Source organism: Plecotus auritus (genome assembly GCF_963455305.1).
Source record: "Plecotus auritus genome assembly, chromosome: 4".
In the NCBI taxonomy this organism is placed as follows: Eukaryota; Metazoa; Chordata; class Mammalia; order Chiroptera; family Vespertilionidae; genus Plecotus; species Plecotus auritus.
Window position 1 is genome coordinate 38,327,325 of NC_137775.1, and position 267,079 is coordinate 38,594,403.

The following is a 267,079-nucleotide window of genomic DNA, read 5'->3' on the forward strand; positions in this document are numbered from 1 at the left end:
GATTAGACTGAAGGAATTAAATATTAAAAAATAAATAAGTCTCAGAGGCATACACTGATATTGTTCATTTCTCAAGATAAAAGAATAAGATGGCACTGTGCTTTTCTAAACCAATCTTTTGTGAACTTCATTGGCTTGAGTTTATGCCTGAGCTGTATGCTCTGTTTGTAGAAAAAATTAGGCTTCTCAGCCTGAAATGCTGAGTATGTCTCTCCTGTAAACTTCTGAAGGCAGTACTAAGATATCTAAAGTCCATGTTTGAAGATTTCACACACACCCCAAAGCCATTACTGAAAGGTGAAAGAGGTTAATCTATACGTTATGTTGACATACATATATATTACATATATTACACTACCTAATATAAAAAATAAAATTTTTGATCCCTTCTCCTGTTATCTGGGTATAAATCAGAACCCTGTCTTTTATATTTTCACAGTATGCTCAGTCCCCTTTGCTGTCACAGTGAAAATTCCCCCAAAGACCCAGCTCCTTGACCTTTTTATTCCTTTTTATTTCTTTTTATTTTTTTATCCTCACCCAAAGATATGTTTATTGATATTTTAGAGAGAGAGGAAGGGAGAGAGAGACAGAAACATCAGTGTGAGAGAAAAACATCCATTGGTTGCTTCCCATACATGCCCCAGTGTATAGGACAATACTCCAACTAACTGAGCCACCTGGCAAGGGCCCTTTTCACCTTTGAAGACCTGATTTTACCTAGTTCAGACAGAATCAGTATTTGATTTCTTGACCAATTTGACCTTCATAGTATCTTAAAATGCATTTTGGTAATATTACCTAATCATTGTAGCTATTCTATAAATTTTGCCAATTTTTTGTGTAAACTTTATAAATCTTTTCATGAAATATCTTGTTGGGAAATGCCTCAGTCACATCACCTTTTTTGGAGCATAGGTCATCCTATCTAATAAAAGAGTAATATGCAAATTGACCGTACCTCCGCTACACCCACAAGCCACGCCCACCAGCCAATCAGGAGCCAATATGCAAATTAACCCAACCAAGATGGCTGCGGCCACAGAGAGAGCAGGAGGCTTGGGTTTCCCCGGCAATGGAGGAAGCCAAGCTTTCTGCCTGCCCTGGTCTGCCTTGGCCTCCGCTTAAGACTACAAAGTTTCAATTATAGAAGATAAATAAATCCCAACAAAAATGGCGGCAGCCACGGAGCTGGAGAGAGCAGGAGGCTTGAGTTGCCCCCGGCAATGGAGGAAGCCAAGTTTCCTCAGCCCTGGCCTGCCTTGGCCTCCTCTTAAGGCTACAAAGTTTCAATTATAGAAGATAAATAAATCCCAGATACCAGGGCCTCCACTTGGGTCGCCGGGGGGCGTGGCCAGCCAGCAAACCACCACAGGCCCCTTGCCCAGACCGCCCCATGCCCCAAGGGAACCCCCACCCTGATCCGGGACACCCTTCAGGGCAAACCAGCCGGCCCCGACCCGTGCACCAGGCCTCTATCCTATCTAATCCTATCTAATAAAAGAGTAATATGCAAATTGACCATCACTCCAACACACAAGATGGCTGCCCCCATGTGGACACAAGGTGGCCGCCACAAGATGGCCAGCAGGAGAGGGCAGTTGGGAGGGACCAGGTCTGCAAGGGAGGTCAGTTGTGGGCAATCAGACCAGCAGGGGAGGGCAGTTGGGAGGGATTAGGTCTGCAAGGGAGGGCATTTGGGGGCAATCAAGCCTGCAGGGGAGGGCAGTTAGGGATGACCAGGCCGGCAGAGGAGGGAAGTTGGGGGCGACTGGGCCTGTAGGGAAAGGTAGTTAGGGGGACCCAGGCCTGCAGGGGAGAGCAGTTGGGGGGGACTAGGCCTGCAGGGGAGGGCAGTTAGGGATGACCAGGCCTGCAGGGGAGGGCAGTAAGGGGTGACCAGGCCTGCAGGGGAGGGCAGTTAGGGGCAAACAGGCTGGCAGGGGAGCAGTTAGGCATCAGTCAGGCTGGCAGGGGAGTGGCTAGGGGGTGATCAGGCTGGCAGGCAGAAGCTGTTAGGGGCAATCAGGAAGGCAGGCAGGCGAGCAGTTGGGAGCCAGCAGTCTTGGATTGTGAGTGGGATGTCCCTCGAGGGGTCCCAGATTGGAGAGGGTGCAGGCTGGGCTGAGGGACACACACCCCCGTACATGAATTTTATGCACCAGGCCTCTAGTCCTAAATGATAGTAGACAATGCTGTCAAATGGCTTGTTTCTCTGTTCCTTATTTTTGTAATGATAACCACTTTACCCCCCAAGTTCTTAATGTTTGTAACTTCAGTGTCATGTTTGATTTGCCTTCCTTTACATCCCTATCTGTTTGTTGTTAAACCCTGTAAGGTAACTCTGTCTCTGTGACTTCTGTTCTATCCTTCCATTCCCCTCCTTCCCAAAAGAATATCCTATTTTAGTCCTTTATTACCATTTATCTGGAATACTGTGATGCAAACTTTTTAACTGGTCTCCTTCTAGTCTAGTCTCCCATAATAGGGGTGATGATTATGATAATTAAACACTTTGTGGGCATTTATAAAAGAAAGCAGAGAATATCAGTACCTTTCATGAATTCAAGTTATGCTCTACTGTCTATATCCTTTTGAAGTATGGTTACTTAGGAGAATGTAATTATTGTATTGAGTCTTAATTTCAGGCAGACATTTAACAAAGTCTTACACAGTAACATCCTTGTGGATAACGAGAGTACATGGCAGCAGTGACTGATTAAGTGGGTTCACAGAATTTGGATGGTTTTGCATTTCCTCAGAAACCACTTAAATACTTTCTGTATGCCAAGTATCATGCTGCGTTGGATTGAGATTGTCATATGTATTGGACATTAGTAATACATTAGATGACAGAATATAGATTCAAAAGTATCTTGAAACTAAATAGGTGATGCCTAATAAAGTATAGAATCATATGGTTTAGATTGAATCACTTAGCTTCACAAATATAGACTAGATAGAACTTTAATTCATTCTGGGCTTAACAGTTCTGTGGGAAAGCCATGGATTTTACTTTATGAATAGTACAGTAAGTCTGTAGTGTTTTATGATTACAGCCCCCAGCTGTACCTATTATTCTAACAGGTTTGGGGTTCTATTATAGAATAATTATAGTATTTATTTGATGTATTTAAGTCTTGCTATAATAAATTGGATTACTTTTTCATATTTTAGCAGAGTTGGTTGACTAATATTTCTATTTGATCTTGTGGCATTTCACTTTTTTCTTATTTCCATTGTTTCTCTCTTTTTTCATTCTTCTCTCATTGTTTTATTTTACCTTCAGTGTACCATTAGCATTTCTTCTACAGTTTCTTAGATTATACCTTGTTTAATTTATACTTTTATACCTGTACTAAGTAGATAGATACACATTCAAATATACAGTATAAAATTCTTATAAAGTCACTATGTACTTGTTACCAGTAGTGCCAGCCTAACTATATACAAGAAGCCCAGTGCGCAGATTCATGCACCAGTGGGGTCCCTTGGCCTGGCCTGAAGGATAGAGCTGAAACTGGCTCTCCGACATCCCCCGAGGGGTCCCGGATTGAGAGAGGGCGCAGGGCAGGCTGAGGGAACCCACTGGTGCACAGTCCGGGCTGGGGAGGAATGCAGGAGGTTGGCCAGCCAGAGAGGTCCTGCAGGAGGACTCCAGGGCGTGTCTGGCCCATCTCATTCAGTCCCAATTGGCCGGACTCCAGCAGCAAGCTAACTTACTGGTCGGAGCGTCTGCCCCCTGGTGGTCAGTGAATTTCATAGCAACTGATAGACCAGTTGACTGTCTGGCCCCTGGTGGTCAGTGCACATCATAGCGACTGATTGACCGGTCAACTCTCTGCCCCCTGGTAGTCAGTGCATGTCATAGCGACTGGTCAACCGATCGACTGTCTGCCCCATGGTGGTCAGTGCACGTTATAGCAAGCAGTTGAGTGGCCTTAGCATATCATTAGCATATTGCGCTTTGATTGGTTGAACAGATGACTGGACACTTAGCATATTAGGCTTTTATTATCCTATATAATAAAGAGGTGATATGCAAATTGACCGTCACACCCTCACAAGGTGGCTGCCTATGACCAGGCCAGCAGGGGTTTAGTGAGGGACGACCAAACGACTGAGCAAGCAGGCTGTATGGGGCAACCAAGTCGGCAGGGGCGTTAGTGAGGGACGACCAAACAACGGAACAAGTAGGCTGCGTGGGGCGACCAGGCCGGCAGGGGGGGAAGTTGGGGGTGACCAGGCCAGCAGGGGGGCAGTTGGGGGCGACCAGGCTGGCGGGGGGGGACAGTAAGAGGCAACCAAGTCAGCGGGGGGGGGGGGGGGGGCGGGCAGTTAGGGGCGACCAGGCCAGCAGAGGGGCAATTAGGCTGGCAGGGGGGGCAGTGAGGGGCAACTAGGCCGGTGGAGGGGGCAGTTGGGGGCGACCAGGCAGGCAGGCAGGTGAGCAATTAGGAGCCAGCAGTCCAGGATTGTGAGAGGGATCCCAGATTGGAGAGGGTGCAGGCTGGGCTAAGTGGACCTCCCCTCCCTTGCATGAATTTCATGCACCAGGCCCTGGTATAGGATATAAAAGCCTAAGCCACCGAACAACCGGTCGCTATGATGCACACTGACCACCAGGAGGCAGACGCTCAACACAGGAGCTGCCCCCTGGTGGTCAGTGTGCTCCCACAGCGGGAGTGCCGCTAAGCTGACCATTGGGCGGCGTGAGTCTCTCTCACTTCTGCAGCAGCACTACCGAACATTGGTGGCGGCAGGCGCAGTGGGGCTGGGATGAGCAGGAGCGGTGTAGTCCCTGGTCCGGGCCTGGGCTCCACCCCAGCTGCCTGCTGCTTTGCGCACTACTACATCCCTTGGGGGATGTTGGACTGCTGATTTTGGCAGGCCTGTGGGGATCGGGCTGAAACCGGCAGTCCAACATCCCCCGAGGGGTCCCAGATTGCAAGAGGGCGCAGGCCAGGCTGAGGGACCCCACCAGTGCATGAATTCGTGCACCGGGCCTCTAGTATGAATATGGTTTATTCTATGATTAACTAATGCTTGTGTGTTCTTTGGACCAATTCTGTGAAAACCATACACAGGTTAACTTTGGGGAAAACAAACCTAAAGATTTAATAAGTATATATTAAAGAGAGATTGAATAATAGAAGTATAGTATCTAGAAAAGGAGTCATTTAACTCTACCCATATACTTGATACTATATTCTGTCTTGAGTATGTACAATATTTTAAGAATACTAAGAAAGTAAAGGGACAGAAGAGGAAGTAAACTAGAAGGATCTGTGAATACTGTCACTTAAAGAACTGTAGAAAAAATATATATTTAGTTTAATAACACAAGACTTATGGGACAAATGATAAATGCTTTCAAATATTTTAAAGGTTATCATGTGAAAAATGGCATAGACCTGCTGTATATGGCAATAGAGGACAAAAGCAGGAAGAATGTATGGAAGATGCAAATAAAGATTTTGTGTAATATAGGAGGAAAATTACTAACAATTAGAGCCATTAACAGTGGAAAAGATTACCCTGTGAGACAGTAAGCCCCATATACTGAAAAGTAAAAGTAGAGGTTGTATCAAGTCTTAAAAATACGGTTTTTGCATGGGATAGAAAGTTGGACCAGATTACCTCTAATAACCCTTTCAGCTCTTAAAAGAATGGTATTAGGACAAACTGTGATTTGGAAAGGATTAATGGATACACAGTTCCATGAATAATATGGGATATTTTCAAATTTTTGAGACAATAGAAAGAACAAATTAGGTATGGATAGAAAGAAAGCTTGCCCAACCAGATAGAAGAGAAATAATCAAGCTAGGTTCTAGTTCAGCCGTGGGCAAACTACGGCCCTCGGACCAGATCCAGCCCGTTCGGCTGTTCTATCTGGCCCGCAGAGCCGAAAGAGCGGAGGGTTCTCTTGCTCTCCCCTCCGCTCCTTTACTTTGAATTTATATTAGTTCACACAAACACTCCATCCATGCTTTTGTTCCGGCCCTCCGGTCCAGTTTAAGAACCCATTGTGGCCCTCGAGTCAAAAAGTTTGCCCACCCCTGTTAGTTAATAAATTTAAATCTATATGAGATAAAATTTAAAGAGAGTATCCATCTGGACTTAACAGTTCATCTGAATTCCTCAGTAACCCTACTTTATAGCCACTGCTGGATTGACTCAACGACACCTTTACTACTTGCTGGCCCTTCTCTGATCCCAGTTATTTTTTTGTCTTTCAACCTTAACCTTAATACTCCTTTACTCACCTTTTTGTTTGTCTTTTCCAGTTCATAATGTAGTGGTCGTGTATTTATGGAGACTTCTTAAAATATGTCAGATGCCACCCTTTTAGAAATTACTAGGTTCTCTGTCACCTATTATTCTCTCTAATAATAGAATGAGGGGGAGTATAAAGAAGAACATGATGAGATATGGTAATCCAGGATGTTGTAGAGTGTTGAATACAGGAATGATGGTGTCGTCTAGCTCATATAAAAGAGATTATAAAATCTGTTTACAATAACTTTTTGTAGGATGTGATACTAAAGCAAAGTAAAGCTGCTTTTCTTTTTAAAGTTATAATTTTCAAGTTTTTTTTTATTTTGTTTTACTACCATAGCATCAAATTAGGCAAATTATTTGAGTCTGACATGCTTTTTTCTAATGGTCATACTCACTAGTGAATCTTAATATTTTCTAGATCACTGTGCCGAAATACCCATAGAAGCTCAACTGAAGAAGATTCATCTTCAGAAGAAGAAATGGAATGGAGTAATAACAGTTTGCTTCTAGCCAATCTTTCTATACCTCAGTTAGATGGAACTGCAGATGAAAATAGTGGTGAGTAAACAATTCTACTATGAGCATTTCCTAGTTTAGGGACTAAAATTACATTTTATTTTAAAACTATAGTTACACTTTCTATATATAGTTGGTTAAGTGAGGCTATAATAATAGTGTTTTGTCCTTCTCCAGAATTTTTTCTTTTGAGAATGGAAATAAATTATTCTTTCTCATTTTTAAGAGGATAACATTTGTTAATCACTGATTTGAAGATTCATAAACTTTAATCAGTTTGTAATGGTAACTTTTAAGTAGCATAAGAAACTAAGAAATATGTGCAGCTAATTTGAAGTGATGATAAAAGAAGCATATTATTTTATGAAAAACTTTTCAAGGTGACAAGTATTTTCCCTTTATTTCTCCAAAAGGCACTGAATAGTAATATAATCTATTTCTGACCAAAGGAACATGTGTTTAAAATAATGACTAATAATCAAATGTAACTAACTCTTGATTACTTAGATTGAGTTATTATCCTAATAGGAGTAATCTTTTTGTTGAGATAGCCACATTAAACATACAAACTTAACTTCATATAATTTCTTTTATGGTTATAGTATCATGGTATGGGAAACTATTTTAAAAGTTAAGAGTGGAAATGAAATAAATTCTTTTCCCCTCATTTCAGACAATCCATTGGACAATGAAAATTCTAGAACCCACTCTTCTGTGATTGCAACAAGCAAGCTCTCAGTAAAACCTTCCATCTTTCACAAAGATGCTGCTACATTAGAACCCCCATCTTCTGCTAAGATTACCTTTCAGTGTAAACACACAAGTGCCCTTTCTTCCCATGTTTTGAACAAGGAAGATTTAATTGAAGACTTTTCACAGCCAAACAATACAGAAAAAGGTCTAGATCATTCAGTTGCTTCTTTTACAAATGAAAGCACTTACTCTGTGAAATACCCTGGATCTTTAAGCAGTACTGCCCATTCAGAAAACTCTCAGAAAGAAAGTAGTAAGAAAGATATCCTCCCAGTATCTTCCTGTGAAAATAGTGTTTTTGATTATGATGAAGATATTCCATCTGTTACAAGACAAGTACCAAGTAGAAAGTATACAAACATTAGAAAAATCGATAAGGATGCCCCTTTTATACATATAAACCGTCACACTAGCGAAAGTACATTGGGCAAAAATTCTTTCAACTTTTCTGACTTAAATCATTCAAAAAATAAATTATCTTCTGAAGGAAATGAAAAGGGAAACAGCACAGCCCTGAACAGTTTATTCCCTTCATCAGTAACTGAAAATTGTGAATTGCTATCATGCTCAGGGGAGAATAGAACTATGGTACATTCTCTTGATAGCATTGCTGATGAAAGTGGACTAAATAAACTTAAAATTAGATATGAAGAATTTCAAGAACATAAAACAGAAAAGCCAAATCTCAGCCAGCAAGCAGCACATTATATGTTTTTTCCCAGTGTTGTTCTTTCTAATTGTCTCAGTAGACCACAGAAACTCTCTCCTGTCACATATAAACTACAACCCAGTAATAAACAGTCCCGGTTAAAAATGAATAAAAAGAAACTTGTAGGTCATCAAGAGACTTCTACCAAAACTAGTGAGACTGGATCAACAAAAGATAATTATATACAAAATAATCCTTGTAATAGTAATTCTGAGAAGAATAATGTATTGGCCAGTGATTTAACTAAAGTCACCCACGGAGCTTTTGAAAATAAAACACCTACAGACAGCTTTATAGACTGTCACTTTGGAGATGGAACCTTAGAAACTGAGCAGTCCTTTGGATTGTATGGAAATAAATACACCCTTAGAGCCAAACGCAAGGTAAATTATGAGACTGAAGATAGTGAGTCAAGTTTTGTAACACACAACTCAAAAATTAGCCTACCTCATCCCATGGAAATTGGTGAAAGTTTAGAGGGAACTCTTAAATCTCGAAAACGAAGAAAAATGTCTAAAAAGCTGCCCCCTGTCATTATAAAGTATATTATTATTAATAGATTTAGAGGGAGAAAAAATATGCTTGTGAAGCTAGGAAAAATAGACTCTAAAGAAAAACAGGTAATATTAACAGAGGAAAAAATGGAACTATATAAAAAGCTTGCACCTTTAAAGGATTTTTGGCCAAAAGTTCCTGACTCCCCTGCAACCAAATATCCCATTTATCCACCAACACCAAAGAAAAGTCACAGAAGAAAAACAAAACATAAATCTGCTAAGAAAAAAACTGGTAAGCAACAAAGGACAAATAGTGAAAATATTAAAAGAACTTTGTCTTTCCGGAAAAAGCGTTCACATGCTATTCTTTCTCCTCCCTCACCATCTTATAATGCTGAAACCGAAGACTGTGACTTAAATTATAGTGATGTTATGTCTAAATTAGGTTTTCTTTCTGAGAGAAGCACAAGTCCCATAAATTCTTCTCCACCTCGTTGCTGGTCTCCCACAGATCCAAGAGCTGAAGAAATTATAGCTGCTGCAGATAAAGAAGCAATGCTTTTTAAGGGTCCTAATGCATATAATAGCAAGACTGTTAATTCTAGTATAGAAAAAAATAGTCGAGCAAGAACACAGGTGAAGAAATCAAAAATAAAGCATGTTAATCCCTCAGTAGTTACTAAGAAAAGGAACAAACGAAATCAAACAAATAAAATAATAGATGATGGGAAAAAGAAGCCGAGAACAAAACAGAAACAAAAAAATGAAAAAGGTACATCCAGAAAGCACATAACACTTAAAGATGAAAAACTAAAATCTCAAACTGGTTCTGAAGTTACATTTGTGCTGAAACATCAGAATGTATCTGAGACCTCACATAGTTCTAGTGATTCTCAACTACTTAATAAACAGAAAGATGTATCAGTAATGGGCTCTGCTATAGATCATCCCCTTTCTGCCCCCCAAACCACTGGAATTCATGCACAACCGAATTTATCTGGCTGCTTTTCTTTCTTAGAAAGCAAGAAGCCTGTAGATTTGCAAACATTCCCCAGTTCTCGAGATGATTTGCATCCTTCAGTTTGTAATTCTTTGGGATCTGGAAACTCAAAAATTAATGTTCAAAGGCCTCATAATCAAAGTGCCATGTTTACTCTAAAGGAATCAACTCTGATTCAAAAAAATATATTTGACCTTTCAAACCATTTGTCTCAGGTTGCACAGAATACACAGATATCTTCGGGTATAATGTCTCCAAAGACAGAAGAGAATGCAAATACGCAAAAGAACTATTTGTCATCCTTTGGAAAATTAAATGAATATCGTAATTCCCTAGAATCAAAGCCAGACCAGGCATATGCCCCTAATTTTTTGCATTGCAAAGATAGTCAGCAGCAGCTTGTGTGCATGGCAGACCAGTCAAAGCACAGCGAAACTTATTCCCCAGGAAATGCAGCATCAGAGGAAAGTCAAATGCCTAATTACTTTGTAACTTCCCTGAGAAGTCCAATCAAACAAATATCATGGGAACAAAAACAAAGGGGCTTTATTTTAGGTATGTCAAATTTTAAACCTGAAAGGGTAAAACAGAAGTCAGAAGCAGTTTCACAAACCAAAGCACTTTCTCAGTGTAAAAGTCAAAATGTGTCAGCACCTTCAGCATTTGGTGAAGGACAGTCCGGACTGGCAGTTCTGAAAGAATTGTTACAGAAAAGACAGCAGAAAGCACAAAATGCAAATATTATGCAAGATCCATTATCTAATAACCATCAACCAAACAACAATATTTCCGTTCCCCTTGAGCATAACAAAACAACTAAACGAACACGATCAGTAACATCTCCAAGAAAACCTCGAACTCCCAGAAGTACAAAACCTAAAGACAAAATCCCCAGACTTCTCAAAGTAGACGCCATAAATTTACAAAACTCTGGCCAGTTGGATAACTCCCTGTCGGATGATAGTCCCATCTTTTCTTCGGATCCAGGTTTTGAAAGTTGTTACTCACTTGAAGATAGCTTGTCTCCTGAACATAATTATAATTTTGATATTAATACAATTGGTCAAACTGGATTTTGTAGCTTTTATTCTGGGAGTCAGTTTGTCCCCGCTGATCAGAATTTGCCTCAGAAGTTCCTAAGTGATGCAGTTCAGGATCTTTTCCCAGGACAAACTATAGAAAAAGCTGAATTTTTAAGTCATGATAACAAGAAGTGTGATGAAGACAAACATCATGCCTCAGACTCATCCTTGTGGATTAGATCTGCTACTCTAAGTCCTGAACTATTTGATAAATCATCCATAGAGAGCAATGAGAATCATCATCGCCACAACCAGTGGAAAAATAGCTTCCATCCTCTAACAACTCGGTCTAATTCAATAATGGATTCTTTCTGTGTCCAGCAGGCACAGGACTGTCTAAATGAAAAATCCAGATTGAATAGGAGTTCAGTAAGCAAAGAAGTGTTTTTTAGCCTCTCACAGCCTGGCAATTCAGACTGGAATCATACCAGAAAAGAAATGGGACAATCTCTTGACTCGGTCAATGCCTCTTTCACTACAATACTATCCTCCCCTGATGGTGAACTTGTGGATGCAGCCTCTGAGGATTTAGATTTGTATGTGTCAAGAAATAATGATATATTGACACCAACTCCTGATAGTTCACCAAGATCTGCCAGCTCTCCCTCACAATCTAAAAATGGCAGTTTCACCCCTCGAACTGCTCACGTTCTGAAACCACTTATGTCCCCTCCAAGTAGGGAAGAAATTATGGCAACCTTGTTGGATCATGACCTTTCAGAAACTATTTACCAGGAACCATTTTGCAGTAATCCTTCTGATGTACCAGAAAAGCCCAGGTAATCAGAATTATATTTTCCCCTAGGGTCTCTGAATAATTATCATGTATATAACATTTGGTACCTTACTGCTAGTTTTCGTATACTGTATTTCTAAGTAGTTTATCATTAAGAAAACTATTCATAATTTGGACTTGTTAAGAAAATTCACAGAATAGCTGAATGCTTACACCTGGAGAACTTACTTTAAGCTGATGAGTGTTGGTTTTGTATCTACTATAATCTAACACTGTCTCCATTAAGAATTAGAGATGCAAAGACTGGCTCTCTGTGATACGATGCCACATTAAGAAGGATGTCATAATACTTTAAAAGTGTTATCATTTTTAAAATGGTATTTATTTCTAAAATGGTAAACATAATTTTTTAAAAGAAGTTTATATTTTAAAGTGTGTGAAAGTGAGCATAGATATATTTTAAGTACTCTTATATCTCTAAGTGAAAATTAAGTTGTTTCTATGATATATATACCACCCTCTTGTTGCCAACATCTTTAGTCATATTGTTACTATTGTTAGTTTGTACAGTTATTAAGGGTGCAGGATGGAATTAACACCCCATTATCTCTTCTTTCTTTTAAGAATCTTTTCAGAGAAGTGATAACAGGTATGGATACACGCAGCTAATAGCAAAATAGGCTGGATTCACAATACTGCTTTACTTATAAACTAGTAGTTAAGTTGGTATCCTATACCATCTATGTCACTGAGGTTGAGCATCTACACTAATAAAAGAGAAACATGCAAATTGACCGTACCTCTGCTATGCCCACAAGCCACGCCCACTAGCCAATTAGGAGCAACTATGCAAATTAACCCAACCAAGATGGCTGCGGCCAGGGAGCGAGCAGGAGGCTTGGGTTGCCCCTGGCGATGGAGGAAGCCAAGCTTCCTGCCTGCCCTGGCGGGCCCTGGCCTTCACTTAAGGCTACAAAGTTTCAATTGTAGAAGATAAATAAATCCCAGATCCCAGGGCCTCTGCTTGGGTCGCCGGGGGGCATGGCCAGCCTGCAAACCACTATAGGCCCCTCGCCTAGGCTGCCCCATGCCCCAAGGGAACCCCCACCCTGATCTGGGACACCCTTCAGGGCAAACCAGCCGGACCCCACCCGTGCACCAGGCCTCTATCCTATCTAATAAAAGAGTAATATGCAAATTGACCATCACTCCAACACACAAGATGGCTGCCCCCATGTGGACACAAGATGGTCACCACAAGATGGCCAGCAGGGGAGGGCAGTTGGGAGGGACCAGGTCTGTAAGGGAGGGCAGTTGGGGGCGATCAGGCCAGCAGGGGAGGGCAGTTGAGAGGGACCAGGCCTGCAAGGGAGGGCAGTTGGGGGTGATCAAGCCTGCAGGGGAGGGCAGTTAGGGGTGACCAGGCCGGCAGAGGAGGGAAGTTGGGGGCGACCGGGCCTTCATGGAAGGGCAGTTGGGGGTGACCAGGCCTGCAGGGGAGGGCAGTTGGGGGTGACCAGGCCTTCAAGGGAGGGCAGTGGGGGTGACCAGGCCTGCAGGGGAGGGCAGTTAGGGGCAATCAGGCTGGCAGGGGAGTGGTTAGGGGGTGATCAGGCTGGCAGGCAGAAGCAGTTAGGGGCAATCAGGAAGGAAGGCAGGCGAGCAATTGGAAGCCAGCAGTCCTGGATTGTGAGAGGGATGTCCGACTGCCCGTTTAGGTCCAATCCTAGGATTGGACCTAAACGGGCAGTCGGACATCCCTCGAGGGGTCCCAGATTGGAGAGTGTGCAGGCTGGGTTGAGGGACACACACACACACCCCGTGCACGAATTTTGTGCACCGGGCCTCTAGTCCTATATAATAAAAGCTTAATATGCTAAGTGGTCATCTGGTCGGCTGTTCAACCAATCAAAGAGTAATATGCTAATGATATGCTAAGGCTGCTCAACTACTCACTATGACATGCACTGGCCAATAGGGGGAAGATGCTCTGACTGGTAGGTGAGCTTGCTGCTGCTGTCCGGCCAATCAGGACTGAGTGAGATGGGCCAGACATGCCCTGGAGCCCTCCCCGCAGTCCCTCCCCACCAATCTCCCACATCCCTACCTGGCCCTGATCATGCACCGGTGATCTCGTAATTCTGGACCCCTCAGGGGATGTCAGAGAGCCTGTTTCAGCCCGATCCCACAGGCCAGGCTGAGGGACCCCACTGGTGTACGAATTCATGCACTGGGCCTCTAGTTTCTAATAAGAGCTAAGTTGGGGAACATGACTTTATCCAGGTTTAAATTGTGTTTTCTTGTCCTGCCCCCTGTGTCTTTGATTCCATTTACCTAACCAATTTCAGAGAGAGAGAAGCAATTTATTTTAGCCACCCAGTCAAAAGCAGGGGAGGTTGGCTAGAACTGCTGAGGCAGACCCTGCATAGTCTAAATTGTGGAGAGATGTGAAGAGCCAACTAAGGCAAGAGGCCACACTACATATATACACGTTAGTAGCACCATGTTTCTGACCATAGGAAAAAACACACAGTGAATGCCAGGCTTTTGCCCAGCAGATGAGCAGTAATTCCTGCAGGAGTCCTTTAAGAAAGGGTTGAAAAAAAGTAATCAATCAATAAAGGGTAGAAGTTCCCTTCACTTGAAGGACAGAAACATCCTTCCCCAACACACTGTTTTTGCTTTGCTTAATACCCCCATGTGGTCTTTAATATGAATGGGAATTTCTCTTTATTTCACTGCCAAAATGTATAAATGTCTGTTCCTTTGACATTTGTTTCCATTATTTGGGGAGCTTTGTCTTTATCAGTAGGCATGGTATATTTTTTAATTGAAGTGTTTTTTCTACCTCAGCCTTATACATCTTTTTAATTATTAGTTAACATACATGTGCTAGTCATTAACTCTGTATCGCTATATAGTTGTTATCTCACTTTGACATTTGTTATGCAGCTGAAATAGAAGGAAGACAGTCATTATTTTTGAAAAACAATTTTTTTTTGCTTTTGCATTTTATTTTTTTTAATTGTTTGAAGTATTACAAATAGTAGTACATATGACTCCTTTTTTTTCCCCATTGACCTCCCCCCGGCCTCCCCTAGCCCCAGTACAGGCCTTTACCTGCCCCCTCCCCCAGTGTCTTGTATCCATTGTTATGCTTATATGCATGCGTACAAGTCCTTCGGTTGATCTCTTACCAATTTTTTTAAAATCTATGTATTTATTGTAGAAAATTTAGGAAGTATAAAACAAGACAAAAATTACACCATTATATACCTGTAACAATCACTACTAATATTTTAATGGGTTGTCTTAGATTTTTTAAAATGTATACAATTTTAATTTTATTCTTTTATGAAATGTGATCTTACTGTAGTCCCATTTTATATCCAGATTTACTCATTTAACATTATACATTAACATTAAAATTATCATAAACATTTTCTAAATTTATGAGTTTATCATTTTAATGGCTGCATAATATTCTTTCATGTATATTATTGTACTGAGATGTTGTTCTTTATTTTGCCACATTAGATAATTATGTGATTAATACCTGCTTCATAAAGCATTTCTTATATTTTGGAGTTTTTTCTCGTAGCCCTAAAAGTAGGATTACTATAAAATTTAAGGCTCTTGATATATATTTTGACGTGTTATAGCAGTTTCCATGCTGCTGACTATTCAAGAAAGCTGAATTTACCATACTTCATCATTTTAAATTTTGGTTTTATAATGATTTCTGTATCAAAATACTGCATTGGGTATGGCCTCATGGCATACATACTCATTTCCTTCAATAGCAATAATTCTTTTAATTTTTCATATAGCTGGGAATTGAGTAAGGGATGGTGCTAGATTCTGGTTAAATAGTGTATCGTTGCGAAAACTGTTCATAACTATGGACTCATTAAGAAAATTCACAGACTAGCTGAATGGTTGTACCTTGAATTAACTAGTAAGGGCCAAAATTTTCCATTTAAAGGGGGAAAGGAACTGTGGTAACCCTGATGCTTCTCCTTCAACTCCAAGTCAGAAAATAAAGAGACTCTAGTTCACTGAGTTTTGTCCAGAGAATGACCAGGACATTTGGGAAACCATGCCTGAAGAGAAGTAATTGAAAAAACTAAAAACTGTCTTCTTACTCATGAAAAACCTAACTCACAAAATAGACTTCTTTTATGTTGCTGCAGAAGGCAGAAATAGTGCAAATGGATATGTTAAAGAAAGGGAGAGGTTTAGTTTATAACTATTGAAAACTAAACTAAGCTACCTTTTAATTAGTGGTTCCCTACATACATATACATTAGTAGCATTTAAGTTATGCATACTGTGGGCTCTACCAACTCCTAAGGTTTTTGTTAATGTTAAACCTTGCCATGTAAAGAAAGAGGAGGAAGAATTATGGTAATTTACCTCAATTATGAGTGATTTTTTTTTTAAGTTTGAGGAAATTTGAGAGGGCAGGTGGGCACAAACATTTGTTTGAACTTACTGGCTTTGCTAAACTACTATACATAATAGAGAATGTAGAAAGAGGCTATAGATAAAATCCAGGGATATAGTCTCTGATGACAAATTCTTCCATCGTTTTTATTTATATGTGGTAACAATGGGAAATTATTTAAAATGAGTAAGAGGAAAGGAATCTGATGAGTTTGTGCCATCTCCTTGGAGAAAAGAAGACTTCGTGGGCACATACAACAACAACAACAAAATGCTTTCTTTTTCTGATATTAATGATGATTTTTCCCAAGGAAATCAATTTAGTGGTCCATATACCTGTGAGGAAAGCATATTGAGACTGCACAAAATATGTGTATGTAGGGGAGTATGGAAAGGGAAGAAAGATGGGCATTTTAAAAAATATTTTTTAATTGATTTGAGATAGAGAGGAAGGGGGAGAGAGAGAGAGAAAGAAAGAAAATTAGCTGCATCTTTCACCTACCCTGACTGGGAATTGAACCCACAACCTGAATATGTGCCCTGACTGGGAATGGAATTGGTACACTGTACATTGCTCAACCAAATGAGCCACACCAGCCAGGGTGAGATGGGCATTTTTAAGACTCCAAAAGGAACTTTAAAAATCTGTAGGATAGGAAGCTAAATATTTTGGTAATTGTTCTTTGAGACAAAATAGTTGTTCTAAAATATGTTGTTTATAGGGAGATCGGCGGACGGCTTCTCATGGTAGAAACTCGACTTCCAAATGATCTAGCTGAGTTTGAGGGAGACTTTTCATTGGAAGGACTTCGTCTGTGGAAAACAGCATTCTCGGCAATGACTCAAAACCCAAGACCAGGGTCACCCTTTCGTAATGGCCAAGCATTTGTCAATAAAGGGTCAAGTAATAGCCATAAAATGGTGGAAGATAAAAAAATTGTAATTATGCCTTGTAAATGTGCCCCAAGTCGACAACTGGTTCAAGTATGGCTTCAAGCCAAAGAAGAATATGAACGTTCCAAGAAACTGTCTAAAACTGAGCCAGCTGGAGTTGTAAAATCTGCTGAGAACTTCAGCTCTTCAGTTAACCCAGATGACAAACCTGCAGTGCCTCCAAAAATGGATACAACTCCACATATACTCCCCACTACAGCACATACCAAGGAAGATGTTGATAATTTTCAGATTGCTTTACAAGTTCCAACCACAGGATACAGTCAAACTGCAAGTGAAAGTCAGATGCTGCCACCAGTTGTTTCTACAAATGATCCTGAGAAAGATGAAGATGATGATGATGACTATTATTCTAGTTCTAGCTCCCCTGATTCTCCAGTAATTCCACCTTGGCAACAAGCAGTATCCCCAGATCCAAAAACACTGAATGGAGATGACCGACCCTTATCAGCAGTGGAGGAACTATGTTCCCTTGCTGTGGAGAACCTCTTAAAGCCAGTAAAAGATGGTATACAAAAAAGCCCCTGCAATGAGCCTCAGGATCCTCTTGTGATATCTCCGATTAATGTTAGGGCAAAAACTGGGATATGTGATTCACTTTGCCTTCATAGTACGCCAATCATACAGAGAAAACTTCTGGAAAGGCTTCCTGAAGCAACGGGCCTTAGCCCTTTATCAACAGGTAAGTTTCTAAATAACAGATTTTAATAGCTGTTCTTCAAATATTAAAATGAAAACAATATTAGACTATGTTAATGAAAAATATGGCTTTTTTAATGAAGTTTTAGCTCAGCTAATGAGAGTATTGTTATTTTATCATGTCTCAGAAAAACATCACTTGGAAACTTATTTAGCTTTCTGCTGTGAAATCTACTTTACATATGCCTTCATCCTATCTTCTCACTTCTGGGTGAACTATAGGAGCCCTCTAAGAAACCTCACCTTCTCAACTTGATTTTTCCCATTGCCCATTTTTCCCATTCCCATTTTCCCTTTAATATATACCCAAATCTCTCTCTGAACTTGAAAATAGAAATAAAGCCAGACAACTGCTTTAACCTTAGATTCTCCTTCAAAGCCAAATTTTTTAGAAGATTTCTTAAATGTAACAATTTCATTTCTTTACCTTGTACTCATTTCTCAACCTGCTCTAACTGGATTCTATCCCCATAATTTCACCAGTATGGCTCCTGCAAAGATTCTCAGTAACCTTTATATAGCTAAAGCCATTGGATGTTTTTCAGTCTTCCTGTCACATGCCCTCTAAGCAGCCATTGTCCTATTTGACCACTCCTTACTTCCTGGAGCTTCTTCTCCCCTTGGCTTTTCTTCCTACTTGCTTTCCTTTGAAGTTAAACTCGCATTCTCAGTTATTATCTGGGATTTATTAAGGTTTAGCCTTTAGTTTTCTTTACTCTTTACTTACTTTATATTCTCTCCCTATGGGCAGGAATATCTAGTTCCTGCTCATAGTATTATTGCAGATAATGCACAAGCTTAAATTTTCATTCAGAACTCTTCTTTTAAGCTTCAGAACACTATATCCAACTGCCTATTTGGCATTTCTACTTGAATGCTCAAAGGCACCACAAGGTCAGTATTTTTTAAAGTCAGTTCATGATCTCACTGCATGCATTCACTACCAAACATCTAACACACATGCCCACACAGAGAAATTCACCTGGTCCTCTTTGTTTTCCTCATTTCAATGAATAGTACCACCATCTCTGTTACTGAGTTACACAAGTCGGAAACATGGGATTTATTTGTTACACCTACCTGATCCTAATTCCCTCACTGCCCAGCCTATGGTTTCCAGTCTGTTACTACATAGTCCTGTAATATTTTAGTTTCCTAAATTACACAGATCGCTCTATCAATACTGCTACCACTATAACCTTAGGTCAAACTGTTATTAGCATCTCTCACCTGGTTTTCTACCCTAGCCTTCTTATCTACCCTTCGCAATTTCTCAGTCTTTTGCTCAGTAGTTGGAAAATCTCCATCTTAATACTATCCCATCTTTCTGTTCCAGCTCAAAAAAGCCTTCCTAACCTCCTGACTATATAAAAATTCCCAATTGTATTGTTGTATTTACCCGTTATAATTTTATCTTTCTATATGTATTTGGTGAATGTCTGATTCTCTCTAGACCCCGTGAGGATATAGACTGTATCTTTCCCTCATCATCATAAATCCTGGACAAATAAGTGAATGAATGAATTAAATGATTCCCTAAGATAATGAGTAAGGAATAAAACAGTAATTAAAATGTAAATGTTTTTATTTAAAATACAGAATTTTTTAAGTTATGTTGGTGGGGATCAGAAGATTGAATTGGATTTTTAAAAAAGATTGAATTGGTTTCGCTAGAGAATTTACAGAATAATATTCACAAGTGTTACTTAAGAATTTAGAACAACAAAAAGTTTTTAAAAAATGAGCATATAATTTTGATATAAATTTTAATAATGAAATTTCTTTCTACAGAACCAAAAACTCAGAAATTGAGTCATAAGAAAGGAAGTAATACTGACACTCGTAGAAGAATATTCTTAACACAAGCAAAGGTAACTATGCTAAACATATTTAAAGATCAGTGGAAGATCCAGTCTTATTCTTAGATTTCAGTTAGATAATTGATAACTTTGTGTCTCAATTTTTTAAAAAATTTTATTATATTTTTGCATCATTTTATTTACATCTTTGAGACAACAAGAAATTGCCTAATTTTTTTTTTAGTTTCTTTTTGTTGTTGGGATCTAAAAGATTCTTATATGTAAATACAAATATTACAGAGAAAGTGAATATGATAGCCAAAATGTGGATTATGAGGATACAAATACATTAACTGATTACTGGCAATATCAGAACAGTCCAATGACAGCAGAGCTCAAGTAAGTGATTTTTGATCCCACCAAAAATATATCCTTTTTCTTGGTTTATTACTTTTTTTCTTAAATATAACATTATTAATTTTTTTCAGTTTATGTTACTAAATAACAGAGAAAAACATTATTTATGATTGAAACTCTGCAAAATCATAAATATCTTTATTCCAATACTAAAAATATGGTAAAACTTAAAATATATGGTTATGTGAAAAAAGTATACAGTACATATGTATCCTTGGAAATATATGATAGAAATCACTCCCATATTATCCAGTTCTCATAACTATTATGAATGATATAAGATATGTTTTAGTGTTTCTATTTGGAGATTATAAACTTTTTTTAAAACTTTTCTTTTTAAAGCAGAATTGTTGAATTACGGGCTATTTATTTTAAAAACAAGTACCAAAGTATTGTGAACATAAATGGTTTATGGATTTGGAAATCAGAAAACGTAATTTTTAGAAAAAAAGAAAGATTATATTCTTTCTAAACCCATAAAGATTATATTTTAACTCATCTTTCAGACACATGTTATGTTAGGGTAAAATACAAATCCAAAATTTCAAATCTTGTATAAACTAGCCAAACTTGTTGCAAATACCTTGCTTGCTTGTCATATTTCCAGTAAGGGTGAAGATAAATGTCCATGTGGTATAAATGTCAAGTCTCTACCAGACTATTATTTTCAATATTTGGGGCTTGTAAATCAAAGAACAACATATGGTTTGCTTTCAGATTATATCAGATATTTCTACATATATCCAGTTCTGGTATTTTGAATTACTCTCATGAAAAGAATGTTAATAAAATACTTATGGTTTCTTTTTGAACTTAAAGAGATATTATTAGTTTATCATGTATTACAAAACACATAAAGCATATTATTTAAGTAGGAATAAGTAGTCAAAATAAAGAAAATGGTTGCTTATTTATTTTTTCTCTGGCTATGTGTTGTTGTTTTTTTTAATAGAATCAATTTGCAGCAGTAAATACCCCAAAGAAAGAAACTTCTCAGATCGATGGACCATCTTTAAACAATACCTACGGTTTCAAAGTCAGCATACAAAACTTACAGGAAGCAAAAGCTTTACATGAGGTAAAATTGCAACAGTAAGGACACATTCACTGTTTAATGCCTATGTTTTATGCTGTGGAACAAGTATGGAAATTTTTTATTGAGGAAGTAATACATTGAATTCTATACCTGTTAATCATTCTGTTTTTATAATTCTTACTCTTTTATGTATTCATACATTTATATGAAATAATAGAAACTCTTAAAGCAACCATTAGTTATTGAGATTGCTATGTAGTTTCACAACTTTCATAAGTCTTATAACTGAAATTCAGTTTATAGAAGCTAAAATTAGAAAATAGTTTTTTAACTACTAGAAAAATCTCCTATTCTGGATTGTTATATTAGGATGTTATATCACATTCGAAACATTTACTTGTGTTTTCTATTTGTTTGGCTCAGTGGATTAGTGCTTGCTACAATTCATTTGTTCATATAATTCCTATATAACCTAGTTACTTTCACTGCACAGGCCATATGCCAAAGACTAAGGGCTTGTCTTTAAAATGTACATCAGTCACAGGATGGACTGGAGAATATGTGTGAGTCACTATAAATTTATCTCTTAGAGAAAGCACAACTCAAGAACACATATTTACCCAGCCAGCATGGTTCAGTGGTTGAGTGTCAATCTATGAACCAGGAGTCACAGGTTCAATTCCCGGTGAGGTCACATGCCCAGGTAGCAGGCTTGATCTCCATATGGGGCATGCAGGAGGCAGCTAATCGGTGATTCATTCTCGCTCTCCCTTCTCCCTCCCCCTCTCCCTTCCTCTCTGAAATAAATAAAAATAATATTTTTTAAAACATATTTGACTGGCAATGAAGTGAAAATTAGAGTATATTTTTATTGTTTATACCTGTGCTATCAGTATGGTAGCTGCTAGCATTGTGGCTATTGAGAACTTAACATTTGGCTTATGTCTAGGAACTGAATTTTAAATTTAACTAATTTAGGTTTAAAAACTGATACTTGACTTATTTATTAGAAAACTTTTAAGTATGTTTGGAACAACTTAGGAATGTAAAACTACTTTTTCAACTGTAAATTTTATGATACCTAAATATAGTTCAAGTATTTTCATAAAAAAATTAGCATCCACATTGAAATTTGCTATAAATGCACACTAATTTTGAAGTCATAATAGAAAAAAAGAATGTGAAATAACTCATTCATAACCGCTTATATTGATTTCATATTTTAAAAGATAATATTTTAGATACATTGAATTAAATGAAAATATTTCTACATTAATTTAACCCATTTTTACTGTTTTCTAATGTAACTACTAGAAAATTTCAAATTACATATGTGATTTTCATTGTATTTTTAATGGATAATGCTGGTTTATATAGTTTTATATCTTTGCCTTGAGAGCAGAGAATTCAGTTTTTTATTTTTTGTTTTTTTGTTCTAAGGTCAATTCTATCTTAAACTGATCTAAGGCTTGGATAAGCATTAACTCGAAAAAAAATTTAAACCCTGTCCTCATTTAACCCTAAATTTGAACTAAGAATTGTACATTTTTAGAATTAGATTAGAATATAGTCTAACTTCCTAAATATATATTTGTACATTTTTTCATTCAACTTTACTTCCTGCTTTATACCTGGCCCTGTAGTATCCCCTGAATCTCAGGTAAATTAATTAATAAACTCAGGAATAAATATTTTATCAAGTTCAGGCCCAAAATTAGAAAATTAAAATACTTTGTTAAAATGCATTTATTAAAGCAGATTTAATAGATCTTAGCAAAAGGATTTGTTAAATTTGATTACTCTTTTATTATTTGAAAAACATACATTTTTTCTTATACTGTTACTTTACTCACATTACCCCATTTCAGAATCATGAGCCTTCTTAAAGTTAAAATCACTTGGGAGGTCTGAACAGCCACCTGCTGGTCAAATTAGGAATGAACCAAAAAAAATCTCTGCGCTATGCTCTGTTCCTTTTTCTAGAAATTGTGCCCATGGCATTTTTCTTCTGTTTTGCATTACCATGGACTAATCTTTCCCTTCTGCGTATACATTTTCAATGCAGAAGAAAAGGGTTGTAATCCTTGTCCCCCTTCTCATTTATCTCTTTCCTAGTTACACTAAGTAAATCTCTCAGTCTCTTCTTTCCATAGGTTTAAAAAAAATACATCTAAGATCATAATGCACTTTATATCAAGGAATCGAAACATTTGAATCTGAAATTTGGCTTAGTAAATAAATTAGTAAACCTCCTAGACTCTTTTGAACTGAAATTTCTTTAGTCATCTTCATAACCTTTCCATATGTTGTTTTTTTTCCTAATTAAACTGGGGTTTTACGTTGTGTCTTGTTTGGGTTTAAGGAGAGTTTTCCCATTTTACATTTTTGTATATACTGAATTAATACATGCTTATTGTTTTTTTAAAAAAATTAAGCAGTCCTGAAGAATATACACTTAAAAGTTCTTTCCCTGAGTTCCCCCTAATGGTTTGATTTTTTTTCTAATCTTGGTTTTTTTTTAAATAGAAACAGTAACATATTTCTTAAGGAAAGTGGTGGATTTGTAAATATTTGTTTTATTCCTAGTATCTTATACATGCATGATTAATGTTTTTTATATTTTAAAAAGTACTTATGAATTTACTAATAATTTACTAATGAATTCATGTAGTATTACATGTACATGGGAAAAATTCCAACCCGTACAAAAGGATTTACAGTGAAAAAGTAAGCTTTCCTTTCACCTCAGACTAGCAATCTCCTTTCTTACAGACAATAAGTAGATCTATGTTTTTTTATGTCTTTTTGCAGAGATTATCTATGCATATGCTTAACCTTTTTAAAAAATATATATTTTTGATTGTTATTATTTCAGAGAAGAAGGGAGAGGGAGAGAGAGATAGAAACATCAATGATGAGAGAGAATCATTGATTGGCTGCCTCCTGCATGCCCCCTACTGGGAATCGAGCCCGCAACCCGGAGCCCACAACCTGCAACACACAACCCGGGATGTATCCGGGCCCAGAATCAAGACATGACCTCCTGGTTCATAGGTCGATGCTTAACATTTCTTACACACATGCAGTATAAGCGTACAACACTCACTGGTTCTATTGATCAAAGACTAAAATATTACAATCTTTAGTGAACATTTTTGTGCATATAATTTGGCTAAATGTATGAGTATATCTGCAGGATCTATTCTCAGGAGTAGAATTGCTGGATCAAAGGATATGTTTATTTTTAATTTTATAGGTATTTTTTAATTGTCCTCCAAAGGGATTTAACAAATTCTATTACCTTCACTATTGAGAGCCTTGCATTTATATTACTTCAACAGTTAGCATGCAAGATAAATACAAAATACAAATCCTTTATTAAATATACTAGAGGCCCAGTGCACGAAATTCGTGCACGGGGCGGGGTGTCCCCTCAGCCCATCCTGCACCCTCTCCAATCCGGGACCCCTTGGGGGATGTCCGACTGCCGGTTTAGGCCCGATCCTGGGCATCATGCCTAAACCGGCAATCGGACATCCCTTTCACAATCTGGGACCACTGGCTCCTAACTGCTCACCTGCCTGCCTGCCTGATCGCCCCTAACTGCCTAACTTCCCCCCCCCACCCCCGCCCCCCCCGCTGCTGGCCTGGTCACCCCCAACTACCCCCTGTGCAGGCCTGGTCGCCCCATGCAGCCTGCTGTTCGGTTGTTTGGTCGCCCCTCACTGACCCCCCTGCCAGCCTGGTCACCCCACGCAGTCTGCTGCTTGGTTGTTTGGTTGCCCCTCACTAACCCCCTGCGGGCCTGGTCACCCCATGCAGCCTGCTGCTCTGTTGTTTGGTCGCCCCTCACTAACCCCCCTGCCGGCCTGGTTGCCCCATGCAGCCTGCTGTTCGGTCGTTTGGTCGCCCCTTACTGACCCCCCCTGTCGGCCTAGTCGCCCCATGCAGCCTGTTCGGTCGTCCGTTCAGTTGTGATGGTCACTTAGGCTTTTATATATATAGATAAGATTTGAATAATTGCCAATATTGGACTGTAGTCTACTATTTCCCATTGCCACATATATGTATTTTGCTGGTGTAATTATGGCTATAATTTCAGCTATAATCATAATTTGTTTTTCTTACCCAGAGTTTTTATTTGCTGTGTCTTGATTTTAGAAAGAGAGCTAAGGATTGCAGTTAAGGAAAGTTTTTATTGGCATAGGAAAATAAGTTTTAAAAGAAAAATATTACATTTAAAATATTTTCTTAAATCTTTATTGTTGAAAGTATTACATATGTCCCCTTTTTTCATCCATTGACCTCTTCTAGCTCGCACCTGTCCTCATCCCCTACCCCAGGCCTCACCACCCTATTGTCTGTGTCCATGGGTTATGCATATATGCATACAAGTTCTTTGGTTGATCTCTTCCCACCCACCCTCCATTGCCTTCCCTCTGAGATTCGACATTCTTGCATTACATGTCAGAGAAAATGTGCATGGGCAAAAATCTGGCTGTTGTGTAGTTGATACCATACTATTCTTATGATTTTTTCTTTTCATGAAAAACTATAACAATCTGCCTAGTACATACAAAAGTCTAAATTTAAGTAGCCTCAAGTAGTAAAGAATAAGTAGGAGTTCAAATTTTAAAAATCTCTTTTTTTAGTTTGAACTGTTGGTAAAACTATAGTTAACTATGTAGATAGTAAAAGGTAACCAACTTTTGAATAAACAACTACTTGGACTAGTCATTCAAACAGAAATTGAGAAAATATGTATTGACATTGAAAAATTATAAGCAAATTTTCTAAAATAAAAACATGAATTGATTTAATTTAATCTTAGAAGTGAACATTTTTAGCTTTGATCTATAGAATATTAAACTGTGACTGTGTCCTTTGTGGCCATTTTTTTCTGTAATTTTACATATGTATTTCCTTGGAGTCTTAGTGAAACATAGTTTTTTCAGCATGTCTTAAAAGTGTTTAAAAACATATTTTAATTTTCTTTTGTAGATACAAAACCTTACTCTCATCAGTGTGGAGTTACATGCTCGAACTAGACGAGACTTAGAACCAGATCCTGAATTTGACCCAATCTGTGCTCTGTTCTACTGCATATCATCTGATACTCCACTACCAAATACAGACAAAACAGAACTCACGGGTGTAATAGTGATTGATAAAGACAAGACAGTCTCCAGTCAAGGTAGTGTTCATTTTTATTAGTTTATACCTACGCGCTGTTTGGAGTTCTAAACCAAGCCAGTATAAGGAACTTCTTTCTAAATTGCTGAGATGTGGGAATAAGAAGTGTTCTGCGTAGCTTTGTCCTAGACTTATTATACTTACTCCAATAATTGTCAGGAGTCAGGAGCAATCCTATATAATAAAAGCCTAATATACTAAGTGTCCAGTTGTCTGTCCAACCAATCAAAGTGTAATATGCTAATGATATGCTAAAGGTTGCTCAACCGCTCGCTATGACATGCACTGCCCACCAGGGGGCAGACAGTCAACCAGTCAACCAGTCACTATGACGTGCATTGACCATCAGGGGGCAGACCCTCCAACCAGTAGGTTAGCTTGTTGCTGGGGTCTGGCCGATTGGGACTGAGCGAGACAGATTGGACATGCCCTGGAGCCCTCCTGCGATCCCTCCCCGGCTGGCCAGCCTCCTGCATCCCTCCCCGGCCCCAATCGTGCATTGGTGGGGTCCCTCGGCCAGGCCTGTGCCCTCTCACAATCCAGGACCTCTCGGGATGTCGGAGAGCCGGTTTCGGCCCAATCCCACAGGCCAGGCCAAGGGACCCCACTGGTGCATGAATTCATGCACTGGGCCTATAGTACAATATAAAGATCTTAATAAAATTTCCAATTAGAATATATCATTTCTTCTAAATACTATTTTCTAAAATACTAATTGTTGATACTGAAATCAAATGATTATGTATCTTTAGGTTGGATAGACAGTGTTTCTTATATATGCAATGCTGGTGTTTTGTGGCTAATACAGAGCTTCTATTTGCTTTAAGAAGTTACTATTATCAGAGACTTTTAAGATACAATCTAATTTTGTTTATATCTCTTCCTAAATACATACACATTTGGTTCAGAGGTTCTTTATAGAGTATACCATATAAGGCATTCTATAAAACACCAAATGTCCCTCTATAGTTTTAAATGGTAATAAGTGAATTCAGTCAACTGAAAAGGACTGAACAAAATTATATAGGAACTTGCAGTTTAGTCATTGGTGTGCTTGAGCTGGCTTTTACAGCTCACAAACCAATGAATATTTCATGGCTTATTATTTTGAACTAGTTGATGTCACATTGGTAGCTTAAAATCAGCCATGGGGGGAAGTCTTTATGTCATGGAAATAGGTAAGCACTACAAATTGGGGCTTCCCCCAACTCCTGAGAGGTAATTGTAAAGATTTTCCAGAATACTGCTAATTAAAATATTCTCTACTAAGCAAAATTTTGCCTGTAGGAAGAGTAAAGACACAAATGAAGTAATGACATTTCTTTTCAGGTGACATTATCTGGGGAATTTTGTGAATGTAAGACTTTTCAGAAAAATAGCGGAAAATGTGAAATTTGAATTTTTAAATTTTCTTAAAGGTTTTCTTAAATTTTTCAAGAAATTGGGTTCATTATGTATTTACTTTGGGAAAACACTCGCTTAATTTGAACTATTTCAGTAGCATAATTTCAATCAAAAATAAGGATCAGCCCTGGCTGGGTAACTCAGTTTGGTAGAGCACTCCCTCTATGCCAAGGTTTCGGGTTTGATTCCCAGTCAGGGCACATACAAAATCAACCAATGAATGCATAAATAAGTGGAACAACAAATCAAGGTATCTCTCTCTCAAATCAACAAATAAAAAAATTTTAAGTAAGGAACAATATTCCTTACACAGTTATATATAATGTACTTTTGTTTATTTCTTAGATATCAGATATCAGACCCCGTTACTCATTAGATCTGGAATTACAAGACTAGAAGTTACCTATGCTGCTGATGAGAAGGGACTTTTTCAAGAAATTGCAGATATAATAAAGAGGTACTGTTTTGTATTTTTTATTTTTCCAGTGTTTGTTCAAAGAATACTTTCATCCTATTGCTGGTTAATATAAATGAAGGTCGGAAAAAGGGAGAGAACTCCTCCTTCCTGTTGAAATAAAGTTATCCCTGAAAAGATTTTGCCCTCACTTCCCATCACCTCCGTCAACTTAGAGATTGGAAAAGAATATTCTATCCTCAAGATTGAGGGGTCAGTGAAAGAGATATTAGCCTCTAGCTTTCCCAGTTAGATTTTAGCATGATTTTTCTATGCTAGTGAAATAATGAGGAACTATAGCAAACTTTAAATAGGCTCTACTATGGAGGCCAGCCACCATTTCAATAAACTTTTTTTTTTTCCTAAGTAAATGTTTTCTGAGCTCTAAACAAACCAATATTTCTAAAAAGCTTTGGAATGCAATCTGTTCATAAGTTTAACAAGTGGATCTTTTGCATTTTCTCAAGAGTATTATTCTGGGTAGCCATGGACTCTCTTATTAAATGTTTCACTTTTCCAGGAACTTAATATTTCTGCCCATTGCAAGCTTTAGATTTTTAAATGCCTAAATCAGGCTAGAAAATACACTGTGAATCCTGATGTGTGGATAAAAGCTGTCCTTGAGCATGTTGTTATACTCAATCCTCTCTGTAGTTGACCTCTTATAAAATTTAGTTGAACTTTATAGTGGAATTCTGTAAAGCCTATAACACTGAAATTACATTCTAATATTCTATGCACTCAACGTCTGACTGTATCCAAAGTAGGTTAACATAAACCATTTTGAAAATTAGAAAACAAGAAAATGTTTTCAACAAAATTAAATTAAATGTCAGAGCATCAAAAATGATATGCTAGTACCCACTACATTTGGGAGGAAAAAAATGATGTATTTTTAGCATTTATAGCACTGGTGACTGGATGGATTCCCATTAAGTCTTGCCATTGTCAGTCCTACTGTTTATCTTCTCACAGAAGTTGTCATCAACATGTCAGATGCTTTCGTGTCCATCCTTTTATTTCTTCAAGCAGCTTAGCAAAAGGAAAATACAGAGTTTCTGTCAATACCATTTTGTATGCCAGCACAAATCCAATCATGTCTCTGGGCTCCGTGTACTTGTCTGCTCCTTGTTAGTATATTCCCCACAACAAGATTACCTGCCAACATGGAGACTTTCTCAATCATGTGCAAGTGCAGTACTTTCTAAAATGTCTATAACATGAGTTTTACTATCATTAAGAAAAAAATGCAATAAAGTAAAATAAAACTAACTTTTGATTCTTACTCCAAAGATCATATGATTATTATAAAGAGAAAAAAATGCTTAAATATCAACATTTCAATTCTGTAATGTTCTTTATATTAGTCCAAACAAACCCCTAAAAGCTTATTTCATTCTTTTTTTTTTTTTCTTTTTTTTTTAAATATATTTTATTGATATTTTACAGAGCGGAAAGGAGAGGGATAGAAAGCTAGAAACATCGATGAGAGAGAAATATCGATCAGCTGCCTCCTGCACACCTCCCACTGGGGATGTGCCCGCAACCAAGGTACATGCCCTTGACCGGAATCGAACCCGGGACCCTTCAGTCCGCAGGCCGACGCTCTATCCACTGAGCCAAATCGGTTTCGGCGCTTATTTCATTCTTGCACCCCTTTTATTGAGTACCTACTCTAAACAGGCTTTGTTAAAAGCATAGGCTTTGGATCTTTATTTTTTTTTTATCTCAGGCAAGTTAATGTATCTCTAAGCTTTAGTGTCCTCATCTGTAAATGGGTAATGGGTAGGACAATTAACCAAAATAATGCACAAGAGGCTCAGCCTGATCAGTATTTAAATGTTAACTCTGTGTGTAACATGCAGTGCTAGATGCTAGATATAAAATTGAATAAAATATAGATGCATACTCAGAGTTTTATTAACTTTATTTTTCCATTCTTAATATTTACTCCTCAGGTGGCAAACACAAAAAGTAGTAGTATAAAGCAATATTAAGCAAGTAAAACTAAATCCATTATCTTCTTGTCACAACCATTTGTCTCTTTCTATATTTCCTTGAACTGTTAATAATTTTTCCATTTTCCCAGACTCCCTAATTTAAATATAAGCTTTGATCCCTCCCTTTTTTCTTTTCCCTACATCCATACAATATATCTTATCCACTTAACCTCAGGTATTTCTCAAAATCATTCCTTCTCCTCCATGCCGATTGCCACTGCCCTAGTTACAGCCCCCTCCGCTCTCATCTGTGCAGATGTTGGTGGGTTATTTAAAATATTAGTTGTGAAATAGCTTGCTTTTCTTTTTCTTTTTTTTTTTTTTTTTTGCCTAAGCAAATAAAATCATTTTCGTGTTTCTGTTGCTTTCATTTTCTCCACATTTATTTTCTTCACCACTAATCCCAGCTACCTAACCTTGTTTTTTCTATAACTTTCAGAAAACCTGATAGACAAAATAAAACAAAAAATTAAAGAACAAATTACCAAGATTTTGTTATTGTCACCAAACATTTCCACAGAAAAAATATGGAAACCTTGGAATTTTGAACTTGTAACAAATGTTATATCAGCTTTAAGAGTCTCAAGACTAAACAGCCTCTAGGTCAAAAAATAAATATACTTAATAGAGCTGAAAAATATAGAAACAACTACATAATTCTTCTAAAAGAACAAAATCTATTTAATAAATTCATTAAGAGAAGCATAGGGTAACTTTTTGGGGTTTTTTTTCAGCCATTACCTCTGAGCAGTGGCAGTTTATAAAATAGACAACTTTTTAATTGAGAAAAATAATTTTTCAAAACATTAGCAGGCCTGGCCACAGTGGCTTAGTTGTTTGGAGTGTCTCATGCACTGAAAGGTTGCCAGTTCAGTTCCCAGTTAGGGCATCTTACCTGGGTTTGGGGTTAGAAGGAAGGCAACTGATTGATGTTTCTCCTTCTCCCCTTCCTCCTTGCCCTCCCCCTCTCCAGTTGACTGCAGTAGTTCTTTTGTGTGTGTATAGGAATCCTTCAAATCTATCCCTGACAATCCTTAGAGTCACTTGACACTTCTACCCCAATTTCTTAAGTTTAAACATTATGTAGTTTTACCGGGAGATGCACTTGTCTTACAGATAGTTCATCTTTGACTGCTCTGAGAGGTTGATATCAATGACAAATGTATATTAGATGTTATGTTAAAAGACTAAAGAGCAGACAGGTGTTGAGAAATTTCCTTTTCTTAAGTGCCCTCTGATCTTTCTGAATTTTCTTTTTAAGAATTAATCTACCTTTTTAAGCCTTTGATTTCTGAGACTGAGAATTTGCCTCATTGTTGCATATTGCCTTGCTTCCTTTATCTTTGTCTCCTGACAAGTTGAGGGCTAAGTCTGTGGTGTAACAGTGGATCACAAGGAGATCACCAGATATTAAAATTTACATTATACAATGTATTTTGATAGGGCCTTTAAGGAATCCTATCTTAAAAAAAAAAAAAAAAAAAAAGTAATATGCAAATTGACCATACCTCCGCTACACCCACCAGCCAGTCAGGAGCAATTATGCAAATTAACCCAGCCAAGATGGCTGCAGCCACGGAGAGAGCAGGAGGCTTGGATTTCCCAAGCAATGGAGGAAGCCAAGCTTTCCGCTTGCCTTGGCCTGCCTTGGCTTCCGCTTAAGGCTACAAAGTTTCAATTATAGAAGGTAAATAAATCCCAACAAAAATGGCGGCAGCCACAGAGCTGGAGAGAGCAGGAGGCTTGAGTTGCCCCTGGCGATGGAGGAAGCCAAGTTTCTGCAGCCCTGGCCTGCCTTGGCCTCTGCTTAAGGCTACAAAGTTTCAGTTATAGAAGATAAATAAATCCCAACAAAAATGGCTGCGGCCACAGAGCGAGCAGGAGGCTTGGCTCCGCTCAAGGCTACAAAGTTTCAATTATAGAAGATAAATAAATCCCAGATACCAGGGCCTCCGCTTGGGTCACCAGGGGGTGTGGCCGGCCTGCAAACCACCACAGGCCCCTCTCCCAGGCCACCTCACGCCCCAAGGTAACCCCCACCCTGATCCGGGACACCCTTCAGGGCAAACCAGCTGGCCCCCACCGTGCACCAGGCCTCTATCCTATCTAATGAAAGAGTAATATACAAATTGACAGTCCAACACACAAGATGGCTGCCCCCATGTGGTCAAAGATCCTGCCCCCATGTGGACACAAGATGGCTGCCACAAGATGGCCAGCAGGGGAGGGCAGTTGGGAGGGACCAGGCCTGCAAGGGAGGGCCGTTGTGGGCGATCAAGCCTGCAGGGGAGGGCAGTTAGGGATGACCAGGCCAGAAGAGGAGGGAAGTTGGGGGTGACCGGGCCTGCAGGGAAGGGCAGTTGGGAGGGACCAGGCCTGCAAGGGAGGGTTGTTAGGGATGACCAGGCCTGCAGGGGAGGGTAGTTAGGGGTGACCAGGCCTGCAGGGGAGGGCAGTTAGGGGTGACCAGGCCTGCAGGCGAGGGTAGTTAGGGGCAAACAGGCTGGCAGGGGAGCAGTTAGGCATCAATCAGGCTGGCAGGGGAGTGGTTAGGGGGTGATCAGGCTGGCAGGCAGAAGCTGTTAGGGGCAATCAGGAAGGCAGGCAGGCAAGGAGTTGAGAGCCAGCAGTCATGGATTGTGAGAGGGATGTCAGACTGCCCGTTTAGGCCCGATCCACGTAGCAGGCAGTCAGACATCCCTCAAGGGGTCTGAGATTGGAGAGGGTGCAGGCTGGGCTGAGGGACACACACCCCTGTGCACAAATTTTATGCACCGGGCCTCTAGTAGAAAAAATAAAAAGAATGCCATTGCAGAAGTCTGAACCTGGTTTTTTTATATCAGCTACTTAAATCATCCAGGATTAAAAATGAGACATTTTTGTGACATTCTTATAAGTAAGAACTAAAGCCATTCAATACCCATTTTAAGAAAGAAGCTATGGCCTGGCTGGTATGGTTCAGTGGTTGAGCATCAACCCATGAACCAGGAGATTACCACTTTGACCCTCGGTCAGGGCACATGCTCAGGTTGCAGGCTGGATCCCCAGTTAGAGGGCATGCAGGAGGCAGCCAATCAATGTTTCTCTGCCATTGATATTTCTCTATATCCCTTTCTCATCCTCTCTCTCTAAAATCAATAAACATTTTTTTTAAAAAAGAAAGAAGCTATGGAAGTATAAAATATTAGCAAAACAGTTTAAAATATACCTGCTGATCTGCTCATGATCCACTATTATACCACTGACTTGCAGAGTAGCCATATTAACTTCCACCAGTAAATTAGTGTAATTTTATACTGCAGGCATTGGCCGATACTCCAGGTGTTAAGTGATATAATCTGGACACACTGCACATTCCACAATTCAGAGTGACTTTATAAGCAGTAATGTAAAACACAACCTTACAAATTTTTGTCATCTTTCACCTGTTTGGGGGCTTTTATAAGCAATACAATAATCAGAGTAATTTGGAGCTTCTAATTTGATAAGAGTTACTATAGTTTTTGTTCTCAATTTATGACTGTAATCAGTTCCTCTCTTCCCCCCACGTTCTTCCATGTTGGTCACCATGAAAGTCATAAGAGGAGCCACATGAGGCTCCTTCTGAGTTAGATGCAGATTGTCAGTTCAGTTTACCAGTGCAACTCAACACAATGAGCAAATTTTCTCCTAGTTTCTGATGCTTATCTTTCCCACATTAATCTCACTCCTTTAATATTTCAATCTTCCATTAAACTGAGTTAGTTTCCTCTTAAGTTTAGAGGACAAACTTGTCATTACTGATGCCTTATTTCATGTAAGGACCAGGTCATTACTAAAATCAAGTGAGAAATGGAAGACATTTTTTATTTTCTTTCTCAGCATTAAAACTATTTAAGGACAGTATAGGTTAGAGAGGTAGAGAAATGGCAACAGAATGACCTGGGAGAATTTTTTCAGAACATAGTATCCACACATGCCCTCACACTTCACCCTGCCCCTACCTGCATTGTATTTTCAATCATACCCTCTCTCGTGTACTTCAGTGGTAATTCCTCCCACCCCAATTTCTCTCAGCCTCTTTCCCAAGTCAGATCAAATAAATACACAGTCTAAGTGAAAACAGTACTTGCTTTATAAAAGTAGCATCAAACCAAGAGCTTCTACTTGGCCAATTCCTTCCTGTATAGAAGTTTTGTAGGTGCCACTGTATCATCCCGTCCCCATTGAGAAATATAAAATATAGACTTTTATTTTTATACTTTGTATCATGAAGAAACAATTTTTCTGGTAAAAGGTTTCAATGTGTGGTCCTTTTTCCATTCCTTCTGTAGGTATGATCCTGATATTTTGCTGGGTTATGAGATTCAGATGCATTCCTGGGGTTACCTCTTACAGAGGGCTGCTGCCTTAAGTGTTGACTTGTGTCAGATGATCTCTCGGGTGCCAGGTATGTAGCATTGTGAACGTTTTATGGGTCAACCACAGAGCAAATTACAAAGTAAATAAAGACAAGATGTTTAAAAGTACTATTGTTCTAGCCCAGTGGTCGGCAAACCGCGGCTCTGTTGACTAATGAGTTTGCCAACCACTGGACTAGACTAAATGTTACCGTGTAGTTGGAAGCTGTGAGGATTAGGCAATTGTAGCATATTGTGTGCAAGGAGGTAAAGGGTAGTATATGACAGTGGTCGGCAAACTCATTAGTCAACAGAGCGGCAAACCCGCGGCTCGCGGAGCCGCATGTGGCTCGCAAGCCGCGGTTTGCCGACCACTGTTCTAGCCTAATGTTAAATATTAAATTTTGTAAGTTCTAGATATATCATAACTCCATTATAAAAAAATTTAAAAATCAAGAAAAAAGAAAAAATACCCCAATCTCACTGCTACATATATATATACCATTAGTATATTTTTTTCTTTTAGTCTTTTTTCATATACATATATAGGTTTTTATTTTTTTTAATATATTTTTAATTGATTCCAAAGAGGAAGGGAGAGGGAGAGAGAGATAGAAACATCAATAATGAGAGAGGATCATCGATCAGCTGCCTTTTGGGGAATGAGCACCCAACCCAGGCATGTGCCCTTGACTGGGAATCGAACCTGAGACCTTTCAGTCCGCAGGCCGATGCTCTACCCACTGAGCATGCCAACTAGGGCAGGTTTTTATTTTTTATATACATTATAACTTTCATCACACATATATCCCATTTTTATTATGCTTCCTTCATCCAGCATCTTAAGTATTTTATGAGATAGTCTTCATAATCATTGTAAAAAACATTTTTTATTAATCCTCACCTCATATGCTTTTATTGATTTTTTTTTTTTAGAGAGAGAGAAAAACATTGATCGGTTGGTTGCCCACTATACACACCTCAACCAGGGATTGAACCTGCAACCTAGGTATGTGCCCTGACTGGGAATTTAACCTGAAACCTTTTAGTGTACAGGACGATGCTCCAACCAACTGAGCCACCAGGCCAGGGCAGACATTTTTTTGACTTGATGCACCATAATTTTATTTTATTTATCTGGTTCTGTATTTTAGTCTCTTCTTCCAAAGTCTGATACTCATTTAAGAGAAGAGCAATAATGAGAGACATATCAAAATTACAGTTTATAAAGCACTTTTTAAAAATTTTTTTTATGTAACTACAAAATTTTTAAGAACTTCATTTTAAAGGCTCTCACAAGTTGGACTAGGACAACATAGAATATACTTGAGGAGACTAAAAGACCAAATACAAAATTGGTAAAAACTAATCAAGAGATTAGTTTCTGGGAGAGGTTATGTTTCAATAAAATGTGCTAAGTGTTGGTAAATTTAAAGGCAAAAGTCGAAACTAAAAGATGCAAGGACAGTAAATATTTTTTGAGCTTTGCCAACGCTTGGAATATAAAAGCAGAGATACTTTACGTTTTTTGTTGCATTTTTTTATGTATCGAGTGATAGGAATAGTGGTATATCTCAATTTTTTTCAACATTTTATTTGGAATAGGTTTCAGGAGAAAAGCTGAGTGCTCAGATGCCCTTATTAATTAGGTTAATTAGCTATAACAGGTAAGACATAACTATAAATCAGAAGAGTGAATGGAAGCTTGTGTTCTTTTAAAAATCACTGCTGAAATCGTATTTGTGGGGCAACATGGTACAATAGAAAGGGCCTGGTGAGGGAGGCAGCATAGTAAAGAGCACATATTCTAGAGAAAGACTGCGTGGCTCCAATATTCTGGCTATACTGCTAACTGTCAAGCATGTTACTTAACCTGCCCATACTTCAATTTGTTCATCTCTAAAATGGGGGTGATAATAGAACTTATCTCAGGGCAATTGTGGAATACTTGAAACGTGAGAATATAGTAAACATTATAAAAGTGTTTGTTAAATGAAAAAAAAATGTTTCAAACATTATCTCTTTAAAATAAAGAAGAGTGGGGTGAGGTGGGGTGTGTACATAGTCTTTGTAATCAGGTAACCCTGGTGTATAATACTGGTTCTGTTACTACATGACCTGGAGCAAGATAAAAATTTCCAAGTACAATTTACTACAGTGCAAAATAAAAAGTATACTAACATAATAAAGTGGTTGTATTAAAATAAAATAATGTGGCCCTAGCTTCTTTGGCTCAGTGGATAGAGGTTGGGCCTGCGGACTGAAGGGTCCTGGGTTCAATTCTGGTCAAAGGCACATGCCTGGGTAGCAGGCTCATTGCCCAGTAGGGAGCATGCAGGAGGCAGCCAATCAATGATTCTCTCTCATCGTTGATGTTTCTCTCTCCTTCTTTCCTCTCTGAAATCAATAAAAATATTTTTAAATAAAAGATAAATACATAAAATAATGTGAGTGAGGTTCTTAGAACATAATAGCTGTTCAGTACATGGTAAATATATTTATTATTCCAGAGCCTCTAATCAGCAACATTTGTATATACCCAGTGTTATATAAGGAAAACACATTTTAATTTCCAATCTAGTAAAATCTTCACTTAAGAAACTAGACTCAGAATTCTATTTGCTATAAGAGGAATGAAGACTTCCCACAGTTTAGGGAATTTCATCCTGAATATGAACATCATTAATTGATGTCAAAAAATTTTCAGAGAATTGGTTAGGTTAAAAACTACCATTTTTTCCCAAGAAATTACTGATTCAGTAGTAGACATTTTTCATTTTAGCACCAAACAAATGCAGTAGCCTTAGGTATTCATAAAAATAGCACCAGAAATTACCAAATTTAAAGAGAAAGGGGTTTATTGTTTTTTAAATGTATGTATATATATTATATATTATATACACACACACTTATTAAAACATATAGTTTTTAAATACATCTATTTCACAAAATTATTTCATAACTTAAAGAGGAAAGAAAAATAATTGTTAGTCAAAATAATGATCTCTAAGTCTAAACAAAATAGACTGTGAATTACATTTCATCTTTATTCTTCATCTTTATTTTTATTCTCACTTTCTTTGTCATAATTTGCTTAGAAATTTGGTTTCTGTGAGTCCTGATGCAGCCTGTTTTCATTTCTATAGATGACAAAATTGAGAACAGATTTGCAGCTGAAAGAGATGACTATGGGTCAGACACAATGAGTGAGATAAATATTGTTGGCCGAATTACACTGAATCTTTGGAGAATCATGAGAAATGAGGTAAGGTGCTTTAGCTAAAATTTTGTTTGTGAATAAGAGATTAGCTCAATATAATGATTTTAATCATTATAGCATATTAGTATAGCTTACTGTGTAACCTATGTGTCTGTTTGAATTTTTTGTATTATACTTAAGTAGAGTTACAGAAATAACCACTTTCTAAAATACAAAGCTACAGAAGTATTTTAACTTTAATGTTATTGATGAATTTTAATATTTTTATTTGTGTCTAAGGTAGCATTAACTAGAAAATCTATAGCTATTATAAAATATGCTGTATGTATTGAATGTTGTATACTTTTATCATTTCTTACACTTAAATCATTTTTGCACTTAAGGCCAGATGAATTCAGTTGGCGTTTTTCATTTACTCCAGTAAGAAAAATTTAGTCTAGATATAGGAAGGAACTTTTGAACTGAGGATATGTACAAAATAAAATATATAATAAGTTCTTTGAGGACATACCACGTTCACAATGAGTTTTTGAGTGTGTGTGTGTCATATATATTATATAGTTTCAGTAGGGCATCTATCATTGGCCCTACAAGCACCAAAAAAGAGCCAAAGGAGACATAAATGGTACATGCATTTGGAAGAAAGAAAGATAACTGTCAAGTCTTGATGGGGAGTGAGGAGAGAGTGGGGAGGGATAATCTATAGTGGTTAACTTTCATGAGTATTGACTGGGAAAGTGCGCAAGGGAGCCTTCCAGTGTCCTAGAAATTTTCTGTATCTTCATGTGGATGGGGTGACATGTGGATGGAATGACATGGACGTATATATACATAAAAATTCATGAGTTGTTCACTTTAAATTTGTGTACATTTCTTTATGTACATTTTTTTGACATTGAAGACAAGGAAATGATGAACTACTAAAGGAATGAGGTGATGGAGAATACAGGCCACAGGTGCTTACTTGTGGCCTCCTTTCATTATTTTCTGTATCCCCCTGCACTAGATCTGACTGCCTCCCCCAGTTCTAAGTAAGTTTGTTTCTGAAGTGACTAAACACTGTGTTTTGCACATTGACTCTACAAATGAATGGAAAAGTGTACGCCTCTCAGCCCACTCCTTTATCAGTAAAATAAATGGACAAGCACTGAACACTTTATTTTTATCGATTCTGACTTTGAGCTACAAAGTACATTTACCCAATGTTTAACTTACTCAGATTTCTGACTAAGATAAGTGACAAACTCTCTAGTTCATATTTTCAGATTCATATTTTAGCTTCTATAGTAAGCCACTCTCTGAACATTGGAACATTCTGAAAATGGATTGTCTTAATTTTATTGAGTTCTTGTTTCCTTTAATATTATCATAACTGAGATTATAGCTGCATTGTTATGCTTCTGTGACACCAAGAAGACTCAAAGTAGAGTGAGTGTAATATAGGGTTATAATATGTTTAGTCTTAATCAAATTTATGAAATTGTTCTCTTTGAAACAATATCAACCCAGTCCATGGATTTGTCACCTGCCTCAGATATTGGGGATGAATTTCTAAGATTTAAGTTTAGTTTGAGGTCATAAAAATCCCCTAATTAATCTCATAGGTCAATTTATGGCAAACTTCCAGTTTTTCCCTAATGAGAAAACTGCAGGACAAATGAGGTGATCTTTTCCATCTGAGTTTTTTTGTTGTTGTTTTGTTTTGTTTTTGTTTTAATGACGATGTATAATCCAGCAGATTAGGTTTAGTCTAAATATACTCTGTATTAATTAGGTAATCATGCAACTACCTGAGATCAGATGTTTGGCTCCATTTTCTATAAAACTAAATTGAAACTAAAAAAACAAATGAAATTATTAGCAAGTAAAAGAGTCATTCAGATATGGAGATTTAATAATAACATGAGTAATTTGTTTTTGAGAGAAGTACTTCAGGCCAGTACTGATTTACAAGTGGAGGAGGAGAGGATGGTAATGGTGATTTACTTCTAAGACCTGCTTTATTCTGGTGACTCTAGAATAGTCTCATTCCAGAGTTTAAAAGTGTGTGTGTGTGTGCACGCGCGCGCATGCGTGCACTCTGAAGTATGCTACATTCCAGTGTTGCTGTTCTGGAGATTGATAGAAATTGAAGATAAAGTAAAACCATTTTGGGTCAGTACACTAGATGAGCTTAACCTTCAATCCCTGTTTTATACTTGCTGGATTGTGGACGTGGAAAAGAAAATATTTCAAAATTATAATATAATATATAAATGTGTGAAGTGCTGTTTGAACTATTATTCCTCAGAATCCCAAGCTGACTTAATAATGGAGAATGCTGATTACTTAATTTCCATTTTGCATTGAAATACCTGCCATTGTCTAAATTGCTTGTGTCTTATGGGTATTTCTGAGAGACCATCTATTTGTTTTTTGAATTTGGATTTTTTTTCACTATTTTCCTATTAACACAGCTTTCACCTACATTTTTGAAGACGGGGATACATTTCTGCTATATCCTTTTAATCTTTTGCTTTTGGAAAGAAACTGACTCCATAATGTCTTGTATTGCGTCTTAGTATTGATGTAATTCTTGGGAGCAGGATGAATGCCTGCCTTTAACTAAATAACTCATGCTCGAATCTGTGGGATTCGAGGACCAAACAGTAAGTATGTGATCAAGGACCAAATAGTAAGTATGGAAGGAACAAAAAGTTAACTTGCTTAGCAATGCTTCTGCCTGGCATTATTTGTATTGGCATAGAATATAAAAAGAAGTGATAAGAACTGGGATCTATTCAGTAGGTATTACATGACCAAGTTGAATCTCATCAAGTCAGATATTTTCCAATTAAATATTAATTTATTATGGACATTTCTGTCTACTAGGCTACATATATATATTTTTATATACACATAGTTTTAAATTGTGATTGCCACTATGAAAGGTTAGAAGTAATATTTAGAATCTTTTAGAACCAAATTTGTATATAAATACAAACATTATTACAATGGAGTCTTGTTTTTTTTGTTGTTTTTTAGGTGGCTCTGACTAACTACACCTTTGAAAACGTGAGCTTTCACGTTCTTCATCAGCGTTTTCCCCTCTTTACCTTTCGAGTCTTATCAGATTGGTTTGATAACAAGACAGATCTATACAGGTAATGTTTTATAACTCTGAAGAGAATAATGTCTTTTTAAATCAATATTATTGGAGTATAATTTATATGCAGAAAAATACATACATTTTTAGTGTTTTGAGTGATGACTTTGAAAAATGTATGTATCCTGTAACCACTACCACAATCAAGATTTTTAAAAAAAATTTCTAACACCCAGAAAATTTTAAGACAGCTTTGCAGTAAACCTACCTATTCTTTAACTACCCAGGTAAGTACTAATTGAATTTCTATGGCTATAGATTAATTTTGCCAGTTCTAGAACTTTTGTATAGAGTTATTTACAACCTACCCCTTTGTTTCTAGTTTCTTTCAAGAAATTCAGCATAATGTTTTTTGAGATTCAACCATGCTGTTACGTACAGCAGTAATTTCCATTTTTATTAGTAAATAATACTCAGTTACCACAATTTATTTGAGTATCCAGTGTATCCAGTTACCTGTTGATGGACAATTAGGATTTTTCTAGTTTGAGGCTATTGTGAAGTAAAACTGTATGAAAATTTTTGTGTAAGCATACATTTTCATTTCTCTAAGAGTGGAATTGCTGAGTCACATGGTTATTTGTTTCACTTTTTTTAAAATATTTTTTTATTCAGAGAAGAAGGGAGAGGGAACGATAGAAACATCAATGATGAGAAAAAATCATTGATCAGTGCCTCCTGCATGCCGTATACTGGGGATCAAGCCCACAACCCGGGCATATGCCTGAACAGGAATTGAACCATAACCTCCTGGTTCGTAGGTTGATACTTGACCACTGAGCTACACTGGCTAGGCTTGTTTTACATTTTAAGACACTGCTAAATTATTTTCTTTGGCAAGTCTTCTAGTGCAAGTCTAATGGTAACAAATTGTCTCAGGCTTTGTTGTTCCGAAAATAACTTTTTCTCACCTTAATTTTTTAATATTTTTACTGTCTAATTCTGGGGTTGAGATTTCTTTTTCCTCACCACTTTAAGGATTTCATTTCCTTTTCTCCCGGCCTCCACTGTTTCTGGTAAAAAATCAAGTCATTCTCTTTTTTCCAGTATATGCAATGCATTTTTTAAAAATATGTTTTATTGATTTCAGAGAAGAAAGGAGAGGGAGAAAGAGATACAAACATCAATGATGAGATAAAATCATCATTCAGCTGCCTCCTGCACGCCCCCTACTGGGGATCGAGCCAGCAACCCAGTCATGTGCCCTGAGCTGAATGGAACCGTGACCTCCTGGTTCATAGGTGAACGCTCAATCACTGAGCCCTGCCTGCCGGTCTTAACTTTTTATATTTAGCAGTTATATGACTATATTGTTCTAAAAGCCAAGTAATTAAAAGTTGCAATATATTTGAACCTTAATATTCTTTGAATGAATTTTATTCTTTATAGCATATCTTTGGATCATTTTTACATTTTAATAACATAATATTAAATGAAAACTTCCTTTTATGGCTCTGGTGAGGGTTGTTGTTTGCTTGTTTTCTTAGCAAAAAGATAAACAGGTCAATTTTTTTTAAAGTTTAAATCAAAGAAAATAATATTTTTGTTTTCACAGGAAATACTAATTTGATGTACATTTACCCCACTATGGTTTCATAAAAATTATTTTCCTGATTTTTCTAAATCTTTTTCATATTACTCTGTTTCTTCCCATGAGAAGACAATTCATGCTTTTATTTTAGACTGGTATTTACAAATGATAACCCAAAGCTTCCATGTTCTTAAAAAAAAAAAATTATAGATGCCCTGGCAGGTGGCTCAGTTGGGACATCATCCCATACACCAAAAGGTTCCCCGTCTATCCCTGGTTGAGGCATACGGGAGGCAACAATCAGTGTTTCTCTGTCACATCGATGTTTCTCTCTCTCACTCTCTCTCTAAAATCAATAAAAAAAATATTGGGTGAGGATATAAAAACACCTATAGAAATGATAAATTATAATTGTATAATTATTGCATCATCAGCAGTGGCATCTAGGAGAGTGTTAATTTTTTTAGAACAAAAAGTAACACCAAGAAAAATATTGAAAATAATTATCTTTAGTCTTACCATCTTATCACAAGCGCTATTTCAAACTGCATATTTTCACTAAGTTTTATGCTTTGGAAATATCTGAAATTTTCTAATGTTTAATTCTTTAACATGCTTTAACATACATCATTACTCCTTAAATAACCTCACTTTTAATATGTATGTTTTGGCATAATGAAAACAGTACTAATTTCAGGTGTCCCAATTTTTTCCTAATGTTCATAACATAGATTCTCTTTTAACAGATGGAAAATGGTTGATCATTACATCAGCCGTGTGCGCGGAAATCTCCAAATGTTAGAACAGCTGGACCTGATTGGAAAAACCAGTGAAATGGCTAGACTTTTTGGCATTCAGTTTTTACATGTACTGACAAGGGGTTCGCAGGTAGGAAATCCATTTGTTTGTTTGTTTGGTTGGTTGGTTGGTTGGTTGGTTGGTTGGTTGGTTGAAGTTGTTTGGTTGGGGTTTTTTTGCACTTGAAAGTCCCCTCATGAGAATCCATTTAATTCATCATTCTAATTTCCCAAAGATATAATGAGAGATTTTGTCACATGCCTTGATAAAAATGATTTCGTGCACTCATTTAACAAATATTTATTTGAATACCTTTAATGTGTTAAATAAACATTATAGTAGGCATCAGGGATACCGCATTAAATCCCTCAGGTTCCTTAACCTCATAAAATCTTTTAATTATTTTAATTACTCTATATCTATAACATTCTCCCAACCTATGATATCAGTAATTAGAGCACTAACTATTTTGGCATCACTATTTTTTTATTTCATTTTATTGCGTGTAAGCTATTTATTGTATTTATTTATACCCCTACAGGTTTTAAAAACTATTTGAGCTGGCTTATAATTTTAAAAAAGGTGAATACCTCAAAACCACATGAGAAGTTTTCAGTGAGCCCATGCTAATTCTTGCGAGTTTTTTTTTTCTTTTTCAAAAAAGTCTTTACTGTTTAAAGTATTACATAAGTTTTCTTTTTCCCCCATTGACCTCTCCCCGACCACCCCCACCCCAGCACATGCCCTCACACCCCCACCCCCACCCCCACCAGTCTGTGTCCATTAGTTATGCTCATATGCATGTATACAAGTCCTTTGGTTGATTTCTTAACCCCCTCACCTCCCCATCCCCACCTTCCCTCATAGGTTGGACAGTTTGTTCGATGCTTCTATGACTTTGGTTCTATTTTTGTTCATCAGTTTATGTTGTTCATTATATTCCACAAATGAGTGAGATTGTGTGATATATATCTTTGTCCGACTGGCTTATTTCGCTTAGCATAATGCTCTCCAGGTTTATCCATGCTGTTGCAAATGATAAGAATTCCTTCTTTTTTAATGCAACATAGTATTCCATTGTGTAGATGTACCACAGTTTTCTAATCCATTCATCTGCTGATGGGCACTTAGGCTATTTCCAAATCTTAGCTATTGTAAATTGTGCTGCTGTGAACATAGGGGTGCATATATCCTTTCTGATTGGTGTTTCTAGTTTCTTGAGATATATTCCTAAAAGTGGGATTACTGGGTCAAATGGAAGTCCCATTTTTAATTTTTTGAGGACGTGCCATGCTGTTCTCCACAGTGGCTGCACCAGTCTGCATTCCCACCAGCAGTGCACAAGGGTTCCTTTTTCTCCGCATCCTCGCAGGCACTTGTCATTTGTTGATTTGTTGACGATAGCCATTCTGACAGTTGTGAGATGGTACCTCATTGTGGTTTTGATTTGCATCTCTCGGATGATTAGTGACTTTGAGCATGTTTTCATATGTCTCTTGGCCTTCCTTATGTCCTCTTTTGAAAAGTATCTATTTAGGTCCATTGCCCATTTTTTGATTGGGTTGTTTATCTTCCTTTTGTTAAGTTATATAAGTTCCCTGTAAACGTTGGAGATTAAACCCTTATTGGTGATAACATTGGCAAATATGTTCTCCCATGCAGTAGGCTTTCTTGTTGTTTTGTTGATGGTTTCTTTTGCTGTACAGAAGCTTTTTATTTTTATGTAGTCCCATTTGTTTATTTTCTATTTGCCCTAGGAGCTGTATCGGTGAAGATATTGCTTTGGCATATGTCTGAGATTTTGCTGCCTGTGGATTCCTCTAATAATTTTATGGTTTCCCGTCTTATGTTTAAGTCCTTTATCCATTTTGAGTTTATTTTTGTGTCTGGTGTAAGTTGGTGGTCTAGTTTCATTTTTTTGCATGTATCTGTCCAATTTTCTCAACACCATTTATTGAAGAGACTGTCTTGACTCCTTTGTCAAATATTAACTGAACATAGTGGTTTGGGTCAATTTCTGGGTTCTCTGTTCTGTTCCATTGGTCTATATGTCTGTTCTTGTGCCAGTACCAGGCAGTTTTGAGGACAGTGGCTTTGTAGTGTAGCTTGATATCTGGCATTGTGATTCCTCCAACTTTGTTCTTTCTCAAGATTGCTGCAGCTATTCAGGGTCTTTTTTTTTTTGGTCCCAGATGAATTTTTGGAGAGTTTGTTCTAGGTCTTTGAAGTATGCCATTGGTATTTTAATGGGGAGTGCATTGAATCTATAGATTGCTTTGGGTAGTATGGATATTTTAATGATGTTGATTCTACCAGTCCATGAACACGGTCCATTCTTCCACTTGTTTATGTCTTCCTCTATCTCTTTTTTTTTTCAGCATCCTGTAGTTTTCTGAATAGAGGTCTTTACCTTCTTGGTTAAATTTATTCCTAAGTATCTTAATGTTTTTGTTGCAATGGTAAATGGGATTTTTTTTTTTTTTCGTTTCTCTTTCTGTGAGTTCATTATTGGTGTATAAAAAGGCCGTAGATTTCTGGGTGTTAATTTTGTATCCTACTACATTGCCAAATTCACTTATTCTAGTAGTTTTTTGATGGAGTCTTTAGGGTTTTCTATGTATAATATCATGTCATCTGCAAATAATGACTATTTTACTTCTTCTTTTCCAATTTGGATGCCTTTTATTTTTTCTTGTCTGATCGCTATGGCTAGCACTTCCAGTACTATGTTGAACAGGAGTGGTGAGAGTGGGCATCCCTGTCTTGTTCCTGTTCTTAGGGGAAATGTTTTGTTTTTTTGTTTGTTTTTAGTTTTTGTTCATTGAGTATGATATTGGCTGTAGGTTTGTCATATAAGACTTTTATTATGTTGGAGCATTTAGTCCATTTACGTTTAAAGTTATTATTGATAGGTACTTGTTTGTAGCCATTTTTATTTTTTGTACCTGTGTTCTTCCCCCCTTTTTTTTTTCCTTCTTTTTACAACAGTCCCTTTAGAAGGATGGGTTTGGGGTATTGGGAGGCGCGGCCTGAGCCCCGCGCCGACGGTCAGGGGCCGCTCAGGTGCCCGGGAGGTGCAGGCGAGTGTTTTTTAATCTAATATTCCAGACCATCTGCTTAATAGCTGTTATTATAAACAATGAATTGCTTGATTCAATTTTGTGAGTATTAAGCTGATTACCTTTTAATTCTGGAATCTTCGTGTTTCCTTCTTGAAAAATTGGGATAACATTTATCATCTCAAGTCTCCTGAGTTTCATTCTCAAACTTTCCCAAATCACTTTCTAAAAGATTGGCCAACTTTTTAAATAAGTTGACAAACTATACAGCTGTCTCTCCTACATCCGTTTATTGTGATAGAGCTGTATTTAAATGTAAAAAGAAATCTATTTGTCTTTTCAATATTGCTTTATGATGTAAGCCTTTTGACATATTTTATAGTTTTTATAGAGACATAGAAGCATCAAACAGACTGTCAAACCTTAGAAGGAAAGCAGGAGGAGGGTTGAGTAGGGGTAAGAGATCAACCAAAGGACTTATATGCATGCGTATAAGCATAACCAATGGACACAGACAATAGGGGAGTGAAAGCCTGGTCTGGGGGACGGGGTGTGGGCTGGGAGAGGTCAATGGGGGGAAAAGGAGACATATGTAATACTTTCAACAATAAAGAGTTTTTTAAAAAGTTATGGGAATATGAAAAGGATTTATAAATGTCCCCTTCAAGCACCTAATAGCTGACTGAATAATCAATACTGTGTAACTTTATTGTAAGAAAGTCATGCAGCCTTACTCTGAAGAGCAAAACATTTCCCAGATGACTATTCCAAAGAACAGCATATTTAACTATTTCTTCTTCTCTTCCTACCTCCACCTCTCTGCCCACAGTACCGTGTGGAGTCAATGATGTTGCGTATTGCTAAACCAATGAACTATATTCCTGTGACACCTAATGTACAGCAGAGGTCCCAAATGAGAGCCCCACAATGTGTCCCCCTAATTATGGAGCCTGAATCTCGCTTCTATAGCAACTCTGTTCTTGTTCTGGATTTCCAGTCACTATATCCTTCTATTGTGATTGCATACAACTACTGTTTTTCCACCTGCCTTGGCCATGTGGAGAACTTGGGAAAGTAAGTTTTTCATATTTACAGCTAGGTTGTGCTCTGTACTTATTACTAAAATTAGACTTTGAGTGTCTTTTTGCACTTGAGACTGTCCTTATGAACAAAATTAATGGGCTGTAGCACAGCTAATTTGTTACTTTAATTTTCCTAATTGACATAGATCATCATATGACTAAGTCAGCATCACCGATGGATGACACATATGAACACGTTGTGAATACATCAGCCTTGCAACTATCTGTTGCACTCTCCATGTATATCTATGGCCTCTCTTTAATTGAGAGTTACATTTAATTTGTTTGCTATAAATCACCTTTCAGTGTAACTGTTTGAGGATTATGATCTTACAACTCCAGCTATCAACTCCTCTTGACTTTTCTTAGAAATAGTTTGAATTTTTTAAAGTTACACTGTTAAATGTTTTAGCTGTTCATGTCAAAGAATTTTATAAGCTGAATGAGAACAATATTTTTAACTCAAAGGAGTATTGGTAATACTTTTTATTAAGAACAAAAATTTGCAAAGTTATTTATAATCTTTTTATGGCTTAAGTTTTTCTTTAAGAAACTTAGTGTAGGGTAATCATATGTTGAGTTGAAATTTGGTATTTCAGTATAGATTTTATCCATAAATTTTAGGATAGTGTCATTTAAGAAATATTTCTTTTAACAAATTGTGAATATTTGAAGAACTGTTTTTTATAATTAGACAAGCATATTACTAAATACAAGAATTCATGTTTAGATGTTTGAAAATGAATTTCTAATGGAATTAGAAAGATTCCTAAAATTGCTTAGAATCTCTTCTATGATTGGAGAAAGTATTTGCTTAATATTTTCTTCCTTAACAGGTTTGATGAGTTCAAATTTGGCTGTACCTCTCTGAGAGTGCCTCCAGATTTACTTTACCAAATTAGGCATGACATCACAGTGTCCCCCAATGGAATAGCTTTTGTCAAGGTAATACTCTCTTGTAAATGAAAGGTGTCTACTATGGCTTAACCTTTGAAGAGCTAATGGTTTAGATTTTGTTGGCCTATAATACAGAGGGGAAAAAATAAGTTTGCTTGAATATCTTATCTCACACAAAAATATAGGAATCTTCCAAGAAATAATTTTTAAATAGTCATCTTGTTTTGCATGAATTTAGGTTTAAAATATTTTAATTATTAGATTTTAGTTTTCAGTGAAATATTGGAAGAAATAAACATGTATACCTTCTGCCCTCTGTTAGAGTCTGGCAGACTTAAATAGCTACTTGATGATCACAGTGATGTTAACTTACAAAGATTTAAATTGCTTTGCTGTGTACACACTGCTAATTGTTCTTCTATATTATTTTAAATTAAGACTATCTCAGAAAGAATGATACTCTTGTATTGATTGCATTTCTAAAAAGATATCCAAACTAATAATAAGGTCTCTTTTTTTTTCCTCTCCCTTATCTCCCTTAAAAAGAGACTGAGGAAAGCCTCATAAATGAATAAATTAAAGACAAATACGAGAGATCTAGGAGAATATTATATTGTCTCTCCTTTCTTTTCAAGTTCCTTAGCATACTAGAATCATGGGACAATAGGTTGGTTGATGGTAGCATGGACCTCACAAGCCCTCAAATTCATTCTGGTGTACTTAGCAAAGGTAGCATCTTTATCAGTAAGAGCATGCTGTGTTTAAAGAGTATCCTAAAATTAGCCACTTAGATATGAGGAAAATTTTTACCAGAGAGTTCATGATATATTCCTTTTGGGGAAAAGTACATCTTCACATTATCACAGATATTATGTCCTAACATAAACATTATGACTTCTTTAAACAGTACACAGAATGAATTAGAGATTAGACTGTTTTCATTGTCACACATCTAGCAGCTTATCTCCCTTTAACATCATTTTTAAAACTTACATCTACATTTTGACCCAATGTGTAAAGTTTAATGAAAATAAGATTTTTTTAATATTCAGGAGTGTGGTTATCCTGTACCTACAGCTTTAATTGTTCAGTCCAACATGCATTATTACCTTGCATGTATCTGTGAATCATCTTCAGAGTTAATACTGTTTTGTGGTTTTCATTCCTGCTGGAGTTCTCATAAATTCTCCCTAATCTTGATTAATACAAATGATTTTTTTTGGCATCAACAAATTTTATCACCTCACTATTCATCCCCTCTTCCAGATTGCTAATAAATATAGGCCGGAGGGGATGGCTTAGTGGTCTAAGCATCAGATTTGAAATACCTAGAGTCCCTGGAACTGCAGGTTTGAATGTCAGCAGAGTCAACCCAGCTCATCATTCTTACAAGGTAGATAAATGGAGTTCCATGCAGATTACTGGGGTCATTAGGATGAGATCTTTAAAAACTGAGGTTTGTTATGAGTGATACAAATCCCGTGTGTCTTTCTGAAAGAGTGGGGGTTTGGATCAAAATTTCCCTCTGAACTTGTTCTATGGTCTTCCTTATGCACTAATTGACATCCTCCTCCCTGGGGGTCTTTGAACTCACAAAATAGTACTTCAGTAGAGTTATAACCATTACAGGAACCTTTTAGGAAAAAAGTCCTCTGCAAAAGAAAGAAAATGTGATGATTTTGTATCGACTGCCATTGGTTCTCTGGCCACTTTATTGTTAGAATGTTTCAGTTCATGACAGTTGGCCATTGTTATACTTCGTGCTTCCTTCTTAATTATCTAAATCTAATGTTTAAGGGATTTCAAACATTCTTTTTTCCTTTATGATAGCCTTCAGTAAGAAAGGGTGTGCTACCAATAATGTTGGAAGAAATTTTGAAGACTAGACTCATGGTGAAGCAGTCAATGAAGGCTTATAAGCAAGACAGAGCCCTTTCACGAATGCTCGATGCACGACAGCTAGGACTTAAGCTTATAGCAAATGTCACATATGGCTATACAGCTGCTAATTTTTCTGGGAGAATGCCATGCATTGAGGTAAGTGGTATAATTCTATAGTTTTTTCAAAAGAGACTAAAGTAGCGTTAAATGAAAACCTGTTCATTAAAGCAGTTCCTTTTGTTTTGAAACTTTAAAGGGTTTCATGTCCATGACGTAGGATTAGTTTTCTCAAACTGGGGCTTATATACATACATACTCTTCAGGATTTGTGGGTTTTCTCTGTAAGAACTGTTGTGTCTTCAGTAATTTTAGAAATTAGCATACACATATTTCTACATAACCTGGATGACTATATTGTAACCAACTATTATTAGCATGAGATTTCAATGCCACATTTATAGCAATGTTTACAACAACCTTGGTACTAATTCCTTTTAATGTATTGATAGAGATTTGATGGTTAGGTTGCTTCTCCAAATGTCAGTGAACAACAATCATTTCATATTTACTCATGTAGCAGTAGATATAAAGCAGAACCTTTCTTTTATAATGGTAGTTGTAACTAAAAGATACTTTTCGTAGAATAAGACTAATTTTATTATTTACTAAAGTAGGGTGTTAATTTGACACAAATTCAATATAGTGTAACAGACTAAAATAATAATTTACTAGTGATTGAGAAAAGAATGATATAATTTGTTTAGTTAATGATCTTTTTGTGTCAAATGAAGGCCAGAACGTTGTGGTCTACCAATTATTTTCCTCTTTTTATATACAATCTCTTAGCCCTGTACCAAAGTTATATTTAATTACCACGCTTTTCCCTCTCTTCTGCCCCCTCACCCTCATGCCACTGAATTCTTCAGGTTGCATAGTCTTCAGGCAGGGGTAGCTGCAAGAGTTCTGACTCTTCCGGGTGTAACTTAAATGGGTCAGAGCAGGCAGCAGGAGGCGGGCAGTTAGGTCCATATGTGCATGTATCTCAAAAGCACATTTGACTTGACACTAGGTGGCTCACCTACCCAGCTAGTTGCCATCACATATTTTGAAGTGTATCTTTTTTAAAGTGGCAACAGATGACAGATTAAAGATTAAAACTTGAATTTCAATTAGATAACATGATTTTTTAAATGTATTAGGTTATAGTTGACCTACTTTTAACGCATGAAAAGGTCTCAACAGAGACCTTTAAATTTCTGCTACAGTATTTCTATTTATTCCTTTGTTCATACACTTCATATCTCCTTTATAAAGCAACTTTAAACAGCCTTTTAAATACTATTTAATCCTACATTTAGTTCAGATAATTCAAATTTTACAGTTAAAGGGGAAGGGATTATTATTACTATTGTCGCTTCTTAACATGACAGGAAAAAGTATGTAATTCTTATTTTAAAATTCTAAAAAAGAATGCTCCATTTGTGCTGATGGGCAATTTTCCCCAACTCTTAGCTTTAATGAGTTAAATAAATGAAGCAGCAATGCTAAATACTATGTCATTTTTTGCCATGATCATTGTTAAGACTCACCACTCACGAGTGAAAAAACCCTTGTTAGACATATACCTGCCTACTTGATTTAAATGGAATACTTGTCATGTAATTTCCATCATATAGTTATACATTTTCCTTGTTTTACGATTATCTAAAAATTTTGTATAACCAATCACTGAGATTTCAGTTCAGCATTAACTTTAATAATACTGAAAAATTGTCATAACCTCCAACAAAATTTTGAAAGATACACATATTCACAAAGAGTAATTTCCTGCTTGATTGGTTATAAAAGCATATTAGAAAGTCCTTGAATAAATAAGATTCTATTATTCCAGGAATTAAATGTAGCTGTGTACCTGTGTAAAATGCAATCCATTGTACTTACTGATACATTCACAGGCAAGTCTGTATATTGAATGGCTCCTTCTTTTAAATTCTTCATCTTACTTTCTTCTTGAATACTTGTAGAAAGAATGGTGACTATTTGGTTTCTTTTTATGTTCCTTTCCCTTTATTTAATTTTAGAAATGTTTAGTATTTAAAAGTAACTATTATATTTTAAAAGTCTATTGACTTTACTAAGCTATGTTAAAATATTATTTCAATGTGTTTGTACCAATAGGTTGGTGATAGTATTGTTCACAAAGCCAGAGAGACCTTGGAACGAGCTATTAAACTGGTGAATGATACCAAGAAATGGGGAGCGAGGGTTGTATATGGTGATACTGACAGGTAATGAACTTTCTGTTTTGAAGCTGTCTTTTTGAATCTCTTTAGATATTCATTTCAGTGTTTAGAATGGCTTAAGGGTAATCATTCTTAAAATAGAGTTTTATCCAAGTCCTTTCTGGTTCTTATGATCAGAGTTAGGACAAGTCCTGATTTACCAAATATGATCCTGAGCAAGAAAATGTAAGTATCCTGAGCCAAACACTGTGAAGATTCCCATGGCATCCTTCCAGGTAGCCAAGTAGATAGTGATCTATAAAAAAACTGTGTACATAGGAGTCCAGTCTGTTTAAAGAAACAGCTTTTAATGTGAATAATTCTTCATATAGCTGCAGCTCTCTGAATTTAAATATATATCTTACAATAAATAATAAGACTGTTCTTGAGGGACAGTTGCCAAAGTTGTGAGTGGTTAACTTTTTACTAGGCCCCAATGTCTGTTGTTAAGAATGATTCTTCAAAAGGAAATCTATAACCTATTTTTTAAAATAAGACTATATTGGTATAATGAGTATCAGATGGGCCTAAAGAGACACTATTATAGCTAACTAAGGCCTGTTTGTTCTGCTTTAATGAATGTTAAAATAATTCAGGTTGATATCATTTATTTTAAAGACCTTAATATTGGATAAATACTTCTTAAGCTTTTCCTATCAGAATCTAAGTACTGTCTGCAGTATTGGCAGAGAAAGAGCTTTTCTAAAGAAACCATCCAAAGGAGATTAAAGTCCAATATAAAAAACACTTGAAGAAATAGGAGATTAGTTTAGGGGGCTCCAAGACTACAAACAGCCGAAACCGGTTTGGCTCAGTAGATAGAGCATCGGCCTGCGGACTGAGGGGTCCCGGGTTCGATTCCGGTCAAGGGCATGTACCTTGGTTGCGGGCACATCCCCAGTGGGAGGTGTGCAGGAGGCAGCTGATTGATGTTTCTCTCTCATCAATGTTTCTAGCTCTCTGTCCCTCTCCCTTCCTCTCTGTAAAATATCAATAAAATATATTAAAAAAAAACAAAACTACAAACAAAAGTCTTAAAGTCATGTCTCAAGATATTGTCCATGTCAACTATTTAATGTCTTTCTACTAAAATAATAAGTATTAGCCATTGCTTCTGTTGATCTCAGATTGTGGTATATACTGAAATGTAAAATGCTATTTTAAAGCTAACTAAATTATATTAGGAAAAAATGACCAATACTTTTCTTTATAAGTTACTTTTGAGTATTTTTTGTATTGGGATTTTTTTATTCATATTAGAAATTCTTTCCTCTTGACCTGCATGTATTGCTGGTGGGACTATACCTCCGAAATATCTTTCTGGAATTTAGTTTGACAGTATCTTTCAAAAAATATTTTTAGTGTCCACCATTTACCAAGAATTTTTTTTAAATTTACGTATAGGAATTTATTATGCGGTCACAGAGGTGTACCAAATTATTATATATTAATTAGCCAAAAAATTTTAATGACCTAAATTTTCAGTGATAGTTTGGTTAAATTATACTATATCCATACATTGAAATACAGTACAACTGTTACAATAATGTAAAAGCACTAGTGACACTGAAAATGTTCACAATATACTATTCAATGAAAGGAGAAAGTTACCCAGTGGTATGATCTGTGATCCAAATGAGAAAAGATTTACAGATATACACAAAAGATTTGGGATATCTTTTATCTGAATGGTAAGAGTATGTAGATGGCTATTTTCTTCTTTATGCCTTTTTGTGTTTTCTAACTGTTCTTCAGTAAACATGTATTACAAAATAATATGTGTGTCTTTTTAAAGTTGGGTGGTTCTAGAAGGAAATTGCCTCCCACATCACAAGTAAAATTTCCATGTCTTTATACTCACATTTTCTCTTATTTTATGATTGACCTAATTGTGTGTCATCCAAATCTATAAATGTCTAGGAACGACCCAGGATCTGCTTGGCAGCTGTGATAACTGAGCTGGTCTGTGTGTAACTAAACTAGCAATATCAGATGTCTTAAAGAGCTGTAATAAGATATACCATGTGAACACAAGGAAAGTTGTGATAAAACAAGAAAGCTTAGATCAGAAGCAATTTAATAAGGAAGGATAAGAGGGGGAAATGTTTTCTTTAGTATTAGACATGTTAGCCAGGAAAGTTACTCTTGGTGAAACTTTTTCCTTACACTGACTTCCTCATTACCCTACTCTATTTTTAATCTTCTAGTATGTTTGTGCTACTGAAAGGAGCTACTAAGGAGCAGTCTTTTAAGATTGGTCAGGAAATTGCTGAAGCTGTAACTGCTACCAATCCCAAACCAGTGAAATTGAAGTTTGAAAAGGTAAAAGAAATGTAATGCTAATGATCACATATAAAATTCACATAGCTTCTAGACATTTTTGACTTGTTCAATATATTTTCAGAATCAATAACAGTACACAGGCTATTAAAGTGTTATATTTAAAATATTTTCCCTTCGTTTTATATAATTTTCTCAAATCTTTTAAGTAATGTCTTTACATAAATATAAATGAAAAGACTATTTCAGTTAAGTATCTATATAATAAAGAGGTAACGCACAAATTGTCTGTTATGGCGTCACAGAAACGACAGTTCAACAGGCTGCGTGTGCAGCAGGGGGACATGTGTGAGGCTCGCTTCCCTGCCCCTGGCTCTGGGCCAGGGAAGTGAGGCTGCGTCCCCTGCCCAGTGCCAGAGTCCTCTTTTTCTCCTGGGTGCACGCGCCTGACAAACACCCCCGCAACACCGCACCCTGTCCGAGAGCACTCTGCCTGGGGACGCCACCAACCATCCCCCCTGAGGTGGGGGGGCCAAGGGGCGACACCGCACAGCAGAAGGCCAGTTCTCAGGGCGCAGTCGGCAGACACCAACCAGGGTGGGGGTGTGAGCGTCTGTGGTGACCCCCGGGAGGGGTCGCGCATGCAAATCAAGAGGGTGTGGACCGAACATGAAGGAAGGGCCCAGGCGCGACGACAGAGTATAGACGTCGAGGTAAGGCACCGGACCTGGACGGGCCACCGGGTAAACAACACGGGGATCCCACTGCCACAGACACACAGGGCGGCCCCGCGACGCCGGTCGATCCTCCCAAGCGCACAACCTTGAAGCCTCCTCCTGCAGTGCAGACCCAGCCCTGCCACCATGGAGACCACAGGCGACCCTCACACCACAGGGAAGCCACCGCGGCTTTCTCCAGCCGTCCACCCATTCATCTGCCCGGTCCGACCTGGACGGCGGCTCGCATCCTGGGTGGAATGCCCCCGGAGGACAAGCCAGGTCCCAACTGTGCCTGCGCAAGCACACCCGTCACCTGTGGATTCAGGATGGGAGCGGACGGAGAGCCACTCGAGGCGTGGGAGTGGGCACACCGGAGGATGGGAAAGGCCTCCACGTCCCCCCACTTCGGCACGCAATGGGATAAAAGCCTCGCGCACGTGCACAAACACAGCGGTCTCCGCAATGGATGCCGGCCCAGCGGGACGCTCCCCCGACTCAGAGGAGGGAGGCATGGGCCACAGTGGGCAAGACACAGCTGCGTTGTCGCTTGGCCCCTCAAAGCTGTTGTGAGAGGGGCCCAAGTGCCCAAACAGAGGTGGCTACAGGTCCCAGAGAGGAAAGAAGTTGGTGCTAAGACAGGACAAAAAGCATAGAATTTTTAATTAGCTTGTAAAAAGATAAAAGAGTGAGGGAGGAGGGGGAAGAAGAGAAGGAGGGAGGAAAGAGCTTTATAAAGGAGTCAGTAGACAGCAGAGTTAAAGAAGGAAAGAGGATGTATGAGTGAACTGTAGGAGCTATAATGAAAATCAAGTATAGTTGTGTGCTGGGGAAAGATTTTAAAAGTAGGAGAAAAGAAAAAAGATAAATGATAGTGAAAAGATAGATAGATATTAAAACAGTGGAAGTAGAGAAGAATGTATGGGAAAGGTAGGATGAGAAAGAGGGAGGGAAGAAAAGTTTCAAAGGGGAACCGGTAGAACTTAAAAAGAGAATGGGAAGTAGGAAGAAATGAGGGAGGGAGCAAAGCAGGTCTGAGGGAGGGCAGGGGTAAAGATAAAGGAAAGAAGTAATGTGGGGAGGGAAGAAGGGAGGGTAGGAGAAAGATGGGAAGAAGGATGATGGAACAGAAGTAGGAAATGAGGAAAGAAAAGTTTATAAATGGTGAGTCAGTAGGAAAAAGTGTTACATAAAGGAGAGAGAAAAATTGTGTGAGAGGGAGAAGCCAATAAGGAAGTCAAATACAATTGTGTGTGAATGGGGATAAGATTTAAAAAAAAGTTAATAGGGGCAACCAGGCCGGCAGGGGAGGGCAGTTAGGGGGATCAGGCCGGCAGGCAGAGTGGTTAGGGCAGGCAGGCAGGTGAGCAGTTAGGAGCCAGAGGTCCCACATTGCGAGAGGGATGTCCAACTGCCAGTTTAGGCCTGATCCCACAGGGCAGTTGAACATCCCCCAAGGGTTCCCGGATTGGAGAGGGTGCAGGTCGGGCTGAGGGACACCCCCCATGCACGAATTTCATGCACTGGGCCTCTAGGTGACGTATAACAGACCACACCAAATGTAGTGGTGTAAAATAATCATTTTACTATGCTCAGGAATTCAGAAAGGTTGCAGCAGGGATGGCATATCTCTGCTCCACCATGTCTAAGTCCTCAGCTGAGAAAACTTAAAGGCTGGCGGTGACCCAGCTAAGGACTGAAATCACCTGAAGCATGATCACTCTCATGCTGGCTGCTGACTGGGACCTCAGCTGGGGCTGTCAGCTGGAACACCTGCTCATGGCCTTTCCGTGAGGCTATTTGCTCTTCCTCACAGTATGATGGCCGAGTTCTAGGAATGAACAAAAGTTGTTTTGCTTTTTGTGACCTAGTCTCAAAGTCACACACATCATAGCCTGTCTAGATTTAATGGGAAGAATGTCAGAGTCACATTGTAGAAAGACCATGTGGAATAGGAGATATTAGTTCTTTGAAATATATAGTCTGCCAGAAGGACCTTCGACTTTTCACTTTACTTTAGATGTCAGGTATGTATTTAGTTCTTTCTATATAAAAGATACTGAGCTAGGAGAGGTGTGGAATGCAAATCAGCCTAAGACACAGTCCTGCCTTCTAAGAGCAATAATCTAAAAGGAAAAATTAGAAATGGATATAAATGATCTTTGTTATTGTAAACGTCGGAAAGTCTCATAAAAGCAGACTCCCTAAGCACTGTTAAGAACACAAAAGAAGTTATGCTGTCCTGGCTGTATGGGGACACACTATGTAGGAAGTAATATTGTACTGTGTCTCGGAAAATGGTTAGATTTTCAGTAGGCAGCCACGGGCAGCAGTTGTTCTCAGGAAAAAAAATAGCATGTAGAAGGATGTGGAGTTGGAAAAGCCCAATGTGGGAATACAGAGAAGCAGGAGAGACGTCTGGAAACATAAAGTTAAGACCAGATTGTAGGGGGAGAAACCAAGATGGCGACATAGGTAAACACCTAAACTTGGTGCCTCACACAACAATTTCAAAACTGCAACTAAAAGACAAAACAGACATCATCCAGAACCACAGGAAGGCTGGCTGAGTGGAAATTCTACAACTAGAAGGAAAGAGAAAAGCACACTGAGACTCAGAGGAGCTGCAGAAGGCAGAGGTACCGAGGCGCGCATGGAGAGGGCTGGCAACTGAGTGTGCAGCTGGTTTTCTCAACTGGGTGGGAGGCAAAAGCTCCCAACGGTTCTGAACTCCAGTTCTGGGCGAGAATCTGGGGACGCATACTCATACAGGAAGAAACTGGACTGTCAGGAAAGAGAAAAGCACACTGAGACCCAGAGGAGCTGCAGAAGGCAGAGGTACTGAGACGCGAGTGCGCGGAGAGGGCTGGCAACTGAGTGCATGGCTGGCTTTCTCAACCAGGAGGGAGACAAAAGCTCCCGACTGCACTGAACTCGAGTTCCGGGCAAGACTCTGGGGACCCAGACTCATTCGGGGAGAAACTGGACTGTCTGGCAGCAGGCAAAACTTGAGGGCGACTTTCTCTCAGAGGTGCTTGCAGTGATTACTGCGGGACACTGAGACCCAGGGGCCTGGTAGGGCAGGGCTGACAGGAAGCCATTGCTGTCTGCTCTGCCCTGAGACTCTGCCCCATCCAAGCTGAGCACAGAGGCTTTTGCAAATCTTGTCTCATAAGAGTGTCTCCAGCACAGAAGTTCTTCCAGTGTAGACACAGCTGATCCTCACAGCCAATTGGCCTGGAGGTCAATTCCTCCCAGTGATACCAACAACAATCAAGGCTTAACTACAACAAGACTGTGTACACAGCCCACAAAGGAGTGCACCACGAGTGTCCACCTCAGGTAACTGGGGAGGCTGAACCACTGGGCCCTATAGGACACCTAGCACACAAAGCCACTCTATCAACTCAGAAGCAGCCAAAATGTGGAGACAAAGAAACAAGTCACAAATGAAAGAAATGGAGGAAAGCAAATGACTAGATATAGAGTTCAAAACCACGGTTATAAGGTTTTTCAAGAATTTTCTAGAAAAGGCCGATAAATTTAGTGAGACCCTCGAGGATGTGAAAAAGGACCAACTAGAAATTAAGCATACACTGACTGAAATAAAAAATAATATACAGAGATCCAAGAGGATCGCAAGAATCAAGTCAAAGACTTGAAATACAAAGAAGTGAAAAACACCCAACTGGAAAATAAAAAAGAATCCAAAAATATGAAGATAGTATAAGGAGCCTCTGGGACAACTTCAAACGTACCAACATCAGAATTATGGGGGTGCCAGAACAAGACAGAGAGAGAGCAAGATACTGAAAACCTATTTGAAGAAATAATGACAGAAAACTTCCCCTACCTGGTGAAAAATAGACTTACGAGTCCCAGAAGCACAGAGAACCCCAAACGAAAGGAATCCAAAGAGGACCACACCAAGACACATCATAATTAAAATGCCAAGAGCAAAAGACAAAGAGAGAATATTAAAAGCAGCAAGAGAAAAAACAGTTAGTTACCTACAAGGGAGCACCCATACGATCGTCAGCTGATTTCTCAACAGAAACTATGCAGGCCAGATGGCAGTGGCAAGAAATACTCAAAGTGATGAATAGCAAGAACCTACAACCAAGATTACTCTACCCAGCAAAGCTATCATTCAGAATTGAAGGTCAGATAAAGAGTTTCACAGATAAGAAAAAGCTAAAGGAGTTCATCACCACCAAACCAGTATTATATGAAATGCTGAAAGGTATTCTTTAAGAAGAGGAAGAAGAAGAAAAAGGTAAAGATAAAAATTATGAACAACAAACACATATCTATCAACAAGTGAATCTAAAAATCAAGTGAATAAAAAATCTGATGAACAGAATAAACTGGTGAATATAATAGAATCAGGGGCATAGAAAGGGCATGGACTGACAACTCTTGTGGGGAAAGGGGTGTGGGAGGTATGGGAAAAGACTGGACAAAAATTGTACACCTATGGATGAGGACAGTGTGGTGGGGGGGGATAAGGGCAGAGGGTGGGTTGGGAACCAGGTGGAGGGGAGCTATGGGGGGAAAAAAGAGGAACAATTGTAATAATCTGAACAATAAAGATTTATTAAAAAAAAAAAAAAAAAGACCAGATTGTAGAATGTCTTGGATACCAAGGTACAATATTTAAACTTGATTCAGCTAAGTTTATCAAACAAGAGCATGACTTAGGCAGAGATGTTTGTGGAGGATTGACTTCGTAAGAATGTACAAGAGGGGCTGGGAAGAGGAGAATCGAGACAAGATACTTCTTGCAACCTGCATAGCCTGAACTAGTTAGTGAGATGAACTGGCAAGAATAAAGAAAGGACACTTCGAGAGATATTAAGAAAGAAGGGTTAGTAGGAGTTAGAAATGGTTGATTTAGGAGAGCTGGTATAAAAAGGACAAAAGAGGAAGAGTCAAATATATGATAAGCAAAGTATAATCATCTCATTGTTTATCGTGTTCCTACTCTGAAGCAAGAATTCTGTTAGAAGAGATTCAAAGAAGACTTGGACAGGCCCTAACTGAAAAGTGAGCATTCTTGGTATCTGTCCTAAATGAAAAGTGAAATTCTAAGTGGGGGAAGGGGAAAATTAGAAATAGTGGTAATGAGTACTGTCCTAGAAGCATGTGTATGGTGCTATGGACACCCAACCCCTCTGGCAACGTGAAGAGCATGGTGTGCTTAGAAAATAACAGCAAACATGAAAATTTACCTGAAATGGGTCACAGACCTAAACATGAAAGCAAAAACTGCAAAACTTCTCAAAGAAAACATACATTTGTCAAGAATTGTGAAGCTTTTTGTTCATGATGAATATTAGTTTGTAGTATTGTTTTTTTCCTTGTATTGTCTTTGGGGACCAAAAAGAAGGTTGGACTCATGAGTTGGAAGTGTTACCTCTTCTATTTTCTGAAAGGAAAATATGTAAGATTAATGCAACTATTTCTTTCTTAAATGATGGATAGAATTTACCAGTGAAGCCATCTAACCCTGGAATTTTATTAGGAGGGAGGTTAATTACAAATTAAACATCTTTCATATATATTGAATTATTCAACGTTTTAATGTCAGTTTTGATAACTGTGGTTGTCAAGGAATTTGTCCATTTATCCTAAGTTGACAAATTTATGGGCATAAATTATATTTCCTTATTGTGGTTTTGATATCAATAAGATTTTTAGTGGTATCCTTCCATTTTTTATAAAATTTTTCTTAATCATTCCATTAATTTTTACTCTTTATGTCCTTATACTTACTTTGGGTTTAGTTTGCTCTTCTTTTCCTTAATTTAGAAGCTTGAATCATTGATTTCAAACATATTTTTTAATTATAAGCATTTGAAGATATAAATTTTCCTGTAAACACTACTTTAGCTATAAGTTTTAAAATCTTGTGTTTTCATTATTATTTGCTTCAATGATAAGGTTATTTAGAAGTGTGTTGTTTGAGTTCTAAATATTTAAGGATATTCCAAAAATCTTTTTATTATTACTAATTAAATTTCATTGTGGTCAAAGAAAATACTCTGTATGATCTTAATGCTTTTAAGTTTGAAATTTGTTATTTGGTCCAGCCAGTGATCTGTTTTAGTGAATGCTCTCATGTAACACTGAATAGCCATGTGTATTCTGGATGTTCTATAAATGTCACTTAGTTGATAATGTTGTTGAAGCCTTCTATATTCTTACTGATTTTCTGTAAGTTTTTAAGAGATGTGTTAAAAACTCCAAATATAATCATGGATTTGCCATTTTCTACCTTTTAGTTCTTTCAGTTTGTATTCCATACATTTTAAAGTTCACTTATTAGATGCCTACACCTTCATGATTATGTATCTTCTTGGTGAATTGATAATTTTATCTTTGATAATATTCCTCGTCTTGAAATCTACTTTTTATTAAATAGCCACTCCAACTTTTAGTGTAAGCATGTGTATCTTTTTCCATTTTTTATTTTTAACCTTTTTTTATCCTTGTATTTAAAGTGGATTTCTAGTAGCTAACTTATAGTTAAGCCTCACTATTTGATCAGATATAATCTGATCATTTCTGCCTTTTTATTGGGATGTTTAGACCATTTTCATTTAATATGATTATTGAGAAAGGAAAGGGAAGGCTCTATTTGGTAACTTATAAAAAGGGAGAGTGCACATACCCATTGATCTAGGAATTCCACTTCAACAAATTTTTCTGTGGATTAATCCATGCAAGGTTGGTGGAACAGTATTTGAAATTCCAAAAGACTGGAAACCTCCTAAGTGACCCATAGTAGGTAAGTAGGTAACTAGTTACATAAATTGTGATACCCTCACATAATGGACTACTGTCTCCAAGATAAATTATTAAATGAAACTAGTGACCTGGTGCGCGAAATCACATGGCCCCGCCCACCCACCTGCCACCCCGACTTGACACCCTGGGCCTAACCTCTCCACCCAGAGCTTGAGCGCGCCTGGCCCCGCCCCTGACCCCTCCGGCCTTCTCTGGCTGCTTCAAGCCCCGCCAGTCGCCTCAGGCTGGTCCCACCTCCTCCAGGCGCCTCCCCACTTCCGCCCCATCTCCAGAGCAACGCGGCAGCTCCGCCCCGCCATGGTGCCAGAGGAGAGCATGGAAGCCTGCTGTGCTGCCTCCTTCCCCTGGCAGGTGGGCCGCGGGGCACTCAGAGTGCGAGCGGTGGGTGACAAAGGACTGGTGAGGGGGGCACTGCGAGCTCTCATCCCCGCCCTCCCTGGCACGGGATGGTCCTGCCTCCTCTGGGTGCCTCCCCACTTCCGCCCCGTCTTCGGAGCAACACGGCGGCTCCGCCCTGCTGCTCATGCAGCCTCCCACTGATTGGTCGTTAGGCGTGACAGCATCCCAACCATTAGCATATTAGCTCTTTATTATGATGATGATAAGCAAAGTACAGAATGATGTATAAAATAAGCTACCATTATGTGTATAAGTACATGTATGTGTATAGACTATCTCTGGAAGGATACACAGGAGATCAGTAACAGAAGATGGCTCTAGGGAGGGAAAAGTAGAGGTTGGGGGACCAAGACTTTTCATTGTAAATTCTCTTGCAACTTTTTAAATATTGAGAGCTATCTACTAGAAATCCACTTTAAATACATGTGTGGGTAATGCTTAAAGCAATTTTTAATTCTTTAAAAAGGTATTATTGATGACTTTTGAGACAGCAGTGTCAGTTGAGGTAGGCGCAAAATTGATAGTACAGGCAAAGGAGTACATGATGAAGAGGTAAAGACAACTAATTGTGTGTGTTTTTCACCTCTAAGTGTTATATTGTGAATTAGTTGGGCCCTGAGACATATTTAGACTTTTTCTATAACTGACATTTGTTTAAAGAGAAAAAAAGACTTAAAAATAGATATTCATGGTAGAGGGGAAAAAATGGTTATTGAGAGACATTTTGTTTCATTTCATCACAGGTATATTTACCCTGTGTTTTACAAACAAAAAAGAGGTATGTGGGTTATATGTATGAAACACTGGATCAAAAGGACCCAGTATTTGATGCAAAAGGAATAGAAACAGTCAGAAGAGATTCCTGCCCTGCTGTTTCTAAGGTAAGTTTTATCTATCTTGTTTTCATCTTTGAGAAATAAGCGGCTAAAGAATCTGGTGAAAATCCTTAGCACACATCTAGGTGGAAGAACTATAGCTTATATGCCTATCTGTAACTACAAGAGGAACTAAATGATGTTTGAGAATTCGTTTCAATGAAACAACTTACCTGATTTTAGTCCTTAGTTTCTAACTTCTTCCCATACCTTACTTTTATCACAATTGCTGAAAACAACACGTGAACTTGATAAGATTTTCCTGCCTATCACTTGGAGATGCTAAATATATATCATCATATGACAACACGCAAAAGCTAGGAAGCTTTTGGATACGGAGAAGCTAGCAACAGATACTTCATAAGCAATATAATACATCCTAGATTAATTGAAATTTTGTTTTCTTGGGTTATCATATATAAGTTAGGAAGATTTCTGAAGAATGGTACTTAAATTACTGAAATTTCTCAGCTATGGTAATATTAACCATAGTATATTATATTTAATGTTTCTTTACTCAGTCCCAGACTCTTCCTATAACCAAAAATAAGTGGCATAAATGGAAACGTATTTGACACACTGAGTTTTATGAGAGCATTAAAAGCATAATAGATTTACTATCAATCTGTTATTGTCAGTATGACATATATGTAGTTATACAAATTTGAGGTGTTATTTAATACTAGTTTCTGGAAGAAATATCATCCAGTGCATTCTTTCTCTGAGGGCAGAATTGTACCGAGGCCAAACTAGCAAATGTCTTGTGTAAATAAGTATGGGTTCCAGTTCTCAGAATAAGATGCAGAACTTTTAGCTGGAACTAATTTAAATTCAATCCATTAAATAAATCCACGTATGTCAGTCATTTTCTAGTAGAAATAATCCCAGTACAGAAAATTCTGTCACAGTTAGTATATACTTATTGACACCAGAAAAAGACTAATTTTGATTTCACTGCTTGGTGATATTTAAATTTTTTTCTGTCCACCTGAATCAGGACCTTTTTACAACAGGGTAAATAAAACACAATGCATGAAATCATGATGCCTAGAGTGCTTTTACCTGTTTAAGAAAACTGAAATGTTTTATGTCACTCCGCACAGAGTAAATGTTTCATCTGCATGTCATTCGATATGATTTTCCTCGAATGACATGATATTCTATTATTAGAAATAGCTATACAAAGTCTCTAAAATATTTTCTAATTTCTAATAATTCATCCAGTCATTGTAAATAGCAGGTTGCTTAGGTAGATCACATTATCCAGTAGTCACATAATTGAAAATACAATAATGATGATATACTAGCGGATATTTTATCTTTATGAGCTTATCCTTTCCTTTTTTTTTTTTTTTAAGATACTTGAGCGTTCTCTAAAGCTGCTATTTGAAACAAGAGATATAAGTTTAATTAAACAGTATGTTCAGCGACAATGTATGAAGCTTATGGAAGGAAAGGCCAGCATTCAAGATTTTATCTTTGCCAAGGAATACAGAGGAAGTTCCTCTTACAAACCTGGAGCTTGTGTGCCAGCCCTTGAGCTTACAAGGTAATGATGTGCACAGCAGTACAACTCTCAACTTTTAGCAAGTGTAGTCCTGGGGTTCTGAACGGTTTGGAGAAGATGGAAAGACTAGTCCATAGGCACAGATACACACTTGTTTCTTCACCTGCCCACGGGCAGCCTCGCTGAAGGTGAATGGGCTCCCGCACTTTGTGAGCTCTCAAGAGGAAGGAGGAATTGGATCTCTTCTGGACTCCCTTTGGGTAACTGAAGTCAGTGAATAGTAATCTGGGCAGAGCTTGAATCATTGTTTCTCACATCAGAGTCACTAGGCAGTCCTTAATAGTGATCTACCAAAGCAGTGACGTAGCATTCTGGAATCAAATCATCTAACCAGCTAAACTTCCTTACTTTCTTATCTTTCATTGTTAGATTTATGATTTTTAGTTCTTAGGGGATTGAAAACATTTTTAGCTAGTTGATATCTGCCAACTCATATTGCTTTCCAGGTGGTAATGATTTACAGAGTAAGTTTTAAACTCTTACACATACCCATTTGGTGCCAACTAAGTATATACAGTTCTCAAAAAAATTGCAACTCTAATGCAGAGTTATCCTTCGTAGCTTTCCCATGGTTTTAACGTTGTTTACTTCTCATTTAACTTTCTGGGAAGGTGCATACCATGACAGTCTTTGAGTGCATATTCTATTTGGGTTTAAATAGGAAAATGCTTACCTATGACCGGCGCTCTGAGCCTCGAGTTGGGGAGCGAGTGCCCTACGTGATCATTTACGGGACCCCCGGAGTACCACTCATCCAGCTGGTGAGGCGCCCAGTGGACCTCCTGCAGGACCCGACTCTGAGACTGAATGCCACTTACTACATTACCAAGCAGATCCTCCCACCCCTGGCAAGAGTCTTCTCACTTATTGGTATTGATGTCTTCAACTGGTATCACGAATTACCAAGGGTAAGTCCTACTAATGTACCTGTGCTGTGACTATAGAGAGAAGTCACTTAAGATTTCCTGTAGAAGCAAATATTTTATTTAATGTTAAAATAGCATTTTACTAAAGCAAAGCATGCAGTGTGGATCTTAGCAATCTCAGTTTACTCAGAAGCCCGACGGAGTGGTCTGACTCTGTAATAATCTGGGATACATTACGCTAGGAAAAGAGTAGCTTTTTTATCTCCTTTTTCGAATTAGATCTGCTCAGTCATTTGCTGTTATCTCAGATTATGAAAAGCTGATGGTATTCAGGCAAACGGGTATAAGTTGATGCTCACATTATTTTCACTTTCTCAGTAAGCACTTAAGGCCCAAGGTGAAGACTAAGTTAGTAAGCCAAGGCTCACGTTGTGCTTCAGAGTCTGTGCTGGTCAGCATCTATAACGCTATATCCTGCTCCACGCCAGAAAACTTACTATGCCATCTCATCACCAGAAGGAAGGTTAAAACACTGGCATTTCTAAGAAGCTGACCTAATTACTTTTATGCACTGATTTATAAGACACCAGGAGAATACACCAATGGTATAATAATAATATGATCATGTATTTCAATGTAAAAAGAGTACCAGAAGACAGATTATTGAAACGAGCATTAACTTCAAATGAAGAATGCTTAGGTGGCATGCATCCAGTTGCATTTGAAATGCTCCAGGTTTACTTTTGCTTGAATTTTGCACCCTACTGCCTAACAGGTTATTTTTAACCTCTACTTGCCTTGTTTCCATGGCCCGAATCATGCAGCCTTAAACAGCATCCACTCTCAACCTGGATTTCTTCCATTGCCCTGAATGATCTCATGTTTCTCAACCAAAAATACTGAGTGGCAGGAGATGATTATTTTTCCAAAAGGAAAAACACTATATCTAATGATAATTAAGATGTGATCTCTGTGAAAGGAAGGACTTTGTTCATTTCTGTAGCCTCACTGTCTAGAACAGTGGTCAGCAAACCGCAGCTCGTGAGCCGCGGTTTGCTGCTCTGTTGACTAATGAGTTTGCCAACCACTGTCATATACTACCCTTTACCTCTTTGCACACAATATGCCACAATTGCCTAATCCTCACAGCTTCCAACTACACGGTAACATTTAGTCTAGTCCAGTGGTCGGCAAACTCATTAGTCAACAGAGCGGCAAACCGCGGCTCGCAAGCCACATGCGGCTCACGAGCCACGGTTTGCCGACCACTGGTCTAGAACAGTGCCTGACACACAGTGGCTACTTAACATTTGTTGCATAAATGAAATAATGCCTCAGTAGACTAGCAGTTAGCATAAGAACAGCAGCTGTGCTATGCAGCTGGCTCAAAGTTATTTCTGAATTGATGATTTTATAGATCCAGAAAGCCACCAGCTCCTCTCGAAGTGACCCTGAAGGGCGGAAAGGCACCATTTCACAGTATTTCACTACCTTGCACTGTCCTGTGTGTGACGACCTGACTCAGCACGGCGTCTGTAGTAAATGTCGGAGCCAACCTCAGCATGTCGCAGTCATCCTCAACCAAGAAATTCGGGAGTTGGAACGCAAACAGGAGCAACTCGTAAAGGTACAGCCTCATTCGATAGACCCAGAATCCCAAGCAGTCTGATGTTCGGGGATATGTAGTCAGCTCTCAGGTTCTGAGATATCAAACTGGTATGAAAGGTGGAGTAAGGATTATTCTATACTAGAGGCCAGTGCACAAATTTCGTGCATGGGGGGGGTGGTGTCCCCCAGCCCAGCCTGCACCTTCTCCAATATGGGACCCTTCGAGGGATGTCCGACTCACAATCCAGGACTGCTGGCTCCCAACCACTCGCCTGCCTTCCTGATTGCCCCTAACCGCTTCTGCCTGCCAGCCTGATCACCCCCTAACCACTCCCCTGCCAGCCCTAAACGGGCAGTCGGACATCCCTGTCACAATTCAGGACGGCTGGCTCCCAACCGCTTGCCTGCCTGCCTGATTGCCCCTAACCGCTTCTGCCTGCCAGCCTGATCACCCCCTAACCACTCCCTGCCAGCCTGGTCGACGCTTAACTGCTCCCCTGCCGGCCTGATTGCCCCTAATTGCCCTCCCCTGCAGGCCTGGGTCACCCTAACTGCCCTCGCCTGCTGGCCTGATCGCCCCCAACTACCCTCCTTTGCAGGCCTGGTCCCTCCCAACTGCCTTACCCTGCTGGCCTGATCGCCCACAACTGCCCTCCCCTGCTGGCCATCTTGTGGCGGCCATCGTGTGTCCACATGGAGGCAGCCATCTTTGACCACATGGGGGCGGCCATCTTGTGAGTTGGAGTGACAGTCAATTTGCATATTACCTCTTTATTATATAGGATAATAAAAGATCAATATGCAAATTGACCCTAACAGTGGAACAACTGGGAACGACCAGTTGCTATGACACGCACTGACCACCAGGGGGCAGACGCTCAATGCAGGAGCTACCCCCTGGTGGTCAGTGCGATCCCACAAGGGGAGCTCCGCTCAGCCACAAGCCCAGTGGTGGGAGCCTCTCCCGCCTCCTCAGCAGCGCTAAGGATGACCGTCTGCTCACAGGCCTGATGCAACCCAACCTCCAACACATAGAGGCCAGGCTCTGCCACTGGCCTCAAAGTAAAGAAGCTTTTGAACCAAGACAGACTCAGCATCTTAGTAGGAAAGCTGTCATGCAGGTGAACAGGGAGAGAAACCACCTCGGAAGAAACTAGGCTTTTAAGAATTCAAAAATTCTGGAAAGGTGATTAGGGATTGGTAACTAGCGGTCACCAACCAGTGGTCCACAGACTGGTTGGTGACCACTGGATAGACTGTATCATCTGCATCATTCTAGTTGCTAAGGTTTATACTGGTAGAACATTCTTAAGTTTTAGAGAATATAGCCAGTTATCCAGAATGCACTAAACAGATCTTATTAAGGGCAACAGAATCTAAAAGGTAGGATTACTTTGATGCAGCCACAGAAGACGAGCTTGTTGAAACAAGCTGACTTTTCCCTCTGCCCTCTATGTCCTAAATAGTTCTTAAATACCTTCCCTTTTCTCCTTTTCCTCTGTTACCATCCTGGCCCATCTCCCCGCCTCCCCTCTCTGATAAAATTCAAACTCCTTATCATGCTTCATACATTTTTCTCTGTTCTGGCCCCTACCTGCTACCTCTCTGTCACCATTTCTTCCCTTCTCCCTGTCACACTCTACCTCCCACCCATACAGTATGATCTTTCAGGTCCACTAATGTACCTTATTCTCTCTCACGTCCTGGCCTTTAAATACCCTATTCCTCTGCCTGGAATGCTTTCCTCTCCTCTCACTAGTCCTCACCTGAGAAGAAGAGTCAGCTTAAACCCCCAGACCAGGGGAAGCCTTCCATCCCTACAGTGGGCTCCTGCTTTACTGTGATGTGTGTGTGTGTGTGTGTCCTCCCCACTAGACACAGTGAGCTCAGGGAGGGCAGAGGCCTGCCCTTCTCTCACTGCTGAGTGGGCTCTCTTGCACGGAGGCCAGCCTGTGCCAGGGGTGTGTAAACGTGCATTGAACTGTGCCTGCTGACTGCACAGTTAAAGCAGCGATTGGTCACTATGTGAGGACCATCTGATTTTCAGCCACTTTGACTAGAACCACAAAACTAGTACAGAGCAACCACTGAAGTCACTGGGAGTTCGCAGCTTCTGTTGTATAGGTTGTCGCCCCGACAGCAGCAACCAACCCTCATTAGGCAAGTCCCTTGAAGTCGGAGGCTGAGTGGTCTCTTCCCTCCACAACATACACTGCACCATTGGTGCTATTAATATAACCAGAACCCTCTTTCAATAATAGTAGGACTTATTTCTTCCAAAAATGCAGCTTAAAAGAAGTGATGCCGTTTATAAATAAGGATAGTTCGTCACCTTTTAAGAGATATTTTTTTAACTTTAGGGTGTTTTTTTTAAGATAATTAAAATGTGTGTCCCCTGCACACTAGATAATCTGTAGGAGTTTCATAAAGCAGGAATTGGAGGAGATGTAATGAGAAATGGTGAGAAACATTAGTAATAGGAGATTTTGATATGCCTCTCTCAACCCAAAACCAATCAAGTGATCAGAAATAAGAACACTTATGAAAGAATATCTAAACATCATGATAAGGTAGACCTTATGATTATATATCAAACTCTAACCCAATATTAGAGAATACTCCATCTCAAATGTTTATGGAATGTTAAAAAAATTGTAAAGAAAACCTTACTAAATTTCTAAAGTAGACATATTACATTTTATCAATAAAATGCTATAAAGCTAGTAATTATAAACTCAGAAAATAAAATGATCCTTCCACTTGGAAATTTTAATACTGCTTATTAAACAGAAATTACATTACGTGTAAGATTGTAGACAGCCATAGCAGATCTCAGAAACATTCATCACCACAAACACTTTTAATAGTAAACACGAAAGAATGAAAATAAATGAATTAAGCATCTGACTGAAAACTTTTTTAAAAATAAGAAAGCCAAAGGATAGCAAAAAGAAAGAATCAAGACTAAAGCAGATGTATTTTTAAATGTCTGCTTCCTTGTAAGCTAAAAAGTATGTGTCCAAGTTGTAGTTTTTAAAGTCTTAAACGTAAGCTGAATTGAGCTGCAATGCTCAGGGTTTAAATCAGCAGTAAAGGATCTAGGAACTAAACATGGAGTTAAATTTAGTGAGGCAAGTAATTCCATCCTGGCTTATCTGTCTGGCCAGCACAGAGAGCATAAATATTTATCAGCGTGTCCTGGCCCCTGAGCACAGCCGCAGCACGCAGACTCTCACAGAAATCCTGTCCTTGGGAACCGGTTTGAGTCTCTTGTCAGAAGGTTAGTGAAAGGCTTCGCAGGAGAACAGCATACTTGGTCTTCAGCTGAAGCACATTTCTCAGTGGTGTGCTTGAGGCAGTATCATAATATTAGAAGCATTAACCAGTGTGCTCAGAAAAATGTGTCTTCAGTTGACCGGAAGATATTGAGGCAAAGAACAAATGCACTGCCTGAGACATCTCTAAAATCAGAGCTCTGCTGGGATCAGAATTAACTAGAGCAGATTTGATTTCTCTCTTAAGAGACAGTCTAGAGTAGTAGCTATTTAGTATTTCTTCTTTAATGGCCTGCATACACTATTCAGGTAAAAAATCGGCCTGTATTTTCTTGACCCTTGGGATCCTCACTATTCATCCTTTTCAATTTTTTGATGTTTCTCATGTTTTAGAATCTTTTTTTTTTTTACTATGTGACTTGAGACTACATATTGTTTAAAACCTGATCATTATGTAAGAAATAATGCTTCTCATTTTTTTAATTGCCTTATTGTTTATTATTTTCCCTCAGTTCAGATCTTATACATCAGAATCACTTCAGGGCCCTGGGAAGGAAAGATTCTTGGGCTCTATCCATTTCAGTCTCTGTTCTATTCATTGGCCCAGGGTGGGCTCAGGCATTAGCACATTTTTAAGCTCATGTACAGAGTTGAGAACCACTGGTTTAGACTACTGCTTTTAAATCTCATCCTTTTATTTTTCTCTTCTGAAACAAGAAAATGGATCACTTTTTTATGATTGGCATTTAAAAAGATAAACCTGAGCAACTTGAAAAAAAGTGCTTATAGCTCACTTAAGAGACAGTCTTTGAATGGTTATTGGGTAGCTTAGTATGTGGATCTTAATATAATAGCATTCTACTGTAAATGAAAGCTGATCTCAGGAATGAAATGAATACTTGGGGGATTTTGTGCTCTATGTTTTGTGAAATAATATCCTTTAGCCCTAGCTGGTTTGGCTCAATGGATAGAGCATCGACCTACAACTGAAGGGTCCCAGGTTTGATTCCGGCTAAGGCAGTGGTTCTCAACCTTTCTAATGCCGTGACCCTTTAATACAGTCCCTCATGTTGTGGTGACCCCCAACCATAAAATCACTTTCGTTGCTACTTCATAACTGTAATTTTGCTACTGTTATGAATCGTAATGTAAATATCTGTGTTTTCCGATGGTCTTGGGCTCTACAGCAGCGGTTCTCAACCTGTGGGTCGCAACAGAACCACTAGCAAGGTCGTGGCATTAGAACGGTTGAGAACCACTTTAAGGGCACATGCCTGGCTTGTGGGCTTGATCCCCAGTAGTTGGCGTGCAGGACGCAGCCAATCAATGATTCTCTCTCATCATTGATGTTTCTCTCTCTCTCCCTCTCCCTCCCTCTCTAAAATCAGTAAAATATATATATAAAAAAAGAAATAATATCTTTTAGAAATGTCTCAAAGAGATAAAAACTAATGAAATGCCCTGTAATGTATTGTGTGCCAGATGTCTGCCAGTAATCTGTGGTGGGCCAGAAAGGAGGGATTACAGAAGTTTGCTGTTTACACATATTCAGAGGCATTTCCCTGTTGTTTTATGTATTCCTCTTCTACTTTCAGATTTGCAAGAACTGCACAGGCTGCTTTGATCGACATATCCCGTGTGTGTCTCTGAACTGCCCTGTACTTTTCAAACTCTCCCGAGTAAATAGAGAATTATCGAAGGCCCCATATCTTCGGCAGTTACTAGACCAGTTTTAAATTCTCAGTACACAGAATTCCAGGTGCTATTTCTTTCAGTGTTTACCACTGAACTGTTGTGCATGGTGCTTTTTCAACTTCCATCAAGTCAAGTATGTTCATTGTCTATTATCTGAAGACTATGAAGACTTTTATGCTAACTGAATTAAAAATTGTATTTGTTGATCTCTGAATAGCTCACTTCTTACAATGTACAAATTCCTCATCCTTTCACCCTTCAACATTGTTTTATAATGCAGGTGTGGCATTTGCTCCAGTATGTGTAACATCTTGTAAATCCATTTGAGTAGATCATATTTACTTCCCTGTGGAAGAAGCACTGAAAAACCTCTTTTAAAAAACCATTTGTGTGTTTTCCTTGAACTGTCTGTATCAAGACGTGTTACTTAGAGATATCCATTAACTTTATAATTTTGACTGTGAAATATTTTGTAAATACACTTTTTTACTTTTCAAACAACTGAGTAAAATGTGCAATGAATTTTATACAAATGATTTTCAAGTTGTTTGGTATATTTCCTCTAGGTTTTGCTTGACTCAGAGTAGAGTTGTTATTCTGATCAAACTGTGCAAACAGTAGTACCATGTGTAGCATTTTGAAACATTATTTTCTAAAACCGCTGTCTTGCTATAGCTATTAATGGGGCATTGTGAGGAACTGTGCAAAGACATTTTTGTTACAAACCTGTGGGCCTGTTGCAATACTTTAAAAATTAAAAATTTTATTCCATTTTTGCTTGTTTTGTATAGACATTTCTATTGCTTCTAAATATGCTTAAAATATTTTCTTTTCTTATGTACTGTACAGTTAATCTTATTTGCCATCATCTTGAACACAAAATGTGTATTTAGAATATTTGTATAACTGTATAAAATGAAGAAGGAATTATGTGATCAGTGCATTGTTTTTTAAACTGGAAATCATTTTGTTTTAAAAGTTAATAATGGAAACCCTATTAAAATTGAATAAAATATGGAATGTGGCAGTGTGATTTTTATCTTACTATAAAAGGTATTATCTTCATCTGTTTTATAAGCCTGTTTTGTTTACTTCTTACCCTACTCTTTTCTGAATTTTAATTATGTAAATTTAACTGGTTATATCCTAATTGGTGTTACAATTCTCTTACCAAAACTTTAGGATTTAAAAAAAAAAAAGGCAGCAAAAGTTGTCTAGGAAAAATTTAGCTCTCATTTTTTTAGAATTCTAAGAATCTACTTGTTAATAGATCTTCTGAGTTCATTTTAATTTATATATAATTAATCTTGAAGCCAGGACTTTCCAGGGGGGGGAAGCAAAAATGACATTATTACTTTTCAAAACTTTATATGCCAATTTTTTTCAATAGAAAAAAATTTCTCTATCATAGAAAGTTCACCAAAAATAGGTCTACATTGCCAAATTCAATTTCTGAAAATTATATGGTAAATATGGAATCAAATACAAAACCATGTCTCTGCACATACTTCCCCTAAGTCTCACAGAGATATTGGCAATCCCCACTTCTGAGGTCTATTTTTGTTTGGGAGGTTGGGGCTAGTCCTCGGAAATAGGATTTTCTTACTCCTGTATGGGTGGCCACGGATGAAGTCTCCTGTTATTTTCCCTTTTCTAAGTTCTGTGCTGACAGGACTTCGACTTACATCATCTTTCTCATCATAGTAACTGGACACAATATTCTCAGCAGAATAACCATTCTTAACGTCTTATAATTGGGCACAACTAAACTAAAAACGGCTGCTCAGCACGCGTGCCTAGACTCGCTCTGTTTTAGCCTAGCACATCTCCACTCCCTGTGCTGCAGCCGACGGCCTTCCAGTGAGTCGTTTGCTGTTTCAGGAACTTGGACCTAGTTTACCAAAAAACATGTTGTAAGAAGCTTTCAGTATACTTCAATAATTATTTTTCCTCCCTTTTAGATCAACTATTAATAAAGTTTTCTCTTTTTACCCAGAACACACATATATACAACACACACACAATTACCATTTTCTGAATAATGCTGAAGAAATAATTTCTCTTACATTTGTTAAAACATTTCTCTCATTCTGCCCACCTTCCACCAGTGCCTTTCCCTAGATGTGAAGTATTAACAAAAACTACTTACAACTCCACCTCCTCGCCATCCCAGAGTTCCCAATGAACAGTGGGAAATGCAAATGCCAATCATGCAATATTCCACTCTATTATGCTCCACTCTCTTACGGAATCTAATGAGCAAGATAAACTGATGAACAAAACAGATCCAGAGACATGAGCATGGACCAGACTTTCAAATGAATTTTTTTAAGTTGATTTCTCAATTTCAAAATGGTATTTCTTACAATATTTGCATATTTGATTTTACAAAGTAAAAATAAACCAGGCTGTCAATGACATCATTAGGGCCCTGCCGTGAACAGGTCAGCGAGGCGGAAGGCAGCCATATACCCCTCGCTATTTTTAGGCTGGCTATGTCCCCATCTCTCTCAGCGAGACCAACACTGCAGGACAGTCTGCTAAGCGCACTGTACTTCCTGTTATCCTGTAATTCTCTCCTGATGTGATGGTACTTGTTACCTTTATTTTTTGTTTTATAAAAGTGAAGTCTGGCCCTAACCGGTTTGGCTCAGTGGATAGAGCGTCAGCCTGCGGACTGAAAGGTCCCAGTTTAGATTCCGGTCAAGGGCATGTACCTTGGTCGCGGGCACATCCCCAGTAGGAGGTGTGCAGGAGGCAGCTGATGGATGTTTCTCTCATCGATGTTTCTAACTCTCTATCCCTCTCCCTTCCTCTCCATAAAAAATCAATAAAATATTTTTTTTTAAAGTGAAGTCTGATACCATTAATGCCCCCAGAGTTCTGCTTAATCAATACCTTTATATAGAAAAACAGTCATGGATTGTTTCTAGCGGTTGGGATCTGAGGAGGGGGTCATAAGACACAGTATTATTTCCACACCCTCACCCAAAGCTTTGGCCAAGTCCCAAAAGTGGCTTACAAAGCATAACATTTTGTAGAGGAACTCAGATTTATAAAATCAGGTTTCTGTGTATATTTGGGGAAAAGGTAATATGGCCAGGAAGACAGCTGAAGGCATTTTTTAATCAAAATACAATTTTATTGTCTGTGAGCCTTTACCTGACTTGCTGCTGATGCCACCACAGCTGTCTTTTATTGGCGGGAAAGACAGGGAGGTTTCCAGGAAATAATGGGCTAGGAATAGGGAGACACCGTGCCCTGGACTTCTTCATGATCACTAATGGGAATACAACGCTAGAAAAGCATCTAATCTGTCATTGGTATTCAGTTCAATAATAGTCATATTCTTTGAAAAAAGGATAATACCACCTGCTCTGATTTCCCAATGGAAGCTTTATGAATGGGAGTAAGAGTGAATACAAATATCAAAGCACAGCGGAGCAGGCTAGCGCAGTGCAAAGCCGACTAGCAAGGAAGGAGCAGAACAGCCGTCTAGCCAAGAGGGGCCTGGCCCCAGGGCCACCTCACAGGCATGCTGTTTTCATAGCTGTGCTGTATTACAATTGAGCTGTTTTGCACTGAATAAAGTTTCCTTCTTCATGACAAAAGAAAATTATAGGCCAATACCCCTGATGAATGTAGATGCAAAATATCCTTAACAAAACCTTAGCAAGTCAAATTGAGAAATACATTAAAAAGATTATACACGATAATCAAGTGGGATTTATCCCAATAATCAAGGATGGTTCAACATCACAAATCAATGATACACCACATTAACAAAATGAATAAAAATCATATGATCATGTCAATGGGATGCAAAAAAATTTGACAAAATACATTATCCATTCATGATTTTTTAAAAAAATAAAGTGGATATAGAGGGAAAGTACCTCAACATAACATATGACAAGCCCATAGCTAACATCATACTCAGTGGTGATAAAAATAAAAGCTCTTCCTATAAGATCAGGAAAAAGACGAGGATGCTCACGCTGGTCACTTTTATTCAACATAGTATTGAAAGTCCTAGCCAGAGCTGTTAGGAAAGAAAAAGAAATAAAAGGCACCCAAATCAGAAAGGGATAAGTAAAATCATATCTATTTGCAGGTGACATATTACATGCAGAAAACACTAAATTGATGAGACTTTAACTAGACTCACCAAGAAAAAAAGAGAACTCAAGTCAGAAAGAGTAAGCATTTCAACTGTTACCTAAGAAATACAAAAACCCAACATTTAATGAATGAATTCAGTAAAGTTACAGAATGCAAAATTAAAATACAGAAATCCGTTGCATTTCTATACACTAATAACTGTCAGAGAAATTAAGCAAACAATCCCATTTATAATAGCATCAAAAACAATAAAATACCTAGAAATAAATTTAACAAAGGAGGTGAAAGCCCTGTACTCTAAAAACTATAAGATACTGATGAAAGAAATTGAAGAAGACACAAATAAATGGAAAGTTATTCCATGCTCATGGGTTGAAAGAATTAATATTAAAATGTCCATACTACTCAAAGCAACCTACAAATTCAATGCAATCTCTATCAAAATTCCAATGGATTTTTCACAGAACTAGAACAAACAATTCTAAAATGTGTAAGGAACTATAAGACCCTAAGTAGCCAAAGAAATCTTGAGAAAGAACATGCTGAGGCATCATGCTCCCTGATTTCAAACTATTATAACAAAGCTGTAATCAAAATAGTATGGTATTGGCATAAAAACAGACACACAGAACAATGGAACACTAGAGAGAGTCCAAAAATAAACCCATCCATATATAGTCAATTCATTTATAACAAAGGGATAGTCTCTTCAATAAACCGTGTGGGGAAAACTCAACAGCAACATGAAAAAGAATGAAACTGGACCCCTATCTTACTCCATTTTACTCAAAATGGATTAAAGGCTTAATGTACAACCTGAAATCATAAAACTCCTACAAGAAAATATAGGCAGCAAGCTCCCTGACATTGGTCTTAGTGATGATTTTTGGATTTGACATCAAAATCATAGACAACAAAAGTAAAAATAAACAAGTGGGACTACATCAGACTAAAAAGATTTTGTACAGCAAAGGAAACCATCAACAAAATGAAAAGGCCGCTTACCAAATGGTAGAAAATATTTACAAATCAAAAATATGATAATAGGTTAATATGCAAAATATATAAAGAACTCATACAATTCAATGGCAAGAAAACGATCCTATTAAACAATGGGCAGAGGATTTGCAAAGACATACAGATGGCCAAAAGACACATGAAAAGATACTCAACGTCACTAATCAGGGAAATGCAAATCGAAACCACAATGAGATATCACTTCACACCTATTGGAATGGCTATCATCAAAAAGAAAATAAATAAGTATTCGTGAGGATATGGAGAAAAGGAAACCCTTGGGCACTGTTGGTGGGAATGTAAATTGGTGCAGCCACTATGGAAAACAGTATGGAGGTTCCTCAAAAAAATAAAAAATAGAACTACCATATGACCCAGAGATTCCACTTCTGGGTATTTATCTGAAGGAAACAAAATCACTTTCTCAAAAAGATATCTGATTCCCACCTTCCCTGCATTACTTACAATGGTCAAGATACAGAAACAACCTATGTGCCCTCAACATATGAATGGATAAAGAAAATGTAGTTGATATAATCAATAGAATATTAGCTAGAAGAAAGAAAGCCTGCGTTTGTGACTGCATGGATGGACCTTGAGGGCATTATGCTAAGTGAAATGAGTCAGACAGAGAAAGACAGTATGATATCACATATATGGAATCCAGAAAAAGGAAAACTGAATCCAGTAATACAGAGAACAGCTTGGTGGGTTGCCAGAGGTGGGTAAATGGGTGAAGGGAACTAAAAGGTATATGCTTCCAGTTATAAATGAGTCCTGGGGATGTACAGTACAGCATGATGACTATAAGTTATCCATACTACATTGTGCAGTAGGTCCTCGGGTTACGTGGGAGATCTGTTCCCATGGCGACGTAATGCGATTTTTGCTGTAAGTCGGACCCACCTCCATAAGCACTAGTCACTCACACGGAGCACATACACAGCAGGAATGAAGTGACAGAGTAACAAAAATTTAAAAGATAACAATTCCTGACCTTCACTTGTGGTAAATACATAATAAAAAACATAAAGCACATATGTACATACGTCGAAATGACGGAACTTTTTTTTTTATAAATAAATGGGAGATGGTGACGTAACCACGAAACAACGTATGTCGAGTCCGATGTAACCCGAGGACTCTCTGTACATTTGAAAGTTGCTAAGACAGTAAAAGTTCTCATGAGAAGAAAGACAATTTTATAACTACATGTGGTGTTGGCTGTTCAGTAAACTTACTGCGATCATTTCACAGAACATGTTATACACCTGAAACTGATACAATGTTACATGTCAATTCTGTCTCAATAAAAATAAAGCAAGCAAGCAGAGGATATTTATATTCATTTTATATACATATAAACACATTTTTATATACAGTTATCTCTAGAAGACACACAAAAATAACAAGAGTGGCTGCCTTCATGGGGCTTAGGGTAAGGATCAAGGGTAAGATTTATCTTTTAATTTACCTTTGTACTATTTGAGTTTATTATGTACTACATGCATATGTTATCCATTAAAATTGATTTGTGTGCTCTTGCAGACTCGCTTTTTTGTTGTTAATGGATTCCAATTATGTTAGCTACTTGGTCAGGTCCAGGGAGTGCATCCTCTGCAGGTGCCTGAGCAGAGCGCGCCCAGGCCAGGCGTGTGAGGTCCCAGCCACACATCTTCCTTCTGACTTGCCAGGGTGACTAAGTGTCCTTGTGACTCCATAACCTTGTTAGCGTAGTGAGGGGGTGGGGCAGTCCCCCTGGCCTTCCCAGCCACAATAGGTATAAAAACTCTTATTGCTTCCCTTTCGTAGGTGGTTTCTTTTACTAAACTAGTGAGCACTATTTTCTGATTAAAATTTCCCACTTTTGCCTGCTATATTTTTTTCCTCCGGCCGAGTGATTTGAAATAATAATCACAGCGATAGTACTTAACATTTATTGCATACTTAATATGTGTATTAGTTTGCCGCCATTTAAAAGGGGCCATAGACTGGATGACTTGAGCAACTGCAATCTTCTGCAATTCTGAAGCGAGAAGTCTGGGATCAAGGCATTGGGGGCTGGTTCCCCTGCGCCTCGCTCCGTGTTTTGTGTGTAGACGGCTGTCTTCTCCCTGTGTCTTCTATGTCCCAATTCCTCTTATTAGGACACCGTCATACTAGATTAGGGTCCACCCTAAGGACCTCATTTTGGCTTCCTTGCCTCTTTGAAGACCCTATCCCCAAATAGTCAGGACACTGGGGGCTAGGACTTCAACATATGAATGGGGGGAGGGGCGCCAAGGGGGCACAATTCAGTCCATAACAGTATGAGGCAATATGCTAAGGGCTTTACAAACGTCGCCTCATTTAGTCTCACTCCCTCCACCATGAAAGGAAATCGGTACACAGAGAAATCAAGTTGTGTGGTGAAGGTGGTAGGCAGCAGTCAGAATTAAGCTGACAGACTCCAGATCCCACTCGGAACCACCACACCACACAGGAGTCTGTGTGTGTTCTACGGGGTCCATTAAAGTTTCCCAAAGGACAGAGAATGAAACAGCTGCTGTAGTGAGCAAATCAAAAAGTTCCACTCCCCGCCACCGCGGAAAAAAAAAAAAAAAAAAAAAAAAAAAAAAAAAAAAAAAGTTCCACTCCCAAACCATGATCTTTTCCAGTAGAGGTCGCTGAGGGGTCCCAGCCAGTCCTCAAGTCTGTCCTGGTGAACACAGCCTCTGACCCCATCCTTCCCGCCCAAGGAACCCTTAGGAGCAGGTGGTGTGGTCACTCCACTCTCATGCCCAACCAGACCCACGGAAAATGAAGCGGGCGTGGAACAATGAACCAAGCCCCTGCATCCTCATGGAGAGTGTTGGGGACCCTTGGATAGCACAGTCAGTTATACTTGAAACCCTATCATATCTGGCCCAATGCCAAGGCTTCTAGAGTTTTGTATAGAGGAGCCAGAAGAGCCCAAACTTTGCCCAGAGTCCCTGGCATAAGGTGAAGGTACGAAATGATCCCTGCCCAGAGTGAAGTGCATGGCTATAAACTCAGGTTACTGAGCACACAGAGGGCAGCAAATAAGGACACCTGGAGTGTCATTTATAACTGCTCAGATAAGACAAGGTGAACGTGGTGCTTTAGTTTCTCAACTTAAACTTTCCTGTTAAAAATATCTTCCCAGCTCTAGCCGGTTTGGCTCAGTGGATAGAGTGTCGGTCTGTGGACTGAAGGGTCCCCGATTTGATTCTGGTCAAGGGCACATGCCAGGGTTGCAGGCTCGATCCCCAGTAGGGAGCCTGCAGGAGGCAGCTGATCAATGATTCTCTCTCATCATTGATGTTTCTATCTCTCTCCTTTTCCCTTCCTCTCTGAAATCAATAAAAATATAAGTGAATAAATAAAAACATCTTCCCAAAACTCTAGTAAAGTGTGAAGGGATGGGGAGGTTGCTGTACACCTGAATCTTGCTCCAAATTAGAAGCATTTGCCAGATTATAATTGTTTTAAATAAGATTTTTTTAAAAACAGGGCTGTAGTTACTAGCAGCAGCTTTCAGCTGCAGGCCCTGCACTGAAGGAAGAAGAAGCATCTTAGTTTCTGCAATTCTGAGACCCTCCTTCCCATTCTGAAACACAGACATAGCTGTAATCATCTTAACTAGGGAATTATTATTCAAGTAAAACACTATTAAGATCTCCAGCTAACAGCCTCTTTGGTGGACTTGTCAGGTTAGAAATTAGATCACAAACGTAAGAGAAGCTGTGTGGGGAAGCAGGGGACTTGGTCGGAGAGTTTGTAAGGAGGAAATTCCAAAAGGTTGGAACCTCCAGGGGGAGCTGGCTGAAGGCGACCGCCCTGCCTTGCCTTTTCCAAACAAGTCTGAGTCCCCGGGTGTTTCACTGGAATCTTTATATTTAGACTTCAAAACGTCCTTGCTTAAAGGACATTGAGATGCATGTGTCTTCTCAAGGATGCTTACCCTGCTGATAGCATCTAATAGTTAATTTTAGTTCAAGCTGTTGTTACAATAAAAGCCTAAGGAGGCAGGCAAACGGGGCTGCTTGGTTGCTATAGCCAAGCAGTCCCTTAGCCCTCTCTTTCACAGAAACGTGTGTCAGAGTAATCATTCCTCCGTCGCTCGGGGTCTGATGTTCAGCCCTGGCAAAGCTGAAGGGCCCAAAATGTTAGATGTCATCCAAGATGTTAGATGTCATTTCTAAAATATCTGTGAAGTGAAAATAAAACACTATTCACATTTCAGGAACCCCATACAACCATCACATTCATTTTGGAGCACTCACAATCTCAAATCTGGAAATATTCTTGACTAATTTCTGGTGAGACACCAAATTAATTTTTAAACACCCGTGAAATGAGACACAAATCTTATGTTAAACCAGCATCAGTGTTTATTTATATCAATATTTTATTCAAACACACTTTTCACTATACAAAGCCATGTAAACAATGAGCAGTCTTAAATCCGGCCGTAATAAATCTACAAGATCATCCCTGCCCATTAAGCCCCACCAAGTCAAAATTGATCAGCAAAAGCCTATCTAGGAGGGCAACCTCCAAAAGGTCAGATTTGGTTTCGGTTTGAGCAGGATGTCAAACAGCACTGATTACCTCCTTTACTGACCAAGCAGCAGCGGAGCTGGCAGGAAACAGTTTCCTTCAGAGAAGTGCACAAAACTGTAAGCATCTACAGAAACCGCGTGACTTAACCGAGCTGTAAGGGAGTCTTTAAAATCCACTGCAACTAGTGGAAGCCCCAGTGCTGGGCTCTGAGGAAAGCAGTGTGCTCGGCCTCGAAGGCACGTTGCAGTGACTGGGGGCACTTTATCAATAACCAGGCTCCTCCCAGGCCAATCAAACTCTTATTTAAGTAATAATGCTGGGCATCAGTTTTGAACACGCCCAGGTGATCCTAACAGCAGCCAGGGTTAAAAACCACTCGAGCAAAGACTTATCACTTGACCAGAGAACAAGAATATGTGTTGCAATCGCATTTGCCCCTTGGCCCTTCTTCCTCCTGGAGGGTGTACAGAAGCAAAATGTCACTTTGTCCTGCTCAGGATGACAAAGCACTTCCCATATCACCGTGGGGAGACACTTTGCACCCGAGATAAATCAAATGTAACAGGGCTACCTAATTGGTTCTGATCTCAAACACAATAAAACCTCAAACATTTCCCATAAGCCCGGCTCCCTAGCAAAGCAGTTTTATCCCTGGTTTTTGCTGTGCTGATGCCTAGAGACTTGTCACAGCTCTTGTGAATCTGATAACCGTGTGGGAAAATGACTGCTTGTCCACCATGAACAGACTAATGCAAACTTGGAAATCTTGGGAGGTCTGGCTTTTCTCCTTCAAATACTGTGTTTTTATTTGGCATGGTGACTCTAAGTTAACAATATTATCTATACTAATAAAAGAGTAGTATGCTAATTAGACCAGGAGACCTTCCAGACGACCATTCGGACATCCTTCCTGACAAAGCCAGCCGGGTGAAGCCGCCTGGCAGCGGTCCTGGGTGCCAGCGCCTGCGGCTGGCTGCAGCCCGGAAGACAAAGAAGCCGCCTGTCCCATGGTCCCGGAGGAGACGGAGAAGCCGCCCGCCCTGAGGTCCCGGGGGAGACGGAGAAGCCGCCCACCCTGAGGTCCTGGGGGAGACGGAGAAGCCGCCTGTCCTGTGGTCCCGGGGGAGATGGAGAAGCCGCCCGCCCTGAGGTCCCAGGGGAGATGGAGAAGCTCCACGCCCAGAGGTCCTAGGCCACAGCCAACCAGAGAAGGCGCCAGCCCTGTGGTCCAGGCGCCAGCGCCTGTGGCCTGGGAGATAGGTTCCCTCTTCTCCCCCTGCAGTCATTACTCCAATATCCCCTTCTGAATTTCTCTCTGCTGCCCCGACCCAACTCCACTTTTCATCTGAAGGATAGGGAACAGAGAGCAATGTTAAAAGCTTACATTTTTAAGCAGGTAAGGTTGGTACTTAAACACATAAATGGAAAATTAGATCCTTAAGGTAACAAAGCCAGAAAGGGAGGGGACAGGGACTGGGCAAGACATATCCAGCAATCCATGTGGGGACTGAAAACTTTGCAATGATGACAATCAGTGAAGATATGAATGAACTAAAATACTTGGCAGGGACAATTCTTCCATCTTTGAAAATATCTATATCAAATCCTTTTAAATAGATTTTCATCTGCATAATATAACACATTCTGACAAGACCAGCGCCACCAATGTGGTCAGTGTTGTGCTGGTAAACGTTTAACAACTGGCTCTAAATCAAAGAAAACAAAACCCTGATTTGTAGTATCAGCCAATTTCTGTGGCATAAATTCTCCATCCATGGCTGATTTCGGCTGCTAATGTGATGCCACTAATTGCAGAGCTGAGGAGAAACGTGCAGTAATACACTATTATATTCCACCAGAAAGACCCAAAAGATATGAATAATGTCAAGAGTCAGAACAGTAAAGTGTAATAAATAATTGAGGAGTGATGAATTTAAAGTATGTATTACCTTTAGTTTTAATGTAATTTATTCACTTTTTATATAATTTAATTTTTAATAATGACCATGTTTAACAACCAGCTTGCAAAATTCCTGAAACTTTGTGAGCCAGTACGAGCAGGCTCCCGCACAATACTGAGTGGTTAATAAGGGCATGGCTCATGGATTTGAAACGAGACTCAGCCACTTTCAGGTTTCACTGGTCAGGTTACCTGATCTCTCTATACCTCAATGTTCTCATCTGTGTAATTATAGTACCTACTGTATAGAGTTGTTGCAAAGATAAAATGAAATCCGTATGACAGCACAGCACCTGAAACAATAATCCATTCAATTTGTTATAAACTTACTACCTCAATATGTTGTTGACAAAATTACTCTACTCATGCTGAAAGAATGAAATTTTATTGATGAGAAAAATACCTTATTTTGTGATCTACATGGAGACAGTCCATTTTGCTTCCTAGGCAGTAGATGGTAATCTACTACTAGAAACTGAAAGGGGAAAATGACCTCAATCAACATGATCGAGGCAATGTATTATTAGCTGATCATAAAGCAGAGAGGATGCCGTATGTTCTGGGATACATCTGCAGTAAGAGGCTTCTCTCAGGTATTAATTCTGATCAACTAAGCATCAGACTTAAGATGAATGGTGAGAAGGATTCTGAGGCTGCTTCTAGACTTAGCAGGAATAGAACTTTAATACATAAGCAACAGTTAATATGGTTAATGATGGCGAGAACAAACACACCATGATCTATACTAATAAAAGGGTAATATGCTAATAAGACCAGACTTTTTCCGGATGACCATCTGCACATCCTTCCTGACAAAGCTGGGCCCGGGCAAAGCCGCCTGCCAGCAGTCCCGGGCACCAGCGTCTGTGGCTGGCTGTGGCCCAGGAGATGGAGAAGCCGCCCACCCAGCGGTCCTGGGTGCCAGTGCCTGCGGCCTGGGCAAAGCCACCTGCCCACCATCCCCTGCAGCTGCAGCGGCCCAGGTGAAGCCAGCCCGGCTCCCGGTGCCTGTGGCCAGCCAGAGGAAGGGAAGCCTGGGTCCTGGGTGCCTGTGACTACTGGAGGAGGGAATCCTGGGTCCCGCATATGGAGCCAAAGCAGAGGTGGTTAGGGGCAATCAAGCCAGAAGGGGACCACTTAGGGGAGATCAGGCTGACAGGCAGAAGCAGTTAGGGGCAATCAGGCAGGCAGGCAGATGAGCAGTTAGGAGCCAGCGGTCCCAGATTGGAGAGGGTGTGGGCTGGGCTGAGGGACACCCCCCCACCCCCCGTGCATGAATTTCATGCACCGGGCCACTAGTATTGTATATTTGTAAATTGCTAAGGCAGTAAAAGTACTCCTTGCAGGTAAACGTGTCCCTTCCTAAGTGCTCCTACCTCTTGAGTCTACTACTATCTTCAACAAGGGTCAAGGTCCAAAGAGTGCCTGGACTCAGAACAGGGCAATCTCCTCCTCAGAGTAGAAGATTCTCTGCGAGTGATATGTAAAAGGGCTGAGGAATAAGAACCTGCTCAGTGAGCCCACAGGTGTGACCCCATGCAGTGCACCATGACCTTGTCCTCTGTACTGAACAAGTCCCCGCTGGGATCAGACTCAGCGCTGGAGGCTTCCTAAGCAGGTTTTCACTATAATCACCTCAACTGCACTGGGCTAAGTAATATTCACAAAACTCTAAATCAAGGGTGACCTCAATGATTACATGTAAAAATACTAGACATGGACGGACAAACATACACCAGGAAAACAGGAGCTCGCTACTTTACTGCCTTTTCTGAAACTACATAAAACCTATTACATTCAAATGTATTGACTCTTCAGCTAACAGATTTGTTACAGCAAATCTTACTTGAAAGCTTGGTGGAGGCGAGGATCTCATCAGCCCTGTCCTCTGTTATATTCCCAGGGTGACTGCAAACATGCTACGTGCTCAGTAGGTATCTGTTAAACAGCGGAAAGGTGTGGACTTGGAAATCTTTCTGGTCCATAGAGAGCAGAGATGTAACACAAACTGGGAATCCTTTTGTATCTCACTCATGCTACCCTATTAGGACAGAGCTATTTTCCTTGGTAAAAAACAAACAGTCCACTACTAACCTTCTCTAAGAAGGGTAAGTTCTGCAACTGGGTGTGATTTTTTCCAATTCCTTTTCAAAACATGAAAGAGACCATCACTGCCAGGGCCCGACAATTTGCATCCCATTCAGGCATCCACTAGCAAGTATTCACGAAGCCCAGGGACACAGCTGCTGGGAGAAAGAGGTATAGAGCAGTGGTCGGCAAACTTATTAGTCAACAGAGCGGCAAACCGCGGCTCGCAAGCCGCATGTGGCTCGCGAGCCGCAGTTTGCCGACCACTGGTATAGAGCAAGCAGCCTGGCCCCAGCACTGGGCCCAGCTCCTGAGGGCTCCAGGCCCAATCCAGCCCATGGTTTCCCAACTACACACCACCTGATTCCAAGATGGCCAGAGATTATACATAAAGAGCACACAACACAAGACCACTGGTTTAGCAGAAAACTGGGATCAAAACTTCAAAATACATGGTAATGACACCTGGTATGCCAAGGCCAGGAGAGGAAGTTCATTCTTAGTCTACAGTGCTTAGCACAAAGTAAGCTCTCATAAGGTGACCACAGAAAAATGTTGGAAATAAAGAACAATCCTTGACTGTAAAAGTTGTGTTGTAAAACCTTACACAGTAGATTATCCTATATAATAAAAGGCTAATATGCAAATTGACCAAACAGTGGAACGACCAGTCACTATGACTCGCACTGACCACCAGGGGGCAGATACTTAACGCAGGAGCTGCCCCCTGGTGGTCACTGCACTCCCACAGGGGGAGCGCCGCTCAGCCGGAGCTGGGCTCACGCTGGCAAGCGCAGCGGTGGTGGCAGGAGCCTCTCCGGCCTCCACAGCAGCACTAAGGATGTCTGACTGAGGCCAGGCTGAGAGACCCACACCCACCCCCCAGTACCCGAATTTCGTGCACTGAGCCTCTAGTACAGGGGTGGGCAAACTTTTTGACTCGAGGGCCACAATGGGTTCTTAAACTGGACTGGAGGGCCGGAACAAAAGCATGGATGGAGTGTTTGTGTGAACTAATATAAATTCAAAGTAAAGGAGCGGAGGGGAGAGCAAGAGAACCGGATAGAACAGCCGGATCCAGCCCGCAGGCCGTAGTTTGCCCACGGCTGCTCTAGTAACTAAATAAAAATCCAACTCAAGTTCAACCTAATTCAGATGCCAATTAGCCAAAGTGCATTGAGGGAAAGAGCTTAGACCCTAGCTGGTTTGGCTCAGTAATTAGAGCATCGGCCTGCAGACGAAGAGTCCCAGATTTGATTCTAGTCAAGGGCATGTACCTTGGTTGCAGGCTTGACCACCAGCCCTGGTCGGGGTGCATGTGGGAGGCAACCTATCAATGTGCCTCTCTCACATCAATGTTTCTGTCTCTCCCTCTCCCTTCCACTCTCTAAAAATCAATGAAAAAATATCCTCCAGTGAGAATTAAAAAAAAAAGAACTGATTATTAAGATGAATGCTAATTCTTAGAATTGTACTAAGTCTTATTCTTCCAATATGGAAATACATTATCAAACTTTAACAATGCCTATAACCTCATATGGCCATTCACGTTTTGGTTTGTACAACTCTAGTGAATTTTCCAGTGTGGATTTCTAAATTTTCTGCTATATTCTTATTACCATCCTTCTCTCCCTGAGCTGCATCTTCTACCCCTTAAATGTAGCTGCCAAAAAGCTGCTACTGTCTAAATTCCAACAACCCAAGGAAGGGCAATAAACAGAGGCAGAGGTTATCTCCAAGTTCCGGCTAAGAGCAAAGTATAGTTTAAGAAGAGCGAGAAGCATAGGTTGTCACTCTTCATTTCTCCACCAGCCCTCTCCAAAATTGTTAGATTATTACTATAAACTAATATATTGGCAGGTATATAAGGTGAACGGGCAGTAGTCCAAGGAAAGTGCTGTCATTCACTTAAGAAAAAAGGCAAATTTAAGAGAAAGCAGACATACTGCAATCAGGTAGAAATTATTATGTTAGTCAGCATAAAACTTAGTAAAGAGAAGTGAACAAAATCTGTCATCAATGCTAGTAATTTTTCAAAGGATGGCCCACACCAGCTTTGCCACACTCTGTATATGAAGTACCCTTGTGATCCTTAACTCTGAGGCCACCAAGCCACTTTCTCATCATTACTCTGATTTCCTAGGTATTTCAACCCCAGGAAGAAGAGCCCTGGAGAGGGGATACAAGTATCCCCATCACTGGGAGCTGTGCCTGATTGCAAGGGGAACTAGCGGCCGGCTTACAGTGCTCACAATGTGATTCCCAATCGGACTCAAGGAGGAGCGGATTCCGGAACAGCAAGCCTCAGATCCAGATTGTTGCTGAGGTAGGCAAAGGACCTCCAGAGACCCCGATCACAGTCCTACTGCTAACATAGCAACTCTAAAACAGCTATGAAGTCGGAACACAGCATTTCCAAACTTCATTTTAACATAGAGAAAATCCGCATAGAAAAATAATCTTTTTAAAATGGTTAAAAATAATCTCCATAATTGAATGAATTGCATATTCCACTGGATCTAAGACACTGGTTGTAAAACGCAACATTACTCTATATGTGTATATGGAAAAAAACTGTCAATTCAATTTGTCACAATGTTAATCATTGATTATAAGACATTCTGATTTCAGAGATGTTAAAAATGTGAAAAAAGGTTATCTTAGAATCGATGAAATACATTTAAAAATGTATTCTTTAGATAATTATTCAAATAAAGTATTAAACACCGAGTCTCTTAGATGGACATGTATTCATAGTCAGTAGCACATTCTTGAAGCTATCCATTTTGTTTCACTTGAAATGAAGAAAGGGGTGGCACTTACATTAGTTTCTAGCAGACATCTTACACAAACTTTAAAACGTAGGGATTCCTAGTTTGAAAGTCGCTCAGTTTCATTTACAGAATCAGAGTCCGAGAGATGAGATACACGAGGCCCAGGTACGTTATGCGACGGAGTCCAGGCCGTATGGCTAGTGAGCAGCCGCCAAGGCGTGAAGCCAGGTCTCTAGGGCCCTGTTCTGTGCTCTCTGCACAGAAATCAGACATCCATGAGGCATTAGCGTTCCTCGGTCCAACACTACAGATATGGTAAAACATTAACAATCTCTGTCCATTGTCAAAGAGGCTACTTTATGAAACGACTATCTTCAACTTCCCTGGTAGGATACTGATGTCTGATAATTTGTTCAACTAATCAATTCAACTAGATCAGTCGTCGGCAAACCACGGCTCGAGAGCCACATGCGGCTCTTTGGCCCCTTGAGTGTGGCTCTTCCACAAAATACCACAGCCTGGGCAAGTCTATTTTGAAGAAGTGGTGTTAGAAGAAGTTTAAAAAATCTGGCTCTCAAAAGAAATTTCAAGTGTTGTACTGTTGATATTTGGCTCTGTTGACTAATGAGTTTGCCGACCATTGGACTAGATGGTTTCACTCTATTAAAATACCACCCAACTTCTCAAAAACAAATGCCTTCTTTGCATGCTCTAAGAGGTGAAGGCCATAAAATACTACCTAATGAGCCACAGGCCAAACACTAGCCTGACAAGATCCTGCTGAGACCAGGGGTTCTTTATGGAAGACTCTGGGGATTACAGAACGTATCAAAACTTTGCAGCATTTGCTGCACACTGACACAGACATTTTGATCCCCAAAGCATGCTGAAAATCTGCTCATGCTCTGCTCTAACTGGCCTCTTGAGAACTGGCCATTATTCAATAAAGTCCGTAGATAATCCATCTTCTCTGTGTGTTAGTCCCTCTTGTCCTGGTTTCTTGCAAGGTGATTCCCAGGGGACTTGCCAGCATGAACTGGAGAGAACTCACACACTAATGCATTTGAGTGGAACTGGTTGGAGACTTCTGCTGTGGATTCCATCGTAATATTTCTAGATGTCTCTATCACAGAATTCCTCATGGTATCATTCATTTCAATCACTTCAAAATCCATTTCATTCCATTTTTCTGCATCATCTTCTTCATTCTCTTCCTCGTGGTCATTTAGCCCAGAGCTAGAGAGCAACGATTTCTGGTCCTCACTTTTCCTGTGTTCTTTTTGCTGACGATTGAGAGGTGAGGTGGCTAATTTATACATCACAGGAAATAAAACAGCAGTAGCTACTGCTGACCCCAAAGAAGTATACAAAACGACAGGTAAATCAGGGTATTTTCCTTGGAGAATTCCAATGACTGCAGGAATAGCCATTTCTCCCAGGGAAGCACCAACTACAAAAAATGCTGCCGCTTTCCCATGGATGGTCGTGTACTGCTCAATCCAAGAAACGCCACTGGGAAACGTGGTTGCCATTGAGGCCCCATACACTGACGTTGCTATCCACAGACAACTTGGGCTCTTGTTAAAAAGCACCAGGAATAATGAGGACAGCAGGCTGCCAATGTTGCTCAACACAATCATGGTTCCAGGTTGTAAACAAGTAGCAAAAAAGATTGCCAGGCCCCTGCAGGTTGCAAAGGTCCCCCAGAAGACGGAGTTCAACCCGGCCGCTTCACCTTCGGTCATGCCGGCATGAGTGGTTGCAAATGAGAAAACGTAAGAGCCATACGTTACTTCAGCTCCAACATAAAAAAAGAAAAACAGGAAAAGGAGACAGAGAAGTGCATTGTGATATTTAGCTCTTCGAGACCTCTGAGCAGATGTTTTTGCTTTTTCCTGCTGTGAGCTTTTTTTGAAAAACAGAGCAAAAAGAAAGATAGATGCTACAAATATGTAAGTAGCAATAACAGCATAAGCCCACAGTAATTGCATATTGTCAGGTACTCCAAACAGAGACTCCGCGTCAGCTTCAGGTGACAGGCGGAGGGCAGAATGGTCCAAGTCAGCCTCTGTGTGGTTTTCAGCAGACACTATGGTGCCCAATGCCAACTTAGCCAGCAGTGGAGCCAAAAAGGCACCCAAGGCAAAACTGAAGTGTAAGGCCTGCATATGCGGGGCTCCTCTGTCCCCCCAAATAGCCAAGATTAAGACGTTACCACCTACCAAGGAAAGGTGAGAAAAATTATTTAACATAGTAACTTAGTAAAACAAAACAAAAACAGTTCATTACTATCAGAAAGAAGATGAGTCTACTTTACATGGCACAAGGATTATAATATTCTAAGTTATCAAATGTTGCAACTAAGTCAATTCCATGATTAAGGAACTCTAGGCCGCCACCACCAGAGAACTCCAAGCACTGTAACATCAAAAGTTCACAAGTGGAATTCTACAAGCTGGTAAAGCACTACCTCCTTGAACCAGGCACTTTCTCCCAAGGCTGTTTATAATATCGTTCTAATACCAGCCTGGGGGGTGGAAGATATGCATACATTTATTTACAAATATTTTAAATATATATTATCATCAGATCATGGCCAAATTACCAACTCTTTCTGTACTTGCGATTGACAGCCACTTGAGGAGTATTATTTATGTGTACAGCAGATGTAAAACACGTGTTCAGAAACCCGAACACTACAGGATCCTGCTGTGCCCATTGCAGGAAACAGGGGCACCCTAGCACCTGCAGGTACACTATCTACACACCTGGCAAGGTGAAAGGCAAGAAGCATCACGTCTTCAGTTTTCTTTCTCTTTCTTTTAATATATTTGCAGATAAATTCCACCCTGTAATTTCACAACCAAACTAAGCCTAAAGTATAAAATATTTTCCCGTCTTTTCAAATAACAGTAGAGTGGGGAAGAGGGGGAAAAGCTGGTTTTAGGGATAAACAAATGTCATGTACGTTATTTGTAGGTTTTAAAACATATCAAGGTACATGATACATGGAGAGGATCTCCTGCAGGAAGGCTGGGACTTTTAAGAGAAAAGGAAGAGAAGAAACATAATACACAGCACAGGTTTCTCTTGGTCTGAAAGACAGAGTGCATTTTAAATTAAAGAGCTTCTTCTGCCCTAACTGGTTTGATAGAGTGTCGGCCTGCGGACTCAAGGGTCCCAGGTTCAATTCCGGTCAAGGGCATGTACTTTGGTTGCAGGCACATCCCCAGTAGGGCACATGCAGGAGGCAGGTGATTGATGTTTCTCTCTCATTGATGTTTCTAACTCTCTACCCCTCTCCCTTCCTCTCTGTAAAAATCAATAAAACATATCTTAAAAAATAAAATAAAAAATAAAGAGCTGCTTCTATGATTTCTCAGCGAAATAATCGTTCCAAACTTGGTTCAACCTATTGACCCATCAATTCTTCCCATACTACAATGATCCAGTTATATCCCAAAATGAAAACTTGCCCATTTGCACTGAGTTACCCACATGGGGAGTGGGGAACGAGTCCCTCTTTGGATACTGTAAATCAATAATCTCTCACAGAACAAAATTATTTAAATTCACTCTGTGGCTGGCTGCTCAAACACAAGTACCCTACTTGACAGAAAGAGTGCTTGCCAGAAGGGTAGTTCTGTCTAGGTGACCCCATAAACACCTCAGTAGGTCAGTGCCTGCCAGTGACAATTTAATATCATCTGCTCTGCTTTTTCTAGTACAAAGTCCTTAGTCCCGGAGATGACGCTGAAAGGCTCACTAACCTGTATCCAGAATACCAATGGAAACACCAAAGACGGACATCATGACAATCAGTAATACTGCAGTCTTACAAAACGGAACAAGATAAAGACCGACTGTGGTAGCCAACATTGACACCCCTAAGAAGAAAGGTAAAAGTCAGCTGTAAGAAACAAGTTCGTGCGAAGAGGCATGGATCAAGTCTGCATCTGAGAGGTTCATCTTCTACAAATCGTCATTTCATTTAAAAGCTTTTAAATCTTTATGGGCTATAAAAATTATTTGAACATGAATACATTTCTAGCACTGCTAATAATCAAACTATAAATTATACCACAAGGCAAAGTTTTATAGCAAAACAGACAGCTCTAAAATTATTTATTTAAATATTTCATATTTAAGAACCTAAAGAGAATTTTAGATCTGAGATTAAAAAAAGATAAAAAATAAAATGCAATTACTATAGTAGGTTGCAGTAGAAACAGATTAAATAAGTTATTTGGGACTAGGGAGGGAAATCAAAAAAGTATATTCTTTCAACACATCTGGAAATCAGAGGATTATTTATTTATTCATCAATAGTAAATTATTTTCCTTTTTTCCAAAGCAGTTTTATCACATTAATCCAAACTTTCTGTGAGCATGTCAATTTATTTTAAAAAGAGTAAGTTAAAAGCTTTGCCATCTATTTCAAGGGTGAGGTAGAGAGGTCTGGGGCCATCACTGACATGGGGCAGCAGGGACAGAAATTTAGCTTATGTGATTTCACCACTCCCACCGCCCCCTCCATTCTCAGCCCACGGGTTAGCTTAGGCAGGTTCAAGAAATTCATTTTGATCTATAGTGACCCCAGATCTGCCCTCAACTCTGACAAGCAGAGCTCTTTAAACAACTAGTATGTGATCCAGGGGTGGTGCCTAAATGACAGTGACAGTCAGGAAGGCCAAGGACTGCTAACACACTCTAGGGCTGAATCACCAGAGCGGCCCAGTACAGGTTCCCCAAAGCTGCAGGCAGGAAGCCTAACCACCCACTTAAGTTGTCAACCACTCTGCAAGCTAGTATGTTTCAAACTTAAAAACAAATTATAAATTCCCTGGAAGTCATAAAGAAGGCAAAATTAGTTTACTTACCCAAAAGTAGAAAAGGATTCATACTATCAAAAAGAACTCCACCAATCACAGAACCACTCAAATATCCAGTCGCGCGGCCCACAAAAATCAGAGAAAGATTGCTGATATTACGGTTCACATTTGTTGCCAAATCTTGAAACGTGGGTCCCAGGATCGCGACACTCAATCCCTAAGATTTTAAAAGACAAAAGATTTTCTTTACAACCATTAAAATAATGCCTATCTATGTGGTAGCTTTTTTCACTATTAAAAAGGGAGGAGGAGTTTCAATGTAATGTAGGGGATACTTTAAGTCCCATAGTCAGGAAAAGCTCACAATGACACCACTAGAACTACTAGACTCCTAGTCTGGGTGTGCCAACCCCTACTGTTTTCCTAGTTTTAACGACGCCCAATTTTTAAAATATCCTTTAATACTTTTGGCTTTTGCTACAATTGTTTCCTTTTTGGACAATCCATAAAAGACTGTTTTGTATTAATAGTAAAATGTTAACATTAAGATAATTTTTGAAATAGTTTTGTATACTTTGAAACATACTACATGCACAAATAGCTGACACAAGAATTTAGGTGTTGCAATTTTTAGCTATTAAACCATCAAAATATTATTCCCCCTTTTTGATGTTGTTAAAATAGACAACAGTATGTGTAATATAACAAGCAAACTGAACTATTAAGCAAGAGAGACAGATCCATAGAGAGAGCTGGCGGACAGCCCCAGAGGGACTGAGGAAAAAACAAACAAAAAACAGAAAAAGAAAGAACTCATGGACATGGACAACAGTGTAGTGATTGAGGGTGGGGGAGGGGGTACGTGGAGGTGGAAGAAGATATAGGGAGATATATGGTGATGGAAAAAATAAAGAGGAAAAAAATATTTACTAATATAATCCAGCTACAGGTTGGGACCTCTTGTGCTAACATTTCCAGCCTAACCACCAGAAAGACAGTGGGAATGCAAAACCAGCAGTCAAATGAAGCCATTAGGTGAGGAGGAAGAAAGAAGCGGTGGGGGGTGGGGAACAGACAGCAGTATTTCCTGATGCACATGGGGTCGGTCATTCCTTTGAATAATGGCAAATAAAACACGCAGGAGATAAACAATTTAAACATTTATAAACCTACGTTTTTTCTTCAAAAAAAAAAACAAACCCCACACCATCAGGAGTACTATCTAGAAGGCTTTCTTCGAGAATATTACATACACGTGTAAACAATTACTTTAAGAATAAAATTTTACTCAAAGACAGTGTAGTGTTGGCAAGAAATAAGGGTTACTGTTGGCTTTCAGAGGAAATTTGTTGAACAATTAAAAAAATGTTTCTAATTGGTCTACATGTCAAGAATAATTTTTTGCAGCATTATTTACAATAGTCAGGATTTGGAAGCAGCCCAAGTGTCCATCAGTAGATGAGTGGATTAAAAAAAGCTGTGGTATTTACACAATGAAATATTACTCAGGCCGAAACCGGTTTGGCTCAGTGGATAGAGCGTCGGCCTGCGGACTGAAGGGTCCCGGGTTCGATTCCGGTCAAGGGCATGTACCTTGGTTGCGGGCACATCCCCAGTGGGAGGTGTGCAGGAGGCAGCTGATCGATGTTTCTCTCTCATCGATGTTTCTAGCTCTCTATCCCTCTCCCTTCCTCTCTGTAAAATATCAATAAAAATATATTTAAAAAAAAAAAAAAAAGAAATATTACTCAGCCATAAAAAAGAAGGAACTCTTACTCTTTCCAACAGCATGGGTGGACCTGGAGAGTATTATGCTAAGTGAGGAAGACAAGTACCATATGATCTCACTCATATGTGGCATCCAATTAACAAAATGAAGTAACAAGCAAAATACAAACAGACTCATAAATAGAGAGCAGACTGACAGCTGTGGGGGAGCCTGCGGGTAGGGGAATTGAGCAAAAAGGAGAAAAAGCTCATGGACACACACTACAGTGTGGTGATGGAGAGGGGAGAGGTGGAGGAAAGTATAGGGGTGAAATGGTGATGGAGACCTGACTTGGGGTGGTAAATACACAATACAGTGTACAGATATGTTGTAAGAATTGTGCACCTGAAACATAAATATCATTAACCAATAACACCCCAATAAATTCAATCAAAAGGTGGGGCGAACAATTTATTCTCATTGCACTGCTCTGCTCTAATGGCTGGCTGCACCCCTCCCGGCCCAGCTGGAGCAGTCCCTCAGGACAGGCACAGAGGAAGCCCCAGGGAGGGAAGGCTGAGCCACCCGCTGTAATCAGTTTCTGCCTTCAAAGCATTGACAACAGGATCTGGCACACAGTCAGCGTTCATCAAGCGGCTGCAATCATTTCTATTTTCTCAACTCAAAATATTCTAAGAATCAGTTATGGCTCAGAGAAAGACCCGAGGTGACCAGACGCGACTCTCCTCAGAGGACACACCCTCCCCACTCCCCAGGGTCCCAATATTCAAGACAAGTGACGAGGGGTAGGCTTCCCGAAATAAGGGAACGGCGGGGGTTGGCAAAAGGAACGTCCAGCCTTGCAGCTACCTCTAAGAGAAACACCGAAGAATCTGAAGGTTTGTTTTACATGGAGTCGTGGGTAAAATAAGAGATGTTATTCCTGGCTCTGCCTCTTTACTAGCTGTGTCGTCGGCAAAAGTCACTTTCCCTCTCTGGCTATATTTCCCCAACTGCAAAAAGAAGGTTCGGCTGACTTTGGTGAGAAGAAGGGAAAATCCCAGAAAAGCAGTTTGTGTAATAATTTGAAGGGGGGCAGGGGGGCAGCGACTATAGACCTGACAACCCCTCTTGTATCTCCCCACCCACGGAGGAGGGGTAGGAAGGTTTGCTGAAGCTGGAAAATCAACTTCACACTTGACAATAACCCTCCAAGAACAGAATTGTGCCCATTTTCCAGATTAGAAAACTGAGGCTCCGGCAGGTTAAGGCGCCAAGGTCACACAGTTTGCCAGTAGCGGAGGCGAGACCACATTCCCTGCAGGACGCCTGCTCATGCCCCGACCCGGGAGGGTTCCAATCCTGCTCTCACCAGCCCCAGGAAGGAAGCACACAGGATCGCGGTGATGAACCAGCGCAGCGTGCTCCCGGCCCCGCCGCTCCGCCGGGAGGCTGCCACCGCCTCCAGCTCATTCTCCCCCGGCGCCTCGGCCTGCAGGAGCCGCTGCCCAGCAGCCGGGGGCCCGGCCCCGCGGAGTTCCACTTCCAACTCCAGCTCGGCGGCTCGGAAGCAGCCGTCTTGCTGCTGCCCGGCTTCTCAGCGGGACCTGGGCAATTCCTCCGGCCTCCAGATCCCGCCGTCGCCGCTGGCGCCACCTCCCTGGGGGCGGCCCCTGGCCAGGGCAGCCAAGCCCAACTTTGGAACCCGCTGGTGGCTGCGGGCTGCGCACGCACCCCTCCTGCACGCGCGACACCTACGCGGATCACGTGGCGGAAATGTGCTCTTTTTCCCAGGCTGCGCCGCAAACCGGCTGTTGACGTCGTTGCCTAGGAGACCGGACTCGCTCTCCGGCACAAGTGCCTAGCTGAGCCCACAGAGGCCCGCGGCTGGCGCCCCTGGCGGAGCGAGCTGGAACTGCAGCCTGGGCCCGGCGAATCCCGAGGTGAGACGAGGCGGCAACAGGGTCCGAGGATTGTGAGGGCGGCCTTCCTGTCCGCTGGGGCCTCTCCGGGCAAAGGGAGCCCGAAGGCCTGTCCTTTAAACAACTCTCTAAAATTCTCGCGCTTTCGAGATCTGTCGCCTATTGATCTGTCGCTTATCTGTCACTTAACATTTGTTGAAACTCTCATGGAAGTGTTCACGGTTATGGTCTCATTTCTCCCTCCTAACAACCGTGTAAGTTCCCTGTTCTCCTCGTGGTGCAGTAGGAGGAGTAAGTCACAGAGAATTAAGCCGCTTGCCCAAGGTCAGGCAGCAGGCCAGTGGCTGCATGAACAGCAGCTCCTCTCGCCAACCCCTGCAGCTAAGCCCATTGTTTAAGGAACTGGAGCGGTATGCCTTTTGCTCTTTGACCAAACAGACCACAGCCTCAACATGTGTGAGTATTTTTCTCTATCGTCTATCACCTGATTCTCTCATCCACTTAGGCTCCCAGACTACAAACCTGGGTCTCATTAGCATTTCCCTGACTGTTGTGTTGCTAAGCTAGGAACAAACATCAGTACCAGTATTTTTATTTTCTACTTTTAAGCAAACTACATAAAAGCCTACTTGATTCAGTTATTAGTTATTAAACACCTAGTATGTGCCAGGCATTTTTCTAACAATGAAAAAATGAACACAAATTCCTTCCCTCATAGACAAGATAGACAAAGGACAAATGCATTTGTAATATGATGTCAGAGAGTGATAAGTACTCTAAAGAGAAATACAGCAGAAAAAAGTAGATAGAGTAATAGAAGGGGGTGTTTTAAGGTATGGTAGTGTTGGGAAAGGCTTCTGAACTGTCCTGTGAGTCATGTCCTTGAACAATAACTTCCCTCAGCCTCACTTTCCAAACGCATGGGTTAAATTAGGTGATCTCCGAGGTTCCTTGCAATTCTGACTTTGAGAAGAGCAGCAAACAGCTTAATCCATTTAAAACCATTCCTTACTCTCATTTTTGTCCCAATAGTAAAAAGAACTTGAAACAGGTTTAATACCAATTAATACTGTTACTTCCTTCTCCCCAGATTGAGGTTACCCTTCAAAGTTCTGTGGTAGGTAATTATAAAAAAGGTTAGCATTAGCATAAGTGCTGCATTTTAATAATTATTTAACAAAATTATATCCAAAACTAGGGCATAAAAAGTCACTGCAAAATTCCATTGTAGACATCCAGGAAGGACTGAGAAGTAACCCTAGATCAGTGAAGGAAGATTTAGTCAAGTCCGAGGTAAACAAATTAAAGCAGGGATGGGCAAACTTTTTGACTCGAGGGCCACAATGGGTTCTTAAACTGGACCGGAGGGCCGGAACAAAAGCATGGATGGAGTGTTTGTGTGAACTAATATAAATTCAAAGTAAAGGAGCGGAGGGGAGAGCAAGAGAACCCTCCGCTCTTTCGGCTCCGCGGGCCAGATAGAACAGCCGAATGGGCCGGATCCGGCCCGCGGGCCGTAGTTTGCCAACGCCTGAATTAAAGTATTCAAAATTTGTTAAACAGGTGGGTCAGAAAAGGCTTGGGAATTTGCACAGAGAAGTCAAAACAGAGTAAATGAAGGGCAGAGAGAAAACTAAGCATCCTAGACCCTCTGATGGATCTCAAGAGAGATTTGAAATTTGAGTCAGGATTGGGCAAGGAAAACCTTTAAGAGGCCGTAAGGTGGGGACTTGCAAGGTGGGTTAAAAAATAGTGAGTTTGATTACTTTGAGTGGAAAGTTCTTTCAGAGTAGTAGTCCAGAAAGGCATTTGGGGGCCAGATTGTGAAGGACTTTGAAGAGCAGGCCCAATGGAAGGGAGGAAGAGGGAATAAAGTTATAGGAAACTGTGATGAGAGAGAGGGATGTTGGTTTCTAAGATTTCAAAGATGAAGCCATTTCCAGAGATGACAAGGTTACAAGGATCTCTGTTAAGTGTGCGAGAAGATAAAGTTGCTCCACATGAATACTGAATGTTGGACCAAATGCCAGTTGCTGGGTTTGGATATAAGGGAGTGATCCAGGAGGCCCATAGATGACCACGGCAAGGACAGGTAAAAGGAGGTAGAGCTGGAAGAGGTGAGCATGGGAGGCAGAGGGCTCAGCTCTGGAGACCACTGTGTGAGGTAGTGAGCTTCCTGTCCCTGAAGGGGTCAAAACACTGGTGACTCTTGAATTGAGGATTTTAAAAAATAAGTCTTAAATTTAAAATTTTAGGTTTATCTTTAGGAAACTATGAAAAGAGACCTTTAAATCCTTAAAGTTTGTTACTATGATAATCAGATTTTCTGTATGCATTAGGATTCTAATTTAATCCATGAAAATTATTTTTTTAGGAGAGCGAATTTTACCTTGCTCAGAATCAGTAACAATTTGTGATTCTTTCCCGGTTTTCTCCAAAGCCCTCCAGTGGCCTGCACATTCTGGCACTTACATGCAGGCATGTACGTAATTACTGGATTAAATGATGTATTGCAATTCCATGTTCTTGAGTTTAATGTAAAAAATCTTGTTAGCACCATTCAACGTAAATAATGTTTTGCTCTGTAGTTAGGGCTCATAAAATAATACACATCCTCTGAATGTGAATAATCCATCATAACAGGGCATTGTTTTTTTAATATTCCAGCCTGGTTCTTGGTCATCCCCTGAGATTATCAATGAGTAAGAGGTCACCTATACTGGCTCAATTTAACAAATATAATCAGTGTAAGTAAAAGAAACATTAGTGTACATCTATATATATAAAAGCCTAATATGCCAAGTGTCCCCTCGGGAGTTCGACCGACTAGGAGTTGGATCGCTCACTATGACATGCACTGACCACCAGAGGGTGGCACGGAATGAAGGAAGGCTCTGGCCAGCAGCTGCTAGGGACCCTACCCATGCACGAATTTCATGCACTGGGCCTCTAGTTAACTATTTAAAAAATGTCAAACAGAAATAGTTTTTAGACTCTCCAGTGCTTTTGGGTCATTTCTACCCCTGCCCTTTATTTCAGAGGAACAACAAAACCAAACATTCTTGGAATAGATCGATACAGCTTAAAAAATCACACAGCATATTATCTTTTATTCAACACAGATTGTTTTTTTCATTTTAGTATAATTTTTCCTCTTACTCCCCAGCAATTCCATAAATATAATCATAAAACCTCATAGAAATTTGCTAAAAATTTTTTATTATATTTACTGAGAATATCACATTGTTCCACAGTAAAATGATCTTAATCTCCTAATGATTATAAAACTCTTTTCATTTAAAAGATTTTGGTTCTCTTATGTTAAATTGCGCATTATAAAAAAATCAATTATAAATTAAACTCTTTAAAAAGATACATTTTTTAAAAGGCACATACTAAAATACTGCATACTGATCAAATCCAACATAATCGTTTCGCACAGTGTTCTACACTTACACAACTATTGTGCCAAAGATGGCATCCTGTGTAGGTAGGGAGGCAGCGCTACGTTGCGGTGTACAGCACGCTCTTGGGATAATTTGGTTTTGATGTCTAAGATACAGCATGTTTTTCTAACTTTGAAAATATGCAAGATAATTTAAAAATTACTTTTCATATAAACATTAAAATACGTTGGGATGAAAAAGGTCATATTATACTAGGAGATAATTAAAATATCCAAGCTCTCTCTCTTTTTTTAAAATATATTTTATTGATTCTTTACAGAGAGGAAGGGAAAGGGAGAGAGAGTTAGAAACATCGATGAGAGAGAAACATCAATCAGCTGCCTCCTGACAACACCTACTGGGGATGTGCCTGCAACCAAGGTACATGCCCTTGACCGGAATCGAACCTGGGACCCTTGAGTCCGCAGGCCAACGCTCTATCCACTGAGCCAAACCGGTTAGGGCCCAAGCTCTCTCTTAATAATACTGTAGGGTTCAGTCTGTGGTAGCTATAATTTTCAGGCTAAAATAAACTGGCAAGAGACCAAACTGACAAAATGCAAATTTGCCAAGCACTGTACAGTGCCTGCTCAATCTTACATTTCTCAAACCACAGTACATATATTAACAGATACATCAGAAGTTACTATTAAAGGGATATTTAATCTCTTTACTGTAACTTCTGATTAACAAGTTCCCATTCTCCCTTCCACACATAGCTCATGTTAACAGTACAGAGGAGTTCTTAATTAATGGAGAATCCAGGAAACTCTAGTAGATTCTAAATGTACGGTCTTCCTAGTTAGTAAAATGATAGTATCATTTTTCTAATTTACATTTAGCACATCCTCATAACATAGTTAAGACAAAGTCTATACAAGACAGCAGGATTAAATAAAAACCTGTGATCCCCACTTCATCTGAGTCCTACGTTCAGGTATATTTAGGACTCAGAAATCCACGTGGAATTTTAGGTGAGTGTCACACAGTCACAACCATGATGCTGACAGCCCTTGATAAATCCGAGGTATGAAATTTGCTGAGCCTGACTCAGACTATAGTCCTTACTAATTTAAGTCTTTAGGTTAAATCTAAAAGATGAACAATAATACTTTCAGTGTGAATTTTTTTAATGTAACTCATTGTTCAAGTTTTAAGATTGATGACCCCAGAACTCTGATTTTAGCCTGAAAAATATCTTAAAATATCTACTTAAACAAGTGCAATCGAAAGTTATTTTGTATGTCTATAATTGTAAAACAAAATATACATACTTTTTTTTACATACCCTCAGAATTATAGAATACTTTGGATAGCTAGCTTTGTGCTAGAAACATTGACCAGAAATGTTTGGGGCTATGTTTAGCATTAAGTTTTCATTTGGTGATCATTTTCATGTAAGTTGCATAATTTAAAGTCTTATGTGCTTACCAAAATTAGATACCTCTAAGTAGATATTTGAACTAAAAAACTGCTTTATAGGTGAGTTTTTCCCCCCTCAGATGTATATAAAAAATGTAATGTACATAATACTGCTGGATCTACACATTTCCTATTGTGTTATATATACTTTAAAAGAAAAAAATAATTTTGAAAAAAACATGAAATTTAGCACCAATCTTGATCCAATCCTTCTTTGGTAGGAAAAAAAAAAGGCACCATATTCACAGTCTGGGGTCAAAATACAGCACTTTTGCTAATAAGCCGTGGGTCCCTAAAGTAATATGCCAATATAGGCTGAATCATGAAAGATACATTTGCCCATTGCTTTCTAGCAATTAGAACACACTATAGAAGACTACACTGAGGGAAGATCGCAGCAGAAAGGATTTGTGTTCATACACATTTAAAATATTTTTAAAATCCACTATTTTAATAACTGACAGACACTGAAAAGTATTATCTGATAAAGAATAAAAGTCATACAGGGTGGGGCAAAAGTAGGTTTACAGTTGTGAGTACATGAAACAGTTTATTCTTGTATTATTATTTACTCATTATTGTATTATTTTTATATGTACAACTATAAGCCTACTTTTGCCCCACCCTGTATATCAGAGGTTCCAAAATAGTATCACATATCTCATTTGATTTCTTAATGTTATTTTATATAGATAGTTCTTATTACTTACATGCTTAATGACATTCAACTCCAAAATACTCTTCTTACAGAGCTCATACTGAAAGGTTAGGAACATCTTTAATTAATTTGGGAACTTGTGGGTTAACTTCTACACTATAGACACAGACAACAACAGCATTTTCAAAAACTCCTGTGAGACAGAACATCATTACCACGAGGAAAGGGGAGCCTTTTACAGGAGTTCAACATGTACGCTGTAAGGCTAAGGCACAAGCATGCATCTGCTGTCAGTGGCCATCCATCTTCCTGCCAAAGAAAACACAAGTGAAAACAAGACCTCGTCGTCAAACTGCCAGCAGGATTTGAAAAGCCCCTGGTAAAGCATTTTAGTAAGTGTTCATTATTATACAGAGGTTATAAATTTCTTCAGTTTTCCTCTGTCAGATGATCCACCGGCCACATGAGTTAATATTCCTTTTATATCCATTTATCAGAACAAAGCACTTAAGAAATCTTACTATTTTGACCCCCTTAACAACTTGCACTCCCTTGCTTTTTAATCCCAGAATCACCATTCGCTTCCTTCTGATTAAGCAAGAATTGATTAAGCTGCGGTTTTAGTTGGACACCGAAAGCTGAGGTAGGTGGACTGTTGGGGTCAAGTGAGCGTCGTGATCAAGTACTTAGAAAGATTTCCTTTCATTCCCAATGTCTTTCCAACACACTGATAAAAAATTGAAATCTTCTGTGTCATAAGTGAGGTAGTCCTATATTATATGTCAAGAAAATAATACCATGGAGGATTTCTGTGAATGTATAGAGGTCAAGATGATTAATGTTCACTACTTAAATATTGATAATTTTAAAAAGGGCAAGCTAAGTAACCTACTATGTATAGTAAACTACTAGGTAAACCACTATGTCCCAGATTTCAAGATTTCTTTGAGTCAAAGATGTGGCAACGAATTGTTTCATGGGTCTTTATTGTCTCAGAAGGAGTCATCTGATAAAGTCCACATTTATGGTAGTTCCGTAATTGTGTTTCTAAGTTGTATTCAGGTTTCACATGTAGCTATAGGCATGTGGCCCTTTAGTCTTTTTTTTTTTTAAGGATTTCTCTTTTTTTAATATATTTTATTGGTATTTTACAGAGAGGAAGGGAGAGGGATAGAGAGCTTAGAAACATCGATGAGAGAGAAACATCGATCAGCCGCCTCCTGCACACCTCCCACTGGGGATGTGCCCGCAACCAAGGTACATGCCCTTGACCGGAATCGAACCTGGGACCCTTCAGTCCGCAGGCCGACGCTCTATCCACTGAGCCAAACCGGTTTCGGCAAGGCCCTTTAGTCTTAAGAACTGTAACCGATCACTCTCTAGTGCAGCGGCCGCCAACTGGTGGCCCATGGACTGGTGGTCCGTGAGGTCTGAAAGGCTGGCCACCGCTGCTCTCGTGTATTTACAAAACAAAGCACTATTAGCCTCTGCCAACAAGTAAACTAATAAATGCGCTGCCGCTGTGAAATAGCAGTGAGCGCAGGAGCTGCCGATTGTTGCTGTCCACCTCGTGACTCTTCGCCCCTGAACCATTCTCAAACTCCACTCTAGATTGTCTTTTTATTTCCCTCTTATACCAAGTCATCAACAAACATCAGTGAGTAGAATATGAGCAGAATTAATGATTACCAGTAAAGTAGCAAGCCTGCCTTCTATGGATTACCACATCACCATTATAAATAGCAAATTGTTCTTTTGTTTTAAAAACAAAGCAAAAGGTTTGAGTTTTTTTAAAAGTTCATTAAACTATATGGATGATGTACTTTCCTATCAGCCAAGACAACACTTGTCTTTCAAATTAAAAAATAATATAGATGACAAAGAAAGTAATAAAGCTCACTTCCTCTTACTTTTCACATATGGAAAAAAGCAACAACTTTTAATCTAATATAGAAAGTGCTCCTTCATGTTTATGCCAGCAACAATAAAGCTTTCAGTGTTAGAAATTTTCTAAAGAGTTTAAATAAGTTTTATTTTTTTATTTTATTTTTTTTTAAATAAATCTTTATTCAGATTATTACAGTTATTTCTCCTTTTCCCCCCCATAGCTCCCCTCCACCCATTTCCCACCCCACCTTCTGCCCTTACCTCCCCCCCACTGTCCTCATCCATAGGTGTATGATTTTTGTCCATTCTCTTCATGAAACCCCCATACCCCTTTCCCCCTGAGAATTATCAGTCCACTCCCTTTCTATGCCCCTGATTCTATTATATTCACCAGATTATTCTGTTCCTCAGGTTTTTAATTCACTTGATTTTTAGGTTCGCTTGTTGATAGATATGTATTTGTTGTTCATAATTTTTCTCTTTTTTTCTTCTTCCTCTTCTTTAAGAATACCTTTCAGCATTTCATATAATACTGGTTTGGTGGTGATGAACTCCTTCAGCTTTTTCTTATCTGTGAAGCTCTTTATCTGCCCTTCTATTCTGAATGATAGCTTTGCTGGGTAGAGTAATCTTGGTTGTAGGTTCTTGCTATTCATCACATTGAAAATTTCTTGCCACTCCCATCTGGCCTGCATAGTTTCTGTTGAGAAGTCAGCTGACAGTCGTATGGGTGCTCCCTTGTAGGTAATTAACTGTTTTTCTCTTGCTGCTTTTAATATTCTCTCTTTGTCTTTTGCTCTTGGCATTTTAATTATGATGTGTCTTGGTGTGGTCCTCTTTGGATTCCTTTTGTTTGGGGTTCTGTGGGCTTCCTGGACTTGTAAGTCTATTTCTTTCACCAGGTGGGGGAAGTTTTCTGTCATTATTTCTTCAAATAGGTTTTCAGTATCTTGCTCTCTCTCTTCTTCTGGCACCCCCATAATTCTGATGTTGGTACGCTTGAAGTTGTCTCAGAGTCTTCTTACATTATCTTCAACTTTTTGGATTTTTTTTTTGCTTTTTGCTTTTTCGGTTGAGTGTTTTTTGCTTCTTTGTATTTCAATTCTTTGACTTGATTCTTGTGTTCCTCTATTCTGTTTCTGGGTCTCTGTATAATATTTTTTATTTCAGTCAGTGTATGTTTAATTTCTAGTTGGTCCTTTTTCATATCTTCGAGGGTCTCATATTTATCGGCCTTTTCTAGGATATTCTTAAAAAGCCTTATAACCGTGGTTTTGAATTCTATATCCAGTCGTTTGTTTTCCTCCATTTCTTTCGTTTGTGATCTGATTCTTTGACCCCGCATTTTCACTGATTCCCTGAGTTGGTAAGGTAGATATTTGTGCTAGGTTTCCAATATGGCCCAGTGGGTCTGCTTCCCCAGTTAACCTGAGGTGGACACTCTTGGTGCACCCCTTTGTGGACTGTGTGTACAGCCTTGTTGTAATTAAGTCTTTATTGTTGTTGGTATCACTGGGAAGAATTGACCTCCGGGCCAGTTGGCTGTAAGGATCAGCTGTGTCTATGCTGGGAGAAGTTCGGTGCTGGAGACAGCCTTATAGGATTAGACTTGCCAAATTGCAATAGCCTCTGTGCTCAGCTTGGATGGGGTAGAGTCTCAGTCTTGGCTTCCTGTCAGCCTTGCCCTTGCGCGCATGTGCGCTTTCAGTCCTCCGCCTTCCCCAGCTCGAGTCTCCGCCTGAGAGTCCAGACTCCCCCCACAAGAGCGTGGGTCCCCAGGGGCTCGCCTGGAACTGGGGTTCGCTGCAGTCAGAACTGGGGCTCAGTGCCGTCAGGAGCCTCTGACTCCCTTCCACTAGGGAAAGCCTGTGGCAACCTCCGCAGCCTTTGTGCGCACTGGCCCACGTGCGCCTTCAGACTTCTGCCTTTCCCAGCTCGAGTCTCCGCCCGAGAGTCCAGACTCCCCCTGTAAGAGCGTGGGTCCCCAGGGGTTCGCCCGGAACTGGGGTTCAGTGCAGTCAGAACTGGGGTTCAGTGCGGTCGGAGGCTTCCTTCCCCCTTCCGCCAGAGAAAGTCAGCCAGGCTCTCAGCCGCCCTTCCTCTCGGCGCGCACAAAGACCCTTTGCCGTACCTCCAATTCTCTGTGAGCTTTTCTCTTTCCTTCTAGTTGTAGAATTTTCACTCAGCCAGCCTTCCTGTGGTTCTGGATGGTGTCCGTTCTGTCTTTTAGTTGTAGTTTTGAAATTGTTGTGCGAGGCAGCAGTTTAGGTGTTTACCTATGCCGCCATCTTGGTTTCTCCCTAAATAAGTTTTAAATACTTAAATTGTTTACATATTTAAAAATTGGAGCTAATTAAACTTTCCACTTGTCCCTCTAAGCTCACCACGTGTGACCCAGCCTAAGGCAGGTTTGCTGGGAACTGCATCCCAAAGGCTCACCAAACCCAAGGCATCTCCGTGATGTGCTCTCAGGACTAAGATGTAGCAAAACTTTAAAGGAAGAGCAAAAGCAAAGTTAAAAATGTGTCCTCCAAAAATATTCATGCTAAGAACCCGACAGTCTTTTCTCTCAAAGCATTTACCTTAAACATTTAAATAAAGTTCTATATGTTAACACCAAAGATGCCAATTATATGAAACTTGTTTCCCCCAAAATTTTAATCACATAATTTTAAAGTTTTTTCATTGTAGACCATTAGAACTCTAAGTTGACGACCGAGAGAGAGCAAGCCATTCTCCAGGTCACACAAATTGAATGGGGCTCCAGCCTTTGCCACCATAGGGACCAGGAAGTAGTGCAGCTAAGCAGCTAGTAGAATTAAGCAAGGATGTTAATGGACTTGTCAGCAGAAGTTTTGAAGGACAGGAGGAAGTAAAAGGGAAAAAGGATGATAAGGATAAAGATAATATGAAAAGAGTAAAGATAATTTACTTTACAACTAAGTGTACATTTACTTTAAAAAGTGTGAGAAGTTGAAGCATTAAAGGTTAATAGCATTAAAGGTTTCTCAATACTTAGGCAGAGCCCAGGTGATATAATCAGATAATATATGGATCATGAAATGCAAACAAGGCCTTGTTTCTGTTTATGAATAGAATTGGAAGCTTAATGCAATCACTATGCAATTTTCAGTGGAAATTACAAGTCTTGTAGTAGGGCTGTAGACTAAGCATTGCAACTGTGATCAAAGAGATTTACAAATTTTGAGTAAAGTATCAATAACCTGGGTGGGTTTATTACTGAAATGGATGGATCCCAACAATATCCACTGCAATAAAATTTAACCAAAACATTTCTGGAAGATCTTTGGGTATCTGTTACCTGTGTATCTGACCCAGAGTTTCTGTAAAGAGGAATACTAATTGCTCCCCTTCTTATGTAACTGCTGGCCTCAAATGCAAGAACCTTTTGAATGTGAGAATTTGCTGAGTCTTATCAGAATTAGGATGATGTGCTGAAAAGCAGAGTTCTGACTCTATTCTTTTTCTCTCAAAAAAGTGTCTTAATTGAACCAAAAAAAAATTTAGGCCTGTGTGGTCACTTTATTACAATAGTAACACTTCAGAAATTGGAAAGAATTTACTTTAACTAAAAGATTAAAGTAATATTTCTTTGTCTGAAACACGAATCTTTATGGATATTAGTATTTTTCATTTTTTTAGTTTGTAGAACTTTTAAAACTTTTTGTACCAAACAACATATTACTAAATATGCATTTTATGGAATTTAGCATCTTACCTTTTATACTTTTTCTTTTTAACTTATATTACAGCACAGTACTCTATTATGGTGGAGATTTCTTGGTGTTATAGATCCTGTTTGACTCATTGCTTTAGACTGAAAACTACATAAGTGTAATATGTGTGCAGTATTCTGAGATCTAAGTTTTATTATAAATGTTAAGTCACTTTGCTCTTTTATTATGAGAACTAACAAAGCAAGATCAAGTCTTTGAGTTTCAGATTATTACATTTTATTTCCCCCTAAAATCAGCCAAATTTTGAAAGGAAAAGCACTTTGGAGATCTTTACAGAGTAAATATTCTATTTTAGAATTATTCTTTCTGTAAAATTGTAGGTGGGAGTACTAGGAGTCTTAAAAAACTGTAAAAATTTATAATGGCAGGCATGATGATTGGTCTTAGTTTTACGTTTTTGCTGATCTCAAAAGCACTGATAATGAGGAAATTATGTTTTTATAACTGGGCATGAATAAATGAAAAGCCAGATAATTTATTACATTATCATTTCTAAATCATTTTCTAAAAGTTTAAAATAAGAACATAAAAGGGCAGGCAGTGTGTTCAAATGTAGGGTTTTTCCTTTTCTTTGTAACAGAACCTTCCAAAAAACAAATTACCTAAGTCCCTGAATATGAAATATGGACATATTTGAAGGAGTAAGTTGCACCTGTGTGTATGGCCACAGTAAGTTGTTGAATGTCTTCACAATCAAAATTATTTAAAATCCTATTAAAAATAGATTCTACATTTAGTGTTTACACACTTTGAACTTTCAAGGCTGCAGATAAGAAAGTTGATTCTGAAAGGAAAATCATTGTGTTTTCTCGCTGTTTAATGAGCAGCCTCACTTTCCTCCCACCTCCTGTGTGCCACACCCCCCTACTCCCATCACCTCTAAGTCCCTATGCTTCCCAGGCATCTCCAGCCTCAGCTAGAGACAAGAAATGGAAGTGCTTTGCCTTTCAGAAACAACAGTAGCTGAAAAGTAAAGTAAGGACATAATAGACTAACTTTCTTTCCTTACAAAGAACTCAGAAACAGGTGGATCCTAGAGGTGCTTTAGAAAAAGACAACATTTGTCCTGGCCAGGTAGCACAGTTGGTTAGAGTGCCATCCCTATACGCCAAGGTTGTGGGTTCAATCCCCAGTCAGGGCACACACAAGAATTAACTAATGAGTGTATGTAAATAAGTCAAACAACAAATTGATGTCTCTCTCTCAAAAAAAAAAAGGACAACATTCTTCTCAGGTGAACAAGCTACATTTGAGGAAGATCTAATAAACATCCATATTTAAGATCTAAATATACTTTGCATACTATTAATTTTTAAACACCTAAATAAGAAACAAAAATGTATAACTTCAGGGATGAGGAAAGTGTTCCTGTTTTTTGTAGATGAGCATGGGTCATGACATGATTTGGTTGTAATTTTAGATACTTAAACTCTAATAGCTTGCTTTCAATTGTCTGTGTATAAATAGGAAAAAGTACTAAGAATGTTAATGGGGAACACACTAGGAGAAATACATACAAATGCAAATTTCTGCCAGAAAGTTTTGGAAATGTAGGAATTGTTTCTCTTTATAAATGCTTCTAACCTTTCACGACCCATTAATTTCATAAACCAATTTGAGCAACTGTATCTATCAGAAATAGATATTTTCTTTACAAACACAAAGATTTTTCCCTCCACTGTGCCTGAAACTGCAACTTGACAACATGTTCAATATGGCTTTGTTTAAATATCGGGTCCCAGTGCTAACAAATTCAGAAACCAGAAATATTTTATGTTAAAACTGCCAGAGTATCTTTCATTCATTCTATTTTTCTTTATTGTTATAATTTAAACAAATTCAGAAATTTGGAGCATTTCTGGCTACTCCAGTAAAACATACTGCAAAGCCAAAGGAAATAAACGTAAATGAAAGAAATGCCTGATTTTTTAACTGCTCTGCCCTTATGACCAGGAATCTCACATACTGGTTCTGAATGCATTGCCAGCATTTGCTCCAAAAAGATCTCTGACCCTAGAGCAAGTCAGGACCCCTTCATGTCAGGGCCTATTTAACAGCAGGAAAAGCAGCTTTCACACACACTTGAGGTTTAGGTAGATCGCACATTACCTAGAAGCCAGACTTAAATTTTGTAAAAAGTCTCCAAGTAGCAAAAGAAATTAAAATCTAGATACCAGAACTAAAAACAGCATGTGAGACAACAAACAATATTTCCAGTCTAACCAAATTACAACCTTTTCAGTATAGCTTGAGGTATTCTTAAATATTTGTAGGAGCTAAATAGCATTCACAGTTTCCAAAGTTGCTTTCTACTGAGATAGGTCAAATTCTCATAATATTTGACTTTCAGAGATGTTTTCATGGACCAGAGTCTGTCCTCAGACTCACAGCTATTCGGTGGCAGAAAATGGTTCTTGTAGTAATAAATGTTCTATTTCCCATTATTGTGCTATCCTTAGGATGTGATTAAAAAAATAATTTGCAATTTATATAAAAGGAAACTTGCTTAAACTTCGAAAAGCAAATCCAGTCTGGTGGAGGTATAGAAGACATTAAATAACAGAGTCAGATTCTTTCTTCACGATTCCAGATGAACTTGACAGCAGAGAGTTCTGGTTCTCCAGCATTTTCTCCATCTTTTCTCCTCCCGTGGTTTTATTGATCTCTCTTTGCTTCTTACTATGGATCCATGGGATAAAGCAAAGGACAGCGCCTCCAATAAGGGGAGGGACTCCAGCGAGATAGAATGCCACGTCATAGGAACCCAGCTTCTCACGAAGTAACCCTGGGAAGGGAGAAAAGTGTCACCAAAAGAAAACAGGTGGGGCTCTCAGGGTCTCAGATCAGTCACAGTGGCGGCCTGCCTAGTTCCAACCTAATGACTTCATCTCAGCAGAACTAGTTCAAACATCTCAGATTATTAAACATTTTTAGGAAGTGTGTCTGAAATATAAACCTTTCTGATATCAAGAAGGAAAAGAGCTCATATCTTTAATCTCATCACAGACTACAGGCTTCTGGGTTTTTATAACAAAATATTACATGGAAAAAAATATTTGCAACTACGCTTTGGTTTTTTTCAAAACCCTGCAGAGGCCATTTGGGGCATTCTGACACATGGTGTAAAGGTGGATAGACCACCAAGCTCAAACTTCTCGTAGACACCGCAAAATGCCTACCATTTCAAACCTTTCGTGGGCCTATACTATATAATAAAGAGGTCATATGCAAATTGACCGTCACACTCTCACACAAGATGGCTGTCCCCATGTGGTCACAAGATGGCCACCACAAGATGGCTGGCAGGGGAGGGCAGTTTTGGGTGACCAGGCCAGCAGGGGAGGGCAGTTGGGGCAACCAGGCCTGCAGGGGAGGGCAGTTAAGGGCAACCAGGCCGGCAGTGGAGGGCAGTTGGGTTCAATCAGACTGGCAGGGGAGCAGTTAGGCGTCGATCAGGCTGGCAGGAGAGTGGTTAGGGGGTGATCAGGCTGGCAGGCAGAAGCAGTTAGGGGCAATCAGGCAGGCAGGCAGGTGAGCGGTTGGGAGCCAGCAGTCCCAGATTGTGAGTCGGACATCCAGTCGGACATCCCCTGAGGGGTCCCAGATTGAAGAGGGTGCAGGCTGGGCTGAGGGACACCCCCCTCCAGTGCACGAATTTTGCGTACCGGGCTTCTAGTTTGTTTATGAAATAACTTGAAACAATTGAAAATTATAATTTAAAATCATGAAAAATGATAAATGTAAGTTAGGAAGGAAAAGGTTGTTAAATACATTTGGAAAGATAACTAAGGTTTGTCACCACACGAGAGGAAAACATGAGAATCTATGTGTGGCACTCTAACAGATCCCTGGGTTGCGCTTCTGAACCTGTTATTTAGCATACTCCTTGTATCTAATTTATCTAACATAATCCAATTTTTAATTAGTTATCTTAGTGTTTTTAAACTTTTAAAAAATATTTTTATTAATTTCAGAGAGGAAGGGAGAGTGAGAGTGAGAGAGAGAGAGAGAGAGAGAGAGAGAGAGAGAGAGAGATACATCAATGATGAGAATCATTGATTGGCTGCCTCCTGCACGCCACCAAGTAGGGACCAAGCCCACAACCTGGGCATGTGCCCTGACCAGGAATCGAATAGTGACCTCTTTGTTCTTTCATAGGTTGGCACTCAACCACCGAGCCATACCGGATGGGCTACACTTTTAAAATGTTTACTATACAACCTCAGTTATCTGAAATGTGTAGGGAACACACAGAGTACTAAATATCTGACTCTGCCGAGGATGTGTCCAGTTAAGTCCCAACACATTAAAAAAGGTGCACTTTCATCCCGGATGGAAACCTAGAACATACAATATGTCCAAATATGTGATTTCCTATCTTCTGAATCAAAACATTTAATGTGTAACTGAACCTTTCATCCTTATGAGGACTAACTATTTTGTTTGGCTATAATACTGTGATCCCTCAGAGCCTCCTGGGGAGCCAGGGGCTTGCTGCTGCCAGGTGCTGTGTTGCTCTGCCTGCTTTGGGGGCTTCCTGTTGCCTCCTTTATTCTCGTCTGCAATCAGTTACTTCTAGTAGCAAATGCCATTCCACAGCTGCCTGTGATCTACCGTGGCCTTGGGAACCCTAGGAAATGAAGCTTGTAAGGTATGAAAATAGTGTGGCCAGTGGAGAGTGAGCAAGGCCTGGAAGTTCTCCTCCAAGGAGACTGTGATCTTTAGAACTTAAATGTTCCTTGGTCTGCACGGTGGAGACTCTGCTTGCTGGATTCATGACTAGGTTCCTGATTGGCAAAGTTGCTAGGTAAATGTGGTTCTGGACATGAGAATGAATTGAGCTGAACTTTAACTGAGCCCTTCACATGCCAGAAATAGAGGACAGACAGTACATGCATTTAAATTTTATCATAATTTTATCAAATTTTATCATAAAAATTCACGTTAGCACCCAAGTAATACTGAAACAAGAAATCTTTATACTATCATTCAGAAGATTTCTAAAGGTAAAATTCATGTAACATAAAATTAACCATTTTAATGGCATTTAGGACATTCACAACGTTATGCAACCACCACCTCTCTCTAGTTGCGAAATGTTTTAATCACACCAGAACAAAACTCCAAGCCCATTAAGCAGTTACTCCTTTATCCCCTTCCCTCTGGCCCCTGGCAACCACACATCTACTCTCTGCCTCTATGGACTTACCTATTTTGGATGTTTTACATAAATGGAATCATGCATTTTTGTATTTGGCTTTTTGTAGCACACAAAAAATAAAAGACTAGTAACTAATAAATTATACATTTACATACAAGTGAGACTTAGGACCTGCAGTAAAATGCTATGAATTACTATAATTATTGGAGAATAATTACATTTACCTGCAATGGGTGGGCCCACAGTCATGGGTATAGACATGAATCCGAGCAGAAATCCAATTGCTTGGGAAACATCCTGCGCACCAACTAACTCAAAGGCAATGGGGGCCATAATTGAAATGAAGCATCCATCGAAGAGGCCCATGATGAGGCAGACAGCGATGAGGGCCCCAAAGACACTACACAAGGGAATCATCATGGACATCAGACCAATGAAGACGAAGGACAGCACCTAGGACAGACACCACATGTCAGCTCTGCTGTCAGGAAAAGTGAATTTTACAATCACTGAGCAATACGTTTAGAACTTTTAAGAAGTTACTGCGTAGTCGCCTCCCCTGCCCCATTCACCTTGATTTTATATACATAATCAACTTCCTTAATCAACTCCGAGTTCCCCTAGCACTTTTCTCAGTGTTTCCGTTAAGGCAGTAATTTTCAACTTTTTTCATCTCATGGCACACATAAACTAATTACTAAAATTCAGTGGCACACCAAAACAAATTTTTTTTACAAAAAAATAGGTATAATTTTGATTCATTCACATGGATGCCTATTGTTGTGTTGGCTGTTGTCATTTTTGTTGTTGTTGTTGTTAATCCTCACCCAAGGATATTTTCCCAGATTTTTTTAGAGAGAGTGAAAGGAATGGGGAGAGACAGAGAGAAACATTGTTGTGAGAGAGACACATCAATTGGTTGCCTCCCACACCGGTCCCGATTGGCACTGGAATTGAGCCTGCAACTAAGGTATGTGCCCTTTACTGGAATTAAACCTGAAACCCTTCAGTCCTCGGGCCAACACTCTATTCAAACTGGCTAGGGCTGTTGTCATTTTTTTATTTGACAGTCTAAGTGAAAAGAACTCGGTGCCCTAAGTAGTCAGGTATTACATGTTTTATTTATTATTATTTTTTAAAATACGTTTTTATTGACTTGAAAGAGAGGAAGGGAGATGGAGAGAGAAAGAGAATCATCAATGTGAGAGAGAAACATCATTCGGCTGTCTCCTGCATGCCCTCTACTGGAGACTGAGCCAGCAACCCAGGCATGTGCCCTGACTGGGAAGCCAACAGGCAACCTCTTGTGCATGGCCTCATGCTCCACCAACTGAGCCATACTGGGAGAGCAGGTATTGCATGTTTTAAAAATTCTTAAAAATTACTGTAGTGAAGAAACCAGAAGAAAGTAACTGTTTTTCCCTACCAGCCTGTAAGCTCTTTGAAGTCAGAATCAGTACAAGCCACCTTTGAACTAGATATTTATAAGGTTTAAAGATCTTGCACCTGGTCATTGCTCAATAAATACTAGTTCTTTATGCCATGGCTGGTTTGGCTCAGTGGATAGAGTGTTGGCCTATGGACTGAAGGGTCCCAGTTGGATTCCAGTCAACGGGCTCCATCCCCATTAGGAGGCATGCAGGGAGGCAGCCAATCAATGATTCTCTCTTAACATTGATGTTTCTCTCTCTCCCTCTTCCTTCCTCTCTGAAATCAATAAAAACACATTTTAAAAAATAATAAATTAAAAATAAATAAATTACTAGTTATTTGAATATAAGCTCAAATTCATTCATCAAACATTTAATTCTTAGCCCTGGCCAGGTAGCCCAGTCATTTTGAGTGTGCCAAGACTGCAGGTTCAATTCCTCAGTTATGGCACATAGAAGAATCAACCAATGAATGCATAAATAAGTAGAACAATAATCTGATGTTTCTCTCTCTCTGTCTCTCTCTCTAAAAATTGGTAAAATAATTTATTTTTAATTTTATCTTTGAAATGATATATACTTTATTGTTATTAAATAAAAATAAAGTATTGTTATTTAATAACAGGGACATGCAGGGGGCATGAATTTGTGAATGGAATGAATAACAGGTTGATATTTCTTCCTCCCTCTCTCCCTCTCTTCTCTCTCTCCTCTCCTCTCTCTCTAAAATCAATTTTAAAATATTTTTTGAAAAAGAAAAAGCTGAAAGTTTTGTCATGCAACACATGTCCGTTAGAGGGCTCCCTTGACACTCGAGAAAACAAGACCAAATGTTCTGCTAAATGTTTGACAAGGATATCCACAATTAGGTAATAATCAAAGGGGGAATGGTCAGAGTACAATAAATACTTTTAAAAGTAGCACTGTCCCACACTTCCTTCTAGGTGTATGCGCAGACTTCGTCCTGTGGCGGTCTGCCTGGACCTACACAGACACCCACAGCGAGGTAGCCTCTCTGTCTCAGTGTTCACCGCTCTACGTGGAAATGACATGACCTTCCTCCAAGGGCAGGGGCGAAGAGTAAAGGAGACAATGCATCGTGGAAGTGCTCAATGTGTGGTGGTTGGTATTACTTCACATCAATTAGTGGAAGTTCTTCTGTGTGTGTTACATACCACTGAGCGAGCTCTGCCTCCTGGCGCCCCTATGAATGAGTGACATCTACAGTGTTCTGTCCTCAGCAGCCCTGCCCAGCTCCTGTAGACTCCTGCCTATGGCTTCTTTTAGGGAGTCAATCCATCTCATGTTTGGTCTTCCTCTTTATGCTGCCTTCTGTTTTTCCCAGCATTACTGTCTTTTCCAAAGAACCCTGCCTTCCCATGATGTGCCCAAAGTAGGAGAGCTTCAGTTTTGCCATTTTTGCCTCTAGCTATGTTTCAGGCTAATTTGCTCTAGGACCCATTTGTCTTTCTAGTGGTCCAGGGTATCAGTAGGGCTCTCCTCCAACACCATATTTCAAATGAATCAGTTTTTTTTCCTATCAACCTTCTTCACTGTCCAACTTTGTATCCATACAGAGTAAATTACTTTATGCCTTTCCAATCATTTTCCTGTGCCCAAATTCCAGCTCTTCTTCAAGGCCCTCCTCCTCAAATACTGCCTCTCCTCTACAGAGTGAGCAGACATGCTCAATCCCCAACCCCAGGTCCCCTTTGTGGCTCTCCTTTACCTTCCTTCCACAGCCTAGCTTTTGGGCAAAGTTGTCTACATTTCCATTTATTCAACTGATCATGATTAGGCTTCAAACATTGTTTCCCAGACATAATATACTCCATCACACCTGCACCTCTTTGCACATATGGTTTCTCCTGCCCGTCCTTATCTGTCTACTATTCACCACTTAACACTCTGCCAGCCTAGGAGGCCTGCTCACACCCCCACGAGTGATTCAGATGCTTGGTGCCTATGTTGCTATGGCACCCATCTAGCATACACTGTGCTATAACACTTATCTGTCTTCCCATGATACTATTAGCTACTAATTGAGGGTACAGACCATGTTTCATCTGTAGCATATAACAGTGTCTGGTATGGAGGAGTCACTTAAATCCTTGTCAGATGAGGTCCATACGCTCTTAGAATTAGCATTTGTTAGTGTGTACTCCACAATACCCAGAAGGCAATTTGCAATAAGGAAGCTCAAAAGACAAACATGCACACCCCTGAATTTCACAAGATATTGCACAAGGCACATGACTATAAAAACTATGCCAAAACCACAATTCTAAGAAAAAGGAATGTGCAAAAAACATTTTGATTTGGTGGAGTTCTATGACAAAACAAAGAAGGTTGCTGTTTGATCGCCAATTTTTCATATTGAAAACCCAAAACTCATAACTGATTTTGCCCTTGAAAAACTGCTAGAAGAAGTTAGGTTCTAGAAAATATTCCTCATTTTTACAGAAGAATTTGAGCAAATAAATACATATAATGAGACACTAGGCAATGGAATAATTTTGCTGGGGGACAGGACTAAAGAGAGTACCTGTAGGTAAACCTTCTTCACACCAGGCACATAGTCTGCAATCCGGCCGAAAAGCAGCCGTCCAACTCCCGAAGTGATGCCAATGCACATGAGAACCACCTCCTTGTTGGTCTCATCTTTAAACCTTTCGTTCACATGTTTCACCTGGAGACCAAAGAGAAGGAAGCCACACTAAATATGGTAGGAAAATATGACAGTTCTTGAAGCATTGTACAAATGCCTTTGGGTCTCTACAATGTTATGGAATCTCAGCCCCTTGCAACTTCAAATATTTATAAAAAGTGCCCTGTGAGAACCTATGAAGAAAAGCTAACATGATTTAGTGTGCATGAAAGAAATGAGAATTTTTATAAGGTCTTTTTAAATTTGTAATGAAGGGCTACCAACACACACTTTATAAGTTAACATCGATCCGTTAGCTGAAGGAAGAGAACAGCCTTGTGAACACAGCACACAACCTTGCTCTCTCAAGATCACCCAAGGATCCAGCACATTATCTCCTTCCATGAAAGGCAGTTTAGGGACCAATGCTGGAGTTTCAGCTCCTCGAGGAGGGCCTGAACCATACCAACAGCCCTGGATTAAGTTGTACTGGAGCTTCCAGGATAAAAGCATAAGGTTCTCTACCTGTGAATTTGCCTCTTTCTGTGACCTTACGGTATGGAGGCAGTTTCACAGTATTGAAAAGAAAACCCTCCAGAGAGACTGCTTGGGTTCAAGTCCTGGTTCCATCCCTTATCAGCCTTGTGACCCTGGGTAAGTTCTTAACCATCAGGGCCTCAGTTTCCTTGCTGGGCAATGGAGATGGCAATAGTACTTCAAGAGGGTAGCTGTAATTATTAAATATCTGTAGGAAGAACTTAGAAGAGTACCTGACACACAGCTAATAATGATCAGATGTTAATTTTAGCCTAATTATTTTAAAGGGGCCTTTCCTTTAATTTACAGTCTGCTTAGAACAATGACTGTAAGCCAACAGCCTGAAATGTTTAAGAAGGCAGTGTGACCAGGCAGGGTTTATACTGGGTGACAACACGCAGCTCAGCACCCACCATAAGCTTTGCTCCCACAGCCAATTTTACAGTTTGCCCCAACTCTCTTAGCATTTCCATTTTCTTCATGATCATCTATCTGTGCTCACAACAAGGAGAAAAAGCACACTGTACTCCTACTGAGATGTTATAACAAACACAAACAGCTGTTTCAAACAACCAGACTCACTGCGCCCCTACACCAAACACTGGCCTGAATTCTGGAAGCCTGCAGAGCAGATTTCCCAGCAAGTTCAAAGGCCCAGCTGGTTCCCATGTGGCACTAGCAGCCTTCCTGGATGACATCTCCTTAAGAGACTTCCATTTCGCATTTTTTAGCCTACATGGTTATGCCAACCCATCACATCTGTCTTTTCCCTTTCAAAACTGGTAACTGTTCTCCTTCTGTATTTTCACACTGGTCCAGAATAATCCTCCTAAAAATGGTTTAATCTCATCAATCCCTTATTCACCAGTTGCCTGATGCCTTCATTTATACTCCTTAGTTTAGCATTAAAAGCCCTCCTTGATCTGTCACCAATCCATCTTTGTACCTTTATTACCTACCAACCCTTGACTCAGAAGTAGAGTAAATACCCAAATGCCTGCAGGACTCAGGCACAGAACCCGACTGCTGGAGAGGGGAGTGTTCCCACAGAGGACCAGCAGTGTTGCCAAGCTACCTCCCAGCCCCCTGTTATTCTAAAAAGACAGCAGAAATCTGGACTTTCGTGTGCAAGTGCTGGCACCTAACTAAATTTAGAACACGGCGCGATCCAACCCCACCCAGGCAAGCCAAACAAAACGTGTCTGCAAACTGCATTAGGCCAGCTTTGATCTCAGCCCTAACCCATCTGGCCCAGCAGGATGGGTATATCAGTGTCTGAAACATTCTCACCTCACTACATTTCTGCTGCCTCTTCTACCTTCTTTGACTTTCTAAATTCTATCCATTCTTGAAGAATCTGCTTAAATCCTCCCTTTTCTATAAAGCTGCCCTTGATTACCTCAGCCTCATACCCCCTTCTTGTTAACTGCCTAAAGTTTTCACTGGCTCCTTAAGTACTGGGTTCCTTCCCAGCCTTTATAGCTTCTAACTCTAAATATACTCTTGAGTAAACTCTTCCCTGTCAAACTGGACATATCCACCTGCCTGTGACAAAAGTACCTCAGGGTCAACATGCCCCATGCTGAACTCATCTCCCCTTACAACCTTTCCTCCCTCCATGTCAGTTAACACTACTGCTGTTGGCCCAACTACCCGAGGTAGGAACCTGGTAACTATCCTAGATCACTCCCTCCCTCCCTTCAAATCCAACAGTGACCACCGAATTCTGGTGATTTGACCTCCTAAATCTCTGTCAGCCCACGTTCCCCACAGTGTTTCTTTTTTAATTTTTTTATTGATTTCAGAGAGGAAGGGAGAGGGATAGAGAAACAGAAACATCAATGATGAGAGAGAATCATTGATCCGCTGCCTCCTGCACGCCCCCTACTAGGGATTGAGCCTGCAACCCAGGCATGTGCCCTTGACCAGAACTGAACCCAGGACCCTTCAGTCCACACGCCAACGTTCTATCCACTGAGCCAAACCAGCTAGGGGCCCCCACAGTGTTTCAATTCAGGTTCTTATCACTCCTCACCTAGACCACTGCAACAGCCTCCTAACAATGCTGCTTGCTTGAACGCCACTCCTAAATCTCTAGCCTGTATTCTCTGAAACCATCAAGTTAAGTTCTCTGCCTAAGATCCTTTTACAGGGCCCATAACCTTCATGGTAAAGTTCAAACTCTTGGCTTGACAGATAAAACTTTCCTCCTTTGCTACTGAAGCCTCACCTTCGGCTGCCTCCTTATATTCTCCATGTTAATTAACACTGTGTTGTCCAATATGGCCTGAGCTATTGAGTACTTTAAATGTGGCTAGTCAAACTGAGATGTATTGTAAGTATAAAACACACAGCAAATATAGAAACTTAGTGGGGGGGGTGGGGAACATGCAAAATATCTCAATAATTTAAAAATATTGATTCTATGTTGAAATAGTATTTTTGGCTATATTGATTAAGTGAAATATGAAACTAATTTCATTCTGTTTTTGTTTTTTTTTTAATATGGGGAAGGGGGTGGGGAAGGTAGAGAAGGGTACAGGGGTGATAAATGGTGATGGAAGGAGACTTGGGGTGGTGAACACAGAATACAGTGTACAGATGATGTGTTGTAAAATTGTGTGCTTGAAACCTGTATAATTTTGTTAACCAGTGCCAACCAATAAAGTCAATAAAAAGGAAAAAATAAAATATGGCTACTAGAAATTTTTAAATTCCATATGTGGCTTGCATTATATTTCTATTGAATAATGTTGGTCAAAGAAATCCACTTGTGGCTGCAAAGATAAGACAGCTGTCAATAAAAGGCCCCAAACTGGCTTATTCCTCTGAGCCCTTATTACTACCCATAAGTAAGATATTAGATAAAGTAGAAAGAGATGGATTCCATCTCAATTCTGACGAAAAAAAAACACCTGATCTAAAGCAGGTGGGATAGAATTAAGTGTGTTCATTGGTTTTATTTGGAATTTGAATCCAGACTCTACTGTTATTAACCCACTTCAGGAAGCACCCAAAGGATCTATTCTAACTTTTAAAAATTATTTTTATTGATTTCAGACAGAAGGAAAAAGAGGCAGAGATAGAAACATCAATGATGAGAAAGAATCATTGATTGGCTGCCTCCTGCACGCCCCTTACCCAGACATGTGCCCTGACCAGAAATCGAACCATAGACCTCCTGGTTCATAGGTCGACGCTCAACTACTGAGCCACACTGGCTAAGCTCCCTCCACATTTTCAAGGGGATGGGTAGTTTTTGCTTAATGTCTTGAATATAATGTTTATATAACTTATTACATTGCAAATATGATAAAAACATTGGAGCAAACAAGTTAAACTAAAGGCATACTCTGAGGTATTATAGGTTCAGTTCCAGGTCACCACAATAAAGCAAGCATCCCAATAAAGTGAGTGAGTAGAAATCTTCTTTGTCTTCAATTTGTAAAAAACAACAACACAGCGACTATAAAAGCATCGAGTATCATAATAAAGCAAGATATGCCTGTATATATCTTTGGTTAATAGTAGTTCAAAAAAGGGGGGAACTTTGAGAGACTTAAAACAAAGATAGCTTTCTTTCTTTTCTTTCTCTCTCTCTCGCCCTTTCTTCTTTCCTTCCTTCCTTCCTTCCTTCCTTCCTTCCTTCCTTCCTTCCTTCCTTCCTTCCTTCCTTCCTTCTCCTCACCTGAGGATATTTTTCCATTGATTTTTAGAGAGAGTAGAAGGAAGAGCGGGGGAGAAAGAGAGAGAGAGAAACATTGATGTGAGACACATTGATTGATTGCCTCCCACAGTCGCCCTGACCCAGGCCAGGAATCAAGCCTGCAACCTAGGTACATGCCCTTGATGGGAATCAAACCTGAGACCTTCCGATCCGAGGGCCAACACTCTAACCACTGAGCAACCAGCCAGGGCAAAGATAGCTTTATTCCTGACGGTGGACTTGAAGTAACAGCTGACTGACTGAAAGTATCAAGTGCTTACAGAGGCAGTACTTTCGGGACCTAGGAAAGCAGGGCCCATAGAGGCCTGCAGGATATGGAACTAAAAGACTACAACGGCCTTGGCAGGATTGAAGGGGAAACGTCAACGATATTGATCATCCATTGCTGTTGCAGTTACTATGCACTTCGGGAGATAAGCAGATTCCAGGCATGCAGTCATCTGCCCTTTTCTGTGATGATTTTGATTCCCCGGTCCTCTTGCCCTTCCTCTTCAGATATTTGTCAAACTCATAAGAGGGGTAGACAGCAGGTAGGCATGTGCACTCACTTTGTCTCTAGGAGAATGAAGTCTTTTGGCTGGAGCAGGGGACCTTATCTTTTACATTTACATGGTTCATCCAAAAACATGGCGGAAAATGCTAGACAATATTTTCAGTGGTTTGGGAATGCAGAATGATTTCTGCAGGTTCCTACTTTTCAACAGGTATACTGAGTTCAGGATACTTTCACTCTCCTGCTTTTCACCCCAGAGATTAGCAGCCTCAGCTTGTTGCCTCTCATTTGCTTGCAGTTTAATTTCTAAGACTATATCCCTTCAACATTTAAATGCCATTCCATAACTCTAAAAGAGCATTCTGCTTAAATATACATTTTTATTTAATTTGTTGGAGTGACACTGGTTAATAAAATTACTATGTAGGCTTCAGGTATATTAAATACACTTTTTAAAAGGTAAACTCAAAGAAAGGAGCCTGGCCCCTTTAAAAATTTGATGTACGTTTGAAAAGGAGTAGACAGCCTGCTAGATGGTTAATGGGTAATCTCAGAATTTGTTGCAAATCAAAACTTTACACTACCCTTTGACTTCAAAGTAAGATGAACAACTCTCCTAATTGGAATGAGGGTTTGGTTGGTTTCTTCTTTCTTTTTTAAACAACTCTGTTTTCTCTATCTCTGTGTTGGCTAAGAAAAGGGAGTAAATTAAAACAAGTGGGGCAGTCCCTCATTTACATGAGCACTGCACCCCAGTGAGGCGATTAAAGGTAGAAGAAAACTAACTCCACAGATTTGGGTACATAAAATTAAGCCCTTTACATCATATAATATTGAAATATGACTTTATGGCCATTAGATAGGTATTGATTAGGTCAGCGTAAAGTGTCGTTTTAGCTTATTAAATCTGATCACCTGTGCTTTGAGAATAAACAGCTCTAAGAAATGCTTGAAGTAAAAATACAAAATGTCTTTGCCTGCCAACACTTTTAAGGACTATCACTTTTAGGCACCCCAGTGTCTATTATTAATAAAATTTTCTGTCATGACTACACTTGCGGTGCAGGTATCTACTGCCTCCTCAGCAGCTGACCGAATGGAGAGCAGACCTTTGGCCCAACAGAAACTCTAGAAGGCATGGGTAGTTGGTTCTGTTTGTTTTAAACAGCCAGTCTTTCCATTTCATTACGCTGGGTTTCCATGGTGTCCATAATCACACATGGCACCAATAAGACACATAAAAACTGGGACAGAGAAAAAAGAGGGAAGAGTTTCCAGAGTGAAGATTATTTAACAGCCACAGGGGTTGAAAAAGAAGAGTTCAGAAGGAAGAAAGATGGCTGATGGTGGTCTAATTTTGAAAACTGGAAACATTCTTTAAAACCTTATTTTCCCTTTAAAAAACACACACACACACACAATTTTCCTTAGATTAAAACAAAACAATCCATCCTTGATATAGTATTATTTAGATCAGATCGCGATTTGACAAAATGTCCTACAGTAATTATCAATCCAAACCATTTTGGAGCCCAGCTGGTGTTGCTCAGTGGTTGAGCATTAACCCATGAACCAGGAGGTCAGGATTCGATTCCCGCTCAGGACACATGCCTGGGTTGTGGGCTCGACCCCCAGTAGAGGGCGTGCAGGAGGCAGCCAATTAATTATTCTATCATTAATGTTTCTCTCCCTCTCACTTCCTCTCTCTGAAATCAATAAAAACATATTTAAAAAAAAACAATGTGGATTTAGATGCCAGTTCAAATAATCCTAATTTTTTAAAATTAATTTTAGTGAGAGGGAAGGAGAGTGGGGGAGAGAGAAAGAGAAAGAGAGAGAGAGAGAGACATCAATTTGTTGTTCCACTTATTTATACCTTCATGAGTTGATTCTTGTATGTGCCCTGACCAGGGATCGAACCCACAACCTTGGCGTATGAAGACAACTCTCTAACCAACTGAGCTACCCAGCCAAGGCAGTCCTGAATTTGTGAAATTAAAATGGACTTCATCTTAAAATAGAAAATAAACCACTAGGATTATTAGGTAACTTGAAATTATTTAGTGACCCTGATAACAATTTGTGTTATAAACTTCACAAATCATCAAAACTGTACTAGTCTTGGCCCTGGCCGGTTGCTTAGCTCCGTTGGTTACAGCATCGTCCCTATATGCCAAGGTTGTGGGCTCGATCTTGAGTCAGGGAACATATAAGAAGCAACCAATAAATTCATAAATAAGTGGAACAAATTGGTATTTCTCTCTCACCCTTCCTCTCTCTTTAAAATCAATTAATAAATTAAAAAATTAAAAACAAACTGTACTAGTCTTTCCTGGAACAATGAAATTTGTTTAATTTGTTGGGATTTTTTTCCAAATTATAAGAAAAAGTTTATTTAGAAAGTCACAGAGGTATTAAGAAGTAAGCCACAGAAGAAGTGGGCCCAGGAAACCTCTTCCTGGAGCTTAGGAAAAAGAACCCTTCCACTGTCGTCATTTCCGTATTTCTGAGATATGCTCCTCGAGGAAAGGAGCGGGGGGAGGCTCAGGCATGCTCCAGAGAGAAAGCCGCAATCTGTTGGCTTATTTACATTTTTATTCATTACACCTAAATCCAGATGTGATTCCGGACAGTGTCTGTCTTGGAATCTCATTTTTGGCACACCAGATTCACCACTCTCTGCCCTTGATTCCTGGCTAGTTCATTCCATGGATGAACACAATGGAATGTGAATTGTTCAGACAGTGTCTTTCTGAGCAGGAGTTCCAGGGCCTCTACTCTGGCCATCGAATTGGCTGCAGAGGGCTCAGCCATAGTCTGCAGCACTCTGAAGAAGCACAGTGGTTGCAAAGGCTCTCGCAGATGTGATGAATGCTCTTAACGTGGCATCATGTGTTGTCCATCTATTTTTGTTTTTTAAGGATATGCTCTTTTAAACTTACTCCTGGATTTACCTGGTGATAAAGTCACCCATTGGCTAAATGTGCATGCAAATAAACCGATGTGTGGGTTATGAAGTCAGTAATCAGTAGATGAATTGCAAGAATTTGGAAAAGTAGTCCAAAATGCACCCAACGAAAGGTTAGTTCAATGAAACCTAAATTTTAGAATTTTAAAATAAATTTCATGTTAAAATAGGAAGGGATAATTTCAGAAAATATTATTTAAATCACTAGAACTTTACTTATTTAATGACCCGGCAAGAATGTCAGTAAGCCAGATATTTTGTAAATTATCAAAATTGGTTCCATTTCTTCTTTTTGTTTTTGTGTGTGATTTTTTTCCTTTTTATTGAATTTATTGTGACACTGGTTAACAAAATTATATATGTTTCAGGTGCACAATTCCACAATACATCATCTGCACATTGCATTGTGTTCACTACCCAAGTCAAGTCTCCTTCCATCACCATTTATGCCCTCTATACCCTCCTCCACCTCTTCCACCCCTCCCCCTAGCAATAACCACACTATTTCTTCTTGAACAATGAAAGATGTGTAGACTGGTGGTTTATTGAAAAAAATTTTTTTTTTTTTACTTTTTTGAGAGCAGAGAAATTGGAGCATTAGTTCTTATTCAGCTTCTTAATTTTACCCTTAATTCTAAAGTTTGAACGAAGATTTATCCTTCCATTCTATCTTCTAACCTCACCTCACTAAAATTCCATCAGACCAGTGATGTTGGCTAGAGAATGCCTTTACCAAAGCCTCTATCCTCCTTTCTCCTCTAGTCTTTGTAAGGCATAGAATATTGAGTCTTTTCTATTAATTCTAAGAATTATCTCATTGCTGACTTTCTCCCCAGTATCACTTCAAATTAAATTTTTTAAAATCTGGATGAAGATTAAAATTGTTAGGGTTACGCTGAGATCAGTTTTACTTCCACTGTTGTCATTTCCACATACTTCTGAGATTGTTTAGCCCTATTTTTTACCCCTTCTTAAGAATAAGACTATTCTAGAGTTTGGGGGGGGGGGGGAGTAATGATTAACATTATTTTAAACATGTTCAGTTCTATCTTGTGATTTTAAAGTGTTTGGGAAGAAAAGAACCACAACCCTGTAGGAGGATAGATAAGAAAATGGAAGGTCTAAGTCTGGATTAAGGCAACTGGCATAGCAGAGAACACTTTTGTGGACTGGGAGTTGGAAGGCCTATGCAGAGTAGGAAAAAAGAATGTCAAATTATGAGCTCTACTCACTACTAATTCTAAGATCTTGGGTATCAGTTTCCTGATCTCAAATACTGCACACTGGTTCACAATATGGGCAGTACCACCCCTGGGTGTATCTTTCCAATACAGTTGCACCCAAGAATTACATATTTTAAAATAAATATTTTAAACTATTACAGAAGTTCCCATTTTAATTTTTTATTTTAATAAAATTCACATCACCTTACCCATTTTTAATTGATTTTTTTAGAGACAGGAAAGGAGGTGGGAGAGAAAGAGAAAGAGAGAGAGAGAGAGAGAAACATCGATTTGTTGTTCCACACTGTTGTCCCACTTATTTATGTATTCATTGGTTGATTTTTATATGTGCCCCGACCAGGGATCAAACCCACCACCTTGATGTATCAGGTTGACGTGCTAACCTACTGAGCTACCTGGCCAGGGCCCACTCGAACCATTTTTAATTGTACAGCTCAGTGGCAATGAAGTACACTCAACTTCCTGTCAATCATCACCATCATTGATTTACAGAACTTTTTCATTTTACCAAACTAAAACTCTGGACTATCAAACAATAACTCCTCATCTCCCTCCTTCCCCAAGCCCTTAGCAACCCCCATTCTACTTTCCATATCTATGAATTTGACTACTTTAGGCACCTCATCTAAGTGAAATCATATAGTATTTGATCTTTTGTGTCTGGCTTATTTCACTTACTATGTCTTCAACGTCCATCCACATTGTAGTATGTGTCCCAAGCATTACCTTTTATAATATATATAATTTTTAAAATGTTTTTATTGATTTTTAGAGAGAGAGGAAAGGAGGAGATAGAAACATCGAGAGAGATAAACATCAACATAGATTGCCTGCCTCCTGCACACCCCTGCTGGGGATCGAGCCTGAAACCTGGGCATGTACCCCTAACCGGGAATTGAACTGGTGACCTCCTGGTGCATAGGTGGACACTCAACCACTGAACCACACCGCCAGGCTAAAATATATATTATTTTATTCATAAATTACTTCCTTTACTTCTCCTTTATGTTATAGGTAGGCATTGACTTTTTAAAAAAGTATGTGTACAGGTAGGTTTATGATCCAGGAATTTTATTTCAGAAAAAAAAGGAGGCACTGGATCTGACACACTGCTCTAGACATGTGACAGGGTTGTAGAGCTTAAAAAGAAAGAGGTGGGATGGGACACTAGATCTGAGCCATCCCAACCCCTGGATTCAGAGTGGCCCTAAAAGCTGAAGAGCAGGAGTAAGGAGATGCCTGGCAGAGAATTATGAAAAGTCAGGAACATAAAAAGGAAACCATGTGATCACATAAACCAAGAGAGTTAAGTAGGGACAGGGGTGCTTGATTTATGTTGTCGCTATTATAATTCTTTTTAAATTCCATAATCAATATGTGGCATTTTTAATCCCAGAGACGTGTACATGGGTCTAGAGGGGCCTGTGTTAGTCTACTTGCTAGTGCTCTCACCCGCATGCATCCCATTCTCCGGAGGCAGCTGGAAGAAGGTACAAAGCATAGGAGGTATTATTTTACATCAGCAGGGCTGACTATGTACCTCTTGTCACCCATTTCCACAACTTTAAATTATTCTACATTGAAATCAGAGTAGATAAGCATACTTTTACTTCTATTATGTAAGCTTTAAACCACACCCTGTCACTAACTATGTGACCAGAGAAAGACTCTAAACCAGTTAACTCCTTTCCTTGTAAGATAGAAATAAACTGTTCCCACCTTCAGGGGTTATATATTGAAGATCAAAGAAAGAACGAACTTGAAGAACATATGGTGTTATTAGAATGAAAAGTAGTCATCAGCAGAGAAATTAGTAGACCTCATATTTCAGCAATTCAACCAACCTACAGCTCAGCCTGAAAATGGTCAAAAAACCCTTGCATGCCAGGCACATGCTAGGCGCTGGGGATGGAGCATTGAAGAGGGCTCTGTCCCTGCCCTTGCAAGTGTTCAGTCTACCTTACCTGTTTCTTCTGTATCATTTCCTGAGGTGTCAGACACTTCCAACATAAAACTCAATGTCTTTTGTAGATAAATCCACAGTTTTCACCAGCCTTTCCCATACTTTCATTGAACACATTATACAATATAAGGGTCTAACAAAAATATACTACTGCTACATTTCAACTTAAGTTAAAATTAGATATTTTTAAATATTTGTGGATTTCTTTCTCCCTAGCAAATTTTAAATCCTTTGGTGATTTGGGGCCTACATCCTAGGGATAATTTTCATGCCTGAATAAATCATGCATCAGTTCTAAAAAACTACTGAATTATCTACAAATACTTATTTTTTTACTAACTAAATATAATTTGGAACGTGTGACAAACTTCTGCCTTACTAAAAGCAGCAGTTCTGTTTTAGTTTAATTATTGGTAAGTGATTAGTTTTCTAGATTTCTTACGTATCATGTCCTGTTCGCCTATCACGTTCCTATACTAGTATATTACAATTTTTAAAAACTCAAAAGAAAAAAACACCTAACTTGTTTTAATGAGAGTGTTCTGTAGATATTTAACTTCACCATTAATGAGTCACAAGTGGCCAGAGAAGTTAAGACCCTTATTCATCTAAAGTAGGAGAATGCTGGTGAATACCGCCCAAGGTATAAAATGGATAAATGGGCAAATTTGCACTAACCTGAGTAGTCAAATTGCAGCAGATGTTGAGATCTGCAGGGAAATAAATGCAAGGTTAGAAAAGCAAGAAAAGCATAGACACCATTGAAAAAAATCTAAAAGAAGTGGGGATAAAATGAAGGAGAAAAGATGTCCAATCATTCATGTCATAACCACGTGAGAACTGAGCGACAGTAGTGTGTTATTAGAAGATATAAGTAGTGAGCAAAGTCTCTGAAGAAAAAGCAATGCTTGGGTACTCTGTAAGAATTAATTTTCAACGTGCAGACTTTAATACAGGGTGGGGCAAAGTAGGTTCACAATTGTTCCTATGGTAAACAATAATTAATAATAACACAAGAATAAACTGTTTTGCATACTCACAACTGTAAACCTACTTGGCCACACTCTGTATACATTTAAGGTTTGGACATTTCTTACGTTGACATTTACTTGGCATAACAGGCAGGATTCCAAAGAAGCCCACACAGGACCACCTGGAGGCCTGGGCCTCGTGCTGGCCCAGCAAGGCCCGTGGTGCCCCACCAGCTTCCGCTCTGCACTGGGTGAACTTGGGTTACTCGTCTCTCAGAATCCCGGTCCTGCTTTAGGATCCTGACTTTATTTGAGCTGTTCTTAGGAAATCCTCAAGGTGGACAGGGTTGAAATAATCCAGGGACAGGGAAGAAGATGAGTGGCTGCTTTTAACTGGATTGCTTACTGGGAGTCTGAACAAAATCTTTGCTGGTTAAATGAGAGACTGAACTCTCCCTAGCTCGGAAAGAGAAATGATACTTGCTTCCAAAGTCAGTGGGGTGATGGTAGTTGTTTCAGATCCCCAAATCCGAAGTGGCAGAGATGGGAAGTACCAGGCATCCAGGTGGTAATGCAACCAATCCCCGAGAACCGGTGCCTTCCAGGCCGACAAGCCCCGGAAAGTCCGCTCCCATTAATACTAAGATGGCCAAGATGAGTCTCCTTTAATATTTATAAATTAGTATTTTGTGTGCACAATTAGAAAAAGCCAGCTATATTTTCACTGGTCTCTCAAAGTTTCGAAAGAGGATTTACCATACATAAATGGATCAACAACCTATGTTTTTTAGGTGTCAAACCAATTCTTTGAGGTATTAAAAATGGATGCCCTTATTTTTTTAAATGGGGAAAGGAACTTGACTTGTCAAGTACAGATATAAATTGTGAATGCTTCGAAAACAACACTTATATCCAACTGTTCTTTTATAAACTGAGTTTTTCTCATGACGACAGGTCTCTGTTTAGGTCTGTGTCTATACTAGTATATGTATGCTGTAAATGTGAGAAAATTTTCTACCTCCAGATGGTATTATTAAAATTAACTTAAAGGCCAGCAGTTGTAAGGATTGTGTATTCTAAAATTATCAGAAATATAGAAACTACTTCAAATGCTTTTCAAGTGCACATGATCTAAGGTTACTCTTTATTAAATAAAAGTTAAAGTTTGCTGGTTTAAGTAGAACAGACATGTCTTTTGAGTTACTGAACTCAAATACACTATTTCTACTTTACCTGGGTTTACAAAAATAAGGCAATGTTAATAATTGACTCTGACATCAATAAAATATGTTTCTAGAGGTTATAAAATTTCCTCATAAATTTGCCAAGCTAAATAATGCTAATTGCTTACTTCTTAGTTTTCAATGCAAATTGAGGTTTATAATCTCAATATATGTAGGAATAACTTTGCAGTGTTCCAGAAGGGCCCCCGGATCACCTCAAAAGATTTGTTTTTATGTTATACTAGAGGCCTGGTGAACGAAATTCATGCACTGGGGGGTGGGGGGGTGGTCTCTTAGCCCGGCCTGCACCCTCTCCCAGTCCGGAACCCCTAGCTCCTTACCGCCCACCTGCTTGCTGCTCCTTAGCGCTCGGCTCACTGCTCCTTAGCGCTGCCAGGGAGGCGGGAGAGGCTCCTGCCACCACCGCTGTGCTCACCAGCCGTGAGCCCCGCCCATTTCTGCCTGAGCAGTGCTCCCCTGTGGGAGCACAATGACCATCAGGGGGCAGCTCCTGCATTGAATGTCTGCCCCCTGGTGGTCAGTGCGCATCACAGCGACCAGTCGTTCTGCTCGTTCGACCGTAAAGGTCACTTAGGCTTTTATTATATGGACTAGAGGTCCGGTGTACAAAATTCAAGCATGGTGGTGGGGGGGAGGTTGTCCCTCAGCCCAGCCTGCACCCTCTCTGATCTGGGACCCCTCAAGGGATGTCCTACTGCCCATTTAGGCCTGATCCTACCAGCCTGCACCCTCTCCAATCTGGGACCCCTCGAGGGATCCCTCAGCCCAGGGATCCCTCAGCCCAGCCTGCATCCTCTCCAATCTGGGACCCCTCGAGGGATGTCTGACTGCCCGTTTAGGCCCAATCCCAGTCAGACATCCCTCTCACAATCTGGGACTGCTGGCTCCCAACTGCTCGCCTGCCTGCCTGCCTGCCTGATTGCCCCTAACCGCTTCTGCCTGCCAGCCTGATCACCCCCTAACCACTCCCCTACCAGCCTGATTGATGCCTAACTACTCCCCTGCCAGCCTGTTTGCCCCTAACTGCCCTCCCCTGCAGGCCTGGTCACCCCTAACTGCTCTCCCCTACAGGCCTGGGTCCCCCCCAACTGCCCTTCCCTGAAGGCCCGGTCACCCCTAACTTCCCTCCTCTGCCGGCCTAGTCACCCCTAACTGCCTTCCCCTGCAGGCCTAATCACCCACAACTGCCCTCCCTTGCAGACCTGGTCCCTCCCAACTGCCCTCCCCTGTTAGCCATCTTGTGATGGCCATCTTGTGTCCACATGGGGGCAGGATCTTTGACCACATGGGGACAGCCATCTTGTGTGTTGGAGTGATGGTCAATCTGCATATTACTCTTTTATTAGATAGGATAGAGGCCTGGTGCACAGGTGGGGGCCGGCTGGTTTGCCCTGAAGGGTGTCCCAGATCAGGGTGGGGGTTCCCTTGGGGCATGGGGAGGCCTGAGTGAGGGACCTGTGGTGATTTGCAGGCCAGCCACGCCCCCTGGTGACCCAAGCGGAGGCCCTGGTATCTTGGATTTATTTATCTTCTATAATTGAAACTTTGTAGCCTTGAGTGGAGGCCAGGGCAGGCGGAAAGCTTGGCTTCCTCCATTGCTGGGGAAACCCAAGCCTCCTGCTCACTCCGTGCTGCAGCCATCTTGGTTGGGTTAATTTGCATACTTGCTCCTGATTGGCTGGTGGGTGTGGCTTGTGGGTGGTGCAGAGGTATGGTCAATTTGCATATTACTCTTTTATTAGATAGGATTGCATGGGAAGCACTGTAAAATAAGCGATGAAAGAAATTTCTAGGGTGTGTTGCATGGGTAAACAATAGTTGGAAATTACACAAATAGGGCTATGGGAAACCCAAGACAGCCACTTACTTGGTTCTTCAAAGCTCCTTAAACAACCCCATTTTTTGGTTTTTGCATTCCTTCATGCATCATAGTGTGTTTAAGCTGGAGTTAAATTAGGAGAAGGAATTTGACAGAGCTGACATTATTGAAAGGAGACATTTAACACTATTGCCAAGGTTTGATAAAGTCACTCCAAGAAAATGACAAATAGGTAACCACTTCCTTTCACAGAGAGCTCCCAGGAGACAAAAGACTTTAGATTTTGGAAAGGACATCAAATAACAGGAACTCTCCAACCTCGTTAGAAGGGACCTTCTCAGGTGCCCAACTTCAATGGACATCTACCCTTGTCTCTGACACTCGCCTCCACCTACAACAAACATCAAAGACTCCTCTAGGATGAGAAGCTGCTGGCATCAGAGATGGACAGCTATCCTAAGACAATAAAGCCAGTTTAACTGCTACTGGCAACTTTGAAGATCTCGACTGTCAAAATGGTAAAGCAATCAATCTCCTGATTGGAAAAGGAACCCTATGAGTTGGCTTAGGCTTATGTATAGTGAAAAACAATTTCTTTCCTCAATTACATAATTCTGTTTCAACTATGTACACATATACATTTTAGGCTATGATAAGCTTCCATTTACTGTGCATGGAAATTCTTGGATGTTACACCTGGTTCTGCCACTTGTATAACTGTGAGTTCTAGTAAGCAACTTAAACTTTCTGTGCCTTGGTTAGTTTAGCAGTCTAAAAAAAAAAAAGTGAACTTCAATGTCCTGTACAATCCCTTTCAACTCCAAAATTACTGTAAAACCTTTTTTCAGGCATTTACATATTTTATTTACAAGCTGTACTCTTAAGACTGAGGCTCAAGCCCAGGCTGCACCTGGTACCAACCTTGCAACCCTGAGCAAGTAGTCTTACCACCCTGTTTAAAAAAAAAAAAAAAAAAAAAAAGGATGAAACAGGCCAAAATGGAGTCACTTTTGCTAAGCCCTATCACCAAACCAAAACTTAATATCCTAATTGCAGTTTCAGCCTCTCCCGGGAGTGGAATTTTAAACCAATCAGTTTGAGATTTCCTGAACACTAGTGAGCTAATCTGCCTGTTAAGACTCCCTGCTGTATCCCAAGGGAAGGTGTCCTTGCCTGAAATAATCCACTCTTTCAACTTCTTAGTCCCACCTCTTTCTGCCGATAAAAACCTTCCATTCTGTACAACTCATCAGAGTGTCCTTCTAGGTGCTGGATGGGGTGCTGCCTGATTTATGAATCGCTTAACAAAGCCAACTAGATCTTCAAATGTACTCAGTTGAATTTTTTAACACATCTGGTGACAGCTTCAGAACCAAGGGAACTTCGGATGGCATTCTAGGACAATGAGAAACAGGCACAGCGCCACAAACACAATTTTGAGTTCATCGTCTTTCTCCAAGTATCCTCAGGACATTGGTAAGTCCCTCCGGTTTTTCACTCTGCTGAGTTCAGCTCCAGATCTGAACATCTTTCCTTTCCAGGTCAGGTCAGTTTGAGATGCGAGACAATTCTACAGGATTTCTGGTACCAACAATTAACTAATCACACACAACCTTATTATGTGATGTGACAATAAGATGCAACTCTATCATATGATCTATATACTTATGGTTCAAGACAGGGCATTCACACTTGTTGTATTGGCTGTTGTCAATTTTTTATTTGACAATCTAAGGAAAAAGAGGTCAGTGCCCCTTACTAAATAGTCAAGTATTGCATGTTTAAAAATTCTCCCAGCACACCAATTGAAAGTCACTGGGTTAAAGGATTCTGCCTGGAACCAATTGAGTTAGCAGACTCTTTCACCCAGAGCCAAGCACCTAGCCTTTCAGACCGCAAGGAAAGTAGGATGTATTTTTTACGACAAAAAAGATATGAGAAATGAAGCTGCATTTTTGTTAAGGGAAGTGAGAATAATTTTGTCTAAATTAGAATTCCTGGTTACAAAGGATAAACTAAATGTATACAAAAAGCTGGAGAGAAAGAGAATTTTACCTTGGGGCTAAAAATTACATTATTATTAAGGATTTTTAAATTAATTTAATATCAATGGTGTATTTATGTAAAATCAAAACTTATTTTTTTTATCCGCTAAAGGTTTGAGTAATCTGTTGAAAGCAAATTTCTGTGTTTTATATTATCTTAACCAGGTCTTTGATTACTTAAGAAAACTGAATCTTCTCAATAGTAAGAGCTAACTTTCTGTATTTGTCTTTGTAATCTTTTATTGTCACTTTGGTAAAATATATAATGAAATACTGTTTCATAATAATTGTGATCCTTATTATTTAGTCAAGTGTTCAAACCTTTTGATATTTTTGACAAAACTCCAAATATCAAATTTTAAATGAAGTCTTTTTGGACTTCAAACTAACTTGGAGATTTCCCAGAGAGCCCCTAAGTGACAGAAGGGAAACTTGCAAGATGAAGAAAACTTTGGTCTAGGTCCAGAGTGGCTGATAACGGGCAGCATTCCACCTCTGACCCAATGAAGGGCCAGCAGACTCTTTCAAAAAAAGAACATAAGGCTTAGAGGGTTCAAACCCCAGCTGAGCATAACTCAGTGAGTGACCTTGAACAAGTGCAGCTTAGCAGAGTCATTTCCTTAGGTCTAAGTCAGTGGTTCTCAACCTTTCTAATGCCGAAACCCTTTAATACAGTTCCTCATGTTGTGGTGATCCCCAACCATAAACTCATTTTCGTTGTTACTTCATAACTGTAATTTTGCTACTGTTATGAAACGTAATGTAAATATCTGTGTTTTCCGATGGTCTTAGGCTCTACAGCAGTGGTTCTCAACCTGTGGGTCACGACCCACAGGTTGAGAACCGCTAGCAGGGTCGAACTGTATTAAAGGGTTGCGGCATTAGAAAGGTTGAGAACCACTGGAAGTATATAGTTATTTATTACACTTATTACACTCAGCCTTGTGATGGTTATGTGAGATTTTTGTGAACATGCTTGACACATGATAGAGTCTTGACAAGTGAACCTGAACTCCCTCTGAAGAAGCCACACAGAGTTAAAAGCTATTCCTAGTTGCCCTGAGCTCCAGGCTTAGTGCAGTATTCCTGCTGGGACCACAACATGAACAGAGGTGCTCTAGCTAGTGAGGTTTAACAGCCACATTCCATTTTTGACCCATGAGAGCATTTGGCATTAATCAAAGCTATAAAATATCTCTTGAGGCACTACATGTTCAACTTACTGACTTGTTTGCCTCAAATTTTCATTTCTAATTAAAAAGTACAACTTGTTTGTTCCCAATTACAACTGGTCAAGCAAATGATTTGTCATTAATCATAGCATCAGGTAAATGAGTCCTTCTATTAGGTTGAAGTTTCTTTTGAGAACAGTTGATTACCATCTGCCATAAAACTGACACAGGTATCTAATCATGAATTTTTTTGATAACAGGCTAATACACCTGTGCTGAAGCTTTCAACATGAGTCAGTCATCTTCTCTTTGATAGAGAACTATGTGGGTTTAAAACTTAAAAACTAAAGCTACCCAACTATCCTATGTTACAGAGTCGAAGAATACAGGTACTAAATATCTGTTTTCAAAGGTGAGTGAGTAGTGGTGTGGAGATGTGAAGCAATTAAAATTAAATCATCCTCCGCATATTGAGGATGGAGCATTGAGAAACCACTGAGAAACGTTGAGTCACCATAGCCACTGCTCTGTGGTCAGTGCTCTACCGAAGCTATGTGGACTTGTAGTAGGCCTCCGGCTCCCGCATCCTCGTCCTAGTCTGATACACACCACCAAGGCTCTGTGAGTTTTCAGTTGCTACACAGTAGGGCAGACACCAATTGTCTAGCTTTCCTTGTTAATGAGGATGGCCACCAAGACTTCCTTTTCCCTCCTTCCATACACTTACAATTACGACAGAGACACAGAACTTTCTTCGGTTTATTAGGTTATAACTTCAACATATGCATATAAAGCTGTGGTTCAAAGCAAAACACATCAACTCTTTCCTCCATCAACAGATGGCATTAGTATTATTCAATTATTCTGAGGTTTGCTGAGTTTGTGCTTATTTGTTAAATGTTTAATGACTATGAATACCAGAATGTCTTCCAAGTACAAAATGTGAACAGTAATTGTGGCATCAAAGCAGAGAATTTTGAAGATTAAAATGGTGAGAAAATAAATTGCTTATATGAAACCACCAGTAGAATAAAAAGATCTAGGGTGACCTGGCCAGTGTGGCTCAGTTGGCTGAGCGTCATCCCGTGCACCAAAAGGTTACCGGTTCGATTCCCAGTGCAGGAGGCAGCCGATTGATGTTCCACTCTCACATCGATGTTTCTCTTTCTCCCTCTCCCTTCCTCTTGCTCTAAAAATAAATAAAAAATGTTTTTTTTTTTTAAAATATGTTTTTAATTGATTTTAGAGCAAGAGGAAGGGAGAGAGAAAAGAGAAACATCGATGAGAGAGAAACAGATTGGCTGCCTCCTGCACACCCCCTACTAGGGATCGAGCCTGCAACCCAGGCATGTGCCCTGACTGGGAATCGAACTGGTCACCTCTTGATTCTTGGGTCGACACTCAACCACTGAGCCAATCTCACTGGGCCAATTATAAAAAAAATTTTTTTTTAAAGATTGAGGGACAAGCTGATATTCAGGGATCAGGTGAAAAGGAGCCAGCCAAGAAACTAAGAAGGAATGAGGTATCATCTCATTTCCAATGGAGAGGTAGGAGGAAAACTAAGAGAATGTTGAGCTTTTGGAAGCTAATGAAGAAAAACCGGAGAAGGAGGAGCCATAGCAACTTAACCCAGAAAACTAAACAAACTCTTAGGCAGAAGGGGCACCTTATAAAAACTGAAGCAATTGCTATTAGAAATGGTTATTTAGAAAGTCAGGTCTCAGCTAAATTGATCTGTAACATTTGTACCCTCACAATGGAGACTGTAAGTGGGTAGGCCTAAGAGAGATCATTTGGAGTTTCCAAGGAGCAATATGACACTTTATTTTTTAAAGTGACACTAAAAATAAGACCTCCAACCTTGCTTTGAGAGCAAGATTGCCATAAAGCATACAGAGTCCCCTCTCAAATCATCATGAATAGTCTAATAAACAAGATCTTAAGATTTTAACATAACCACAAGAGCACTTCATTCTGAATCTTTAAAAAGACCTAGATAGGTAAATTAGTTCCCTAGTTGATTAAGGATCCGGTTTAACCCAAATCTCATGCTCAAGGCCCAATTCCAATCCTGTGAAGTTTTTAACTAACCACTGTTCCAAATGGATACCATCTTTCTCCTTTGACGCTATAGCCCCTAAAACTACTCAATCGGCAATCACATTGTCTTAAAATAACTCTCATATTTATACCAGAACTGGATAGATGCTTTACATATGTTTTCTCTAATCCTTACAACAACTTTGCAAAGTTGGGTTTATCCCTATTTTATAGGTGAAGAAACTAATGCTTGGAGAGGTTACCCAAGGTTGTCCAACTAATAAAGAACAAAACCAGGATTCAAACCCAGATCTGTCTTACTTCAGAGCCTTTACCTTTACCCATTTTACAATACTGCATCTAAGTACTAAACTAATTATCGGTCACTCTCTCTGTGGACCCCCAGGCAAGTTTTCAAATCTCAGTGCCTCAGTCTTCTCATCCATGAAATAAGGATGATACATCACAGCAAGTGCATTATTTTGAAGATTAAATAAGATAATGTATGTAAACGTCCTTTATAAGCTATAATGGTCTTTATTACTAGATTTTATGTTCCTTCAGGACAGGTTCTTATCCTTAGATATCTATGCCCTTCAACACCCAAAAAGGGCTTAATATGAACTGAACATCATCTACTGGTCTTTGGAAAGATTTGAGACACCTTTTCCCACCCTGAGGAGGAAAGAGGCGTCACATTCCAGGAAGTCTGGATTAAATGTCCTTAATTCAAACCTTAAATTATAACAGATCGACAACTCAGTGCACCCATCAAACACGAGTTTCAAACACCTACATGGCATTTAACTGTCTGGTGTTTGCTCTCCAACATGGCTTTCAGTGCCATAACAGTTTGACAAAGAGACAATCCCAAATATCAACACCTTTTCTAAGAAAACATGCCTAAAGGAGGAAAAGCAGGAAAAAGGCCTGGCTTGTTATCATAGTTGGAAAAAACCTCTGCTCCTGTACTACCTGATTTATAGCCTCCTGGTAACCATAGTGTCTGTAACACCGTCTCACTCATCATTCACTACTAAGAAATTTGTTTAAGGAAGTGACCATAACATATTTATTAAGTTTTATTAGGCATACTCATTTCCCCCCAATAAGATGAGCATATCTGCCCTGGCCCATGTTTCTCAGTGGATAGAGCATTGGCCTGTGCACTGAAGGGTCTTGGGTTCGATTCCTGGTCAAGGGCACATACCTGGGTTGCAGATTTGATCCCCACCCCAGTCAGGGTGCGTGCAGGAGACAATCAATGTGTCTCTCTCACATCAATGTCTCTCTTTCTCTCTCTCCCTCTCTCCCCCCTCCTTTCCTTCCACTCTCCCTAAAAATCAGTATCCTTGGGTGAGGATTAACAACAACAAAAATAAGATGGGCATATCTGGTGGTATATCCAGGGAAGTGGCCCATTGTGCTCCAAAGTAAGGCTATGCTAGATTTGCCACCAGGTAAGCACACTGGGAGGGAACCAAACCATGCTTTGCTGTTATATGATCCTTAGGAAGTCACTTAACATCATTTATTTTCTTTTTATTTTATTTTGAGGATATGTTTGTTAAATCTGGGGATAATGAAACAAGGAAGGACTTAGGATAGAAGAAGCAACAGGAGACAGGGTAGGTGGAGCTGCTTTGGCTCACTGAGAAGTCAGAAAAAAGGGGTCCTTGGGGACAGGTTCAGGGGGTAAGCCTGGGAGGAGCTGTCTCTGCCCACTGTTCCCCTGGTTGCAAGTCTCCTGGGGTCCCTTAGAGTTTAGGACAGTGGTCGGCAAACCGCGGCTCGTGAGCCACATGCGGCTTGTGAGCGACGGTTTGCCGCTCTGTTGACTAATGAGTTTGCTGACCACTGGTTTAGGAGATCTGTGCCTGAGGGAGAAGAGGAGGGGAACGGGAAAGATGCAGGAGTGCTCCAGGGAGGGAGAGAACGGCAACATCTTTGTTAACAATGGATCTGTTTTCCAGTCGCAAAACATAGGCTAATATTATTTATTTTGGCTCAGATTTCTTGTGATCAAATGAAATAGTAAATGTTAAGTTAATTTACAAATTATAAAAATATTACCAGAAATAACTAGACAATCGCCTACTACTTGTGCTTTGATAAATGTTTGGTATAGCAAAGCTGAGAGACTGATTTCTCTGGGTGTGTTCACCTTATAGTACCAAAGAGAATTTTTTTAAAAACTCTACTCATCTTTGAAAAGAACATAACAAATATTATCTTAATAAGAGAAGCCATGGAAGAGGGAGTTGGTAAAGCTGATCCTTCCACAATGGATCTGTAGTCCAACAACAAACATATAGTTTCCAGTGGTTCAGACATGCCTTCCTAAAAAGTGTGCAATGGATCATTAGATCAAGATGTAGCCACTTACTGCATATGTGACAGGGGTCACATACTAACTCATTTTACCTAGTACCTCAGTCACTATAAAATGCCAAGTGGCTCACAGTACTAAAAACTAGTTCTTCTTGTCTCCCCTGCTTCCCCAACACCTCTGGCAAAAAAAGAATAAGGAGAATTGAGAAATAAAAGTATTCTTGGATCCAGGACGTGCCTGGCATCTCTCTTCATGTTTCCTTAACCTCGTGGTCGGCAAACTGCGGCTCACGAGCCACATGCGGCTCTTTGGCCCCTTGAGTGTGGCTCTTCCACAAAATACCACAGCCTGGGCGAGTCTATTTTGAAGAAAAGGCGTTAGAAGAAGTTTAAGTTTAAAAAATTTGGCTCTCAAAAGAAATTTCAATTGTTGTACTGTTGATATTTGGCTCTGTTGACTAATGAGTTTGCCGACCACTGCCTTAACCTAATCCCTATGAACTGGGCATAGGAACCCACAGTGTTGAATATGTAGTTTACCAGCTGACCCCTTGGGCCCACTGATTTTTTGACCTATGTTACAAACTTTCACTAAAATTTTAAAGAAAAATCACACAAATGTCCAAAAGTAGACTAAAAGCTAAATAGGATTCCGGTTCACACACATAGTATGCATACAAAAGAAAAATTTATCTTAGTATCATTTTTGTTTATCAAGTATGTTGACCTGTAAATACACTTCCAGCCACAACAGTAAGAAAAAAGAAAAAACACATAATAAGCATCTTAGAGCAAACACCTGCCAGGGGCAAATATTTTAGACACTGCTTCATGGTTCAGTAGAAATAGAGATAAGCAATATAAATTGCTTGAGCACTTGAGATCCTAATTTCCTATGAAACCCTTCCCTCTCCTCTCATTGGGAACTTGCTAACATTTCTTAAATAATCAATCCCAGAAGTCTCCCACAAGTGAATGTCAGGCTTCTTTGTGTCAAGGCCACTGGCTTTTCCTATTTACCTAAGTTCCGCACCGTTTCAAAAAGAATTTAATGAAGTTGGCAAAAATCACTACGCCATCTTTGCCCCTGATTATGATCTGCAAGCCACTTGAAGCAACAGTGACCCATCAAGTTTTTTCAGACTGATGCCTGAAGTTTTTGTTTGTTTAGGTTTAGTGATGTTTAAAATATCAAAGCACACCATTAAACATTTCCTCTCTTTCATGATCTGATAGCTCTGTTGTCTTAAAAGACCTTGAACTTCAGGAGTCCCTGAATTGTGATCACCAGAGGTTTTAAGGCCAATTTCAACCTGATCTATTTGCTCTTCTAGGTTTTCCTGTATGAAATAATATCTGTTACCAGCAAAGCCAAGGAAGCATACTCACCAAGTGAACATAAGGCACAAAGTATCCAAAAAGTGCAAGCGGTATTCCAACTGCCCACACTGCATAAGCCGTCACCTTGAAGATGGCAAAATTGAAAATTTTTTTGGGAGGACTGAACTTTCTCCTGGAAAAGAAGGAGGATCTGTTGCCTCCTTTGATTCCACTCTCTTTATCTCTGACACTGGGAGCAAGAGGTCGGTAAGTAAAGCCAGCCAGAAAGAGAACGAACATGAAGATGCAGAGGATTCTCAGTGTGTAAAAGAGGTCCAAATTGTCGGTCAGAACCCTTAAAAGGAGAGGCAGCAAAATTGTGAAGAGACTGCTGCCAGCGGTGACAATGCCATTCACCAGTCCAAGGCGCTTCTTGAAATAGTGTCCCAAAATGACCAAGGAAGGCTGGTATGCAAAGGAGCAGCCACTGGCAAATATGATTCCGTAGGTGAGGTACAGCGGTTCGATGGAACTGTGTAAAGATGAAAAAGATGGAAAGCAGCTTTCATTATTTTTATCACGTGCTTGGGAGAATAAAACCTTAGCATGCAAGTGGGTTTTAGTTAATCAGTGTATTTTCTACAAATAAAATGTAACTAAAGACAGGTGAAAAACTTAGTAAACCAAGAATGTGGCACTAAAAATATTTTAACTTAATCTGGATGGATAATAGAAATGCCTCAAGTATGTGAAAAATGACCCCTCAGGTCATCGGTGCTTTTGTTCCCCCTCCTCTTCCCATGGATTCCAGTGAACCCTGGAGCACTGGGTAGAAGCTGTGTGCTCTCCACACTCACACAGGACGGGCCTCAGTCAAACCGACAGTGTTAAAACTAACACAAAACAACTCAGTCTCAATAAATGTTTTAACTATGAAAACTCGTTATTTTATGGAGTTTCCCTGGGCACAAAGGAAAAGGCTGTATCTTATATTTCCTCCCAAGGTTATGTCAGGATCATCTGCACAGAAGAGCAGTCGTGTCTCATTTTTGCTGGCCTAAGGGCCGCAGAGCAACCTTTGCCCTGTACTGCACTGTTCTCGGCGTTATGCAAGAGAGCAAGAAGTCATACCCTCACTGCAGAAAGAGCAAATGAAGCATGTTCCCAGTTTGCAAGCCATAAGGCCACATACGTCTCAAAGAAATAATGAAGGATTAAGAATTTTATAGTTTAACCAAGTAACTTAATTATACATCTCCTATAAAACAAAGAGCATATCATTACATTCGTTGAAACAATTAAGGAGAAAAAGAAACCAATATTTTTTCCTTTGAAATGTCTAATTCAAAAGGCTATTTATCAAATAATAAAGGCAAACTATCTAATAGAAATTAAGATAAAATTGGTTTATGATTAAATTTTGGACAATAATACTAGTCTAGCAATATGCTGAGGTAGGCACAGGAACTCTAGAATCTGATAAAAATTAAGCATGTTTGCAAACCTTTCAGATGCCCTTTCTCCTCTATTAATCCACAACTAGCATCATCTTTTAATCAGGTTCCAGAGTCACTCCCAGATTAACTTGACCTCACCCTGATCATCCATTACTGTATCTCCACTCTTTATTCAATAAATATATATTCAGCAGCTACTGTGTTCCAGGTACTTGGTAAAAAAAAAAAATATATTTAAAATGTGGTTATGCCCTACTCATAGTCTGCTTAGTAAAACAAGATATCTATCCCATATACTACAGAACAAAATATAAATAACATTTCCTTTATTCTGCATCAATTTTTCCACAGAAATAGTTTTCCAGATAACTGCAACTTACTTCTTAAGGCACTAATTTATTTTTTTTATTTATAATTTTATTTTTATTTAATTTTAAAGGAAGAATCTAAATCTATTATACATTTCTCTGCTTTCTTCAAGGTGTATATTAAAAATGGTATTCACCAGGGGAGGATGAGTGGGGCGGTGGTAAGAGATCAACCAAAGGACTTGTATGCGTGCATATAAGCATAATCAATGGACACAGACAGTAGCGGGGTGAGGGCATGTGCTGGGGGTGGGAGAGGACAATGGGGAAAAAGGAGAATTATGTAATACTTTCAACAATAATGAATTGGCTGGCGCCATTTTTATGCTTAGCCATCTAGTTTTCCAGATGACCTAATAAATTCATAATTCTTTAACAAAACAAACAAAAATAAAGAATTTACATTTTTAAAAAATGGTATTGACAACAGTATCATCATGAACATCAATTGCTATATGATTACACCACAGTACTGTAGAGCTGTCAGCTGGAAGACCAGGGAGCCACGAATATAAATTGAAAACATTCTTTTGGACACCATTTTAAAAACTAAATACTTCCTATCTCTCCCAAAAAGTCAAGTACATAAGCTTTGTGATGGCATTTTCACTGCCACGGAGTCCTTTTCATTTACTTCTAAATTTTCACCTCAGTAACAAATGGATCAAATTGTTGAAAGTTTGACAACTGAATAAGTGCAGTGTAAGTCAGTAAGATACCAGTCATGTGTGTAAAAAGGATTCAGAGAAGGGACACTGACGTGCCCTGGGATTGCTGGAGAAGGTTTTCCTAAGAAGGTAGAACTTGAACTATAGGAAAAGTGGGTCCACTGTTCAACACTTGGAACTTATACCACATTTCCCCTTGCTCCTGCGTATTGCTCTAAAAACGCGGTATCTTTCGCCGTGCCGGTGTGGCTCAGTGGTTGAGCGTTGACCCATGAACCAGGAGGTCATGGTTTGATTCCAGGTCAGGGCACAGGCCTGGATTGTAGACTTGCTCCCCAGTAGGGAGCATGCAGGAGGCAGCTGACCAATGATTCTCTCTCATCACTGATGTTTCTATCTCTCTCTCCCTCTCCCTTCGTCTCTCTCTGAAGTGAAAAACAAAAATAAAAAACCACATTATTTTTAAAATAAATAAATAAAAGTTTGGTATCTTTTGATCAGTGGAACTGAGTGGAAAATACGAGAACATTACATGTAGTAAATATGGTTTCAAGACATTCTGTTGAGTCACAATGTAAAACACATTTCATAATTCTTATTTCTCAGTCATCAAAAAAAAGTTTGAAAAACAGTGCTTGCTGTAAATAGGTTTGTATATATGTTTTTTGTCTACCAAATAAGGTAATAAATTACATGGGTTTTCTACCTGTTGGTCATCTCTCTACCAAAGCCTGATTGTTAATATATTCAGCAAGTGCTAGGGCCACAGGTACCGGCAATGGGTACCTGGAAGCTTCCAGATCAAAACGGGTATCTGACAAGTTGGTAACAGCACAATATTGTATTATTGCTAAAAACAAAAACTCAAATTAGCCCTGGCTGGTGTGGCTCAGCTGGTTGGAATGTTATCCCATGCGCCGGAAGGTCATGGGTTCAATTCCTGGTGAGGGCACATGCCTAGCTTGTGGGTTTGAGCCTGAGTTAGGGAGGCAACAGATCAATGTATCTCTCTCACATCTATGTTTCTCTCTCTCCCTCTCTCCCTTTCTCTCTCTGTAAAAAGAAAAAGTTAGAACTTCCTTTAAAAACAAAAAAGTGAAAGTAATTACCTAAGCAGAATCTTATTTCAAAGAAAATTGTTTTGTTTCTTTAAAAGTCAACTTTAGAAGGGAAAAAGTCATAAAGGCACTATAAAGATGGAATATATATTTTCTATCAAGACATAAAAATAATTGTTTAGAATCCAAATAAAATTTCTAGCCCAAGCTGGTTGGGTTGAATAGAGTGTCAGCCTGAGGACTGAAGGGTCCTGGGTTTGATTCTGGTCAAGGCCACATACCTCAGTTGGAAGCTCGATCCCCAGACCTGGTCGGGGAGCATATAGGAGGCAACCAATCGATGTGTCTCTCTCACATCAATATTTTGCTATCTATCTCTCCCATTCTCTCAAAAAAATTTTTTTTCTAAGTTAGGTGAAAGAAAGAGGCTCATTTTAGAGATGAGGAAGGGGTATAGGTAGGGTGAGTGGGGGTAAAATTAGTAAACCAAGGGTTCTGTTGATTAAATCCAGAATATTTAAAAACAATCAGGGCAACAAACGTAAGTGTGTGGTTTTTTTCTAATGATTCAATAATGCTTTTCAACTAGTGCATGAAGATAGCTAGGTAAGGGAAAGAGGCAAAAAATTAGGATTAAACCACTAAGGTAGACATAAGATGGAAATCATTTTAAGAGGTTTTCTTGTTAATCACCTGTTAGCTAGAGCAATATATTAAACCAGTGTTTCTCTAACTGGGGATTATTCTGACAATGCAAAGGGGTTTACTAGTAGAGTTGGAACTGCAGGGAGAAGTGCTTCATACAGTAATATGCCCATTAGCTCTTTGCTGTTAGTTCCTCTTCATCTGCATGAACTACATCTTTAACAGACACAGGCAAAGTGTACTGATATTCTTTTTCTTTTAAGCTGCATTTGACCACTTCATTTTGCCATAATCTTTTTTAATTTTTGCGTGTTCTTTTTTTTTTTTTTTTTTTAAATGCACACAGGAATCCTCTACCTGGGTTGAAATAAATAACCAAGTTTTTTTTCATTAGTAAAAATATTTCATATCAAGAAGAAGGAGGAGGAGAAGGAGAAGGAGGAGGAGAAGACAGCAAAGCTGGTCAAAGTTAACATCTGTGGAATCTGGGTAAAGAGTTCCCCGGGGTAATTTGTACTCATCTTCCAATTTTTCTGTAAGTCTTATGTTATGTCAAATATAAAGGTAAAATCCAAAAAATAATATGAAATTGCACCACATAAAATTGTTATTTCAATTATTTTTGACCTATATAAACAGTGCTTTCATATGATTCAAAAAAAAAAAATATTTCATATCAAGCCTATGAACAACTGCTTCAACACACCACTTATTGTACCCTTCAGGCCTCAGACTGAGCTGACCTACAACTAATGCTATTGCTTTAGACAACTCATTGCATGAGTTCTTTTAGGATTGTTATGTGATTAGAAAAAACAAAAGGAGAAACATTTTTCTTGCTCCAGGGAACATATACAGTAAATTCTGATTAACGTCTGTTAGGCATTGTAAGCAAAAACATTAAATTTCTCAAGCTCTGATTTGCTGCTATGGATAACAATGAGAAAGTCATATTGCTTACAGTTTAAGCAACAAAAAGGAAGATGTTTTCTTGTAAACAGCAAAGTTTCTGAAAGGAAAACTTTAAGGTATCTAACAGTTCTCAAAAACCAACATGAAGAAACCAAGTCCTTACCTTACAAAAGAACTGGACATGAGTCCAATGAATCCAATAGCAGCACCCACAACAGCTGTTTTCCGACAACCAAATATGTCTGTGAAGATGCTGACTATTGGGCAGCAAAAGAAAATCATCCCCATGGAGAGAGAACTTACCCATGCTGTAAAGAGAGAAAAAAATAAAGGGATATTACGACATGGGAAATTACATTTGCACTTATTCCACAAGTTATAATACATATTAGGAAAATAGTAATAGTCAAAAACTGGAAAGAATCCAAATGTCCAGATATAAGTGACTGGATAAATAAATTATGCTGTATTCACATAATAGAATACTACTCAGCAATAAGTAAGAGTGAACTACTGATAAATACAGCAACATGGATGAAAACCAAAATAATCATGCTAGGTGAAAGAAGTCAGACCAAAAAGGAGTCTATAAAGTATGATTTCATTTATATAAAATTCTAAAAAATACAAATTAATCTATAGTGCCAGAAATTATATCAGGCAGAAAACCAAGATGGCGGCATAGGTAAACACCTAAACTGCTGCCTCGCACAACAATTTCAAAACTACAACTAAAAGACAAAACGTCTATCACCCAGAACCACGGGAAAGCTGGCTGAGTGGAAGTTCTACAACTAGAAGGAAAGAGAAAAGAGCATTGAGATGTGCACAAGCACTGAAAAGCTGAGGTATGGAGGCGTGCGAATTGGGCTGGTGGCGGGCGACTGGGTGCACGCTTTTTTCAACCCGAAGGGAGACAAGCTCCCGATTACTCTGAACTCCAGTTTCTGGGGAGACGCTGGGGACCCAAACTCCTATGAGAAGAAGCTGGACTGACTGCCATCGGGTCGGAAAGTGAGGGTGGCTTTCTTGCAGAGATGAGCGCAGCAATCATTCTTTACTGCACTGGGGCACGGGAAGTGGGGACTTGGAAACGCAGAGACGCAGAGATGGCTGACTAGCAGTCATCGCTGTTTGCCACACCCTAGCCTAGTGACTCCCTGAGACCCCGCCCTGCACAATCTACAAACCCACCCAAGCTTTTGCATATAAATGACCTGCCCGATCGCAGCTTAACCTAACAAACTGCAGCTCTGGTCAGATAGCTCCAAAACCTCCAAACCCCAAGCAAAGAGGAGAAAACTGTAGTTCTTGCTGTAGCTCCTGCTGGGTGGCCTCAGACAGTAGCTGACCTGCACCCCATTGGAGATCCAGAAGCTAGTGTATCTAGTGGTCAGTGTGAGATAACACCAGATTTCAACTACTCACATCCATAAGTGACACATTCAAGAGGCAGACTCAGTGAGCACCAAAGCCCCACTGAAGCAAGTCCTGCCCCATAAGCATGTCTCCAGCACAGCAGTTCTTCCATTATAGACACAGCGGGTCCTCACAGCCAATTGGCCTGGAGGTCAATTCCTCCCAGTGTACCAACAGCAATCAAGGCTTAACTACAACAAGACTTTGCACTCAGCCCACAAAGGGGTGCACCAAGAGTGTCCACCTCAGGTGATAGGCTGAACCACTGGTCACCTACACAGAAAACCACTCCATCAACACAGGGAAGCAGCAAAATGCGGAAACAAAGAAACATGTCATGAATGAAAGAAATGGAGGAAAGCAAACTACTGGACATAGAGTTCAAAACCACATTTATAAGGTTACTCAAGAATCTTCTAAAAACTGCCGAGAAACTTGATGAGACCTCCGAGGAGCTTAGTGAGACCTTCAAGGACCTTAATGAGAATGCCAAAAAAATGGAAAAGGACCAGTCAGAAATTAAGCATACACTGTCTGAAATAAAGAATATACAGAAATTCAACTGTAGATCAAAGGACCCCAAGAATCAAACCAAAGATCTGAAATATGAGGAAACAAAAAACACCCAACCAGAAAAACAAAAAGAAAAAAGAATCCAAAAATATGAAGATAGTGTAAGGAGCCTCTGGGACAATTTTAAGCGTACCAACATCCGAATTATTGGGGTGCCAGAAGAAGAGAGAGAGCAAAATATTGAAAACCTATTAGAAGAAATAATGACAGAAAACTTTCCCTACCTGGTGAAAGAAATAGACTTACAAGTCCAGGAAGCGCAGGGAACCCCAAACAAGAGGAATCCAAAGAGGACCACACCAAGACACATCATAATTAAAATGCCAAGGGCAAAAGACAAAGAGAGAATCTTGAAAGCAGCAAGAGAAAAACAGTTAGTTGCCTACAAGGGAGTACCCATACAAATGTCAGCTGATTTCTCGGCAGAAACTATGCAGGCCAGACGGGAGTGGCAAGAAATATTCAAAGTGACGAACAGCAAGAACCTACAACAAAGATTACTCTACCCAGCAAAGCTATCATTCAGAATTGAAGGTCAGATAAAGAGCTTCACAGACAAGAAAAAGCTAAAGGAGTTCATCACCACCAAATCAGGATTACATGAAATGCTGAAGGGTATTCTTTAAGAAGAGGAAGAAGAAGGAAAAGGTAAAGATAAAAATTATGAACAACAAAATGACAACAAATACATACCTACCAACAAGTGAATCTAAAATTCAAGTGAATAAAAAATTTGATGTACAGAATGGACTGGTGAATATAATAGAATCAGGGACATAGAAAGGGAGTGGACTGACAATTCTCAGGGGGAAGGGGGTGTGAGGGGTGCGGGAAGAGATTGGACAAAAATCTTACACCTATGGATGAAGACAGTGGCGGGGGGTAAGGGCATGGGGTGGGGTGGGGAATCAGGTGGAGGGGAGCTATGGGGTCAAAAAAAAAAAAAAGAGGAACACCTGTAATAATCTAAACAATAAAGATTTATTTAAAAAAAAAAAAGAAAGTGTATCAGTGTTTACCTGGTTGGGAGCAGGGGGGAGGGAGGAGGGAGGAGGGAACTGGAGGAGGGGATTACCGAGGGGCACAAAGAAACTTTTAAGGGTAATGATACGTTCGTCATCTTCACTGTAGTAGTGGTTTCACTGGCTTATACACATACGACAAAACTCACCAAATTACATACCTTAAAAATGCTAAACAGTTCATTACATCAACTATCCTATCTAATAAGAGAGTAATATGCAAATTGACCATCACTCCAACACACAAGATGGCTGCCCCCATGTGGTCAAAGATGGTCTCTCCCATGTGAACACAAGATGGCCACCACAAGATGGCCAGCAGGGGAGGGCAGTTGGGAGGGATCAGGTCTGCAAGGGAGGGCAGTTGGGGGCGATCAAGCCTGCAGGGGAGGGCAGTTAGGGGTGACAAGGCCGGCAGAGGAGGGATGTTGGGGGCATCCCGGCCTGTAGGGAAGGGCAGTTGGGGGGGACCAGGCCTGCAGGGGAAGGCAGTGAGGGGCAAACAGGCTGGCAGAGGAGCAGTTAGGCACCAATCAGGCTGGCAGGGGAGTGGTTAGGGGGTGATCAGGCTGGCAGACAGAAGCGGTTAGGGGCAATCAGGAAGGCAGGCAGGCAGGCAAGCAGTTGGGAGCCAGCAGTCCTGGATTGTGAGAGGGATGTCTGACTGCCTGTTTGGATTGGGCCTAAACGGGCAGTTGGACATCCCTTGAGAGGTCCCAGATTGGAGAGCGTGTAGGCTGGGCTGAGGGACACACCCCCCCACCCCCGTGCACGAATTTCATGTACCGGGCCTCTAGTACCTCAATAATGCTGATAAAACAAGAAATGAATCTATGTGGAAGATTTCAACAGCAACAAAAAATAATGTCATAAAAAACAAACACACGAAATAAAACAGAGAACTACAGGGAGAACTAGACAAATCCACAACTGTAGTTGTATATTTTAGCACAGCTCTCTCAGTAATTAATAGAACAAGAAGACACCACCCCCCAAAAAATCAATAAAATATACAAGTCTGGATGGCACTATCAACCATCTTAACCTATTGACATATATAGAACTCAATATCCAACAATTGCAGAAAAATTGTTTGCTCTGCCAGGGAAATCATTAATCACTGATGAGAGTGGGGTGGGGACAGATGCCGGAGAAAACTAATCTTTCTGGAATGCCTTCTAATCCATGGGAAGGACCTGCACAGAACTGTCTTCGAGCTTTAGGCATCTTAAATATGGGGAAAAGATTAGAGATGCAACTTGCCAAGGTTATGCAACTTTAGTGGGATTCAAACTAAACATTCAAGGTGTAACAGGAATAAGAAGATATACCCAAGAGTCCTTCATTTAAAAACATCCACCGTAAGTACCCACAGGCAAGCACCAGGCCATATATATATATATATATATATATAATTTTTAAAATTTATTTCAAAGAGAAGAAGGGAGAGGGAGAGAGGCATGGAAACATCAATGATGACAGAGAATCATTGATGAATCGGCTGCCTCTTGCCTGCCCCCAACTGGGGATGGAACTCGCAACCCAGGTATGTGCCCTGACTGGGAATCAAACCAGTGACCTCCTGGCTCATAGGTCAATGCTCAACCACTGAGCCATACCAGCCGGGCTGATGTTGATATCACTCAAGATGACACAGTGAATTCACACTTCCATGCATCGTCTGCTGTTCCAAACACAAAGTAGCAATACAGTTAAGAGTATTTTTAAAAACACAATAAAGACCTAGTCATGAGCTTCAGACTAGCTGCAAAATGGGATGGGCTAGGTGGGGCCTGAGTTCTGGGGTCCAGGTCTGGAAGCAGGCATTGGCAATTGAAAGAGGACTAAAAGTGTTTCCTGCGATCCAGAAGAGAGCCAAGCTGATTAACTGGGGCCAGAGCTAAAACTCCCCAACACCTTGTGAAAGTAGGCTGGAGGTGAGAGAGGGTTGCATGGAAACTCAATTACTGCTCACCAACTTCAGATTTAGAACACTGCGAGCCTCTCGGGGAAGGTGGGGGAAACAGACTCAGCCTCATGACCTGGTCCTGAAAACAAGGTACCCACTGGTTCTCTTGCTGAATCTGAGATTTTCAGTGTTAAGATGAAGCATGAGATTTAACAGGCCTGGTTCCAAACTTGGAATTCAAGGAGTCAAGTAGAATAAAGTGCAAACCGTTAGGTAGGAAGGGTGAGGAAGGAGAGAATCAAATGAACAAAATATACCTGCCACTCAGAATGATCCTGTAAACTCAAATTCCAAGAACTGGAGCAAATCCAATGCTAAGAAAGACAACCAACAAAATCACCAATTAGCAAATGCAGTCACTCCATATGAAATTAATTCTATAGACTAGCCTAACTACCACACCAAAATGAGTATGTTTAGAATGTTCAGAGAAATGAATTTTTATTTAAAAATAGAACAAGAAATTGTGAAACAAATAAGCAAAAAAATATATATATATATCAAGGGTAAGTGCATAAAAAAGAGTATTCATTAAAAATCCTAGATAAGAAAAAATAGTCATTGAAATAAAACATTCAATAGATGATGAAAAATTTTTTTATTGAGTTCAGAGAGGAAGGAGAGGGAGAAAGAGATAGAAACATCAATGATGAGAGAGAATCATTGATCTGCTGCCTCTTGCATGCCCCACACTGGGGATGGAGCTCACAACCCAGGCATGTGCCCTGACCGGAAATCGAACCATGACCTCCTGGTTCATAGGACAACGCTCAACCACCTGAGCCATGGCAGCTGGGCCGATGAAGAAAATTTTTTACTCCAGATTACAGATTACAAAGCTAAATGGGAAAAAATGGATCTTAAAATAAATAACATCTTGACCTTGACCTCGTGATAGAAAAGGTTTTTCAAGATGTAAGTACAAACCATGAAGGAAAATATGGATGAGATATAACCTCATTAAAATTCACAACTTCTAGCCGAAACTGGCTTGGCTCAGTGGATAGAGCATCGGCCTGCGGACTGAAGGGTCCCGGGTTCGATTCCGGTCAAGGGCATGTACCTGGGTTGCGGGCACATCCCCAGTGGGAGGTGTGCAGGAGGCAGCTGATCGATGTTTCTCTCTCATCGATGTTTCTGGCTCTCTATCCCTCTCCCTTCCTCTCTGTAAAATATCAATAAAATATATTTAAAAAAAAAAAAAAATTCACAACTTCTATGTCTCAGAAGACCCTAGGACCAAAGCGAAAAGAGATGATCCATAGAAAAGGAGATCATTGCAGTGCATATAACTAGCTAATTATTACCATCTTGCATTTATAAAGAGAGCCTATAAATTAAGAAGGAAAAGACAACCCAACAGAAGCATGGGCAAAAGAGTTGGGAGGAAAGAGACAGAAGAGAAAACCCAATGGCCAACTGACGTTTACAAAGGTGCTCGTTAGAAATCAGAAAAATGCAAATTAATAGAATAAATCACCATAATTTGGCAAAAATTAAGAAGTCTGACCTTAACAAATTTTAATGAGGCTATGGGGAAATAGAAACTCTTATGCATACCACATAAACTGAAATAACCATCGTGAACAGCAATTTGGTAACATCTAGGAAAAGCCAACGATGTGCAAACCTCACATTCTACCACTTCCACTTCCAGGTATGTACTCCAGAGAAACTTCACACATGTACATAAGGAGACATGAATAAGAATGTTCACTGAAGCGCTGTTTGTAACAGTGAAAATCTGGAAACAGCCCAGCTGCTCGGCTCAGTGGTTGAACATCAGCTATGAACCAGGAGGTCACAGTTTGATTCCCGTTCAGGGCACATGCCTGGTTTGTGAGCTCAATCCCCAGTAGGGGGCATGCAGGATGCAGTGGATCAATGATTCTCTCTCATCATTGATGCTTCTCTCTCTCTCTCCCTCTCCTTTTCTCTCTGAAGTCAATAAAAATATTTTTTAATATATTTTATTGATATTTCACAGAGAGGAAGGGAGAGGGATAGAGAGCTAGAAACATCGATGAGAGAGAAACATCGATCAGCTGCCTCCTGCACACCTCCCACTGAGGATGTGCCTGCAACCAAGGTACATGCCCTTGGCCGGAATCGAACCCGGGACCTTTCAGTCTGCAGGCCGACACTCTATCCACTGAGCCAAACCGATTTCGGCTATTTTTTAAAACAAAGAAAGAAAAAAACAATCTTATGCTTGTAACTAGTTTTGTCTGACCTAGAAATCTATTTCAATGAACCCAGACAGAACATCCAGTCCTTGAAAACATAAAGACAACTAACCTTCCTTTAACAATGAGAGTATCTGCCATGTGAAGGGGAAATGGAGGGTTAAAGTAATTGCTACAGAGTAAACTACGGAAGGGTCCTGACAACGAACAGGCGGCTTCGCCAAGCAGTTCAGTTCTGCCAAAGAAGGTAAATATCAAGCCAGCCTAAGTGGAGAAAGACATGTATTTCAAAAAAGTCCTTTGTGAGATCTTGAAGAATTTAAAAGTGATTTAAATCATAAAGCTTTATGTTGCCATTTAATACTTAATAGCAGCATGTGTTATTTAAAAAGTAAAATGGAATATTAATATCTCACAGAGCTTAGAGTGCTAAAGGTCATTCTGGACAGTTTATACTATCCCCATTCCCTTCAAGAGGAGAGAAAGAACTGTCTATTCCAAGCATGTAAAACTCAAAGGCTAACATGGGCCAAATAAACAAGGTTTAAGTTTATGTGGTCTGCAAAAAAACAAAAGCTTCAATTTTCATAGAAACATAGGTTTACTTCGATAGAGACATGCTGAATACAAAGGGTTGAAATAAATGAGTAATCTCTCTATATAAAAGCCTAATATGCAAAGTGTCCCCTTGAGAGTTCAACTGACTGGGAGTTCGATCGCTCGCTATGATGTGTGCTGACCACCAGGGGGCGGCAGGAAATAAAGGAAGGCACCAGCCAGCAGCTGGCAGCTGCTAGGGACCCTACCTGTGTACATATTTCATGCACTGGGCCTCTAGTTATTAACATAAAATAAGAGAACATTTTAATAAAAATTAATATTTTTTCTTGAACATTAACTTACCAGACACTGAATAACTGCACACAAATAAACCTATTTTTCTTGTTCTCTGAAAGCGAAATATTTCCTGATGCACACACCAAAGTCCAATCCTAATGATGTGGCAATTGGCTGCTAAAATATATGCTGCTAGTACATATTAGTGGAGAGAAATGGTGCGCCTGTGTGTAAGGGAAATGAATGCAACACAATTATAGTAATCAGTCATTAGCGAATGTTGTAGTTCGTTATTAATAACTAGTGGTCCGGTGGACGGATTTGTGCAAATTGAGAGGAAATTAATTGGAAGAAATATTTTAATATCGCTATTCTCCCTTTCTCTATAATAGAAGCATCAACCAAATTCAAGATTGACAATGATATATCAAAACACATGCGTGCGATCGGCACCAGCGAGAGCTTAATATGTATCACACATGTGCGAGTCAACTTAGCCTTTTATAGATATAGAATAAACCTGCTTAATTAGACCTGCTTTCTGATGTAGCTAAACTTTTTCCAACCCAGTGAAGCACCCCAACTTCTCCTTCAGGTAACTGTCAGCAACACAGCAGTAAATATCAACATGAAGCAGATTATTATTGTACATCACACAGGGAGAACAAAGGGTAAAATATTTAACATCAGCAGTGTTTGACTATATTCTGCGCAGTGAGAAAACCTGAAATCATTTTCAGGGTCCACCATTTCTTACTTCTTTTCAGTCGGGTCAAGTTTCTAAACTTTCTAAATCTCCATTTCCAGCTAATGGAAAGAAAATAGGATTCCACCGAGTCTCCTATCTACCTACTCCAGGACTCTGTGAGGATCAAATGAGATGAGGCACAGGAAAATGCTTCATAGACATTTGGTTTAAGTGTGAAATGTTTGCACCTGGCTCTAAAGCAAGTTGTGTTCCTGGGCTGAAGAACTCCAAGGAGGCTAGTCGTTAGGGAGAGGAAGCCGGGCGTTGCTATGTGACGTCATTACCCAGCGCCCATAGCCACTGTTTCCAGGCTAGGTTGGGCTGTAGGCCGCATTTTGAGCCATGGGGTCTCAGCAGTGGCTGCAATTTGGGGGGCTGTGGCTTCGGGGTGGTGGCGGGGCCTGTGTCCCACTTGGGGGAAGCTGAGTGTTGCTTTTTGGGCATCAGGTCCGCGGCACCATTTCTCTGTAAATAGCCAATGGGCATCACGGCAGCTCCTGTGTTGAGTGTCTGCCCCCTGGTGGTCAGTGCGTGTCATAGCAACCAGTCAGATGGTAGGACACTTAGCATATTAGCCTTTTATATATATACTAGAGGCCTGGTGCACTAAATTCGTGCATGGCGGGGGGAGGGGTGTCCCTCAGCCCAGCCTGCACCCTCTCCAATGTGGAACCCCTCGAGGGATGTCCGACTGCCTCTATAGGCCCCATCCCGGTAGGATCAGGCCTAAATGGGCAGTCGGACATCCCTCTCACAATCCAGGACTGCTGGCTCCCAACTGCTTGCCTGCCTGCCTTCCTGATTGCCCCTAACCGCTTCTGCCTGCCAGCCTGATCACCCCCTAACGACTCCCCTGCCAGCCTGATGGATGCCTAACTGCTCCCCTGCCAGCCTGTTTGCCCCTAACTGCCCTCCCCTGCAGGCCTGGTCACCCCTAACTGCACTCCCCTCCAGGCCTGGTCACCCCTAACTGCCCTCCCCTGCAGGCCTGGTACCCCCCAACTGCTCTTCCCTGCAGGCCTGGGTCTTCCCAACAGCCCTTCCCTGCAGGCCCAGTCATCCTCAACTTCCCTACTCTGCTGGCCTGGTCCCCCCTCCCAGTTGTCCTCCCCTGCTGGCCATCTTGTGGCAGCCATCTTGTGTCCACATGGGGGCAGCCATCTTTGACCACATGGGGGCAGCCATCTTGTGTGTTGGAGTGATGGTCAATTTGCATATTACTCTTTTATTAGATAGGATAGAGGCCTGGTGCACGGGTGGGGTGGGGGCCAGCTGGTTTGCCCTGAATGGTGTCCCTGATCAGGGTGGGGGTTCCCTTGGGGCGTGGGACAGCTTGGGTGACAGACCTGTGGTGGTTTGCAGGCCAGCCACGCCCCCCGGCGACCCAAGCAGAAGCCCTGGTATCTGGGATTTACTTATCTTCTATAATTGAAACTTTATAGCCTTGAGTGGAGCCAAGCCTCCTGCTTGCTCCGTGGTCACAGCCATTTTTGTTGGGATTTATTTATCTTCTATAATTGAAACTTTGTAACCTTGAGTGGAGGCCTGGGCCTGCCAGGGTGTGCGAAAAGCTTGGCTTCCTCCATTGCCAGGGAAACCCAAGCCTCCTGCTCTCTCCGTGGCCACAGCCATCTTGGTTTGGTTACTTTGCATACTCGCTCCTGGTTGGCTGGTGGGCGTGGCTTGTGGGTGTAGCGGAGTGATGGTTAATTTGCATCTTACTCTTTTATTAGATAGGAGATACACACACACACACACACACACACACATATATATGATTATGTGTAATAGGATATTGTAAAAATTAAGTTATTAAATTTTTATTAAAACACTTCTTACATACTGTTATATTGGCTAGGCTGCAAAAATATTTGTTGTGGGCCACATGTGGCCCATGGGCCATGAGTGTGACATGCTTGGTCTACTCCATTCAAAGGGGTTTATCTGAGTATAAGTAACTTAGTCTAGGAAAACTCCAAGGTAAAATTTCTGGTTAATCTCAAACCAGAGCCCCTTCTGTGGCCCAGCACAGAACTTTGTATACGTTTCCTACAGAGTTTTGTGCTAAGTAACATTTATTAGGTGCTTCCTATGTACCAGGCACTGTTTAAGTGCTTTGTATACATTATTACTTTAATCCTTAAACAACCCTGATTGAAGTACTCTTATTATCCTTATAGAGGAGGAAACTGAGGCAAAGAATGGTTAAACAACTTGCCCAAGGCCACAAAGATACAAAGTGGAGGAAGGAAAGCCAGGCAGTCTGGAGACCAAGTTTCAACCACTACACACTGTAAGGTTTGAGGCACAGGAAAAGGGAGTCGGAGACCAAGGCATGTTAAAAGAGGAAGTTTATTCTGCACTAACAAGTGAGATAGAAAAACCAGGATTAGAGGAGAAGGAGGAGGAGAAGGGCCTGCCAGGCTGTCTCGCAGACTGGGGAGACAGCAACACGTGCAGAGGTGAACACACCTTTTGAGGGGAGGAAGAGGAAGGGGTGGGGCCCAGGGCACTTGGTATGCACTGATTGGTGGTTGAATGTCTCAGGGATGTCCCAGCGCAGATGCAGGTTATGTCATATTCCACCCACCAGTTGGGGGAAGGGAGGATCTATCATTCCAGGCTTTTGGTGATATTAAAAAAAACTGAGAGTCCGGGCAAGGTTAGGAGGTGAAGGTCCGTTTTCCATAGCTACTTCCTGCTGAGAGGGGGAGTCATCAGGGGCATCTACCCGGGGTCTCAAGGATTCTTGTGACATAATTGTCTCTAGGTTCTGAATTCAAGGCCAGATAGATCTCTCCCACCTTCTGGTTGGTGAACGCCTGCATTCTGTTCTGCAAAAAACTAGTGAAACAGCGCATGAGACAGGGGCCAAAGAGCAAAATTAAAGGAATAGATACCAGTGGGCCTAATGATGGGAGGAGCCATGGGGTAAGTGAGCGAAAAACGTTTCAGACCAAATGTAAGGTTTGAGGCGCAGGAAATGGGAGTCGAAGACCAAGGCATGTAAAAAGAGGAAGTTTATTCTGCACTAATGAGCGAGATAGAAAAACCAGGATTAGAGGAGAAGGAGGAGGAGAAGGGCCTGCCAGGCTGTCTCGCAGACTGGGGAGACAGCAACACGTGCAGAGGTGAACACACCTTTTGAGGGGAGGAAGAGGAAGGGGTGGGGCCCAGGGCACTTGGTATGCACTGATTGGTGGTTGAATGTCTCAGGGATGTCCCAGCGCAGATGCAGGTTATGTCATATTCCACCCACCAGTTGGGGGAAGGGAGGATCTATCATTCCAGGCTTTTGGTGATATTAAAAAAAACTGAGAGTCCGGGCAAGGTTAGGGGGTGAAGGTCCGTTTTCCATAGCTACTTCCTGCTGAGAGGGGGAGTCATCAGGGGCATCTACCCGGGGTCTCAAGGATTCTTGTGACATAGTTGTCTCTAGGTTCTGAATTCAAGGCCAGATAGATCTCTCCCACCTTCTGGTTGGTGAACGCCTGCATTCTGTTCTGCAAAAAACTAGTGAAACAGCGCATGAGACAGGGGCCAAAGAGCAAAATTAAAGGAATAGATACCAGTGGGCCTAATGATGGGAGGAACCATGGGGTAAGTGAGCGAAAAACGTTTCAGACCAAATGTAAGGTTTGAGGCGCAGGAAATGGGAGTCGAAGACCAAGGCATGTTAAAAGAGGAAGTTTATTCTGCACTAATGAGCGAGATAGAAAAACCAGGATTAGAGGAGAAGGAGGAGGAGAAGGGCCCGCTGGGCTGTCTTGCAGACTGGGGAGACAGCAACACGTGCAGAGGCGAACATGCCTTTTGAGGGGAGGAACAGGAAGGGGTGGGGCCCAGGGAGGAAGGGGAAGGGGTGGGGCCCAGGGCACTCAGTACGCGCTGATTGGTGGTTGAATGTCTCGGGGATGTTCTGGCGCAGATTCAGGTTACATCATACTCCTCCCACCAGTTGGGGGAAGGGAGGATCTATCACACACCACCCACCAGGAGCAGCCAATGTCTGTGAACAACTATAGCACAACTCTGGAGACACCCTGGAGCACCTCCTCCTAAAACTGCTTTGTTCAAACAAGCCGTGATATTCCAGGAAAGCATCAACCTGCACAAATAAGTTTCAACCTAACAGGTAGATTTCTATCTCCATCCTAAGGGCTAACGAAACAAAGACTCTCAGATCAGCATTCCTGGCAACAAGTAATTCTGCCAGGGAGTTACTTACTACTGAATAGCAGAAAATTAAGAGATAACATTTAAACTGCCAACATAAGCCATCAACTGCATTTTCAGGCTGGGTTGCAAGCCAAGGCTCTCACTCACATTCCTCCCCAACAGAGGATCTTGGGCCTAGATCAGCTTTTACATAAAAGAGTTTATTAAGACAAGCTGAGTTGATGAATAACTGAGGGGAAAAATAGCTTAAAAGAAAAGATACCAAAACCAGTCATTTTTTACTCTGTTCTTCTATGTTCTAGAAATCTTGATCTTCTTGCCATACCACGAAAGGAAAAAAAAAAAAAAAGATTTGTCTTAGACAAATCATATTTATCTCTGCCATTCTATTTAATTTCAAAATCAAGTTCAAATAACAAGTATCTATTGAAAGTGTAACAGTGGAAAGCTAGATGATGATCACCCAAGGCCTAAAGTCGGGGGTGACGTGACCAGCAGCACTCCCTTAGAGACCCATCAAGCACTGCAGGTCACAGGTGCACACTCTCACAACAAATCTTATTCCAGAACACGTGGAGGCTCAGCACTGACACTGTGAGACTCACAATGCTCTTGTTCGGATCTCAAGTCTATTTCCACATCTGCTGTCCTATATCCTAAAAACAAAGGGATCTCATCTAAAGGCCATGAAGTTGTGGCTGTGCCACTGCCAAACTCCCAAATGGCACCACAGAGGACTCGAGTGCATGCAGAGGACTTGAACAGCAGAAGCACTCAGGTAAGAGAAAAACTAACTTAGCAAGTCTTCTGTAACACAGCGTGACTGCCGTGGATTCCTGCATAATGAAGTTTCACTTCCAAGTAGAGGTGAGTATTCATTCCTTTTCTTGCTTTTCTTCCTGTTCCACTTCATGGTTCTGATGGCACTCACCAATGAGCATGATAATCATAGCATTGCACATGGAGAGAAACATTTGGCAGCATTAGAAATTTCACATTACTCTTTCTATTTTTTAAACCTCACCTGAGGATATGCTTTAATTGATTTTAGAGAGAGAGAAAGGGGGGAGGGGGAGGGGAGGGAGAGGGAGGGAGGGAGAGAGAGAGAGAGAGAGAGAGAGAGAGAGAGAGAGAGAGAGAGAGAGAGAGAGAGAAACACATCGATTTTGTGAGGCGGAGAAACATGGATTGGTTGCCTCCCGTACACACCCAGGAATGACACTCCAACCAAATGAGCCACCTGGCCAGGGCTAATTCTCAATTTCTTTAAAACATAACTTTAGCCTGGTCGGCATGGCTCAATGGTTGAGCATCAACCTATGAACTGGGAAGTCATGGTGGAAATCGAATCATGCCCAAGTTGGGGGCTCAGTCTTCCAGTGGGGGGCTCGCTCTCTCTCCCTCTCCCTTCTTCTCTAAAATCATTTAAAAATTCTTTAAAAAAACAACACATAACTTTACATATTTCCTAATTTTGTTGTTGTGAAGGTTTATTTGTCAAGTAGAGAGCATATTATAACAGTTGTTAGATGTAAGATATATAGAACTCCATGCGTACTTTTAAAGCATGCTGGGCTGGCAATGTACTATTTCTTCACACTGTACAGATGTGTTTTTGCATTTTCTGTACATAGGTTACATTTCACAGTAAAAGGAAGAGGAAAGGAAAAAGCATCTCAGAGGTCACAATATGTGAACCTGATGGATACTATAAATCTTCCAGCTAAACTTGGTAAAAAGTATGGGTGAGATGGAGAAAGTATGCTCATTTTGTTTATATATGAAAACAGCTTTTGAGGATTTAAGTCAAACCATATAACTCTCCAGAATCCTCCTTCCTGAGGCAACCAGAGACCTTCTATTTATATCAGCTCCAGCACTGTTAGAAGAGCTGGGAAGGAACCAAGGGAGAAGAACATCCAACCAGCACTGGCCAGGCACAGACCAAGCGCTTTCCATGGACAGATGTCATTTAATCCTGGCAGCACCCCTGCCAGACAGGGAATACTGACTCTATTTTAATGGTAGGAAACTTGAGGCTCACAAGGATTAATTCTCTAAAAGGCCACAGAGCAAGTTGGTAGAATGCTGGCTCAAGGCCAGCTTGCTGAAGATTCCCCAAATATACTAAATTCATTGATTTATCCAGGGTGGAAGAAAGCTCTAGGAACTGGAAAAACAAGTGAACATCATGGTGACTAAGACAACCAGGCTAGAGGTTGTCAACCTGCCATCTTGACTGCCCGTCTTTTTATTCCTTCCGACTCTTGCTAAGCAATATTTTTCTGAATTCTCCAAGTTTTCTACAATGTTAGTGTATTACTTTTATAATTAGAAAGAAGTATTTTACTTTATGCTTATATAATGTTTACCATATGCAAGATATAGTTCTAAGTGTTTATACTAATTAATTAATGTAAATATTAATTCATTTAATCGTCATCACAACCCTATAAGGAGAGAGTTATTAATATCCCCTTTTTACCTAAGGAAACCAAAGCACAGAAAGATTAAGTAACTTGACCAGCTAGTCAGTAACCCAGCCAGGATTCAAACATAGGAAGTTTATTGTGCTCTTATCTACTATACATTACTGCCTATTTAAAAAACCAATTATGCCCTAGCCGATTTGGCTCAGTAGATAGAGCGTTGGCCCATGAACTGAAGGGTCTCGGGTTTGATTCCAGTCAAGGGCACGTACCTTGGTGTGGGCTCAATCCCCAGCACCAGTCAGAGCGTGTGCAGGAGGCAACCAATTGATGTGTCTCTCTCACATGGATATTTCTCTCTCTCTGTGTGTCTCCCCCTCCCTTCCACTCTCTAAAAATCAATGGAAAATATACCCTTGGGTGAGGATTAACAAAAAGGAAGGAAGGAAGGAAGGAAGGAAGGAAGGAAGGAAGGAAGGAAGGAAGGAAGGAAGGAAGAAAGAAAGAAAGAAAGAAAGAAAGAAAGAAAGAAAGAGAAAAGAAAAAGAAAGACAACAGATTAGCCTTGTGGGAAAAAACTACTCTAGTATCCTAGTGCATTCCATCAGAATAGGATGGGCAAGTGGGAGCAGGGATGCAGGCCACATGGAACCTGGGTCTGGGGCCCAGGGAGGATGTGCATTCTCAGAAAGAGAGGCACCCAGCAAATAGCAGGAGCAAACACCAGTGGCCTCTCTGCCTGGCAAGGCTGCAGCCTCCCTTGAGGGCAGATGTAATGTGTGCCAGGCCACCGGCAACTCCACACACATAACAGGATGTCCGGAGCTGAGACACAGTGGTTACTCAACTGAAGCGCTCCCCAAAAATGGTAGAGGCCTCTCCAAAAAATATCATCTTAGGGAAAGATGCTTCTTTCCAGGTACGATCTATGTGTAAACACAAAGGAAGCCACAAGTGAGACCAAACGGGTTCACTGAAGACTGTCACAAAAACAAGTTTCTGTGGCAGAGAAGAAAGCCTTTACATGAACTTAACAGGAGGTCTGCTCCCCTGGAAATATCACTGTCACTGTGCTGACTCCACTGTGGTGGCATTTCATTTAGAACACGTCTCCCCTGACCCATATATATGTTCCAGTACCAACATCTGTCTCACATTTTATGATGAAGGTAAGGGGGGAAAGTCTTAGAGCACACACAAAGAAGCGTCTTAAAGCAACCAAATGTTCTGATATAATGATGTGTCTCGTAATTAAATATTCCAGTTCATACCTCAAATGCAGGTGTTCTTAATTTAAAGTGTAATGGCCTGAACTTAACATAAAACCTAATTTTGGAATTCTAGTTTGTGTAAACTATGTTCTCAGAGATTTGCTGTGTAAGATGAACTCGATCAGATCATCTATGTGTCAAAGCCAAAAAAAAATTACATTGAATTTTACTTATTTTATAAAGGAGAAATGAGGAAACAAGTGCCTCTATCAATTGTCTCGGGCCTTCTCCAAACTGATTTAACAGGATTTCTACTTTGTCCCATTGCCTTTCACTCAACTTGCCTCTTGTCACATCTGGCTGCACAAGAGAAAAGGGTAATTTGGATGGGGGAGCTATCAGTAAAGATCCTGAATGTGCCATCGCTTCCTTAGGGTGTTTGGAGTTAGATCAACGAGGCCTTTGAATACCATGTGGCTAGTCTATAGTTATACAAATTTGGAACTTAAAAGCCACTTTGAATTAAACTCAACTTAAATACAGGATAACAGCATTATCACTAAAATAGTATTTGAATTAAACTCAACTTAAATACAGGATAACAGCATTATCACTGTCAAGCACTTTGTTCTTCCAGTCTGATAAAACTGCTTTTATAACCACTATTGATAATTCTGACAATGATGCACAGCCCATTCACTAAAGCTTTACCCTCCATTAAAGTACCATATCAGGTAGGGAATGTTTTTCCTCTTTTGCAACACTGAACTCCAGCAGCTTGTTAGTTTCACATCAGTTCCAAATCACTGTATTTTTCCATTTCCCCCTGACTTCCTTGGAAGCCTGACAGACTACATGGAAAGATGAAGAGTTTCCAAGGTCCAAAAACACAGCTGCTCCTTCCAAGGCCAGCTCCAAATCTGATGTGGCTGCCTGGTAGACATCACCCCAATCAATTACGAATGCCTTGCAGCCTTTTCATATTGCAATTTTTTCCTTTTCACTGGATAGACTTACGGCTTAACTTTAAAGCTCACTACATATCACATAATGTTAAATGAAAAATTAATGGACAGTCTGTTAAGTGTGTACAAATTATACACAAATAAACACAAGAACTGGAAGTGAATGTGAAAAAATAAAAACAGTTAATTTGGGCATAAAATTTTTCTTGACTTAAAAATTTTGATATTAATAATATTATATTGTTTTACAATAGAAAACCACTAAAGAGGTAATAACCACAATCTGTAACTGGTAAGCCACTTTTTTTTTAAAGCATATTTTTATTGAGTTCAGAGAGGAAGGAAGAGGTAGAGAGAGAGATAGAAACATCAAAGATGAAAGGGACTCATTGATTGGCTGCCTCCTACACGCCCCCACTGGGGACTGAGCCCGCAGCCCAGGCATATGCCCTGACCGGGACTTGAACTGTGGCCTTCTGGTTCATAGGTTGACGCTCAACTAGTGAGCCATGACAGCCGGGCAATAAGCCACTTTCTATAAGGAACAACACAATAAATAGCCTCAATAAATAGCCTCCCTTAATGCATTTCACCTACTGGTGTACAGTGGAACACTTTAAGACAGAAAGGTTTATAGCATGGTGCTAAAGAACTTCTATATTTCTTCTTAAAACTAACTGGTATTGTCTTGATCAGCTAGTCCACTTTCTTCAATAGAAGACCACCACTCCACCCCTTTCTTATCAGCCCATAAATAACCAAGTAAGGACATATTCTTCAGGCCAGCGTTAAGCATGGTTGAGCGTTGGCTTCACTGACCTGCTCTGGGACCACAAGCAGATTAATCAGCCTCTCTGGGCCTCCTGTTCCCCACCAGTAAAACAGAAAGGGTAGTAGTGTCTACCTCAGAGGGTTTAGGATTAGTAGAATAAGTAGATAAAGGAGCTTGTAAGTAGCTCTCAGTAAGCATTAAATAAATGTTAGCTATGATAATAATTACATATCATTATTAGAATGTTAATCGATTAAACTGATGGGATGATTCAAAGAAACAGAGTTCCAAGGGACTGGAACCCTATTTGGAGAAGAAAACACAAGGGTATCGCTGCCCCTTTTGCCCTTAGTGGATATGAGAAAAGTTGCCAATAAACAGTCTCAAGCTACAAAGCCGAGGTGGCACCTGGGGTTGGACAGCCTGGATTCACTAACCTGGGAGAGACATGACCCAGCCCATGCCACCTTAAGGAGCCACATCTCTGTGCACAACAGGATCTTGCATTTCCCCTTCACTCCCCTACTTCCTAATCCCTGTCTTGTATCCAGTGTTCAGAAATAGCCTCTTTTTCCTCCCTGCACCCCCAACTCTGCCTCCATTCTCCATGCCCTTTAGACTGTTTGAGAGATTCATTGATAGATAACAAGAACCATAACGTCACTTCAGAGATGACTGCTGGGAGCATACATGACAAATAAAATCCCTTATCAGATTGGGAGCACGCCAGCAGAAACACTGCAGTGCTCTAATTGCTAATCTGCCAGGCACTAGCTTTAGGACACCAGGAAGGAAGAGATGTTTTGCCTATACCTTTGTTTCCTTCATAACACCTTGCCTAGTGCTTGCCCAAAGTTGGACGTATCCCTCCCCTGCTCTTTACCCTGGCCTACAAATCCTACACAATCCACCCTCTTCCCCCCCCCCCCCGGCCCCCACCCCCTCCCCCGCCTCTCTCCACCCAGGACAATGTCTTCCTGTTCTGTGCCACTCTCATCCTGCCTCTCAGACTTTGCACTGCCATTTTCCTCCTCCTGGAAGGCTATTCCGCCAGACCTTTTTTAAAAAATTTATTTTAGCCCTAACTGGTTTGGCTCAGTGGATAGAGCGTTGGCCAACAGACTGAAAGGTCCCAGGTTTGATTCCGGTCAAGGGCATGTACCTTGGTTGCGGGCACATCCCCAGTAGGAGGTGTGCGGGAGGCAGCTGATCAATGTTTCTCTCCCATCGATGTTTCTGACTCTCTATCCCTCTCCCTTCCTCTCTGTAAAAACTCAATAAAATATATTTTTAAAAAATTTATTGGAGGGAGGGAGGGAGGGAGGGGAGAGAGAGGGAGGGGGGAGAGAGAGAGAGAGAGAGAGAGAGAGAGAGAGAGAGAGAGAAAGAGAGAGAGAGAGAGGCACATCAATATGTTGTTCCACTTATTTATGCATTCATTGGTTTATGTGCCCTGACTGGGATTGAACCCCACAACCTAAGAGTATTGGATGATGCTCTAACCAACTGGGCTACCCAGCCAAGGCTCACCGACCTTCTTATGGCTGTGGCCACTTAAGTCTGAGATCAAACGTCACTTTCTCCAACAGAATTTCCCAACCTAAGAATGCCCTTTTCAAACACTGTCCCCTTTGACTTTCTTCAAAGCCCTTATCACTTCATGAAATTCTTGACTCCTTTACCATTTTTTACCACTAAAATGTAAATTATATTAGAGTAAGGACCCTATCTGTCTAGTTCACCGTCATGTCCCTGATGCCTAGCCCAGTGATTAGCACATAGAAGGGGCTCTCAATTTTTGTTGCGTTAAATAAATGAGTAATAGAACCTCTGAAGATGATAATGCTACCCAGTATTTATTGATTGACCACTATATTAATTACCTACTTTCTACTCTTTATCTCATTTAAACTCTCCCACAACCTCACAAGGTCCCCCATTTTACGGATTAGGATACCAAGGCTTAGAGAGATTAACTTGCTGTAAAGCCAGGATTCTGGTCTCATTCATAAAAGATTATATAATAATATAAAAACTCATATTCTTAACCACAGAGTTATACTACCTCCAAGTCAGATTTCTTCATTTGTAATATGATAATAGTCATGTCATTTCACTAGTCTAAACAGGTTTATTGTTAGGAGCAAATATATAAAAACACTGAAAAGCATAAAGTGCTATGCAGATGTATTACAATATCCTAAATAGTCACGATTGCCTAATGTGAATCTAGGTCAAAAAGAAACGTAGTAAGCAAACTTCTTTAATTGCACACTTCATCGCTGGCACAGCTGTCCTTAGTAGTATGAATACGGCACTCCTACATATATCTCAATATAAATGAATGCATATTTTACCAACTATCCTTCAGGAGCCACTATGTAAGTATAAATGAATTACAGGAACAAGCTAACCAAAGGATTCGTGTCAAAGAAGACTTATAAATACCAAGAAAATACTCCTGGTGAAGTCAGCTTCACCTTTATAGCTAAACACCAGCACACTGGGTCCTCAGTCATGACGGAAAGAAAAAAGAGAGAGCGATAATACCCAATCTATAACACTGTTTGGAATAGTCTTCAAAATCTCTTATTCTACGATTTTAAGATAATTCCCACTATAATAATAACTGGTTGTCAACTATAAATCTAAAAATAAGACACTATGGATTATAATTCTGATACTTATGACAAATATTACCTATAAACACATACAATAAAATATGTACATGCAGGTGTCTGAATAAAGCCACTAAAGATTCAAGTTGCTAATTGCCATGCCTGTCTTTGCTAAAGATTTATCATGGAAATCAGTACACAACAGTATTCAGTATAGAACAGTACAAGGAACATGGAGTTTGAAGTCCAAAGATCAGGTCTGCGTCCTAGGTTCTGCAGTACCCCATTTTATCTAGTGAATCTGCGTCTCAGTTTCCTCATCTGTGCAGTGAGGAGGAGAATAATACCACCATCCTACATGTTGGTCAAGTTAGGATTAAGGATGCTATTTATGTAAAAATACACCAGGAGTGTAAAGCAGTAAACAGACTTTACATTTCTTATATAGCAATTGAAAGCAATTCTAACAGCAAATATACAGTATAAATATAAACTTTTATGGCTACATGAATTGAAGAGAGTGATACGAAATTAGTTAACCACAGAACTATCCAAGAAATTATACTCCTTTATTCAGACCATCTAGAAAAACTTATCAGAGGCAAAGGATTTCAAGGGCAATTTGATGAAACCTGGAGAGAGTGGTTTTTTGGTAAATTCATCAAGTCACATAGTTATTTTAATGCATCCTAATTTTAACATTTTACTATAAATGTGTCCTGGTATTCAAAATCATTACTTTCCAGAAATTTCACGGGAGGTAAGTGACAACCACTCCATGTCCATACATATCACTTAACAAAACATACTACCATTTCTACAAAGGCTGACCCCAAACTACTACCATAAGCCCTAGAGATGAACTGACAAATTCTCTGTAATTTAATAACACTGCTTTTAAGGTTGATAATATGAGCTTTAGTGTGGCTAGTTATAGAAGCAGGAGGATCTTTGAATTAAAATAAGTCTTTGGATTTCACAATCTATTTAGATCCATAGAAACAAAAACAAAGACTAATTCAGGGTTTAAATTAATCTTATTTAATAAAATTTAAGACATTTTAATAAAGTGTTTTTCTAATTTTATTTCATCTTCCCAATATAGCAGTACTAAAGTTAAAGTATGACTATCTTTTTAGAAAAAATTTTAATTGATTTTTTTAGAGAGAGGGAGATGTGAGAAAGATACATCATTTGGGAATCAAACCTGAAACTTGGGCAAGTGCCTGCTCAAACCACTGACCTTTGGGTGCCTGGCACGGCACTCAACCAACTGAGCCACACCAGCCCGGGCAAAGTATGACTATCTTTAATGAACTGTGCCATTTAGCCATCAGCACTTATGATTCAAAGTCATACTAATTAACAATGAGGACAATTTCCAGATACTGTGCTGTGAACTAAACTTGAACTCTGATGAAAATGCAGAGGTAGGAAAAACAAACAGCTGATAAACAATTTATAAACATTTGTTTTTCCTATAGGAAGTCTATAAAGAATACTTTCTACTTCATGTTTTCAGAGATTTATTTTTACAACATACTAAAGATCACACTAAAATTATTGCTACTCAATAATGTAAGCCAGAATAAAGTTTTAGGGATTCGATGAAAGAAAAGCACTCTATTGGAGAAAATAAAAAACTTTTAAAGGTGTGGGTTTTTTTTTCAAACTGTAAGTACAAAAGTCCATTTCTCAGCCATCAACCAACTCCAAATAATTAGGCTCAGAATAAGCAGATAAAAAAAGGCCCTAATTTAAGAAGAGCTGAAAGCATAGGATCCTCTGTATTACTGTGGCCAATCCCATCACCCAAAGTTTACTTACTGGCATCTTAAAAGTCAGCCCACTGCTAATCAAGAATCCCTGCATCTTATTTTAGGATGAAATCATCCTGGATTTAGAGCGACTTTCTCTTAGGACCCAGAGTGTGTGCTTGGCTGTCAATGTGGCCTCTCACAACTGCCTGGGGTGGGCACTGGAGCCCAGGGCCCTCTCCCACCTCCAATTGGTGAACTTCCCTGCTGCTGCTAACCCAGCACTGATCCCCTCTGGCACTTCTTGGAGATTTTAAAAGGGGAAAAAGTGGGGAGGGGTGGGACTTAGGCTAGTGTCACCCTGATGGTAACTTAATGCACAGTCTCCTTTGCATTGACACCACCTTCCAGAGGACATTTAGGTGAGAAAGGACCCCTTGAGCAGAGTGTCACAGAAGTCAGTATGGAGGAGGACAAAGCCTCAGACCCAGCACCCCAGGAAACCAGCGGTAATAAGGGACTCCACTCCGACTCTGATTCCTACTTGCCCCTTAGACCTAACAGAACATTTAGGAACTTTTCCTGGTGATTTGTCTATTGGAACATAACAGAATCAGACAAGGTCACTGTCACCTCCTGCCTCTGAGGCTCAAACAGTGAACCAAATAACTGAGGGAGCAGCAGGTCTCCAGCCAGGAGGTGTTCCCCAGATTTCGTCCTCACTAAATTAGACACTGAGGAAGAAAGCTAATATCAGACACCTCCTTCTCCAGAGGGAGCCACAGTCTCAGAGCTATCCTACCACGTACCTGAGCATGGACATGAATTACACAAGTAAATAAATAATTGATCCAGTCAGCAATGAGAGGCTAACAGGGAAGATTCTTTTATGCTACTTTAATCTGAAGAGACTTCCTTGCAAGCATTAAAACATCCTGGGCCTTTACATTGTAATTATCAGTTGCTCATGAGAGAATTATATTGGACAGGGGAAGAAGATATAAAAATACAAAAACAGAGTTACAGTGGAACCAGGCAGAGATCAGCCTGATAGGATGATGACAGGTGGGAGGAAGGGGCTAGAGTCTGAAGGAAGCATCTGATGATTAAAACATACATGGAGTGCCCAGCCCATGTGGCTCAGTGGTTGAGTGTCAACCTATGAACCAGGAGGTCACGGTTTGATTCCCAGTCAGAGCACATGCCTGGATTGTGGGCTTCATCCCCAGTGGGTGGCATGCAGGAGGGGGCTGATTGATGATTCTCTCTCATCATTGATGTTTCTATCTCTTTCTCCCTCTCCTTCCCTCTCCGAAATCAACAAAAACATTTTTTAAAAAAACATACATGGAGAGTATAAGATCCAAATCACAGCAGGCTCCCAGAGCACAGTGATCTTTTCAGAAGGAAAGTTAATATGCAACATGTGAGTGAAAGCCAAGTGCAAAAATATTATGCCATGAACAGGTGAGGCAATGTTTATTTTCCAGATGGGATGATTCTCAGTAATGATGAACTGGTAGTAAATAGAATAATAACAGCAGTGCCTAGCGATTACGCCCAGCACTCCTCTCCCAGGACATGGGTGACAGCAACTGAGGGTGAACTCCAACCATGCAGAACAGCTTAAAACAGAACCCACCAGTCCTCTCTAGGGAAGCGGGAAGCAAGAAGCAGGTGCTGTGCTGAGTGTGATAAGAACTTGATAAGAACCAGGTAACAAGAGCCCTTACTTAAACCAGGTGCTAGTAGTAAGTCTGCATGGAAGAGCTGCAGCTGAAGAGATCTCAGGTGGAAACTTTAAAGAGCACAGTGAAATACAAGGCCCCGGTTCCTTCCCAGCCGGCCCACTGTGGGGAAAGGAGTTCTCCCTGGTGGGCAGTCCAACAAGCATTCAAGTTTCTCTCGCCTGGAAAATCAGTGACCAGAGTCCAGCCAGAATCTCACTCCTTTCTGACAGTCAGCAAATCAGCTTCCAACTTTACAACCCAAAGCATTGCCTTTGCTGTCCACGCGGCTGAGGTGGGTTTCTAGGGAACACTGAGATGTGGACTAGTCCAGCAGTTGCCAACCTTTCGGACCTCACGGACCACAGGTTGGCGACCACTGGACTAGCCTGAAGCCAAGGGGCAGAGTCAGGCCCAGGTAGGTTCAGGACACTCAATAGTAAGATAAGAGGCTGTCAATGAGGGGAATGAATGAATGAATGAATCATAGCTATCAAAGCTGGGGGACTCCCAAGCAACAGTAAGGGCAAGTCACAGTCAAAAAGTCAGACATGCCCTAGCCGCTTTGGTTCAGTGGATAGAGCGTGGGCCTGCAGACTAGAAGGGTCCTGGGTTCAATTCTGGTCAAGTGCACATGCCTAGGTTGCAGGCTCAATCCCCAGTAAGAGGTGTGCAGGCAGCAGCCAATCAATGATTCTCTCTCATCATTGATGTTTCTATCTCTCTCCCCCTCTCCCTTCCTTTCTGAAATCAATAAAAATATATATATTTTTTAAAAGTCAGACACCAGGAAGCTGACACAGGTAAGAAACTCAGTTTGGAGAAGGAATTATTCATGTCATTACATGTTCACAAAAAAAACGACATGCGTGGTACAGTAAAGATGTGTTCTTGCAGAATGTACCATATATAGTGGGAATTCTTCTGACCAAAAAGCTTCACAGGCCCACTTTATCACACGTCAGTTATATTCAGTGGGATTATTCTTCTGACCCAGGGGTGGGCAAACTTTTTGACTCGAGGGCCACAATGGGTTCTTAAACTGGACCGGAGGGCCGGAACAAAAGCATGGATGGAGTGTTTGTGTGAACTAATATAAATTCATAGTAAAGGAGCGGAGGGGAGAGCAAGAGAACCGGATAGAACAGCCGGATCCGGCCCGCGGGCCGTAGTTTGCCCACGGCTGTTTTGACCAAAAAGCTTCACAGGCCCACTTTATCACAAGTCAGATTTCTGCATGTCTGTTTGATCCAACTATAAAGAGAGCTTATCTTTCTATTTGAAATAAATCAACACAGAGGCCACTGACTCTGTGCAATCACAGTAAAAAAAAAAAAAAAAGGAAGTTTAATTATTAGCATGAACTTTACCATTTCCTTTATGTTCTGTAATGCCAGTTTTATTTTATTTTATTTTCCATTTTTGTAGGCTGGGAGTTAAGTGAATAGAACAATGCTTTCTATCCAATTGTCTCCCAAGCCCATGTTTCAAAGTCCCAAAGTTTAATTAACAGAACAGGGAAGATGTCCTGAACACAACATTTTGAAATGCAATGCCAGTTTTAAGTGCAAATATAAATTTAACTCATATGTAAAATCACCTAAATTATGCAATTTGTATTTCATAGCTCATCTGCAGTGGTACCTCAAGCCAGCCAGAAGAGACAAATTCAGGCCAGACTCAAGAAGGTTGGAATGAGGAACAGAGGGTGCCCCCTGCATGCATCCAACTCAACAGAGAGCCCCTTTGGACACAAGGATACTCGTGGGAAAAGTGCAGATGCTCACGGGGGAGGAGGGAGCGGGGGGAGTGAGGGAGGTCTGCTGCAAGTAAACACACAGGCCTGACAGCTGCTGAGTTTTGCCTTGAAACCACCCACTAGACCAAGGCCGTGGGGAGGTAGAGCCAAGGATCTCCCCTGCCCGTTGGCCAGCCATAGCAATCCACGGTATAGGAGGGATGCCCAAGGGTCTGTAAAAGTCCACACATAGTCATACTAGGTACTCAGACTGGGGGTGAGTTAGAGGCTGGCTTACCAAATATGCCAGCATGCTACCAGAATGGAGGTGGCCACCACCACTACTGCCCACAACACTACAAGACACAAGCACCTGACCCCAACCCTCCCTAAGCTACCTACCTCCCCGTAGGAGGTAAAGGGCGACAGCAACATGGGCTTCCTCCTCCCCAATGTCACCCAGTTACCACCTCAGGTGAAGGACAGCAGTGGACATAGGGCAGAGCCCCGGGAGGTAGGGAGGCAGAATGGCACATGAGCCAAGGCCCCAAACCCTGAGCACAGGCTCCATTATCCCATTGGACTTCATTTACAAAACAAGATCAAATATAAAATTATTAAGAATTTTAAGATTCTGACAGGAAAGAATTAAACCAAGGATGAGACCCTTCTGAGCACAGAACCCTGCATGAGTGCATAGGAAGCTGGTCCTACCTGGTTCTGGCTATAATATGAAAATCAAAGAAAAGGGGGTTAGTCTGTAGCTTTCCACAGAGTTGCTCTAAGTGGGAATAGAAAAATAACATAGTTTCTCTGAAAACTATGTTCCTCCAAATACAGTGAAATCTTGATAATGCTGGTGCCACAGAACTAAACTCATCCAGGCCTCCAGAGGAACCAGGTGTAGCTCCAGCGGGGGTAGGAAGCATGTGGGTCATTATTTTTACAGGTGACATTATTTGACACGTGGCTCATTTAAACTGGAGTTTTAAGATCACATGACAATACACATTCCAAATATACTTGGAATGAATGAACAAATAATTAACAGAAATATTTGACAAAACACTCTGTATTTTTCCATCAGAGAAATAAAATTCCTATTTGCCTCATTTCCACATGCACACATTTTAAAAATAATTCCCCATGAAATAAGCTTTCTTTCAGAGCAGTGCACTTTATACCAGAAGTTCTGAAGAATAAAAATAACCCTGACACCCTCAATCACATTTGATAGTGATTAAACACTATGAAATCAATTCTTTTTTAAAAATCTCACATTGACCACTCAACAGTGATTGAACAATCCTAGAATCTTGGTCAAATAATGTCCTTATTGGTCTATATTTTTAATAAAAATGACCAGATTTTCATCATGCTAATAATCAGCATGATGACATGCTGTTCATCGCCTTTTTAAAAAGGCTGTCAAGTCAGGGGGTGGAAGCCCAGCCCATATGACTCAGTGGTTGAGCATGGGCACATGCCTGGGCTCGATTCCCAGTGCGGGGCGTGCAGGAGGCAGCCGATGGATGTTTCTCTCTCATCGATGTTTCTATCTCTCAATCCCTCTCCTTTCCTCTCTATAAAATCCATAAAAATAATTTTTAAAAAATAAGGGGACAGGAGTGGGGAGGAGGAGGTGAATCAGGGGGGGGGGGATTATAATAATTTCAATAATAAAGACAATTTTTACAAAAAGAAAACTAGTACACCAAGTTGTGTGTTTGTATGTGCGTGTGTATTTTTTAGTGGTACTCAGTGCTGGTAAGGCAGATCCTGTCAACCACTACTGATGGGAATGAAAATTACTACAGACCCTTTTGAAAAACAATTTGGGAGTAGGTTTTATGAGGCCTAAAATGTTCATTCCTCTGTTTCACTGACCTTAAAAAAAAATTTGGAAAGTGGCAAATATTTACATACAAAGATTGTCACAACAGCATTGTTAATATTAGCAAATAAGTAGCAAACATTAGGAAAATGTTTAAATGGGGTTTTGTACATCTGCATAATAGACTGTCATAGAGCCATTATCAATTATGATTATAAATATGAATAATCTTTAATGAAGTGATAAAATGCTTATGACAGACTGTAAAGTTAAAAAGACTTAGTGCATAAAACTATATATTCTGTATGGTATCTGCAGTTACCTATGCTTAAGTATTGATTGATTCATTGGGAAAACACTGAAAGATAAAAAGACTAAAAAACTAAAACTAAAAAAAAAAATTAAAAGGTGGTCAAATAATGTACAGCACCTACTGGCTCAGCATAAATTAAAGTCATTGAAACCAGTGCTTAAAGCGGTCCACGGAGGGGCGCCAGTCTGTGAACTATTTATGGCTAGTTCATAACAAGATAACTAAAGAAACTAAGAGTGTTTCAAAATGTTTATAGCAATTTGAAAGGGTAATTTTATGTCTGATAAATCTAATAATGTATAATACAAATAAATCCAAAATCATTATATTTGCCTTCTTTTTTCTTTTCAGTCATTCTGTACTGAAGATATGCACATAATAAAAGATTCTGATTGGACTTCTACTTCATTTCCATTTAAGGTATAAAATTTATACTGTATAGATACTCTATACGTATATACTTAACTATATAAAAGCATATTTTGTTTGTTTTTTTGTTTTTCTATACGTAACTATAGAAAAGCATATTGAAAATGTAAAGCTGCCAAAGTTACCTAGCCCTAAATTAGTCTACAAAATAAGTTAAATCTCTAAAACAGTGACATGTAGGCAAATTGCCATCTATCAACTCTAACCTCTGATTTACGGGCCCATTTTTGTGTGTTTATATATATATTTTTAAACAATGCTGATGAGCAATTTTCACACTTAGTATACGCCTATGATTATAAGTAGACCCAGAGGAAATATCTTGGTTATTTTTCCAAGAAACTGAGAAAGTATTACACAGGGAAAATGCTTCATGAAACCCAAACTAGGGATGTAGGAAGAACAGCGTCAGCATGTTTCTCTGAATACCAGTGCAACTCTGCAATGTGAAGATATGTGCAAATCAGCTTTTCTGAAAATAGATACAGGCATTAGCATTATGAGCACATTTTTATATTTCTAAATATTTAAGTTAATTTCTATGATGAATATCCCCATTGACATTACTTAATGGTTTAAAGCAACTTGATATTTAAAAAACCACACCTAATCAACTTTAAAGGAAATTCCTTTATCATAAAAATTATGAGTGTGGATATATAAAATATTGAAAGAAAGATCCAAAATAATAAAAAATAAAGACCAGAAATCCTACCAATACCATGGTTTCCAAACCAATAAGATTATAGTGTTCTCCTGTGGTGTTGTTCAGTTTCCAAAATTCCAAGTCCTAGGTAAGGCCTGGATGTGATCAAGTTTCAGACTATATATAATTATTTTCACCATAACTGTTCTGTTGGGGTTTTTTTCTTTCTTTGAGAGCCAAAGATAACAGCCCTGACACAGTGGGGATAGTAGCAATTATTTAAGTTCCAAATAAATGCATTATGTTTTATTTGTTTTATTCACCTCTTTATACCAAGAGGTAAAAACCTGCTTCTTCCTTTCTTATGTTGCTCTACTGATACCCTAAGCACATTTGTGGATTTGATTGTGAAATCTAAATATAACAAAAGATATTCATAATTCATTCTGCCAGTACATCATGATTTCAAAATGCCCCAAATTCAAACAAACAATAACAATAAACATCATAAACAAGGACAAAAAGCAAATGTCAAATTGGGAAAAATATTTGCAACTCATATTATTGACAAATGGCTGAGTTTCACAATAAAGTAGTAATTCCTACAAATCAGTTCTTAAAAAGCTAACATTTCGGTACAAAAATAGACAAAGGATAAACCAGACAGTTCACAAAAAGAAAGTACAAATAAGTAACTCTATATAAGAGAACATCTTCAACCTTACTCATAAGAGAGAAATACAACTCATAGTGAAATCATTCTTTCTCTAACAGATTGTCAGAAAGTGTTAGCAATGTGAAGATATGTGCAAATCAGCTTTTATGAAAATAGAAAAATTGGGAAAAGTTGTATTGGGAAAGTTGAGGGTAAATCAAGCATTCTCATGAACTACTCTTGGGAATGTAAAGTGGCACCAACTCTACAGAGAAAATCTGGTCATTTTTATTAAAATTAAAAATATAGACCAATAAGGACATTATTAGGTCAAATGACAAATTTGGAATATGGATAGTATATTGTAGAGAAATACATTGTACCCATGTTAAATTTATTAAAATTCATAACTTACAATGGTTATAAAAAAAGAATGCCCTTATTTTCAAGAAATACACATGCATTTAGGAGAAAAGGGCCATAATATATTCAACTTATTTATAGGATTTACAGGTATTCTTTTACGATTGTTACATTTTTTGTTGTTGTTGTTGCTAATTCTTACCCAAGGATATTTTTCCATTGGTTTTTAAAGAGTGGAAAGGAAGGGGAGAGATAGAGAGAAAAACATCAATGTGAGAGAGACACATTTATTGCTTGCCTCCAAGGCTCGTGCCCTTGACCAAAATCGAACCAGGAATGCTTCAATACTCAGGCTGACACTGTATCCACTGAGCAAAACCAGCTAGGGCTATTCCTACTCTTGCCACTTTCTCTTTTGTTTTTGTTGTTTGTTTTTTCAATCTTTATTGTTGAAAGTATGCCATATGTCTCCTTTTTTCTCTGATTGACCCCTTATAGTCACCCCCCAGGACCCTGCCCCAGGCCTTCACCACCCTATTATCTGTGTCCAGGGGTTATGCATATATGCATACAAGTTCTTTGGTTGATCTCTTTCCCCCAACCCCCACTTTCCCTCTGAGATTCCACAGTCTGTTCCATGCTTCTATAGATCTATTTTGTTCATCAGTTTATTTTGTTCATTAGATTCCACATATGAATGAGATCATGTAATACTTGTTTTTATCTGGCTGGCTTATTTCACTTAGCATAGTACTCTCCAGGTCCCTCCATGCTGTCTCAAAGGGTAAGAGAGTCTTCTTTTTTACTGCAGCATACTATTCCATGATGTAAATGGACCAGTTTTTTAATCTATTGACTAGAGGCCCGGTGCACGAAATTCATGCATAGGTAGGGTTCCTAGGCCTGGCCAGCGATCAGGGCTGATTGGGGCCTTCTGGCTGCCGGCCAGGGCCTTCCTTCCACCTGTTGGCTAGGGTCTTCCTTCTGGCTGATGGCGGGGGCCTCCCTTCCCCAGCTGCAGGCCGAGGCCTTCCTTCGTTCCACGCTGCCACATGGTGGTCCGCGCATGTCATAGTGATCAATCGAACTCCCGGTCTCCCGGCCGAACTCCCAAGGGGACAATTTGCATATTAGGCTTTTATATGTATACTAGAGGCCCGATGCATGAAAATTCATGCAAGAGTAGGCCTTCCTTCCCCTGGCTGCCAGCACCGGCTTCCCTCTGGCACCTGGGACCCGGGCTTCCCTCCCTCTGGCCAGCTGCAGGCACCCGGACCCAGGCTTTCCTCCCTCCAGCCGGCTGCAGGCACTCGGGACCAGGGGCAGCTTCCCCCAAGCTGGCCGCAGGCACCTTGGACTGCAGGTGGCTTCCCCTGGGCCAGGCCCCAGCTTTGTCAGGAAGGATGTCTGAAATGACATCTGGAAGATGTCTGGTCTATCTGGTCTAATTAGCATATTACCCTTTTATTAGTATTGCTATAGATGAGCACTTGAGCTGTTTCCAGGTCTTAATTATTGCAAATTGTGCTACTATGACCAAAAGGGTGAATACATTCTTTCTGATTGGTGTTTCAGTCTCTTAGGATATATTCCTAGAAATGGGATCACTGGGCCAAATGGTAGTCCCATATTTAATTTTTTGAGGAAACTCCATACTGTTTTCCATAATGGCTGCATCAGTCTGCATTCCCACCAGCAGTGTACTAGGGTTCCCTTTTTGCACATCCTTGCCAGCACTTGTAATTTGTTGATTTGTTGATGGTAGCCATTCTGACAGGTGTGAGGTCAGACCTCATTGTTGTTTTAATTTGCAACTCTCTGATGATCAGTGACTTTGAGCATTTTTTCATATGTCACTTGGCCATCTGCATGTCCACTTTGGAGAAGTGTCTATTTAGGTCCTTTGCCCATTTTTTAATTGGGTTGTCTTCCTTTTGTTAAGTTGTATGAGTTCCCTATATATTTTGAATATTAACCCTTTATCGGATGTATCATATGTTCTCTCATACAGTGGACTCCCTTTTCATTTTGTTGATGATTTCTTTTGCTGTGTGGAAGCTTTTTATTTTGATACTAGAGGCCCGGTGCACGAAAATTCATGCACTTTGTGGGGGGGAGATCCCTCAGCCCGGCCTGCCCCCTCTCACAGTCTGGGAGCCCTCAGGGGATGTCCTACTGATGGCTTAGGCCCGCTCCCCGGGGAAGCGGGCCTAAGCCGCAGTCTGGCCTCCCTCTGCGGGAGGTGACCGGGCCAATCAGGGGAAGGTGCCGCCCCCATCACCCTGCTGCTGCTGCCACTGCCGGCCACTGTGGCTGCTGGCCCTTGGCCCTCGCAGCTGCCAAGGTGTTTTCATCAACACAGACTCCAGTCCCTTCACCATGAAAAAATGACAACTTTCTTTAGGCATTTTCAAGATGTGTCTTTCATAGGATATGACATTTCTTTCTTTCTTTCTTTTTTTATCCTCACCTGAGGATATGTTTCCATTGATTTTTAGAGAGCATGGAAAAGAGAGGGAAAGACAGAGAGAAACATCAATGTGAGAGGGACACATTGATTGGTTGCCTCCTGCATGAGCCCTGACCTGGGCCCGGGCCAGAGAGGAGCCTGCAACCTAGGTACGTGCCCTTGACTGGAATCAAACTGGGACCCTGCAGTCAGCAGGCCAAGGCACTATCCACTGATCCAAATCGGCTAGGTCAGGATATGACATTTCTTAGTCCCTCCAGCAGCAGACCTCCGTTTTTTCCTCCAAAAATGAGGTGGAAAAACCATAGATCACCTTCCTGGATTCTTATTACCCAAACTAGAGGCCCGATGCATGAAGATTCATGCAAGAATGGGCCTTCCTTCCCCTGGCTGCCAGCACCGCCTTCGCTCTAGCCAGAGCCGCTTTTTCGCTCCGGCCCAGAGCCGCCTTTCTGCCTTCCCACGCTGCCCAAAGGCCCAGAGCGGCTGGGGTAGTGCAGAAAGCCTGGGTCGTCGCCATGGCGACAACACAAGAGTCCCGCCCCCAGTCGCTGAGCACCTGCATATGCAAATTAACCTGGCATCTTTGTTGGGTTAATTCGCATACTCACTCCTGATTGGCTGGTGGGTGCCACAAAGGTATGGTCAATTTGCATCTTACTCTTTTATTAGTGTAGATCAGTGGTCAGCAAACTCATTAGTCAACAGAGCCAAATATCAACAGTACAACGATTGAAATTTCTTTTGACAGCCAAATTGTTTAAACTTAAACTTCTTCTAATGCCACTTCTTCAAAATAGACTCACTCAGGCCGTGGTATTTTGTGGAAGAGCCACACTCAAGAGGCCAAAGAGCCGCATGTGGCTCGTGAGCTGCAGTTTGCCGACCACTGGTGTAGATTACCAAGAATGCCACAAGTGGTGTACTGCAAGCTTAGCCAATGAGTGGTCAGAAAAGGTGTTTCCTGTGCAGCTCATGTGCAGAGGCGGGACTTAGGGCATGCTGCGGCTTCCAAGCCCTCTCTGGCCCTCACAGCCACTGCGGCTTTGTCCATAAGGACGTCTGGAAGACATCTGGTCTAATTAGCATATTACCCTTTTATTAGTATAGATAGTCCCATTTGTTTATTTTCTCCTTAGTTTCCTTTGCTTGGAGATGTATTCGCAAACATATTGCTACAAGAGATGTCTGAAATTTTGCTGCCTGAGGTTTCTTCTAGGATTTTTATGGTTTCAAGACTTAATTTAAGTCGTTTATCCAATTGAGTTTATTCTTGTGTATGATGTAAGTTGGTGATCTCGTTTCATTTTTTTGCACGTATCTGTCCAATTTTCCTAACACCATTTATTAAAGAGACTGTCTTGACTATTGCTTGCTCTTGCCTCCTTTGTCGAATATTAATAGAGTGTAATGGCTTGGGTCGGTTTCTGGGGTCTCTTTTCTGTTCCATTGATCTATATCTCTCTTCTTGTACCAGTACCAGGCTGTTTGGATTACAGTGGCTTTATAGTATAACCTGGTATCTGGTATTGTGATCCCTCCAATTTTGTTCTTCTTTCTCAAGATTGCTCTGGCTATTCAGGGTCATTTTTGGTTCCATATAAATTTTTGGAGTATTTGTTTTAGATCTGTGAAATATGCCATTGGTAATTTAATAGAGATTGCATTGAATCTATAAATTACTTTGGGTAGTATGGGCATTTTAATGATGTTAATTGTACCAATCTATGAACAGAATATTCTTCCACTTGTTTATATCTTCCTCTCTTTTTTCAACATCCTGTAGTTTTCTGAGTGCAACTTTATTTCTAATAAAAAGTTTCTCAAAGTATGAAGAAAACATATATCCTCTGACTCAGAATTTTCACTTTTAGGGAATGTACCTAACAAATTTACCAACATCCTATCTAATAAAAGAGTAATATGCAAATTGACCATCACTCCAAGATACAAGATGGCTACCCCCATGTGGACACAAGATGACCACCACAAGATGGCCTGCAGCAGAGGGCAGTTGTGGGCAGTTAAGGGTGACCAGGCCAGCAGAGGAGGGCAGTTGGGGGAGACCAGGCCAGCAAGGGAAGGCAGTTGCGGGGGACCGGGTCTGCAGGGGAGGGCAGTTGGGGGGGATCAGGCCTGCAGGGGAGGGCAGTTGTGGGCGATTATGCAAGCAGGGAAGGCAGTTTGGGGTGAATGGGCCAGCAGAGGAGGGTAGTTGGGGGAGACCAGATCAGCAGAGGAGGGCAGTTGGGGAGGACCAGGAATGCAGGGGAGGGCAGTTGGGGGGGGGGGAACCAGGCCTGCAGGGGAGGGCAGTTGCGGGGGGACCAGGCCTGCAGGGGAGGGCAGTTGGGGGGAACCAGGCCTGCAGAGGAGAGCAGTTGGGTGGAGGCCAGGCCTGCAGTGGGGGACAGAAGAGGGGGACCAGGCCTGCAGGGGAGGGCAGTTGGGGGGAGGGACCAGGCCTGCAGGGGAGGGCAGTGGAGGGGACCAGGCCAGCAGGGGAGGGCAGTTGGGGAGGACCAGGCCAGCAGGGGAGGGCAGTTGGAGGAGGGGGACCAGGCCTGCAGGGGAGGGCAGTGGAGGGGACCAGGCCAGCAGGGGAGGGCAGTTGGGGGGAGGGACCAGGCCTGCAGGGGAGGGCAGTGGAGGGGACCAGGCCAGCAGGGGAGGGCAGTTGGGGAGGACCAGGCCAGCAGGGGAGGGCAGTTGGAGGAGGGGGACCAGGCCTGCAGGGGAGGGCAGTGGAGGGGACCAGGCCAGCAGGGGAGGGCAGTTGGGGAGGACCAGGCTAGCAGAGGAGGGCAGTTGGGGGGTATCAGGCCAGCAGGAGAGGGCAGTTGGGGGGCACTGGGCCTGCAGGGGAGGGCAGTTGGGGGGGACCAGGCTGGCAGGGAGGGCAGTTGGGGGGGACCAGGCCAGCAGGGGAGGGCAGTTGTGGGCGATTATGCAAGCAGGGAAGGCAGTTTGGGGTGAATGGGCCAGCAGAGGAGGGCAGTTTGGGGAGACCAGATCAGCAGAGGAGGGCAGTTGGGGAGGACCAGGAATGCAGGGGAGGGCAGTTGGGGGGAACCAGGACTGCAGAGGAGAGCAGTTGGGTGGAGGCCAGGCCTGCAGTGGGGGACAGAAGAGGGGGACCAGGCCTGCAGGGGAGGGCAGTTGGGGGGAGGGACCAGGCCTGCAGGGGAGGGCAGTGGAGGGGACCAGGCCAGCAGGGGAGGGCAGTTGGGGAGGACCAGGCTAGCAGAGGAGGGCAGTTGGGGGGTATCAGGCCAGCAGGAGAGGGCAGTTGGGGGGCACTGGGCCTGCAGGGGAGGGCAGTTGGGGGGGACCAGGCTGGCAGGGAGGGCAGTTGGGGGGGACCAGGCCAGCAGGGGAGGGCAGTTGTGGGCGATTATGCAAGCAGGGAAGGCAGTTTGGGGTGAATGGGCCAGCAGAGGAGGGCAGTTGGGGGAGACCAGATCAGCAGAGGAGGGCAGTTGGGGAGGACCAGGAATGCAGGGGAGGGCAGTTGGGGGGGGACCAGGCCTGCAGGGGAGGGCAGTTGGGGGGGGACCAGGCCTGCAGGGGAGGGCAGTTGGGGGGAACCAGGCCTGCAGAGGAGAGCAGTTGGGTGGAGGCCAGGCCTGCAGTGGGGGACAGAAGAGGGGGACCAGGCCTGCAGGGGAGGGCAGTTGGGGGGGGGGGGGGAACCAGGCCTGCAGGAGAGGGCAGTGGAGGGGACCAGGCCAGCAGGGGAGGGCAATTGGGGGGGACCAGGCCTGCAGGGAAGGGCAGTTGTGGGGGACCAGGCCAGCAGGGGAGGGCAGTTGGGGGGGACCAGGCCTGCAGGGAAGGGCAGTTGTGGGGGACCAGGCCAGCAGGGGAGGGCAGTTGGGGGGACCAGGCCAGCAGGGGAGGGCAGTTGGGGGGGAGCAGGCCTGCAGGGGAGGGCAGTTGGGGGGGGGCCAGGCCTGCAGGGGAGGGCAGTTGTGGGGGACCAGGCTAGCAGAGGAGGGCAGTTGGGGGGGCCAGGCCTGCAGGGGAGGACAGTTGGGGGGTATCAGGCCAGCAGGAGAGGGCAGTTGGGGGGCACTGGGCCTGCAGGGGAGGGCAGTTGGGGGGGACCAGGCTGGCAGGGAGGGCAATTGGCGGGGACCAGGCCAGCAGGGGAGGGCAGTTGCGGGGGGGGCAGGCCTGCAGGGGAGGGCAGTTTGGGGGGACCAGGCCGGCAGGGAGGGCAGTTGCGGGGGACCAGGCCAGCAGGGGAGGGCAGTTGCGGGGGAGGCATGCCTGCAGGGGAGGGCAGTTGGGGGCAACCAGGCCGGCAGGGTAGGGCAGTTACGGAGGACTGGGCCAGCAGGGGAGGGCAGTTACGGGTGACCAGACTGGCAGGGGAGGGCAGTTAAGGGTGACCAGGACGGCAGGGGAGGGCCGTTAGGGGCAATCAGGCCAGCCAGGGATCAGTAGGCGTTGATCAGGTGGGCAGGGGAGTGATTAGGGGGTGATCAGGCTGGCAGGCAGAAGCGGTTAAGGGCAATCAGGCAGAGGCAGGTGAGCGGTTGGGAGCCAGCAGTCCTGGATTGTGAAAGGTATGTCCAACTGCCCGGTGGGATCGGGCCTAAACAGGTGGTCAGACATCCCTCAAGGGGTCCCAGATTGGAGAGGGTGCAGGCTGGGCTGAGGGACAACTCCCCCCCACCCCCATGCATGAATTTCGTGCACTGGGCCTCTAGTATGTTAATAATTTTTATGTATAAAAATTCTTTATAACATTGCTTGTAACAGCAAAAGATGTTTGCCAATGACAGATAACCTTCTCCATCCCCTTAATCTTGGCTTCACTGAACCACACTTGGCTCCAGTATCACAGAAAGTCCCACTCCTGTCTTTTTCAGTATGCCGCCCTCCAGGAACTCTTTGGATTATTCTCATTTTTGGCTTTGTCTTCCTGGGGCTCTGTTTCCTCAGTCAGATCTAAACCAGATTCTCTGGTTGTGTTGGTAAGGAGAGGAAAGTAAAATTAGGTGCTGATACCTATGCTCAACTGTTTCGAGCCCTTCACAGCTTCCTCCTTAGTGTTTCCTTGTCAGCAAACATCACCTGAGGTCATTCATCGATGGGTGCCAGACATGACTGAGTGAATGAGTAAAGAGAGATTTAAAGCTACCACAACTTTCATAAAATTTATTGACCAAGTTGTACTTTGTCTTTACCATCTGCATTGGTTTTATTTTCCATTATAATTACATTTCTAAAATTAGAGTAGATTGTTAACAAGAAGCCCTATTAGGCCAATGGTCTGAATAACAAAGTTTGTATATAAATGTTTTACCTTCAGGAAGCAATATGCATTAATTTTATTATTTACATATCGTCAATTACTTTACATATTTTTGTGTTTATCATTTTTTGGTGAATTACCTGTTCATGTCTTTTACTTATTTTTGTTTTGTGATAACAGTCTTTATAAAAACTGTAACTTAAGATGATAATGACATCAAATCCAACATCTGTCCTTTCTGAAAAAGTAGCCCCTCAAATGTCAATAATTTGGCTCAGCTCTCCCTTTCCTTCCTTCTCTCCTTGCAGTACAATAGGAAGGGCATTAGATTTGGAGTCCTAAGACATAGGGTCATTGCTGAGTCTCTGGGACTTATTTACTTACCTATAAAGTTGAAGGGGCTGGATTAATTGGTTAGCAAGGCTCTAAAAGTCTAAAATTTTTTCCGTCTATTAATCTTCTTCTATTCTCTCAATCATGACCAGCCCCATTCTACCTATGATGGCAAGATGATTGCATTGTGAATTTATTATGGGACGTTTTATTTGGTAGCCATAAATCAGTGGTCACGTTAAAATAAAAAGAAGCCCTGGCCAGTACGGTTCAGTTGGGCATCATCCTGTGCATGGAAAGGTTGCCAATTCGATTTCTGGTCAGGGCACATGTCCAGGTTGTGGGCTCGATCCCCAGCAGGGAGCATCCAGGAGGCAGCAGATTTATACTTCACTATCACATCGATGTTTCTCTCTTTCTCCCTTTCACTTCTCCCTATTAAAAAAAAAAAAAATCCAAAGAAGAAGTATAGAGAAAACAAATAATCCTTCATGTAATGTAGAATCTTAGTTAAGATTCTACAATCTCAGGGTCAGACTTTGGCTCTTTTGAGGATGTTAATGACATTATTGCAAATAAATAGCTTCAAAGCAAATAACCAAATATTGACTAAAGTAGACACAGTTCAAAAATTTGGTTTATTTGGTAGTGCAGAAGAATAAGCCAGCCACAATGGCTTTGATCCTCCCACTTTTTTTACCAATCCTCTTCAATATTCTGATTTCCACACAATTGCACTAGGCCAACGTTCTTCCAAAAGATAAAATTAAATAATCAATATGTGCATTGCTAAAGCAATCTGGCTTAAAATGTTTTAGTTTTATCTTCAAAGGTCCACTTACTTTTTGTTGTTATTGTTAATCCTTACCTGAGGATATTTTTCCTTTCATTTTTAGGTAGAGTATAGGGAGGGGGAGAGACAGAAAGAGAGAAACATCGATGTGAGAGACACATCAATTGGTTTCCTCCTACACAGATGCGACCAGGGCTGAGGATCAAGCCTGGAACCAAGGTATATGCCATTGACCAGATTCGAACCCAGGACCCTTCAGAAGGGCTGACGCTCTATCCACTGAGCCAAACTGGCCAGGGCAGGCCCACTTACTTTAATTTTTCTAGTATTCCCCATCCTCTATCTGCCATTTTCTTAGAGACACTCAAATTTTTCTTTAAAAGATCTGCCCACTCCCCCAAAAATAAGTATAAATTTATTTTACAAATTGGTGAGGTAAGAAATTCACTCAAAATTCTACCATCCTAATGCAATTCATTTTTTTTTCTATATTCTCTGCATCCTTATTCACATTCATGCACATTTTTAGTCATAGTCATGTGGTATTTCCTATTCTTTTCATCATCAAACATTTTCCATGCAGCTACATATTAATCGTTATCATTTATAGTTGAAACATAATTCATAAAGTAGATATTCACTATTTATGAGACCATTATTTATTTGATTATATTGGGGGTGGGGAGCATTTAAGTTGCCTCCAGAGTTTTACTTTCTTACAGCAAAGGTAATAGTGAGGATCATCGTGCATATATAGCTCTTTCTTCTTATGAGTCATTAGGCAACCTCCTAAGGAGTGCGATTCTAGGTCAAGAGGCGTGACTATACTTCACAGCAAGTACTATAAAACACCTAAGTGTGATACTAAAATGATATTATAGGATATGGAAAGCATTCCTTTTTCATGGATGTAGAAGGTAAAAGGTCTTTAAGGTAGTGTGACAAATCAAATAGCCTTTCAGCCCCTGATTCCTTACTGCTCAGGGCACAATAAGCAAACATTCTACTACGGTCCTTTCATCTGGTGGTAGGAGGGCAAAACTAAAACACTATTTTTAGGTTTCAGTAAAACAGTGAAAAAAAAGTTTCTAAGTTTCATGACCCTACTTAAAAAGTGTCTCTCAGATTTCTAGGCATGATGGTACTTATTTTTGTTCAATTGTACAATAATTCTTTTTCTCAAGACCTGACTCCTCTCTAGACATCATATGACTCATAGTCATAAATGAATGAATAAATTAATGACATCAAGAATGAATAAGGGCCCTGGCTGGTGTGGCTGTCGGTTGGAGCATCGTCCCTTATACCAAGAAGGTGGCAGGTTCGATTCCCGGTCAGGGCACATACCCAGATTGTGAGTTCGATTCCCAGTAGGGCACATACAAGAGGCAACAGATCGATGTTTCTTTCTCACATCGATGTTTCTCTCCACCCCTCTCTCCGTTCCTCTCTATAAATATCAATTTAAAAATGTTTTAATAAATAAATTTTTAAAAGAACAAGGGAGCAACCAAATGATTTCAAAGGTACATAAAAAATATTCTTATTATTTACTTACTTATTTCTTACTATTAATAGCAATAAATAATGCCAGCCAATCCTATTCATTCTGTGACATCTTGATCATTAACTACTTTCCCCTCTTTTTATCATTATTAATATATGGTACATCTTTTAATTCATACACAAAGATGGAGACATAGAAAGCCTCCCACCTTCCAACAACAACAAAACCCACAACTATGGTATGATAGACATAAGAAAAAACCTGAAAAAAAAACACAAAATCAAATAGAAAATCAAATAGGATCCACTACATATAGGCTTTTGCAACTTGTATTTTATATAGCTTTTAAATATATACTTTTCATAATATATAAATATATTATGAAATACTTACAGCATACAGAAAATTATAGGAAGTCATCAACCAGCTTTGTCTAATCTTAACCTTTTGCAATATTTGCTTTAAATTTTTAAAAGTAAATTATAGAGTGGAAGCCCCTTGTGTGGCCCCATTCTGTATTCCCCTCCCTCTCTTCATAGAAATAAACTACATCCTGAATTGGCTCTGTATCATTTCCAGGCACGTTTTTATATTTTTATTACATAAGCATGTTCCAATAAAAGATATTTACCTTATGTTTTCAATTCTAAGATCACATTTTGTTCACACTGTAATATCTCTAAAATTGAGATGCATCTTACAATCCATAATAAAGCATTACATCACAATTTTATCTGCAGGTTTTCCCTTTTTCTTGGAGTACTTAAAATAATGGTGCATTTCATACCATAGTGTTTTAGAGTCTATGAAATGTGGTATACTGTTTTACACATATTAGACATTCTACAGCTTCATATTTTCACTCAATACTATGTTCTTGATATGTACCAATGTTGTTACATGTATGCAACATGTTTAAATGTCTTAATTCACCATTATATACCATAGGATTAGGAGTCCATAGGATAAGGAGGAAATCCTATACTTACTAGTGGAAATGGTAACCGTTATGTTCAAATATGTGCGCTTGACTAAAATAAAGAGGAGTAACAAACAAGATGGATATAAGGCGGGGGCCGGCGGAGGAAGAAAATCAAAAGCTGCTTGCTTGATTTGCAAGTAGCTGGGGACAGCATACATCTGAATAACTAAACATGACAACTCAGGAATAAATACGATGACAGGAGGAACTCTTTGGAAATCTGTGCTGTTGCTACTCCAGAGCCCAGCGGAGACGCAACCTGCTCGTGTCAGCCCAGCAGGCACCAAGACCACAGATCCTGCCTTTACAGAGCCAGCTCCTCTCACTCACTAAAGTGGGCTGAACACCAGCATCAAGAGAGGGCAGGCTGCAATGACCGAGACGGAGAGACAAAGAAGTGGCATTTACACATCTGCAGCTGAGACTGCAGCCTCCCTCTTCGTTTCTTCTCCTACCACTTTCCCTCACCTCTCCACTCCCCTCTCCTTACTCATTTACATTTCTCTTTCTAGTCTTTAGTTGAGGAAGTCCATTTCAAAGACCTATGTCTACTGTCTGTCTGTCTGCTCTCCTACACACACACACACACACACACACACACACACACACACACACGCGCGCGCACCATAGTAACTCCTCAGTACTAGATTTTACTGATGGTACATAAGAAAATTTCCATTACTGGTTATTTAAACTAAACTCTGGTTTTAGCTTATAGAGTGTAAAAAAGGACAAGAAAATGATAGAACTATAGCTCTGAATAGTATTTTCTTTTCTCTTTCCATATGAACTAAAGATACTTTGCTGGAGGCAAGTTTTTTTTAAAGGGCATCCATAATTTTTTTTACAAATACACCTTTCAGAATCAGAGGACATATTGTGATTACTGTTATAGGAATGCATTACTCTTTAATTAATTCTTATATGTGTATTTTGCCTCTTTACCTCCATTTAACCATAAGCCAATTGGGGGAAAAAATGATACTGCTTTACTTATCTAATACCAGTTAACAGAGAAACGCCCATATCAAGCATATTTTTTATTGATTTTAGAGAGAGGAGGGGGGAGAGAGAGAGAGAGAAACATCGATGTGAGAGAGAAACATTAATTGGTTGCCTCCCATACACACTTCAATTGGGGATCGAATCCACAACCTACATATGTGCCCTGACCTGGAATCGAACCCTCAAGGCTCCAACCAACTGAGCCACCTAGCCAGGGCTTAAGCATCTTTTTTAAAGAAATAAAAGTATTACCAAATTAATTCACAAATGTAACTATAAAAGAAAAACAGAATTCCTAAATTAATTTATTAATAAACTTCATCTTTAACAAAGGTAATATTTTAAACTCTGGTGTATTATATTTAATATAGGGTAACAGAACAAAACAGCCCCAAGCCATTTCATTGTTTTGCTTTCTCCAAAACATTAGTGTAAACCATAAAATCCTCTGGTGTACTGGTGTTTGGAGCATTTTGCAACTAAATTTCCTGTTACCTGCTGATATATTTGAAGTGGTTTGAACATAAATTATTAGAACATTCTTTCAACTCTCAAATTTGATTAACTCACTTTCTGTCAAGTTATCCTAATTAACCTACAGTCTTCAAGCGTCAGGGTTACTGCGGCCAATTCTGCACAACCATTTGTTTAATGCACAATCTGCTCTAATAACCTCCAAGATGAAACTGCAAATATAAACCCTTTTTTATTTCTACTAATTAACTAGACATTGGAATGTGCCATGCCCTATAATCTGTATTAATGTGTAAATACAAGTTTTGCCTACTTCATATAAAGCATACAGAAAGAACTTATTCAACAAATAAATTTCTTCAATGAAAGACTTCCATTGTTCAAAAAGTTCATTGAATGCCTACTATGTGCCAAGCACTGTACTGGACAGTACAGATATCATTGTAAATGTGACAGACATAGACAGCCCCTGCACGTGGACCTTATATGTCTAGTAAGGAAAAGAGATGCTAACAAAGAATTACAACTAATGCCACACCTGTGCCTTGCACAGCACCTGCCAAAGTTAAGCTCAGTACATACTGTTATCAATACTTCCGTTTCAAAAATACAAATACTGAATCCAGTAAAGGCCTATGTTGAATTTATTAATCAGGAGTGATACGAAGGGAGGAAAAGTGATGGCAAAGTCATGTTCAAATTAAAATTGTAGTATAGCCCGGCCAGTATGGCTCAGTGGTTGAGCGTCAACCTATGAAACAGGAGCTCATGGTTCGATTCCCGGTCAAGGCACATGCCTGGGTTGCGAGTTCGATTCCCAGTGCGGAGCATACAGGAAGCAGCCAATCACTGATTCTCTCTCATCATTGATGTTTCTATTTCTCCCTCTCCATTCCTCTCTGAAATCAATTTTTAAAAATGTATTATAAAAATAAAATTTAGTATAGTGACGATGGGCATGCAACATTGCAAATGTACTTAATGCACTGAAATGTACACTTAAAATGGTTAAAATGGTAGAGTTTATGTTACATATATTTTACCACAATATTTAACATAGCACCAAAAAATTGCATTCAGTTGTTAAATGTTTCATCAACTTCAGCAAAGACTTAAAACATATACGTACTTCTAAGTCTCAGAATGGTGTATTAAAAGGTGGAGAGAACAGGAAACCAGAAAGCACAGCTGAAAACCGACAGAAAACATGAAATGACTTGGCTTCAATTCTCCTCTAGCCTTATATCAACTGTTCAGTTCAGGGTTCCCTGCTCACATATCGGGCTCAAAACAGGCGGTGGTGGTGGTGGCGGGTGAGGGGGGGGGGGGGCGGAAATAAAGCCACAATCTTAGAAACTGGTTTCATTACAAATTCATGGTTTCCAATCTTGTTTGAGTCTAGCAATCCTTTTCCTTATCACCAATCAGATCCCCAACCTTTGACACTCTTAAAATCTGCTACTCAACCCAACAGGCCACACTTAACAAAGAGAAAATAAGGCCGCCTCCTGATCCTCTCCAACCCCACCTCCATTTGCTCTGGTCTTTACTTTCTTCTCTCCAGGCCCTAAACAGGTGGCACCTCTGGCAAACCCACCTCCACCTGCTGTGCTCTGGGTTTCCGAGTCCCAGATCTGCTCCTGAACGTTACTCCATCAATTAGCCACTTGATAACTTGGCCTTCTCCCTCTCCACAGGCGCCTTCGCCTGAAACCACTCCCATCTTTAACAAATTAAATTATTACCTGAAAACCACAAGATAGTGTATTAATGTATTTTCCCTGTTGTTCCATATACAGTTTCCAGACTTAAAGAATGATCATACTACAATACAGAGAGAAGAAGCTGAAGGCAACTAGTTTCCATTCACTTATTATTAGACTTAGAAAAGCTGATCTAGTTTGACAGTTCTAACTGACTTGCTTTCCAAAAAACTCAAGGTATTTCCAACTAAATAAAGTAATTATCCAAAGATTACTGACCACTGATTAATTTATCCTCTTAAGTAACCATAAATAATAGGGATTACATTGCCTTGACATTTTTCCATAACCCATTCTCAGTTGCCACCAGACACCCAAAGTCATCATGATGAATTAGAGGAAGAATACAGATTAATTGGATTAAGCATTACTTTTACCCAATCTTTTTTCAAAAAGAATAAATGCCTTTTAATTTAAGTGGATTAATATTTGTTTCCTAATCAACGTTACAAAAAACAACTACCACATATACAAAACTAATTATCATAGCATAAACATAACAAATGAAGTTACAGAAAACAATGTGTTTTGAAGTGAATACCGAAAAACATGCATAGCTCTTCTGGGATTCCAGTCCTTTGGTATTAGCAAGTCTCTTTCTGCCTGGTGCGTTGGCATGGAACTTAAAAGACTATATGGCTTCTATTACTCAAATTCTGAGGGGGAAAATGGGTTAGTTAAACTTCCCTTTTTCTCTTCTCCCCATAATTACTAGATATCAAATGTACTTGTCAGCAAACCAGCACAACAGCAGACAGTATGGACAGAATACCCCCTTAAACTCCGACATTGGCTTTAATACAGACCTTGTAAATGAAGCCAAATGAGACTGAAAGACCAAACAGTTACTGGAAGGGTCAGGGTGTCTTGGCTTACAACATAAGGCAGACACCCTCTTCTTGCACAACTATCAATTCCCTTTTCACCCACCCCCTGCTTTTACTGGTTCTTCCTCCAGGGTCACTGCACTTCTAGCCCCTTCAGCTGGGCTTGGATCACCAGAGAGCAATTCAGGACCTGAGTGCTGAGAGTTCACAGCACGGCACATGAGTCAACACACACGCCCACATAGAGACACAGTGCCAACCTGCTCAGTAACAGCAGTGTTTGACATATCTGTGTGCTTTGTACATCTAAAGCACTTAAATATTCTATTATCTTGAGTCTCACCGATAACGCTGCAACAGAAAACCGAGGCAAAATACAACTGTGTGTAGCCAAGTAACTAGTTATTATCTGAATTAGAACTGATTCCATTCCCAGCCAGCCAGCACCACAAAAAAACAGACAGCACTTCCTCCGCCACCTGTCAAACTTCAGATGTCTAGTGTGAGTACCCAACAGCAAGTCATGTTTCTTAACAAAGAGTACAACATTCCATCCTAGTCAAAAAAGAACTTAATTTCATTTATCTTAGTTTTCTAATAGTTTTCCTAGACAATTTTTTTAGTTTGTTCTTTCTAGACAATTTTTTAAGTGAGCCTACACCTAGACGTTAGCTGTTTTCATTATGAATTGTGAATGAAGTAGCTGACTCAGTTACTAAATGCTGTGAAGTCTGATCTACAAGATAATATCATCAGCCTGTTGAACGAGTTTTCCACTGGCAATATATTTAAATTAGAAATGCATAAATTAATTGAAACTATTCTAAGCTATTCTCACAATCTCTTGGCCTAGAACAGTGGTCAGCAAACCGCGGCTCGCGAGCCACATGCGGCTCTTTGGCCCCTTGAGTGTGGCTCTTCCACAAAATACCATGGCCTGGGCGAGTCTATTTTGAAGAAGTGGCATTAGAAGAAGTTTAAGTTTAAAAAATTTGGCTCTCAAAAGAAATTTCAATCATTGTACTGTTGATATTTGGCTCTGTTGACTAATGAGTTTGCCTACCACTGGCCTAGAACATCATGAACGTAAGACTTACAGACTGGCCAGGCTGGCATGGCTCAGTGGGTGAGCATCGACCTATGAATCAGGAGGTCACAGTTTGATTCCCGGTCAGGGCACGCCTGGGTTATGGACTCAGTCCCCAATGTGGGGTGTGCAGGAGCAGCCAATCAATGATTCTCTCTCATTATTGATGTTTCTATATCTCTCTCCCTCTCTTTTCCTCTCTGAAATCAATAAAAATATAAAAAAATATATACATATATAGTCTCTCTTTAAAAAAAAAAAAAAGACTTACAGACTGGCTTAATTTATCATGAATGAAAGAAACCATAAATGCCAATGGTCTCAGAGGTCCCGTTAAATTAAAGGGGGGAAAAATGACTAAGTTTTAGTACTAAGTTTTGGAAATACTTAAGACCACGATAGTAAAAATACAATCCTTCCTTTGGAAGACTGTAAATCTGAATTAGAAAAACCTAAATGTTGGAAAGACTTCTTAAGGAATGAAGTTTTGTCACTTCGAAATAAGATTATTTCAGTGGCAACTAACTAAACTACCAGAAGCAGCCACCAACTCTGCTTGAGACAGAATTTCTGTTTTCTACTATGACATCTTGTTCCTCTTAGAGACATACATTCTTTCCAAAGCTCTACCTCTGGCCTCAGCTTCACTCTGAGGCTCCAGGTTCACATTTCCAGTTACCTGTTTGACATCTGATATTCTGCAGGCATTTAACAGTCACATATCTAACATCTGAGCCAGCCTTTCCCTGTCAGCTCCTCCTCTTCAGGGCCCAGGAACCTATCAATGGCACCACCTGTCACTGTCTACATAATCTGTAGGGCACAGCACAAGATGAAAACATGGGGCCTCCCAGTTCAAAAATTATTTAGACGCAATCTCCAGACATAGGCCTCATCTGTTTCTGTGTCACTGTCCACAACCATCATTTGCCAAAATTCCTTCAGTCCATCTTTGAAACGTCTCACATCTGTCCCTTCTTTCCTACTTCTCAAATCTCACTTGGCTTTCAGCCAAGGACTTCGTAACTGCTGTTCTTCCTATTTCTTGTCTTTTGCAAACCATTCACATCTCTCTCTCTCTCTTTTTTTTTGGTTAATTCTCACCCGAGGGTATTTTTTTCATTGATTCTTAGAGAGAGTGGAAAGGAAAGATAGAGAAAAATATTAATGTAAGAGAGACATCAATTGGTTGCCTCCCACATGAGCCCCAACTGGGCCTGGGGATTAAACTTGCAATCCAGGTACATGCCCTTACCTGGGAATCGAACCCATGACCCTTCCACGCACAGCTGGCACTCTAACCACTGATCACACCAGCCAGGGCAAAGCACTCACATCTTTTTAAGGCACATTTCTAAAACCCTCATTATCTCCCCATTGTCTGTTTGTTAAATGATGTCCAAGCTGCTTAACTCGGCATTCAAAGCTTCCATTCCTCAGCTCCACCATCCTCTTCCAGACTTACCTCCTGTGACTTTCCCCTACATATTCTCCAAACTCTTTGTCATTCACTTAATGAACCTAGTGCAGTGGTCGGCAAACTCATTAGTCAACAGAGCCAAATATCAACAGAACAACGATTGAAATTTCTTTTGAGAGCCAAATTTTTTAAACTTAAACTTCTTCTAACGCCACTTCTTCAAAATAGACTCGCCCAGGCTGTGGTATTTTGTGGAAGAGCCACACTCAAGGGGCCAAAGAGCCGCATGTGGCTCACGAGCCGTGGTTTGCCGACCACTGACCTAGTGTTTTCTCCAATATAAAGAACCTGGGTACTGCCCTAGCCAGTTTGGCTCAGTGGATAGAGCGTTGGCCTGTGGACTCAAGGGTCCCGGGTTCGATTCCGGTCAAGGGCATGTACCTTGGTTGCGGGCACATCCCCAGTAGGGGGTGTGCAGGAGGCAGCTGCTCGATGTTCCTCTCTCATCGATGTTTCTAACTCTCTATCCCTCACCTTTCCTCTCTGTAAAAAAATCAATAAAGATATTAAAAAAAAAAAAAAAGAACGTGGGTCCTGATGCCAGAGACTTACTAGTAAGTTCAAATAGAGCCCCGCTACTTACTAGGCTCAGTTGCCACCTAAAACATGAGTATCGTATATCAGTTATATCATAGGATCGTTGAATAGATCAACCAAGATAACATAGCCCTGGCCAGTGTTCTCAGTGGTTAGAGCGTTGCCCCACGCACCCAAGGGTCCCAGGTTTGATTCCCAGTTAAGGGCATGTCTGGCCCCGGTCAGCGTGCATGCGGGAGGGAACCAATTGATGTCTCTCTCTCACAGCAATGTTTCTCTCTCTCCCCCTCCCTTCCTTTCACTCTCTCTAAAAATCAATGGAAAAAATATCCTTGGGTGAGGGATTAACCAAAAAAACAAACAAACACGTTCACATAAACCACATAGTAAAGCACAGTAAAACATTAATCATTAGACTCCACTAGCCCTTGCCCAGATCCTGCACCCTCCCATGGAATACCTTTTTCTGCTGAATCTGCTGAGGACAGTCTGCCAATCCTTTAAAGCCTCACCCAAAAGCTACCTCCACGAAGCCTTCCCTGGTCAGTTCCCTCAGAAGCCATTCCTTCCTCTAAAGTCCTCTTGTTTACACTGCATTTAACATAGGCAGCATACTGCTTTAGAGTTGTTGTGTGCATAGCATTTTTTCTCCCCTTGTAACCTCTCAAGAATATGGAATAAGTCAAATTCATTTGTTTCTTACATGGCCCCTAATACATTGAGTTTGTGCTCAATAAATTAAGTGATTTCTATATCTCCTTTAAAAATCAATTGAAGCAAAAAATAATTTTACACACACTTAGACCCGATGAATTAATTAAAGCTGTTTTCAACAGACTTAGGTCCAGAGGAGGTGAGGCAAGGTAACAGCACAGGGTGAGAATGAGACGGACTACTCTTGTAGACTGAGCCTCTTGCAAGCATGTCAAAATCGCGGCCAGCGGGCCACATGCCTTGAGGTATGCTGTGAGTCTGACGTGCTTGCATCTACTCTAGAGGATGAGATGCCACCTGGAAATCATGAAGAACTCATGGCTCAGTCTCCAAATGGTTAATTTCCAATACCACTCCCAACCCCAAGAAAGGCCTTGATCAACACCTGCGCTGAGAGAGCAAAGGGAACAAGGGTGTGTCCCACCTGCCAAGGTGTGTCAAGAGAGAATCTAAGGACTAAGATAATCTCAGGCCTTCCTAGTATTCCACCTGTGGTAACAGTTTTACTCTAATATATTCACTGGTATGTGTTCTCTTATACTTCCAGATATTATAAATAATTGCTGAAGCATTTGCTGCTTCTAAAGGCTTCAAAAGCTGGGAAAACACTCAGCCCTAAAATCAATAAAATATGATTTTAAACTAATTTTTAAAAATACCATTGGTGCCCTAGCTAACGTGGCTCAGTTGGTTGAGCATCATCCCATGCACCAGGAGGTTGCCAGTTCGCTTCCAGGTCAGGGCACATGCCAGGGTGCAGGCTCAATCCCCAATGGGGGGCATGCAGGGGGGCAGCAGCCAATAGATCTCTCTCTCTCTCTCTCTCTCTCTCTCTCTCTCTCTCTCTCTCTCTCCCTCTCCCTCCCTCCCTCCTCCCCTCCCTCCCTCACTTCCTCTCCCTCTCTCTCTTAAATAAATAAATAAATAAATAAATAAATAAATAAACAAACAAACAAACTTCACACTGGTAGGGTTTTCAGGAAGCAGTAAATTGCTGGGCATAGTAAAACAATTCAAGTCCTCTAAAGAACAAGTTGGCAATGTGTAAGTTTTCATACCCTTTGAAGCAGTAATCTCACATATACCTGGAAAATAGCAATCCAAAACAGGAAAAAACAATTTGTTTAAAATGTATACACATAGCCTGGCCAGCGTGGCTCAGTGGTTGAGCATCGATCTATGAATCAGGAGGTCATGGTTTGATTCCCGGTCAGGGCACATGCCCAGTTGTGGGCTCAGTCCTCAGTGGGGGATCTGCACTGATGTTTCTAGCTCTCTCTCCCTCTCCCTTCCTCTCTGATATCAATAAAAATATATTTTTTTAAAAATGTATACACATATGCTATTTACACCACATCACACTACTTACACCACACTACTTATACCACACCACAGTCAGCAAAGGAGGCCTGGTTGGATAACCTGGGGTAACCAACCAGTAAGTAAAACAACCATTGACAAGTGTGAATCCTTTGAGATGCTGCTATTTAAAACTGGAACATGAAGTCAAAACTAACCAAAAGGATAATTAAGCAAGATGAAAAAGTTTTTACTACTAAAAACAGTCACCAGACTAACCCATTCAACTTGGCCTTAATACCTATCTACCCAGAAAAGTCAATAAATATCTCCATTTAATGAATAGCAGAGTTTTCTATTTTTATAAAATGTATCTCAGAATTTGGTTTTGGATCCAGTCTGAGTTTGTCACAAGAATAAATTTTGACTTTCTGAACACATGCAGAACACTGTTGATACAATTTACTTTTTAGCCAAAAAAATGGGTAAGAGTTGAACTGCAGAGAAATGCACCTTTCCCTGACTTTATGCAGTAATTTAACCACTGACAGACCTTTCACTGAGCTTTAACTATCCTATCTAATAAGAGTAATATGGCCAGAACCAGTTTGGCTCAGTGGATAGAGCGTCGGCCTGCGGATTGAAAGGTCCCGGGTTCGATTCCGGTCAAGGGCACGTACCTTGGTTGCGGGCACATCCCCAGTAGGGGGTGTGCAGGAGGCAGCTGATCGATGTTTCTCTCTCATCGATGTTTCTAGCTCTCTATCCCTCTCCCTTCCTCTCTGTGAAATATCAATAAAATATATTTTTAAAAAAAAAGAGTAATATGCAGATTGACCATCACTCCAACACACAAGATGGCTGCCCCCAAGTGGTCAAAGATCCTGCCCCCATGTGGACACAAGATGGCCACCACAAGATGGCCAGCAGGGGAGGGCAGTTGGGAGGGACCAGGCCTGCAAGGGAGGGCAATTGGGGGTGATCAAGCCTTCAGGGGAAGGCAGTTAGGGGTGACCAGGCCTGCAGGGGAGGGCAGTTAGGGGCAAACAGGCTGGCAGTGGAGCAGTTAGGCACCAATCACGCTGGCAGGGGAGTGGTTAGGGGGTGATCAGGCTGGCAGGCAGAAGTGGTTAGGGGCAATCAGGAAGGCAGGCAGGCGAGCAGTTGGGAGCCAGCAGTCCTGGATTGTGAGAGGGATGTCCGACTGCCCATTTAGGCCCAATCTCACCAGGATCGGGCCTAAACGGGCAGTCGGACATCCCTCATGGGGTCCCAGATTGGAGAGGGTGCAGGCTGGGCTGAGGGACACACACCCCCGCCCCATGCACGAATTTCGTGCACTGGGCCTCTAGTCTAATTATAGAAAAACCTACCCCGAATTACATTTAAAGCTCTAGTCAGTGATTCTCAAGTGGGGGAACTGGAGGAGGAAGGCAGCAGTACCCCCAAAGAGGGACATACCAGAAGTTCCAGAGAGGCACATTTAGTTTAAAACATATATATTCAATATTATAATTTTGTATTTAAAAAACAAAAATAGAACCCTAATTATCTGCAAAATACAGCTAAAAATGAAGTGACAAGATCTTGGCTGGTGGATAAATACCTGGCTTTATGTACCCATTTCAGGGACTATGAGACTTTTATGTTTATTCAGAGGGAACAGAGGAGATTAGAAATACTGCTTTGGTCCCCATACATTATTTCAAACCTGTATTTCATATATAGCCCCACAATTAAACATTGGTGAAATGAAAAGACTTCCGACCAGACAATAAGGTAGGTCATTCCCTCAGCTTGCAAGTTCTAATATCTAGGTATATGCAAAGTGGAGAATTACTTTTGTTATTAATGAAGATATTTCATCAAAGAAGTTATGGTGGGTGCACATTTGCTGCACATATGCTTGAATGCACTGTTTTCCTCCATCACTCTGGTCTCAGAAGGGCTAGCGATTCCCGGAACATGGGAATTGCTCCTTCTGAACTGCTGCCATTAAAAACACCCCCGGTTCCTGTGTGCTCAGCGCTGTGTGGTGACCTGACTATTCAGTACTATTTGGGGTTTAGTTTGTTCCTGTTGAGGTTTGTTTGTTTAATTTGAATGTGAGGGCAGATCTTTAGTCAGGTTGTGATAACTCCAAGTGGTATTCTATTGCAAAGAACAACTGCACAGGATTTCTGATAACTGGGGTAGGTGGCACTAGTAAGGTTCGAGAGAACACATAGGTAAATATGCAGAAAATAGTTGCAAGGGGGGAAAGGGCAGGGTTCTACATTTCAGGACAACTTTAACATAAGTACAAATTTTTACCCAGCTAAAAAGATGTTCTTAAATTCAACTTAGTGTATGTAAAAACTGGTATCATGTGGCCCAAACCTAAACTGCAAGTCACAACTTTCTTATCTATAAACTAGAGGCCCAGTGCACAGATTTGTGCACCAGTGGGGTCCCTCAGCCTGGCCTGCACCCCCTTGCAATCCGAGACCCCTTGAGGGATGTAGTAGTGCACAAAGCGGCAGGCAGCCAGGGAGGAGCCTGATCCTGGCCCGCTGAGCCTGCTGCCGCTGCGCTCAGTAGCACTGCTGCAGAGGTGGGAGAGGCTCACGCAGCCACAGCTGTGCTCGCCAGCCATCAGCCCCGCGTCTGGTGCCCGTCTGTCAGCTGAGCGGAGCACACTGACCACCAGAGGGGCAGCTCCTGCATTGAGTTTCTGCCCACTGGTGGTCAGTGTGCATCATAGCTACCGGCCGGTCGTCCAGTCATCCGGTCACTTAGGCTTTTATATAGAGAGAGGTAATGACACCCTACGAGGCAACTTTAAAAACTTAAATTAAGTAATAAAAGGCCTTTCTTTATGGAAAAGGATATGCAAATTATCACTTATAAATATGTATTATCTTAAAAATGCCTTTCACAGAATGCTAGATTAGAATAGATTGAAATGTGGGTCTCCGTCTTGCACTTTAAGCTTAATTCACAACTCATTTGAATTCATGCTATCCCCAAAACATTCCAAGTGCATCAAAACGTAATAAAACATCCCAAGTTGCATAAAATCATTATGTCCCAGGGCTGTCACAAATGGCTATTTCATCAGAATCATACAAGGACTAAAAACCACACTGAAGAGAGGAGTGACACAGATAAAGGCACAGAGACAAAAGACAGCAGGACAAACTTGGGGCATAGAAGACCCCAAAGAAGGCAGGAAAAAGGAAGTAAGTACATGGCCTGGGATAAGCCTCAAGGAACTACAACATGGGCTCAACAAGGACCATAAAGGGCATATCACATTAAGAACACACTCAAAAGCTCTTTAGAAATTATCCTCTTATGCTTTTATTTTTTGCTTGATTTGGTTCTTTTGACAGTTAATTTGATTGATAAAAATCCCAGGAATACTCACATGGTTATATTTAATTAGAATTCACTACACACTATTTACACTATTCAGTCTTGCCCTGAATTCAGAAGCATTCAGGAAAGAAGAGTATGAGATGCTCACACCATGCTCATTTATTATTCCAAAATACTGGAACCATTTTTATGGTCTAATGACTTATTTTAGCAGGCAGTTTAGATGAATTTACATGGAATAAAAAGTTGGATGCTTTAAGATGGAGAATAAAGAAAATTCAAGCATAACAGTTGCCATAAGTGAGTTCTCTTAGTTTTCCAACCTCTTTCAGTGCATGTAACAGTCAGGTATTTATAGTACAAGATATATAGGACCAAGAACCAGATCATCCGTCCATTGTACAAAGCACCATTACTAAAAACCTTCCTCAGATATAGAAATAGTCATATAGGCAGATTTACATACAGTCCTTAGCATAAGGCTAGACAGAGCAGTTCAGTTCTGAACTATAGCCAAAAGCTCCTTTAAGTTTAGGTGTAGCATACAGCTGCCGTACAAAGATATCAGCATAATGGCAAATGTGGAAACTTTTTTAAAATATATTTTTATTGATTTCAGAGAGGAAGAGAGAGGGAGAGACAGAAACATCAATGATGAGAGAGAATCACTGATTGGCTGCCTTCTATCCACCCCCAAATGGGGATCAAACCTGCAACTCTAGCATGTGCCCTGACCAGGAATCGATCTATGACCTCCTGGTTCATAGGCTGACACTCAACCACTGAGCCATGCCAGCTGGGCAAGAAAACTTTTTTTTAACCTTCAAGAAGTACTAACTGACTTGAAATTTCAGAATTATTTGTAAGACTATATTAGAGGTGTTGAAAGATGCTTTAATCCCTAAGTGTAACTGAAAATCATAACCATCTTAAAGAGCAATCTACCTCCATACAGGGAAGGTAGTTCCATTAAAGATTGCTGCCAAAGTCTCCCTTTTGTCTCAAAGTGAAGGACATAACAAGAGATAAGGAAGGCCACTTCATAATACTAAAGGGAGCAATCCAACAAGAAGAAATAACTCTGGTAAACATATATGCACCCAATAAAGGAGCACCCAAATACATAAAAAAACTCCTGGAGGATATCAAGGGAGAGATTGACAGCAATACAATCATAGTAGGAGACTTTAATACCCCACTATCACCATTGGACAAATCCTCTAAACAAAAAATCAGCAAAGAAACATCAATCCTAAATGACTCACTAGACCAGATGGAATTAATTGACATCTTCAGAACATTTCACCCCAAAGCCACAGAATATACATTCTTCTCAAGTGCACATGGGTCATTTTCAAAGATAGACCATATGTTGGGACATAGGCAAAGTCTCTTCAAATTCAAGAAGATAGAAATCATATCAAGCATCTTCTCAGACCACAGTGGCATAAAACTGGAAATCAACTACAATAAAAACAACCCAAAGAAATCAAACACATGGAGACTAAACAGCATGCTATTAAACCATGACTGGGTTACCAGAGAGATCAAAGAAGAAATAAAAAACATCATGGCAACAAATGACAATGAAATCACTACAATCCAAAATCTATGGGACACAGCGAAAGCAGTCTTGAGAGGGAAGTTCATAGCTCTACAAGCCTACTGCAAAAAACAAGAAACAATGGTAATAAATTACCTAACCCTACAACTCAAAGAGTTAGAAAAAGAGCAACAAGAAAAGCCCAGTGTAAGCAGAAGGAAGGAAATAATAAAGATCAGAGCGGAGATAAACAACATAGAGACCAAAGAAACAATACAAAAGATCAACAAAACCAAGACCTGGTTCTTTGAAAGGATAAACAAGATTGATGAACCTCTAGCCAGGCTCACCAAGAAGCAAAGAGAGAGGACCCAAATAAACAAAATTAGAAATGAAAGAGGTGAAATAACAACAGATCCCGTTGAAATACAAAGGATTGTTAAAAAATACTATGAACAACTCTATTCCAACAAACTGGACAACCTGGAGGAAATGGACATATTCCTAGAAAAATATAACCTTCCAAAACTCAATCAGGAAGAATCTAAACATCTCAATAGGCCAATAACTATGGAAGAAATTGAAGCAGTTATCAAAAACCTTCCAGCAAACAAAAGCCCGGGCCAGACGGCTTCACAGGGGAGTTTTACCAAACTTCCAAGGAAGAACTAAAACCTATCCTCCTCAGACTATTCCAAAAAATTCAAGAGGAAGGAACACTTCCAAGCTCATTCTATGAAGCCAGCATCACCCTAATACCAAAACCAGATAAAGACAACACAATGAAAGAGAATTACAGGCCAATATCCCTCATGAACATAGATGCCAAAATCCTCAACAAAATTCTAGCAAATCGGATCCAGCAGTACATCAGAAAGATCATACACCATGACCAAGTAGGGTTTATCCCAGGAATGCAAGAATGGTACAATATCTGCAAATCAATAAACGTGATACATCACATAAACAAATTGAGAGATAAAAATCACATAGTCATATCAATTGATGCAGAAAAAGCATTTGACAAAATCCAACACCCTTTCTTGATAAAAACTCTCAACAAGGTGGGAATAGAAGGATCATACCTCAACATAATAAAAGCCATATATGATAAACCCACAGCTAACATCATACTCAATGGGCAAAAACTAAAACCATTTCCCCTAAGAACAGGAACAAGGCAGGGATGCCCACTCTCACCTCTCCTGTTTGACATAGTACTGGAAGTATTAGCCACTGCAATTAGACAAGAAGAAGAAATAAAAGGCATCCAAATTGGAAAAGAAGAAGTAAAGCTGTCCTTATTTGCAGATGACATGATATTGTACATAAAAAACCCGAAAGACTCCATCAAAAAACTAACTGACTTAATAAATGAATTCGGCAATGTAGCAGGATACAAAATTAACGCCAAGAAATCTATGGCATTTCTATACACCAACAGTGAACTTACAGAAAGAAAGACTAAAAAAGCAATCCCATTTTCCATCGCACCAAAAAAATTAAGATACTTAGGAATAAACCTAACCAAGGAGGTAAAAGACCTATACGCGGAAAACTATAGGATACTGAAAAAAGAGATAGAGGAAGATGTAAACAGAGGGAAGAACATACCATGTTCATGGATTGGTAGAATCAACATCATTAAAATGTCCATACTACCCAAAGCAATCTATAGATTCAATGCACTCCCCATTAAAATACCAATGGCATATTTCACAGACCTAGAAAGAACTCTGCAAAAATTCATCTGGAATAAAAAAAGACCCCGAATAGCCACAGCAATCCTGAGTAAGAAGAATAAAGTAGGAGGGATCTCAATACCAGATTTCAAGCTGTATTACAAAGCCACTGTCCTCAAAACAGCCTGGTACTGGCATAAGAACAGACATATAGATCAATGGAACAGAATAGAGAATCCAGATATCGACCCAAACCAATATGCGCAATTAATATTTGACAAAGGAGGCATGAGCATACAATGGAGTCAAGACAGTCTCTTCCATAAATGGTGTTGGGAAAATTGGACAGATACATGCAAAAAAATGAAACTAGATCACCAACTTACACCATACACAAAAATAAACTCAAAATGGGTACAGGACTTAAATATAAGATGGGAAACCATAAAAATACTAGAGGAATCCACAGGCAGAGAAATCTCAGACATATGCCAAAAGAACTTTTTCACTGATACTGCCCCTAGGGCAATGGAAACCAAAGAGAAAATAAACAAATGGGACTAAATCAAAATAAAAAGCTTTTGCACAGCAAAAGAAACCATCAACAAAACAACAAGAAACCCCACTGTATGGGAGAACATATTTGCAAATGTTATCACTGATAAAGGTTTAATCTCCAACATCTACAGGCAGCTTATACAACTTAATAAAAGGAAGATAAATGATCCAATAAAAAAATGGGCAACAGACCTAAATAGAATCTTTTCGAAAGAAGACAGAAGGAAGGCCAAGAGACACATGAAAACATGCTCAAAGTCACTAATTATCTGAGAGATGCAAATCAAAACGACAATGCGGTACCATCTCACACCTGTAAGAATGGCTATCATCAACAAATCAACAAACGACAAGTGTTGGCGAGGATGCGGAGAAAAAGGAACCCTCGTGCACTGCTGGTGGGAATGCAGACTAGTGCAGCCACTGTGGAGAACAGTATGGAGTTTCCTCAAAAAACTGAAAATGGAACTCCCATTTGACCCAGTAATCCCACTCCTGGGAATATATCCTAAGAAACTAGAAACACCAACCAATCAGAAAGGATATATGCACCCCTATGTTCATAGCAGCACAATTTGCAATAGCTAAGATTTGGAAACAGCCTAGGTGCCCGTCAGCAGATGACTGGATCAGAAAACTATGGTACATCTGCACAATGGAATACTATGCTGCCATAAAAAAGAAGGAATTACTACCATTTGTAGGCACCTGGATGGAATTAGAGAACATTATGCTAAGTGAAATAAGCCAGTCAATGAAAGAAAAATACCACATGATCTCACTCATTTGGGGATAATGAAAAACATTATAAACTGATGAACAAAAAGATAGATACAGAGGCAGTAAAGCATCAAACAGACTGTCAAATTACAGCGGTAAGGTTAGGGAGAGGTGGGGGAAATAAGAGATCAACTGAAGGACTTATATGCATGCATATAAGAGTAACCAACGGATGCAAAACATTGGGGGGTGAGGGCATGTATGGGAGTGGGGTGGGGGGGAGGCAATGGTAAGATATGTACACATATAATACCTTAATAAAAAAAAATGGAAAAAAAAAGTCTCCCTTTTGATAGCCCACTTCTCGTTAAAACTGTTGAATTTTTAATATCTTGATTTTTACTTTAAATATCCAAGAGAGGAGGATAATGTGCTGTGTTTCCCAAACTTATTTAACCACAGACCACTACTCTAAAGAAAGGCTATTAAAGAACACATTTTTGGAATTACTAAAAGAAGTAGGGGTCTTCTTGACCATGCCTCTAGACCACAAAGACATAATTTTTTCAGAAGGATATCATTAACTACCCTAAATACTAGGGTATTAGAAATATACTTGTCCAGTCGGACATCCCTCTCACAATCCAGGACTGCTGACTCTAAAAACATACTTGTTTTAAACAGATACTTTTAAAGTCCATATACCATTAAAATACTTTTCTTTCTGCAGGAAGAAAGCAGACAAGTAAACTAGATTAATATCTTCGTACGATCCCAGAGTCTGTCCAGGGCACTGCATCAGGAAAATGAAAGGACCCTACACTCTCTCTTAGTCCCATGAAGGAACTAAAAATGGATGCTTTAAGATGGAGAATAAAGAAAATTCCAATATCCAAGCAAAGTTGTAACTTCTAAGGGCAAACAACATCCTAGTTCATTGTAGTATCTGTGGTATCCCAGAAGTGTCTGATTCCTCTCCACACAGGCAAGAAACATGCACATATGAACAAGTAAAAACTAAACTGGAAAGAGACAACTCAAGCTCAGCTTGCTCCCTGTGACAGACATAACTGATGCAGCAATACGTGCAAGAGATATCTCTGAGCACGAGGTCACTGGCGGCCGCAATAACATAATGGGGCTGGGATGTACTCGTTGGTTCTACTGCCTGACTTACATAGTTCAGCTTGCTTCTCTTCCAAAGTCTTAATTTCACAAAGTGAAATTTATTAGCATCTAGACAGGCCATCAAATGCCTTCCCCAGGACCCGCCATTCCCTGGAATTTCCTTAGAATTTCCACCTTTTAAAATAAGATTGGGTCCTAGTATACTGCAAATGCCTTAGGGCAGTATTTGATGTACTTGTACTTGTTTGTGTCTCACAGCCGATCTAAAGCTCCTTGGGAACAGCTGTCTCTCTCAGTTCCCATCTCCAGTGCTCTGCACAGAGGGTGTCAGATACTTAGTAATGAATACTTGTAGAATGAATGAGGAGTAACATTAGGCTGTGTAAACTCACTTATATCTTAGTGCGAATGGATTTCTGCAGGCCCTTTCCTAGGAAATTTTGGGTACATCATCAGTTACATACGAATTAAGAGAACTGTGAAGAGGAGAACGTGATCCTGAGAAAGATGCTCTCCCGTTCTTCCTGGAAACATCGTCCTGCTATGGATCAGACTAAAGTGCATGGTTCCTCAAAGGAAACCCCAGACTTTTGTTTGAATGCCATATGAAATTATCTCATTTCTTTTTTTATTGATTTCAGAGAGGACAGGAAAGGGAGAAAGACATAGAAACATCAATGATGAGAAGAATCATTGATTGGCTGCCTCCTGCATGCCCCACACTGGGGATCAGCCCGCAATCTGCGCATGTAACCTGACTGGGAATCCAAAGGTGACCTCCTGGTTCATAGGTTGATGCTCAACCACTGAGCTACACCAGCCGGGCTGGTGGTGTTTCTTCTTGGAAGCCTCTCTACACTTCAAAATCTACTTCCAGGAGACATTAACAATTGGCCTTTGTTTACTGACAGCAAAGTAAGATCAAGAAACTGGGACCCTGATCTTTCAGATGTCTTTTCTAACCCCAGAATTCCTGGTGTAGTATTCAATCAATTGCTAATGCTTGAATTATACAACATAAAGAACACTGAATTAGCAAAATATGATCTAGCCAATGCAATATTCTCACTTGTTAAAAACCAGCTTCTGGAATCAGATAAACCTGAATTTGAATTCTGGCCCCACTGCTTACTCAAACTCTGCAAACCTGAGTTTCCACATCTGAAAAGAAAGATATCAAATACAGCCTAGCCCTAGCCCATGGGGTTGCAGTAAGGTTTAAATAAGAATGCATGTAAAGTGCTTAGCACTGGGCTGGCACATGGGAAATTCTCAAGAAATGTGAACCATCATTTGAAACCCTCAGTTCCCATTTTACCACAACCTCCCTGTGTGTCCTTGGACTAATCAGTATGAAGAAGCTAATGAAAACATGGAGACAATTAACTGCCCTCTAATGCTGGGATTATCAGTCATGAATAGAGTAATAGAAAACGGACCAAAACTTTGAAAAATAAAAGCCTTAAGCAATTCTAGATATTTTGGGGGGTTGTACTTGAAGCTTGCATATGTTTGATCACAGATGACTCAGCATTAGTGGAAAAGCCAAACTTCAAAGCAGGTATATATACTTCAGTGCCTTTTGTAGATGATGGACTCTATGAAACACCTGTTGGGGAAGGGGCTGGGGGGTATCTCAATATCAACTGACCCAATAACTATCTTGTCACCCTTTTTTCACAGATGAGGTTAAATCTGTTTTCTTTCTCATACCTTAAAAAATAGCTGTTATACATGTATTACACCGTGTCCAAATAAAGTTCAACCAAGCCAACGTTCAATCAAGCTGTTGTGTTATGCAGGGCCATTATAAGTGCATAAGGCCCCTTTGTAGGAATTAGATAAAGGGCACCCAGAACACAGCCTGGTTTCCATCTCCACTTATCCTGAGTTGGGCACATCTGTGCAAGGGCATGCCCAAACATGGCAATCATGCAGATAAGCACAAAGATCTTCAGTATTTAGCTGGCATACCCATATGACTGTTTATATGATACACATACACACACACACACACACACACACACACACACACACACACGGCTGAAAGTTATCAAGAACTTAACTGAGTAAATGGAGAAAGATATTCATGAAAATGAAAAATACGGAGTTTCAAAAATTTCAAAATAGCAGGTCCTATCCCCTCCTTCATCTTTTGCTATCCAGTACTGGGATACTGTAGCCAATAGGAACTTGTAGGTAGAGGCTTCAACACTGCAAAACTGATTCCTGGCGAAGCTATGGTCTTTCTCCAGCAGTTGCTCACTATCTCAAAAGAACAAAGGCAGGAAGGAGTAAAAACAAAAGACAACCCTCAGATCCCAATGGATTAACTCATCTGGGCTTGCAAAAACAGTAATAAAGGAAAGGCTGTTGTCTTGTTGTTTTGACTGCATTAAAAATTTGTAAACCCAGAAACAAATTTGTGAAGGCGAAAATGGTGGTGGAATAGACAGACGTGTCCCAAGCCTTGTCCCAGAGCAGATAGAAAGAACAGCTGAGGGTCACACGGGGAGTGTTTGTTGGTGAGTTGAGGGACAGCTATACTCCAGGAGACGGTGGGGAACTGCTGGATGGGGGTCCCCTGACCGGGCAGCCCCCACTGCTGCTGGGTTCCCTCCCGGAGCGACCGGTTTGGATGCAGAGACCGCGCCATCTTGAAGGGGAAAGTGGATGTTATCGGAAGCCTGAAAATCTACAACTGCGGCACCCACCGAACAGCTGCGAACCAGAGCACCGGTCCCCAATTGGCGCAAACACGCAGATTCAGAAGAGCTCTACACTCCACCACAGAAAGGTCAGATTTCTCCTGGGATAAAGTGAGGTCTCTGGTCCTGGCAGGACAGAGAAACGCGCGCACTGCGAGAGCTAGGGACTGGGGGAAGTCTGCGCCTAGAAAAATCCATGGCTGTTGGGGCTGGCGTGATCCGTGAATGTGGAAGGGGGTCCTCAGAGCTGCTAACAGAAAGGAACTCTTAAAAGCAACCCATTTTGATCTGACACAAAAGGACAGCCTAAAAATTTTACAAGTGTGCCAGATGCTTAGACCCAGGGGGAAAAAAAGACTGCACAGACTTGCACTCAGCTCCAGAGTTCTCACACTTACATTGGCTCTTTTTGTTTGTTTGTTTGTTTTTGTTTTTTTCTCTTTCCTTTAAATCCTTACTTCTGATTACTAAGCCCAATACATAGGATCACCCAATTGGGGACACCCTAAGAGACTGCAGGGGAAAGTTGTTTTTCTGGAACCTGGGGATCAGAGCAGGGAATAACCATCAGAGAACCAGCTCTGGGGCAAGCCACTCCCACAAACCGGTACTGAATGCCACATGGAAAGCAGGATCCAAGCACTGGCTACAGAGGACCTATAGACCCGGAGGTGAATCCAGAAACACTACCACCCAGGGGTTGAATCACAAAATGACTCTTGTGTAAACACAATAAAGGAATACAAGAAATTAAGACACACTACCTGCTTAAAAATCAGGACTGGCTTACAACACTGAGGAGCAGTGGAACGCAGGGAACTGCAATACTGTCCTGACTAGGAAACAGGCGTGCCAAACAGAACAGTAGAGGAAGTGAATGACCTTTACTACTGCACATTTTATTTTTATTTTTTTTCATCTTTTACTTAAGAGACTAATTTTTTTCTTTTTTCCTCACTTGATATTACCTTTTTAATTATTACATCTTTATTTTCAATCAGTATTATTACTACTACTATTTTCCTTTTTTTAAAAAAAAAAAGTATCATTTTATTTTCTCTTTATTTTACTTTGGGATTAGTGTTCTACATTCTATTTTCATCTTCCCTTTCGCATCATTTTACTCTATCTCAACTTTACCTTTATGCCATCACTCTCTTCCTAACTTTTCCCCTTTTGTTTCCTGTTTCTCTTACCCTTTCCCTGCTTTAGATTTTCCCTATTCTTTCTTTTTACCCCCTGTTAAAATTTCACCCTACTTATATATCTAATTTCCAATCCCCTGCTCCAAGTCCATACACACCTCTCTCTTCTCTGTTTTCATATTCAAAAAATTGTTTTTCTGTCCTTTTGTTGTTGTTTGCTTGATTGTTGATTATATCGACTTTTTATGCTTCTTTGGGAGATTGCTTATTCTTTTTTGTTTGTTTGTTATGTTTTTTGCTTCTGTTTTCCTTCACCTCGCTTGATATTAGTTGTTGTTTGTAGTTTGTATTCATCTCTAGGTACTTGTTGCTGGCATTTGTTGGGATTAGTGGCTGTTCTATTGGAGTTTTCTCCACATATATATAGTTTGTTCCCCTCTTCTTTCGTATTCTCTTTCTTTTCTCTCTTACTTTTTTTTTCCTTTTCCCAATTTCATTTTGCACTCCTTTCTTTGTTGTTGCTTTTTTCTCTTCTTCTTTCTCTCTTATCCTCTAATTTGCCTTTCTCTGGTGGTCACCTTTATTTGGGGTTATTAATATCATGAATACATTTCTGTTCAGTGCCTTGTGCATTGTACCTGGTTGTGTTGTATTTTGTGCCTTTAAATCAACGTAGGAGAGAAAGATCTACATAACCAGACACCCGGAGAAGAGAGACCATAGGGAGACAAAGAAACAGCCCGCATATGAAAGAAAAGCAGGCATCACCAGAAAAGGAAGCAAACGAAATGGAGGCAAGCAACCTGCCAGAGAAAGAATTCAGAGAAATGGTCATAAGGTGGCTGAAAAGAATGGAAGACAAATTCAACAATATGTGTAAGAACCAAGAGGAAATGAAGAACCAAGAAGAAATGAAAAATGACATTGCTGCTGTAAAGAACTCAATAGAGAGCATCAAGAGTAGACTAGAAGAAGCAGAGGACTGCATCAGTGAGCTAGAAGAAAAGGTAGGAAAAAATACCCAAGTAGAGCAGCTTCTAGAAAAAAAAATTAAAAAGCAGAAGGAGAGCCTAAGGGAACTTTGTGACAACACGAAACAAAACAACATCTGCATAATATGGGTTCCAGAAGGAGAGGAAACTGAGCAAGGAATAGAAAACCTGTTTGAAGAAATAATGACAGAAAACTTCCCTGATATAGGGAAGAAAAAACCCACACAAATCCAAGAAGCTCACAGAGTCCCAAGCAAAATGAACCCCCAAAAGACCGATGCCAAGGCACATTATAATTAAATTGGCAAACACCAACAACAAAGTAAGAATCTTAAAAGCAGCCAGAGAGAGACAGAAAGTTACCTACAAAGGAACCCCCATCAGACTAGCGACTGATTTCTCAACAGAAACTCATCAGGCCAAAAGGGGATGGAATGAAATATACAAAGTCATGCAAAGGAATGGTCTGAATCCAAGAATACTGTACCCAGCAAGGCTATGAATCAAAATTGAAGGTGAAATCAGGAGCTTCACAGACAAAAAAGGACTAAGGAAATTTATTACCACCAAATCAGCAATGTAAGAAATGCTAAAGGGTCTGCTGTAAAAAAAAAAAAGAAATAGGAAGTGAAGAAGGAACACAGGGGTAAAGAATAAAAATGACAACAAATAAGCACCTATCAATAATAACTTTAAATGTAAATGGATTAAATGCCCCAATCAAAAGACACAGGGTAACAGATTGGATAAGAACACACGACCCATATATCTGCTGTCTACAAGCAACCCACCTCAGAAAAAAAGACGCACACAGACTGAGGGTGAAGGGATGGAAAAAGGTTTTTCAGATGAATGGAAATGAAAAAAAGCTGGGGTAGCAATACTTATATCTGACAAATTAGATCTCAAAGTGAAGGACATAAAAAGAGATAAGGAAGGCCACTTCATAATACTAAAGGGAGCAATCCAACAAGAAGAAATAACTCTGGTAAACATATACACACCCAATACAGGAGCACCCAAATACACAAAAAAACCTCCTGGAGTATATCAAGGGAGAGACTGACAGCAATACAATCACAGTAGGAGACTTTAATACCCCACTATCACCATTAGACAAATCCTCTAAACAAAAAATCAGCAAAGAAACATCAATCCTAAATGACTCACTAGACCAGATGGAATTAATTGACATCTTCAGAACATTTCACCCAAAGACACAGAATATGAATTCTTCTCAAGTGCACATGGGTCATTTTCAAAGATAGACCATATGTTGGGTCATAGGCAAAGTCTCTTCAAATTCAAGAAGATAGAAATCATATCAAGCATCTTCTCAGATCACAGTGGCATAAAACTGGAAATCAACTACAATAAAAATAATCCAAAAAAATCAAACACATGGAGACTAAACAGTATGCTATTAAACAATGACTGTGTTACCAGAGAGATCAAAGAAGAAATAAAAAACATCATGGCAACAGACAACAATGAAAACACAACAATCCAAAATCTATGGGACACAGCGAAAGCAGTCTTGAGAGGGAAGTTCATAGTTCTACAAGCCTACTGCAAAAAACAAGAAACAATGGTAATAAATTACCTAACCCTACAACTCAAAGAGTTAGAAAAAGAGCAACAAGAAAAGCCCAGTGTAAGCAGAAGGAAGGAAATAATAAAGATCAGAGCGGAGATAAGTGACATTGAGACCAAAAAATAATACAAAAGATCAACAAAACCAAGAGCTGGTTCTTTGAAAGGATAAACAAGATTGATGAACCTCTAGCCAGGCTCACCAAGAAGCAAAGAGAGAGGACCCAAATAAACAAAATCAGAAATGAAAGAGGAGAAATAACAACAGATCCCGTTGAAATACAAAGGATTGTTAAAAAATACTATGAACAACTCTATTCCAACAAACTGGACAACCTGGAGGAAATGGACATATTCCTAGAAAAATATAACCTTCCAAAACTCAATCAGGAAGAATCTAAACATCTCAATAGGCCAATAACTATGGAAGAAATTGAAGCAGTTATCAAAAACCTTCCAGCAAACAAAAGCCCAGGGCCAGACGGCTTCACAGGGGAGTTTTACCAAACATTCAAGGAAGAACTAAAACCTATCCTCCTCAGACTATTCCAAAAAATTCAAGAGAAAGGAACACTTCCAAGCTCATTCTATGAAGCCAACATCACCCTAATACCAAAACCAGATAAAGACAACACAATGAAAGAGAATTACAGGCCAATATCCCTCATGAACATAGATGCCAAAATCCTCAACAAAATTCTAGCAAATCGGATCCAGCAGTATATCAGAAAGAACATACACCATGACCAAGTAGGATTTATCCCAGGAATGCAAGGATGGTACAATATCTGCAAATCAATAAACGTGATACATCACATAAACAAATTGAGAGATAAAAATCACATAGTCATATCAATTGATGCAGAAAAAGCATTTGACAAAATCCAACACCCTTTCTTGATAAAAACTCTCAACAAGGTGGGAATAGAAGGATCATACCTCAACATAATAAAAGCCATATATGATAAACCCACAGCTAACATCATACTCAATGGGCAAAAACTAAAACCATTTCCCCTAAGAACAGGAACAAGACAGAGATGCCCACTCTCACCACTCCTGTTCAACATAGTACTGGAAGTATTAGCCATTGCAATTAGACAAGAAGAAGAAATAAAAGGAATCCAAACTGGAAAAGAAGAAGTAAAACTCTCCTTATTCGCAGATGACATGATATTGTACATAAAAAAACCAAAAGACTTCACCAAAAAACTAATAGACTTAAATGAATTCAGCAATGTAGCAGGATACAAAATTAACAACAAGAAATCTATGGCATTTCTATACACCAATAGTGAACTTACAGAAAGAGAGACTAAAAAAGCAATCCCATTTACCATCACACCAAAAAAATTAAGATACCTAGGAATAAACTTAACTAAGGAGGTAAAAGACCTGTAAACGAAAAACTACAGGACACTCAAAAAAGAGATAGATGAAGACGTAAACAGATGGAAGAACATACCATGTTCATGGATTGGGAGAATCAACATCATTAAAATGTCCATACTACCCAAAGCAATCTATAGATTCAATGCACTCCCCATTAAAATACCAACGGCATATTTCACAGACCTAGAAAGAACTCTGCAAAAATTCATCTGGAATAAAAAAAGACCCCGAATAGCCACAGCAATCCTGAGTAAGAAGAATAAAGTAGGAGGGATCTCAATACCAGATTTCAAGCTGTATTACAAAGCCACTGTCCTCAAAACAGCCTGGTACTGGCACAAGAACAGACATATAGACCAATGGAATAGAATAGAGAATCCAGATATTGACCCAAACCACTATGCCCAATTAATATTTGGCAAAGGAGGCATGAACATACAATGGAGTCAAGACAGCCTCTTCAATAAATGGTGTTGGGAAAATTGGACAGATACATGCAAAAAAATGAAACTAGATCACCAACTTACACCATACACAAAAATAAACTCAAAATGGATAAAGGACTTAAATATAAGACAGGAAACCATAAAAATACTAGAGGAATCCACAGGCAGAGAAATCTCAGACATATGCCGTAGCAATTTCTTCACCGATACCACTCCTAGGGCAATGGAAACTGAAGAGAAAATAAACAAATGGGACTACATCAAAATAAAAAGCTTTTGCACAGCAAAAGAAACCACCAACAAAACAACAAGAAAGCCCACTGTATGGGAGAACATATTTGCAAATGTTATCACTGATAAAGGTTTAATCTCCAACATCTACAGGGAACTTATACAACTTAATAAAAGGAAGATAAATGATCCAATAAAAAAATGGGCAATGGACCTAAATAGAATCTTTTCGAAAGAAGACAGAAGGAAGGCCAAGAGATATATGAAAACATGCTCAAAGTCACTAATTATCTGAGAGATGCAAATCAAAACAACAATGCGATACCATCTCACACCTGTCAGAATGGCTATCATCAACAAATCAACAAACGACAAGTGCTGGCAAGAATGCAGAGAAAAAGGAACCCTCGTGCACTGCTGGTGGGAATGCAGACTGGTGCAGCCACTGTGGAGAACAGTATGGAGTTTCCTCAAAAAACTAAAAATGGAGCTCCCATTTGACCCAGTAATCCCACTTCTAGCAATATATCCCAAGAAACTAGAAACACCAACCAATCAGAAAGGATATATGCACCCCTATGTTCATAGCAGCACAATTTACAATAGCTAAGATTTGGAAACAGCCTAAGTGCCCATCAGCAGATGACTGGATCAGAAAACTATGGTACATCTACACAATGGAGTACTACGCCGCTATAAAAAAGAAGGAATTCTTACCATTTGCAGCAGCATGGATGGACCTGAGCATTATGTTAAGTGAAATAAGCCAGGCAATGAAAGAAAAATACCACATGATCTCACTCATTTATGGAAAATAAAGAACATTATAACCTGATGAATAAAAAGATACAGAGGCAGTAAAGCACCGAACAGACTGTCAAATTATAGCAGGAAGGCTGGGGAGTGTTGGGGAGGGGGGAAAGAGATCAACCAAAGGACTTGTATGCATGCATATAAGCACAACCAATGGACACAAGACACTGTGCGGGGGGGGGGGGGGGGGGGCGGTATAGGGGCATGCGACAGGGGGGTAGGGGAGGCTGGGGGAAGGTCAATGGGGAAAAAAGAGATATATGTACTAATATATGTAATATTTTAAACAATAAAAAAACTCTAATAAAATAAAAAGCAATGAAAGAAATAAAAAAAGATGTTCAAAATAAAAATAAAAATTTGTAAACCCAGACAAAAATATGCTAAATGCTGAAGGTAACAGTCTAAAAATGGTAACTGTCAGTTCAGCCTCCTGGAGCTTTTCCTTCCCAGATACCTGATACTCATATAGAAAAGACACAAAATTAGTTTTGTTTACCATTACATATGCACATCTATCCTCCTAAACTTTTTAATAATAGTCTTCCTTACAAAGTAAGTATATGATATTACATTTTTAACACTTTTTGTACCTAGCCCTGTGACCTGAATAACAACAGCAACTTCAAGAGCTATTTATGGAACAGGAATTCCAGATTAATATGGCACCTTATTTAATACATGTCGAGACAATGTACCAGAATATTCATTGCAGTGTCGTTTACAGTAAGTTTGAAAATAATATAAATGTCTAATAAAGGGACAGTGCCTAAATAAAGTATAATATAGTCATACAATGGAAAACTATGAGTTAAAACAAAAAATGTAAGCTACCAGCTCAAATTAAGGTATTATATGGATAAATCGCAGACACAACACAGGGTAAAAGAAAAGCAAGTTGCAGAAGGATACACATAAGAGCATACTATTTATATACTATTTTAAAACTCTCAACCTTACCTCTGCCTTAGAATTTGTTATGACAGCAAAGTAAGATCAGGGAATGGGGACAGTTGTATACTCACTTTATGCACACTAAAGACCTAAGAAATGTTCACTAAAAATAACAGAAAAGTAAGGTTTTAAAAAAGATGATGAATCGCCCTAGCTGCTTTGGCTCAGTGGATAGAGCATCAGCCTGCAGACTGAAGCGTACTGGGTTCGATTCCGGTCAAGGGCACATGCCCTGGTTGCAGGCTCTATCTCAAGTGGGGGGGGGGGCGTGCAGGAGGCAGTCCACCCATGATTCTCTCATCATTGATGTTTCTACCTCTTTTCCCTTTAATAATAAAATAAAATAAATTTAAGATGATTAACTATATAAAGTTCCCCAAACGGCAGAGGGAGTCTGATTTAGTAATGGAAATCACTTCGCCGTTTAAGTCTGAAGACGTGTGTTCTATCTCCATTCTGCTACTCACCAAGACACTTTATTTCACCAAGCTTCAGTTTGCTCACCTAAACGGGGTTGACAACGCCTACTTGCAGGATAAAGTGGAAAATGTATGCAGAACAGTTATACAGAAGATCCTCAACTTGCTTTTCTGCCTACTCAGTCAAGAGATCGCGTAAGTGCGCTCTAAGGGGGGGTGGGGGGGAATGTTGAGTCTGCACCTTTTTCATCTAGTTTGGTAAATCGTTAAGTACGACAAAGAACACAACAGGAGAAGGCAACCCCTCACGCTCCTGCTCGCAATCCCCCATTCAGCTGCCTCCTATCCTTTCAGTATTTAGCACAGTCCCCGCCCAGGCCCCCCCGCCAAAAAAAGACAAAAAACCCTAGGCACAAGGGGACTCCTTGGGGCGCACACGCGGGCGTGGACCCACACTGAGCACGCAGAATGCGCCCAGGCCCGCGCCTGTCCCCTGCTGACCACGGCGGGCGCTGCGCCTCACCTGTCTTGAAGACCATCTGGTCATCGTCCTTGGACCCGAAGGTCTTCAGCATGGCCACGAAGAGCACCCCGCAGGCGTTCTGGATGCCGAACACCGACCCGTTGCACCACATGGCCGCCAGCATCACCAGCCAGCCCCAGCCGCCCTCGGGAGGCTGAGGAGGCTCGGCGCCCGCCGGCCCCGCCAACTCCACCTCGACCTCCTCCTTCTCGGCGGCCGCCTCGGGACCGTCGGAGGGTCCCAGGCCCGAGAGCGGGGCAGCCCCCAAGGACGCGGGGCTGAGCGTCTCTGTCTCGCTCGACCCCTGTGCGGCGACGGGCTCCGCGGGAGAGGGCACCATGGCCCCAGCCGGCCCGTCGGGCGCCGCGGGAGCACGAGGGGCGTGAGTTCCCGGCGGGCAGGCTCCGGAGCAGCTGCCCACAGCCCGGCGGGCGGGCTAGAGAGACCCAGGCGAGGGCTGCGGAGCCCGGGTGGGCGGGCGGCGTAAGCGCGGAGGCTGCCGCGAGAAAAGCGGCTGCGCGTTAGAGCCTCTGGGTTTCAGGTTCAAGTTCAGGTTCAGGACCCGGCCTCCCAGTCCACAACCCCGCACCCCCGCGGAGCCGGGCCCGGCGGCCGGCTCTTAAAGACGCCCCCGCCCCGTCCCGCCGGCTGGGGGCGTGGCTGGCAGCGGGACGTGCCCAGGGTCCCCAGATGATTGGGCTGCGGGAGAGCGGAGGCGGGCCCACCTCTTCACGCGGCGTGGAACGGACCAGGTGCCGCGAGCCGCTGTAATGCGCGCGCCTCCTCCTACCCAGTGCGGGGTCACAAAAGTGTAGGTCACCCCGCCCGAGTGTTCGCGGGAGGAGCGCGTCTCCTGGGTGCAGGCTGGTGGGTCCACTGGAGCTGTAGTGGCCGCTCACTGACAGCCTCACAACCAAACATTGTCTCTTTGTTTGTTTTTTTTGGCGTTCACCTCTAATTACTAATTATAACATGTAAGATACATTATGCCACCTGCCTACTTAAAAAGAGAGTCGGGAAGACCAGAGATCTTACTTAATGACTTCATTTCTCCTGCGTTTATGTACAAATTTCTATGAATATCTTGAATTTGCTCATTTTGGAAGACAGACTTTAATACCCAAGTCTTCAAATAAACACTTTTGACAGCTAGAAAGCATTACTTTTAAACTACAGCACAGTTTGTACTTAAAAGCTAACACCTGTATGCAACTCCTCTGACTCTCTGAAGCATGGAACAACGTAGGAAAAAGAAAGGAAGAGTAATTCTCTCTGTAACATTGAGCACACTTATTAATTTCTCAATTACTCATATAATTTCAAAGTCAAAATATGCTAGTTACTTTGCACGCCCACCATTGTGATGGAATACACAGATGAGTGTGATGGATCACTTTTCTGCCTCTACCCTTCATAAACTCGTAGAAAGGATTCTGGGATAGAATAGGAGGCAATGATGTTTTATAATACATGTTCAACAAAGAGAAGTGGAATGGAACCATTGAATTACATTTGAAACACTAGAGAAGACCTTTTACAGCAAGTGGCCTTTTGAGCCGAGCCCTAAATCAAACAGGGAACTTCAGCAGGCAAAGATAGGGGAAGAGAATTTTAGGTAGAGAAAATATATTGTAAGCTGAGGAAAGCAAGATGTGCTTGAGGAGCAGGGAACACAGCTCAAGGATAATGTGTCCTAGGGATGGAGTTAGAATGATAAACTAAGAATAGCCACCCAGGTGCACACAAAAATTGAATGTACAAGCTTCTTGTTCCATCATTGTTGGAAGGAAAAAGGGGAAGCAAAAATGTGTATCAGTAGAGGATTGATTAAAGACCTATTATATAACCTCTAAAAGTTATCATATTCTCCTCTATTGACTTTAAAAGTTATCCACAGCCCCATCAGCGTGGCTCAGTGGTTGAGCCTGGACCTATGAACCAGGAGGTCATGGATCCATTTCCAGTCAAGGCACGTGCCTTGGTTGCAGGCTTGATCCCCAGTAGGGGGCCTGCAGGAGGCAGCCAATCAATGATTCTCATCATTGATGTTTCTGTCTCTCTCTTCCTCTCTTTTCCTCTCTGAAATCAATAAAAAATACATTTTTTTAAAAAAAGTTATCCACAGGATTTTATTGGGCCAAAGAAGCACATCAAATAAATATCCATGAGTCAATACTGATATAAGTAAATGATTAAGTACATAAATGGGGGAGGAGGGATTGACAGAGCTCTCCTACAGAAAATTCCCAATAATATGCCAACCTCCAGTAAGTGAAGTACGATATCTCACTCCTTAAGTGTGGGCCATGCATAGTAAGTTTCTTCAAAAAAAAAAAAAAAAAAGAAAGTGTGGGAAAGAGGGGAATGCAGAATGGCTTTTAGAGTTTCAAAACCGACAAACACTACTTCAGCCAGGTGATCAAGGATGTATCCTTCATATGATGCGATGAAAATGGCACTTTATCTCTCTGATCTTCCTCCCCAAAACCAATAACCCAGTCTAATCATGGGGGTGAGAGGGAAAGAATAAAACATTCCTCAAAGTAATTGACCAGTACTCCTCAAAACTCAAGGACATACAAATAAGCAAAGTCTGAGAAACTGTCACAGCCAAGAGGACCCGGAGACATGAAGACTAAATATAATGTTGAGATGGGATCCTAGAACAGAATAAGGACATTGGATAAAAACTAAATAAATCTGAGTAAAATATGGAAGTTAGTTCATTATTCATATTGGTTCATTAATTACAACAAATGTGGCATACTAATTAAGATGCTAATAATTGGAGAAACTGGATACAGGGATATGGGAACTCTGTACTATCTTTGCAATGTTTCTATAAATCTAAAACTGTTTTAAAAGTAAAGTTTATTTCATCTTGTAAAAATGTATATATGTGTATATGTGTGCATATCAGTATATTAAACATGATAGTTTATTTTTAAATTTTCATTTTACAGGTAAGTGCTTGTATATATTTGTACAAAGGCTATGAAATGTTATTTTTTAATATATAACTCATTGTCAACATGTTTTTCTATGTGTGTGCCAATATTATTTCTAAACAGTATATAATATACCCTAATTTCAGATTAAAGTTTGACACTTTTCAGAGAAGTTGATATAGCAGCAGCTCTGACTTAAATGATTAAAGAGTTAACATCTACAAAGCATTTAGCACACAGCCAGCACTCTGGAAATGTTATCAGTAATTATTATCATTAGTATTGATGTCAATGTTTTGTTCTAGTGATCTCTCATAACCACTCTTTTATTGGGATCAAAGTAATTCAAGTGGATGTTTACATTTGTTTTATTTTTTAGATTTTACACACAAATATATCAGGTCAGGAAATTTAAAAATAAAAATATTTAAATTAGGAATTTAGATATCCTTGTCCTCAACTATTATGTTATCTATTCCTTAAAGATAAATTTTTATTTTCTACCAGTTACTCTTTCCCCAACTCACAAAAGGCATCACTTACAAAATCTGATACAAAATCTCTCTTACTGCTAACTTGATCTAGTTGGCTCAGTTACTCCAGGGCTAAGTGCTCTTCCAGACTGTGGTGGGAAGGAGGGATGTATGCTGAAGTTTACCAATAAAAACTAAATTCCAGTTCATTTACACTCGGAATTGGCTGTGCTTCCATCTACACTGCTTTTCTCAAATTTCTAAGTTAGTGAAAGAAGAGATTTTATGATGTGAAATGAAATAAAACAAAAACACTTTGAAGATTATAAAGTGCCTTAAACAGTAAAATTAAAGTGTTACTTTAAGCTTCTATGCTCCGAGAAAAAGATATTCTGGATCCCAAATTAGATTCTGGACTGAACTTTTATTAAATCAGACAAGTTTGTGTTTAGCATTTTTTTAAAATTTATAATAAAATGAGCATCCTATCTAATAAAAGAGTAATATGCAAATTGACTGTTACTCCAATACACAAGATGGCTGCCCCCATGTGGACACAAGATGGCCAGCAGGGGAGGGCAGTTGGGAGGAACCAGGCCTGCAGGACAGGGCAGTTAGGGGTGACCAGGCCCGCAGGGGAAGGCAGTTGGGGGGGAACAGGCCTGCAGGGAGGGCAGTTGAAGGGGACCAGGCCTACAGGACAGGGCAGTTAGGGGTGACCAGGCCTGCAGGGGAGGGCAGTTGGGTGGGACCAGGCCTGCAGGGAGGGCAGTTTGGGGGGACCCAGGTCGGCAGCAGAGGGCAGTTGGGAGGGGACCAGACCAGCAGGGGAGAGCAGTTAGGGGCAATGAGGCTGGCAGGGGAGGGCAGTTAGGGGTGACCAGGCCAGCAGGGGAGGGCATTTAGAGGCAATCAGGCTGGCAGGGGAGCAGTTAGGCATCAATCAGGCTGGCAGTGGAGTGGTTAGGGGGTGATCAGGCTGGCAGGCAGAAGCAGTTAGGGGCAATCAGAAAGGCAGGCAGGAGAGCAGTTGGGAGCCAGCAGTCCTGGATTGTGATAGGGATGTCTGACTGCAGTCGGACATCCCTCGAGGGGTCCCAGATTGGAGAGGGTGCAGGCTGGGCTGAGGGACACCCCATCCCCCATGTACAAACTTTGTGCACCGGGCCTCTAGTACATTATAGTAGTTTCGGGCTGTACAACAAAGTAATTTTACATTTATATACCTCTCAATGATCACTACACTAAGTCTAGTAATTATCCTCACCGTGCAACATAATTACAGTATTGTTGACTATATTCCCCATGATGTACACTACATCTTTGTGGCTTATTTATTTTATAACTGGAAGTTTGTGCCTCTTTTCCCCCTTCACCATTTTATCCCTCCCCCTGGCAACCATCAGTGTGTTCTCTTTCTTTTATTTTTTTTAATATGTTTTTATTTATTTCAGAGAGAGGAAGGAAGGGAGAGATAGAAACATCAATGATGAAAATCATAGATCAGTTGCCTCCTGCACGCCCCCTGCTGGGGATTGAGCCTGAAAGCCAGTCATTTGCGCTGACCAGGAATCAAATAGTGACCTCCTGATTCATGGGTCGATGCTCAATCCCTGAGCCACACCGACCAGGCCAGTTTGTTCTCTTTCTATGAATGTTTTTGTTCTGTTTTTAGTTCATTTATTTTTTGTTCATTTGTGGGTGAGTGTGTGTGTTTTTCGATTTCACACGGATGAAACCACACAGTATTTGTCTTTCTCTGTCTGATTTATTTCACTTCACATTATACCCTCTAGGTCCATTCATGTTGTCACAATGGCAAGACTTCATTGTTTTTTAGGCCTGAGTAAAATTTCATTTTATGTATGTGCCACATCTTCTTTATCTGTTCATCTATTTTTTTTTAATTTAATAAACCTTTATTGTTCAGATTATTACAATTGTTCCTCTTTTTTCCTCCCCATAACTCCCCTCCACCTGGTTCCCACCCCACCCTCTGCCCTTACCTCCCCCCCCACTGTCTTCATCCATAGGTGTACGACCTTTGTCCAGTCTCTTCCCGCACCCTCCCACACCCATTTCCCCCTGAGAATTGTCAGTCCACTCCCTTTCTATGTCCCTGATTCTATTATATTCACCAGTTTATTCTGTTCATCAGATTTTTTATTCACTTGATTTTTAGATTCACTTGTTGATAGACATGTATTTGTTGTTCATAATTTTTATCTTTACCTTTTTCTTCTTCTTCCTCTTCTTAAAGAATACCTTTCAGCATTTCATATAATACTGGTTTGGTGTTGATGAACTCCTTTAGCTTTTTCTTATCTGGGAAGCTCTTTATCTGCCTTTCAATTCTGAATGATAGCTTTGCTGGGTAGAGTAATCTTGGTTGTAGGTTCTTGCCATTGATCACTTTGAATATTTCTTGCCACTCCCTCTGGCCTGCATAGTTTCTGTTGAGAAATCAGCTGACAATCGTCTGGGTGCTCCCTTGTAGGTAATTAACTGTTTTTCTCTTGCTGCTTTTAATATTCTCTCTTTGTCTTTTGCTCTTGGCATTTTAATTATGATGTGTCTTGGTGTGGTCCTCTTTGGATTCCTTTTGTTTGGGGTTCTCTGCACTTCCTGGACTTGTAAGTCTATTTCTTTCACCAGGTGGGTGAAGTTTTCTGTCATTATTTCTTCAAATAGGTTTTCAGTATCTTGCTCTCTCTCTTCTTCTGGCACCCCAATAATTTGGATGTTGGTACTGTAGAGAGCCGTCTGGGAAGGCACATGGATACTTTTTTAATTCTTATCAGCTGAGCCCAAGGGCACTGGCAGAATCCTGTTATCAGTACTGATTCCATGTACTTGGAATGAGGAACAAAAAGGACCTTGACCCACCCAAAATAAGGAGCTTACTCAGATCCTGATGACTAGGATTTGGGCACACCCAAAACTCCTTTTGATCATAAAATCCCTTTTGGAAACCAATAAATATGCTGTGTTGTCTGAGGTGAGTGTGACTGTTTATCAGAGGACAGGAAGCCACCCGGTACCCAGCTTGAATCTATTTCTGTCTCTTGTCTCTTTCTTTCTCTAATTTCTTAACCCCCAGCTCCTCCCCTCAGGAACCTGTCTTTCTCCCTTTCTGTGCGGGACGCGGAAAAGGAAGAAACACCGCACCACATTTGGCGCCCGAACAGGGACCTGAGTACGGAGGGAAAATAGGCGAGGGGGTCACTTCCACGACGTGCGCGCAGATTAAGGTAAGTTTTTGGGAAGTGTATTGTGTGTTGTGAATTGTGAATTCACTTGAATAACCGGGTATAAACATGGGTAATTCAGAGTCTCGGAAAGGAGATTCTTCCTCCTCCTCCTCCTCCTCCTCCTTCTCCTTACCCCCACCTTCCCCCCCTTCACCCGCTGCCGCTCCTGCCACTGCTCTTAAGAGTTGGCCTAACAAGTATTTACCTCCTAAATATGAGCGGGAGCCAGAGATTGAGAAAAGGAGATACAAACATTACCATGAGCGAGATGATTTAGATGATGAGGAAGATCTTGCTCACAGTTTTGAAAAAACGACCCTAACCCCCTGGCCTTTACGGCCAGAAACTGGCACACAGCCAAATATGAAAGTAACCACAACTGCTGTGCCGCCGGTACTATCCCCTTTACAGCTGACCTTACAGGAGGCAAGACGAGCTGGAGAGGATATTACAGGATTTTCAATGTATCCGATCCTATAAAGGCCAGACCCTACCAACCCAGGGCAGATACTGAGAGTGCACGAGGCCATTCCTTTTAAAACCCTCAAGGAGTTTAAAACCTCTGTCTCCAGGTATGGCCCCACTTCTCCATTTGTCTTGAGCTTGATTGACACTGTAATTAGTGAAGCTCTGCCTCCTCAAAACTGGCAAACCTTGGCTAAGGCATGTCTTTCCCCTGGAGATTATTTACTGTGGAAATCCAATTGGACTGAAATTAGTGAAAAACAGGCGGCTAAAAATCAACAACAAGGTGTGCCTATCACTCTTGAAATGTTAATAGGAACTGGCACATGTAGCAGCTTACAGGCTCAGATGATGTTCCCTTTGCAAGCTTATCAGCAGATAAATATTTGTGGCACTAAAGCTTGGAGGGAGTTGCCCACTAAGGGAGAAAAAAGCATGGATGTTACAAAAATTATACAGGGGCCAGAGGAGCCCTATCAGGACTTTGTGGAACGGTTGCTTCAGGCAGTAGACAGAGTGGTTGGAGATTCCAATACGGGATCCCTGTTAGTGAAGCAACTGGCTTTTGAGAATGCCAATAGAACATGTCAGGAGGCTCCACACCCCTACAGAAAAAGGGGGTCAATTTCTGAGTTCATCCGTATTTGTGCTGATATTGGGCCATCCTATGTTCAGGGAGTGACTTTGGCTGCTGCATTGAAGGAATCTCTGCAAAGGGACCATTCAGGGAGCAAAGAAAAACGGACTTGTTTCACTTGCGGAAGGCCAGGCCATATTGCAAAGAATTGCTGGCAACAGGTTGCCTCAAGGGGACAAGGAAGTTCAGCTCCCCAGTCTCCCTGCTCCGCAGTTGGGGTTTTGTCCTCGCTGCAGCAGGGGAAGACACTGGGCCAATAACTGCCGCTCCCAGAGAGGCATTGATGGCCAGCCTCTTGACCCACATCAGGGAAAGGGCAAATGGGGCCGGCCCCGGCCCCACCAAACAGTGGGGGCACTGTCGTACCATACTGGCCTGCCTACAACCGGTCCACTATCAGGGAACTCTACCGCGCCACCCCAGGAAGTGCAGGATTGGACCTCTGTCCCACCGCCAAATATGTACTAACTCCCGATATGGGTCCACAAGCAATCCCTATAGGGATTTATGGACCATTACCTAAGGGCACCATGGGACTTATTTTAGGAAGAAGTAGCTTATCTATGAAAGGATTTCAAGTTTTACCAGGTGTGATAGATCAAGACTATACTGGTGAAATTAAAGTTATAGTACAGATAACAAGTACCATAATTCAAATTTCTCCAGAAACTAGGATAGCCCAGATTGTAATCTTGCCCTATTGTACAGCTGGGAAACTTCCCTCCACAGAGCTTCGGGGAGAAAGAGGATTTGGATCCTCTAATCAAATGTACTGGGCACAGCTAGTTAAACAAGGGCTCCCAGAGCTAGAGTTAAAATTAAATGGGAAATTTTTCCGAGGAACAATAGATACCGGGGCAGATGTTTCCGTGATTGCCTCCAGGCACTGGCCCCCTGCATGGCCTCTTAATACAGCTACAGTGGAAAGGGCCAGATCCAGTAATGATGTGGGGAAGAGGGCACATTTGTATTTTCCCAAAAGGTGCTTCTAACCCCATCTGGGTGCCAGAGCAAGCAGTATATCACCACCATAGACCTGGAACAACAACTCATTCCACCATTCAAGAAGCTGAATATCACACCTTGGGTGATAATCTCAGCTCAGCCAACAGCCTCTGGTGCACAGAAGTTTAAAGGTGGCAGGAGAGGGCAAAGCTATCTGCTCTCCTGCAATGAGATTACTTAAAAGTTTTCTTTAAAATTCATAAAATAATCTGCAGGAAGATTCTGATCTTGGCCAAATTGGGTGTTAGTTATAAAGAAAAAATTTGAGATCTGTCTTTTAAGCATGAAAAAATGTGGCCAGATCTGTTGCAAAAACTTCCCCTAAAGTAAGCAGGATGTAGGGGAAGGGAGAGACACGTGGCGATCCAATATAGACACCACTCCCCAAGAAAGCCACCATAAGAGGCTTCATATTCGCCATCTTTCCTTTTTCCAGCTAATGAATTAAAGTTTTTACAAATTCATAAATGCATCGGGGATTTCTGTGCTCATGTAACGCGAAAAGGCCAGTTTAAAAACAAGTGCGCATAGTTTTCGAACTGGGCTTGACACTTTTCTGTGTACAGAATAAAAACCCTAGAGATTTTAGCTTTAAAGATGGCGAAGATGAACTGGGAGACAAATTAAAGCTACCGTCTTTCCCCAAAAATAAAACATCCTCCGAAAATAAGACCTACTTACAGGTTTCCTTCTGAGTGAAATATAAGGCATCCCCCAAAAATAAGTCCCCAGGCTCTGTCTCAGAACGAAAATTAATTTACCGTAAACTGGTCGCTAGGGCCGCCCCGACTGGCGTCTAGCAACCAGTGACGTTACGCGGAGTCCTGACGTCACTGCTGTGTGGAGGCGGAGCAGAGGTCAGAGTGAGCGGTGAGCGCGGGGCGGGAGAGAGGAGGAGACTTTCGCAGATGCGTGTAGAAGAACAGGAGGATTAGAGCGGACGGGAAGCGGCGAAGGTGGTGAGTGCTGGTCTGTCTCTGGTGACACTACCTGATGCTCGCGGCCACCTTCATGATGACTGAAGGTTCTCAGTCAGTGGCAGACCCTGCTCCAGCCCAGATCCAGGCCCCAGCAAGCCCAGTGACAGTCCCCAGGCAGGCCCCAGGGGTAAATGTCTGATAAAGGGGTAGGGGAGATGTCTGGTGAAGGTGTTCAGTGCCACAGGGTTGGGGGGAGGGGGATCACTTAAAATGACACAGGAGGATCAGAGAGGGCAATCAAAATGACACAGGAGGATCAAAAGGGGTTACTAAAATGGTAATCCCCCCTCTGATTCTCCTGTGCCATTTTGATTCCCCCCTCTGATCCCCCCTGTGTCATTTTGAGTGATCCCGCTCCCCCCACCTTGATACCCCAATTCCTTTTTTTTTTACCCCTAGAAATGAGCACAAAAAGAAAAAGCTACTCCGTGGAGTACAAGAAAGGAATCGTGGAAGACTCTTGGGGCCAAAATCTTACTGCTTTCTGCAAAGAGAAGATGTTGAGTATCCGATTGGTCCGAAAATGGCGAGCAGAGTATGGTAACCTCATTGAACAAGTGGACAAGGGAAATGCTAAAAAGCACAAGTGTGGATCAGGTCGGCAACCATTATTCTCCGAGCTGGAAGACCTGATCTGTGAATGGGTTGTTGACAGGAGAGCAAAGGCTTTGGTTGTGAATAGGGCTCAGATTCAAGAATTTGCCCTTGCAATGGCACCACAGTTTGACATAGCCCCCGAAGACTTCAAAGCATCACAACACTGGCTGGATAATTTCCTTCAGCGAAGTGAACTGTCTTTAAGAAGATCTACAACATTGTTTAGGTTGGAAGATACTCAAGTTATTAAGCGAGCATTTGCATTCAAGTCCTTTATGGATGATGCTGACTTCTCTAAATACAATCTTTCCAACATGATTGCTATGGATGAAACTGCAGTGTTTATGGGCCAATCATCTCAAACAACAATTGAACAGCGGGGTGCCTCCTTAGCGTACATTCCCTCCACTGCTTACAAAAATGCATGTGTTTCCTGTATTTTGGCAATTCGTCTGGAATGCACTAAAATCCCACCTTTAATCATTTCTAAGGGCAAGAAGGAAAAGATTGAACGTGTTTTGGGCGTTTTTATTCTTGAAACTGAAAAAGCCTGGGCCACACAAGCAGTTATAAGGAAGTGGGTCGATTTAATGCTGCCGCTTGTTATGCGAGGGAGCCAAAGAGGTCTGCTAGTCTGGGATGCAGCCAGCACTCACCGCGCTAAAGACATGAAGACATTTCTTCACGAAAGAAAAATAGATCAGATAATGATTCCTGCAGGAATGACGGCCTATCTCCAGACTCTTGATATTGCAATAAACAAGCCATTCAAAGACAATTTGCGCATGGAAATTAATGACTACATTGAAAATAGAATGGAGAGAAATCAGCGTGGAAACTTTGTGAAACCTAAACTGCAAGAAGTTGTGACTTGGGTGAAGAATTCATGGGAGAAAATCACTGACAGTTGCATTGCAAATGCACTGCGAGCAGGCTACCTTGACAAGAAGTACTCATTTAAAGACAGTGCTATTGCTAAACATGAGAGATTTGGTCCACTGATTCTGAAAGAAATGGAGTCACAAGAAATTCACCAGGAAATTCAGGAATTGGATTGTTATGATATGATGATGTTCCAGAAGATGATGACATGATTGTCATTGAATAAATGAGTAAATTCTTGATACTGTAGGATTCAGTTTGTCTGGTTTGTGTTGACAACTGTACTACCGTACCATATACAGGTAATAAATTTCCTTTATTTTCATTTAACAATAAATGTGTACCGTATTCTTCTTCATGGAAAAATAAGACATCCCTGAAAATAAGACCTAGCGTGTCTTTGGGGGCAAAAATTAATATAAGACACTGTCTTATTTTCGGGAAAACACGGTAGTTTCCCAAGGCATTTTAAGCAGCCCCTTTTGAAATTCCCGCCATGAGGCAAGTAACCAGCAGGAAGAAGATAATAAGTTTGCATATGAATGGCAGATGCAGAAACTAGTAAATCATATATGAATATAAATATTTGTTTGATGGGTTTTTTTCCATGTTAAAATTTCAAGGCCTTAACAGAGACGATTCTTGTAAAGCTCCAAGGGCCCAGAGTAATACAAGAAAATTATTCTCTCTTCTTAAAAGAAATCCTTTTAAAACATCTAATATACTTGAAATTGCATGGTATTATTCTACAATGTCATTATAATTTTTGATATTTTACAAACAGCATATTGTACAATTAATCCAAACAAACTTAAAAATCTAAATTTTTTTTAATGTTTGGCAGCAATTTAAAAGGGACATGAAAGGATTCAATTCCTTCCACTGTGTGAAAGGCCCCTTGGGAAGGTACTTGAGCATTCTATATTGGCCCTTTTTGTCAAAAGGAACCCTCTTCTCACAATTCAATTGCCCACAGTTGCTTGAGTTTTCAGTTCATTCTGAGGTTGAAACCTCATGTTGGATGGTACCATAGATCTGTCTCTCGCACAATGGTGTGAGCTGGGCTCTCCCTGGAGAAGAAACCTGGGTTCCCCAAGATATATGATCAATGCCGGGGCCCCCCACCAGTGCGGGGATCCCAAGGCAGGTGCTGGGCATGGAGGCCATAGGGGCATAGGCTACCAAGGAGACAGAACTGAACCTCACATCACCCTGCTTGGCCCCGGAGGATGGCTGGTTAGTCAATGACGGGTAAGACTCCTCAAGGGAGGGGCAACCTAAGACAGGCACAGTTGCAGGGGGCCATCAGGAGAGAACTTGGGGGTCAACAAAGGTGTGGCACAGATCCTCACCCCCCCAACATTACAGGGGCTTGAACACTCGCCCCTTCTGAGGGAGGTCTCCTGCCCCATGGCTGCTTTGTGCTTCCCATGCTCAGCTCAGATTGGGACCCAGGCAACAAACAGATTTGGCCCAGCTAAGACTGAGACCCAGTTACAAACAAGAGACTTGGCCCAGCTAAGACTGAGACCCAGGCAACAGAGAAGTGGTTGATGGCAGCTGCCCTATACCTAAATCTAGCCTAAATCCAGGAGTGCTCAGGGCTTTCTCAAGGATGCATATAATCCTTTCCATTAACTAAAATTGTCATTAAAGTATTAAATTTGACAGTAAAATAGTCAAGTTTTCAGATTAATTTAATTGGCTAAATGAAATAAGGGAATATTCAAGAAAATCTAATTGTACAAAAGGCTGTTCCTAAAGTATTAACCAAAATTTCTATTGGTAGTTCATTTCATGTTAAAATCGCTTAACATGCAATGAACCCTAAAGCAGTCATAATTTTGGGCAAAAAATTAAAAGGATAACAAGTAAAATTCATAAAAAAGATTTCTTTATTAACCTTTGGACGAGAATATGTTTATATTTCCAAAAACTCCAAGACCATGTGGATTCCTGCAACAGAGAGGAATTAGCAGGAAATAATTCAGCCATGAAGACAAGAGGAGAAACAGTCCAGATATGGAAGACGCTGATGACACCTTTCCATGCTAGCAGTCAGCAGCTGTCACTGCAGGTTGCCCAGGACCAAACCAGAGGTCAAACCTGCATTGCCACCATTTGACCACCATCCAGATGTCATTGCTGACGTGTACAATTGGAACTTTTGGACATTGAAACTTGGACTCAGAACTGTTGGACATTAAAATTTGGACTCGGAACTTTTGAACATTGAAATTGGGACCTAAACATTTTTTGTTCTTATATGTTTATAAATGCAAGATTTCTTTTAAAAAATTAAAATGGGGGAGGTACACTTGAAGTTGTCCCAGAGGCTCCTTACACTATCTTCAACTTTTTGGATTCTTTTTTCTTTTTGCTTTTCCGGTTGAGTGTTTTTTGCTTCTTTGTATTTCAAATCTTTGACTTGATTCTTGCGTTCCTCTAGTCTGCTGTTAGGTCTCTGTATAATGTTTTTTATTTCAGTCAGTGTATGTTTAATTTCTAGTTGGTCCTTTTTCATATCCTTGAGGGTCTCACTAAATTTATCAGCCTTTTCTAGGAAATTCTTGAAAAACCTTATAACCATGATTTTGAACTCTATATCCAGTCGTTTGCTTTCCTCCATTTCTTTCATTTGTGATCTGTTTCTTTGTCTCCGCATTTTTACTGCTTCCCTGAGTTGGTAGAGTAGCTTTGTGTGCTAGATGTCCTATATGGCCCAGTGGCTTAGCCTCCCCAGTTACCTGAGGTAGACACTCCTGGTGCACCCCTTTGTGGGCTGTGTGTACAGCTTTGTTGTAGTTAAGTCTTGATTGTTGTTGGTATCACTGGGAGGAATTGACCTCCAGGCCAATTGGCTGTGAGGATCAGTTGTGTCTACGCTGGGAGAACTTCTGTGCTGGAGACACCCTTATGAGACAAGACTTGCAAAATTGCAAAAGCCTCTGTGCTCAGCTTGGATGGGGCGGAGTCTCAGGGCTGAGCAGACAGCCTTGGCTTCCCATCAGCCCTGCCCTATGAGGCCCCTGGGTCTCAGTGTCCCTTGATAATCGCTGCAAGCACCTCTGAGAGAAAGCTGCCCTCAAGTTTCGCCTGCTGCCAGACAGTCCAGTTTCTCCCCCAATGAATCTGGATTCCCAGATTCTTGCCCAGAACTGGAGTTCAGCGCAGTCGGGAATTCCCGTCTTCCTCCTGCTAGAGAAAGCCAGCGGCACACTCAGCATTCAGTCCTCTCTGCGCGTACTCGCGCGCATACCTCCAGACCTCTGCCTTTCACGGCTCCCCTGAGTTTCCGTGCGCTCCTCTCTTTTCCCGACAGTCCAGACTCCCCCCGTATGAGTCTGGGTCCCCAGGGTCTCGCCCAAAACTGGGGTTCAGTGCAGTCGGAACTGGAGTTCCGCACAGTTGGGAGCTTCCGCCTTCCTCCGCTAGAGAAAACCAGCGGCACACTCAGCAGTCAGTCCTCTCTGCGCGTACTTGCGCATGCGCCCCCAGACCACTGCCTTTTGCGGCTCCCCTGAGTTTCCATGTGCTCGTCTCTTTTCCTGACAGTCCAGACTCCCCCTGTATGAGTCTGGGACCCCAGGGTCTCACCTGGAACTGGGGTTCAGTGCAGTCGGAAGCTTCTGTCTCTCTCCTGCTAGAGAAAGCTAGCCAGGCACTCAGCTGCCCGTCCTCTCTGCGTGCGTGTCTCCGTACCTCAGCCTTTTGCAGCTCCTTTGAGTCTCCGTGTGCCCTTCTCTTTCCTTCTAGTTGTAGAATTTCCACTCAGCCAGCTTTCCTGTGGTTCTGGATGATATCCGTTCTGTCTTTTAGCTGTAGTTTTGAAATTGTTGTGCGAGGTAGCAGTTTAGGTGTTCACCTATGTCGCCATCTTAGTTTCTTTTATCCGTTCATCTATTGATGGAAACCTAGGTTGATTCCATAACTTGGTTGTTGTAAATAATGTTGCAATAAACATGGGAGTGCACATATCTTTACAAATGAGTGTTTGTTTTCATTCTCTTTGGATAAATATCCAGAAGTGGAATTGCTAGATCATATGATAGTACTATTTTTTTCTTTGAGGACTCTCCATACTGTTTTCCATAGTGGATGTACCAACTTAAAATCCCATTAGTGCACATCCTCACCAACAATTGCTATTTGTTGATTTTTTGATACTAGCTATTCTGACAGGTGTGAGGGGGTATCTCATTGTAGTTTTGATTTGCATTTCCTTGATGATTAGTGATGTTGAGCATCTTTTCATATGTCTATTGGCCCTCTGTATGTCTTCTTTGGAGAAATGTCTATGTTCTCTGTCCATTTTTTAATCAGACTGTTTGTTTATTTTATGTTGACCTGCATGAGCTCCTTAGATATTTTTTATATTAACTCCTTATCACATATGTCATTTGTGAATATCTTCTCCCATTCAGTTGGTTGTTTTTTTCATTTTGTCGGTTTCCTTTGTTATGCAGAAACTTTTTAGTTTGATGAAGCCCCATTTGATTATTTTAGCTTTTGTTTCCCTTGCCTAAGGAGACATATCCAAAAAGATATTGCTAAGACCAGTGTGAAAGAGCTTATTACCTATGTTTTCTTCTAGAATTTTTATGGTTTCATATCTTACATTTAAGTCTTTAATACATTTTGAGCTTGCTTGTTTTGTTTTGTTAATCTTCACCCCAGGACATTTTTTTTTTTTTCCATTGATTTTTTAGAGAGACTAGAAGGGAGGGGGAGAGACAGAGAGAAAAAAACATTAATATGAGAGAGACACATCAACTGGTTGCCTCCCACACACCCCCTGATAGGGGCCAGGGATTGAGCCTGCAACTGAGGTATGTGCCCTTCAAGAGGAACTGCCTGGGTCTCCAGCAGCCTCTATGCCACTCAGCCACAATTCCAGCTGACTTTTGCAGCCTGAAGGTACAGGGTCCTCTCTTCACAGCACTGGAACTCTGGGCAGAGGGGTCTGATGTAGGTATGGGGCTCCTTGCTCCTCACAGGAGGCCTCCACAGCCAAGATACTCCTCCCAATTAAAAACATGCCACACATGGGTGTCGGACCAGCCCATTCTGTGCCTCGGCCCCTTCTACCAGTCTCTGTGTGCTTTCTTCTTTACTTCTCTAGTTGCAGGACTTCCATTCAGCCAGATTTCAGGTGGTTCTGAATGATGTTGTTCTGCACTTTAGTTGTAATTTTGATGTGGTTGTGGGAGGCCGTGAGTATTGTGTTTACCTAAGCCGCTACTGTGATTCTCCTCCAGAAATAAAATTTAAATACACATATACATACACACACAATAGAAACCTTACTGTGAATGCTTTGGTTAAAAATACATGCACAGCTGGTATTGCTCAGTGGTTGAGCATCCACCTATGAACCAGGAGATCCCAGTTTGATTCCCAGTCAGGGCATATGTCTGTGCAGGAGGCAGCCAGTCAATGATTCTTTCTCATCATGGATGTTTCTATATCTCTCCCTTCCTCTCTGAAATCAATAAAAATACATTTAAAAAAATTATATGCACAGAAATTGTTCAACATTAACTTGTAACAAATGATAGATGAAGAATTTCTTGCAACTATCTGCACTTTAGAAATGAGACTGAATTAAATCTCTGACCTTCACTTCCTCACCTATTTCAGAAACCCCATCAACCTGCTCCTTTCCTACTATTCCCCCTAATCTTCCCAAGTCCAGGTTAATATACCTCTTTGTTAGTTCCCTCAGATACAGTGCTGCCAACTCTAGCTCCAGATGGTTTCCTGATGGGCCCGCTACTCTCCATCTAGCTAGTTCCCCAATGATTCCTTATCATTTCTCATGGACCATCATCATGACTTCCTAACTGCCTCACTGCCAAACACTCTGCCTCCACCAATTCATCCTCCACCATACCCCTGCCCAAACACTATTCTCCAGGGTTAATACCTGTTTCTCATGTCAGGTATTAACCCTGGAGAATAGTGTTTGGGCAGGGGTATGGTGGAGGATGAATTGGTGGAGGCAGAGTGCCTGCTTCCCTGCAGACCCGCTTTTGAAATGACATCTTTCCCCCTTTCTGAGTGATAAATCCTACTCTATCTTCAGGGTTTAATTCCAAAATGGAAGTGCCTCTTTTCCGCATCCAGCACGGAAAAGGAACAGGTCCGGTTCCTGAGTGGAGGAGCTGGGGATTAAGAAATAAAAGAAAGAAAGAGACCAGATAGAAAGATAGAAACAAAGCTGGGAGCCAGGTGGGACGCCATCCTCTCTGATGGTGAGGCAGCGACCCCGAAGCCCACGCAGCACATTTATTTTATACCCCCAAATACCAGGAAGTATCACCAAAACTTAGGATCAAAGGAGCTTATTTGCATTCTTGAGTAGGCCCTAGTATTCCTGGTGCTTGCCTGGATTTACATATCAAAGCCCACTCCCCGGCACCTGGACAAAGGTAAAAAGTCAGTACTGATAACGCCCCCCACCTTCTTGGGGAGGGCGTAACCGAGATGCGGCTCTGCCAGTCGCCTCGGGCTCAGCTGACAACAATTTAAAGAAATGCCCATGTGCCTTCCCAGGCAGCCCTCTACACTCATGGACCATCATCATGACTTCCTAACTGCCTCACTGCCAAACACTCTGCCTCCACCAATTCATCCTCCACCATACCCATGCCCAAACACTATTCTCCAGGGTTAATACCTGTTTCTCATGTCAGGAACAGGTATAAACACCTCCATGCCTGCTTCCCTGCAGACCCGCTTTTGAAATGACATCTTTCCCCCTTTCTGAGTGATAAATCCTACTCTATCTTCAGGGTTTAATTCCAAAATGGAAGTGGCCTCTGTGAATTCTTTATTGATTCTTCCTCTAGGTTTCCATATTTTATTTATAGCAGTTTTCATAATCAGCAGAGTGGTTTTCTATCTCCTTTATTAAAGTAAGAATTTTCAGGCAGGTCAGATGATGTTTCATGAAGCTTTGAACCATAACACCAAGCACAGTATAGGTGTTAAACAAATATCTGTTGAACCAAATGAAAAAGGATTTTTTTTAGTGTAAAGAATCACAAACCATGAAATTGAACACATTAATTTTGGTCCCATATTTTCAGGTAGAAAATTTTCACTATTTTTTAAACCTCAGAACTTTGTTTCCGAGTTACAAAAGTAATGTATACTCTTAATCATAAAAAACAATAAAATTAAAATAACATCACACTACTCAAATAACCTCACTTAATCTTCAATAATTTTTATTATTTACTAGAGGCCCAGTGCATGAATTCATGCATGGGTGGGGTCTGGCCCGCTGCCCCGATGGGGGCTGATTGAGCCGGGCCAGCCGCGGGTGAGGGGATGTGGGGGGGCCGATCAGGGCTGGCAGTGGGCGGGGGGCCGCAGGCAGTTGGCCGCCCAGCCCGCCCCTGATTGGGGGGGGGGGGAGGTCAGGAGCGGGGCCAGCTGGGGGGAGGGGCCGTAAGAGATTGGGAGGGCTGATTGGGGCCAATCGGGCCTGTTGGCTACCGCAGTGCGCGTCATAGTGACCAGTCGTTCCGGTCGCTTTGCTTTTATATATATAGATGTATTTATGAGAGATAGTGCATCATTATTCGTAAATACTTGTGCAGCATATTGCCCCCATAAAATATGGAATAGTATCATCAGAAAAATTATGTGACTCTTTCAATTCTTAATGAAAATTGCAGCTGAAATATAAAGAAACCGGATGAGATGAGGATGCCCCGGGGTTACTGCCACAGGCCATCTTTAGCAGTCCATAAGACTCAGGTTATACAACAGCAAAGTTATTTACTAATTACCACATGTTATGAATCTTCAGGATTGCTCACAAAGCCACAGGTCTACTATATTTCCTTTCAGTCTTTTTTTAAAATGTACATTTTAAAATAAAATCCAAATCATAGTGCTGTGGACTGAATTGTGTTTCCCCCACCAAAAAAAAAAAAAAAAAAAAAAAAAGTCATACATTAAAGCTTTAATCCAGTGGCTCTTAACCTTTCCTTGGCCATGCCCCACCTAAGCATCTCTAAAATCCTGATGCCCCCTCTGTGACATATAATTCTTATTATTCAAAAAGTGAACTCCTATTCACGTGGAGGAAGCCTAAAAGGCCATTAACTTGGTCTAAACAAGCTTCCAAAGAACATAGCATCCATAAAAGAGAAAAATAAAAGAACAAAAGGACAGTTGAGGTACTGAGGAAGAAATTGTTAAAACAATAATAATATGAAGTGATATGAAAAAATAGCAAATAAAGTTTCAAAACATAGGGAACTAAAATGCATAAATATGTCACAATACATATTAATATACTGTATACGAGGCCCCTAGAACCATAAGAAATGCAAAAAATTCACGGTTAATAACTCATTCTCAAATTGTCCCCCTTAAAAATCAAATTGCCCCCCGTGGGGCATGTGCCACATGTTGGGAACCACTACTTTAATCCCAAGTACTTTACAATGTGACTGTATTTGGAGATAAGGCCTATAAAAAGGTAGTTAAGTTACGATGAGATCATTAGAGTGGACTTTATAGGAAGAGGAGATGAGGACATACAAAGAGACAGAGACCTGGGAAATGCCATGTGAGGACACAGGAGGAAGGCTGCCCATCTGTGAACCAAGGAGAGGGACCTCGGAAAATACCAAACCTGCTGACACCTTTGTCTTGGATTTCTAGCCTCCAGAACTGTGAGAAAACAAATTGCTATCATTTGAGCCACCCAGTCTGTGATATTTGGTTATGGTAGCCCTAGCAAAGTTATACACATAACAAAGCACTATTAAAAAAAGTGAATAAAAACAACAACAACAATAATAAAGCACTGTAAAAAATAAACAAGACTTAAAATTGAGTTATGTTTTTTAAAAATACATTTTTATTGATTTCAGAAAGGAAGGGAGAGGGAGAAATACAAACATCAATGATGGGAGAGAATCATTGATTGGCTGTCTCCTGCATGGCACCTATGGGGGACAGAGCCCACAACCCAGGCATGTACCCTTGACTGGAATCGAACCTCGGAACCTTCAGTCTGCAGGCCAACACCCTATCCACTGAGCCAAACCAGCCAGGGCAAAATTGAGGTACTTTTACCAGTGACTTCTTGGTTCCTAAGTCACTGCTCTACCGCTGAGCAAAACCGGCTGGGCTGTTACTTTTATTCATCCCAACTTTCACAGCAATCCGACCACCAGTTTCCGATGCAGGCCCACCCCTCTCCCTCCGCGGGGCTTCCACACTCCAGCGCCTTGTGTCCACATCCCAACACCGTCAGCTCCCCAAAACTTGCCTTCTCACCACGGAAACTTACTGACGGAAATGGACGCCAGTGCTCGGGGCTGCCAGGACGAGTTGCTGGTGGAGGGGCTCAGGTAGCTTGTTTGGTGGCTAGATGTGTAAGTGGGAGACTGTGAGGTTAGCTCTTATTCCTGGCGGGCTGTCTGCTCACCCCTCCATCTGCTCACCCCTCCACCTGCTCACCGGCCCCAGCCCACGTGACAACTCCCACTTGTGTCCAATCCAAATGGCTGCTACCAAAATGGAGTCACTTTTCCTGGTTAAGTCACCAAACAAAACCTAATACCTGACCCAACTGCAGTTTTAAACTCTCCCAGGAGTGGAATTTTATGTATGTATGTATGTATGTATGTATGTATGTATGTGTTTATTTATTTATTTATTTATTTACTAGAGGCCAAGTGCACAAATTCACGCACAAATTCATGCACAGGTGGGGCCCATCGGGCTGGGCCGGCAGGGGGTAGGGGCCACAGGTGGTTGGCTGTCTGGCCCTGCCCCTGATCATGATCGGGGGGTTGGTGGGGGGCAAGGGGCGGGGCCAATTGGGCCCAGATCAGGCTGGTTGGATGCCGCAGTGCATGTCACAGCCACCGGTCATTCTGGTCGTTCCCTGTTCCGGTTGCTGGGCTTTTTTTTTTTTTTTTTTTTTTTTTTTTTAATATATTTTATTGATTTTTTACAGAGAGGAAGGGAGAGGGAGAGAGAGTTAGAAACATCGAAGAGAGAGAAACATCTATCAGCTGCCTCCTGCACACCCCCTACTGGGGACATGCCTGCAACCAAGGTACATGCCCTTGACTGGAATCGAACCTGGGACCTTTCAGTCCGCAGGCTGACGCTCTACCACTGAGCCAAACCGGTTTCAGCTGGTTGCTGGGCTTTTATATATATAGACTTATTGTAAATATATTTTTATTGATTTTAGAGAGGAAAGAAGAGGGAGAAATAGATAGAAACATCAATGATGAGAGAGAATCATTGATTGGCTGCCTCCTGCATACGATATACTGGGGATCTGACAGGAATCAAACTGTGACCTCCTGATTCATTGGTCGATTCTCAACCACTGAACCACACCAGCCAGGCCACACAGGTTTTAAAACAAAAGAAAATAGCCTGGCTGGTGTGGCTCACTGGTAGAGCATCAACCAGTGAACCAGGAGGTTCAGGTTTTGATTACCAGTCAAGGCACATGCCTGATTTGTGGGCTTGATCCCCAGGAGGGGGTATGCAAGAAGCAGCCCATTGATGTTTCTATCTCTCTTTCTCCCTCTCCCTTCCTCTCTCTCTAAAAATTAATAAAAAACATATTTTTTTTAAAAGAAACAAAACAAAAAACTTGTGGAAGGAACTTATTTGTCAAATATATCAGGGACGAAGTATGAACTCAAACATGAATGGGTGGGCAGTTGGACTAGATTGAACTGTGTCCAGCATGGTCAGTGGTGAACCTGAGAGGCGGCAGTGAAGGATTAAAGAAGACAGACAAGAGAATACAGTTATGGCAAGGTGGGACACTGTTCTCAGATGGAGAGACAGTGCCATAGCCTGCAAGCTGAGTCTTTATTTTATAGTCAGATTCCATGAGGCAAAGCAAGGGTGTGGTCAAGATGTTTACAATGTTCTTGCAAGTTTCAAATCTACTTAATTACATGCACCTGAGAACTCTATCAAGCTTTGTTTTGGAAGCACTTGCTGCACCTCCCGCAGCCTACATCACTCAGCTACCTGGGACCACAGGTTCAGACCATAAGGTCAAGTTTAAAACCATAGCCTTTGCCTATAATTGTGCTGGAAGGGCTTTGCTCTCCAAACTGGGACCTGCACGTGGCTTTGCCATGAGAGGACTGTGTCCTCTCATTAGTCCTAGGCTTGAACCTGTCCAAATGCTGTAGCCACTCTCCACACTAGATGATCTTTGAAAATTCTTCAAATTAAGGATCTTTGATCCTCAAACTCTAATTGGTTTTCAGCCAGTGGGTGAGAAATTCTGGAAAGTGGATGAAGGAGCAAAGTGTCTGGACTATTTTGAGCAAGATCAGATGGAAACTCAAGAATATAATAGGATAAGAGAGAGCACCAGAGAAGAAGAAAGTGGATAATTAAGCAATTTAACTGGAATTAAATGAAGCAGAAGGACAGAAAAGAAGGTGCAGGAAGAAAGGGGGATCTTGAGAAAAAGAAAGACAAAAAGAAAGAATGAGAGAAAAGAATTAGGTAGGGAGAAAGAATGACACCTGTGGGGGAGGTCTGTGATAAAAGGCACAAATAGAAGCTTCAATTTTGACTGTCTCTGACTTAGTAGAAACCTACTAAGCTCTTTATAAAACAGTTTGCTTAAATAGGAGTAGAAAAAATATGAGTGGAAAATGTAAACAGAGCTTGATCAAAGGAGAGATAAAAACAGATGAATACTGCCTGACTGGCATGGTTCAGTGGTTGATGATTCTCTCTCATCATTGATGTTTCTATCTCTCTCTCCCCCTCTCACTCACACTCTGAAATTAATAAAAATATTTTAAAACAAACAAACAGATGAATATGATAAACACAAAACATTACAAAGCTTTTGAAATACAAAGTGGAAAATGTATGACCATCCACAGAGCAAAAAGGATTTCTTTTTTATTTTATTTTATTTTATTTTTTATTTTTTTTTTAAAAAAAAGAAGGAATTACTACCATTTGTAGGCACTTGGATGGAATTAGAGAACATTATGCTAAGTGAAATAAGCCAGTCAATGAAAGAAAAATACCACATGATCCCACTCATTTGGGGATAATGAAAAACATTATAAACTGATGAACAAAAAGATAGTTACAGAGGCAGTAAAGCATCAAACAGACTGTCAAATTACAGTGGTAAGGTTAGGGAGAGGTGGGGGAAATAAGAGATCAACTGAAGGACTTATATGCATGTATATAAGAGTAACCAACGGATGCAAAACATTGGGGGGTGAGGGCATGTATGGGAGTGGGGTGGGGGTGGGGGGCAATGGTAAGATATGTACACATATAATACCTTAATAAAAATTTGAAAAAAAAAAAAAAAGAAAATAACAAGAGGAATTGTACTAAAATATTAATAAAATTGTCCTAGGGTAGTAGGATTATGAATTATTAAAATAAATAAATAAATAAATAAATATTTATTCAGCCGAAACCGGTTTGGCTCAGTGGTTAGAGCGTCAGCCTGCGGACTGAAGGGTCCCAGGTTCGATTCCGGTCAAGGGCATGTACCTGGGTTGCGGGCACGTCCCCAGTGGGGGGTGTGCAGGAGGCAGCTGATCGATGTTTCTCTCTCATCGATGTTTCTAATTCTATCCCTCTCCCTTCCTCTCTGTAAAAAATCAATAAAATATATTAAAAAAAAATAAAAAATAAATAAATATTTATTCAGATTATTACAATTATTTCTCCCTTTTCCCCCCATAGCTCCCCTCCACCCATTTTCCACCCCACCTTCTGCCCTTACCTACCCCCCACTGTCCTCATCCATAGGTGTATGATTTTTGTCCAGTCTCTTCATGAACCCCCCATACCCCTTTCCCCCTGAGAATTATCAGTCCACTCCCTTTCTATGCCCCTGATTCTATTATATTCACCAGAATATTCTGTTCCTCAGGTTTTTAATTCACTTGATTTTTAGGTTCACTTGTTGATAGATATGTATTTGTTGTTCATAATTTTTATCTTTCCTTTTTTCTTCTTCCTCTTCTTTAAGAATACCTTTCAGCATTTCATATAATACTGGTTTGGTGGTGATGAACTCCTTTAGCTTTTTCTTGTCTGTGAAACTCTTTATCTGCCCTTCAATTCTGAATGATAGCTTTGCTGGGTAGAGTAATCTTGGTTGTAGGTTCTTGCTATTCATCACATTGAAAATTTCTTGCCACTCCCGTCTGGCCTGCATAGTTTCTGTTGAAAAGTCAGCTGACAGTCGTATGGGTACTCCCTTGTAGGTAACTAACTGTTTTTCTCTTGCTGCTTTTAATATTCTCTCTTTGTCTTTTGCTCTTGGCATTTTAATTATGATGTGTCTTGGTGTGGTCCTCTTTGGATTCCTTTTGTTTGGGGTTCTGTGGGCTTCCTGGACTTGTAAGTCTATTTCTTTCACCAGGTGGGGGAAGTTTTCGGTCATTATTTCTTCCAATAGGTTTTCAGTATCTTGCTCTCTCTCTTCTTCTGGCACCCCCATAATTCTGATGTTGGTACGCTTGAAGTTGTCCCAGAGTCTTCTTACATTATCTTCAACTTTTTGGATTTTTTTTTTTTGCTTTTTGCTTTTTCGGTTGAGTGTTTTTTGCTTCTTTGTATTTCAATTCTTTGACTTGATTTTTGTGTTCCTCTTGTCTGTTTTTGGGTCTCTGTATAATATTTTTTATTTCAGTCAGTGTATGTTTAATTTCTAGTTGGTCCTTTTTCATCTCTTCGAGGGTCTCGTTATATTTATCGGCCTTTTCTAGGATATTCTTAAAAAGCCTTATAACCATGGTTTTGAATTCTATATCCAGTCGTTTGTTTTCCTCCATTTCTTTCGTTTGTGATCTGATTCTTTGAGCCCACATTTTCACTGCTTCCCTGAGTTGGTAAGGTAGATTTGTGTGCTAGGTTTCCAATATGGCCCAGTGGGTCTGCCTCCCCAGTTAACCTGAGGTGGACACTCTTGGTGCACCCCTTTGTGGACTGTGTGTACAGCCTTGTTGTAATTAAGTTTTTTTTTTTTTTAAATAAATCTTTATTCAGATTATTACAATTATTTCTCCTTTTTTCCCCCATAGTTCCCCTCCAGCCATTTCCCACCCCACCTTCTGCCCTTACCTACCCCCCACTGTCCTCATCCATAGGTGTATGATTTTTGTCCAGTCTCTTTATGAACCCCCCCCCCATACCCCTTTCCCCCTGAGAATTATCAGTCCACTCCCTTTCTATGCCCCTGATTCTATTGTATTCACCAGATTATTCTGTTCCTCAGGTTTTTAATTCACTTGATTTTTAGGTTCACTTGTTGATAGATATGTATTTGTTGTTCATAATTTTTATCTTTCCTTTTTTCTTCTTCCTCTTCTTTAAGAATACCTTTCAGCATTTCATATAATACTGGTTTGGTGGTGATGAACTCCTTTAGCTTTTTCTTGTCTGTGAAACTCTTTATCTGCCCTTCAATTCTGAATGATAGCTTTGCTGGGTAGAGTAATCTTGGTTGTAGGTTCTTGCTATTCATCACATTGAAAATTTCTTGCCACTCCCGTCTGGCCTGCATAGTTTCCGTTGAAAAGTCAGCTGACAGTCGTATGGGTGCTCCCCTGTAGGTAACTAACTGTTTTTCTCTTGCTGCTTTTAATATTCTCTCTTTGTCTTTTGCTCTTGGCATTTTAATTATGATGTGTCTTGGTGTAGTCCTCTTTGGATTCCTTTTGTTTGGGGTTCTGTGGGCTTCCTGGACTTGTAAGTCTATTTCTTTCACCAGGTGGGGGAAGTTTTCGGTCATTATTTCTTCAAATAGGTTTTCAGTATTTTGCTCTCTCTCTTCTTCTGGCACCCCCATAATTCTGATGTTGGTACGCTTGAAGTTGTCCCAGAGTCTTCTTACATTATCTTCAACTTTTTGGATTTTTTTTTTTTGCTTTTTGCTTTTTCGGTTGAGTGTTTTTTGCTTCTTTGTATTTCAATTCTTTGACTTGATTTTTGTGTTCCTCTTGTCTGTTTTTGGGTCTCTGTATAATATTTTTTATTTCAGTCAGTGTATGTTTAATTTCTAGTTGGTCCTTTTTCATCTCTTCGAGGGTCTCGTTATATTTATCGGCCTTTTCTAGGATATTCTTAAAAAGCCTTATAACCGTGGTTTTGAATTCTATATCCAGTCGTTTGTTTTCCTCCATTTCTTTCGTTTGTGATCTGATTCTTAGACGCCGCATTTTCACTGCTTCCCTGAGTTGGTAGATTTGTGTGCTAGGTTTCCAATTTGGCCCAGTGGGTCTGCCTCCCCAGTTAACCTGAGGTGGACACACTTGGTGCACCCCTTTGTGGACTGTGTGTACAGCCTTGTTGTAATTAAGTCTTTATTGTTGTTGGTATCACTGGGAAGAATTGACCTCCAGGCCAGTTGGCTGTAAGGATCAGCTGTGTCTATGCTGGGAGAAGTCCGGTGCTGGAGACAGCCTTATAGGATTAGACTTGCCAAATTGCAATAGCCTCTGTGCTCAGCTTGGATGGGGTGGAGTCTCAGTCTTGGCTTCCCGTCAGCCTTGCCCTTGCGTGCACGTGTGTGCCTTCAGTCCTCTGCCTTCCCGGCTCCCGATTCTCCGCCCGAGAGTCCAGACTCCCCCCACAAGAGCGTGGGTCTCCGGGGGCTCGCCTGGAACTGGGGTTCACTGCAGTCAGAACTGGGGCTCACTTCAGTCAGAACTGGTGTTCAGTGCCGTCAGGAGCCTCTGACTCCCTTCTGCTAGGGAAAGCCTGTGGCAACCTCCGCAGCCTTTGTGCACACTGGCGCGAGCGGACTTTCAGTCTTCCGCCTTCCCCGGCTCCCGAGTCTCCGCCCGAGAGTCCAGACTCCCCCCACAAGAGCGTGGGTCCCCGGGGGCTCGCCTGGAACTGGGGTTCACTGCAGTCAGAACTGGGGCTCACTTCAGTCAGAACTGGGGTTTTGTGCCGTCAGGAGCCTCTCACTCCCTTCCGCTAGGGAAAGCCTGTGGCAGCCTCCCGCAGCCTTTGTGTGCACTGGCGCGAGCGGACTTTCAGTCTTCCGCCTTCCCCGGCTCCCGAGTCTCCGCCCGAGAGTCCAGACTCCCCCCACAAGAGCGTGGGTCCCCGGGGGCTTGCCTGGAACTGGGGTTCACTGCAGTCAGAACTGGGGCTCACTTCAGTCAGAACTGGGGTTTTGTGCCGTCAGGAGCCTCTCACTCCCTTCCGCTAGGGAAAGCCTGTGGCAGCCTCCCGCAGCCTTTGTGCGCACTGGCGCGAGCGGACTTTCAGTCTTCTGCCTTCCCCGGCTCCCGAGTCTCCGCCCGAGAGTCCAGACTCCCCCCACAAGAGCGTGGGTCCCCAGGGGCTCGCCCGGAATAGGTGTTCAGTGCAGTCAGAACTGGGGTTCAATGCGGTCGGGGGCTCCCTTCCCCCTTCCGCCAGAGAAAGCCAGCCAGGCACTCCGCCGTCCTTCCTCTCTGCGCGCACAAAGACCCTTTGCCGTACCTCCAATTCTCTGTGAGCTTTTCTCCTTCCTTCTAGTTGTAGAATTTTCACTCAGTCAGCTTTCCTGCGGTTCTGGATGGTGTCCGTTCTGTCTTTTAGTTGTAGTTTTGAAATTGTTGTGCGAGGCAGCAGTTTAGGTGTTTACCTATGCCGCCATCTTGGTTTCTCTGTAATTAAGTCTTTATTGTTGTTGGTATCACTGGGAAGAATTGACCTCCAGGCCAGTTGGCTGTAAGGATCAGCTGTGTCTATGCTGGGAGAAGCCCGGTGCTGGAGACAGCCTTATAGGATTAGACTTGCCAAATTGCAATAGCCTCTGTGCTCAGCTTGGATGGGGTGGAGTCTCAGTCTTGGCTTCCCGTCAGCCTTGCCCTTGCGTGCACGTGTGTGCCTTCAGTCCTCTGCCTTCCCGGCTCCCGATTCTCCGCCCGAGAGTCCAGACTCCCCCCACAAGAGCATGGGTCTCCAGGGGCTCGCCTGGAACTGGGGTTCACTGCAGTCAGAACTGGGGTTCAGTGCCGTCAGGAGCCTCTGACTCCCTTCCACTAGGGAAAGCTTGTGGCAACCTCCGCAGCCTTTGTGCGCACTGGCGGGCGCGGACTTTCAGTCCTCCGCCTTCCCCGGCTCCTGAGTCTCCGCCCGAGAGTCCAGACTCCCCCCACAAGAGCGTGGGTCCCCAGGGGCTTGCCTGGACCTGGGGTTCACTGCAGTCAGAACTGGGGCTCACTTCAGTCAGAACTGGGGTTCAGTGCCATCAGGAGCCTCTGATTCCCTTCCGCTAGGGAAAGCCTGTGGCAACCTCCGCAGCCTTTGTGCGCACTGGCGCGAGCGGACTTTCAGTCCTCCGCCTTCCCCAGCTCCTTAGTCTCCGCCTGAGAGTCCAGACTCCCCCCACAAGAGCGTGGGTCCCCAGGGGCTCGCCTGGAACAGGGGTTCAGTGCAGTCAGAACTGGGGTTCAGTGCGGTCGGGGGCTCCCTTCCCCCTTCCGCCAGAGAAAGTCAGCCAGGCTCTCAGCCGCCCTTCCTCTCTGCGCGCACAAAGACCCTTTGCCGTACCTCCAATTCTCTGTGAGCTTTTCTCTATCCTTCTAGTTGTAGAATTTTCACTCAGTCAGCTTTCCTGCGGTTCTGGATGGTGTCCGTTCTGTCTTTTAGTTGTAGTTTTGAAATTGTTGTGCGAGGCAGCAGTTTAGGTGTTCACCTATGCCGCCATCTTGGTTTCTCTCAAAAAGGATTTCTTCTACCACCTATCCACCCTCCAGACCTTCAACAGTCTAATAAAAAATAATAGATTAGAACTACATTAAAATGAAGATTGTATTAGTTTCCTAATCTCTATATATAAAAGCCTAAGCGATGCTTACAACCAAATGACCAAATGATTGGTTGACCAGTCACTATGACGCACACTGACCACCAGGGGGCAGATGCTCAATGCAGGAGTTGCCCCCTGGTGGCCAACCTCCCCCTGGCTGGCTGGCCCCGATTGGCCGGGATCGCCAGCCAGGCTAAGGGACCACACCCATGCACAAATTCATACACTGAGCCTCTAGTACTGCTATAAAAAATTACCACAAATTTAGTGGCTTAAAACAACACAGACTGATTCTCTTACCATTTTGGAGGACAGAGGTCTAAAATGAGTTATTGGGCTAAAATCAAGGTGCAATCAGGGCTGGTTTCTTCTGGAGGCTCCAAGGGAAAATCTGTCTGCCTCTTCCAACTCCTGAAGGCTGCCAACATTCTTTGTGAACTGGCTACATCACTCCAATCTTTGGCTCTTTTCTGACTCTGACACTCCTGACTTCTCTGATAAGGACACTGTGGTTACTTGGGGTCCATCCAGGTAATTCAGGATAATCTCCTCATCTCAGCGTGCTTACCTCAATCCCTATTATTATGTAATGTGACACATTCACAGGTTCTGAGGATTATTAGGATGTGGACTTCTTTAGGGGGCCCATTATTCTGTTTACAATAAGGACAGTAAGCATTTGCTTTTCATTATTAGAAATATGATGTGAAAGCATTCAAAATTGAGGGAGGCCACTGACCCAGCATTTGCAGGACATATGCTATTACAGAGCACAGTGGTAGAAAAGCAATGAATCAGGATTCTGGGGAACTGGGTTCTAGTACTATCATTGCCATTAGCTAGCTGTATGACCTTGAGCAAGTCATTCCCTCTTCTTTGGAACTCTTCCTGCCTTTCAAATAACCTATATCATTCCCTGATGAGGAATTGTTAAACCAGAATTCTTGGCCTACTTTTTCTTCCTTGTGATAAACTTTCCTAAAAGTTTTCATTCCTTGTTGCTGTGAACCAAATTTCTCTCTTCGTAGCCAGGTACACTCTGGGGCACTTTACCAAGCATGCCATTTAGTCTCTGTAATGGTGTAAGTCTGCACTCTGTGCATGTCAGTCACGTCTCTTAAGAAAATTATGTTCTGAAGATTGTTAATACCTATGAACTCTATGCGAATACAACATTGTAGGCTTGTTCACTCAAATAATATTTGAAACTATGGTTTAAACTGTACAAAAATTCACTTATTCAACTAACACTCATTGAGTATTTACTAGATACATAGTACTGTGCCAAGCTGATTCCTGGCAAGTTTGGTCCTTGAGAATAATAAAGACTAAAATGCCTAATAGAATAACTGGAACACTTGAACATTACTAGTCAGCAAACAATTCAATGAACATTTATTTATGAGGACTAAGTGGAGGAAATAAAGAACTCAAGTTCTCTCACCTCAAGTAATACCATACAAATTTAAGGCAACGTATGAAAATTGTCTCAATATCAAGGTATTTTTTTTCAATGTTTTCATTTTCCTTTATATTTACAACTTTTGAAACAAGTGTCAGCCTTCACCTTTACCACTTTCTAGGTGCTGCTTCTTCTAATACAGGAATATGAAAACAGACATTTTGATCTTAGGTTCTGAGTTTTTTTCCTGTTACAAATAGTATAATCCTTTTTTTTTTTTTAAATTTTAAAAAGTATGTGTGGGGTTTTTCCCTACAGGATGGGATTTTGAGTGTTTTTCCCCCTCTTTTTCATTTCTTTACATTTTCTAATTTTTCAATAATGAATATTTATTTATCATATAATGAAATATATAAAAATGTTTTAATAGAAAATAGATCCTGAGACCAAACCAAGATGGCGGCATAGGTAAACACCTAAACTGCTGCCTCGCACAACAATTTCAAAACTACAAATAAAAGACAAAACATCTATCACCCAGAACCACAGGAAAGCTGGCTGAGTGGAAGTTCTACAACTAGAAGGAAAGAGAAAAGAGCATTAAGACGTGCACAAGCACTGAAAAGCTGAGGTACGGAGGCATGCAAATCAGGCTGGTGGTGGGTGACTGGGTGTGCTGCTTTTTTCAACCTGAAGGGAGACAAGCTCCCGATTACTCTGAACTCCCGTCTCTGGGGAGATGCTGGGGACCCAAACTCCTACGGGGAGAAGCTGGACTGTCTGCCATCGGGTTGGAAAGTGAGGGTGGCTTTCTTGCAGAGGTGCGTGCAGCAATCATTCTTTACTGCGCTGGAGCGTGGGACGCGGGGACTTGGAAACGTGGAGACACAGAGACAGCTGACTGGCAGCCATTGCTGTTTGCCACGCCCTAGCCTAGTGACTCCCTGAGACCCCGCCCCGCACAATCTGCAAACCCACCCAAGCTCCATGCAGTGGCTTTTGCATATAAATGGCCTGCCCTATCGCAGCTTAACCTAACAAACTACAGCTCTGGTCAGATAGCTCCAAAACCTCCAAACCCCAAGCAAAGAAGAGAAAACTGTAGTTCTTGCTGTAGCTCCTGCTGGGTGGCCTCAGACAGTAGCTGACCTGCACCCCATTGGAGATCCAGAAGCTAGTGTATCTAGTGGTCAGTGTGAGATAATACCAGATTTCAACTACTCACATCCATAAATGACACATTCAAGAGGCAGACTCAGTGAGCACCAAAGCCCCACTGAAGCGAGTCCTGCCCCATAAGCGTGTCTCCGGCACAGCAGTTCTTCCATTATAGACACAGCGGGTCCTCACAGCCAATTGGCCTGGAGGTCAATTCCTCCCAGTGTACCAACAGCAATCAAGGCTTAACTACACCAAGACTTTGCACTCAGCCCACAAAGGGGTGCACCAAGAGTGTCCACCTCAGGTGATAGGCTAAACCACTGGTCACCTACCACAGAAAACCACTCCATCAACACAGGGAAGCAGAAAAATGTGGAGACAAAGAAACATGTCACGAATGAAAGAAATGGAGGAAAGCAAACTACTGGACATAGAGTTCAAAACCACATTTATAAGGTTACTCAAGAATCTTCTAAAAACCGCCGAGAAACTTGATGAGACCTCCAAGGAGCTTAGTGAGACCTTCAAGGACCTTAATGAGAATGCCAAAAAAATGGAAAAGGACCAGTCAGAAATTAAGCATACACTGTCTGAAATAAAGAATATACAGAAATTCAACTGTAGATCAAAGGACCCCAAGAATCAAACCAAAGATCTGAAATATGAGGAAACAAAAAACACCCAACCAGAAAAACAAAAAGAAAAAAGAATCCAAAAATATGAAGATAGGTAAGGAGCCTCTGGGACAACTTTAAGCATACCCACATCCGAATTATTGGGGTGCCAGAAGAAGAGAGAGAGCAAAATATTGAAAACCTATTAGAAGAAATAATGACAGAAAACTTTCCCTACCTGGTGAAAGAAATAGACTTACAAGTCCAGGAAGCACAGAGAACCCCAAACAAGAGAAATCCAAAGAGGACCACACCAAGACACATCATAATTAAAATGCCAAGAGCAAAAGACAAAGAGAGAATCTTGAAAGCAGCAAGAGAAAAACAGTTAGTTGCCTACAAGGGAGTACCCATACAACTGTCAGCTGATTTCTCAACAGAAACTATGCAGGCCAGAAGGGAGTGGCAAGAAATATTCAAAGTGATGAACATCAAGAACCTACAACCAAGATTACTCTACCCAGCAAAGCTATCATTCAGAATTGAAGGGCAGATAAAGAGTTTCACAGACAAGAAAAAGCTAAAGGAGTTCATCACCACCAAACCAGGATTATATGAAATGCTGAAGTGTATTCTTTACAAAGAGGAAGAAGAAGAAAAAGGTAAAGATAAAAATTATGAACAACAAAATGACAACAAATACATACCTACCAACAAGTGAATCTAAAAATCAAGTGAATTAAAAATCTGATGAACAGAATGGACTGATGAATATAATAGAATCAGGGACATAGAAAGGGAGTGGACTGACAATTCTCAGGGGGAAGGGGGTGTGAGGGGTGCGGGAAGAGATTGGACAAAAATCTTACACCTATGGATGAAGACAGTGGCGGGGGGTAAGGGCATGGGGTGGGGTGGGGAATCAGGTGGAGGGGAACTATGAGGGGGGGGAAAAAGAGGAACACCTGTAATAATCTAAACAATAAAGATTTATTTTAAAAAAATAGATCCTTATCACTTATGATGAATGTACCCTCAAAGTAATCTCTCTGTTGAAAACGTAGATGTACTACCCAATATCCACAATGTTAGTGCATGTGTATACCACCAGATAGCTTTCAAGTAATAATTATAAGCATTTATGAGATTGTAGGATTAAATTTTGACTTCTCTCCAACTCATTCTGGAACTTTGGGAGCTGTTCAGCTTCTCTGCACTGTGGTTTCTGGCCACATTTCTTTCCTGACCTGGCACAAATTAAGAGCGATATGAGCTTTGATGGTCAAACAGCCTTTGAAAACTTACTGTTTATTATATTTATATCTACTAATGGTCACTTTATGATATAAAAAAGTGAGGGAGCAACAGGCAGAATCAGGAAATGGATGGTATCCAGGAATTGCTACAAATATTTTAAGCAATTAACCACTAGCTTCACAAACCAAAAGGGCTGCCTACCACCCCCCCACCCTATTTTTTAAAAATACTTTCCAGATCAACCAAAATGTTAAAGCCTTTTAGAGCAGCACCATGAGAACAGCCCCAAGGACAGATAAGACTCCCAAAAAAACAAGACCCACCTAAAGTGGCAATGATCCTGTACCTTTGTGCACTCCATCAATAACTATTTATTGACTGTCTATTTTTCAGGCATTCTTGGGGATACAGTGGTTTATAAAAAAGACAGACACGCTATCAGCCTTTGGCTCTGAGGAGGCCTAGGTACAACTTTCTTCCGTCATCCAGAAGCTGGGTTCATCCGACACCAGTCGTCTCCACCATGCCACCTAAGTTCAGTTCCAACAAGATGAAAGTCATATACTTGAGGTACCCCAGTGGAGAAGTCGCTGACACATCTGCCTTGGTCCCCAAGAGGGCTCCCTGGTTTTGTCTCCAAAGAAGGTTGGTGACGACATCACCAAAGCACCCAGTGATTGGAAGGGTCTGAGGATTACAGTGAAACAGACCATTCAGAACAGACAGGCCCAGATTGAGGTAGCACTTTCCACGTCTGCCCCAATCATCAAAACCCTCAAAGAACCGCCAAGAGACAGAAAGAAGGAAAAAAAAAGCAAAAAAAAAAAAAAAAAAAGCCCCATTAAGCATACTGGAAATATGACTTTTGATGAGATTGTCAACAGTGCCCAACAGACTCGGCACTGATTTTAGCTAAAGATCTCTCTGGAATCATTAAAGAGATCTGGGTACTGCAATGTTGATGGCCACCACCCTCATGAATGCCCAGGTAGTTAATTCACACTGCTATAATTACTTAACTTGTCCGTCTCCCTCTCTAAGTTCACTGAAGGAAAACACTGTGTGGCATCTATTAATCCCCAGCACCTAGCACAGTAATCGGTGTTGGTAAAGGAATTAACATATGGTAATATGCAGTGGAACGCTCAGCTAGTTAAGAACCACAAAGGGAAATATTTTAATTAAAGATCATTTGACAACCAAAACAAAAGACAGACAAGGGCACTGCTGGGTGGTGGTCAGAGAAGGGGGTGACACTTCAATTCGGCCCTGAAGGACCACATCAAATGCAGAGCTCCTGAAGCAAAAAGCTCTGGGCTGCTCCCTCGGCCAAAAGAACAGGGAGGGAGAAGGTGTAAGATGAGATCTGAAATGGAGCAGGAGCCAGATGAAGAAGGGCCTGAAGGTAGAGGAGGCGGGTGGGTTTTATTGAGTCCAGCGGGGAGCCCTAAGAGAAGTGGAGTGGCAGGCTCCGATGTGTTTTCATCTGTGCCACACACAGTGCCAAAAACCACATTAAGGTGAAATGGCCACCTACATGGCACAAAAGTGACCACCCCCTTTGCTGCATTCATTTGGATACTGCTTGGGAAGATTAACTATGGCTGTGTATGTTTTATCCTTTACTAAACACTTCCCTTTTAATAAAGATCGTGCCAGGTTTTACCCAAGTATTTACACTAAATCTTCATGCAAACTTTACGTCCACACCATCTGCAAGTCTTTGACAGCGGACTGCAGAGGCCCCCCGTGCCAGGGCATTGCAACAGTGTTGTTGACATGACATTCTGATAATGAGGCAGGAAGTGAGTCTGCCTCTGCAACATTTTTCACACCAAGGCAAATAAATGTGCTGTAGATTTTGATCAGGAGTAAAAGTGACTTCCTTCATTCAGCACATATTTTAAGGCAGTAGATATATGAAAACAGATAGAACGAAACCCCAACCTTTGTCCCTGAGTCAAGTAGGATGGAATCAACAGGGCAAAAGTAGGCTTACAGGTGTGAGTACGTGAAACATAGTCCCCTTCCTCCCTTTCCCTGCCCAATTGCTACTCATTGAAGGCAGCAGCAGCATCCACAGGGAGGAGACCCTGGGGTCTGTTTCTTTGTTTCGTTAGGTTGCTGTCTCTCTCAGCCCATGTGGCCCACTCCATTCATCCAGCCACACCAAGGAAAATGGGCACCTTAACTGGGCTTAGGAAAATACTGTGGCCAGAAACAGGTACAAGGTCACCCTGCTCCGAATCTGGAAGATACAAGGACACCAACAGGACAGATACAGGTTAGGGTTTAGAGGAAGAGGGAGGGAGGAGTAACAGCATCTCATTGAGGGGCCTGGGGGTGCTCCACGAAAAAGGTGAACTCTGAGTGCATGATAAGGGAGAATATGTACACCAAAGAGACCATTTTTCAATCAGTTTAGCTAATGAGAGCGAGAAAGAGAGAGGGAGGAATGGAAGCCGGGAGGGGGGGGGGGATATAGAGATAGAGGTAGAGGTAGAGGTAGAGATAGATAGAGATAGAGATAGAGATAGAGATAGAGATAGAGATAGAGATAGAGATAGAGATAGAGATAGAGATAGAGATAGAGAGGAGGCATTAGCTAGAAGGAAACAGAGGATCAGAGCAGGGCATGCTTTAACACCAGAAAGCATGGGTGTAGGTTGAGAGACAGAGCAGAGGTGCCTGAAAGAGCAAGCTCTCAGAGGGGCTGTAAGGGGATTGGCCTGGCCTGAGCAGAATGGGCAGCTCACCCTGTGTCACAGGGAGAGCAGGTGAGGTTAGTTGTAAATGTAGGTAAAATGTTGGGGGAGCAGGTTGTTCATGTCCTTGAAGCTTTATGGCCCAATTTTTTCGATGAAGTAATGAGTCAATTCCTGAGACCAAAGGAAGATGGTCAGTTGGGGCTCGGAAAGAGAGAAGAAATTTTGCAAGACTCATTGAAGACTGCTGATTGGCATGGAGGGCCCGGGAGCTAGTGGAGACAGAGATCTTGTTGTGGCTGTAGTCCTCACGGGTGTACAGTTTCCTTTAGCAACGGACAGAAGTCTATGTGTTAGTTGGAGGGAGGCAGACTGTGGAGTGAGCAACACAATGTCAGAGGAAGGGATGGTAAGGTTCATGTATGGTCAAGACTAGATAGAAATGTCAGAGGTCAACAAAGGACTGACACACTCAGACAAACTTGGACAAGTAGGGAGACAGTGAGATTGGAGGGGAAAAAGGAAGTATGGGTGTGAGATTGTTATGGCTGGAAAAACTTTGTCCTAGGGATGAATAGTGCCTTCCAAAAGCCCAAGTCCACCCAGAACCTCAGAATGTGACCTTATTTGGTAATAGGCTCTTTGCATATGTAATTAGTTAAGAAGTCCTACTGAATTAAGGTAGGCCCTAAGTCCAATGACTGGTTTCCTTTTAAGAAAATGGAAACAAAGGGATACACACACAGAGAGAAGGCACACAGAAAGAGGAAAAACAGAGAGGGACAGAGATGGAAGTGACACCTCTAGGAACCAAGCAATACCAAGGATTGCTGACAACTACAAGAAGCTAGGAGTGAGGCATGGAACAGATTCTCCTAAAGGTGCCATTAAAGGAAGCAACCCTACCAACACTGTGATTTTTTACTTCTAGCCTCCAGAACTGTGAGAGAATAAATTTCTGTTGCTCAAGGCACTCAATTTATGATATTTGTCACCACAATCCTAGCAAGGTAATATAGACAGGAAGAAGGTTATGGTTGGAGAGTTGGGGTTGGCAGTGGCACAGCAGTGAGGATGAAGAGGGTTGGTAGATACTGGAGAGATGCTGTGAGGTGGACTTGGCAGCTCATTTCATGATGGGCTGGTGAGAGGAGGGAAAGTGCACAAAAGGGGCAAAAATGACTCCAAGGTTTCACAGTCAGTAAATGAGAGATCACCTACCCCTGACATCCTCATTCTATGAATGGCACTACCATTCTCCCAGAGAAGAAGCAGCAGTCATCTGAGAAGATTCAGCAGGCTTGGTGTCTTCTCTGTTCCCACTCTACCCATGTGATGATCTTCCTCTAGATGTGTGGCAATAGCAGCTGCCTTCAGGAGTCCTGGGCCTGGGCCTCCTCTGGTCCCTAGGGACTGTGGCTCCAGGGAACGCTGGGTAACTGCAGTCAGGTGTTACCTCCTCCCCTACTTCCAGATCACAGCCAACGCTGCTCCTGCTTCCTGTGTTGAGGAATAGAGTGAAGGAATAAAATGGAGTCACGATGGTCAGCTGATGAATTATTAAAATAAAGTAGGTGGGGGCATGAGGAAACTATTCTATTCTTGCCTTACTAACCTGAGAACTTAATCTTCTGAACTTTCTAGTCCAAGTCAATGCCTGGATATACATCAGATCCTCAGATGACTATCAGAATGACCTCGAGAAGAAACTGTTCCATTGTTTAGACCACCAGACATCTGAAGATTGCTATCTTCAGAGGCTAAGAATGCAGGACCACAAGACCCTTTAATAAAGCTCTGCCATTTATTTCTAGCCAAAGCTTTCTGACTGTTTTTGAGTATGTCCAAAAGGACCCATCTCCTAATGTTGTATTATATTGGACTCTGACAATAGTATGTTGTTGTTATTCTTTTTTGTTTAAAAGTACAACCCTTGGTCTACATTCTTGGCATAGAAACAAAGAGCTGGTTAAAGATAATAACTTGTTGTAATGGAGGCCTGAAGGTTACAGCCCGAGGATCAGGGTGGGCAGCTCTCTTTAAGAGCCTGAAAGCCCTTTTCCTTCCTTCCAGCCCCATTTTGATGCTGCTCTTTCCTCTGTTTGCTCAGATGGCTGTAATAGAATCCTCTTGCACCATCTGCAGCTTGATGCCAAGAGAGAATTCATGCTTATTTATTAAACCGTTGGAAAGAACAGAGTTGAGTAGGATGAAAATTAAGAATAGAATCAAATAAAGGCTTAATTGTTCTGTTATGCATACTACCACCCACATCGCCCAGGTCTGCTGATTGAGAGATGGTAAAGGGAAAGGGCTGGAGGGGATATAACCCGAGAAACAAGTGAAGGGAAAGTTTTCTTTACTAAAGACTCTTCTGGTCCACAGCTCTGTGTTACCCAGGGATTTGACCACATTTCTGGGCCACCACAGGATAGGGGTGCAGGAGAAATGCAAGCTTCTCATTAATTTATTCCATGTTTTGAGTACCCACTGTGAACTCAAATAAAGAAGAATATACATCCCCTGTGCTTGTGTAATGGTGAGGGTTAGGGCTTAAGGCCGGGTACAAGCACACAGAGGAGGGAACTGCAGCTACCACCTGGGAAGTTGGGAAGGCTTCAGGGAGGAGGTGATACTTCAGGTAACTCTGCAAGGGGAGTAGGAGATAGGTAAGTATTAGAAACAGCGTGTACTAAAGTACAGAGTTGTAAAGAACATATTTTGTTCAAGGCACATTAAGAAACTGAAGGTTTGTGTAATTTAGGCAATGGCAGGCAATGAGGCCAGAGAGGTAGGCTGGGGATATATGATGAAGAACCTTTTCTACCACATTAGATATCTGGATTTTATCATGGGATGGAGCTCTGCTGGGAGTCTTCTATAAAAAAAAATTTTTATTTTGTATTTTTTTAATTATTTAATTGATTTTAGAGAGAGGAAGGGAGAGAGAGAGAGAAACACATTGAATATGAGAGAGAAACATCAATCAGTTGCCTCCCTATGTGGCCTGACTGGGGATCAAACCCTCAATCTGGGTATGTGCCCTGATGAGAAATCGAATCTGCCACTCTGTTCTTGTTGTTGTTAATCCTCACCCAAGGATATTTTTTCCATTGATTTTAATGAGAGAGTAAGGGAGGGAGGGGGGGAGAGAAAGAGAGAGAAGAGAAAGAGAGAAACATGGATGTGAGAGAGACACATCAATTGGTTGCCTCTGACATGAGCCCAACTGAACCCAGGAATTGAACCTGCAACCCTTCGGGTCGTGAGCGACACTCCAACCACTGCGCAACACCAGCCAGGGCTCTGCTGGGAATCTTTAAATAGGAGAGCTGCTTGGTGAGGTTTTTTGTTTTTTAATATTGATTTCAGAGATGAAGGGAGAGGGAGATAGAGATAGAAACACCAATGATGAGAGTGAATAATTGATCGGCGGCCTCCTGCATGCCCCACACTTGGGAATGAGCCCACAACCTGGATATGTGCCCTGACTGGGAATTAACTATGACCTCCTGATTCATAGATCGACACTCAACCACTGAGCCACGCTGGCTAGGCATGAGATCTTAATTTTAAATGATAGATTGGACTAAAGGCTGGGAGGTTAAGGATGAACAATGACAGGCAAGGGTATGGAGAGAAGAGGAGAAATGGCAGAAGAGAGAGAGAAAAGACTCCAGCTGAACTTGGAGATCCCTGGCTGGGCAACCCGATGGTGGTGGTGCTATTAACAGAGGTGAGGAGTACAACATAGGCAGCAGGTTTGACAGGGGAATCGCACATTCATCTCAAATCTGTTTAATGCACGTGGGTGCTCTCCAGGAAAAGACACCCAGGAAGCAGTCGACAATAGACACCACAGAGCTGGAGTAGGGACTTTCAGCACAGACAGATACAAACCTACCAGTGGAGATGCACCCCCAGGGGGAGAATCAAATGGACGCCACCAGACAGTTTAGGAGTTAAGTATGAAAGTATGAGCTACTTAGAACTTAGTACTTAGTCACTAGAAAGTACTTGGAAGAGTCGGTGACCCAACGGGTGGGAGCATAATAGATGGAGAGAGCTGTCAGGAGTAGGTATATCCATCTAAGAACATAAGACTCTTCCACACTGGACCAACACCTGTGGGGAAGGTGAAGAAAATCTCTCAGGTGGAAGGCAGTTGAAATCCTTCCTGTCTTTTTCTGTGTTTGACTCTTGTCCACTGCCGCCCAATCTCATCTATAATCCAAATTGAAACCTGCAAGCCACAGGGGAGTCAACACCAGGTGGACAAGTTAGTCCTCTCTAGACAGCTCAGTTGCTGCAACCTGGGAAGGAAAAGCGATTTGTTTTCCTTGTTATAAGGTTTATTTTGTCACCATTATGAAAAAGATAAAAGAAAATTTGAAAAGAATAAAAAAAGAAAGAATACCTATAGTTTCAAAAACCACCTTTGGTATATTTCCTTCTAGTCTTCTTCTATATACATTGGGGTTTTGCTCATTGTTACTTTTATTTTATAAATACCTACATATAATGGTTCATTTAAAATGACATCATGCTCTAGGTGGTTTTGCTCAGTGGATAGCACGTTGGCCTGTGGACTGAAGGGTCCCAGTTCAATTCTGGTCAAGGGCACATGCCAGGGTTGAGGGCTCGATCCCCAGTGGGGGGCAAGCAGGAGGCAGCCGATCAATGTTTCTCTCTCATCATTGATGTTTCTATCTCTCTCTACTTCTCCCTTCCTCTCTGAAATCAATAAAAATATATTTTTAAAAAATACTGGTGTTGCTCTGTTTTTAAAAAATAATAAACAAATAAAAATATATTACAAGCTATGCTATTATACATATTTCATATGTATCACTTTTAAGGGCTGCATAAATTGCTTTGATTGGAAATCATCATTTATTTTAATAGGTTGTACATGAAAAATAAGTCTCTCCTAGTCACCCAATTCATCTCAAACATGAAACTGGTTCCAGTCTGTTGTGTGTTCTCCCAGAGATAGTCTACATATATGCAAATATGCATTTGCAAATAAATGTTCCTTTTTCTCCCCCTAATGGTGGCATATTATACACAGGGTCTGCACTTTCTTTTTCTCATTTATCAGTGTATCTTGGAGCCTGTTGATGATTGCCAAATTAAAGCTTCCTTGTTCTATTATTGGTAAAGCAATTTCTTTGGTGGTTCTCCCAGGAGCAGCTAGGCCCTCCCTTGAGCCGAAGTGATAGGAAGTAAGTGGCCTCCTGCCAGGTCTGCCCATGTGAACCAAGAATGTGAAGTCTGAGATTTCCATCTCTTGCTCACAGAATAGGTACACACAGAGGCCCAGAAGGTAGGAGTGTCTCTTGTTAATAAATGGAGGCAGCAAGTACAGAGAAAACAAGACGGCAAGAGTGAACTTTGCTCCAGAAATAAGGTTGCTTTCTATCTCTCATTCACTGACTTGCAAATCCACATACTCCCGGAAACCTTCCCAAACCTCTCCAGCCTTCAGTCTCTCAAATGCAGATGGGTTCAATGGCCCTGATAAGTAAAGGGAAATATCCATACGGGGGCAATGGATCTTGTGTCTTTGCTCCAAGTCCACTGCTGCCATTCTAATACATGTCCTTGTCATTTCTGATCTGGACTCTGATAAAGGCTTTCTAACTGGTATTCCTTCTTCTGTTTCAGCCCTCTATATTGATCAGGAGTGTGTTAACAGGAATCCCTACCTCAATAGTTTAACACATAGGAATTTACTGTTCTCATGAAATAAAGAAAAAAAAAATCTGGGTGTGGGCTGATCAGAGTTTACATTATTGCTCAAAGGTGTCATCTGAAAACCAAGCTCATTCTGTCTGCCCATTCTATATTCTTGACATGAAACCTTCCTCCTCATGGTTGCACCTCCAGGTATTATATCCTCCTCCCAGATAGAAAAAAGAAGAAAGAGTGTAAGGCAAAGTGACTTACCTTCTTATCAGTTAAAAAATAGCTTTCCCTGAGACCATTGGCAGCCCACTCAGTAGACATCCAAATTATACCTCATTAACCACTTATATTGTTACATGCTACCCCTTGCGCCAAGGGCACCAATCACTTTGCATTTTTTGGCTGAACACATTGATGCCTTGAATGGAAAAGAGGGTTTTATTAGTAAAGAACTACTGCATCCTCTTCAACATAGGCCCTGCTTCAAATCCTTCAATGGTTTTCTACTGCTCTAAAAGCAAATCTACAACCCTTAAAGTTGCTGTTCTGGACTGAATTGTGCCCCCATCCCCACCTCCAATTCATATATTGGAGCCCTAACCCCATTAGAAGATAACCTGAGGCAAAAATTTATTTGAACTGGGCAGCATCCAATCAAACAGATAGAAAGAAGCTCCAAAAAGCTGTACAACTGGAAAGACTTTTTATGGACAGAAGAGAGGAGGAATAAGGAAACTATTCTATGCAAAAATGGTTACTGGAAGTTTACTTTAAGGCAGTGCAGGGCAGATTACCTAACTAGTGTTGATCAGGTAATTCCTAATTGACTGGTTTAAAATTCCATTTCTGAGAGAGTTGAAACTATGTGTTGGCTTGGTGACCCCACTTGGGGTCTTGTTTTTCAACATCCCAGTACTTCAGAATGTAACTACATTTGGAAATAGGGCCTTTGAAAAGGTAATTGAGTTAAAAGGATGCCTACTTATATCTGACTAGTGCGCTTACAAGAAGAGTAAAGAGGACCACCCTAACCGGTTTGGCTCAGTGGATAGAGCGTCGGCCTGCGGACTGAAAGGTCCCAGGTTCGATTCTGGTCAAGGGCATGTACTTGGTTGCGGGCACATCCCCAGTAGGAGGTGTGCAGGAAGCAGCTGATTGATGTTTCTCTCTCATCAATGTTTCTAACTCTCTATCCCTCTCCTTTCCTCTCTGTAAAAAATCAATAAAGTAAATTTAAAAATAAATGAGTAAAGAGGACCTACAGAGGGACACCAGGGATGCATGGACACAGAGGAAATAACCATCAGTGAAAAGGTGACCATCTGCAAACCAAGGAGAAAGGCCTCAGGATGTAGCAACCGGCTGACATCTCAATTTTGGTCTTCCAGCTTCCATTTCTCCACTGTGGAAAAATAAAGTTCTGTTATTTAAGCCACTTATTCTGTGCTATTTTGTTATAATAGCTTGTGATATTGTGATTTATAATAGGTAATATATATTTGGACTTCTTCCCATTCCTAGCACAAAGCTCCTAAAACCCTTGGATGCTGAGAGCAGAGGAAGGTGTCTTTTGTTATGTTACTTAGGAGACTTTTGGAAAACCTCTAGGTAACCTATGGATGGAAGCTGGTTGTCAGGGAAACCAACCATATGATTAGAGCTTTGGAAATTTCAGTCCTTCTCCCACAACCTTCATCTCTGGGCAGAGAAGAGGGGCTGGAGATTGAATTCATTCATTGATAGTCTATGATTTAATCAATCACACCTATGGAATGAAGCCTCCATAAAAACCCGAAAGGACAGAGTTCAGAGAGCTTCCAGATTGTGAACACCTAGAGATCTGAGGCAAGTGGTGAGCCTAGAGAGCGTGGAAGCTTGGTGCCCCTTCCAACATTGCCCTATGCATCTCTTCCACCTGGCTATTCCGAAGTTATATCCTTTCTATTAAACCAGTGATCTAGTAAGTAAAATGTTTCTCTGAGTTCCGTAAGCCACTGTAGCAAATTAATCAAACCCAAGTACTGGGTTGGTCAAAGCACAGGTGACAACATGAACTAGCAATTGGCCTCTGAAGGCGAGGGCAGCAATCTTAGAGAGCTGAGTACATAACCTGTGGAATTTGATGCTATCTCTAGATAGACAGTGACAGAATTGAGTCACTTGTTTGGTGATGTGTGGGGGAAAAACACGTATTCTAAAGCCCTACCAAGCTGGTATAGTTGCTTAAAACAGCTCAGTATGATCTGGATGCCCACTAAACTTGGGCTCCCTCTGGTGCCATTCTCCCTTGCTCACTGCCTTCTAGACAGGCTGGCCTTCTCTAGTAACCAGAACAGGTGAGCCCTCTTTCAGGCTCTGGACCTTTGCCTGCATCGTTCCTTCTCCCTAGAGTTCTGTACCCTGCCCCCCTTGCTTTTGAAATACCCAACTCCTTGTCCCACCACTCATATCACTTCCTCAGAGATGCCTCCCTGACCACCCCATAGAATGAAGTGGCCCAGTGATATTCTCTGTCCCAGGCCTTGGTGTATTTCTTTTAGAGATTTTATGAAAGATTATGAGGTATAATCATTTTGTTTACTTTTGTCACCATGTTGTCTTTTCCAGTAGGAGACATCAACCTCCATGAGGGTGGGAACATATCTAGTTCATAGTTGTGTCTCTATGCCTAGGACATCCTATACTTTCAACTAATAATTTCTGGAAGAGTTCATGGAATGTATGCTGTCTGGTATTTCCTGTTGGTTAAATTTATATTTAACTATGTGTTGAGTGAGAGGAGGAAGTGCAAGCCTGGACTTTCTGGATGTAAGATGGGTAGCCCAGGGAATGACAGGCTCCAGCTTCCTTTAAACCCCTTAATGCCTTTTACTGACCTCATTGGCTTGGAGTAAAGATGGTCTTCCAAGCAGTTTCTTAGTGGTTCTAGTAACAGCTTGGTAAGAGTAGAGTTTGGAAAGAATCGTGTGACTTAAAATTGGTCAGAATGTCAACTGCGGTGCATTCTCTTCTAACTCTGCTCCAACTCTACCTCGTTTGTTAAACAAAAACATGTATTCAAACACTTGTTTCCTTTGTAATGACCCAACAACATAAAACTCAAACTATTTTATAAGTTTTGTAGACAGGAAGACTATTCCAACCACCACATACCACAAAAGCTGAACTGTTCCACAAAAGACTAACAAGTGGAAATTGGAATCTGCTCCAAGTGAGCCAGAAGTGAAAGGAATCTGTTGTAATCTCCACATCTAACATGAAACCAAGATTCAAAGCAGTGATTGCCCTGCCTCAGCTGGCCCTAAACATCTCCTAGTCTGAGAAATTCATGCCTGCCAGATTGCTTGAACAATGCAATATTATTTCAAAACATCTATGTTTATGCAAAAACAGAGAGACCAGTTAATAAAAAATAAGGATATAATGAGTTACTGAAGTTCCATTAATAAAATCTACTTCAAAAGGTATTTATACTTTCTGTTCCAAAGGTTTAGGAGCTTCTGAACATGTTTAAGGGGAGCAAAAATATTATGTTTGCATGTTTCTGCTAAAAGAATCTAATATGAACAGAGTTGGCTAATCACCTCAATAATCAGCTCAGGGCTTTACCTCTAAAAGAAACCCAAATACTAACATTCCCATTTTTCTCATTTTATAACCATAGGTGTGCCTTATTTTAAAAGACCATTGTATTCCTGAAAGGTTGTGGGCAAACAACATTTTTGGAAATGGAATCATCTAATATCTAAAGATGCCAACTATTTCAGGGATCCTTATACTGAACTTTGTTTGCAATATTAGTAAATATGTTTTAATGAAAATGTTCACTTTCTAATTCTTCCATATTTATAAAAATAGATTTTTGAGGCTCAGATTTGTTTGTCTCACAAAGTTTAAAAAGTATTAAACACCATGATCAAGTAGGATTTATCTCATGAATGCAAGATTGGCTTAAGATAGAAAAGTCAGTTAATGTAATACATCACACCAATAGAATAAAGGTCAACCTCCACAGGATCATCTCAGTAGATGCAAAAAATTCATTTGACAAAATTCAAGACTCCTTTTTGATTAAAACAAAACACTTAACAAACTAGGAATAGGAAGAAATTTCCTCAACTTGATACAGGGCATTTACAAAAAACTCATAGTGAACATCATACTTAATGGTGAAAGACTGGGTATTTTATGAGAAACAAGACCAGGATGGCCTTTCTCCCATTTCTATTCAACATTGTGCAGGACATTCTAGGCAGGGCAACTAGGCAAGAATAAGAAATAGAAGGCATCTAGATTGTAAAAGAAGAAGTAAAACGATCCTATAAGCTGATAATGTGATCTTACATACAGAAAATTTTAAAGAATCCACTAAAAACTATTAGAATAAACAAGTTCAGCAAGGTTGCAAAATACAAGAGCAATATACAAATATAAATTGTATTTCTACACAAGTTACAATGAGCACCCAAAAATAAAATAGAAAATAATTCAGTTTCCAAGAGTATCAAAAAGAAAATAAATGGAAAAAATATCCTTGGGTGAGAATTAAAACACACACACACACACACACACACACACACACACATAATTTTAAAGCAACCAATTAATGTATCTTTGTCATGTCAATGTTTCTCTCGCCTCCCTCTCCCCCTTTCTCCCTCCCACTCTCTCTAAAAATGGATGGAAAAATATCCTCAATCCTTGGGTGAGGATTAAAAAAAAAAAGAAGAAGAAATCTGCCAGCTGGTGTTATACCACCTGCCTCATCAGGACCCTTTAACACACAATTCTTTGTCAGACTGCTGCTGCAACCAGCACAAAACAAAACAAAGCCTCACTTTTTTGCCTTTGAATTTCTAGGAAAATGCTGGGAATTATCACCTGTAACACATACCACTGACTGGTCTTGCCCATGATTTTCTGCTGTCTTTAATTGGGTCCTTGTCCTATTAAATTTTAGCTGAGCTCTCAAGAGAGCATCAGAGATGTCAGTTTCTCTTAATGCCACAGCTTTCACACCCAGCACCGCACTGCCTGCTGTCCCTTCCTCTCTCCTATGCCACTTTGAGGAGCTCCCATGCCACTTGAATTTTATTTGCTTATTGACTTTCCAAGATTCTGTCTAATCCAATCCTTCTCCAAGGTCTCCCTGAAGGGGGAGGAAAGTGCTGGGGATAAAGCTCAGACACATTTATGACAAAAGGCTAGCCTTAAGGGATGAGCCCAATGAATGAAAACAGGGAGTAATGGGACAGTCATGCGTTCTCATACTCTTTCCCTTAGTGCCATAAACCCCCAGCTGCCTCCGAGAGGCTGAGCCAGAGGTACTGTTGCAGGCTGTCATTTAAATTCATGTCTCAGTCAGGCCCTGGCCAGGTAGCTCAGTTGGTTAGAGTGCTGTCTCAATATACCAAAGCTGTGGGTTTGATACCCAATCAGGGCACATACAAGAATCAACCAATGAAGGTGTACATAAGTGGAGCTACAAATTGATGTTTTAGCTCTCTCTCTCTCTCTCTCTAAAAAGTAAATAAATAAAAGAGCATATATATATTTAAAAAAAAAAGTATCTGCCCTAGCTGGTTTTGCTCAGTGGCTAGAGCATCGGCCTATGGACTGAAGGGTCCCGGGATCGATTCCCAGTGTGGGGCGTGCAAGAGGTAGCTGATCAATGATTCTCTCTCATCATTGATGTTTCTCTCTCTCTCCCTTCCTCTCTGAAATCAATAAAAATATATATTTTTAAAAAAACCATGTCCCAGTCAGGTCACCTTCCCATCTACTTTTGTCACATGACTGGGAACTAACTAAGGGATTGGAAAATAAACGTCCCAACTCCATATGAAATGCACCAGTTAAATAGGTTGTGCTTTGCCCTCCGGGCACCTCTCTGAGCTCACCTGCAGTGTTTGAGAAGGACAGAGGAGTTACCTGAGCACAGTCTCAACTCTAACTCTGGTTGCAGGTCCCTTCCCCTGATCTGGTGTCCAGCGGTAGTGCTTCTGCAGCTTGTGGTTCCAGCTGAGCAGGAGAGCATGCCTCACAGAGCCAACATCTGCTCCTCTGCTTCCAGCGGAGCCCTCAGAAATAGAGCTCTGAGCTTGAGACACCAATCTCAATCCAATAAGTGTACTTAAAAACTCAGGGGCTTTGATCGTTGCTTGGCAGAAGCCCTAACTGCTAACGACCAGAAGCTTTGCCATTTCCTCTTTATCTGTCTTCTTTCATACTGCCCCAGCTCTGCTTAGTAGCAGAGGTCTACACAATGCCAGACCTTTCTCCCAGTGTTTGGAACACACCAGAGTGTGGGTGAAGGGTGGGGCGGGGATGAGAAGGGTTGGGGGAGGGAAGAGAAAGTTCTTTAAAGGAAGACGCAGAACAAAAACAGAATTAAAATGCATGGTTATCTACAAAGAAAGGCCTACCTTACATATATGGCATATTTTGAAACTTTTTTTCCGAACGATTCTGAAATGGAAAGAGTGCAGACTGGCTTCAATTTAACCATGGCACCATTAAAAACCCTAACATGGCCCCTCTGAGTGTTGCAGGAAACACAGTGATAACCTTTGCTGTTTTTATACTTGAACAACTCAAATTGTTGGTGTGAGAGGAAAACAACATACATTTAAAAGCAAGTTGACATTCTTCTCACAGCCAGCATAAATCTCAAGCCAGCAAGCCCATTTTATCTTGTTCACAGTAGCTTATTTCAGTGGCTATGAATATAATTTCATAACGTATATATTCATATTTGCCTTCAATGCAATTATAGGATGTTTTGATCATTTCTGTGACCTATTAAAAGTACAGTAAGGAAATTTGAAGACCCTGTATTTTTGCAGGCTCTTAATTTTATAATGGACAAAGCACTGATAACTGAAATTTCATTTAAAAACAAACCAACCTTCCCCTGTTGGTCAAATTGTAGCAGTGGTTTTAACTTCCATTTTAAAGCTTCTTTGAATCCTTTCCTGGTCCCACCCTTCTGGGGGATAGGGAGGCAAAATGGCTATAAATATAAATGAAAGAGAGATCGGGAGAAGCTAATCAGGTCATTAAAAACTGACTTTGGGTTAGTTCTCCCCTGCTCCCCACCTTCCTTGACTTGGGTAATAACATCTCTCCTTTGGATTACGTTCAATACCAAAAAAGTAAATAAATTTTTAAAAATCAGCATTTAAGTTATAAAAAGGAACCAAATTTGTTAAATCATATGTAGCTTGGTATTAGTATTAACATGCTACAAAAATTACAAGGAGTTTGGTATTTAAAACAAACACACAAACAAATCTGCTTTCCTCATCTAACAAACCCCAAAGTTAAGTAAAACTTAAGAC

The 267,079-nt window shown here is 41.0% G+C and overlaps 3 protein-coding genes across 4 annotated transcripts in view; 1 reads left to right on the forward strand and 2 right to left on the reverse strand.

Annotated features, from left to right (window-relative positions):
- The window catches only part of REV3L (REV3 like, DNA directed polymerase zeta catalytic subunit), a 184,078-nt gene extending 110,701 nt beyond the window's left edge, over positions 1-73,377 (forward strand). For both annotated transcript variants that reach the window (XM_080664192.1, XM_080664193.1), the window contains exons 12-32: positions 6,704-6,843; positions 7,475-11,621; positions 16,747-17,660; positions 19,469-19,548; positions 20,846-20,971; positions 25,931-26,123; positions 27,872-27,983; positions 34,294-34,409; positions 37,506-37,624; positions 40,604-40,722; positions 43,002-43,143; positions 46,942-47,186; positions 48,031-48,139; positions 49,922-50,128; positions 52,151-52,260; positions 54,462-54,576; positions 63,203-63,340; positions 64,693-64,883; positions 65,563-65,809; positions 67,185-67,394; positions 72,246-73,377. In XM_080664192.1, coding sequence (XP_080520318.1) covers positions 6,704-6,843; positions 7,475-11,621; positions 16,747-17,660; positions 19,469-19,548; positions 20,846-20,971; positions 25,931-26,123; positions 27,872-27,983; positions 34,294-34,409; positions 37,506-37,624; positions 40,604-40,722; positions 43,002-43,143; positions 46,942-47,186; positions 48,031-48,139; positions 49,922-50,128; positions 52,151-52,260; positions 54,462-54,576; positions 63,203-63,340; positions 64,693-64,883; positions 65,563-65,809; positions 67,185-67,394; positions 72,246-72,386 — 7,921 coding nt within the window. In that variant the 3' untranslated portion in view covers positions 72,387-73,377. The remainder of the gene's footprint in view (positions 1-6,703; positions 6,844-7,474; positions 11,622-16,746; positions 17,661-19,468; positions 19,549-20,845; positions 20,972-25,930; positions 26,124-27,871; positions 27,984-34,293; positions 34,410-37,505; positions 37,625-40,603; positions 40,723-43,001; positions 43,144-46,941; positions 47,187-48,030; positions 48,140-49,921; positions 50,129-52,150; positions 52,261-54,461; positions 54,577-63,202; positions 63,341-64,692; positions 64,884-65,562; positions 65,810-67,184; positions 67,395-72,245) is intronic.
- Positions 73,378-88,509: 15,132 nt separating this feature from the next.
- Positions 88,510-97,161, reverse strand: MFSD4B (major facilitator superfamily domain containing 4B). Its single transcript, XM_080664669.1, has 4 exons — positions 96,785-97,161; positions 93,753-93,921; positions 92,643-92,759; positions 88,510-91,090 (listed from the first exon to the last, which is right to left on the reverse strand). The coding sequence occupies exons 2-4, from the start codon at positions 93,772-93,774 to the stop codon at positions 89,850-89,852; spliced, it is 1,380 nt and encodes a 459-aa protein (XP_080520795.1). The 5' UTR covers positions 93,775-93,921; positions 96,785-97,161; the 3' UTR covers positions 88,510-89,849.
- An 11,247-nt stretch (positions 97,162-108,408) lies between these two features.
- SLC16A10 (solute carrier family 16 member 10) lies at positions 108,409-218,454 on the reverse strand. The gene is made up of 6 exons (XM_080664210.1): positions 217,860-218,454; positions 146,892-147,036; positions 141,690-142,152; positions 117,642-117,785; positions 113,891-114,119; positions 108,409-111,290 (listed from the first exon to the last, which is right to left on the reverse strand). Exons 1-6 carry the CDS (start codon positions 218,197-218,199, stop codon positions 111,058-111,060), a joined length of 1,554 nt encoding a protein of 517 aa, XP_080520336.1. The 5' UTR covers positions 218,200-218,454; the 3' UTR covers positions 108,409-111,057.
- Between the last annotated feature and the right edge of the window lie 48,625 nt (positions 218,455-267,079).

Bases quoted from the DNA above. Each gene is read 5' to 3' on its own strand.
- MFSD4B (XM_080664669.1), bottom strand. From the start codon at position 93,774: ATGAATCCTTTTCTACTTTTGG. The intron at 92,760-93,752 runs GTAAGTAAACTA...CTTTCTTCTTAG, and splicing joins GAATCCTTTTCTACTTTTGG to GGGTGTCAATGTTGGCTACC. The intron at 91,091-92,642 runs GTTAGTGAGCCT...TTTCCTTGGTAG, and splicing joins CATTGGTATTCTGGATACAG to GTGGTAACGTCTTAATCTTG.
- SLC16A10 (XM_080664210.1), bottom strand. From the start codon at position 218,199: ATGGTGCCCTCTCCCGCGGAGCCCGTCGCCGCACAGGGGTCGAGCGAG. The intron at 117,786-141,689 runs GTGAGTATGCTT...TTTGGTCTCCAG, and splicing joins TTGTGCCTTATGTTCACTTG to GTGAAACATGTGAACGAAAG. The intron at 111,291-113,890 runs GTAAATGTAATT...CTCCCTTCCCAG, and splicing joins TGTGGGCCCACCCATTGCAG to GGTTACTTCGTGAGAAGCTG.